At 39.5% G+C, this 243793-nt stretch overlaps 15 protein-coding genes and 1 long non-coding RNA gene across 31 annotated transcripts in view; 6 read left to right on the top strand and 10 right to left on the bottom strand.

Annotated features, from left to right (window-relative positions):
• Positions 1–671: 671 nt before the first annotated feature.
• pkdccb (protein kinase domain containing, cytoplasmic b) lies at positions 672–17718 on the bottom strand. 2 transcript variants are annotated; one of them, XM_077539720.1, is made up of 7 exons: positions 16596–17322; positions 14602–14715; positions 11482–11753; positions 9523–9602; positions 7631–7738; positions 4043–4219; positions 672–2909 (listed from the first exon to the last, which is right to left on the bottom strand). In XM_077539720.1, exons 1-7 carry the CDS (start codon positions 17319–17321, stop codon positions 2818–2820), a joined length of 1569 nt encoding a protein of 522 aa, XP_077395846.1. In that variant the 5' UTR covers position 17322; the 3' UTR covers positions 672–2817. The 2 variants fall into 2 exon arrangements, with proteins under 2 accessions (XP_077395846.1, XP_077395847.1); XM_077539721.1 differs by lacking the exon at positions 672–2909 and adding an exon at positions 6828–6874 and having other exon boundaries at positions 4119–4219; positions 16596–17718.
• LOC144032062 (uncharacterized) lies at positions 9541–11902 on the top strand. Its single transcript, XR_013287676.1, has 2 exons — positions 9541–9831; positions 11545–11902. It is a non-coding gene; the product is annotated as an uncharacterized LOC144032062 (long non-coding RNA).
• Positions 17719–20634: 2916 nt separating the features above from the next.
• disp2 (dispatched RND transporter family member 2) lies at positions 20635–32285 on the top strand. Of its 2 annotated transcripts, none has more exons than XM_077539106.1 (10): positions 20635–20951; positions 23763–23907; positions 24070–24317; positions 24394–24423; positions 24546–24669; positions 25878–25993; positions 26204–26292; positions 26749–26846; positions 27039–27197; positions 27291–32285. In XM_077539106.1, exons 1-10 carry the CDS (start codon positions 20857–20859, stop codon positions 30558–30560), a joined length of 4374 nt encoding a protein of 1457 aa, XP_077395232.1. In that variant the 5' UTR covers positions 20635–20856; the 3' UTR covers positions 30561–32285. The 2 variants fall into 2 exon arrangements, with proteins under 2 accessions (XP_077395232.1, XP_077395231.1); XM_077539105.1 differs by having other exon boundaries at positions 26201–26292.
• On the bottom strand, positions 32206–36119 carry rpusd2 (RNA pseudouridine synthase domain containing 2). The gene is made up of 3 exons (XM_077539107.1): positions 35438–36119; positions 34900–35196; positions 32206–33910 (listed from the first exon to the last, which is right to left on the bottom strand). The coding sequence occupies exons 1-3, from the start codon at positions 36098–36100 to the stop codon at positions 33143–33145; spliced, it is 1728 nt and encodes a 575-aa protein (XP_077395233.1). The 5' UTR covers positions 36101–36119; the 3' UTR covers positions 32206–33142.
• A 671-nt stretch (positions 36120–36790) lies between these two features.
• On the bottom strand, positions 36791–40649 carry pcmtl (l-isoaspartyl protein carboxyl methyltransferase, like). 4 transcript variants are annotated; one of them, XM_077539433.1, is made up of 9 exons: positions 39995–40649; positions 39647–39767; positions 39311–39415; positions 39182–39213; positions 38894–38998; positions 38676–38814; positions 38443–38528; positions 38014–38183; positions 36791–37518 (listed from the first exon to the last, which is right to left on the bottom strand). In XM_077539433.1, the coding sequence occupies exons 2-9, from the start codon at positions 39762–39764 to the stop codon at positions 37506–37508; spliced, it is 768 nt and encodes a 255-aa protein (XP_077395559.1). In that variant the 5' UTR covers positions 39765–39767; positions 39995–40649; the 3' UTR covers positions 36791–37505. The 4 variants fall into 4 exon arrangements, with proteins under 4 accessions (XP_077395559.1, XP_077395558.1, XP_077395557.1 ...); XM_077539432.1 differs by having other exon boundaries at positions 39647–39801; positions 39995–40584; XM_077539431.1 differs by having other exon boundaries at positions 39647–40584.
• ccdc32 (coiled-coil domain containing 32) lies at positions 40127–41701 on the top strand. Its single transcript, XM_077539435.1, has 4 exons — positions 40127–40292; positions 40416–40670; positions 40934–41087; positions 41204–41701. The coding sequence occupies exons 2-4, from the start codon at positions 40427–40429 to the stop codon at positions 41367–41369; spliced, it is 564 nt and encodes a 187-aa protein (XP_077395561.1). The 5' UTR covers positions 40127–40292; positions 40416–40426; the 3' UTR covers positions 41370–41701.
• Positions 41702–43030: 1329 nt separating this feature from the next.
• On the bottom strand, positions 43031–83412 carry bahd1 (bromo adjacent homology domain containing 1). Of its 3 annotated transcripts, XR_013287553.1 has the most exons (8): positions 83045–83412; positions 57176–58836; positions 51100–51509; positions 49729–49888; positions 48093–48172; positions 47902–47993; positions 45017–47788; positions 43031–44668 (listed from the first exon to the last, which is right to left on the bottom strand). XR_013287553.1 is itself a non-coding variant. In XM_077538824.1 (7 exons), the coding sequence occupies exons 2-7, from the start codon at positions 58716–58718 to the stop codon at positions 47596–47598; spliced, it is 2478 nt and encodes an 825-aa protein (XP_077394950.1). In that variant the 5' UTR covers positions 58719–58836; positions 83045–83412; the 3' UTR covers positions 43031–47595. The 3 variants fall into 3 exon arrangements, 2 of the variants coding, with proteins under 2 accessions (XP_077394950.1, XP_077394951.1); XM_077538824.1 differs by having other exon boundaries at positions 43031–47788; XM_077538825.1 differs by lacking the exon at positions 83045–83412 and adding an exon at positions 64731–65311 and having other exon boundaries at positions 43031–47788.
• Positions 83413–86066: 2654 nt separating this feature from the next.
• On the bottom strand, positions 86067–94262 carry ivd (isovaleryl-CoA dehydrogenase). The gene is made up of 13 exons (XM_077539722.1): positions 94183–94262; positions 93939–94079; positions 92623–92712; positions 92476–92527; positions 92170–92339; positions 91992–92085; positions 90567–90697; positions 90402–90498; positions 90200–90293; positions 90022–90103; positions 89838–89942; positions 88818–88890; positions 86067–87010 (listed from the first exon to the last, which is right to left on the bottom strand). Exons 2-13 carry the CDS (start codon positions 94068–94070, stop codon positions 86877–86879), a joined length of 1254 nt encoding a protein of 417 aa, XP_077395848.1. The 5' UTR covers positions 94071–94079; positions 94183–94262; the 3' UTR covers positions 86067–86876.
• Positions 94263–95151: 889 nt separating this feature from the next.
• itpka (inositol-trisphosphate 3-kinase A) lies at positions 95152–108817 on the top strand. Of its 3 annotated transcripts, none has more exons than XM_077538665.1 (8): positions 95152–95300; positions 95381–95702; positions 102803–102899; positions 102977–103190; positions 104874–105078; positions 106632–106733; positions 107538–107609; positions 107703–108817. In XM_077538665.1, the coding sequence occupies exons 2-8, from the start codon at positions 95457–95459 to the stop codon at positions 107904–107906; spliced, it is 1140 nt and encodes a 379-aa protein (XP_077394791.1). In that variant the 5' UTR covers positions 95152–95300; positions 95381–95456; the 3' UTR covers positions 107907–108817. The 3 variants fall into 3 exon arrangements, with proteins under 3 accessions (XP_077394791.1, XP_077394790.1, XP_077394792.1); XM_077538666.1 differs by having other exon boundaries at positions 95157–95300; positions 95394–95702; XM_077538664.1 differs by having other exon boundaries at positions 95153–95702.
• A 284-nt stretch (positions 108818–109101) lies between these two features.
• ltk (leukocyte receptor tyrosine kinase) lies at positions 109102–162818 on the bottom strand. 2 transcript variants are annotated; one of them, XM_077538662.1, is made up of 29 exons: positions 162560–162818; positions 148666–148764; positions 146978–147112; positions 146563–146791; positions 143488–143624; positions 143067–143216; positions 141130–141279; positions 139911–140011; positions 139680–139840; positions 136112–136206; positions 135545–135616; positions 135146–135320; positions 132923–133073; positions 132688–132810; positions 131270–131426; positions 128250–128435; positions 128078–128176; positions 125908–126069; positions 125706–125816; positions 122300–122486; positions 121678–121768; positions 121421–121485; positions 117540–117669; positions 117370–117467; positions 117015–117107; positions 116232–116333; positions 113890–114024; positions 113696–113786; positions 109102–113479 (listed from the first exon to the last, which is right to left on the bottom strand). In XM_077538662.1, the coding sequence occupies exons 1-29, from the start codon at positions 162612–162614 to the stop codon at positions 112502–112504; spliced, it is 4518 nt and encodes a 1505-aa protein (XP_077394788.1). In that variant the 5' UTR covers positions 162615–162818; the 3' UTR covers positions 109102–112501. The 2 variants fall into 2 exon arrangements, with proteins under 2 accessions (XP_077394788.1, XP_077394789.1); XM_077538663.1 differs by lacking the exon at positions 162560–162818 and adding an exon at positions 160628–160694.
• A 22677-nt stretch (positions 162819–185495) lies between these two features.
• On the bottom strand, positions 185496–202242 carry rpap1 (RNA polymerase II associated protein 1). 2 transcript variants are annotated; one of them, XM_077538919.1, is made up of 27 exons: positions 202176–202242; positions 201033–201235; positions 200574–200722; positions 200260–200352; positions 199798–199987; positions 198343–198510; positions 198003–198215; positions 195446–195555; positions 195267–195365; positions 195054–195155; positions 194815–194982; positions 194564–194740; positions 193871–194005; positions 193624–193794; positions 193399–193556; positions 193110–193280; positions 192064–192259; positions 191820–191929; positions 191543–191738; positions 191131–191277; positions 190886–191028; positions 189605–190037; positions 189414–189532; positions 188028–188259; positions 187767–187943; positions 186208–186264; positions 185496–185830 (listed from the first exon to the last, which is right to left on the bottom strand). In XM_077538919.1, exons 2-27 carry the CDS (start codon positions 201229–201231, stop codon positions 185675–185677), a joined length of 4269 nt encoding a protein of 1422 aa, XP_077395045.1. In that variant the 5' UTR covers positions 201232–201235; positions 202176–202242; the 3' UTR covers positions 185496–185674. The 2 variants fall into 2 exon arrangements, with proteins under 2 accessions (XP_077395045.1, XP_077395046.1); XM_077538920.1 differs by having other exon boundaries at positions 199798–199984.
• Positions 202243–202285: 43 nt separating this feature from the next.
• On the top strand, positions 202286–207529 carry LOC144031609 (transmembrane protein 151B). 2 transcript variants are annotated; one of them, XM_077538922.1, is made up of 2 exons: positions 202286–203025; positions 205817–207529. In XM_077538922.1, the coding sequence occupies exons 1-2, from the start codon at positions 202915–202917 to the stop codon at positions 207389–207391; spliced, it is 1686 nt and encodes a 561-aa protein (XP_077395048.1). In that variant the 5' UTR covers positions 202286–202914; the 3' UTR covers positions 207392–207529. The 2 variants fall into 2 exon arrangements, with proteins under 2 accessions (XP_077395048.1, XP_077395047.1); XM_077538921.1 differs by having other exon boundaries at positions 205814–207529.
• A 1047-nt stretch (positions 207530–208576) lies between these two features.
• Positions 208577–214843, top strand: lrr1 (leucine rich repeat protein 1). The gene is made up of 5 exons (XM_077538272.1): positions 208577–209103; positions 209654–209752; positions 211103–211355; positions 212598–213072; positions 214276–214843. The coding sequence occupies exons 1-5, from the start codon at positions 208921–208923 to the stop codon at positions 214529–214531; spliced, it is 1266 nt and encodes a 421-aa protein (XP_077394398.1). The 5' UTR covers positions 208577–208920; the 3' UTR covers positions 214532–214843.
• A 931-nt stretch (positions 214844–215774) lies between these two features.
• On the bottom strand, positions 215775–220371 carry dnaaf2 (dynein axonemal assembly factor 2). The gene is made up of 3 exons (XM_077538268.1): positions 220257–220371; positions 217915–219987; positions 215775–216720 (listed from the first exon to the last, which is right to left on the bottom strand). The coding sequence occupies exons 2-3, from the start codon at positions 219901–219903 to the stop codon at positions 216433–216435; spliced, it is 2277 nt and encodes a 758-aa protein (XP_077394394.1). The 5' UTR covers positions 219904–219987; positions 220257–220371; the 3' UTR covers positions 215775–216432.
• A 1772-nt stretch (positions 220372–222143) lies between these two features.
• klf11b (Kruppel like factor 11b) lies at positions 222144–228892 on the bottom strand. 2 transcript variants are annotated; one of them, XM_077539462.1, is made up of 5 exons: positions 228756–228879; positions 227039–227251; positions 225913–226200; positions 224134–224977; positions 222144–222870 (listed from the first exon to the last, which is right to left on the bottom strand). In XM_077539462.1, exons 2-5 carry the CDS (start codon positions 227075–227077, stop codon positions 222569–222571), a joined length of 1473 nt encoding a protein of 490 aa, XP_077395588.1. In that variant the 5' UTR covers positions 227078–227251; positions 228756–228879; the 3' UTR covers positions 222144–222568. The 2 variants fall into 2 exon arrangements, with proteins under 2 accessions (XP_077395588.1, XP_077395589.1); XM_077539463.1 differs by lacking the exon at positions 227039–227251 and having other exon boundaries at positions 228756–228892.
• A 7388-nt stretch (positions 228893–236280) lies between these two features.
• grhl1 (grainyhead-like transcription factor 1) overlaps positions 236281–243793 on the bottom strand; it is a 20575-nt gene continuing 13062 nt past the window's right edge. For all 3 annotated transcript variants that reach the window (XM_077538269.1, XM_077538270.1, XM_077538271.1), the window contains exons 12-16: positions 242173–242201; positions 241892–241977; positions 237972–238057; positions 237702–237766; positions 236281–237407 (exon numbers count right to left, since the gene is read on the bottom strand). In XM_077538269.1, the coding sequence (XP_077394395.1) occupies positions 237293–237407; positions 237702–237766; positions 237972–238057; positions 241892–241977; positions 242173–242201 (381 nt within the window). In that variant the 3' untranslated portion in view covers positions 236281–237292. The remainder of the gene's footprint in view (positions 237408–237701; positions 237767–237971; positions 238058–241891; positions 241978–242172; positions 242202–243793) is intronic.

Genomic DNA, 243793 nt, shown 5'->3' with positions numbered 1-243793 from the left:
AGATAAAGACAAATATGGTCAGCTAGCTTCCCTCGCATCTCATCTTATTTGTTGCAGAAATGAGTCTAGTTCATCTTATTTCCACTCTACTAGTTCTAGTTAGTCAAACAGTGTTGGTCCAGTTTTCTTTTCTTTTTTTTAAATCGAATCACAGCACTGCTTATCTTAATGTTAATCTGACTAATCTGCTGGCTTTGTCCAGACAACAAGGGGCCAACGTGAGGCTAACAGAACCCTCGGGTCTTCCCACTGACCCCACCATAAAAGTGTAATTTGTGGACTGGAGTGGCCTTTTTCACCTCAGTGACCATTTTTTTTTTTTTTTTTTTTTTTTTTTTTTTTTTTTAAATACGGTATATGCAACTATTGATCCAGAAAGCCATGCCCTTATCTCCCCAGGCCCATTCTTGTGCAAAGACTGTACCTTTGCTTGACAGTAACCCCCTTTCACCATGAGAAAGAGCCAGTAGGTGTGCTCATTTACATTAGTATTAATTAAGGCCCATAATGAGCTCAGCATGACGGTAGCATTTCAATGCATTCCCGAAGCATTGTGCAAACTCTGCGGAGCTCCGGAGCTTTGCGGGCTGAGCATGTTCAGATAGGTGCTAATGGAGAAAAACAGGATGCATTGTTAAACCTTAGAAAGTAAGATGCAAAGGAACACAGAAGCGATTTCAGTACAAATTTATAAAATAAAATTCTGCAGTTACATTTGGTGCAGTATAAAAAAAAAAAGTGACTCATTTTCCATTGAAAATAATGGTATCACCCACAAGGTGCACTTAAAACTCTAAAAGCAAAATCGTGTAAGAACAATTACATTTGATCATGACACCGTTGACAAATTAAATTAACTCGTTTACAAAATTATGTAAACAAAACTGGAATGATTTGTAATTATTTTTGTGTAAAGCGGTGCAGAAAATCGACAGATGGATTTAAACGGCAGCTGACAGCAGCCTGTTTTTGACATGACATAAAACAAAAGATTTCAAAGTGTAACGTTTTGAAAACAGTCTTGTCTAAAAACTGACAAATGTTATAAAAGTGAATTATGATTGTGGATAGTCTGGGCACGGCCGTAATGTTAAAACCGTAATATCGGCACAAAGTGCTATTGTGGTATTTAACGCTTCTGCAACCAACTACAGCCAGCATAGTTGCATTACTTTCATTCAGATATTACACAGGCCATGAAAAGCTGTTTTTGTAAAAGAATAAGAGCAGTTGGTGCACATTTGAGAGGTTTTGCTTAACAAATTTGAATTGACAACTACGGGCCTGGCATGTATATTACTGCATTGATGGACTTTTGAAAAATGCAAATATGAAAAACTGTTTTCACTAGACTTTTGTCATGTAAACACAATGCAATGTACAAAAAAAATAAATAAATAAATTCATTTGGACCTGCAAAAAGGTACAAAAAAATGTTAACATGCATACCAGGCCAGCAGTTTTTAAGAAAACTACACGCACACTTCCCATCTTTACAGACTCCCATATTGAAGATCTGATGGAAAAACCATTTTTAAATATTTATAATTTCAGGCCCCAAAATACCATTACGGCAAATGTCTGTTTGTTTAGATAGTATGACTCTGTGTTTAGTTTAATCATCTAGTAGCTATTATAAGTACTCTAAGCCATGGTGTTATTTTGCCTTTAAGGTATACTGCAGTTATATAATTAAGCTATAAATGTGCTTTGAGTATTATTATTATTATTATTATTATTATTATTTTTTAAGAAAGTCAGGCTATTCTCCGTTTTATTGTAATCAGCTGTTGGCAAGCTAAAAATGCTAGATAGGCTAACTATCACAAATCCTGTCTTTAGCATTAAACTCTACCTTGCACGAACTAGTGGTTGCCCTTAGTTTTATTCATTAGACTGAGCTCTAATAAGCTCCTTGTGTTAGCTTCAAACGCTACCTTGCGCTAACTAGTTGTCGCCCTAGCTAGCATAGTTTAATTTGCTAGACTGAGCTATAATTAGCGCCTGACTTTAGAGTCATATGCTGCTTTACTCAAACTAGCTGTTGGCTGTGACATAATGCTAGGTTATGCTAACTACCTGCTAAATATAGCTTTATTTGCTACAGTATTTCGCACTGTCTGCAGTGTTATAAGCTAACTAGATGTTGCACGTCATTCTATTTGCTACACTGAGCTAAAACAAGCTCCTGGCTGTAGCTTCAAATGCTACATTACGCAAACTAGCTAAACAAACAGACATTTCCCCCACACACAAGTTAAAAGCGGTGTTGTAAATGTCTCGTACAGATCACAGCGCAGCTAAGCCACAGAGCCATGAGAAAACAGTTGGCACCTCAGCGCATCGGCCTGAGTATGTACTTGAATAAGAGCTTGTTTTCTTTCCTCGTCCTCGGGCTTTTTGGGCTGATGCCGCGGCTCGACTTCTTACCTCCAAGCTCACCACGGGGGAGCTGGCTTCACAACAAGCAGAAAATAAAGTCAAGGTAGCAATATAAAAAAAAAAGAAAAAAAAAGGGGGGGGGGGGGTTACAAGGTTCTCTTTCCTTAATGTATCTGAAGGGAAATCCCTTGAAGTAGCAGTTGGAAGAGGCGGTGAGCTGGCAGACGCATGAAATGAGTGTAGTAAATGTAAGTCCTAGAAATACATCACATTTACCCGCGACTTCTCTCCCGCTAAGCTGGGGGCGCCACTGGGCACCGCGGGACTCGTCTAATTTAAGCGCAACATGTTGCTTTTTTGCTTCACATCATCGGGAGTACATGAGCTCCACTACATATTCTCTCTAATATCATAAGTCCCATCCGTGCGTCATATTTACACAGCTGTGCTTTTCTTCACGTACACCTCAGAGGTTTCATCAGGCACCAAAAGACTGAAGCTGCTCCTGAAAGTGGCCAGCGGGCGACCTGCAGTCATGAAATAAAAAAATAAATAAAAAAAGTGCTGTTAAAATGAATGTATTAACCAATGAATTAATCACAAAAAAATTATCGCATTAATCATGTATTAACACGCACACTAATCACATTATTAATTTTGACCACAGATGATCCTTTAGCTGACAGAGGATGGTGACGTAAAAGGTAGCACAGGTTGTTTGAGCAATAAACGTAACTACATGCATTAAAGTAAAGCATTTAATCAATGTTTGCGTATGACATTCAGAATATTTGTTCATGTCAAACTATTGGGGTCATTTTTCTCCCCATTTTAAAATTATGCAAGTAATTAACTGATTAGAAAAAAGCAGGATGAGCGTGTGCAGTGGATCCATTTTTTTTTAAGATATCCTCATAACATTAAATATTGAAAAAAATGAACAACAGGTGCTCTTTAAAAATGTTGATAAAAAGCCTTTTTAATTAAGCGATTAATCGTGATTAATCAAAATTCTAAGATGCGATTGATTAAAAAATGTAATCGTTTAACAGCTCTAAATAAAAAAAATGATAACATGTCAGCTATGTCAGTAGAGTACTAAGCAAAAGTCTGAGTTGTATCGTTTTAGCAATGCTATGCTATGTTTGTAAACAATAGGTGCTAAAGTACTTCCGGGTTGCAGGAAGTGATTGACACCTCTGAAAATGATGAGGAAAACTTTGCGCCGACACATATACCCCCCAAAGGTTTAGCTTTTGTTTCAATTGCTCAAAAAAAATAAATAAGTTGATCCAGCATTTTCATAAATACCGGCATTAATTTAGCAAAACATTATGGCTAGCCTGTTAGCGAACGTCAGCGCTAGTGTGCCAACCATGTTATGTCAAATATGTCCACCACATCTATTTTAGATTTAACTTACTGTTTGCTGAAATGTAAATTACGGCCTGTATTCCGTCACTTTTGGAAACGATTTGCCTCATGTAACATCTTATGACTCCAATTCACACATTGATTGTAGGAGAGAAGATGGATAAAATCATTTAGGCTATTTACTGTTTTCTCAATCAATCTACCTTTTTCAAATGATAAAAAAAGGAGATTTGGCAACTTGAAAACCAATTTCGCTGAAGTCACACTTAATGTAAACTTAACTGACCTGCCCATGTTTTCTGTCCAGTCAGAGTGAAGCTGGTGCACTGTGAGTGCAAGTTGCAGATGTGCGCTGCCTCTCTGGCGCTGTGGACGGACAGCACGCAGCCTAGCTGGCTGTAGGACGGCCAGCAATGGTACTCCGTGTTCCCTGACGTCGTCATACCCCGCGTCACGTTGTAATCTGAGCACAACAACACGACACATTCTCATATACGGAACAAACAAACAGCCCTGTGCAACTGTGATGTCATTTTCAGTTGGCAGCAAGTGGCAAAATGGCCGCCCCCCTGAGATGAATAAGAACGGGTGGATTTTGCTGTTTAATTCATATTCTCCAACTACAGGGAGTCCTCGAGTTAAGGCACTCGACCTAACGGTTACGCCCGGTCTGCCATTTTGGCTCCTCGTCCGCCATTTTGGCTCCTCAGCTAGTGCTTGTGCACTATTTTTGGCTTTTTCACCCTCTTTTTTTTCCACATCATGGCCCCAAAGAAGAAAACTACATCTTCTATCAGTGTTGGCTCATCCAAAAGAAAAGAAATTACCATGGAAACAAAGCTAGACATTTTTTATTCTGATGTAAAGGGAAGTCGGAAGTTGGAAGTCGAAATTCGGGTTACATCGCTAGCATAGGAACGGAAATCCGATGTAACTCGAGGACTCCCTGTATTATTCATCCGAATGCCATGTTTAGACTAGTGGAGCTGCATTAAATATTGTTATAAAGAAAATTTTTGGGCCAACTTCTAAAGCTTTCATGGTGGCAGCAGTTTGACTCTGGTGCAGATGAATTAAAAATACATTCATTTCAAATAGTAGTTACAAATGAGAAACAGATTGTGTTCGACTGTGGTTCAATTTTGCGCCATGCACAAAAGCAAACTACAATCAGAATAAATGCTTTTTTAGTGGCCCTTTTTTTCAATCCCTTTACTCAACATATCGTTAGCCTACCGCAACTTTTTGTAATTGCACCGTGCCGGCCTCTCCACAACATCTTGAGCTCTCCTCTCCCAGCGTGTTGCGCCACATTGAACGCATCACCCCTCTTCGACCCAAACATTTGCCTTACATTAATCATTCTAATTCTTCCAGTCAGGCGGCCTGTCTTAAATCATCTGCTCCACATTAGCCATGAGAAACACACACACACACACAAATACACACGCGCGCACGCACACAGCCACAAGCTGAGTCTGGGAGTTCATAGAGAGGAGACGCACTCTTGCAAACTGTTAACCTTCTGAATGGGGGAGAAAAAAAAAAAAAAAAGATATGAAGATCAGCCTTCTGGGGATGAAGAGAAGAAGAACAAGGAGTGTTCAGAGGATTTTTCTTTGGGCGGGAATAAAAACGAGGCCTGTTGCGGAGGGAAAAGGTGGCCGACCTCAGCTGTTCGGGCACCAGAGACTTATGGATGAAAGCTCCCTTTGTGCTTCGCGCGGAGGGTGGGAAACGGTCGAACGTATAGAGAAGCCGCCTTCCCTTCCAACGCTTCACTTTAAATGTCGCATTGGCCTCAGATGTGGATCTCATCTGTGGAGAATGTTCTTTACATCTGCCAGCTATTTCAAAATATGACTTATTACCTGTTGACACTGTCTTTCTTGCACACATTCGTTATTACATTGACATCATCCAGGCCTCTTCTTTTTTCTTTTTTTTTTTTTGCAGTGCATTACTTGGCTGCAACAAGCAAATGTGCTGTTGATTCCGTTTCATCTCGTTTGCCGTTGAAAACAAGGAGTAACCACATACTGATAACGGGACAAAGTTTGAGCATTTTTACGCAATTCTGATCAAATAATAAGAATTGCTCAGATTTTTACAGCCTCTTTAAGAGAACCAAGGATGCGCTTATATGCACCATCATTTGTGTTTGCCTAAAAATGTCCACAATTCAGCATTTAACAACTCTATGTTAAAGTTGTGCCGTTTCAAGCAATAAAAATTCATTTCAGAGAATTTTTGTGGCTCAATTTGCCTTAATTTGAGCTATCATGTTGTTTATAAAGATTCAAATTAACATTGTTTTAGTTAAAGTTGTATTGCTGGGCAATATCTGAATTTCTACATTCCCTTTTCATATTTGTTGTCCATTTGACATTCATATTTAGAATAAAATATAATATAATATTAAGTTACTTATCAGTTACTCGCCATTTGAAACACTTCACTTATTCTTGCTCAAGTAATTATTTGGAAGACTACTTTTTACCTTAGAGATATGAGTAACTTAAAGTGCTAGTCAACCGTAAACATTTCTTGACAATAATATAAGTGACCTCACTAGCCTAAAAAGACATTCTGCTTAATATTACATTTTTGGAATGAGTTATGAAGCAAAATCCAGCCGTTTTTATCCATTTGAGTTGGCGGCCATTTTGCCACTTGCTGTTGGTTGAAGATGACATCAACGTTGCTCAGGCAACAACCAATCAGAGCGCACCTGTTTTCTGAACCTGCACTGTGATTGGTTGTTACCTGAGACCTGAGCAACATTGATGTCATCTTCATTCGACAGCAAGTGGCAAAATGGCCGCCCCCTGAGATGGATAAAAACGGCTGGATTTTGCGGCTTAACTCATATTCCACAAACGCAATATTAACCAGAATAATATTTAGACTAGCGGGGCTAAAATAGGACCAGATACTTCAGAAACAGATATGACACAAAAATGAAGAAGAAAAGTCTTGGATTATAGGTTTGTGGAATTGACACAAGACAGCATTAGTGTTAAGTGAAAGTGGCCAACTGGATGTCATGTGACTGCTTGTGACCTTCTCACCTTACTCATGGAAACAACCTGCTCACTCCGCTTTCCCACAGCTTACCCTGTTATTTGGAAAAAAAAAACCCAACTGAGCCCGCATATTAAATCTCTCCAAAAAAAAAAACTCCCACACAAAAATGTGAAATAATATACACATTTTTGAGGCTCTCTTATCGCGCTCCCAATCAGCCATGCGGAGGCTTGACTTGTGGCACCTCCCTGCGAAGCTAAAACATTCCCTGCTGGTGTTAGCTTCGGCGCCCGTGGCCTCTTTCCCCTCAATCTGCGATTAAATTCACAAAGAGCTGCTATATAAACAGTCCGGCATCTGGGGGGGATGGAAAAAAAAAATAAAAAAATCTCACCACAGGAACGTAGCCAGTCGTTCTGTTATTAATATTTCATGGACTGCAAGGACTGGCAGTTGAGTTAAGTGTTTACAGTTAGCGGATACAACAAAAGAAATGGCTTTATATGGCGAAATAAGGCAGGACGTAAACTTGAGTGATTCTTATTTATTTAAAAAGTGGCCCAACTTTCCGTGTATCCCAATCCCGACAGACTTTCTGAGCCGGAGACACGCGGGATTAATCTCGCTCTGTTGGTTTTTGTCCTCTCATTCCAGCCGCCTAATAACCTGTCAAAACAACCCAAGCGAGCGAGAGACCACCGGACCCCCCTTCCCCCCTTCCACACACCTCACCCAGCCTCCGAAACAAAATGAAAACAGAGGTGCAGACTGTGCCGCCTTTTCAAATAAGGCCCAGCATTGTGTCCGCCAAAGGCGGGTCAATGTAGCGTGTAAGAAGCGGGCTTACCTCGAAGTACGGATGAAGGCAGCTTGTCCAGGTGCAGGCCAGACTGGTAGAGGTGCAGGATGTGCTCGAAAGCATCCAGCGTCTCGTTGATGCCGGCTTTCAGCTCACCTGCAAAAGGACAATACATTCAGCACATGTGGGTAGAAAGTAATCAGACCATCTATGCATAGTATTTGGACACAGGGAGGAAAAATATGGACTTCCTCTGTGTGATTTGGAGTGTGTCCGAGGGGAATGTTTGTCCATTCATCCAGAAGAACATTTGTGAGGTGAAAGTTCACTGGGCGAGGGGTGGCGGGGCGGTCTGCTAACATTTGGAAGCGGAAAGTGCACGATTGTCAAAAATGTCTTGGCAAGATGAATTAAGTTTCACAGAGGGGGTTGAACTGATTGCCGGTAATCGCTAATCACGTGTTTTTGGCATATTTTGGACTTTTGACTCGCCCGTCGCTAATGTTCTAAAATGGTCTGTGGAGCAACAAAATGTCCGTCTAACAAGGCGATGCAGCCTTCATCCATTTGAACATATTTAAGAGAATAAAGAGAAAATAACCTGGGTGTGGATGAAAATAGCAATTAGCCTTGCTAGCCTTGGCTAGCCCGATTGACACTAGTCTGAAAATGACACGGACTGGCGGCAAACAATGAATCTTAGTTGCCAAAATTATGTTCAATAATGTGCAGGAATAAACTGTATGATAGGGGATGTGGCTGTCACCACTGAATATTTTCAGAATCCTTCAAAAAATCTGATATAATTTAATTTTGCATTAAAAACTCCTGATGATGGCATCAAAAATGAATTCTTGGTCTACAAAACCATCAGCAGGGGAAAAAAAAAAAAAAAAAGTGTAGTGTAAGGTTTTAGACTGGCCAAGTCAATCAATGGACCTGGAACTGGAAGAGGCTGCGGTAAAGGCCCAGAAAAGCATTTAAAATGGAGAATACAAGTCTGGTAAAGTCAATGGTTTTGCCACCAAATATTAAATCTTTTTCCCGGTACTTTTGCTCACTTGAGAAGCTTCAAACTAAAGGTGCTCTGTCCTGCGTTGTTTAACACAACTAGATGTAAATAAAATAAAAGCCATAATTCTGAGCTTTTATCTAATCCATCTGTTGATTTGAATCCCAACTGTCTTCAGTTTAAAACAAAAACAAAGTGAATTGGCCGTTCCAGGACTGTATGTAGCACTTGAAATATACATGGAAATAGACAGACAAAAAAAAAAAAAAAGATATCAGCATACAAGTAGAATCAGAAATTTGGACCTGCATTTAAAATCCAACTTAATCCAAGTTTCCCTCCTTCAATGTCCACAAAGAGTTTGGTGCACTCCCATGCCCTTGCACGCATCCTTCAACAAAAAAAAGTTTGTAGCCAATGAATGCATTGTGTTTAATCATGCGAACATGATCAAAACACATGACAAAACAATCAAAAAATACAACTACGCCAAGTTGTTTTCAGGCCGCTTTGCACGGTTGCCTGAAATTATCTCCCTAAAGATCTGCATGCTTTTGCAAAGTGGAGGCTGACATGCTAACAATTAGTCCACAGTGCTGTTACAATTACAAACACGCAAAAATGGGAACCTGAGCCAAATGAAATTTAGATTTGTGATTTTCTGTACCCAAAAATTATATTTATGAATCCAAAGTATTGCCCAGTGGGATATACAGAATTGAAAGGTGTGTCTTAATATTTTGAATCTATTCCTCAGAACTTGTATTCATTATCTTGTCACCTGTCAACTCACTATGAGGCGTATTAAATAAAAACACTTACAGCAGGGGCCTGTCATGACAAGACCACAATAGCACAATGATTTACTCCCTGTGTGATCTTGTGAAGTTATAGCGACGTCGTGTTAAGGCGGAGCTCTGTTGCTCACCTGTGACGTTCATGATGCGCTCGACCAGGTGCGTGAGGCCGGGCGGGGCCTGGTGAGGCAGCAGGTAAGTGAAAAAGTACCTGGGAGCCATGTGAAGAAAAAAAAAAAGAAGAAAAGAGAACATCCATCATGGAACATGACTTGGAACCATAAAGCTGTCGAGGATCTGAAGGGATGATCAAACGCGACAGGACTCGCTTTTCGCCGCTTTATGAATCACGCCTTTAAGCCGCAAATTTGCAGCTCCTGTACGTCTTGACTGGCAACATTATGTCAACACGGCCTCGATTCGAGCACTCACGCTCAGGGGTGGGTAGAAGTACAAATACTTTGTTACTGCACTTAGAAGATTTTTTTAAGATTGATTGAGCTATTGGGACTTCTACGGTGGATAAAAGGGTCAGCACCTACATGGAATAATGTGAACCTGGGTAAATTAATAACAATCATGCCACAGAATAGACAGAGAAGCAAGACCTGATTAAGAGAATTGTTTGATGCTATTAGCTAGTGGCTCCAAGAATAAATTAGCAGTGGTGAACGCATTCTGGCATTCAATATTTTTCTGTTTAATCAGAAAAAAAAAAAAAACGAATACAAGTTAGCAATTTTTTTTCAGTTGCTAACATTAGCTAATTTACTTTATTTATTTATTTATTTATTTATTTATTGTCAGTTCAAAGATATGAGAATATGTTGTTTTAATGGTGTAAAATCCATACCCAAAGCTAGCAAAGAAAAAAAAAAAAAAAAAAAAAAAAAAGCTTGTGCCAACTTCACGACTTCGTGTCGGGCAACACCAATTATTTTAGTTAACTTAAACTAATGAAAAAACTAAAACTAAAATTCAAAAAAAATTTGTGAACGAAATAAAATAAAAATGAAAATGCTTTGAAATAAAATAAAAATGAAAATGCTTTAAAAAAAAAACAAAAAAAAAAACTGAAACTACATTTTATGAAACTACCTAAAAATACCTAAAACTAACTAATTACAGCAGAAAAGTCCTTTATTTTAGTCTTTGGTAATTAATTTAATGCACGAGCCTTTGGGGATGATTTTAAATGTGATTTTAAGTAGATTTATTTTGATATTAACCAGAATAAGGACGTTTAAAAGTGTGTCACACAGAAGTGACATCATCTAGCAGCAGCCAATAGAAAAGCACCTTCAGATGACGTCGCTCTCGTGGTGTTTTTTTAAATATTGCGCACAAGTAATACACATTTAAAAAAAAAAACTAATACTGAAACTAACTAAAACTGTTTATTAAATAACTAAAACTACTAAAAACTAACAGAAACACCCTGCAAACTAATTAACACTAACTAAATTAAAAAAAAAAAAAACTCAAAATGAAATAAAAACTAACTAAAATGAAAATTCCAAAACTATAATAACCCTGGGCAGCACTGAGGTCGACTGGAAGAGATGAATGTAACTTAAGTAAGAAGAGGCTGAGTAGGTCCTCAAATAAGCTTTAACATCAATGCTAATTTCCATTAGCCAATCTACGGTGTTTCACACACGTTAGCATTAAGCTAACAAACAGTCAGACGAAACTATATGGTTTGGTTAAACATCTTGTGATTAAATAATGTTTTGTTGTCTTGTTTTACAAGTCACTTTTACACTAAACTTTAGCTAGGAGTGACAAGCAGTTTGAAGCAAGCACACTTCACAGCTTATTCAGAGAACAAAGTGAACGTGCGTGAACAGGTGCTCAGAAATGTTTTTAACAATGTTATCATTAGCTTAAGTGTGTTTTAACTTTAAATGTTTTGAAAACATGTGGAAGGGATAACGCTATTTAATAATTGTCGTTTGTAAAGTCTCCGAATCAGACATTTTCACCTAACGTGGGTGAGTCTGGAATATTATCTTCTTACTGTTGAAAATGGCTCATCGAGTCAAATACTGTACCTCCTTTAAGCGCCGAACGTACATACTCCCGCTTACCTATAAGCATTGTAAATGTTCATCTTCTCATTGAGTCCCTCGCACACTCCACTGGCCAAACAGGTCAGGGTGAAATTTCGGTGCGGAAACTGCAGGGAGCAGTCGGCGTCGCGGCTGCAGGGCGTGTCGGCCGCGCTGGCGTCGTCCAGGTCGGTGAGCTTGAGCTCGCCCGACACCATGACAAACTGGCGGGGCTGAAAATCCAGCAGAGCCACCGATCCCAGTGGAGAGCGCGACAGGAAGTGGAGGAGGCGAACCAGGTCCAGACACACCTGGTGGGACGCCAAGACAAAAGCCTTCTCGTTATCTGCTTTGCTGTTTGTTTAGCTGCAGAGAGGTAATCCTGTTAAGATAGTCTAATGGGATAATGACAGGATTCATCAGACAGTTGTTTATTGACATTAAAAGGCAATTTACTTTATCTACTTTCTCCCTCTTTTATAAATCCCACTGTGTCTTTTTTAAAGTTCCATTTTACAGTATTTCATGAGTCACTTTGTCATGAGAACCCTGGGCTAGTATTTACCCTGAGTCCCTGACGTGCATAGCAAAACTCAACAATTGCCTATAGATGCTCGAGAATGACTGCAAAGTTCTATTTGGGTCAAAATGAAACTCCTCAATTTACGTCAATAAACTTTCTTGGACCAAAATGCCACCAAAGCAATACCGTTATTGCATTAGCCCGAGCAAAAAGCAGTGAATAGATGAATTTTTCAGCAATTAACGGAAAATTTCCCCACAAAAATCAAATATTTGATTTATTGGTCAAGTCTATAAAAGCACACAAGGAATTTGTCTTCACAGTCACAACCCATTCGAGAAACAGGAAAAACAAAAAAAAAAAAACAGGGGGAGACAGAATGGGAAGCCTGGTGGTTCACCATTTAGCGCCCCAAGTTTTTTAGATGGAAACAAAGGATACAAATTTTGGGGGTTAATAAAGTTGTTGGGTTGGAAAAAAGAAATAAAAAAAACAACACATTTTTGGTTTTAACTCTCAAATGGGATAAAACAGATATACATTATTTCAAACAATTATTCTGTGAAAAAAAATCTTAAAAAAAAAAAAAAAAATCTAAATTCATCAAAATGAGAATTAGAAATCCCTTTTAGTGTTTTTGCTATTCCTTGAAGATGTATATACTAACTGGATATTAAGGTTAAAAATACCCTTCTGTCTTTCATGTAAATACAACCAACATCTAAAAATTCCGCCTGTAAAACATGATCATTTGCTCCTGTGAGCCAGCCAAGCAAAACTCAAGCTTGTAATAAAGTTTCATTATCTTCAGTTATGTTTCCTCAAGGCTCAAAAACAAAAACAGGAAGGCTGCAAACAGCAAAATGAAGACATCAGATGCACACTGACAAACCATGAAATGACGTGCGTGAGACAGTACAAGTATACTGCAGCTAGTGTTGGATACTGTAAAGCTCCGAGTTGGACGTCACTGGCACAGTAAAAACGGCAGTGGGTGAAACCGGACACCGCTGGATTACTGCAGCCCTCACACATGTAGCTGACACTGAGCAGGCTGCGCAGCACCGGGGAGGCTTTTCGAACGCCTGTTTAGCTGAGGAAACGGACCGTACGTTCACTGACAACAAACTTGGTGGGGAGTCTGAAGAGGCTTGCATAAAACAATCCCATTTGACGCGGATGTGTAAAAATCATTGTAAACATGGGAACGAGCAGGCCAGGACAGTAGTTGTCGCTATGTTTGTACATGTTTTTATCTGGGGAAAAAAAAAACAAATTATTGGGGGAGGCTCAATGTTGAGACTCCATGTTTCTATTTCCAGACTCTTTAAGAGTGTGACTGTGCAAGAAAGACACATTTTAGACTACATTCAAACCACAACAGCCCTGTAAAAATAGATATTTCAGTTCTAGTGACGAGAAAATAATGTAATATTCAAGTTAGCAAGGCTAATACTGCGATTCCTGACATAAAAAATATTCTAATCTGAATAAAAACATATTTATGTATTTAAGTATTGGTGTAGTTAAAGGGATACTAAACTCGTTAAACAATTTTCAGCAGTGAAAAGTGAATATTTTGTCCAGAAGGAATTTGATAACTTCATATTTTTCATGTAAAATTAATACCTTTAAAAAGTCATTTTTCCTACTTGCTGTCGACTAATGATGACATCACCAGTGCTGAGGAAGTAGGTAACGGCCAATCAGGGCTCACCTGTTTTCTGGGTTTGGTCAGTATACTGAGCCATGATTGGTCGTTACCAACTTCCTCAGCACAGGTGATGTCATCGTCACTTGACAGCAAGTAGAAAAATTACTTTTTAAAGGTACTAATTGTACATGAAAAATAATGAAGTTACCACATTAATTATCAACAAAATATTAACTTTTTACTACTGAAAAAGGCTCACTGAGTCAAGTATCCCATTAATAGTGACACAATAAAAAAAATAAAAAAATAAAAGCATAGATTCTGTGACATAGCGCAAGCTAGCTATGCCTACAAAAACGCATCATCCCTTTCGACAGTCCACTGGCATGGCCGCTTTAGAGTGCCTCATTGTCAGCCTTGACTGTGTGCAAAGGCCGAAGAAGAGAAGAGAAAAACAAGTCCAACATAACAGCCAGTGTGTGGACCGGCATGGCCTCTTTAGAGCGCCCCGTTGTTGCCCAGAAGGCTTGTTAATGACACTCTTTTCTATGGTGAGACAAATTTAGAAGACATTTACTTTCACTTTTACAGGAACAAAATCAATACGAGTTCTCTTCCCCCCCGTCAGTCTGTCCTTTTATTTGAAACACAGCAGCAGCACACTCCACAGTTGGATCCCTGCAGTGCCAATTCGGCCCTCTGTCGACTCCCACTGTGAGCATACCTGCAATGGGGGGTTGAGCTAAAGCTATGTGTGCGCGGGTGCGCGTGTGCCGAGATGACATTCCTAGCCTGCAGTGGATTAACTCCCGGTCTCATCTCCATTCCAAGCCCGGCCTGATCAAATACACCGAGGGACAGATGTCAACACTCCTAAAGTTTCATCTGGAGGGCTGCGCATGCGTTCTCGCTAACACTGGCAGGCGAGAAGCGAGAGGCCAACTGGACTGCGGTTAAGCAACAAAGTACGTGAAGAGCTTACCCTGAAGCGGTCCTCCCAGGGGCTCTGGAGCAGCTGGAGCATCTGCAGAGGGTTCCCCTGCTCCAGGATGACGGTCACCGGGCCTCCCGCTTCTCCAGCACAGTGACCGCGCAACTGTTGAAAACGCATTCAAACGTCAGGGGATGATGCAGCAGTTTGTTTGCGGGATAGGGGAAAAGTAATAGCGGGTTCAAGTGTGGCGGGAATGAGTGGATGGCGAGAGAGCACAGAGGCACATTGTTGACTTCACCCTAAAGGCCAGGAGGGGTCAATGGATTTAATTGAATTAGATGGGAAGGCCTTGCACAGCAACTGGGATTGTCAGCTGGCAGACTGAATGGGAGACAAAAGGAAGATGCGGCCGGATAATTTATTTATTTATTTCTGTATTTATTTTCATTTGTTGACAATTTATCAACATGCCAAAGTCACACAAAAGCATGGAGCTTGCTTTGTTGGGCATGCTGGAACTAAAACTTCTCCAAACAGACCCTCAAAATTTGAAATAGTCTCCAATGACTTGAAAAAATGAAAAATTTGCACCAAAAAACAAAACAAAAAAAACCACCCATTCTGTACTTAATTGTGCATTTTACATTCTGTTAGTTGGCTTTACTGGAGTTTTGGCCTGCCTACACTATTTCATACATTTGTTTTGAACTTTTGGGTCATTTAAAAGTTAGCATGTTGCTTTTCATTCATTGAAATTGCAAAATTGTGATAAAATCTGCTCTACTTTACTGTGTTCCATAATTGTGTTTTAAATTAACTTTGAATTTTCAATATTTAAAGCACTTTGTGGCCTATATGAGCAGGACTACAATAATACATTGCACTTGTTTATAGAGTGGCCTATAAACACTTGTGTCTCTATAAAACACATTTATGAATAGCTTTTGAGCCTTTTAAGGGAAAGCTTAAACAAATTAACAACAAAAAATGTTTTACAGGTTTTTCGTTATTCACGTTACTCTCTTTTGCTTTGGCATTCGATATCTTTCTCTTCAAGCAAGCACTTTTAAATAAGCTTAAGGAAAGATCTTTATTCATAATGTATGTTTTTGGATAACTTTGTGTCATGTAGTGGAGGTTTGGATTCAAAGGCCTTATGCATCCATTAAAGTTGGGGGGGAATAAACTTTGCTTTCAAAATATGTTTCATGCATTTCCCCTGTTCAGTGAAGCACTTTGCATTAAGAAAAGTGCACAAAAGTGTTCAAGGCTTTCAGTCATATTCGTTCATTTCATATTTTCATCTGAAGAACTTTGTGGCCTTTGAAAAGTAATGTACACAGTTTTACTTTTGCATTTTGCGTCATAATTGTGTTGATGTTAATGCTGTATTTATTCATTAAAGTTGTGGGGCATTTCTTTTTTTTTTCTCATGTTTGGCCATTTTGCATTAAATGCCTGTCCCGTGGAACACTGTGCAATATAGCGTATGAAAAGTGCAGACTATAGCCTACATTAAGAGCACTTTTAATTTTTTATTTTTTTATCTCATGAATGTTTTTTTTTAATTTATATAATCATAATACCTCGTGTCCATTGTGTGGGATAAGCGGTCGCAAAAATGGATGGATAATCATAATTAAAGTTTTTGTCAAGATTTGTTTTTTGTGTGTACACGTGTGCCAAATTAAAAGTTTGTAAAGGTCAGCTTCAAGTCAGATCTGTTGTGCATTCTGCAACTTTAAGCTCAAGCACATATAGCTGAAAAGTACTGACAAAACACTTGATTGCATAACTTTTGGGACTTCAAAAATAAAGGGCTGTCTTAAAGATGAACTTATTCAATTTGACATTTTTTATTTGTTGAATTTCCGTTTTGTTTTTTTACAGCCCGAGAGGATTTCTTCCGATCAGCCATGCAAATATAAAAACATATGCTCATATAGGCCTAAGCACTTTTTTGCATTGTATGTTTTTACAAATGTATCCAGGGGGGGATTAACAACAATATGTCGATGATGGTAATAATAATGAAGGTGCACCTTAATGATGTTGGGATGCCGCAACCTGTGCAGCAGGACAACTTCCTTGCTGAGCTTGTAGGAGACCAGCTGACGGCATCCGTGGGTGTCCTTGAAGCCCTCCACGCACTTTCCCATGTCGATACCGTTCTCGTTGACCATCTTGAGGGCCACCGGCTCTCCCCCGGCCAGCGTCACCTTCACCACCAGCTTGGTGTACCCGGAGCCGAGCACCTCCAGCGGCTGCATGTCCCGCAGAGCCCCGCAACCCAACGGACTCCCGGCGGCGGTGGAGCCACGCGTGAGCTCGCCCCACAGATTCGAATCCCAAGTGGGGGAAGGCTCCTTGTCGCGTCCCGGGGAAAGCAGGGGCAGGATTTCTTGGCGTCTTTGCGCGAGTTGGTGGCTCAATTCCGTGCGGAGAGAGGCAAGTTCTTCATCCAGATCTTCGCGGTCGCTTCCGAGGTGGCGCACGCTGCCGAGGAGCAAGCACACGAGGAAGGAGAGCACAGCCACCGACAGCACCGCGGCCGCGCGTAACGACTTGCCCACTGCGGCGGGCATGTTGCACGGCCAGTACAAGGAGAAGGATTGGTGGTGACGAGAGGGTGCAAAGGAGAAATAATCAGCTCCTTCCACCTCCTCCTCGTGGAAACTCCCACTTGGAGGTGTGTCCTGTCCGCGCGTAACTTTACACCCGGCCGGCCAAGCCAGCCAGCCAGCGGGAGTTCTCGTCAACGTCAGCATATTTCAATGCAAACACTGTGCAATACATACGAGCAGATTTGATGATGAAACAGATGACCGGTGCAACTAAAACTTCACTCTAAAAAGAGAATTGGTGAATCAATTTAAGATTACAAATTGAATTGTTGACCAATTTAATAAAAATCACTTCAAGTGGTAACATAAGCTTGAATTAAGTTACAGTGTTCCCTCGTTTTCTGCTGGGGTTAGATTAAAAAAATACACTTAGAAATGTTTTAAGGCTCTAAAATCCCCGACCGGACAATTTATACACTTTTCTCATTGAGGCATTTACATGTTCTCACATTTCTCTCTTGTTCAAACTTTGACAATGTTCAAACCTTCATAAATTTTATAAAATATTACTGTAAAAAAAAAAAAAATGCAAAATTGCACTTGCAATTCAGCGAGACCGCGAAAAGTGAACCACGTTATAGCGAGGGAAGACTGTAGTTCTAAGTGAATATAGTTTAAGTAATTATGAGTTCATTATTTTAATTAAGTTAATCCAAAGTGACTCAAATCCAAAGTATTACGTTTAATGAATTCCTAATTACTTAAATTTATAAGGAGCTAACTTAATTCAACCATCTGTTACCAATTGAAGTGATATTTTAAAGTTGGTCAACAATTCAATTTGTAATCTTAAATTGGTTCAACAATTCTCTTTTTAGAGTGTGGTTGTTTTTCGCAGAGGATAAAGAATATAGGCCTGCATACGCTGTCTGGATTTGTTGAAATAATTGGATTAAAAATAAATGTGACTCCTTTTCGCACAAAAAAAAAAAAAGAGGGGACAAAAAAGAAGCTAAATAACCAATAAAAATTTGGTTCAAATTGAGCCAAGTAGCGGTTGGTCCCTTTTTGACCCAATTTTGAAAAAAATAAAATAAAATAAAAATGAAGTGCTGAATGAAGTGTGACTTTCTAGAATGTTGTAGAAGTCATCATTTGAAAATGTAAACACCGGCAGAGATTTTTGGAAGTGTTGCATATTGATATTTATTTATCTGTTTCCTAAAGTGAGAAATCATTAAGATGATGCATGTTCACAAAAATATGCATGATTAATAACAATAATATAAAAGGTAATTTGTGTAATTTAATTCTGTTTTCAAATGTAGGAGGTACAAGTTTAAAAGTCAAGTGCAGATACCAGAAAAATCTAATCAAATGCTGCACCAATAAAAATATTTTATTTATTAAATTTTAGGTACAAAGCATTGAAATGAATGCAAGAAATATTACAGGACTTGAAGGTAAGGTAAACGCTCGACTGGTTTGCCCATCCCTGATTTCAGCTTCCTGGAGTTGAGGATGGACTTTTTTCGTGCTCACTTCCTAATGTGGTCATCAGGAGGAGACAAATCCTCCTAACTCTCACAAAACACTCACTGAACGTATCTTTAGGTTAGACGTTCAGGAGTTGTATCAAAACTAGGTCCAGGTCTTATAACGAAAAGCAAATGGACTACAGTATTTTTTATTTATTTTTAAACAACCCACAAAGTATTTTTTCTGAACATTGCATTTAGTAAGACCATTTTTACTATCTACACGTCTTTGCTGATTGGCTGGGGGATATCGTGGCCCTCGACTGCCTCAGCAGACAAGACAAAATGTCCGCAATGGCGTTCGTTCACAGCCTAATTGCAAATAATATAATTTATTCACGGGTGTTTTTCTTCTTTTTATTCATGTTAGCGTAAGACTTGTCACATGCAAATAGCTGTGCTAAAGATTATAAAGTGATGCATTTACCCAATCAAACTGACTTCCCTTCCTTCAAACAGTCAGTGATGCACTAACAGATAGAATTAGGTCACATTACTGAGATAAAAAAAAAAAAAAAAAGGCCTCCTCCCTTGTTATGTTTCTCATTTGAAACCTCTAAACTGACTTTGATCTCGCCTTTTACTGGTCCATGTCTTTTCAAGTGGCCTCCGCGAGACTGCCAGGATTCGGTGTCATGATTCTTATTAGGCAGCAGAGCCAGACCAGCATCCACCCTGGCAGCCGTCTCATTAGTGGCCACTCGTGCTTCTCTTTTTAAGCCAGCGCAGCTGAAAAACACATTTTATTATCTTGATATCTAAGCACACATAATCCTTTTAACAATTTTATATTTTCTTTGGGAATTCTAGTTGTATATTTTGCTTTGCATGAGACTGTGTATTCAGATTTGTCATCTTCTAACATCAATAGAAATGGGTTACAGGTGAACACAACAATTACTGAGGTAATGATGAATTGTACAAGGGTATGTCGAAAGAATGATTAGATTCATTACAGAGGAAGCCAATTGAACAGAAAAGAATGTCTTGACCAGGGCGCCATTCAAGCTCAGGTCATCACTTTTCATAATCTTCACTAATAAAAGGATAGGAAAGAGGACCGAAAACTGGTGAAAGCCAAACCAGTTCGTCTTCCTCTACTCGGACACGCCAGTTGTGCTGAGGTCAGGGGAGGCTTTAAAAAAATAAATAAATAATAATAATAATAATTCATTCATTCAATTGATTTCTACAATGATTTAGAAGGTTCAATGCACACTGATGTCACATTTCTGAATTATGAAATACGATGAGACCACACATAAGCGGAGCTCAGGATCTGTCTGCCTGCACCTCAGTGAAATCCACCAAAATCATGCTACACCACAACTTAGACCTGGTTTCACCAGGTCTCAAGTCTAGTCTCCTTTGTGTCACCAGATTGTAAGGTATGCCGGGCGCGTGTAATCGAAAATGACCTCAGTTAGCCAGAACGCTCGGCGAGATGCAGAGTGATCTGCCCTATTTCCAATCATGGTAAACAATAAACTTATCCTGGCGCGAAAATGAAGATACGCCAAATTTTAGTCCACCTGTCGATGAAAATCGGGCCCTATAGGTCAAACGCAAAGCCTGGCAAATCTAGCCAGAAATATCAGTTTTCAGACCCACTCAAGCATAGTGTGCCTACTTCCTTTGTTCTTAAAAATAAATTGTTTGCATTTTGGCAGGAAATCATACAACAAAATTGCCATTTTCTTAATTTCTTACAGATTAGAAATCCCCCCCCCCCCCCCCCAAAAAAAAAAACAAAAAACAAAAAAAACGCGCGCAATATCATCAAGTGTTGACGCTTGTGCAGGTGTACCTAATGTGGTGGCCATAGCGAAGCGATAGCTTTACTATAGTGACGTCAACCTAAATTAGCTTAATATAGCATTACTGTTTGTGGTTCCGCTTCAACACGGAAGCAGCGACTTGTTTCTGAACAACAAGGAGCCACTTGTATCCCCGTCGCAGGCGGTCCAGTGCGGGCGGGTTGGACAGAACCAGGCGGCGTCCTCAGCATCACCGCGGATCCGCCAATCGGAGCTCAGCTCGGGGCAGATTAACCCGCACAGCCCCGGTGGTGCTCCGTATAGTAGCCTCAGAAACAAGCTCGCGCGTCCGGAGCGGATGGGGACTGTTTGTTATTTGCTCAAATCTTCATCGCATTAATCCACATATTTTGCTTGTCAACGGCAAATGAAAACGAGCGGGAGATGGATGCTGGCTCGACCCCAGGGGACAGCACGGATGCGATAGTGATGGATGATTCTTCTACAGAAGAAAAGGACACCCAAGAGGCTTATCATAGGTGGGTTTATCTGGAGTAATTGTATTATGGCTCTTTTGAAGACACCACCTTGCTGTGAACAATTAGGCATGGCGAATGTTTCTAACGTGATATGCTGGCCACTTAATTAGGTACCCCTACGTTTTTAAATCAGATTCAATGGTTCATAAATGTTTCTTATAAAACCAATACTAATTGATTGGTGCGTGTCAAAAAGATATTTATTTAACTGTATGTTTATTAATAGTTTTTTTTTTTGTGCACTGGGGTACAACTGCACAATATCCTGCCCGTTTCAACCAAATTATTAGGAACACCTCTTGATACAAATGCAGCCTGCAATCCAACAGGGTTCATCAAGGCCTTGCACCTCAGATTCAGAACCAGAACCTCACAACTGTGAGGCACATGTGCAAGCCACTATAGGGACCATGCTGCCCTCAGTTATGCATAATAATTAAACACTTACTAACTCATACTCACCTGGGTATGATGAAGGTGTAGTTCAACTACCTGTTTAGATTATGGCGCATTACCGTTTTGGGTGCATTCAATCAGTATTTCCCCACCGTTACTGAACCAAAGCAAATATTTTACATTGGGGAAAGTACACAACATCATTTAACAATGTCACATATATTTAATGTCTTATTACGGTTTATAATCACAGCCTTAAAGAATGGAGAATAACTGTGCTCTGTGATTGGCTGGCGATCAGTCTGCTAAAAGACTTTGCAAAACTGCAGGTTAGCAGCAGTAAATAAAACATGTTATTTTCAAATTAAAAACATGCACCAATCTACAACATCCACTTATAAATCACAACTTTTTCTTTGTATATTCTAGTGTACTTTGATGTTGAACCGGTTTTGCCTGGCGTCAGGGTGCAATATGAATTTACATTCATTGCACGACATGAAGCTGGCTGACACCTCCATGGATTATTTTTGTACTCATTGGCTGAAATATTGATGAGTTGCTCAAATTGCTCCCCTCATACGCTTGTGTGCTTATTACTACCAGATCTTGGCAAGACAGCAAAAATAAGATGCCAGTTTAGCATCTAATAATGATTTAGTGATACGGTCAATAGATGGAGACATTCATTCGATTACGCTTCGTATCATGTTACAGGTTAATGTAATACAAACAACTAAGTCCACTGCTACTGCGCTGTCTTCCATCACTGTGCCTTATTAGAGGATCCACATTAAAGAGTAAGGAGCAAGCGGTTCAGAAAATGGATGAATGGTTGGAAGGACACTTGCCTGTGTTGATTTACTGTGTCGCCATAGTGACACGACAGGAAGTGCGGTCGCCTCCAGTCCACTGTGGAAAAACAAGCATAAGCTTTCCTTTATTGACTCACAACTGCAATGTGTCATCATGTTGTGCCTTGAAACACAGCATTCCGATTAATAGTTTGTTTGTGTGGAATATGAATTAAGCACAAACATCTGTTTTTATCCGTCTCAGCGGGCGGCCATTTTGCCACTTTGCTGCTGGCCGAAATTGACATCAGAGTTGCTCAGGGCTCAGATAACGACCAATCACGGCTCAGCTTGTCAACGTCACATGAGCAAACTTTTCTGAGCCCTGAGGAACCATATTGTCAATTCCGTCGACACGGTGGTATAAATTCGAACAGGAGGCCTGTTAAAATCACTAATTTGACATGCTGCTCGACTTAACGCCAACACAATGTGGAAACAACTCTATTTAAAACGTGGCAGACTAGAAAATGATTTCTGCCAGATTGATCTAATGTTCTGTCTCTCAATTAATTTCGCTGCACGTGTCCGCTAGCTAACTTACCGTGCTTAGCCTAGCCTGTCTGTTCCCTCTGTTTCAGGTTATTGACAAAATAAGTGTATTCAAGAAATTTACAATTTTACTCCATCGTCCGTCTGGGTGTGAATAATGAATGGAAGTTTACAAGCATGATCTTTCTGTCTTTAGATGAACTAGTTGGAGATTTGCAATTCTGTTTTTGTTGTTGTTGTTTTTTTTGCCTGTTGACAATTCTGAACATCCGTTCATTTATGATATTTCTGCAATGAAACTCGTCCTTTACACAGTGAAAACAAACGGAGTTATTGTATTGCCTTTGCCTGTGACTAGCATACAAACCAGTCAGATTGTTATAGTAGTCAAACGATATTTCATCACATTTTGAAATCAAAATACTCCTCACAAATCAAATTACAATCTAAAGTCCAATAATGACAATGGACGGAAACGGTCATTTTACAGAGTAAGACCACCATTTTGACTTGTGACATAAGCTCAGAATTGTTAATAAACTCCATTAGAGCAAGATCGCACAATTAAGTGCACCTGTTTTGTCACTTAAGGGTTAAAGACTGCTTGCAAGCTTTAAGGTTTACAGTTAGAAATACACTTTCAGTGCTTTAAAATTACGACGACTCATTTTATTTTTTTTTTAACTTGATTTTCACACAGACACGATGCACACATCGCTTATTGTTTTACATGCATCAGTGGTGGCAAGATTGCCCAAGCAAGTACAGTTGCCAATTGCCATCTATAAAAGCTGGCTACTCCGTGGATACATTAGGATGTGGCACAATATCAGCACGTGACACGGCATCAGTCACATCAGCTCACTCTTACTACCCCATTTTCTATTTCTCTTCTTTAATTACTTGCTTCCAGTTGTCACAATGAAGCACCCAGAGCTCCATTCCATTCTTTGCCTCATTAGTTCCGCTCATAACTAAGCGGGGAATCTAAAGGCGAGGCAGGAATGAAATAGCTACAACTTGGAAAGGTTTCATTTTTGTCATTCCTCCTGTGACTCGACGTCCACAGCGGGATCCCGGTGCTGTCGCTGTGCCCTCCCGACAGCATATATCCGGAACAGACCAATTTGAATGCCAGCCAAGCTGAGCGGGAGCTATGCGACAGCTGTAGCAGCCTTGATGGACCCTCTTCATCCAGCCAGCTTTATCACCAAGTATGTATAAAATATGCTTGCACTGTGTTTTATGATACACTACATGTGTGCCGTCTGGTACCATTCCTTGGTGCAAATGCTTTTTTTTGTCGTGGACAATAAGATGGGAAATTCCAACTTGGCCAGTCCTACTGTATTTTTGTCTTTCTCCCGTGCATTGAGGTTCCTCAGGGTCAGCTCCGTAAATGCCCCCACTGCAGCCCCTACGATGCTCTTAAGGCAAACACATGCGAGCCAAACAGCACCAGCGGCCCTCACGCAGAGGAAGGTGCAATGGTCCGAGTGGGCCACAGCTGTAGCTCAACCCGTCAGACGTCTCGCCAGCACGGTGCAGCGAGACGTCACTGGGTGCATGGATCCGGTGAAGGCGGCACGCAGAGACCGACGGCGCGTCACATGGTGACAGTTGGGTGTGTTTACAGGTTTCGTTTCTATTTGTAGCAATTTTTGAGAGGAGCGTTTAGTTATAATTGCTGTCATTAACAGGGATGGAGGACTCTACTGCTTTGTCAGAAAGTAAGAAAAGACAACTTTTCTATTGTATATGACAGCTAAATAAAAAATAAAAAGAAACACTTACTCTGATATTGACAGCTTTTTTTTTTTTTTACTTCTTCATTTCTACCTCCACTTGACAGTTATTCCCAGATGCTGGTGGACTACCCGTTAGAGGTTCTCGTGGGATGTGCCTTGCTGCTACTCGGATGCTCTCTGGCTGGCCTCTGCATCGGGCCGCTGCCGGATTTCTCTGAGCCTCTGCTGGTGCGTGGTTGAGAATTTGGCCTCACAAGATATTATATGGTGTAAAAAAAAAAAAAAAAAAAAAAAGACGTAGTGTATTAATGATGTTCAAATGAGACGAGTATACCACATGTGGGTTATCACAGTACAAGTTGAAGTATTGGGGAAAAAAGTCACAACCATTATTGAGCTCCGATTTGGTCAATATAGAATCACAATAATTCCACCAAGAATAATTAATCTGTTACAGAATCACCGTTACCGTCATATAACTCTTAGGCAATGTTTTAGTTGAGATTTTAATCATTATTCACTGTTAGAAATATGTAAAAAGAAATGTTCCTAAAAAATAAATAAATTAAACAATAAATTGCTTACTCACCCTTTGACGATGAGAGCTGCCTTTGTAGAGTACATTGTTGACAGCGCTAACCATCCAGGAAAGAGATTTGTACCGCTTTCTATGTAACGTTTATGCTACGTCGTTAAAAAAATAAAATAAAATAAAAATTGCGTTTCTACAGTCATCCCATTTTGCCATCACAGGACCATCTCTGATGGGGAAAAAAATTGCAAACAAGAAAAAAAATCAAATGGCAAAGCAGAGATTTGCTGAAGTCTGCATGTTTGAAAACCACGTCAATTTTTCTTGCAAACTTTCATTGAACTTCAAATTGTGTGACATTAGGTTTGTTCACATTTAGAGGTTCCACTGTAGCCAGAAAGTCTTTTTTCTTTTTTTTAAAAACTAAATTCAGTGCATTCCTTTTCAAACCCGACTCTCATAAGCACAACTTTCTTCGGAAACTCAGGCACATCAAACGAGCAATATGCTGTTTACACCAAAGCATAGTCTGTCAAATTAAATTCACCTTAGGGCTCATCTCTTTGAAATTGAAATACGAGCATTCCTAACCACCTCAGGTTGATTGTTAATTACTGTTTCCATAATGACTTCAGTCTCATCTCCATCATCCTTCACAATGCTAAATTACATCAAATTACACTCTCTGTAATCTCGATGAATTTAATTAAAAAAGGAATGAAAGCATTCCTACAGGAGATGAATTAATTAATGTAGAAAATTAAATGTCCTGCTCTTGGTGTTAGTTAAGGACGATCCATACTTTAAGAAAAAAAAAAACAACAACAACAGCTGCATGACTCCTACACATACGTAGAAACGCTCTTTCTGTTTTGATTTCTGCTTTTGTGTGTTGTTTATTCAGGGCTTCGAGCCACGAGGGACAAACATCGCAGTCCGCCAGTCCAGCTTGTCCAAGCTGCGGGAGAACACTGGCCCGGGGAAACCGTTGTCTCTTTTGCCACAGCAGCTCAGTAAAAGGTCAGCGGAGAGTTTGAGCGGAAGGCACGCACTCAAGACAACAAGCTCGGCTCCACACGTACACACTTTACATGATGGGAACAATCCGTCTCGGTACTGTGAAACGGTCTTAGGCGACTATCTTTGTTATTTTAATGGCGTTCTACATGGAAATCATTTTGAGATGGTACAGTAGGAATCAATAGGACAGTCTTCTGTTACTTTCAGCAGTGATGGCATCCGCAACACCACTGGACTTCGATTCAAGAGGATGCTAGCCAGAGACCCGAGTTCAGAGTCTTTCCTCTGCGACGCACCCGGTGAGTCAGTCTTGACCAGAACTTACAATAGTGCTCATAAGTTTACATACCCTAGGGCAGGTATGTCTGTCAACCAGTGGTGAATTGTGATATATACAACTTGTGCTCATAAGTTTGCATACCCCTTACTGTAAACGTATTAGCAGTTACATGTACTGAGCTCTCTTTTCCAGGGATTAGTTTACATACCCCTAGGTATACTCCTGTAAACTTATGAGCACAGCTGTAACTCAAATAGGACTGACCATTTTACTGCATCTCCTTAAGGGGCGAATAGCAGGTCTGTCATTTCTGGTTTGTGTCTTTTAAGAGTACTGCAATTTTCAGTTTCGATTCGGGCTTAGTGCTAATAGTTTTGTTTTATTGAATTATCCGAAACAGAACTGTTCAAATGCAAGAATAAAATGCTGATTCATAGGTTACTGTATGTTGAGTCCATCTGTCTCCTTCTCACAGGCCAGCATTTGGCGCAGCTAGTGTTCCGCTCAGAAAGCTCAGCCAGTCTCTGGAGCCTGAAAGCCATCCATGCCATGTGCGAGATGGAGCAATCCAGAGTATGATCTGATCTATACTCGTGCCTCCATTTCACCTCTTTGTCTTCAGCCATCTGCTTGCTTACTCAGATCCTTAACCATCATTCTATTTTGACAAGCCATGTTGAAATCCTCGGGAACATTGGCTCCTATGAAGCTTAATTGGTTAATTAGTCCCGGACGTTTTCAAAAAATTTCCCTTGTTTGTCTCAGATACGCTCCCAGGCTCAGTTCCAGGATGTGTGCCAGGAACACGTGAGAGGCGAGGCTGAGGCGGCATCAAGAAGCGGCTGCTGTCCCAGCTGGTCCCTGGGAAATTACTTAGCCGCCCTCACTAATGCCTCCTGCTGCTTAGGCCTAACCTCACAACAGGTAGCAATCACACAGAGGATCTAAGAGCTCCCAGCAATTATTTTTGCCACATTTGAAAGCCATTTCATGTATAATGTATTGTTTTGACCTTAGGTCTCTGTGGCGCTTAACCTTCTCCGGAAGTGTGCACCTTACTACCATGATGGACATCTAGTGGAGGCCTGTTTTGAGAGACCCAAATATGGCAGCTGCACTTCTGTCCCGTCACGCTGCAAACAGACCCGCATAGTGTTCCAAATCCTGCATTTCCTGGTTGATAAAGATTTCCTCAGCCCGCAGACGGCCGCGTATCAGATCCCCACCCTCAAGTACAGTCTTCTGTTTCTACCGGTGGAGAAAGGGGAACGCATGATGGAGATCTACATGAGGAGTCTTAAGGGAAAAGATTTGACTCATAACAATACCACTATCACTGGCATGGACCTCGGACTCAAGCAGACACTGTTCAAGTATTACCTAGCAAGAGACTCGGTGTTCCCCGTTCTTGCTGTCATTTCTCTTCTTATCACAATGGCTGTCTATCTTCACTCTCTCTTCATGGTGGCATTATCTGTGGTAGCAATCAGCGGGTCCCTCCTTACTTCCTATTTCCTTTATAAAGTCGCATTTCGCCTGACTTTCTTCCCACTGGTTAACCTCTCGGCAGCGCTTATTCTCCTGGGAAGTTGCTCCAATCAAGTTTTTATCTTTGCAGACTTCTGGAATATGCAGTTGTCCCAGAAGCCCTCTGCATCCTTGGAAAAGCGAGTTCACAGGGTTGTGCAGGAAATAGGCTATTTGATTTTAGCTTCGGGATTGACTTCCAGCGTGGCGTTTTGCTCTGGTTATCTCAGCAGCATCACGGCTATCAGATGCTTTGCAGTTTATCTCGGAACCGCCTCATTCATCAGTTCCCTCTTGGCACTTGTGTGGCTGCCATGCTCTTTCATCTTGCGTGAACGTTATACGGAAGCATCCTCTGCGTCCGCTTCGCCGCCGGGGTGGAAGCCCTGTTGTGCCAAAAACACAGGCGGCTTCTGGGACGCAAGCTCACGCAAGAGGTTCCTTTTCACATTTGGGCAGAAGCTGAGAGAACTAAAACGAGGTCTCGCCGACACGTCCAATTTAGTGTTCCACAAAATCCTGCCTTGCGGAGTGGTGAAGTTCCGATATATCTGGGTGTGCTGGTTCGCAGTGCTGGCTGCGGGCGGCACGTACATGGCCTGCTTTGTTCCCGGAATGAAGCTGCCTACACTAGACAGTGCCATCACTCAGCTTTTCCGCTCCAGCCACCCATTTGAGCGATATGACGCGGAATATCGCCACATGTTTATGTTTGAGAGACAGACGAATGGAGAAGATAGGCCTGTGACACTGACACTTGTTTGGGGCATCAAAGCGATCGATAACGGTAATCACTTTAACCCAAAAAGTAACGGCTCTTTGGTACTTGATCCTGACTTTGCAATGAGTCAACCTCGCGCTCAGGTTTGGTTGAGGGACCTGTGTGGACATGTGCAAAACCAAAGCTTTTACTCTGCACCTTCCCCCGAGGACAAAGAAGCCATGAGAGATAATATCTGTTTTGTAGAGCAGCTAATACACTGGGTCTCTCTCAGAAGGTGCTCAGAGAGTGATGACACACTCCACATTTGCTGCAACAATGTCACTTTCCCCTTCCCTCCTATAGTTTTTGAGAACTGCCTGAGCATGATGTTGGCAGAGAGGTACGCTGAGGGCCATTTGACACATGGCGGTGGCGCATACTTCCAGCCAGATGGCCGGATTGCCGCTCTGGTGCTGGCATTCAAAACCACATACCGCTATAGCTTCACCTTTAGCCAAACAAATGTTTTCTACAGAGAAACCCTGCAGTGGTTTAACAAAGAAATATCAGGGGCACCGCCAGGTTTGGAAAACGGCTGGTTCATCAGTCAGCTGTCTCTTTTTGACCTACAGCAAGCATTGAGCTCAGAGATGGTGGTGGTTGCTGGCACTTCAGTTGCTCTTACATTTATTTTGCTGCTCCTAGCCACCTGCAATATTCCTTTAAGCATGTATGGAACTGTGGCGGTAGGTGGCAGCGTGTTTGTCACTGTCGGACTCCTGGTTCTCCTGGAGTGGCAGCTGAGTGGAATTGAAGCTCTCTTCATCTCATCTGCAGCTGGGTTATCTGTTGACTTTGTAGCCAACTACTGCATTTCCTACTGTTTTGCACCTCACTCAGACAAAATAGGGAAAGTAGCACATTCGACTAAGAGGATGGGCTGTCCTGTAGCAATAGTTTCCGGTGCGTTTTTCTGCACCGGGATCATCATGCTGCCTTCGACAGTCTTGCTCTTCAGGAAACTGGGAATTTTCTTGTTTTTGGTGAAATGTGTAGCATGTGGATTTGCAACCTTCTTTTTCCAGTCACTGTGCTGCTTTTTCGGTCCTCAGAAAAACTGCGGGAGGATTCCGCTCCTGTGTTTGTCAGACCCGTCTGGTGGGATGCTCTCATACTGCTCAGGAGCAGAACCGGGTCCCTCGTCTACTAACGGGGCCTTAGGAAGAGCTAGAGCGAAGAAGACTTACGACAAAGACACAGGTTGTTACCTTTACCCAAACGAAGAGAGGCTGAAACAGACAGAAACAGGAGGCGGGGTCAGGGGGCCAGAGCAGTACGAGCTGCAGCCTTTGGCCTATCGACTGAGTGACAGCTTTGAGAACAGCACTTGCACCAGTAAGCTGTCTAATAGGCCGTCTGTGCTCTCTGATGAGATTGAGTACTGTGGGAGGGACTCATCCTTGGATGGGGAAAGTGGGGAGATGTGTAGCCGGCAAGCGCCTCCAGCTCTGCAGACTTCATCGCCATACAAAGAGAACCCAACACGATCTGTAGGCCTGGCAAAAGACAACATGACCAATGGCAAGAGGCTGTGTAAAACCTGCCAAGATCGTTCTAATACGTTGCAGCAGTGGACCAATAAAACATTTTCATCCTCCTCTAGCATGGATGAAACTATAATTAGCCACACACTCGAGACCACTGACCAGCCATGTCTGTGCACGGAGGATCAAACCACAGAAGAACGACTCCTTCAGCCCTCCTCGCAGTCTGTGAGCTCGTGCGAGTTTCTGGATGACTCTAACGAAACATGTTTGAGTGACGTTGAACCGGGGTCTTCCAATGCCCAGCAAGGCGATGGAGAAACTCAATTACCACCGGGACACCTGAATGGGAAGAGAGACACTCTGCGTCTTTCACTCAGAGAGACCGTTTATGAGATGTGTGCTAAAGGTCGTAACAGCCAGACTGATGAAATTGTCATTTTACCCAACAGCAAGCCAGACCTACCAGATGTTTGGATAAAGAGAGATGGACAACGAGATGATACACTATAAGCAGAACCCTGCGCATGAATACACTTAATCTGTGTCTTTATGCAAATATTTTAAGCTAACAAAAACATGCCCGTCTGCTGGAAACATTCAATTCAATAGGTCACCTGGTTAACTAATAGGGATGTAACTATAAGCGCAATATCGTGATATTAAAACTGCCACAATATCATCGTCATCATGTTCATGATATTTAAATGCAACACGTGTTAAAAAAAAAAAAAAGTCATGTTGATTTCTATTTGTGCAGTTCTAGCACCCTCTAGTGGCTAGTTTTTTAGTGCAATTTAATATTCATTAGGGATGTTTTGGCCCTTCTATGTTTAAAATCTACACTAATTGTCAGATGACGCGGAACATAATATTCCTGTGAAGCAAGTCAATATGTAGAGGAACTTAATGTGCATGTGCAGTAACAACATAACATAATAATAATAATAATAATAAACATTGACGTTATGTACAAAAAACAATATTGTGCTTTTTTTAGTATGAGCTCATTTTTTTTACAATATTGTGACCTTTTTTTAAATATCGCCAACCTCACCACAATATTGTGATAATTATCATATCGTGAGCTTCATATTGTGATAATATTGTATCGTGAGATTTGGATATCGTTACATCCCTGTTAACTAAAGTATGATCAAGTACAATACTGCAGTCTTGTGTCTGCAGCCATAAAACTGGCCTTTTACATTTATAAACAGTCACAACATGAAGAGATTTGACCTCTAATTACATTCAATTAAAACGATGACTTATTTCCAAAATGAATGTTTGTAAAACTTGCACTAAATTGGGTCAAGTCACTGTCAAAATCTAACTAGACTACCAACAAAACATTATCAGAGGGAACAGTCAAATAAAGCAAACATTCATAGACGCTGTACGCTAAAGATGCTATCAACTGGAAGGAGACTTAAAAAAAAATCCAGGAATAATTTCACACACGTGCTGTTATAACATTGGTCAATAGAGCGTGCTCTGGGCCAGCAATAGCAACACTCATTCACAGCCAGATTTTGTAACACTTCTTATATTCAAGGCTTAAAGAGCTGTCTAGTGTCAAAATTGAGACAAAACAGCCTGAACTACGATTAAGGCTGATTAAAGTTGGCAAGCAACTGTGATGTTACATTCGTTGAAGTTGGTTGGACCACAATGTTTTTCCCTTGCGGTCACTGAGGAAGCCAGTTAAATGTTTGTCGATTGCAGTGTCAAGATTTGTAAGCATTTAGTGTTGTGTAAATGAAAGTTTGTATGTGTGGGTTTCAGTGCAAAATACTCAAGAGTGTATAGTGTGTTTAATTTCTGATCATGAAGAGGAGTAATTGTTAACTTTGTTCCAACATTGCAAAAAACAAAAAAACAAAAACATTTGGAACAGAATTTGTTCAATTCCAAAACAAGTAACAAAATGTGCCAAACATTTTGACTTTTATATGCAAAGTTACCTGTTTTGTGTTTGTGTGCAAAAGGTAAATGAAAATGTTCATAATGTTGTGATGTCATGTTGAGTGTCAAACTGAAAGTGTTCTGCGGTTCAGAAAATTGTTTAAGAAGTAAGACTGCATTGTGACAATTTAACAAGCTTTCACAACAACTTACTCAGATTTGGAGAACAGAATCATTGGAGACTTTTGAAAAGAAGAAAAAGCTCACTTTATTTAGAGGACAGAAAGTGTAACATTTTTCAATTAGTTGAAATTAAACATGTTTCCCACAGAGTGAGTTTTGATGTTATTTTTTCCCCACATCGTTTGCAACTTATTACAATTAAGCTAAAAGCATTAAAAGAAAAAACATCCTTAGTTAAAATACCTCATAAATACACTTTATGATGATTTATTATGAGACTTAGATTCTGATGCTCATACTGTTAAGTGTGTAGCCAAACCAATGATTTTTCCTTATTTTTTCTTAAACATCTCCAAACACATAATGGTACTTCCACTTCAGACCTCACCTTCCCCGTCACTTTGTTTTGACAACTATGAAAATAGGAGCTTTATATGCCAACAACCTCGAATGACTGAAATATTTAAAATAATGCGGCAATATAGGTAGGCTATATTTGAGATACTCAAAATCAGGTGGCTAAATTAGCCATTAAAGAATTACGTTTTGTAAAATGTCATAATCAGACACTCCATACAGGTTGGATGAAACATGTCTGGTGCTAAAACTTGGCCATTATCACAAAAAGTGTCTTTGGTGTCCTCACCAGAAACACACCATCATGAAAGATGTAGCAGAATAATGAATATCTAAAGTCCAATCATAAGTGGCCAAATATTTGCCTACAAACAGGAACAATTAGAATCTTACATTTGTTTCCTTCATTCTTTGCCATTTTTTTTCCATTGGATGCCATGATTTTACCATTTAGCAAATTTGGTTGTTACCGGACAGTATTGCTAAATTAAGGATGCCATCAAAAAAAAAAAAAAAAAAAAAAAAAAAGGTGATTTTCATAAAAAACGAAATGCAACAAAAACTATAATATAATTTTTGTATTTATTTTCCCAGTCATCATTTCATGTGAAAGCAATTTCAAAGACGCCTATAGTGGAGTTCTTGTATCAATCCACGTCCGACCAGTCCTCTTTGGCCCATTCAGGTAACCGTGTCGAATATTCAAAGTCTGGTCCTTTGTAACGTAAAGCGTGCAGGTACATGATGAGTTCTTTTTCAGTGGGGTCAGCTCGCACTAGTTTGCACTCACTGCACAAGGGATCCGTTGTTGCCGGCATGTGGCCTCCATGTGATTTATCCGAACGATGGTCCTGAGATCCTTCCAGTAATGCGTTGTCACAGCTGACGTCTGAAGAACATGTCGCCTGCGGTATGATTTCACCACATTGCAACTGGTGAGTTTCTCCGCTCTTCTCCGCTTCACAAGAACCACTCCCCAGTTTATTATCCTTCCGCCCCTCTTGAGACAACATGCTCCCGTTGTCAGATACATCCAGCAGGTGGAGGCTCTCCTGACGCTGATGTTCCTCTACCAGAGCTTTGAGGATCTCCTCATCACTCTTTCCCACCAAGCCCCCTTTCCCCCTGTGAGGACCCCAGGCGGAGGCGCCGTAGATGGGATCGTTCAGGATGGGGAAGCCCAGGTACTGGAGGTGCACCCTGATCTGATGGGTGCGACCGGTCAGTGGCAAACAGCGCACCACGCTGGTCTTTCCATTAAAGCTAAGTCTTTGGAACACCGTCCGACACTCCTTTCCCTTTGGGTCGACGCGGCACAGCCCGATTTTAAAGGACACAACCAGGATGGGTTCCTCGCAGACCAACTCACCGTCTGGAAACTCACCTTCCACTCGGCACACATACTCCTTTTCAAGCTGTTAGGAAAAATTCAAAGCTCTAAATCATTTTTGTCACGGGCCACATTATAGTTAAGGTTTCCCGCAGAAGGTCATTATGACCATACAAATGTTGAATCTTCACATATTATTACATAAACACAACAGTGAGATGTCAAGGATAATACTTGTAGTTTGTTCAACTGTTCAAATTACTTTAAAAAGGGGCTTTGTAACAAAAATCGTTTTTAACTTCTTCATATGATATTTTGCTCAAAATTTTAGCAAAAATCATGACAGTTGAGGAAAAAGACTTTCTTCTGCGGACCACATAAAATGATGTGGTGGTCCGGATCTGGCCCCCGAGCCATAGTTTGGACACACCAGCTCTGAATGCTTTCTAAATAGGGCTGGGTTTAAAAACCAAAAAACAAAAACAAAAAAATCGATATTGAATTGATTTTCCTTTTCGAGCGCGGTATAAATTCATGAAACCTTGAATTGATTATTTTAATATCTCCTTTTTCCCATAAATTAACAACAAAATAGAATTTTAAAGGCCAAATTTTTTTGTATCTTACCGTTTTCTTGAAATGTACTGTTTACTTGAATTTAAAATTACTTTCTTACATTGCACCTTGACAATTCAGAATATTTTTAATTTACAATTATTCAATTAGAATTATGAAAACATTTTCAATCTCATCAATGCTGATATCAATGTTTGTGCAACACTAAAGTGATTATAACACGTGCTATTTTCATTCAATTAAATAAATCATTTAACCAGTTACTGCCTCGGCAAAATTTAATTTGGAATTTAATGTTTGTGGAGTTTTTTTAATGTTGTTATTTAAGCATTAACGTTCCATAATTAATCAATATCGGATTGAACGAAATTAATCGAAATCAAATTGAACTGAACTTTTGTGAATCGAAATTGAATCGATTGATAAAATTTGAAACGATACCCAGCCCTTTTTCTAACCACAACAGGGAACGAAAAAAGCCTTGAAGAAAGAACCTACCTTCCTGTCTCTCACCAGCTGATCCAATTTCTTGGAGATCTCCAGAGTCCTGGCAAAGAGCAGCACTCCCGAGGTGAGTCGGTCCAATCTGTGGACCGTGTGCAGCTCCGTGATGCCCCGCTCTTTGCCCAGGATGAAAATCACCGTGTTGTGTCGGAAACGGCCGCACGGGTGAACGGGGATGGAGGCGGGCTTGTCAACCACGAGGACTTCACCGTCGTCCACCAGGACCTCCAGAGGTTTGCCAACGACGGGGGGCTCGTGACGATGGACTGTATTCTTCATGTGGTCATTGTTCTGCATCAGGGACAATGTGCTCTTACAGTGGAAGTTTTTTCCCCTATATTTGAGTGCAGTGTAGTCTTAAAATAGCTTATAATATGAAATATAGGTTTTCTTTGTCTTGTTTGTATTACCAATTGTCTTGTACCTTATATTTTGTTTTAAGTAGAAACACATACTGGGAAATATTCATTGTTTTAGGGACAAAATGACATGATATCCAAACAAAGTGTCCAACCGTATTTATGGCACTGACCTTGAGTATCACTGACAGGTCTTCCACGGGGGTCTCATTCAAGCGGATGCGACCCTCTTTGACAGCCTTCTGGTAGTACTCAATGGACTCTGCTCGGAACTCACTCTCGAACACTTCCAAGAGGCTCTTCCCTATCCAGCGACCTTTGCAGTAGGTCTTGAAGTCAAAATAATACGGGTGCACTTTACGCAGGCCGTCCTCGAAGTAATACGAGGTCTCGTCGAAATGTTCCTGCCTGAAACTGACACCCGGGTTACGCTTCTGGGGAGGAGGTACATATCTCTCCCCGGGACGGAGCTTCTTTCCTCGGGCTCCTCTCTTCCTCTTGCCGCAGAGGCCAGCCTCGTCGCTTTTACGTTTGCCGGTTACTTTGGCGCCTTCCAACGCGGTTCCCTGTGTGGACACCGGGCTTTTTTCTTCCACCGGTGTGGCTGCTTCCAGCTCCATGGGAGACACACAACGAACTGTGACGTTTGTAAATATTTGGGAAAGTGTATGTCTATTACGATTAGAAAGATGGCTTTTACGGAAATTACATAATGCAGAACTGTAGTGATAGTATATAATTTGGTTCACTAAATGTCTTGCAGCTTCAACGCGAAGTAAAAATGACAAATGTGGAATGAATTTTTCAAAACCTAGGACCGTCAATCCCGCGTGCATCGCTGAGAGGGGTCCTTCGAAAACAGCAGGCGCACTTATGTGACGTCATTTTGTAGTCCGAACAACCAACCGGTCAAGTTAACGTACAGTTCACTCGATTCCATAATTCTAAAACAAATTTTAGAATCTCTATTCATATATTGCTACCTAAATGATATTCTATACCATATATAACTATAAAATATATATATTTTTTTTTAAAACTTAATGACTTAAAATTACACGTGAAACAAAATATAATTGATGTATTTAAAAACCAAAAAAAAAAATTCTTAAAGATTGAACGCAAACGTACTGTCAAGTACAACACAATGTTAAATAAAAAATCTACTGTACTAAATAAATAACTAAAGTACTGTACTGGGTTAAAAAAAAAAAGAAAAGTATGCACTGCTGCAATCTTCATTTTTGATTGAAATGCATGTTTTAAATTTACATTTTATTTGCATTTTTAATTCAGGAATTCATGTACATTAATAGTGGCACTGGTGTGACGCGGTGCCACATTTTGAGAATCACTGCTGTATGTAATTGAACAAAATATCGATGCATAAATATAACAAATAATGATTGCGCTATTATTAATAGTTTTGCAGCACGTTCAAACCTCGCTTACAAATTTATTAGTACATTTGAAAACAACAGGGAGCTAAAGTTTCACAGTACACAACTGAAACTCTAAGCCACAAATACATTGTGTAGTAATATTTAATGATCAATTATTATTATTTTTTTTTATACTTTAGTCACAGCAAGGGTAACAAAATTATAATAACAAAAAAAAGGGTCAATTTCCCCTTCTCTTCATGAGCAGTATTATATATAATTTATTGTCCCGTCATAGCTTATGTAATCTACTGCAGCACGTTTTATCAATAACAAAATAGCAGCCATACGCTTGTGATAACCTGCATCATGTTTTACAAAGTAACATGATAAAATAGAAATGCCTTTATGTTGCTCTTTTTTTTTTTTTTTTTTACTATGCTTGCATATACGTGTCAGTTTTCCCTTAGTTTTAATTGGATTTAAAATTCCAAAAATCTTACAACTAGATTCAAACCAAAATTTTGACTTTCCCATGTGCATTCATATAAAAATAAAATAAAATAAAAAAAACACTTGAAGTGCAAAGTTGAACATTTTTGCTGGTTAAAATTAATTAATCCCCTCATTAATACTAATTTGTCACCTTTTTTTATGCCAAATGTCCACATGTTCATTTATTATGCTCTGGGAAGACAATGATGTGAGGAAAACTGAGCAAGACGCTCCTTGTGCACGTCGCGTGAGGTGACACTTGAGCAAGAAAAAGTGAACATATGATTCTGGGAAAGCCAGCAAAGAACTGAAGACATGCAGCACCAACTCCACCTCCTGCAGGCGTAGGGCAACCACCAGCCAGTCAGAGCTCACCTCTGAGAAGAAAAAGGAAAGAAACTGTCGTTTCACTCAATCTTGTATACATACAATGGATAATAAAAGTCTACACACCCCTGTTCAAATAGCAGGTTTCTGGGATGTCAAAAAACTGCCACTGATATAAATAGCTGAGCGTCTATGGCGACGCTAAACTAGCATTAGGCTACTCGAACGAACGGCAATAGACCAATCAGAGGCCAGAATTCTTTCTGGAGATTTGGGGAACTTTGGTAAGATGGAAAATCCTGTGGATTCCTGGCCTAATTTCAGCTCTAAATGATGTATTATTATTATTAAATAAATACAAAATAAGGAAAAGGGAATTGTCACTCGTAGATTGGGGAAACTTCTTTTTTTTTAACACGATAGTTTAGTTCATGAAAATGAAACTTACAAGCAATGGATGACAATGTAGACATTTTATGTCCACTAACCCCATTAAGCTTGTGTGTGTGAATGTACAAGTAGTATGTTGTGTTGCAGCAACATACCCTGGCCACTGCCGTCTCTTGTCTGTCAGGGGGACGTAAACCACGCCCATCAAAGCTCTTTTGACGAAGGTGCCGTCACTCTGACGGTCGTACTGCTCCAGCACCTGACTGCCACCGTCGGGGCCGACTGGCAGCACCAAACGTCCGCCGGGCTTCAGCTGTTCCAGGAGCTTTTATAGCAGGAAGGAAGAAATTTTCAAGAAAATCTATTGCATGATGGGCGGGAATTTTTTCTTGTGTAAAGTGTGAGCTTAAATGTTACATATCACTTATTCTGATTGGCGAGTGAGCTGAAGCCTACGCCAGCTGATTTTGGGCGAGAGGCGGTGGGAAACCCTGAACCGGTTCTTAGCCATAGGCTAACTCCAAATTAATTTGACTTGCGAGGTTATAGGGTTACATTGACATGCTTTTAAAATGCATACATACGGCTTTAGGAACAGTCGCCGCAGCTGCACCGACATGAATGGCATCATAAGGGGCTCCGTGGGGGTACCCGAGCCTTCCGTCTCCCACTGTGGACACATGCAGATGTAGATGGCTTGTTTCACACATTTCTTTTAAACTCGTGTCTCTCCCTAGCCCTTTTTGGCGCTTAGGAGGGCACAACATCCCATCATTGTGTACCACGGAATGGAGTGTTGTCATCTGGATTAACTCACCCACGATTCTGATGCGTCCAGAGGCTATAAGTTCCGGGTCATCAGCTTGGACGTTTCTGATTGAACTTTGGACCAGTTCGTCAATGTGGTCAACTCCCACCACTCTCCCGCTGCTTCCTGTCTGCGCACAAGGAGAGAGCTAGGCAGCTGCTGAGGGAAGCAAATGGGAGAAACGTCCACACTACGCAGAAACACTCTGACCTGATGATAACATTTACCATTCTTGCAAAGCAGGCCGTGAGATAGCCACTTCCTGAGCCCACATCCAGGGCCGACGCCCCTTCTGTAAGTTTGTCACTCAATAGCTCCAAAGCGTGGGCGTGCTGTCAGGATCAGAAAACATTTGGGGGATGATTCAATTCCATTTTGAGTCGTTATTTACATCTCAAAAGATCACTGAGGGGCAGCATTATTTAAACATTATTTAGTAGTACAGTATTCAATATCTCATCCAAGTGTATCTGATCATGCAGCAATCAAATGTAGGACTTAATTGAAACACTGACCATGTGTGGTGCACTGATGGTGGCTCTGAACCCTGTGACGGGAAACACACGGTCACGTTCGCCAAACACACATGTACGGAAAACTGATGAATGCTGGTGCGTTTGCAAAGAAAAGCCTGAAATGAAGACCTATGGACTGAGGAGAGTCTGCATACGGATAATCCCTGGAGTAGATCCCTCTGTCTGTGGCTAGCATCGCATTGAACACTCGGTCGCTGTGGATCACGCCATGGTCTGAAAAAAATCAAATAAAATAGTTAGACGACAGAATAAGATTATGGTGATTTGTGATTTATGAGCTGACTAGTAGCCTTCTTTTCAGTTGATGGAAAATGTTACTTTTTGATGTTTTGTATAAAGATTGTTGGCCTGTCCAGTGTCCACCCATCTATTCTTAAATGTATTTATTAAACAAAAAATAAATAAATAAATTCATTTGTAATAATCAGCCATTATAGAATTTACCCCTCAGTCTGGTGACGAGCTCTAGGTGCGTTTTGCCACTGGACATCCACGCCATAGTCCGGGACAGCAGCACTCCCATCGGGACCGCCACTAAAGCCAGATGCAACGCGGCTCGCATCTCCTACAACAGATCTAACTGCACTGACATCATGTACCTGGACAAGGACACGCAAGATACGCGGAGGTACACGAATACTGGCAAACGTCGTTTTCTCAGTCACCCCGGACGTCGATGAATGGTTTGAATTTAATTAAAGCTAAGATGGTTAAATCAAATTTCGAAATGTTTGATTCAGACAGTCAAATGCATGTTCACGACACTGCAAAGTTTTCATTTCGTGTGTTTACCTGAGCGGTCGTGTGGAGGACCACGGACTGACTTCCGTGTTGACCGGTGGCTGGCTAGCCAATCATCTGCCTCGCTTTCAACAGGAAGCCAGATTGACCCAATCGCATCACAATAAATTTGACTGATGGTCACTATGTCCAATCGTACGTCACGAAACACGGAAGTGTGTCGTTGTAGTCGTTTATCGAAGCGAGTGCATCATGGAGACAGTAAGCTCTTAAAGCTAATCTTTTTGTATGTTCACAAAAAGATAACTAAGCAGAGGAACCAGGAAAGCTAGTAAATATTTACAAACAGGTAAGACGCGTGTCACATTGTAGCTTATTTGAATTTGAAATCGTTCTTATTCGCCTATGTATTCCCCCCCTCTTTAATGCTTTAACTCAATCGATCTGATTATGACGTATGTTGACGTGACAGACTGCAACAAAATGATCGACGACTTCGAGAAACAGGAGGTTCGGAGCAGCGGGGAGCTCTGGTCCCAAATTTGTGGTCCCAGCCTACCGGAGATGCAAGTCCAGACCTCGTCGGAAAACAGCAGCGACTTCCACGACTCTTTCCAGCCGGTGGGAGGACAAGGCAATGGCCAATCTAGCGGGGCACACACAGCCGCTTTCTCCAGTGCTCAATGGGAACCCATGGAGGATTCCGAGACCTACATAGCCAGTTTAGGTTCGACTCTTTAATCTTACTCACCCACATCCTGAATCACTAAACTAAAACATTTAATAATGTAAACAGAAATGTGCATTTCGTCAGAGTGGTTCTAGCACCATGTCGTTGTTGAACAGTTTTCAACAAATATAATATACTGGATTAAAGCAAAATTTAATCCACTAACTTGAAAATATAATTAAATGATTCTTTACATAACACAACTTGCTTGTCTTTCTTCTCTTCTTTTTTTTTTTAAACTTTTCTTTTTTTTCCCTCAGAGAATCGCCTGAAGAAGCTCAAAGGTCAGTCCAGCGACGTCACCTCCAGGGACATGCTGCGTTCCTTGTCTCAAGCCAAGAAGGAATGCTGGGATAGATTCCTGCATGACACTCAGGCCTCTGAGCTCTTCCAAAGCAGCAACATGGATGAAAGGTATTTAGATGAACGTCATCAAGTCAAACAGAAATTTTCATTACAATATGTTGTATGTGCCCCATGAACATACTTGCATACATACATCTGGTTGATTTGTGTGCCGCTCTTCCCAGTGCTGTTGAACATTTCAAGAGGTGGCTGGTTCCAGAGAAAGTGGCCATCAGCACGGAGGAACTGGAATATCTGCTCAGGCCGTCTCAGACCAAGGAACCCGCCCAAGTGGAGCAGCAGGCAGGACACGGCGATGCGGAAGAAGAGGCTCACAGTCCTGAGAAATGACACTGAAATAAGTAGAAAAAGTCAAATATGCCAAAAAAATGGCTCTCGCAGGTCATCAGCTGCTCTCTTCCGTTTGTTAGTTATTGTTCTATTTGTATTTTATTTTTTTAACTATAGGAGTTATTCTTCATGCTATATGTGTCTCACTGAATGCTCTACCTTTAGAAATGCTAATCAAGGGCCACTTGCAGTATAAAAATGTAAAATAGAAGCTTACATTTATGTAAAAGTGCATTCATTTGAAGATGAATTCGACACGTGTTCATGTTTACCCCACATCATAATGATGTTTTGACCCATGTTTTCAATAAAAATTGACATCAGTACTCTGATTTGATAAACAAATGGAGACGATTTATGTTACAAACCTTGCAGGGTGGCACGGTGGACTAGTGGTTAGCACGTCCGCCTCCCAGTTATGAGGACTCCAGTTCGAGTCCAGGCTCCGGCCTTCCTGGGTGGAGTTTGCATGTTCTCCCCGTGTCCGCCTACTGCCCAGAGCCAGCTGAGATAGGCGCCAGCACCCCCCGCGACCCTTGTGAGGAATAAGCAGTCAAGAAAATGGATGGATTCAAACCTTGCAAGGGCTCTCATCGTACCTGGTGATTTATGATGAAAGTGAATTGAACACTCAATAGGTGATGATTGACTGACCCAGTTACTGTTATCAAATCAATATAGGTGAAAAACATGCAGCGAAAACAATATTTTATGTAGTTTAACCCCTGCAGCACACTTTAAACAGGTTACTTAATGAAATAGTTTTACGTGCCTTTAATGAAAGCGCGACTGTCCTTGTTCTGTGGGACAGTTGATCAAACTAGCTTTATGGGGCAACACCGCCACCTATTGATTCTGTGGTTCAACTGCAGGTAAACCAATGTGGCAACTCTGTGAAGGTCCCTGCCGCCATCTAGTGGTGGAGGTCGAAAATGAATACAGTACATGTAAATTCATTTCTTGTAACTTGCGCTGTATAAAACAAAAGAACACCAAGCGTGGTTAATGTTCAAACTGTGAAAACATTTACAGCATAACTGTTAAATGTAATTTTTTTTTATGAATGAAAGCTCGTTTTGTTGAACACTTAGATCTTAATTGCAACTCTTTCATTAATATTGGTCAAGATTTGTAGTACTTCATATGACAAATTTGAGAACTACTGAGTGGCACAAATTATGCTTCTACTTTTTTTTTTTTTTTTTTTTTTTTACAGGGACTTGTAAGACAAGAAGTCGTTTGAAAGACCTTAGCGATGTCCTCGGTTGCTATGGTAACCAAAGCTGTACTATTTGCCCCACTGTGGGAGAGGCAGTGTGAGCAGTGGCTCATTTATTTGCATGGGAGAGGACCGTTTCCTCAAAACACGTGTAAATAATTCTCACACAGTCGATCCTTGCATAAAAAAAAGAAAAAAAAAGAAGAAAGAAATAAAATGTTAACATTCCCCTAGTGACGGTGAAGTAGTTCACCTGTGGAGTTGGATGGTCATAGGCGGGAATAAGAGCCCTCTTGTGGACATCATGTATTACTACATTTATATTACTAGTCATCTTGGCTTTAACGGCATATCTAAATAATTTTAATGTCTTTAAATCCACTAGGCTGCCCATACATACAATTTATATTCACCAACATACAAATTAGACACACACAGGCACTTTAAACTCATATATTATTTATTACAATTAAATATTTTTTCTTATATTACAGAGGTCCATTTCAATCAATACAAATAAACTGTGCTGTGATTAATATTTCCAACATACTTCCAAAATGCCATGCAAGAGAATATGAACATAAACAGCTCACACCAGAAAAAAACCCCCAACATGTAGCTATTTGATTTTGAACGTTCTTCTACACTCAGAGGAATGATATTCAGAAATTCATATTTCTATACTTCCCCCTTTGTCTCTCTTCTTTTTATTTTTTGGTGCAATTCAACATGAGACCAGTGTCATCTGACTTTAAATGACAGAAAAGGCATTTGGAAGTTACATCAAAAATAAACAGTAACTGCTCACATTTCTCTTTATGGAAAAACACTCGGAATATATATTTATATATAGAGATTTTTATTAAATATGGGTTTACAGGAACAGGCACAGAGGACCAATTAAGACATCTAGTATCACACGTTGATTCATCAGGAGAGCTGAGCGACTTCTAAGGCCATAACTGCATATATACTGCACTCTACTGTACTGTAAGAACACCCGGTGGGTTTTTCATCAATTGATTGGCGCTTTTAGCAAAGCACTCGTACTTCAGCCATCCAGTTCTTAATACTTATCATTAATATCAAATCACATCAATTGATTGTTCTCACTGCAATTTAGTTGGAAATTACACAAAAAAGTAAGTGCCTCATCATATCCAAAATTTGTGCTTGCTTGGTGCGAGCCGACTGCACAATTAAACTCAAAATAAATGGTAAAATATTGTATTTTTTACCCTAAGGAAAAAAAAAAATCACGAGGGGGTACCTTTGTTTCCAAATTAAATAAAAAAACAAAAAAAAAGAGAAAAAAAAGGGGGGGGAGGGTGTCCCTTTTCAAAGGGGTTTGGGAAAATTATTTTCTGTAATAAAATAATAATAATGATAATAATAATAATAATAATAAAGTTTTTTTTGGCAATTTCCTACTAAACATTTGTGAGAACGAATTTAATAATAATATATCAAAGGCTGCTTCACATCCTTCCAATGAAAAGCATACTTCTCCAAGATCAGTGGTGATTTTTAGTTTTTTTCCTGGGGTAAAATTAAATAAATAAACAAACAAAAAAAGACTCAATATATGCTTGGCAACTATGTTTTAATTTGTGCTCACTGGTATATATCAAAATGAAAAAGCTAAAGAATATTTTTTTTTCCCCTTGTATGTGTGTCCACCACAGTTGTAAAATTCAAACAATTTAAGCCCTCGCGTGAAAGATATCGAATGATCAAACTTTGCAGTCTGTAAATCTACACATTTAGGGCGTCCCTTATCTCAAATGTCAAATTCTTTTCGACAAGATCCCACAGGTGAGCTGCGTCAAGCCATTTGCAAAGAAATGTCTGGGAATGTTCCGTAAGGCAACGGCCTTAAATTCAAATGTGAGAGGAGGCGAAAGTTTTTTTTGTTTGTTTTTTTGTTTTGGTCTGGCAACTATTTCGGAAGGTGTACTTCAGTAATTCACCACGAGAAATTGAAATGGCTCTAATCAGGCAAACAAGCTAAATCAATCAGTCATCACTCTGACTACGCCCACAAAAAGCTTCAACTTTTGGTTGAAATTTCAAGATGAACCTAAAATGTTCTCTAATACGTGTACTTCATACAATTATTTATCCTCTGCAAAGAATAACTATTACTTTGGCTTACTATGGAGTTTTGACCCGCTCCAAGTATTTCTGTATGCGAGTTTGTTTTATTATACTGCCCCCTGGTGGCCAATGTGCAAACACCAAAAGGGACAGCACAATGTCCATTGAATTGAGGCACAAAATATGTTTAATTCATCAACTTCTATTTCACTCTATCATTACTGTAGATTTAAGTACAATATCATAGTGCCATTTTTCTAAAAATATATCTCAATAACAAGTTGCACTGAAACACTGTTGAGTTCACCGACATTTTAGGTTCATGCTGAACTTTCAATTTTCAAACTTTTTATTGACTAGTGTACATATTGCAAAGGTGTGTCGGACAGTGCAGCAAAAAAAAAAAAAAAAAAGAAAAGTTGAGATTTACTCTCGTCTAAAAAGTCTTCTTTTACTTAATTTAAAATGACCTCTATAAAATAAATTACTTTTGTTCTCTCTCTAATAAATAAATAGGTAATCTTCTCTTAAAGGTAGAGGAATAAATCATCGATCACGTCACCTAAACGCTATACTGAGCGTCTACCGGATACATGTTGACTCGGCGTGTGGAGAATACGAATACACTGTCTGTACTAACTAAGTGTCTAACTGACGGCGTTTGTAGTCGGACGTCCACGTAGGTAAGATGCAAATACACCAGCTACAATGTAGGCTGTTTCCATACTGCAACTCACTTGATAGGATTTTTTTATTTTTTATTTTTTTTTGAGTGCACGTGTGCGCCACACAGTGGAAAAAATCTCTTCTGAGGTCACTTAAAAATGTGACATGAAACCCTTTTTTTTTTTTTTTTTCTAAAACATGAACACTTTTTGCAACTACCTGCACATAAAAAAAATATGTGATCAATATATAATTAATCGCTTCTTTAAAAGGACTTTGTTGAGTGGTTGTTGAGCCTGCTTTCAGTTTTTGATGCTAATCCGAGTTAGCCTATTGTTGCTAGGTCTACTTTCTAAAGATTTAGATTTCAACCAATGAAGACATTAATTACTGTAATTTCATTTAATGAAGTATCTCCATTGGTAACCTTGTGTTAAGAAATTCATAAAGAATGTCACAAATGTCGTGTTGCATTTTTAGGATCTACTGTATTTAAAATTTAGTTAGTATACGGTCGCTGTGCGATGATAAGCTAGTTGACGTTAATATTTTTAGGGTTATATTGTAAGGAAATAATTTGCAGATGCTGTTAGATTTGGTTTGAGGTTCTCAGATAAGTTAGTAATAGCATAAAAAAAACAGTGCAAGTCCACTTTCTGACCATTGAGTATTTAAAACAGCTTTTGTCTTGTTTCATTTTTTCCCCAGCGCTACGGTAAGTTAGCATTTGGCTGCTATGCTACGGCAACCCTGTTACTGGGCGAGTTGGAATTTTTAATAAACAGTGATGCTGAATGTGCCACCGACTTACTAATAATGTGAGTAGAACATTAAATAAGAGTTTTCTGTTCAGTTTGGTCACTAATATTTATACTTTTGTTTGGTTTCAGACGCTAAATTAGCATACTTTCTGTGAAAAGCCTGCAAGTTCATTTTTAGACAATTTTGTATGAAGCAGATTTAGTTTGAGATAAGAAAAGTTAGCATTAGCATAAAAACCAATGCAAGTCCACTTTCTGACCATTTAGTATTAAAAACAGCTTTTGTCTTGTTTCATTTTTTCCCCAGCGCTACGTTAAGTTAGCATTTGGCCGCTATGCTACGGCAACCTTTTACTGGGTGAGTTAGAATTTTTAATCAACAGTGATGCTGAATGTGCCACCAACTTATTAATAATGTGAGTAGGACATTGAATAAGAATTTTCTGGTTAGTTTGGTCATTAATATTTATACTTTTCTGAGTATCGGCATTGGTCGCCAGATGTGTCTGTTGTTCTGCGTGCTAAAGAAATATTATTTGGTTTGGTTTCAGATGCTAAGCTAAGTTAGCGTACTGTCTGTAAAAAGCCTGCAAGTCCATTTTTAGACAATTTTGTATGAAACAGATTTTTAAATGCTAAGGTAGTTAGCATTTCGAATCTGCACTACGACAACCCTGAAAGTCCACTTTTGGACAATTTGAATAACCCAGTAACACTGCACAGGTTAACAACATATTAATGGGATTTGTTACGTCCGTTGTTTGAGTTTTACATCTATTCATCTTTTATACCTTTTCCTTGTTTCTTTATTGGCCGCCTTCTCGAAGTAAGAAAACTGTTATGTTGCATTTTAAGGAAATAATTCTACTTTTAAAAATAAATCATATGTGACAGCGCGTAGCTGTGCTAAACATCCAATGAAGATGTCATTAATACATTTTTAACTTCTTATCATATACTATCACAGATAGATATTTGAGTGGCAGCCATCTGCTCTCTCTCTCTCTCCATCTTAAAGTGTGATCTTTGTATGATTGCATGACGGTAAGTCCTACATTCACAGTAAGGAATCTCTTTTAAAGAGCAACGACGGAAGTAAAGGCCTCTTATGTTGCGTCTGTGTGCGACTGATAGGCAGATACTTCCATTAGTCACGTATAAGCTCCTTCAAATCCAGCAAATGGCACATTTCTAAGACCTGCAGGAGAACGTTCCGCACAGAGCGCACTCAAAACAGGAAGTCGCGTGCGATTAAAACCATCCTGACAGCCATTATCGCTTCCATGCGACGTGTCAGACCTTTAACGTTTACTTCACGAGTGCGTGTCGCGCCGGTGTGAAATCTCAAAGAGAAACTAATCTCACGTTCCTTCATCCTCAGGCCCTCCCTTCGGCAGCCAGCGGGGCTCGGAGCTCATTTAAGCAGGGGCGGATGAAACCACCTTATCGCACGTCTCTATGTCGTTCCGTCCTTCGCCGGGCGCTACTGCAGGTTCTTGAGAAGGCGCCCGTAGCGGAAGTCGTAGACGTGGCGACAGAAAAACACCAGCTCGGGGTCCACGTCGTCCGGCGCGCAGCGGTGGCTGGGGGCGGCGTGGCCGACGACGGGGGGGACCAGGAGGGAGGCGGCGCTGTCGGGTACGCCCTCCCCTCGCCGTTTTGCCAAGGCACAAAATCTGGAAATGGGAAACAAATTGTGTGTTGTGCATGGACAGACAAATGTATATAAATATGTATGTGATATGATAAACAAGCAAACAGGAGAAAACAAAATGAATGTGTTGCTCACCGACAATACTGTGCCAGTGTCAGGACATAGCATTTGTCTTCAATACAGGCCACGCTGTTCACATCTTGGTGACGTGACGCAAAAATCTCATTCTGCAGATGAATGAAAATGAAGGCAGCATGTGAGCTGTGATAGACATTCATTTATCAGCCTCGGACTTTATTGGGAAAGCAGCAGGATGCGATCGTCACCTGACAATGCGCATGAAGGTTGCGTCCTCCTTGTGTGTGTTCTGGACGGTAGTACCAAAACAAACTCATCATCAGCTCTCCTGGGAAAAAAAGGTTATTTTAGTCGTGATAGACCAATGTTTTCTTTTCAAGGCTGATACTAATTATTAGCTCTTTTACTGCCACAGGTTATCTAAAAAAAAAAGCAACACTCACAGTGCCAGCAGATTATAAGCATTTTAACTCATCTTTGAAGGCAAACAGAATATTGTGTGCTATTACTACATATACAATGTGGGTACCAAATGAAAGACACTGTATTCCATTCTTTCATTAGAAAGAAAAGTAAGATTTAATGTGATGAAGGTTTTGATCAGTCACGTCATCCTTGGAAATGTTCCATTTCATCAGATTCCGTCATGTTTCATTATAATTCATACATCGGCAGCCCATTGAAAAGAGATGCAATGCTGCCATCTGCTGGCCATAGATAGTGGTTGTTTTTGATTCCACAACTCCATTGATAAGCAGCGCTTCACTTAGAAAAAACAACATAACAACAACATTTAACTTTTATGGCGTCATACATCGTGATTTTACTAATCATTATTAAAAGGTTTTGGCGGTCAAAGAGTTAGTAGTCAAGGAAGTCGATAACCAATATTTCAAGTCGATATTTATTTGCAGTAAAAGAGAAAATATTAAAGTCAAAATTTTAAAAAGTAAATTTTCTTTTAATTTCAAACTGAAAAATAGACAGCTTTGTTTAAAAATTATTACAAAAAATGCAGGGAGCTTCCCGGGTCACCGGTATGTGTTAAGCTAAACTAAAACAAAATAAGCAAGTAAATAGTTCCCTAAAGTTTTCTACTTTAAATAAAGTTTTCCAAAATGTCAACATAATATCTTAAATAAAATAAATAAAATAAATAAAATAAAATAATATAAAAAGTGTAGTGAGTTACCAGTGTCAGCATATATATTTTTTTTAAGTGGGAAATTTAAATAAATCCATAAATGAAAAGTTCCTATGTCTCACTGAGGAACAAATGCATGCGAATGTAGCTAATTTGCGGTTTTCGTCAGGGTTTGTAAAAGGTTTCAAAGATCTTCGCAGACTGTGAGAAATTGTCTGCATATGTTCGAAATGCAGCTCTGTGCGACAAGTAAAAATTGTCTGTGAATTGTCTTACAAATCCTGATCAAAACCCTAAATCCGCTATGTTCGCAAGCATTCACCGCTCAGTGAGATATCAGCTGTATCGACCTTCAGATTCGCAAAAAGGCCGATGCCAATATTTGGCATTTTGACAATAGTATTTTTGATAATCAGCCTATCGCTATATTTTAGTTAACAAATACTAATGAAAAAAAAAAAACTAAAATAATAATTAAAAAAAAAAAAACTATCTGAAACTACTTTTTTAATACAAATGAGTTATTTTTTCATTTTACCAGGGTGCTTATTACATATTGCGCACAAGTGAGAAAAAAAAAAAGAAACCGAATGCTGAAACTAACTAAAACCAGGCTAAAACTAAGCATTTTTTAATTAACTAAAACTAATAAAAACTAACAGAAACACATTGAAAACTAATTGGAAAAAAACCTCAAAACGAAATAAAAACTAACGTTCCCATCAGAGTATGTCTGCTACCTGTCTCAGGCTCCTCCCACAGTGCTGAGATCTTTGCCACATAAGGCAGAGACTTTTTCCTCGGCCCAGACTTCAACAGAACCGTGTCCCTGACCCGGATCAGCTCTCCGTCCCGTTCCACTCCCTGGAAACACTGCCTCGGCACCAGAGCTTCTTCTCCCTGAGAAATTAAAGGTAGCAGATAGCATTGAGTTTAGGCAAGGCTTTGGCGCCATCTTGTGGTATCTTAGGGTGTTTTAGAAAGTGCATAAAAGCAGCAAAAAGGTGAGTTTTTCAGCAAGTAATGGAGGAAAGGTTAAAAAATCTGAGGAAAGATGATTTCACAAGCCACAAATTGGAATAGGAATGTGAGGAAAATGCTACATAACACGATATAACTACAAAATAACAACTCAAATAGGAGTAGGCCAACTGCTTCAATTATCTATACTAAAATTGACACAAAATAATACCCATACAAGATTTACAGTCAATGATAAGGCTGCTCAATTATTGAAAAAAATAATAATCAAGATTATTATTTATTTTTTTTAGTACAAAACAAGAAAATGTTTAAACATTAAAAAATATTAAGACTAATTAAAATAAATAGAAACACATATGTAAGTTCCAATTGGACCAAAAACATCTTTCAATATTATTTATTTATTAATTTATTTATTCATTCATTCATTCATTCATTCATTCTTTCATTTCAAGTTGGAGTGTAGCTTGGAGTGCAGCTTGCACTGTGCAGTAGAATGATAATTTATTCTTTGGTACAAAACAAGAAAATGTTTACACATTTAAAAATATTAAGACCAATTTATTTTTTTATTTTATTTTTTTTTCATAGAAAGACTATAGTTATGTAAGTTCCTTTTGGACCAAATAGAATTTACAATAATATGTATTTATAATAATAGATATTAATTAATTTATTTTTTGGTACAAATATATATATATATATATATATATATATTTATTTATTTTTTTTATTTTTTTTTTTACGTTTAAACAATATAAAGACAAATAAACATTTTTGAAACACTATAATTATCCAAGTTCCTTTTGGATGAGACAAATTTTGTTATGAAATTTAAAAAAGGTGCAAATGTATAAATTTAAACAACTCAAAAATTAGTATTAATATTTTTTTATGATTATGCTGATTTTGTAATTGTGGAGTGTAATAATTAAAATTGTAATGTAATTTCGATTAATTGAACAGCCGTAGTCAATGTTTATAAAGGAGTTGATTAAATATAAAATTTTTAAGGTGAACATAGGCATGAAATCCAAACAGATCAAGGCCGAACATGAAACAAGAAAAAACCATGACGCATGTTGGCAGCATCATAAAGTAGCACAGTGAGACTTCTGCCTACATACCAGAGAGAAAACCTCTTTTTCAAAGGGGAGGCCGACGGGCCGCCATCCGTTGGTGCTTTTTTGGCGTCCGTTCTTGGGCTGCTTGGCAAGCGCTTGCCCTCTGGCGCCGGCAGAGCCCAGCTTCTGCTTCTTCTCCTTTTTGAGTGGGAAGACAAGCGAGCTGACGCTGCCCATGCTGCGGGCGCCAGACCGGGACCCGCTGGGAGGCTTGGCGCTCTGCGGACACTCCTTGGCCACCTGCAGCGGGGGCTGCGGTTGGCTGGGGTCGGACAGAGGCGTCTGAATGGGGGGCATTGATTGGCCGGCTGGAGGCACTGAGGGAATGGGGCAGCCGGTGAGGATTCTAGGGCTGGGACAGATGGGGATGGAGGACGGGCTGTGGTGGTCATTGAGGGTTGATGAGTAGTCGTCTGGGGGAAGAACGGACACTTTATTAGCTCCACCTGCACAGTCCAATGAGATCCGATGCAAAACTCTAAATGAAAAAAAAAATGTACTGAGTGTTATTCATTTTTCCATTTTAATTGCTGAGTTTAGTTGCAATCTGCCAGTGGAATGTTTGCTATTTCGATCATACTGAGAGTAACAAGTGGTTTCCTCCTGTGATTTAGCACTGATAGATTGTAAATAAAGAGCGCCAGTCTCATTCCTCCCAGCGTACTGCTGTAAACCACAGTGTGCATGTGAGCGAGCATTTTCACAAGTAGCTTGTGTTGCGCTGATGCACACAGAAAGCGTACATGTTGTTTGTGTGTGTATTCATGTTCTAGTTCACATCAGAACAGTGACCTGCTTGGGTTGGGTGCTGGGGGTCGGGGTGTGTTCGGGGGTTTGGGGGTCGGGGGTGGTGGGGCCTGGGTCGTGGTGGATGGCGGGTTTGGGTGGGGTGCGGGGGGGTCGTGGGGGGATGGGGGCTGGGGACCGGTGGGGCGCTGTGGGGGCCCGCTGGGCCTCGTTCTGCGGCCTTGGGCTCGGGGGTGTGGGCCGGGGCTGGGGCGGGGGTGTTCCGGGTATCTGGGTCGGCTCGCTGACCGGTGTCCGCTCGGGTGGCTTGGGGGTGGCCTTGGTGCTGCCGCGGCCTGGGGATTCCGGGGGGGGTGGGGGGGGGGGGGGGGTGCTCGCTTTGCTGGACCGCGGTTGACGGCTTCTCTCTTTGGTGGTGGTCCTTATGCATGCCAGATCCGTCGCACCAGCATCTACTGAAACTCAACAGAAGTACCCTCTCCCTCCCACAGCCCCTTGAATCAGTTGGTGCTGGTGTCTGTGGTTCTCACTTTTCTTTATCTATCCTTCCCTCCTTCCTCTCTTTAGTTTTTCCTCTGGTCACTTGAGATCTTAATTTATTAGAAGTATGAGGTTTCTGGGGTTGGCATAAGACTCCGGTTTTGTAACCACGCAGGAGGGGTCTTGTTGGTGCTGGACTTCACTTTGATGGATTGGATGTACTGGCTTCTATTGATCTCACTCTGCCTTATCGATCCTTCCCTCCTTCCTCTCTTTAGTTTTTCCTCTGGGCTCTTGAGATCTCGCTAAATTTGCTGGAATTTAGAGGCTTCCGGGGTTGGCGTAAGACTTTGATTTTGTAATCATGGGGAAGGCAGGAAGTGTTTGGTCGGTGCTGGATGTCACTTTGATTTACCTTTCTTTTCTCTTTATTTCTTTTTTTTCTGACCTTTTCTCTGGTCTCCTGACCATTTAAATCTCACGACTCTGGCAAGATTCTGAAGTACCTGGTTAAGGCGAAGGGTAATGGGATATTTATAAGGTTTTAGGTGAATGAATGAGTATAAATTTATACGTATTTGCACGCACGCACGCAAACGCACGCAAACGCACACACGCAAACGCACGCACGCACGCAAACGCACGCACGCAAACGCACGCACACATACACACACACAAAAAAAAAAAAAAAAAAAAAAAAAAAAAAAAAAAAAAAAAAGGAAAAGAGCAATGATGACAAGACGTTGAATCGGTAAGACTACCGAATGAACAATTCTGAGCTCTTCAAAAAAAGAAAAAAAAAAAAAAAAAAAAAAAAAAAAAAAAAAAAAAAAAAAGAACAGTGACCTGCTGACAACTACCCGTTTAACTCACGACAAACGGGCTTTTTCATTCACTGCCGGGTGGCTTGGACTGAAATGACTTGTTTTTTCTGACCATAAGAGACATTTTGCCGCCTTGGCATTTGGATTAGAGCGAAGCCTCCTAATAACTACACTGCACTTGTGAAAATGTACTAAACAAAACTTTCGGATTATCCTATTGTCTTAATCAATACTAATCTACAACGTGTATAGTTGCTGTGCTCTTATTAAAGGGTTATTTACAGTTTTCATGCAAGGGGGAATGTGAAAATTTGACTTTTTAATTGCCTGTATACAAATAATTGGGATTCTGCAGTGCCTGCCTTTCACGTCAAAGCCAAAACATAAGCAGAGTTGCAATGAGTTTTGTTGGATGTGCATATTAGCATGAGCACAAACAAATGTATTTATTTGCTTGGGGAAGTTGTTGACCTGAGTGGCAGAAACCTAGGGGACGGTTTTAAATTGTGAAAAAATAATGTAAGTTATGTCTCAGACATTAAAGTTGGCTGTTGTTGGTCCGCAGCACGGTGGTAACTGGTTAGCACATCCGCCTCCCAATTCTGAGGACTCGGGTTCGAGTCCAGGCTCCGGCCTTCCTGGGTGGAGTTTGCATGTTCTCCCCGTGCCTGCGTGGGTCTTCTCCGGGTACTCCGTGCTCCTCCCACATTCCAAAGACGTGCATGGCAGGTTATTGGAGCGCTCCGAATTGTCCCTAGGTGTGCTTGTGTGTGTGGAGGGGTGTTCATCTCTGTGTGCCCTGCGACTGGTTGGCAAACAGTCCAGGGTGTACCCCGCCTACTGCCCAAAACCAGCTAAGATAGGCTCCAGCACCCACCGCGACCCTTGTGAGGAGTAAGCGGTTCAGAAAATGGATGGATGGATGTTGTTGGCCCAGGACAGAGCAGACAAATAGATTTCAACAATGCATTCTTCTTCAACAACTCTACCTTCTTCTTCATCTTATCTGTGCACCCACATATTGATAGTTCTGCAACAGATTAATGCCTCAAACATTACAATGGCATATTTATGTGGTGCACATGACTTTCAGAACAACGGCAGCCGAGGATAAGCACTGTCACTTTTCAACTCAATAGCAAGCTTCAGGCTACATGTCAACACAAACTCAAAACCTCTTATTCTTCTCTACTGGTTGGAAAAAGTCGAATCTACCGCTTGCTAAATGATGCATACACAACTTTTCCAGCAAACTGAGTTTTTAGTACTGTAACGTGTTCTTGAATATTTGGCTACAAAGTCAAAGAATCAATACCATGCTAAATCGTGGGTCTAAAACTTACAGCCTAGAGCCCATTTGTGGCTAGCAGGATGTTGTTGTTTTTTTGTGGCCCCCTACTTGTCATCAAAGTTTAATGTTAGTGTTGTTCAGCAAAACAGTAGCACAAAAGCAAATAAAGTGTCTTGCATTCCTGTCGTGCAAATAAAAGATTGTCTCCTAATAGAAATTTGTCCCAATAAAGTATGTAGCTGAATAAACAGCCACCATTTTTGCGGTTTAGTTTTTGTTTTGTCAAGACTGTTCGAGGCAAACTTCCAAACAATGAAAAAGGCACATGCAAACAAAGTCATTAGGATAAGGAAGAACAACAAAGAAGCACATCCAGAGAATAGTTGGAGTGGTTCACAATTTGTAACACTTTTATGCAGTCAGCACTGTAGAGGATTAGCTCAACTAATCAGATTTTTCACACACCCCCCCCTTTTATTTATTTATTTATTTATTTATTGACAGAGCGACCCCCCCCACCCCCCCACCCCCCCCTAAAAGACAACATATTCTTAAAATGACTTCACACTCTGGGACTATCAAATGCAACCTGAGATGATTGGAATCGATTGGACCTAGTGGCCCATTTTTATTTTTATTGGCACAGTCTAAGATTCTTCCAATTCCATATTTAAGGTCATATTACCGTGTCTTAGAAAATAACAAGCATGGCATTTCCTAATAGCCAATATGACTCAGATGATTTGTGTTACAAAGATTATGGAAGTGTTTTCTTTTCTTTTCTACTTTCACCCTTTAGAAAAGTACTGCTATGGAAACTCCAGTAGTTGTCCAATTTGGAGCTTGGCCAAGACTTGAAGGAAAAATTCCTGTCAAGTTCCATGTTAGAATCCCCGTCATATACAAAACAATGCGGGAGCCAGATATATCGCGCAAGACTTCATCACTGTGATGCATCTTTTTCTTTATGTATTTTTGTGTTGGTGAAGAGGACACAAATGATGAGGAAAAGAGTTACGGCACACACGTCACATATTTTTGCCAGCTTCCGACATAGCATCAGAAGGTGTAAGTGGAAATAAGTAACACCAGAGACTCAGTGTCAACACCATGATAGCAATTGTTGCTGTCGCCACGCATCTGATTATCTTAATGGGACAAGCCGCAACTGCTTGGTGAACGCACGCTCAATATATCCATTCTCTGTATCGCGGGTATGTGTGTTTGTGTATAAATCGCAGCTCAACTGTTTTGCCCTTGATGTGCTAATTTACTGGGAATAGTGTTAAAGTAATGTCTTTAATTTCTGAGAATTGTTTCCATGAGGAAAAAGATGGCCTGTAAAGCTGAGTCTATTTTGATAGTTCTGTTTCACAGTATTTTACAGAAGTATTCTATTCAAGGATAAAAGAAAGCTATTAGAACAGTCTTTGATTCTAAATATACGTTCTATTTGATGAGTTACATTAATTCCAAGATTTTACTCAAGTAAACACCTATTACAAGCTTTGAAGAAAAGTCCCCAAAACTCATAAAAATGTATAAATATGCGCCATTTTAAATGTATTGTGTCCCAACGACGTATTTATACGTTTTTGTTTTGTTTTTTTAATGCTAGAGCGTACAGAAGGCTTTGATGCAGCCTCTCAACTGGAGATAATGGGTGAAAAAAAATGTAGTAATTACAAAACCGACCAGCAGGTTAAAGCAAAGTATAATGGATCAACCAGGGCCATGATGAAAACAAGCTGTTTCCCAACAATTCTAAGCAGATTTGTGAATAATGATGAAACTTAGCTATATTCTAAAACTCGCGCTACGTACCTGAGGCAAGCTGGAAGGCTTGCCGAGTGCGACGAGGAAAAATTTGAATGCGGTGTTCCGTCGCAATGGGCCTAATGATAGCCTGAGCGACATGCCTGTTTGGTTCGGCGCCTGGAACAGAGGGTGAACGACCGGGCACCACTGCCTCATAATAATAGCTATATGCTAATGCTAATTGCTGCAAAACTGAAACAGATAGAAATATGCTTTTTTTTCCTGATGAATGAAGAGACTTTAATCTTTCTTCAATGTTTTTAGAGCAATAGAACACTATATTCTGTGGGCCTTGCAAAATCAGTCAAAACCCAGTAAAACAGCCGGGAGAGTAGGGGCTTGCTTCAGTGAAAATGGCTGGGAGTGAATTAGTTAATGACGGAAAATTGTGCGATTAATTCGTTAAAAGATACATAAATACATAATTTGACAGCACTACATTTAATGAAACGTTAAAAGGTTAAGGTAAACTATAAAGTATAACAACACAATTAGGGTTTTACAATGGTCACAGTTTAATTTTATTATTTTCATTTCCTACAGAAAAAAAATGGTTGGGTGTCCTGAAATATTTTGTTTTCCCCCTTAGAGCTGCCAGTGTGTAATCTGCAGAGCAGAACATTTGCTATATACATAAAATTATACTCAATTATACAAAATTGAGTAGAACATTTTAATTTATGCTGAATTAAAAACTGCCAATCTGAGTCTTCACGCCTCTTAAAATGTAATTTTTCACCCCCAGTTGGGACCCTGTGGATGATCGGATTTATGCATTGAAGAGCGGCAAATGCCTCACTTAATCCTAATTCTTCCTTATCTAAAACCCCCCTCAAGCTTGATGTTTATTTTGCCCCAAGACTACAAAACTGTAACATTGCAAATAGCGCCAACAAAAATTTTACTGATGTGCACTTACCTCTATTGATGCCATGAGTGCATTTGGTGCATCCTCCTCTGGCAATGGCCGGAATCACACTGCTGTAGGTGGAATAGCCGTTGATCCTGCAGGGCTCTCCGTAGCACGCTTCCACAGAGGTGCAGCAGTAGACTGGATGGGAAATCCCTGAGGGCTGCGGGCCAGAGCTGGGCAGCAGTTTGGGTCTCTTGCTGCTCTTTGGACACAGCGCGAGGGGCGTCATGGAGGACGGCGAGGCGTCCGGGTGGCTGAAGTGGACGCAGTAGCTGGGGAAGCAGGCGTAGGCGTGCGGCGTGATGGTTATGGCTGCCGGGTGGTGGAGGTGGTGATGGTGGTGGTGGTGGTGATGGTGGTGGAACACCTCGGAGAGAGAGCCTTCGTCGTCGGGCTGCTTGACGGCCTTGTCCTTGAGGAAGAGGGCCAGTCTGTGACAGTACTCCACACATCTCTCCTGGCTACAGCAGTAGCAGGCTGACACATCCGTCTCCTCCTGCTCCTCTTTGATTGTTTTTAAGGAGAATCCAAGTGTGGAGCCACAGTGGAGCGGGGTTTTTAAACAATCCAGTCCACCAGATTTCCACTCGGGATCCAAAACCTCCGTCTTACAAAGACTACAGAATCCCTGGTCCGGAGAACCCGGATCCTCTTTACCCTGTTTAATGTGCTTTAGCTGCTCATTGTGTTTTGGATTTGTTCTTCTTTTGGTCTGCAGTGTTGCTCCACTTAAAGGCTTACCGCTAATCTCAACCTGAGTTAAAGCCTTAGCTTTACTTTCGCTGACGGGCTTGGACTCCTGCTTCTTTTGCCGCTTGCTTCCGTAGAGGGAACCGGTGAGTTTGAGCAACGTAGCGGCAGTGAGGCCGGCCTGACGCCGAGGGGTCGGGGCAAACAGAGTCAACCAGTCGACCGGCGGCGCCTCAGCCGTGGACCGCTTCTGCTTTTTACGACTTTCCTTCAGGTCTGTTTTCCCTCCCCGAAGAACCTTTTTGGCTTTATGAGGTCTGCTTTCACCTTTAGACGGCGCTTCGTTCGAAGACTGCTCTTTCTTAATGAGACTGGACGCCAAGGGATCGGACCTGTAGAGCAGCAGGCTGTTGACAGCCTCTGCGTTGAGAGAAGCCATTCTTCTCCTGCGAGGCTCAGGAACAAGAGGGGGCCACATGAGTAAGGTGTCACATTTGCTACTTTTTGGTTCCAGTGCTTGTTGACAAGCAGATTTCTTTAACTTTTTAAGAGAGTTGTGAGTTTTGGTCCTGTTTTGAGAAGATAGCGGTTTCTTACTGGCCTTAACGCCTGGTTGCTCATTCTTCTGCTTACCCACAACTCCTTTCTCTTCCAAACGGGTGAGCAGGACACAACAATCCAGCGCATCTCGAACATTACCCGCTGATGTCTTCTTCCGAAATGTGTGCGACTCTTTCTTCTTCTGCTTCTTTCTTCTCTTCAGTTCTTTTGTCCCAGCTTTGTCTTTACTCAGCCCGCTTCCCTTTTCTTTGCCTCGCTGCCCATCTTCTGCTGGCTGGTGTCGCTGAGCTTTCACCATGTTCTCGTCCTGGAGCGGAAAGTCCGCCCTTCGTCTTCATCAACGGGATTCTAAGACTCAGAGTGGGCCGTCAGCATGAATCATCATGGATCGTCAACTGGGGCCACACGCACGCTCTCTGGGGAGAGACGGAAGGAGTCGCTTACAGATTATTCTGTGACGTCAACGTATCAGGCATTCATCATTTAGTAACAGATTTTACTTCATTTGCGACCAATTTCAAGACCCCCCCTCCAAGGAGGATAAGCACCTTTGGCTTTAAATATTAATGTAATGTGCACATGCTATCGTTATTCTATTAGGATATAGATTAATGCCTCAGGCCGTATGCGCTCCTCTTATTCACATCCCACTACTGCACTAGTTAATGTGCAAATTTGCCCACATGATATGATGACATTGCTGCCAAAAGCCATTGCCTTTTTATCACCATTTCCTGTTCAGATTGATGACTCAAGTAGCCCGCTAGGAACACAATTCACTCACCCAGTGTAGCACAACAATGCACGTCAATGATGTATTATTATTTGTTCAATCTGACGGATGCTTTTAGAGATGAGCTTGGATCTGTGCTTCAATGCCACGCTGATTTAATTGACGTCACATGTACACAGCCTGCAGCTGAATGACTTTAAGTGGCTTCCCTAAGAGTGGCTCATTGGGTATATCATTAAAAAAAAAAAAAAAAAAAAAAAAAAAAAAAAAACTTCATAGAACTGACAAGGCCGAGGAGTCCATTCTGAACGTCAACATTCTGCATGCTCATCTAGAGTTAGGAGACGTTGTCGAATGAGATGAATGATTTTTCTCCTGTGCAACAGGCAAATGATTTATGGACTAATCCAAAATTCCCTCTTCACATTCACTATAATGTTCCATTATGAAATCATCTCCACAGACCTTGTGGCAGAAAAAATGCATACCTCTCTCAGAATGAAAACAAAATATGTGTAAATTTGAATTAAAGCAATCAGTAAAGACTAACCCAATCACACACTTGCAGACATGAAATAAGAGATGTCGCAGTGAAAGGGGTGCGCAAATAGCTGCACCCTTTGAAATGGGGGCATTGTCCTTGCTCAAGGGCACCTCAACAGTAGTCAGAAAACAGACGAGCATCTCTTCAAAAACAAGTTGTAATTGATTTTTACATTTTGTTCTCAGCAGGGACTCTAACCATCCTTACAGATGAGCTCGAGTCATCATTATTGCGCCCATTAATAGCAAAATTGCTTAGTTTTACTGTAATAATTTGACAAGGCAGTGTCCAATTATGCTCTAATCAACACCAGCTGTTTTTTAAGTCTTTAAAAACGATTGCTGAAATTGTAAAAGTTGATAAAATTATGGAAATAACCGTCAAATCTTGAATGGCCACCAACCGTTCTCAAAGCATGTAATGGCTGAGATTGCCCTTATTGTCGCACGACTCTGTGAAGCGTGAAATGCAATTCATCAGAGAGAAATGTAATTTGAAGATAACAAGAGGACACGGGGAGACGCACGTCAAGCTTCTGCGCGTGGATATCAAATCAAGGCGCTCCATTTGAATAGCACAGACACACACAGTGGAAGGACAGGTGCTCATTGACCAGCAACGTTTGTCAACAAGATGTCATTTACTGTCGTACAAAAACTGGACATAAAATGCGGAATAAAGTAGAAAAACTCCTCACGTCTCTAAATTTTCTATTGCGCATGTCAACAGAGTCTCAAAAACTGAAACTGTTCAAGAGACAATGTACACCATGGACTGGTTGTCCTGAAGAATCATGTTTTGGGTACTTTTGAGAACATGGAGATTTGAACCCAGATCTCCTGAGGCAGACATGTGAAGCACTATTCAATGTGCTGCCAGAAAAACACCTCTACTATTCAATTCAGAAGCCTAAAAAAAGAACCCCGCTTAAATTTATACTTGGCGAAAGCATCTATTGATTTAATTACAGCATTCAGTCTTTTGGGGTAGGAGTCTGTCAGCATTCACCTACTCTTGCATGCAAAAGGATTCTAAATGTGTTACATTGTGAGGGCACTGCACAGCCCCCAATAGATCACCTCACACATTTTCAATTGGATTTAAAGCTTTAACTCTGGAGTTAAAGCTTTAACTTTGACAGCAGTACTTTTAATTACACTGATTATGATACCTCAGTGGGAAATACAATTTACACACTGATGTGGATTTTGTTGCACACCGCATAGACTCACACATGCAGGCATGCAAACAAATGTCAGAATGAGGTGGCACGCAAATGGAGACTGTGGCCCTGTGCCGAAATGTGGAGGATAGGGTGTTTGTTTGGTTGAAATTCCATCACTCCAACAACTAGTTTCAACTTCTTCTGCCTGCAACAGGATTCACATAGTGACCCTCCAGGTCTTGGATTAGCCAAATCAATCACCGGATTAACCCAAGCAAGCCTGCATTTTACCTCCTGAAGAGGAGACTGAAATGTAATTCCGAGTTCTTTAACACATCTAAATGTAAATATCATGAAATAAAAACTGGAATTCTGAACTTTTGGCTCATATTCATCATATTGACCTGAACGTTCCATTACTTTGAGTAGGACTGTATCAGGGCTGTCAAAGTTAAAAAGTTAACTTTGGAGGTAAATTTAAATCATTTAAAGCATTGTGTAGCCAAGCTTAGAGGAGACACTAGTGCAAAGATGCACAAACAGTAGTTTTACTTTCAGTTTCACTTGCTTGGCACACTTTGCAAAGCCAAATTCAAATACTGTATTAGTTGTACATCTTTGGCATAACATCAAAGCAAAAGACCCTGCTCAAGTTACCTCCACGGAGCCTCGCAAATCAAAGCCGCTGGTGCTTGTGGGCAGAACTAAACCTGTAAGTGACAAGTTTTGAGACCTCTTTCTATGAGTGTTTTTGTCTTTTGGCATTTTCGCGGCCGTGTGCAGTTAAAATGCGTTTGCACTGTTGTGGGCGTGATTACAATGACTCTTCTCAGCGTACGAGAGGTTCAAGGAAGCAGAAATGTTTCGTTGGAGTCATGAGAGCAACACGTGCAAAGTGTGTTCATAAGAAACTGCAAGAAGATCTCCACTGTTTTGCGAAAAACAGGAAAAAAATAGTAAAGAATGTTATTGTTTATTTATTCAAATTAACACGTTATGCTTGATTTGTTTTCTTCGTAGAGAAGCCGAGACAGTCGGCTCGGAAATTGGCATGCATAAATTGTGAACGCTGCTTCAAATTCCTCCAGTTCAAAATGATAAATGTCGAGACCTCACTGATAGCAAAAGAGTCCGCATCAAAGCACTCCATAATGCTGGATGGTCTCTTCTCATTCGTAATGACAAGTGGTCTAATAAATTTGTCAAGCGCACTGTTTTATGTTTGAGGAAAATTTAAACAGGCTTCATTGTTATGCCATGATGACCATCCTACCCCAAAGTAAGAAACATGGTGCATACAAGAAATGCCTGCAGTATACAACCAGTACTTGCCAGAAATTCCTACAACTCCTTTAATGTTGTTAGAGGCCTCTTGGCATCCTCTCTGACCCGTTTTTTTTCCTCGACCTATCATAAATTTCGCAGGGATGTTCAATTACTACTGTGACATGTCATCCACTTGTTGACGACATACCTAATTTAAGCTATTAGATCGCTTTCGTGCCATTTGTGTGTATGTTTTTTTTAGCGCCGTGGGCGAGTAAATGTCAGGGGAAATGACAGACTTCCACCTTATTTGAGGTTAATCAGTCACTTGGTCTAAATGCTATTCCTGAAATCTGACAGTCATAGCCCCATTATGCACATGCACTGAGACTCCATGGGCATGCAGGCAAGGGAGACGTCACATTGATTGGGGTGTGCAAACCCGAGAAATTCAGGTTTGATACCTTGCTCAAAGGCACCCTATGTATTGTAAGTATACTGTACATTCTCTACAGCTAAGTCAGAAAATGCACCTGAATGTGAAAGGTTTTGACATGATTTATCCTGTCCTCATCAGACTTCACACATCATTGTCATACATCACAACAACCTGGCATTTTAAAGGAGTCTTTGACTGTTTAGAGCTACTGTAGAATCAACTAAAACCATGTGGGATCCAAAACATTGTGCTTTTCTACTTTTATAACTAAGTAGAGAGGAATGTAGACTGGCCGCTGGGGTTCACAAATCTGAAGTCGAACAAAGCTTCAAAGTGGTCATACTGTACATGGCGTTAAGACTCCGCGAGACGCAAAGCGATCAAATCCGAAAATGACCATAGAACAGGACATGGTATACACACTGCCCTGGCTGCTCGTCATCCATAATAATAAAAGGAACGGAATGTACACCAGAAAATGGAGGAAAAAAAAGCACTTAGCCTTTATGTCACTGTGTCAGCAAAAAGTGAGTACAAGGGGTCCCCGGTTTATAGCAAGCAATGAACAAGTTGAAGCAGCATCGTAATGATAATGTCATCACCCGGCACAAGAAGATACACTCAGTTACGACTGTCCCTACTGTTTTACATTGGATTGTTTTACATTTATGGCCTAGAAGTGTTTTAATTATGATTTTACTACTGTGTTGGTATGTGGTTAGTGACAGATTATGGCACATTCTGACTTAATTAGGAGGATCTCTTGTCTCTTGTCTACAAATTTGAAAAACCTGTATGACCATAAAGACTGTGCCTGAGCCTCATGTTGTCTATTTTAATCAATGATAGTACATTTCTCATTCCCTAATTACAAGGCATTTTATTTACATGTCCACACCTTTTAAAATGTCGATAAGCGAAAGTAACTGTAAGGCAAAGTAGATGTCAGCTATATTTGGGAGGTTTGGGGCCGAGCTCTGGGGGGGAGAAAAATAACATCGACCCTTTAAATCGTAACACCTGTCAGAAGAATCCCTGCGGGGGCTCTGGGATTATTTGAAAGTGCTGAGAATAAAAATCCACGTCTGAGGGAGGAACAGGAATGACACGGACCCCTTATGAGAAGTCAACCTGCCATGCACGTGTCTATTTACTAGTGAAGTGGGAGCACACCACGCGGGTGACTGTCGCAAAGGGGAGGAGGCAGGCAGGCTGTGTGTGTGTGTTTGTGGGGGGGTGCAAACCCCTACAGAGCTATGGAGCATCACAGCTGGTGTGCAGCTTAGGTCCACTTTTCAAGATTCAAGATTCAAAGTGTTTATTGTCATAGCACAGTTGGGAAACATGTTCCCCTGCGCAATAAATTCTTACTTTGCCGTCAACATGGATGCCAAAATATCCAATTTCACCAAAATTGTCTGACGATTATGAAGCTCTGTGTTGGTGTCTTTCTTCAATTCCTGCAAGTATATCAGCTTTGTGGGCAATTTAAAAGCCGCAGATGTCCAACTGTGAGTAAAAAAAAAAAAAAAAAGACGAGAACATCTTTATTGCAGTTTATAGTTTTTTTGTTTGGTGGTGTGCCTTGACATTTTTTACAAATGTAAAATACCTGCTTAGCTCAATAAAAGATAGGAAAGACTATTTTCCACCAACCACTGTACTCATCAGGTGTGTCATGGTAAATAGTATACTTTCAATTAATCATTCATTTACATCAATTGTTTTTTTTTTATCTATCTACACCAGCTACTTATAGTGACAGGCATAATAGTTGAATGCTCTCACACTAGATGACAAAATGTACATAACTAACCTTTGTATCCACTTTTTACGACATATTTGTTTAGTGACGTGCCATAAGATTGTTTTTCACATGTCAAATATGCGCCTTGGCTCAATAAAGGCTGGGAAACAGTCTACACAAGCGCCACCACCACCATCATCATCATCATCATCACCGCCACAACCCCCATCATCATCATCATCATCATCATCATCATCATCATCATCATCACATCGCACACCCTCACCACCTTGTAGGTCGATGCAAAAAGCGAACAACACACATCATCTCTTCTAAATTTACGTTATATTATTCCAAGAAAGGTGGGGAATAACATGTATTGTCATGGGTGCGTGAAAAGAGACTCGCCTACTTACTTGGCCGCGGTCAGTGTGACAGCATGCCGGGGCAGGAGTGCTGAGATGTGGAAAAAAATAAATAAAAAAATAGAGAGAGCGAAAAAGACGAGCGCAAAAGAGGCCGATCGTCGATCAATCCATCGCGGAGGCTCGGAGGAGTCCGCGCACGGGGCTTAAAGAATCACAAGCGAGTGTTTTCAGAGAAGCTCCGAAGCGATCATCTCCGCCTGGAATCACCGCCGCGGTTCATCGTCTAGCTTCCGTGTCCCGTCGCGATTTCCAACTAGACCCTGCGCGCACACGCACGCGCGCGCGCGCACGCCTAATAATAATCCCCTTTTTCGTCGCTGCTGGTTTAGTTTCGCTTCGCTCGGGCTTCTCGTGTCGATCGGCGGAGCGAGAAGCAGGAGACGCGGCGAACAAATCGGCGTTGCGGTGGGTGACCTACTTCCGAAGTGGCACAGTGGAGATGATATTCATGCGCTGGCGGCTGCGTGCATGCGCCGGGACATCTCTCCACCGTCTTTCCAACGCCTAATCACTCCCACTACGCACTCACCAGCCACACTTTCATGCCCAGAGAACACCCGTGTGGTTGTGTGCCGTGGCATGCAAACCATGACTCGTGGGAATCGAACATGTGAAGGCTCGGAGTCAGTGTTTGCATGCTGAAAGTCGTGCATGCTGACGATGACCTCTGGCATGAAAAATATTTGTTTTATTTATTTAACATTTACTTAACCAATAAGGTCCCACTGAGATTTAAAAACATAATTTTTCAAGGAGTACTGGCAACAAAGTTACTTTCAACTTAACACAAATTAAAATGAAAAAGTCATTCAATTAGATAAGTTCCATTAGTTAAGTCCCTTTGTAACAAGTTGTATGTAGAAGGTCAAGATAAGAAAAAGTGTGAATTATCTATCAAGCATGAGTTTTTCACACTCATATATTATCTGTAGATGGTTAGGTTCTGTAATGTATAGAGTCCAACATTCCAAATACTGTTTTTGTGCATCAAAGAATACGACAAAGTCAAGCATTCAAATAAAAAAAAAAAGTATTTGTGAGTGACTCAAGTAATGGGTATCAAAAATATGATCTGAATGCCGAAGTCAAGTATTCGCACCGCTGATACTGTGATGAATGCTGAGAGACTCACTCTCCAAACCGCTAATCCTCACTACAGTTCCAGGCATGCTGGAGAAGTGCTGCAAAATATGTCAATGCGGAGAGTCTATAATTTACAATGCTAAAACAATATAACACAAATGTGAAGAGTAAAGCAAGCCCAAGCCAAGTTTTTAAAGTAATGATGGGCATCAGATACATGTGGATGTTTCTGTGCATCAACGATGTTTGAACGCTAACTCAAACATTCAAAGTTATGATAAACGGCATCAAAGATATGTAATTCTTGAGTCAAGCATTCAAAGTACAGATACTGTGCTGCTAACATGTGAATGCTAAGTGTCGGATTCTTGTTCATGCCACACGTTTAATTTTCTTCATATATTACTACTTCACTCATGATCTGCAGCAGTGTAAACAGATTGAAAGTGAAGAGTAAAATATACAGCTGGGAGAAATCATAAGTTTTCCACGATCACGTCACCACAAACAGAAAGGAGCATTAAAACATGTCACCTAATCAATAATGAATCCATCGGGAGTTTTACTCTATCCCTTTGTTTGAATGATATCAAATATACACACTTGCCCATTCTCTGTCAGTATTGTTGCTGATGCATCATAGTACATTCCGTTTTTGAACCATTGTTAATGCAAAAAACAAAAAAAAACAAAAAAAAAACACCCAAGAATTGCTGCCTGATTTTGTTAAATTCCAAATGTATTTATATTTTTTAATATAAATAAATAGCTTGTATCAAATTGTACCTTTTAGCGAGTTGAAACTCAGTGATTTATTTATTTTTTTGAATTCCTTCTTGTTTCCTGGAATTATTCATACAACTTAGGGAAAATGGGTTTCATTCTAGACTCTAAACATTATTTTTCTGTTTTGTATCAGATGACATTTTATCAATTTTTGGACAGATGATTTTCAGAACTTCTGAAAGAGGCTTTTTTATGGCTTAGTCCACAGCAGTGGCCACAATGACACAATTATGATTTTAAGAGGGAAAAATGGGCACAAATATGCCGAGCAGGTGAAGGAGAGGGCCAGAGAGCAACATGGTAAATCAGCATTGATCTGTAATGCTGCACACAAATGGAATAAGCTGCAACTAGAAATTAAGTCAGCCCAAAGTGTAAATGCTTTTAAATCAATTTTTTAAAAACTATGCTTATTTTTACCATATTTATGATTAACACAATTAACAAAAATGATCCAAAGTCTTGTTGTTGCGCTTAAATGTAGTCCACTTATTCAACTTTTTATTTCTTTACTTTTGTTTGTAAATGCATATTGCATTATTAACTATGTTAAGGACAGTCAAACAGCAACAACAGTGTGTATAAAATGCACTATAATAAATAAAGCTAGCTTGCCTTGCCCTTTCCTTGGTTAAAATCAGTTTCACCTCCACTAAGCGCATGATGGAAGAGATGATGCAAACATGGCAATGTCACATGCAAACCAAGCTTCATCATTCATGGAAACGATGGGTTTTCCCCTTAACAGATGCTCATTTTAAAGTGTAACTCATGTTTAACAAGCCCATACAGTAGTGAAATGATGGAACGTAAGATGAGGTCAAATCCGTGTCAGGATTGCACATATTCTTTCTTTCACACACCAAGAATGATTGTTACATTCTACTGTGCTTGGAAATATAAGACATTAAGTACACAAGAGTGGTGTCTTTTCCTACATACAGTATATGCAGTTACGGATCAGCTGAATACTAGAAGTATAATCAATAATATCAATAATTACCTCCTGGCCGTGAGTAAACACCGTAAATTATGATTACGTAACACAGCACCATAAACCGAGTCCCACTGATAATATCAGAAAATATGAGCGCTGCCAGCTCTCTAATTAACAACCATACAGCAATTGTCGGATTGATGACAGCCCATAATAAACACACTCAGCCCTCTTTATTGGGCTCATTGACTTTATATCCTCTTAATGACACACGCTATCTAATAATAAGTCACGTATTTTCATGATTGCTTGTTCAAAATTTAAAAAAAGCCACAATGTGATCAGTCCAGCATGTCATGACAAATCAACGTTAATTGCGATAAAAGCTGGCCGCCCTCATCAATACGAGCTTTACAGTGCACAGTTGGCCGCGGTAAACCAGCTGAGTGTGTGGAGGGTTAATGAGGCGTGGGCGGCTGACTGCTGAGTGCTGACCTGCACTGTAATAACACGTCGACCAGGACAATTACGGAGGGCGCAACTAGGTCTTACCTAAATTGTTAACAATACAGCGCAAGCTCAGGTGTTAAACTCAAGGCCCATGGGCCAGAGAGGGCCATCTACCTCATTTTAAGTGAGCATAGGGAAAACCTGTCAATTTTTTTTTACTTGACCTGACCATTTAAGACTAGTCATCCATCCTTAAAATAAATTATATTAAAATGCAGGGGTGAATATTTGTAATGATGGGAAAATTAGTATAGAGTTCACAGTACACTTTTGGCTAGCAGATGCCTTGTGGTAGAATGTCAAACTTGTTGACTTTTAAAATGGCAATACGTCAATGCAAATGCAAAAGCGCGGCGGGATAAAAGTTAACACATCTGTTTTTTTGTTGTTTTTTTACCAAAACCATGATTTTGGTGTACATATACCCCTCAGGGCAATTTACTGTCATAATATCTTTTATGTCCTATAACTTTTATGGAGAGCAGATTCAATTTAAACAGAGTTCACATTTAATTGTACATCCCATTCTTCTTCTTTTTAAAAAAAAATATATTAACTTATGATTGCATTAACCAAATTTTACTGAACTGCGTGGGCAGAGATGCATCAACAGGCATGAGCATGTATCAGCATATTAGAATGGCCTAAGAAACAAAACACACCTACATTGGAATTGAGGTTCCAATGTGGAAACAAACATTTGTTTTTTTGTATTTTTTATTTTTTTTTTGTATTTAGATCAAATAATATTGCGTAGTACATTCCCTTTCCCTTTTATTCAAAAGCTTGCATCATGCACAGAAGAGCTGTTGACATTATTTTTTAATGTGACTCATGTTTGAATCTCCTTGTTCCTCTGAGCTGTTTTCTCATGCGTTCACCAGCTAACTTCTGCCCTTGGGAATTTATTCGGCAATGAGGGAGTTTAGCTTCTTTCTTTTCTCTCCAAATAGTGGTAAACTGTGATTGAATGAAAATATTCAGCAACAATCATGTTGCAGTCTGATTCTACTCCACGGATGCTGAAACAATTTTTTAAAATTTAAATAAATTCCCTGCTGCAATTGGCAGGTAACCAGTCCAGAAAGTACCCCAGATGGATGGATGGATGAACTCCCTGAACCAAAACCTCATTCAAACTACCCTGGTCTAAACATTACTTTTAAATTTGTATTTTTCTGTGTACTCCTGCTAAACAAAATAAATATTATTTTCCTGCCTTGTGCATTATGAAGTGTGATGGTGTAAATAAAAAGGTACATTTACATGAGCATGACTGCATGTTGGATTGTTGAAAAGCTTGATAGGTATGGAGCAACCTTTGTCTGAAGTCACACCAATTGCAATTCAGGGAAAAATTTCGAGGAATAATATGGTTGTAAGGTCGTATTAGAAAGATCAACGTCTTTTGGGATCCTGCAATGGATTAATGGCATTCCCATAGATTTCTATGGTTAAAGATGATTTGAGATGATACAAGTGTTTTGTGTTATAAGCGTTGGCACAGAACTAAACTAAGTGAAGGCACCACTATATTTACATTTTCAAATGTTTTTGGGTATCAGGAGAAGTAAAACAAATCTAGGGCTGCGGCTAAGGATTAATTTAATAATAATTTGTGAATTATTTTCCAATTAATTAATGAATCAGATAAAAACAAATAATTCCCATTCCTTTATTTAAAATCAGGATGTTATTTCAAATTGACACTAGTGCAGAAAATGTAAAAGCAACTGATAATGATTCAGTTACTAGTTTGGCCAGTAACATGTTAGAAAATAGGCACACATATTAAGCATTCTTTTACAAAGGAATGTTTACGAATGCTTTCATGGACGACTTGTGAAGTGTGAGAAAAATTATTAATGAGAGGCAGAAATTACAAGGATTTGAATAATTTTAAACTAAACAATGTCTAAACATTTGACAACATAGGTGTCGATTCATTAGATAATCAATTAGCTGTTAATTAATCGATAGCACCAAAAACAAACAAACAAATTTGCTTTGAATAACATTTGCTTTTTCCATAATTTACTTTTTCTGTCAACAGGTGAAAATAGATTAAAATCATAAATCATATTTTTGTGAGAATAATCTGAGATTTTACTTCAAACCCTCATCCTGAGTACACTAGTTATTTATTTATTTAGGTTTTGCTTCTCTTTGAGAGTTAAAATGCTTACAAATACTTCCTGTATGATTATTAAAAGTTATTACGTTGGAGGCATCATAGAAGTGCTTGTGTTCAACTTCCACTGCATTTTTTTCCCCCACCTCCTTACTCTCAATTGTAGTCTGACAGCTTTTAACCAGGAGTGGAGCTCCACCCACCTGTCAGTGAGATATACTGGAGCACAGAGAGCGCTAAGCACAGAACAGCTGGGCATCATCATCATTGACATCTTCACTGCTGAAAATGGACTGGCAGCACTAATGAAGGCGAGCATGGCTGTTTAATGTCAATACCAGCAAAGAGTGGGAGCGGAAGCGATGTATGCAGCATGACATTAAACACAAGCGGGATGATTCAGTCATAATCCAGCCAGTTGAGTCATTCAGTGCCGTTCATCTCTTTTTAACATTTGAGCGACCTGCCTAATTGCCACTTGTACAACTGTAAGTGCTTCTCGCTATGCGATCTGGCGTGTTTGTGCAACATCAGCGTGCGCCAGAGAGTTGAATGGAATCAATCGGGACGAATTGCGCTGGAGTCAGCGCTTCTCATTACAAAACACTTTTAGAAAAATCAAGCAAATATCTCCTGACTTTTCAACCTGGAGGAGCAAACACCTGGGGTTGTAATACGATATAAATAATATAAGAGATATTACCGAGCCGGCTCGCTATGGCGGACGTCTCCCTCGTCGCCTTGGAATTACACATCTTTGCTTGCAGAACGCTTCTCTCAACATGGTGAAAAGTTGACTTTACTAAGGGTTAACTGAGTTGACCTGAGGACGATGGAAGGTAAACTTGGCCTGTTATGTGAATGATCATTTCCTTTGGGAAGGAAGGGCTAAACCAACAAGCTTTAGCAGCATTCGCCTACATCTTTAAGGTTAAAAAAGATATAACTACATGGACAAGCATGAAGCCATGAAATAAATGTCATTTAAAATAAAGTATTTTTTGAATTTGACTGCTTGTACATAAGTGCTAATATCGGAGATTTCGGATGTAGACCAATATAATACGATACTGTTTTGTTTGTTTGTTTGTTTGTTTTTTTAATTTGACTGATATTGGACCGATATCTGAGGATCGGGACACCCCTAATGATATCTCCACCAATAATTGTGACCTGTCCTCTGTCTGTTGCAGTATCAAGCTTGACCTATGAGAGGCAGTATGGTACATCAGGGCATTAAGATGGCCAAAACGTACAAAGAAAAAGAAAGTGTAATAGTAAAAGAAGGAATAAAAGCTAGTCTAACTGTTAGCTTATCTTGTGACTTAACTGCGGTTGCAAACTCTTTTCCTTGTCAGAGAATGAGTTTGGTTGACACAGTTGACAACAGTTTGTCTTTGAAGAATTATATTAAAAATATTTCATCAATTTATTACTATCATTATCATATTATTATTTATTGTGTTTTAACTACGTTCAATCATTATTAAGTACAACACTTCATTAAATCTGCAAAGGAATTTGCGATCTAAAATAATGAACAGATTTACCATTTACCACTGACGAACGTGCTCATTTTACAAACAGATTGGGGATGGAAAATCCCTCTTAACACACGATAGGATAATCGCTGCTTCCTAACTGGCTATTGTTCCATTTCACATCACAGCCAAGGAGTCCGTGGCTTGGACCGACTCAGTGTTAGCAAATTCCCGAGTGGGGTCGTCAATCACCATTTTCAGAACTAACTGTTTCAGTCTTAATATACCTCACACCATAAAAAAATCAGTTAAGATCATCTTTGAGAGATATGGATAATCGAGCCTTTGCTGCCCTTGATCGGAAGAGTTGTGGGGAGGTGCTCAAATTTGACCAATTATCATTATATTAGTAAAGCCGCGTAAAGATGCTTTCACAAGTAGCTACTTTGCTTCCCCTGTTCGGAATCAATTTGTTTGTGAACAATGTCGTGTCCCCAATGATTTGGTTTGTTTTTTCACATAGTAAAAATTCCTCATGTTAGATTCAGAATGCGTCACAACGAACAATGTGACATCACTCTCTACTCTTTAATGGTCACAAGAATGTAAACAAGATAATGGTTGGCTGCAGGGACTAGCAAGTTATAAGTGAACAAAGCAGAACAAAAACATGAAATTGAGGAAACCCAGTGTTGAAAACTTGGATGATTATCTGTACAAGCTAGCCGACTAGCAAATAGCCAAATGCACTTCAAAAGCACAGCTAGCATATTATCTTCATTTGTGCATTGAAAAAAATGTGCTGCTACCAAATGCCTGAACAAAATATAGACTACCTCTCTGAGGAGGTCTTGATTTGGTCCGGACTGGATTTTGTATGCTATGTTCACACTTGTCCAACTGGACAACACCAAGCAGGGATATGAACTAGTCAGATTATACCAAACTGAATGTTTCTAATGACAAAACACCCAAAGAGACAAACAGAGGAATGAAACAAGTGCAGTGAGACAAGCTCACTATCTGCAACAAGCACTGAGAGTGAGGCAGAGAAAAACAGGAGGCCTTCTGTCCCACTTTGACATCCAGGGAGAGGAAATGAAGGGGTGGAGTTGTACAAGAAGAACCTTGCGCTCCAAATCAATAAATGCTAAACTTGACTCCCCAACACTGAGGCTCTTTTTAGGAAGGGACAGAGCGGACTGTTCTTCCTATGAAGACTTCGATTCAGACAATGTACAAAGTTGCAGCTTTTACAAAGAACCTCAAGCTACGAATGATGTAAATAAAGCTGTACATGACTCAAAAGTGATTTTTATTCCGTATTAGTTAGAAATGAAATGAAGAAATTCTGGCCGAAAAATAATGCCAGATTCAGTCAGTTTTTATAATCAAACAGGTGTTTGCATTTAGTAGTGTTCCACTTCAGTAGAAGTGCAGTTGTCACTTGCCAAATAACTTAGAGTGAAGAAGATTTTCCTGTAGAATCTGAGCTTTCGCAATGATTTAAAAAAAGCAGACCCAAATCAAACTTAAATGTGTTTTTGTTTCCTCCATACACCCCTGCTTCACGTTTTGTAGCAATTGATTTAGTGCTTCTCCAGCAATCCTGCCAAATAAATGACCCTGAGTAGAGCACAGACCACCACCAAGTATAAACAAAAGGGTCAGAGATTGGTTATAAAAATTGTGAATTGCTTTGGAGACACATTGTAACTTGTCAAACACTGACTCAACATCACCAGTTACACTTCTATTTATGTCTGGCAACAGCATGAGATTTTTGCCGCTTCCTAATTGATTATGTCCCATTTCCTGTCACAATCAGAGTCTGCAACTCTGACAACCTCGGTGTTGACCACACACATAAGAATTTGCAATCATAAATTTTCAATACTTACGACTGTAATTATTGCCTATTTATATGCTTGTGTTTGTCAGGCCGAGCGTCTGCAGCCTGAGGAGGAAAAATGACTCAACACAACCCACACCACAGGATAATTAGTCAGGATAATCTTTAAGCGACATCCGTTAATTGGGCCTTTCCTGGCTTTGACTTGATGGGGCGGAATTGGGCTGAAAATTGGCCCAATTTTTTGTGTATCAGACTTCAGCAAACTGTAAATAGCACTCAGTAGAGTGCACATTTACCCATGGTTTCTTTCTTTGCATGTACTGATAACATTTTACAACGTTTTGTGGAAATAGTGGTAGAAGTAGTTTGTATGTGTAGTAGCGCAAATAAACAATTGCTGATAAAAACACAACATCCTTGACTCAAGGAATAAAATTAAAGGTAATGTAGCACTCAACTGACTACAATGGAAAAGTTGTGAATGAAGTGCCAAGTGATGCTCAAAGATTGGAAACGCTTAAGCGGAGTACACAAATGCTGATAATCAGGTCTAATTTGAACACTTTCCTATGTGCGGAGTGTTAATAGTGATTGTCTCTCCTTGATCTTCTCTTCTGACAATTGAAAATGAATATGTAAATAAACCTGTTCAACATGTCCGATCCTGTGTGGTCAACAAGTTCAGCAATGATTGTGACGTTAAATGGAATGTTAGCAATTTAGGAAACGACCTGAAGCCCGTAATTTTCCCCGAGGTTACCGGTTGTGTTGAATGTCTGTATAACATGTCTGGCAAGTCAATCACCACAATAAAAACAACAGAATGAAGAATTTGCAACCAAAATTACCAGATAAGATAATGGTTAGTCTAGCTCCTTATATCTCTTCTACTATTTCAACTACTACTACTACTACTACGACTTCTACTAACACTAAATAAAACTATCACTACCACCAAAGTTGGGCAATTTTCCAAATTTTGCTGGTCCGTCATTCATTAGCGCCCTGGGGACCTATCCGTCATCATCAGTCTTTCATTTTTCAAGCCGAACCAAACTGTAATCATCAGTCCGTCATTTTATTTTAACCATGACGATTCCGTCATCACTTTGACACAAGGCAGACAGAGGTGGGCACAACGTCAATGCTGTCTGACTGTTCGTCAATCATCAACAAAATAGGCGTCCATCATTGATGGACTGTGAGGTCTACTGGTACTTAACCTAGTACTTAACTGAGTGAAGATTCCACTGACCGACGGAGAAAAAAAACAAAAAAAAGAAAAGTGATGGACAGTCTGTCAATACTGACAATCACTATCATTACAACTACTGCGACTATTTTTTTTCCATATTTGTATTTCCTTACAGTCTGTCAGTCTGAATACATTGTGGCAACATGCTGCACAGGTCAATCTTGGTACCAGAGCCGGCCCGAGGCATGATTGAACTAAGCAGATGCTTGGGGGCCCTGGCCACTAGGGGCTCGTCAAAGATCATGAGACTTATTTTTTTAACACATTAAACGTAAGCATGATGGAAGGGTGTCCTCAAATCGAATTAAAAAATAATAATAAAAAATAGGGCCCCACAAAGGCTTGGGCTGTCGCTGCTTGGTACTGGAGCAGATCTGTGATTGTTATTGGAGAAATCATTACATGTTTTGTTTAACGTGTTGGGCGTCTTGAGTACACCACTATATGCACACACTAACCAATTTTTGTCCTTGTCGTTCACGAGGTCTCTCAAATTTTAAAAATCTATTATGCTGTTAGAAATTGGTATATGCACCCCACTATAGTGAGCTTCAAGATGTGACACATTGCTAAGTTTCATCACAAATGATGATTTCTAGTGCTCAGCTTCAGAGAGGCCTCTCACGACATGCCAGACAGCCCGACTGAAGGAAGGAGGAGAGACCCCGCGCGAGTCGGAAATAGATGAAGACTGCATTCAGACAGCAGAGCGCCAGGGAGGAGCAGAGAGGGAATCTCACGTCTCATTCTGGAGGAGAAAAAAAGCAACGGAAGGCTCATTGTGAATCACAGGGGCCATTTTTCACGTTCAGCCTGCCGCTTTTCTGTGCTTGACAGGCCCTCGGAGATACACAGAGACACAGGGAGCGCGGCAGGCGAGAACAAGCCTCCGAGAAAAATAACGGGGGTGCGGGAGCTGCTGGAGGAATGTACAAGGTAGTGATGGATTGAGATAGCGCTATGGGTGGAGACAGCAAAGAGATTGTCATCATCATCATGGTGAACAGTAAGTCCCTGATAGAAGAGGCCCGTCGCTGTGTTTCCAATCCAGCTGAGTGAGGGGCAAATCGGGGGCTGCCGCCTGCCCGTCCGCCCACCTGCCAGGGCCTCAGTCATGGTCTTAGCGTCTGCCAAACTGAAGGACACTTTGGTGCCGCGTGGTTTTCACTGTGACAAGTCACAGTGAGGGCTTCTGTTCTACTCCCCCAGCCAAACAGGGTTTAACGCCCGCGCTCTTTGAGACACACACACTCACACACGCACACGCACACAAACAATCCCAGTTGTGTGCGATAAGTGAGAGACACCCCGGCTCCGTAAGGCTCCCTCTCTCCACTGCAGCTGTGGGGCGGCCAACAGCTGAGGCCAAGGCAACCGTGGTTCTCGTTTCCTTCCCCGCCGGGCTTGCCTTCTCTTCTTCTGGCTTTCCACAAAGCAGACCTGTAATTTTCACAGCTGTGTCTTAGGCGCCGCGCCAGGCCAAGTCAGGCAAAGAAAGGATGAGGAGAGCGGGAGGGCTAATGGCTAATGGCTTTGAGAGGCTTGAGAACAGCTTTCCACATCCTGAACCACTGAAGGTTCACGACTCGTTCAAATCCAGAACCTGAGCAGTAGTAAAATGCAGTGGTAAAGCCACCTTTTAGTCAACCAAACTAAATCAGTTTCAGTTTCAGTAAACTCTAATCTTACTTGTGTTTCTACAAGGGATTGATATTGTGTTATCTCCCACAGCAGGCACAATATACCAACATCACATATCAAAAGTGTTACTATCCAACAGTAGTACCTTGACTTGGCCGGTTACACACATAAAGACAATTAGGCTGTTTTTGTCCGGACTTTGCCCCTCAACAATCAACGGCATCAAACGGCCGACCATCTTATGCCTTATAATACTACGTAACTTAAAAGCATAGATGGGCTTTCCGTCAATATTGATGGAAAGTCCATCTATCCGTCCATGACGGACGCCCATTTTGTTGACGATTGACGATGGACGGGAAACTTCAAAAATTGACGAACTAAGCATTGACGGAAAGAGGTTTTCATCCATCAATGTAATTCGGTAAATTCGGCAATCCGTCAATGCGGACGTCCCATTTTGAATGACGATTGACGGATGTCCACTTAAAATGGCGGAAACATTTACGGATGCTCATTTTGCTGAGCAATCGATGAAGGACGGATTGACGGTTTGTCTTGATATATTTACAGATTGACGATGACGGAAGGGTGTCCCGACTGTTGGCGGTTGCCTGAATGATGGACACTCAAAATTCATTGACACACCCACCTCTGCTTATAAGAAGATCCTCATGTCAGAGATATGTTAATAGTGATTTGGCTGTTCTTGTTGCCAACTTGCTCTTTATGGCAACAAACACAACTTAGACAGTGTAGACACATATTATTTGCTTAAGAAGACCCTATAAAATGATGTGGTGGACTGGATCTAGCCCCTGGGCCTTGAGTTAGAGACCTGTTTACTATAAGCACTGTAAACCAACAAAGCTACTAAAATGAATGCTACCGAATGTTGGAAACAGGGCTAAAACTCGCTGGCATTAAAACAAGAACAAGGTCTTGGCATTTGTACAGCCACAGAGGATAATCCCGCTTTATTACAAAACTAGCTCATACTATATCTGTATGCTTGTTGGAACTTTTAAGGCTTAAGATTATTGTGTCAGCTCACATTATGAAGAGTATTGTATTCATTCAAGTAGGCCTACATGTTCAGATTGGGGGATGTGTTGACCTCTCAGCAACAGGCATAACTTTTTGTAATTTTTTTTCATTATATTACTTGATACATTATAGTTTTTTTGTCCATTCCAAGTTTTTTTGCGGAGTTATAGAACACAAGTCACAGTTTTCATTCACATAGTAACGGTGTACACGATCTTAACCTGGGCGAAACCTGGCATCTCTTTCTCCAACTTTATTTGAGGTTATGGTATTTAGTTTCATAGCTGCAACATAACTCAAGAGATAATTAACAGTATCATATGAGCCGGCCACATTATTGGAGACTGACTTTTATGGTACATCATAAACAAATGGAGGAAGCGGTGGGATACATTGTGGTCGTCTAAGATCATGTATTGCGTTTCCTTAGTCTGACTTCCTGTTTCTCTCCATCTCATTCAAACAGTCTAGAGGGTGTGGCTTGCATCTACACATTTTTCCCTATAGGTCTACAGAGCACAAATGGCACAAATGATGGCGCAACAATAACTCTGCCTAGCAAGTAATGGCTATGCAAACTACAAAAAGACTACTACTCTAAACAGGTAAGCAAGCAAGCAGCTTCTTGGTTCAGGACCAAACCAACAAGATTAATGGAATCAAGTCGCCTGCTCAATCTCCAGAATTTAATCCAATATAGAGAACTTGTCATGTGACAAAAATGCTGTTGAGGCAAAACCTAAAAAATGCAAAAGGTGTAGAATATAGTCCAAATTATTCTGGCCTGGACTCAGTTAAAAGGGGCCAAAAGCCACCCAATTGCAGGGCGCATTTAGACAAAAAAAAAACCCACAGTCTCTTTTAACAAGACTTGTCCTCATTGATCACAATATCATGGTTTAAAAAGTTAGTAAAGGATATCGTACATGAATTTACATACATGAACTTGTTTTTAGCCTTATTTACAACCTTTTAATCACCAAATACTTTGCAATGTAATGTCAAACGTAATGTCTACAAAACTTCTTGGGATGTGGTTTTCATCAATGTAATGACTTATATGTAAGATTTAGATGGAATTCATAGTTTTAATCCAGCGTGTCATGAAAGAAATACCCTTCCATACTAATTCAACTATTCAAAGCATTGCCATTATTTTGCCAGCTGCTGATTGGCGGTTGTGTTCTGACAGCAGACACCCAGCACGCTGGTCGCTTGTTAGTATTTCTGCATTTCCCATGCTGTAATGTAATGATAGCGGAATGGCATCCTGAAAAATATGGAAAACTTTCAACGGTCAATTTCAACACATGACAATTTGTCAAATTATTACAAATAAGACACCTTTATTTCGGCATTGAAACTTGAATGTACTCGATTACAGCAGCTTCATCATCATGTAGTACACATTGTTACATTGTTTGCACAATAGTTCTGTGCAAACATGCTAACATGACTACGGTGTATTTCCATAGCGAATTTCACTTATTACGGGGGCGTTCTGGAAAACAAAATTAATTCACACCTGACAATTTGGAGTCTTTGAATAACCTTCGAAGCATGTTTTTTTTTAGTGTGGACGAGAGCTGGAGTGCTTTATAAAGTTTTCAGACACACTGTCTGCTATTATTGTGAACTTTACTACAAAATGGTTACTGATGTAAACCATCATCAAATGTTCACTTTATTTTAACATGGAGTGCACCAGTTGTGACCCTGAGGAGATTTAAAGACAAAAAAGGGGGTGTGCCACTGTACTTTTTATACAACTTGATGAACAATAGGTCATTCATGCAGGGTGGCATGTTGTTTTCACTTTCTGAACGCCAACTGTTTGTTTGCCATTCAGGCGGGACAACAATGGCCCACTGATGTTTAAACTCCTCTCTTGTGTGCATGCATCATCTGGGTTACATTCTCTATTATTCCACTGTCTTCCATCACATGTGGCCTGTGCGCGAGCAGGAAGTGTGTGCGTGTGCGCCTCCGCCGGGACAGCGGGTTGGGGTGACAGGAGGCACGTAAAGCAGCAGCCCGCCCGCCCGTCTCTCCCCCGCCTAATGACCACAACAGGACGCTTCTTGGGAAATAATGGGATTACGAGCAGGATTGATCTTCAGCTTTATAGCTCACATGTGGCCGCTGCAAATCGGCCCAACACGCCATGACAGGCCTGTCAAGGACGGACCACAAAGCTGAGGTGCCATTGTCGGGATTTTCTGAGGACAACAGGCTTTACACACAGCATTCATACACCAGAATGGCCCGACAGCTTGAAAAAGTACATCATGTATGAAACCAAACTTGTGTACAGCTGATCATTTCTCACAGACAAATGCAAGCCTTTTATATTTCTCTACCGCTATTTACTTTTTTTCCCCCCCATGGAAGCACAACCTGCAAAATGTTGCCCAGCATAGCAAAATACATCTGAAACAGCCATTAAAATTTAACAGCAACAAGCTCTCATTGCAGCCTCCAACGTGACCAACAAATAAAGCAACAAACGTGTTGTAAACTTTAAATCCAGTAGCACATTTGATATTTTGATGCATCTTCATGTTTTGAGTGACAAAGCCAGAGAGGTATATGTTTATTTTATTTATTTATTTATTTGTCAACACTAAAGAGCATTCACTGCGATTGGCTGGAAACCAGTTCAGGATGTACCCCACATACTGCCCGAAGCCAGCTGGGATAGGCTCCAGCACCCCTGCGACCCTTGTGAGGAACAAGCGTTTAAGAAAATGGATGGATGGATAAAGAGCATTCATACGTTCATTGAGACCAAAATTCTCTGTCAGGCTTCCTGCTTGTTCTTTTTACATTTAATAGCAAAATGCTTTTCAACCGATAAAAACAAACAAACAAACAAACAAAAGGACATGCAGGGTATTAAAAAAAAATCCCCCCTCTTGTCAAATGAGACATTGAGCAAAAAAAAAAGGTCTCCATCATTTCCATTCAAACTTTCCAAGAATTTGCATATTCCCAAAAATGCAACACTTTTCACAGTAAAATCTCAAATTTAAAAAAATTATCTTTTCCAAGTCATTTTGTGATGAACATTACAATTTCTAAATGTTCTAAATTAAAATCTCAAATTACTTCAAGTTCCAGGCTGCATATAAATCACATGAAAACATACAAATCAGGTTTGATCAAAAGCATCTCAGTGAAGCTTTTGTATAAATACAAAAGGGTGAGACTTCATGTTGAAAAATTAGATTAAATTGCAATGTCGGTTACTCATTAAAGTTGAGGAGTGGTCTTCAATATATAGTGCTATGATATGGTTTTGGCAAGCTTACCAAAGAGTCAAAACCAGTCAAATTAGTCACTTCTCAGAAATTCCACCTTCCAAAAAAATTACACGTTGCATAAAATGTTAAAATGGATAACTACAGAATAAGTACAATGTTACTAGTCATATGAATGAATACAATACAAGTAACAACTACTTAGCTACTTTCATTTCATCAAAGTAATTATCAAACTAGCGAGAGCATTTCAACTCACTTTGCAGTTCTACAAATACAACCTTAGAGGAACTGTCATTAAAAGCACCAAAACACTGAACACACAAATTTTCACAATATTTAATAAACAGTTGTTTGATCAATACATTATCCATCTATTTTCTATCGCGCTTGTCCTCCTCGGTGAGCAGAGGACAGTGGACTGTTAACATTTATGTTTTTGAAATGTGGAGAAGTACCTGGAGAGATTCGAGCTGAGATTGCACCACCAGGTTTTGAGGCAGACATGACCACACTGCCTTTGTTGCATCACATTTTTATTAAATGTAGTAAGGACCTTCGAGACTGAGATCTGAACATTTTCAAAGCCCCGGATAGGAAACGGTCCTCACCCTTTGTGTAAAAACTAGTAGACCTTTAAAGAGCATTTTTATTGTTTAGAGATTAATATCACCGCAGTTAACCTATTTTTACGACTGTATGACAGAATGCTACTTAAAACATTGCCTGTACATGTACAGCTATTTAAGGATTTACAATGGTGGCTCTGGACCACCCCATTAAATTTCAATGTACTGGCAAAAAAAATAAAAAATTGGTGTCATCATTATCACCCCAAAAATGACTTTACATGCATTTACCATACAGTAGTGTAGAAAATCTGGCTTACTCCCACACTAAAAAAAACACGCACGTTAGGGTCACTAAAGATTCTAAATTGTCCAAAGGTGTGAAATTGACATGCTTGTTGACTAGATGAGTCCTGCAGCTGACTGGAAACTAGTCCAGGGCATTCCTCGCCTCTCACCCTATAACTCTGCTCACCTGCAACCTCTATGAAGACTTGCCCAATAGAAGTAACACAGTAGACATTCCATATTACTTTTACCACATTTTTGTCTCTAGATAAACCACAAACAATAACAGTGAAACCCAATATTTCACATTTTATGATAAAGTAGTGTAGATTGTGGCAGAAACGGACGCCAACTGTAACTTTGTTTCTGATAAGGACTTAACGGCGTCTAACCAAAACATTGAAGACATTGAAGACAACCACAATAATGAACCTCTTGTTAAATTAATAACCAATAACTTGTCAATTAAAACATGAATGTCATACTGGGCACCATTAGATGTGCATGAGAAAATGAAATTTCTATTAACACTTATCATTTTGCATGCTGAAATAACATTTTCGGTTCAATTTTAACTCTGGCCATTGGCCAAGAATATCCACATAATTGTCTATATCAAATGATGAAGTATAGATCATTTAAACATGTATTAATAGTCTCTCAGACAATGACAAATAAATGATTAAACCTTAATCAAGGTTTTGGCTTTTTTGGAGGTTTTTGTTTCATACATGTTGCTTTTGGATAAAATTTAAGAGCATACCATAACCCTTTAAAGACCAACTGGTGCATGTTGTGGTGGGAATGAGTGCGAAATGTGGTGAATACACAAACAGTTCTCTGGACTGTTTCAAACTCTCTCTCCATTACTGTTAACACAATATGTGTAGCATATAGAATGTAAATATTATTTTTTTTATGTGTGTTTTGGGTCACTAATGTTAAAGTCATCAAATTTCAGGGTAAAATAATTAAATTTAGAATTTGTACGGTAAACGGGAATTTGGTCCAAACGTGATTAAATGGGATTAAATGTACCTTATAACACGGAGGATATGTTCGTTAACTAATGGGATAGTCGTGTATTCTTTCATGTAAAAAGAAAGTACAACGGCAGAGAGGCTCTATCGATAAACATTCTTACCAGCAAAATGTATCAACTCTCGTCATGAGTTCGAGGCTCAATCGAGCAAAGCTGTCAAACGTACACTACTAGAGTGACATTTTCACCCCCCGTGGACATTCAGCCGCAGCACTTTCATGAAATTAACACACGAGAACGCACAAGAGATGCAAGTACACGTACAAGCAACAAAAGCTGTTAAAAAAAAAAAAAAACAAGAAAGAAAGAAAAGTTGCTAGCTTCGCTGGTCGCTACATCGGCGTGTAGCTTGGCGCACTACCCCGGGCTGCTCGCATCGTTCTCGGGCACTTTGACGTTGACGGCTCGGTGTCTTACCTCTGAAGTATAAGCTCTTCTTTGGTGGAAAGAAAAGTCACTTCCAGCGGGGCAAGGAGAGAGACGTGTCAGGTGTATTCTTCCCTTGCACGGCCGCTCATGTTCACTTGAAGCTCCTTTCAAAAAAAGACACTCCAAACTGCCAAAGCTCCGGTCGTTACACTTCCGACTGTTAATCCGAGTGGATGGCGCATACACACGCACGGCGGCAGCGTGGGGCTTGGAGTCGAGAAGTCGCTGTGTGTCGTCTCCAGCGTGGAGAGGGGAAAAAAAAGAGAGAGAGGAAAAAAGTAAGGCTCACTTGTGCGTGTTTTTACATAACAGCATCATCCGCTTTTTATGTTGACGCATCACGAAGAGAAAACATGGAGAGTTTCTTAAAGGGCCACACGGACGCACCGCACGAACCTTGACACCTTGCCTGGGCCAACAAACATTCACATGTACAGTACAGTACTTACATGTGAATAGCAAAAGTGTACACTGTTACTATACGGGTCATTCCACAACTGGGGGACAATTTAGGCACCAACATTTTGCTAGCCTAATAGCCTGATTTCGAGCAATGATAATATCTATTAAAAAAAAAATAACAACAGTGTGCTTGCTAAAAAAAATATGTTTGTTTTTCTTTGTGTCGGTAGATTAAAAAAAAATAAAAAATCAGCAACATCAAACCGATTTATACCTGGTGTGTAACTAGTGCTGGACTGGCCATCTGGCATACAGGGCAGGTACCAGGTGGGCAAGCGTTTTTTCCTCCATTTTACCACCGAAAGACCAGCCTGTAATTTAGAAGGAGCAGCCCATTAATCAATTTAAAATATAGACAGCAAAGTGAACCAATCAACATCAGTAGCAAAGCTATGTCGCAGCAAGGAGTCATGTCTGAATATATAATTTGATTAGAATGGGATAGAATGCTTGATCCTTGCAGTCAGTGTCAAATCTATCCAATATTTTCATTCCATTGCAAGCAAATAATCTGGCTGAGAAGTCTAATCATAACATCTGCAGTCATGTTTCATGAAATTTAAAAAAAAAAAAAAAAAACATAGCCAGAAGCTTGCTCAACACATTCCTAATGCAGTCAAGAGCAAATCTATAGGCTAAAGACACAAACAAAGAGCAATAATTACAACCATGCCACCCTCAACACTTTATATTAGTCAATAAATTGTGGAAAAATATGCAATTTCACCAAATTTGGTCATTGGATGTTCTGGCCCAACTCAAATGGTACGTTTCTTATTTCATGCATGGGTGATTTGAAATTTCATTGAGGTGTACATGATGGCTTTGCATTTACATCTGGTTCGGCATCTGTTCTGTTCTGCTGCAATGTCAGGAAGTGTCCTCGAAGTTTCCATGTGTCATGTGAACAAAAGTATCAAGACACTGTACATGTAGTCAATGTTCATTGTGGCTTACTAGGTATTATACAAAGTGGGATTTATTTGTTTTCTGCATGGACAGCATGAATAACAACAACAACAACTTATTGACAAAAACAGACGTGACAATAGGGAACCACATCAACCCAATTATTATTTAAAAGCACTTCAATCCACTGTTGTCAAGATGCAATCGCGTAATGAATGGTTGGAGTGGTTGAAATGACAGCCTCTGCTATTATCCTGTTGTTGTGCATGCTTCATTTGGAGAGGTATTTATAATTATTTCCTTGTATATCCTCTTCTGAAACATGCAAGGAGAACATTCCATTCCAGATTATTTAGTCTATGACCGTCAAAATGTTTATCAGTGAGTCACCCATTGAGGATTGATTAGAATTAGCATTTTCATTGCTTGTCGAGAAACAGAAGCTCCTGCCCAGTCATTTTGTGAAATTAAAACATCTTTTAAGGGACACTTATAATTGAATTTAATATGATGTATAAACTAACATAACAGTGCAATTGCAAATGGTTGTTTAAAATGTCACATTAGGTCAAGCTATTGGTATGTTGCACTTCTTGTTCATATCTGATTTTAGCTGCAGCTAAATTTAAATCATTTGATGTTTATCTGTCGAAGTGCCTCATCACACAACAATAGTAAACTCACGTTAACTTTCGAACAAATGCATGACTAATAATATTCTCATGCTCAAGCTCCTTTAAAGAGACAAAACAAATTTGATTACTGGCTGCACTGGATTCATTCATCTGGAAAAGCTTCGAAATCCTTTAATGGAGGAAAAGCTAAACAACTTTTTCTCTTGGTGTGTTGATCCATGAATTCTCATCATTGTCATTTTAGTAATGGCTTCAGCAGAAAAACCTGCTCTTTAGTTTAGCTCAGTCCAAAAGAGAGCAGGGAAAACAGATTGAATATAACAGTAAATATCACTTTACATGGGCATTAATTTCATTGGTCAAAACGAAAGTTCTTACTTCTATTCATCAAACATGTACTGATTAGTAAAATAAAGATTGGCCTATACCTGCATGAGTTGGATTTCTCAGAGGACCATAACGCTTTCCACTAAAATCCCATTTCACTGAGGAAGGAAAACTTTTTCATTCAAGAGCCTTTAAACAGAGCCTAAGAGATATTTAATATTGTGGTAATTGGAGAAAGCTCCCTCAACTTAACAGGTGATGGTCATGTGACATGTCAGTTCTCCTTCCTTTCTTATATGCAACCTGTCAGTCAAAGCGGGGAAAAAGCACAAGTGTAGTTACATTATTCATGGCCGCATTCCATTTGGGGTGCAAGCTAGCTTAGCTTATTGGCTTTCAGCAGCACTTAATGGAATGGAGCCCTTGTTAATATGACTAGCCAAAAAAAAAAAAAAAAAAAAAAAAATCTAATGGGAAAATGTAGTGGAAAAAAAAATTGGGACAATATATAGTGGCTATAATGTGTGCACAAAATGCAAATTACTATTAAAATCATCCTTGGATAGTTAAATATTGTTTGCGCAACATGCTTCGTGGCCACAAATGAGCATATTGTCTACTTTAATTACACCATACAACTGCCATGTTTTAACAGTACGTAATAACTAAGACACATGTTCAAAATGTTTCTCTTTACTGCACACAAACATTGTTTATACATAATATATACACATCTACATATTTTCTAATCCAAAAGCACCGGAGAATAGACAAAACTTTTGACAGAGTTGGATGAGACTACACAAGATTAGAATAATTCTATGCCTTGAGTCCTTACTAAAACATTATTTCAACATTGTTTACAAGCAAAAGAAGTTCAACAAGTGTAGAGTTTCAGTGTGCACGGAATTGTTTCATCCACAACGTACAATCATGAGTGGTTATGACAGCAATGGACACCTGGAAGACTGGAGAAAAGTCAATATTGATCGTTCTGCTTTGATTCCAGCAGCAGGACTTGGCACCAAATGTCCTGGCGCGACACCAAAGCTCATTCTCACGGTTACTGAGACAGAAAGAATTTTATCTTATAAAATGGTAGAAGGTCGACTTGATTAATTTGACAAAATATTGCCATTAAACTATGAGAAATAGTGAACAGACTAGAAATTGGAGTGTTTACAAAAATCACTTTCATTTAACTCAAAGGTTGTGGAATTGAAATGCAGCCAAACATTAACATTGAAGAAAAGATATTTTCAAATGCTAATAGAATTTAATTGCACAAATGGCTTGGTGTAACAGAAACAGAGTAATTAAAATAGTTGATATAATAAAAAGAACATGAACAGAAATTCTCAAACATGATGTAGGTCAGCGACACTGACGAGTCAAACAAGTTAAGGCCTTGGGGGTGTGAAGAAGACGTATTTCTTGGGGACAAAATTGCACTTTCGCTCACTGAGACGAGCGTTTCTCTCCCTCTCTCACTTGAACATGGCGTTGAAGGATCGTCCGATAATAAGGCGGCGGATTTCACTCGTGCCCGCGCCGATTTCATACAGCTTTGCGTCCCGCAGGTAGCGTCCCATGGGGTAGTCGTTGATGTAGCCGTTACCGCCTGGCGGCAGAACAGTGAGGCAGTTGAAAAAATATGGCAGGGAAACAAGGGGAAGTCAACCTTAAACATTTCTTGACAATAATATGTTATATGTAACCTTGGTATTCTCAACATAACATTCCGATCAATATGACATTTGTGGAATATACGCTATGCAGCAAATCTAGCCGTTTCTATCCAGCTCAGGGGCGGCCATTTTGCCACTTGCTGCCGACTGAAGATGACATCACAGTTGCTCAGGTAACAACCAATCACAGCTCAGCTTCAGAAAACAAGCGAGCTGTGATTGGTCGTTGCCTGAGCCCTGATTAACTGTGATGTCTTCTTCAGTCGACAGCAAGTGGCAAAATGGCCGCCTTCTCACTTGTTTTCTGAAGCTGAGCTGTGATTGGTTGTTAACTGAGACCTGAGCAACTGTGATGTCATTTTCACTCGACACCAAGTGGCAAAATGGTCGCATCCTGATATGGAAGGGAAAAAAAAAAAACTGCTGAATTTTGCTGCTTAACTTATATTCCACCAATGCATTATTAATCAAAATATTATATTTAGACCAGTGGGGCTTCATAGAACATATTATTGTCAAGAATCTTTTGGGGGTGGTTGACTTTCCCTTGTGTGTAATAATAGACCTTGATGTAATATTTCTCATGCTTAACATTGGAAACAAAGCTGATTTAATCGTTGCATTTTCTGCATTGGCTTTTGTCGGTTAGTGAGCAAGTTACCTATGTAAGCAGACAAGTGGTCTTCCAATCCACACCATAAAGTAATCAACTCTTATATGGACAAAGTTTTATGAAAAACAGATGTTTACTTGTGCCTACAAACTAATTAATAACCAACCTACAACAGCCATGAAAACAATCTTTCCCTTTGCACTTTTGCACCTGACAGGGGATGTACTAATTAACTACAGTAATATAAATAAGTATTTACATGCTGCCATTTGGCAAATAATTATGCTTCATGGTTTTGATAGTGAACCAGATTTATTAATCTGTGACAAATGAGTGTGCAACATTTGAATCCATTCATTTTCTACAGCACTTATCCTTGCTAGAGCCGCGGGTGAGCTCAATAATTGAAAAACCCTACCATATTTACAACTATTTGTGTATATAATGTATACAGTATATTGCATTTCAATATCTTAGTTCAAAACTGTCCCACAGCAACTTTTGCTTTCTCTTCAGTTAGGCAACAAAGCAGTTAGGACAGAATTTATTGCACCCTCTGCTGGCTGTGCCACCCATAAACTCTTATTATGCCTCTTTTGCGTCACGACAAAAACAACAACTTTACTTTGTTGATATGAAGGTTAAATCATTTAAATTCACCATGAATTGATTAAACGATCATGTCCACCTTTGCATACACACGGTTGAAGTTGTGAACGTACATGACATGGCGTGTATGGTCGCCAGCGCTGCGCATGCTAGCTAAAAGGTCAAATGTAATCACGCACATATATATTAAAGTGAGGCGGCGGTTGTGAAGCCTTGGTATCGTCTTTTTTTTTTTTTCTTCTTAATGGCGACCTAAAATGTCAGCTGTAAAATGTCATGTTCATTCTTCTCCCAGCTCTCATTTTGTGTGAAGAAACACACCTTGCTGCCTTCTTGTTCAAGTTGCTCCGCAATCGTTGACGTTTGTGCCGCATTCATATGCACAATATGTTTAACCATAAGAACTGAGACAATTTTCTCTCTCTCTCTCTCTCTCTTTTTTTTTTTTTTTTTGTTGCTGTATTGTTTGATACTTGATTCCTTTCTTGTGAAAAAACAGAGGTCTTATGATGACTCACCCAAACATTGAATGCCGTCCAGCGCAACCTGGGTGGCATTCTCAGCACAGTACAGAATGACTCCGGCACAGTCCTGCAGTGGCAACATAAAGCAACAATTACTTTCAATTGTTAACAACTCCCAGATGGGCAGACCATGGACAAAATGAATGGAAATATTTCAACAAGAACAGAATTTCAATTTGAAATAAATTATGAACAATAAAAAAAAAAAAAAAAACCCATTACATTATTGTATTATATTATACATAACAGTATAGGGACAGAAAAAAACAAGTCAGTTTTGTTTTTGTTATTTTTACTGCAATTCGGTACAGTATGGGACTCAAATGTTTGTTGATGGCACCATAAAGGGAGACTTGATTCATTCAGCCATTTTCAGCAGTAAAAAGTTAATATTAACGTGGTAGCTTAATTATTTTTCATGTACAATTAATACCTGAAAAAAAGTATTTTTTCTATTTGTTGCCGACTGATGATGGCAACGACCAATCACAGCTCAATTTGCTGGCCAACTCCAGAAAACAGGTGAACCATGATTGGCCGTTACCGACTTCCTCAGCACAGATGATGTCATCATCAGTCGACAGCAAGAGGAAAAAGTCGTTTTTAAAGGTAATAATTGTACCTGAAAAAGTTGTCAAATTAATTCTGGACAAAATATGAACTTTTCACTGCTGAAAATTGTTCAATGGTTTCAAGTATCCCTTTAAAGGCTGGAAGAGACATACAGTTAGGATTTAAAAAAATGTCTTAAAAACCAAACAAAACATCATCATCAAATATGGCAATTTTGCTTCCGCTAACCACATAAAATGATGTGGCAGGCCGGGTCTGGCCCTCGAGCCTTGAGTTTGACACCTGTGCTGTAGACAGTAATTCAATTTGTGTGATTGGAGTTTACAGTGGTGTGCAACTCGGAATTTCATGACTTTGTGCAGCAGGGGTGCTGAATAATGTAGATGAGGAGTGTAGAAACGAAAAAAAAAAAGAAAAGAAAAAAGGAGACGAGAGGCTGACCATGGCGCTGTAGTGTCCTTTGTCACAGGCCCGGGCCACGTTGTACAAATATTGCCGAGAGGAGCTCAACCTGGTGTACATGTCAGCCATCTTGCCTTGCATCAGCTGGTTGAAAGACAATAATGAGGTTCGTTTCACCGATTCAAACAAAGCAGGTGATTTAAAAAGACACAAAAGTATAAACCTGGAAGTGTCCAATCTTCTCTCCAAAAGCTTCTCTGACATGCAAGTAGGGAACGGCAGAGTCCAAAACGGCCTGCATGATGCTAAAAAGAAGCAATCCCATTACAGGCATCCACATGTCATCTATATTTCAACACACAATGTCAAATCCATTCAGCATGAACCAATCAAGAACTGACCCGACAGGTCCAGCTGCGAGGACCAGCCTCTCCAGATCCAGACCGCTCATCATCACGTAGACTCCTTTGTTTAATGAACCCAAGACGTTTTCCTCTAAAAAAATAAAATAAAATAAATAAATAAATAAATAAAATACATGCATGATGAAGAACCAGAACTTGCTCTTTTTTTCTCCACCGTATGTGCATCTTGAAAACACACCTGGAACTTTGCAATCCTCAAAGATCAGCTCACAAGTGTTGGACCCCCTCATGCCCAATTTGTCCAGCTTTTGTGCTGTGGAGAAACCTGGCATCCCCTACAGGAAAGGGACCCGTGGACGTGTGAGGACCACCACAATGTCAGCGATCGTGTCGTCTGACCCACCTTCTCAACAATGAATGTGGTGATGCCTCTCTGATAAGCTTCCGGGTCTGTCTTGGCGTACACAATGACGACGTCGGCGTCCGGTCCGTTTGTGATCCAGAACTTGTTACCGTTCAGAACAAAGTAGTCACCTGGCGAACAATATGTTTAGAAGCCAGTCAATGAAGGGCTGAAAATTGCAAGCCCAATGTAGCTGTCAGTAACTGAGAATTTGATAAAAACAATAGTTATAAATAAACTAGATTTCAATGATAGAGGGGGAATTTCTGTGACAGACGAATTGACCTTACCATAAACCACACCCACATGACCTAGTAAACCAATCAAGACGCAAGATATCATGTCTGCGACGGCATGTGCATTTTTGCTGCGGACAAACAAAAGCAATCCAGCTCCCGGTGTTGCATTGAGTGGTTAGCCAAAGGCAAGGAAAAAAAATAAATCAATAAAAATGGTTTAACTCTGTAATCACGCCTTGTGCAAGAGTGATAACCGTTATCCTGATCGACTAACTGGCGTCCCGCTGTAGTCTTGGCTTGTGTAAGAGAGAGAGAGCAGTTATCCCAACCAACTGGAAGGAGGTTTATTCCATTCCCTAAACCCTCAAACAACTATGAAAAATGTCTGCGCTTGACCAAACTTTGTGGAAGACCACACACACGACCAGGCGAATCCCTCCAAAATGACCAGAAACTACTAGGTCTGCACTAAGGTAATGTTCTCCATTGTTGTTTTTAGCCAAAGCTAACGATAGCTCCGGGTAGCTCACCGTCCACACATTTGTTGACTTTCTATTTACTATAAATGCCAACAAAACATTGAAACTAGGTAATAAAAATTCATTCTTACCCTGCTTGACAGGAACAATGTTTAAAAACTTTGGTTTTGCTGACAATCGGTCGAAGTGAGTTAGGCGACTGTGGCAGCAGACGATGTGTATTTCCTTTCATTTTTGGGCAAAATTGCTTGATTGAAGAGAAATATCCTGAAAATACCTGACTGAGAAATCACAAGGAAGATTTGACAACTTTGCCATTTACTGTGAATGCACTGGAGGGCGCTGCTTGTCGCATTTTGTGGGCGGGGAGGGGCGTGCCACGGTAAGGTCAATTTATCTAAAAAAGCCACACCAAAAAAAAAAAAAAAAACCCCCAAAAATAAAGCCTATATGACAGCCGCCAGGCTTATATATAGCATTGGTGGAAACCCTGATTATCGGGATCTAAAAATCACCTTTAACGGGATAGCAACTTTCGTCCAGTGTAGACCTCTATTTGAGACTATTGTTATGTTATTGTGTTCATCATACTGCAAGACTGGTTACAGTTTTTACACTTACTGACAATCCTGAATGTTAAAAATTCATGCTTCCTGGATATATAATAAAGGTATTATGATGAAAACAACTTTTGTTATAGAGCTTACCTTGCTTCTTCGCCTTGAGTTTCATGGACACGACATCAGAGCCAGCGTTAGGCTCGCTCATGGCCAAGGCGCCCACATGCTCTCCTGTCAGTAACTGCGAATAAACCGCAAATCTCAGATGAACTTTAACTTTCTTTTCTTAGGCCATTCTTTAACCAGTATGAGCCTGTGTACGAACCTTTGGCATGTACTTCTCTTTCTGCTTGTCGGTGGCGTGGCGCACCATTTGATTGACGCACAGGTTGGAGTGAGCTCCGTAGCTGAGAGCGACGGCCGCCGACACGCGAGAGATTTCCTCCATAACGATAACGTGATCGAGGTAGCCCAATCCAGTGCCTCCGTATTCCACTGGAAGACACACACAGTGAAATCATTCAATAATTAAGAACACAAAAGAGTTGCCAATGAAGTTATTTTCATGGTCAGGTTTGTCTGGAAAAAAATAATAAAATATTAAAAACGAGCTGAATAAGAATGTAAGTACCTGGTGCAGTTATGCCTAGCAGACCCATGTCTCCCATGTCTTTCCAGAATTCCTGGCAACACAGCACAATTAGCTCATCGCAGTGTAAGAAGTTACGTTGTGGTCACCATGCCAGTATTAATATATTATAAAAACACTGCAACTCACCCGCATCCCTGCGAACTCATTCTTCTTGTCAATGTCATCGGCATGGGGCGCAAGTTTTTCTGCACAGAATTTACGAACACTTTGCCTGAGCTGTACCAGAAAAAGAACAAAAAAAATGACAATTTAGAATAAGTTATACATATTCACACATATTTTCTCATTTCGTGCCTTTATTTACTGAACTTGAGTATTTTATTTTTTCCAAAACTCAAAAGAAAAGTAGTTGCTTGGATCAGAATTTAAATAAAAAAATAATAATAATCTGAATTTTGACCACGCTACAAAAGAACGGATGTCTGTTTAAGATACCATACAGTATTTTCTGTTTTTAGTTACTTTATTTACTCAAAAACAGAAGACCAAGTAAGGCACTTATTTGGGGGGGAGTGTTTTGTTTGTATGATGTGAAATTAAAATCATGTGTTTTCATTTTTATCCAGAACTTAATGAAAAATGGTTGCCTGGATCAAAATAAAGCAAGACTACTGAGCAGATCCAATCTGTGCAGGTGTTAGTTTTGGAAATGGAAATTTACCGTGTGATTCCATAATTTTGTCCCTCAAAAGTGAGAGATTCCCTTATTTTTCCCTCTAAGCTTGGTCTAAAAATATACCTTACTGACATACTTTATGTTCTTTTTTTTCTTTTCTTTTTTTTAAGTTTTTCCTAAAGCCAAAAAGTTGACATTTAAAATGACTTTAGTTCTGAGTCATGTCTGTGATCTGACGGGTTTTTTTTTTCTACAAATTTAAAACAACTGAATGGAGACTGAATGAAGAACGAGACTGGTGATTCCATAGTTAACAATGTTTTGGATTATTATGCAACATTAACAGAACCACAACTCAATACAACTACAACTGATGCGTTTGACTCTCATTGCAGACTAAAAGTGCATTCTATCACAGTGAAATATTTTTAATCAGATGTTCTTGGATATTGCACACCAAGTAACTATAGTATTGTATTCTAATTTTAAATGCCTTTTTCAGAGCAGACAAGCTGTCACCCAATCAAATGCTAGTTATGAAGCCCACCCACTTCGGCGCTCACAACAAATCCATTGACACGGTGTCACCTTGCTATAAATAATATGCATGAAGATAAGCGATGAGACTGTAATTAATTAATTGTGCTAGGGTCGGCCATTCCCAAGGTCTGGAATGTTATTGTAGCTAGCTGTTACGTCATCTTGTCACGCGGGATGTCTCCAATTGCCAATAAAACTCAAAACAAGACGCGAGAAGTTACAAGTGGCTCATACCCTGCAGCAAAACTGCGGAATTTGTCATGTTAGCTTGCCCCGTGTGGCTCACCTGGATCTGCTCGTCTGTCAGTCCGTTCACCACATCGTCCACCGGGATAGCAGCCCCAGCGCATCCTCGCCTGGCCAAGGCGGGCACGAACAACTTCGAACCGAGGCGGAGGGAGCGTCTGACGACAAACATGGCGTTCCTCTAAAAAGTGCGAAAAGATCAAGAGAATTAAACGCGAGCGTCCCGGGAGAGAACTCGAGAAAAGCGTTCTAGTATGGGAACGGTTGAACACTGGAGGTCTCACTTTTTCTACAGTGTACGGCAGTACGCGGCTTCTTCTTCTACGGTGTAAAAAAAACACGTGGCTAACACTGGGCAAGTGAATTATTGCCATCTATAGGATGGCGTTGGTAAAGGTTGAAAATTGTGTTTTGTTTTTTTATCCATTCTTTCTACTGTGCTTTTTTAGAAGTAGTAGTCTTTCGTTTTTGTTTTTTTTTGTTTTTTATATTTTATAATAAAGTTTAAGATTATGAATATAATCGGGGCCTGCAGCAACATGTGGCCCAAGTCATTTTCATGAAAAATAGTCTTGTGATTTCTTGCAGAATTTTTTTTGCCCACCCCCCCAAAAAAATGGTTAATTAACATTTATTAATTTATTTGTTAGTTTATTGAACATATAAACACATAAACATAGACAAGTAGCAGAACAGAAAATTTAAAATGAAAAAGAAACATACAATCAATTAATGACAATTTACATGTATGCATGTACATATTTCTCTCATTTAAAAAAAGAATCATATTAATATAAATGTTTTTATTTTTGAAAATTAGGAATTATATATGTATTTTTATTAAAGAATGGTAATAATAATAATAATAATAATAAGAAGAAGAAGAAGAACATAAAACTTAGAATAAATCAATTTATTATGAAAATAAACTTTCTCTTAATGTATCATGTATTTTATTGTATATAATAAAATTAAAAAAAATAGTGAACTAAAACAAAATGCTGAATTATTATTTAACTGTATTATTATTATTATTGTTGTTATTATTATTATTATTTGTAGTCGTAGTAGTAAGTAGTAGTTATTGTTTTATATATAAACTTTATTATTGCATCTTCTATGTATGACCTGGGCCTGGACGATCAACCCGTTTTAAACATCAAATGGATACAAAAGTTTGCTCACTCGTACTGTAAACCGTTTTGGACTGAATGCGCAGGCGTGAACCACATGAACGCGCGTCTTGCACCAGCGCGCACCACACAACTCACAAGCGACGATGCGTGCACAGAGGCAACGAGGAAGTCGTGTGGACTGTTTGAATATTGAAAAATCTTCCACACAGGCTGGAAACTCTTGAAGGCAACACAAGCCTCGGAGGTCTTTGTCGCGCTCCGCCACGGTGCGTTCAATGTCACACAAAAGAGCGTAGGAACTCCCACGACTTCGGGCTGACTTTTTTTCTTCTTTTTTTTTGACAAGTGATTCCCCACAGAGTTGCGATGAACTCTCACAGTGGGTCGAGCGAATCGAACCGGCGACAGCATTCGGAAGTGTGATGGAGGCACCTCGAGTACCGCAGGTGACCATCACCCCGGATGGGGGCGGCTTCTCACGGGAGATGAAGCAGGAGGACTGGGGAGAAGGCGAAGCGGTGGACGGCAGCATGCGTAGAAAGCTGTCCACCTCCTCCGTCTCCTCCACCGGCTCCTCTGCGGTGGAATCAGAGGACGACCTTCTTAGCGATAGCGAGAGCAAAAGTAAAGGCATCATCACTCTCGAGCCCCTGGTGGACCCTGTAGAGGTGAGTCCATTTTTCAAAGAAGTTTATCAGGATGAAACATAACGAACAACCGACTGGTTTCTTCAATCAACACTTTTGATTTCTTAATGTGCATAGCAGCAAACATATTTAGTGTCTAGAAAAAAATTCACTTCCTTCCAAACTTAACATTTGAATTATTATTATTAGTATTTTTTTAATTTTATGTTTTCTGCCAGACTAGGTGCACATTAAATTGTTGTTAAATTTGCTCTCCATGATCGGGTTTGTTCCTAACTCCTTTGTCCCTATAAATAACACTGATTTAACCGAACTGTAACATTATCATTATAGGGTGAAAATATATACTGTACTGAAAACTAAGAAAAAAAAAAAAAAAAAAAAAAAAATATATATATATATATATATATATATATATATATATATATATATATTAAAAATGTCATTTTTTTGGTTCATTTTACAACCTGTGCATTGTACAAACAAAGTTTGATTTTAAAAGGTAATTTATACTATTGAAAAAAAAAACTGATGTTAAACTTCATACGAAAAAAGAAGACGAACAGACTATGCCCCAAAAATGTCCACAAACAAGTTTGAATGAGTCGTAAAAATGCATACATTTAGGATTTAAACTAATTAGGCAATTAAAAATCTTTGTCTGTTATATAGCAATTTTTTTTCTGTGTAGGTTTTGTCTCTAATCCCTACGAGAATCGAGGATTCCCCATCGTATCATTTTTACGGCTAGTTTTGAACTGAAATCAACGGGGGGAAAAAACCCAACATTTTTTTTAATTAAGTCCAAGGATGGAGCATTGCAAATTTAGTAGGGAGAGCGTTCCAAAGATGCTCCCACCTTTGATATGTCCAACTCTCTCATTGGGATTTTCTTGTTAGAGAATCATTCTTCACCTTTAGATTGATGTGTCTTAAATTAATTTCATTTCACGCATCAATCAACTGAAAGCAACAGTGCAAAAGAATCGAATGAGATCCTTGACCTGCTATGCTGTCATTGCCAGGATTACCCACACTACAGCGGGCTTAATTGGTGAGGCTAAAGCCAGAATAATTGTAGCACATAAACAGCAGTAAGCAAACAACATCCTCCCGAAGGATCTCTTTCAGACAATAAACAAGGGGCCAATTACACAGTGCTAAAAGTCCGCTTGCGTGCTTGATTTTCAAGTGCCATAAAATGTCAATGCGGGTACTTCAGCAGAGGCACCACGCGGGAAATAAGCCACTTCTACATTTTTGAGGTTTTAGACCTTTGTCGGTTCGGTGTTTGTGCACATTTTGTCTCGTTTGAAGTCATAATAAAGACATATTGGGCAAAGCTGGCGATACTGTTTCCCATTATAACAGATAATCGTTTGGCAATGTCATTAAGCCCAATGAAATTAACTTCTTTCTTCTTATCTCTAGTGACTTTATCAAATGTCTTTATCACCTTAATGAGCCTTGCAGTGCGCATGAACTAAAACAAGTTATGTTGACCTCGGGGCACTTTAGAATAAGACCCGATTTCTTGCAGAATTTTTTTGCCCACCCCACCCAAAAAATGGTTAATTAAAATGTATTCATTTATTTGTTCATTTATTGAAGATATAAACATAAACATAGACAAGTAGCAGAATAGAAAATTTAAAATTAAAAAGAAACATACAATCAATTAATGACAATTTACATGTATGCATCTACATATTTCTCTCATTTAAAAAAAGAATCATATTAATATAAATATTTTTATTTTTGAAAATTATGAACTATATATGTATTTTTTATTAAAGAATGGTAATAATAATAATAATAATAATAATAATAATAATAACATAAAAATTATAATAAATCATTTTATTATGAAAATAAACTGTATTAATTTATCATGTATTTTATTGTATATAATAAAATACAAAAAATAGTGAACTAAAATAAAATGCTGAATTATTTAATTGTATTATTATTATTATTATTATCAATAGTAGTAAGTAGTAGTAGTTATTGTTTTATATATAAACTTTATACCACTAGTATACATAAGATTTTCTCTAAAAAGCAGTGACAGATATTTCATTTTCTGCCCTTAAAATGGTCGCAAGTACAATACTTTGAAATAAGGCAGAGTATTGGCCCGACACCACTTACCCATCCCTCTTCTTCAGTTGCGCCCCTCCTTAGGCACACATACTGCAGGTGTCAAGGGAGTGGCCTCAAATTAAAGAGGGTGGAAGTGTGTGCATATGTTAATATTTTGTTTGTAGACGCATCTTAGTCAGACTTAATGTGCTGTCACTGAGCACAGTTTATATGAGACGTAATAGCATATTTGCCATGAAGTGTTACAGTTTGTTCCCGACTCAGAGAATTGCAAGGCAGAGTGCGTTCACAGACTCTGTAATGTTTCGTCTTCTTTATGTCAACACTGTCACCGCTAGACTTGACTTTCCCACCTATTCTCCTCGCTTCTCCATAAAAGGTCTGCACTTGTCATTTTCTCAAAACGAATGACCCGTTAAGAGTGCACATTCACACAGTACCATCATCCACCATTTCCAAAGATGATAGAAATCTCCCAACATAGGCATTTGTGTTGATCACCAGTTCCAATTCAGCGGCCTTCTCCGCCCACGCAAACTCACATTTGCGAAGGCTAGCATAGCATTGTGCAATAATGCTCTTTTCATTTTTTCCTTTTCGCAAATACAGCTTTGACATTTAACAAGGCACCCCTACAGGAAGTCAATATCACTTACACATCACTATTAAGCTGCAGTATTTCACAAGTGAAACGCTCAGAAGAGACTCATCATTTCTACTGCTTACATGCTAATGAGTTTGTATCACCCCCTCAAAAGGTGTCAGCACACTTGGATGTGGCAGGTATTAGCCATGTCTGTCTGTCTAGCGCCTGCCTGTTCACTTTTCTCCTTGAAAGTGAGTGCCTCTGCAGCCTGTGCTCGCAGCATTGCCATGGGCAACCGCTTGGATCAGCTTTGCTTTGTCAGCCTTGGTGTCCCACACGCCAGGAATCTCTGGCCAAACACAAAGAGGGCTGCAGTGCTGACGGGGGTAAAAACATACCAAACACACCTTATATAACAACAAATCAGAGAAATGCACGGCTTTAAAGGAATTCAAGTTATCGCATGGAGGATATCTTTTGGCCTTTGTCATCAAATTCATTCGTGTAAGTTGGTGAAAGCAAACCAACATGTTGAATTACAATTAAATGAATAAATAGAAATGAGTTTTGAGGGCTCTACTTAGTGGAGATGCAGTTACACAGAAATCCATGCTTATAAATGACCACATCTTTTGACTTTTCTCATTAAATTCACTGCGCAAAAATGGCAAAATAGCACAAAACTGCGAAACAGCAAACCAACATTAAGTGCAATAAGTCATTTTGTGCCTTTTCCCCCCCACAAAAATTAACTTACAAAATTTTTTAGCATTATTGAAATACTATGTTTGAACTGCATGTCATTCCTAAGACACATTTTTTTTTAAGGCAGGGTGAAGTGATATTGAATGGTGATATTACAACTCAAAACTACAGCCAACCCCTGCAAACAGTGACTAGCCCACTTAAAAAAAAAAAAAAAAAAAAAAAATCTCTTTTAAAATGTATTATATGTGATTTAAAATTCTTACTAAAAAGATAATAACGAAAAGACAAGCTTTCTAAGTAAAACATTTTTTTTAAAGTATGTATTTATTTATTTTACAAAAAATCAAGGAACCACTATTAATCAAAAGTACGCTTGCCCTGTAATTGGCCGGCAACCATTAGTGTTATGTTCTGAGGTTGGATCCCAAAAGTGCAGACACAAATAAGATTTTAACTCTTTATTCGCATAACATCGAGAGGCGTAGAACAAACTTGACTAGACGACAAACAATGAGAATGCATCAGGAATCACGAGACGCCAAGTCTCCTTGGGCTGCGAAGATGCACGGAGAAACCGTGGTAATAATCCGACAAACACACACTTCTCGGTTTGGCTTAAATAGACAGTCAATTGATCGGATTGGCTGTGCCTAGACATGTGGGTAACAGGACTGACATGGAATTATCTGATTGGCTGTTGACCGAGTAAAGGGATTAAAGATTCTTGACCACACATAGCTCCTGACATCACATAGCGGTTTTCCAGTTGAAACCAGATGATGGTTACATCAGTTCAAAACCGACACTTGACCTCACAGTTATGACCCAAACATAACCCTTGCATGACCCAGTCATGACAAGTAGAGGGTGTACCCCTCTTTCCCAAATTTTTCTGGGAAAGACACTAAAGAGGACAAACACGATAGAAAATGAATGGATGAAAGTACTGGATTTTCTCTACCCAACCTTTGAACTCCTTTACATCAACTCAACAATACCGACCGAAGCGTCACCATTTTTGACCAATATTATTTATGCAATGTACATGTAATATAATCATGTAATCCATACCCTCCATCCATTATCTGAATCGCTTATCCGTGCACAAGAAAAAAAAAAAATCTGTCACTGACAGACCAATAATTATAAAGCCATTATGTTGGTGTAGTAAAATATTGCAATCATATAAATAAAATAATATTAATGAAGAAATACACTAATATTCAGGAAGTACATTCGGCTACAGGAACGGAATAATTATTTGAGAAGTAATTAGTGAAACGCGAAAGTCTATGTTTCATTTCCTGTTTACATCACTTCATAATGAAGAACATGACATCCCCAGCGCGTCAGTGGAAGAGGACAACATGTCAAAGTTGCACACCGACGCATGGGAATAACCTTATCTACTACCGCCGTGTGTTTGTCATCTTTTCAAGAAGTAAGATAACGTCACTTTAAATGTCTAAATCATTTCAACTCGAAGCGCTTTTATGGCAGGGAAATAAAACAGGCAGTTCCCTGAAAGTGTGAAAGCACAGTTGAATGTCTGTGAAATATGCAAGCTGTCACTTTGTTTTCTTTGTGCGTGTGTCTTGTTTGCATATTCACACGTGTTACAAGAAAGACACGGAAGAGAAAGCGGCGGTGAAGGAGGGAGTCCCCCAAACAAGCATGTAAAATAAACATTTCTGACAAGAAAAGCAGTAACTCAGCGCTGTCGTGTTCTTTTGGTTTTTTTAACTTCACTACAACAAAATATGCCCTCCAAATCTTCAACAATCTACAATTCTGTCTTTAGAAAGAAAATAATGCTTACGTTTTGTTGCAGTTACAGTAGTCTTCTGTGAACTACGACCACAATAATACACATGTTGCTCATTCAGTAACTCTTTGACAGTCAAAACAGCAATTGAGCATTTTTATACATCTCCTACAGTAGTCATAACATAATAGTTTGCAGACAAGGAGGAAACCCACATTACATCTCTGGGTTCATGTGCTGTAATAGTTTGATTTAGTACTGACACTGAGTAATGTGCTTATGAAATTGTTTAAAAAATAATAATAAAATAAAATAACTTACTGTGCTGTTTTTGGGTGTGTTCATACTTGATGGTTTGATTAAGGAAATTATGTGATAACTTTGTGTACTGGAAGTAAACACTTTGTGGACCAAGGTGATCAAATAAAAGTAAAAATTGTTGGTAAAAGGTAGAAAAGCTGGTTAAAAATAAACACTATCTTCCAAAATTATTGCAATTTAGAACTATTCATCCATTCATTTTCTGCTCCTGATACAATACATGTGAAATGTTTTCTTCTTCTTCTTCAGTACACATTTAATGGTTGTTTTGTCTATGGACAATTCTTAATGTAAATCTGATTGATTTTTGTTTGACTTCTGTGCTTTGAATAATCAATATAACTTCTAACCAAACACAGCTGTGAATGAACAACAAGTGGAGTTGAAGCCATTACATACACTACTGAGACAAAGTACTTCACCACAACAACACTCAGCATCCTGTGAATAATTCATATGTTACTTTTTCTGGGTTCACATCACCATACATCCTTCTTGTTTTGCCTTTGCGGCCAATTTATATGACGCTACTGTGTCCTGTTTTTCTGTAAAGCGCTTTGTGGCAGCTAAGGCTGTTTCAAAGTGCTATATAAATAAAGATGACTTGACTTGAAGTTCATATTAAATGTCTTTGTATGGAACTGATTACTTACTATAAAGTGTAAAGAGGTCTTTGTGCACAAATGTGAGAAATGTCTTTATCTGGAAATTATCAAAAGGTCAAAGGTCAGAGGTCAAAGGAATATAGATAATCATGGAGGAATACTTGTATGACCCTTTATTTAAGCCTTCACGCTTTTTCAGTTTGTCCATCTTTTTTTCTTTTTTTTTTCTAAGAGCTCAGAATTGTTCATTCGGTAGTCTTACCGATTCAACGTCTTATCATCATTGTTTTTTTGTTTTTGTGTATGTGTGCGTGCGTTTGCGTGAGTTTGCGTGCGTGCGTAAATATGTATAAATTTATACTCATTAATTCACCTAAAACCTTAAAAATCCCATTACCCTTCACCTTAACCACGTACTTCAGAGTCTCGCCAGAGTCGTGAGATTCAAATGGTCAGGAGACCAGAGAAAAGGTCAGAAGAAATAAAGAGAAAAGAAAGATAAATCAAAGTGAAATCCAGCACCGACCAAACACTTCCTGCCTTCCCCATGGTTACAAAATCTAAGTCTTACGCCAACCCCGGAAGCCTCTAAATTCCAACAAATTAACGAGATCTCAAGAGACCAGAGGAAAAACTAAAGAGAGGAAGGAGGGAAGGATCGATGAGGCAGAGTGAGATCCATAGAAGCCAGCACATTCAATCCATCAAAGTGAAATCCAGCACCAACCAAACTCCTCCTGCGTGGTTACAAAACCAGAGTTTTATGCCAACCCCAGAAACCTCAAACTTCCAATAAATTGAGATCTCAAGTGACCAGAGGAAAAACTAAAGAGAGGAAGGAGGGAAGGATAGATAAAGCAAAGTGAGATCCACAGACAGACAGTTTGTCCATCTTATAGATGGAGAAAATAACAAAAATCATAAAACATTGCTCTTCAGTTTCTTCTCCAATGTTCTTTTCTGCCCCCCCCCCAAAAAAAATAATCAACCTATCTTCTTTTAAGTCTAACCTGATTATGCATGTGTTCATCAGAACAAGCCATGGTGGAAGTTGAAGACCATCGTCCAATGGCCCTTCAGCGCTGCCCACAAAAGAAAGCTAAACTGGGTGCAGCTCTCCGGTCATAAAGGTAACGTCGGCCCACCCGATTCTCTCCATTAATTCGTAATCATAAAACTAGGCTAAAGGCTGAACATGTTATCTCAGGCAACTTCAAAGCAGCGGACGAGGGCAGCATTCTGAAGAAATTTTCTGACAATGAGGTGCAGTGCTTTGAGAGGCTGAGAGGTGACTCGCTGCTGCCGTTCGTGCCCGTTTACCACGGCGTGGTGGAGAAAGACGGAGAGTCTTTCATACACATGGCTGACCTGCTGGCAGATTTTGACCTTCCAAATGTCATGGACTGCAAGATGGGAGTGAGGTAGGCCTAAGCAGGCTTAGCTTCGAATTGTGTTGGGAATTAATTATATCTATAGGGACACCTCTTTCACTTATTTTCTCATTTAACCTAAAAAAATTATTTTCAATAATTGTTGTATGTGCCTAATGTAGTCTAAACACTGCATTCTGATTAATATCTCGTTTGTGGAATAAGAGTAAAGCAGCAAAATCCACCCATTTGTATCCATCTCAGGAGGCGGCCATTTTGTCACTTGCTGTCGATTGAGAATGACATCACAGTTGCTCACTGCTCAGGCAATGACCAATCAAGGCTCACCCGTTATTTTGAAGCTGAGCCGTGATTGGTCGTTACTTGAGTAAAATGGCCGCACCCTGAGATGGGGGGGAAAAAAAAAAAGTATGGATTTTACTGCTTAAATTCATGTTCCACAAAAGCAATATTAATCAGAATTCTGTGTTTAGACAAGTGAGGGCTATATAGGAAACACTAAACAAACAACTGTTGACATTTTCCGTAACATGCATGTTTTTGAAACGTGTACGGAGTACCTGGAGAAAACACGAAAACTGTGAAGCAGGCGTGTTCACTATACCTTGAAAATTATTAAAATGGAAGTCATCCTTAAATATTTCTTGACAATAACGTTATATGTGACCTCACTAGTCTAAACATGACATCCTGATTAATATTACATTTTTAGAATATGAGTTATCAAGCAAAATCCAGCCGTTTCTTAGAGGGCGGCCATTTTGCCACTTGCTGTCGACTCAAGATGACATTATTGCTCAGGGCTCAGACAACAACCAATCAGAGCTCACCTGTTTTCTGAAGCTGCGGTGTGATTGGCTGTTACCTGAGACCTGAACAACAATGATGTCATCTTCAGTTGACAGCAAGTGGCAAAATGGCCGTCGCCGGAGATGGATTAAAAACGGCTGGATTTTGCTGCTTAATTTATATTCCACTAATGCAATATTAACCAGAATATCGTATTTAAACTAGTGGGGCTGCATAGAACATATTATTTTTTTAATAAAGTTTTTTGGGGTTGACTTCGCTTTAAGTTGTCTACTTAAGCTTAGATTGCTGCTTTAAATGAGATGTGGAGATTGGAAATAGTATTTACTGCTTCAAATCGAGTGCTCTAAAAGGCAACACCTGCTCTTAGTGCACACTTTATGCTTGGCTTCCTGCCACAGCGCCCTGTGCATATACTCACTCACATATGCACAAACAAGTTGGTTACTTCCCTTTTGCTACGGAAAATGCTTCATAAACTAAACTTCCCGTCCACGACACTCGCTGCATGATGGCACGTTTGCATCACATTCACACACTCGGGGTGTCCCTGGAGACTCCCCTTTGTTTGTTAACCGCACACTTTCAAAACCGCTTACTTGCACGAACTCTCTGTTGAGCAGTGCACGCTAGAGTTTCCTCTAAGCTTCCCTCTGCAGAAGAGAGGAAGTGCGGCTCAAAAACTGAAACTGAAAAGTCACATGTGCTTGTTTACAGCGACAGTATCTGGTGTGAAAACTGTCAAACTGCTCGTGTAACAAAGCATTACTAATTTTGCAAATAACGCAGGGAGTGAAAATAATTCACACCCTGAATGTAAATAGCCTCTGCCATTTTGGGCGGTTGCCTTTTTTTTTTTTTGCAAATGCCGAAGGTGTGTAAACATACTCCTCCTGCTTGTAGAACCTACTTGGAGGAAGAACTGGTTCGAGCGCGGGTGCGGCCCAAGCCGAGGGAGGACTTGTATAAGAAGATGGTGGAGGTGGACAGCGAAGGCCCGACAGCCCAGGAACACTCCCAATGTGGCGTCACCAAACCTCGCTACATGCAGTGGAGGGAAAGCCTGAGCTCCAGCAGCACCATGGGCTTCAGGATAGACGGCATCAAGGTACACATGGAGGAGAAAGAGAAAAAATAAAAATAAAAAAAATACACATGGAGGGAGGGCCACGATATACAAACTCGGACGTGATAGATAACGTTGACTTTAGCACTAGGAATACTCACACTATATTTAAGTAGAGGTATGGATACTTGTTTAAAAAAAAAAAAAAACACTCCAGGAAGTAATTGGAGTACTGATTTAACTTCTGTGCTGAATTAAAAGTAACAAAGCAAAGGCTGAAATATATTTAAGTACATTATAAAAGAAAAATGAATACAGTGTTTCTTTGCTGTCCTGCTGTATGTACCCCCCTTTTTTTTAAACACAAAATTGTTTTCATCATTTATAAATTTAAATAGTGCTTATCTGAGAAGAAGAAGAAAAAAAAATTACACTTACGTGTCACAATTTGTTGTCCTACCTCGCTAGCATTAGCTCAATGTGCTCTTTGCACAAATCCACTACTTCCTGAACTCAACACCAGTCCTTCATTTCCTGTCTTTCAGGAGTGGACAAGCTGATTAATCCAGGTGTGCCTGATCTCAGTAACTACAACAACATTGGCCAGACACACCTGGATTAATCAGTTTGTCCACTCATGAAAGACAGGAAACAAAAATGTGGTATTCAGTTCAGGAAGTAGTCGAGCTGTGCATCAAAAATGTTTCCTTATCTTAGCCTGTTTCCTCATGTCTCCCAATTCCAACACAGGTGAGGATCGTTATCAGGCTTCTCTAGAGCTTGTTGATGAGCTGTCATTGGAATCACCTGCGTTGGGAATAGGGAGACACAAACAGGGTGCAAATCTTGCCCCGAGGGCCAGGGTTGACAAACACTGGCTTAGCTAATGTTGTCAACTGAGTACAGTAGAACCTCGATTAACAAAACAATATTCGGTTTACAAACAAAAATACCGGTGGAAAAATGACTTCAGTTCTAATATTATTTTCAGCTTACTAACAATCTTAATGGCTGCGGAAGACTCTGTTTTTGTGTACATATTATTGGCTCCGTGCACGAGAAATTGCAGGTAACTTGGTTTATTTGCTCCAAATTAATCCTCAGTATGGCTCCAAATAAAGTGAAAACTGCCAGCTGTAGCGCTATTATAAGACGTAGTCACCTTGAACACAACAGACACAAAGAAGAAAAGATGAGGATGGGAAGAAAAAAAGCACAGCTTTGCGGTCCAATTATACCATGCTTGCATTTCAACATGCCAACTTTCACTGCTCAAACTCTTTTTGCTTTACATTCATCATGGATACCACTAGTCCAAAATGGCTGCCTCATCCCACAATGCAATGCGTTCCCCTAAGCATATTGTGATGAATGCGAAAAATACAGTACACCATGTCATGTCCTTATAACAAAATGTGTTTTTACTTTTCAACAGAGGTGCCTTAAGTGTACTTGTCCAGGTCAAGAATCTATTTGCAAGCTCATTGTGTCATACCTCATAATAAACATAACATCAAAATAAACAAATGTTTGTCTGCCACGCACAACATTATTCTCTTCACCCTCGTCTTATTGTGTATTTTGCTCACGTTCAGAAATGTGACGGCACCTGTCGGACCGACTTCAAGAAAACCAGGTCGGAGCAGGATGTCATCGAGACGTTCAAGGACTTTGTCAGCGGCAACGTCAACATCATAGTATGTGAAAGCCGCACAAGCGCAAATGATAACATCGGAATGTTGCGTGCAAGGAAAACATGCAAGGCAAACCGGGAAGGTTTTATGCTTGCTGGATAGTGGACACTTGAAAAATAACAGAATAGACTTGAGGAATTTTATCGACATTGCTGTGTCAATAGCATTTGCTTGCTAGTAGGGGTGTGAATTGCTTAGTACCTGACGATTCGATTCGTATCACGATTCACAGGTCACGATTCGATTCGATACCGATTAATCCCAATACGAATGGTCACGATTCGATACCGATTAATCCCGATACGAATTTATAAGTCGATTGTTGCGATTTTTTTTCATTCATATTTAGAAAATACAAATCAGTAAGCTTGTAGAGTGTAAGATTTATATGAAAATGTATTATTTATTTATCTGAAATTTCAGTCTTATAGAGGTTGTAATCTGTTTCATGTTTGAACAGCATTAAAATAAAAATATTAAGGCTTAATGTGCCGTTCATATAACATTCTTCCATGCTCAAGGTGTGAATCCTAAAAAAAAAAAAAAAAAAAAAAAAAAAAAAAAAAAAAATTCTGCCGATTATTGAATCGATTCGAGAATCGCGCGATGTAGTATCGCGATATATCGCCGAATCGATTTTTTTTTTTAACACCCCTACTTGCTAGTATTAATTCGTTTGTGCAGGGCAGTTTCCTGCATGTTTCCTTGTTTGACGGTTCTCTGATACCCTCTGTGGTACTATAACAAACCACAGTTTTGCTCACGCTAAGTTAAATGAATGAAATGTATTATTTCTTATCAACACAGAAGTCCTACTTAAGGAGACTGATGGAGATCCAACAGGCGCTGAAAACATCGGAGTTCTTCAACCAGCATGAGGTGATGATTCATTTCGATGTATTCATTTTTGTTCAATCTGTTTATTATTGCGCTGTGGAGCTGCACTGAGAAGGTGTCGTTGCCCTGCTTCAGGTCATCGGCAGTTCTCTGCTTTTCATCCACGACCACACGGGCAACGCTCAGGTGTGGATTATTGACTTTGGCAAGACCACCCCGTTGCCGGAGGGCCACGTGCTGAAGCACGACGTTCCCTGGCGAGAAGGCAACCGAGAGGACGGGTACCTTTTGGGCCTGCAAAACCTCATCCGCACCCTGGAGGCCGTGAGCGGCGAATGAGCCCGGCTTGGATTGTGGACATGCAAGTGGGGGAAAGGTCAACAGACTTTGAATGAGCAATGAAAATGGAATAAGAGGTTTCTATGTGGAGGGAAGCTAGCGTGCGTACTGTGTGGACAAAAATAACATCTAGTGACAAAATACGGTGTTGGGAATAGATAAATATTCAAAAGGGCTTGGTAAGAAGAAAAAATGAAAATTTACTTTAGGTGAGAACTAGTCACTGAGCAAACAAACTGACAGTTTCAGTTAAGCCTTCATAACATGAAAAATGACATTTGCTATACGTTTGAAAATGGAACGGAATCATCTATTAATATGTCTGATGTAATATTAACTTTACATTACATCACCTCAACACTTTGTTTTTGCATAGCAGTAAAGTCTTGGCTAAAAGTGAACTCATCTTTTGCAGCCTTAGCATTTTTAGTGAATATTTTTACACAGTTTTATTATCTACTTAAACTTTTATTGGAAAGCACAGTAAGTTCAACATCTTTTTGAGGACTCTAGAAACAGAATTCTAATTCATTAAAAAAAAATGTATAAGCAACCTGAATCACACATGCAAATTGAAGCCTTGCTTATATTATCAGATGATGTTACTTTTTAATTGGAGTAGTTTTAGTCCCATGTGAAACACTTGCTCATCTGCAGCAGACTTTTATTATTATTATTATTATTATTACTGAGTATTATTTTGGCACATGTTTAAATGGGATGTTTAGAGGTTACTCGAGGTTTACCACCTTTGCCACTAGTTAGCGCAACATCACTGTAAATGTGCTTTCAGCTGGGTTTTTGTGTGTGTGTGTGTGTGTGTGTGTTATGGGTTTTTGAATCGGTATCAAATGTTTTGAGATTTAAGAATTCTAACTGTCAAAACAATTAATATAGATTTCCCAAAAGTTCTCCGATAGGGTGAATGTTTTATTTTTCATATCATCTTCAACACTGTCATAATTCAACAAATAGAGATACTATTAATGAACACATTGATTTATGCATATTACGTAAAATAGCTCAGACAAATGTATGTGGAACTACAGTCGCTACAGAGTAAAATGCTGTTGATTTGTACCTTTTAACAGTATTGTGGCATCCTGATAGGTTCCTTCCATTTATTTTCTGCTCCTGGGGGAGAAAAACAAATGCGTACACACTGAGTAACGAACTACACACAATTATACACTAATAATCTCGGTATATGTTTATTGAGTTTGGGCACATTTTGGTTAGATGCATGTGTGAAAGACAAGTATGTTGCATAGCGTTCACACTCTGCAAATATTACAACTCAATAGAAAATAAAATGTACAGTGTTAGACAATGTGCCTTGGGGGTACATTTCGCGGTACATGTATATGGACAATCAATACTTAGCATTTCCTTCTCTTCCAAACTAAGTCAATAAAGGCCAGATTGTTTCATACTTTCGTTTACCGTTGTAAGATTATCCGCAATATACTTAGGCCTACCAGGTACGGTAACAGTCAAGCTTCTTCCTTTTCTTTTACAGTTGAATCTCTGAACTAGATTTAGCCCGATGTAGTTCATAGGTCTAAATCAAGGCTTAGTTCTAATTTGGTTCAGTGTTTTATTTGAATTGAGCACTTTCTGTGAGCGCAACAGGTGGCCAACTTCCATTTCCAAGATGGCCGCGGTCGTGAAACCAAGCTTCACGTCTGACGAAAAACGTCCAACTCCTTTACTAGGGTAGAAGTGAGCTTCAGAGATTGACAGAAGACTCCGAAAGGAGTAAACCCACTGAAAATGTCAGTTATCCCCGCCACACAATATAAGAGTAATAACGTCGATGCCTGTTTATTTATAAGGTTGAGCAACTAAACAGCAGGTTCAAAACATACAAAAATTACAACCCTTATGTAACCCATAATGTAAAAATACAAACATTTATTGGTGCAGATTGATTACTGAGGAACAATCCACAACAATGATCATAAATACTCAACAGTTTTTTGTGTGACAAAGCACACGCGAATGGAGCAGCTCGTTGTGTATATGACAGCTGAATACCTCCCCCTGCTGAGTAAACGTGGCTACTACAACAACTCTTGTGTTGTAATATCCAATGGCAGTGATTGACTACAAATAAGACGATACACAGTATACATTTATAACTACTAAAAATAAAATCAAAATACAAATGTTAGTCCAGTGTATAGATGTGAGTATAAAAATAGCGAATATTTCACAGCTGTCATCATTCATACTGTTTTAAGTCAATATGCTAAAGCTAAAACAACTTTATAACTACATGCTAGACTGGGTGAACATAAACGAGCACAAAAAAAAATGTTTCCTTCAAATGGAATGTCAGTATTTTGTCAAATATTCATAATATCTTGCAAGAGAAGCATATTTAAAAAAGATTGGCTTGAGTTCTGCGTAGTCATTAGCTCAGCTTAGCTTAGCTAACTCATTTGGCTTAGCTCAAGGACTCAAAATGGAGCTCATTTGGCTTTGTCCAGCAAGCTGGGCAGACTTGCACACATCCCTTCTAAAGTTAAATGTTTATTGGCGACATTTTTTTTTTTTTTTTACGGTTTTAGACAATAATTGGAAACAAAAAAAAAAAAGTGAGTGAGAAAGACTTTGAAGTCAAAATGTGTATGTGAATTAATTTTCATTTGAAGATTTCATAGCGAATTTAATTATACTTAACTAATTATTGAATAAAAATATTATTTACAACTGATTATTTAATTAGATAAATCAATACAAAATAAAGAAATACATTTTTACAGCAAATTTTAGGCAAAAACTGCAATTACTGCAACAAATACAGTGGTGGTACCCTGACTCACTAGTAGAGATGCAATCAATCAATCAATCAATCTGTCAATTATGTTTTCTATTAATTGCTGATGTAATAATAAATCTAAATTGGACAAAAACAACAACATTTTTTTGATTCCCATCCCTGTATTACATTTACATTCATTTCAAACTGACTTTAAGATAAACAATGTTCCATTTTTTTTTTCAAAACAGTTGATTAATTTGCTAATCGATAAGTTATGATTAATTGATGCGCCTCTACACTTGCCCTACAAGCTGTTGCTTGGTCATGTTTTTAAAAAATTGTGTTAAGCTGAAATTTGAGGTACGAGCAAACGTCTACAGAATTTAACTCATAAGTCAAGGTACAACTGTATTTCAGCATGTGGCCCACGGGCCATACTTTTCCCCACCTGATTTAACCTCTAAAAGCCAGCAAGAAAAGGGCTACATGGTATCCAAACTACTATGTCATCATAGCCACACTGCCAAGATTTGTGGCTAAATGTTCATGCTCTCTTTTCATGCTTCAAAACCATCTCTGTATAGAAAAGTACACATTATTGCAGACGTTATAAGCAGTAGGGTGTTTTTCACATTATTCCTTCAGAACGAGTCCCCAAAAAATCTTCAGCGCAATCTGAATGTCATTTTGTGAATAAAAAAAAAAATTGAAAATATTTCAGCATTCTGGGGACAATGTGATTGGAATAAGAAGCACATGATGAGGTCACCTCGAATGTAACACTACGCCATCTTCTCTGTCCCCTCTCAAATGTCCTGTTCAAATGCATGTCCAATAAACTGCCATCTTAAAACCAACAACAGTGAGAGTATATCAGTCCCCTGTATCCACCATACTGCATAACCATGCGACCTAACAGCACAGGTTTAAAAAAAAAAAAAAAAAAAAAAAAAAGGAACAAATGAAAGAGTCCAGCTCTCTAAATCACAGTGCAGAGGATTGTATAAAGGTCTCCTTCCAGCATTGTAATCATCAGACCCATTACATGAGGTCAAATCATTCACCTGGCTGGCACAGTCGATAAAGAAAGTCAGCATCTCCTCTCTGTTAAGATAGCAGGTTCCTTTGACGTTGTTAAAAAAAAAAAATAGATCACAATAAAGGATTTCTACACTTTCAAAAAATGTTTTAATTATATTATTAACTCATTTACTCCCAGCAATTTTCACTGAAGTTTTCCTGGATTTTGACCAATTTTGCAAGGCCCACAGAATATTGTGTTCTATTGCTATAAAAAAAAACATAGAACCTATTAGAAGAAAGCTTAGTCTCTTCTTTCATCAGGAAAAAGAAAGATATTTCTATCTGTTCTCGTTTTGCAGCAATTGGCATTAAAATATAGCTACATTTCATCATTATTCACAAATCTGTTTAGAACTGTGGGGAAATCAGCTTGTTTGCAACATGGCCCTGGTTGATCTCTTGTACTCTGCTGCCACCTGCTGGCTATTTTTGTATTAGCTACAATTACGTCAACCATTCTCTGCAGTTCAGAGGCTGCATCAAAGCCTTCTGTATGCTCTAGCATAAAAAACAAAAACAAAAAAAAACATATAAATACGTCTTTGGGACACTTAAAACATTTAAAATAGAACGTATTTATACGTTTTGGGGAGTAAATGAGTTAACTGCACAATGCATCTATCTTAAAATGTTTGTTATTACTTATGAGTGACTTTTTCAGAAAATAGTGGAGGATAGGTTCCAAATGTAATGATTTACCATGGTCTTTTTTCTTTCTTTTCTTTTTTTTTTGCTATGCTGACGCTCAGATTGGCATGACGCTCAGGTCCTCGGACAGGGAGAAGCCCGAGTCTCGGTCTCGTGACGGCTTCTCGGCTTTGGTGTGCCTCCTCACGTCCTCGTGCCCGTAGCTGGCGTGACGCTTGAGCAGCAGCTTGGGCATGCAGGAAGAGGAAGAGGAGGACGAAGATGAGGAGGAAGAGGAGGATGTGTAGAAGCCCAGCGCCAACCCCAGGCCCGTCCCCGAGGACATGCTGGGGGCGGAGTTGGTGTTTTTGATGGCTTCCGGGGTTTTGGTCTGGCCCATCAATGGTAAGCTTTCTGCCTCATAGCTTTGCTCGTCGTAGGCGTAGTTGACGTTTCCGCAGGGGAAGCTCTGCAGCTTGGCCAGGTCGACGCCCACCTTTGAGGGGGCGGCGCTGCTTTGGCCCTTACTCTGGGGCATGCTCAGTGAAGCTGGAAGCTGGCAGGAAGGCGACGCAGATGTGCAGGCGGCGGGAGCTTTGAGGTGGGAGCTCTCACAAGCCGCCCGGTTGCACTCCGACGAGGATTGAGGCGAACTTGAGAGGGGCACGGACTGAGTGTGAGCCAGGGCCTTCTTGCCCTTGAAGCCTTCCAAGACCCACGAGCCGTACGTCGGGTTCCACAAATTCTTGGTTTTGTTCTTCAGCCGCTGGCTCCCCGAACAGGAGCCGTTCGTGGCGCTCGGTTGGCGCAAGGGAGGCTCGGGGAAGGCCGCCGGGGCCGCCTCGGCCCAGGATGGATCCGGGAGCGCCTCGCGGCATGGCGGCGCCTTGTGCTGGACGGGCGGGACTCTCTGAAGGAGAAGATGAGGTTTGGCGGGCTGCGGGAGGAGGGCCGAGTGGGAGGAGGCGGCCAAGGAGACGGGAAGAGGAGCGAAACTGGTGGCCGTGCAGTCGGACGGGCGGATGACGGCGGCGCTATCGTCGTCCGCGGTGGGCCGATATTCCACTGGGAGAGGTGTATTGATCACATCTGGATCCTGATGTGACAAGTGAGATGGGAAGATACACACAACAGACTTTTCATTAGGAACACCTCATAATTTGTAGCGTACAATACAACTGTGCTAAATCATACAGAGCGTTGCCTAATATTTTGACTCACATGTAACCTAATCCCTAATTAATAACCACAGCCCTCGGAATTATGTAATCAGCATGGGCAGGTGTACCTCATGAGGTGCCATAAAGTGTACCTGAGTGCAGTAGTTGATCCTCTCGAGTATAGTGGAGAAGTTAGGCCGATGTTCAGGGCAATGCTGCCAGCACTGAGTCATGATCCGATAACTAAACACAAACAAAACTATCAGTTGTTTAGCTTGAATGGGATTTGAAAGTCTCATGCTTATTATTTATTTATTTTTTGGGCTGTGTTGTTGTGAGCACTCACACTGGGCCCGGGCAGCCCTCTGGGGGGTCCATCCGACCTCCACTGGTCACAAACTCCAGCACCTCCTGGTTGGTCTTACAAGGGTAAGGCATGTAGCCCAAAGAGAGGATCTCCCATAGCAGTACTCCAAACGACCTGTAGGGGGAGACACACATTTATTACTGCGATCACTTCCTACAATGCTTCTATTGATGTCTCTTTAATTAATGGGGACTGTTTTGGAAAATCGACTTTGAAATTGCTTGTTTCCATACAGCTGGGTTTCTGGAGTGCCTGCTCACCCGTCAAGTGTGAAATTAAACAATCAAGTACATATTCTGTTAATTGCCTATTTGTGTGTCTGTGAGTAAACCATTAGCACTCTACCTGACTTAAAAGTAACCACAAGAAGTCAACTCCAAAATTTAAGAAGTTCTATGCACCCCCACGAGTCTAAACACATTTGCATTAATATTTTGTTTGTGGAATATGACTTAAGCAGCAAAATGCACCTGGAGGCGGCCATTTTGCCACTTGCTGTGGACTCAAAAATGACATCACAGTGCTTAAGTGCTCAGATAACGACATTGCTCACCTGTTTGGGTTTGGTCATGTGACGTTCGCAAGCTAAGCCCTTAGACACTGTGATGCCATCTTTTCATTTTTTTTTTCCATTTCATTTATTCATTTATTTATATATAAGACAACCAAAACATAATTTTCCAATCAGTACTTAAACCTGGCTTTTCTCATTAGAAAAACAAAACTTAACCCATAATATGTCTCCATTAAGAATGTTTCCCTGCTATAAAATGAATTGCTTAATAAAGTCTATGTAACTGTTGCTTACTCAAACTCAACATGGACTGAATGTTAATATACAAATAATATTGTTGTGGCAATCATCTAAAGGCTGAGTCACACATTGTCAAAATATCCCCCATGCAGTTCTGCGTTTCCTCCTTTGTTCATTTAAGCATGAAATGTGCACTAATACCACACACCAACCACAACATCTAAAAGCAGTCTAATGCAATCCAATACAGGAGCAGAGCTGCTGAAATGCCAATTGCCACAATAACAATAACACTCAGATGGAGTTATTAATGTAACAATAAGTTATTATTTTTTTTAAGAGCATTCGGCTGTTCTTTGCCACTGGATGCTACAAGCACAGAAATAAACCTATTGTTGAATTAATACACTTTTGTGTCCATCACAAGTGAGCATTATTAGATTTGTAAAGGCAGAATGTGTAATTTAGCTCTTGTATTGGACTTATGAGTGGAAATAATGTGAGAAAAGTGAGTTTTTTGTTCCAGTGAAGAATGACGGTCATGTGTTGCTTTTTCTTTTGTTCTGGGTCACCAAAGTATTATCACCACAAAGTTTTTCGACTCAAGGGGACGAAGCATATTAAGTACATAGTCCAAAGGTTATTTTCCCTTCCCAATTCTTTTGAGTATTTATGTAGCCCCTGTTTTATGTCTGGCTCGTATTTTGCATTCACACCCTGACGGTCGTGTCCATATGGTTGTTGTTTTTGACCGAGATACTAGTTTCCCCTCAAGCAACATTTGCCCCCTTCCAAAAGTGTCTCTTGTAATTATGATGTAATTTACTGGAAGATAACAGACATTTGCTTTCATGACGATGAGGATTTTTCTTTATGAAAGCAACATCTGCTTTAGATTCATTAGTGCGTTTCCTCATAGGATTGCACCCCGGTTTCTTTTTCGTTGGCATGATAAATGAGTTTATTGTATGTTCTTAATTAAAAGGAAAACCTTCTTAAGCAGACGTTAATGTCAACGTACTGCATCCAAGAACATGACACCTGCCTCAGTGGGATGCATTTATAAATGGTGATGGCTTAACATTAATGAGTTCAAATGCAAGGGAGTTGTAAAAAATGACATGGGATTTTCCAACGTACCATAAAAAAATTAGTGAATAACACGCACCCATGTTAATACAATCTAATTTAAAAAGCTTTTTTTTTTCCCTCTGTAACATGAAAGAATAAAAAATTACCTGTGACAAAGGCCTTTCAAAGTATTTTATTATTATTTTTTAATCTTTCTAATAGCCTCTCCCCATTTTTGGGTTATTTTTTTCCTGAGAAAAAAAAAAGAAAAAGTATGTTGTGATATTACAGTAGTTGAGTTATAGAGAAATGCTAAGTACGATATTAAAAACACATCTCATTATGATAGGGTGGATTTCTATACCAATGCAAACCGCTCAACAGTAAAAATATTGTTGAGAAGTTCAACCACAACATATTCCACAATTTTTCTCATTTGTTGTGCAGGTGTACGGTGAATGTATAGTACAATATTTTATGGTGTGTGTGTGTTCACCATGTATCAGTCTTGCAGGTGAAGATTCCCTCCATGAAAGCCTCTGGCGGCATCCACTTGACTGGCAGCATTGCACGGCCACCTTTCCTGTAGTAGCTGGCTCTGGACACCAAAATAAGAAGTAATAAATAGCCACAAAAAAAGAAAGAAAACAATTCTAATTCAACTAGCTTCGCTGTAAAAAAAATTAATAAAAATAAATAAATATTCTAATAATTCTAATCCTTCTAATCCTTGACAATAGAAGTCAGTCGATACACTTTATGCCAAAGTGACTATGGACTTTTGCTAAGTACTCATCTACAGTAATAGCTCAATGTGTTTACTATGTGATATATTCATTTTCCTTATTTTGTGACTTATAGGCCGCTATATTTACAAGACTTGTAAATTTAATACCGGAAATTTTCCACAATATATGGAAGCTATTGTACCATGTTGTTCAACATAAAATAAAAATACTTGGGTGGCACATTGCAGATGTCAAATAAAAGCGTATTTGCTCTCATGTATTTTCAATTTACTAAAAATGAGGAGGAAAATGCAAAAAAAGAAGTCCATAACCACATGCGGATTGTTGTTTTTTCTTTCCCTTCTCTCGTGACGTTTACACTTAATACTTCACAATTCATGTCTCATGACCTTTTCTGGTGGAACTTTTACTTGCACTTAAACATGTATTAAATTATCTTTAATAGACTTCTGTTGAAATGACCAAATTTTAAGATTACAACTTAATTGATAGTGAGATGCGGTACAGCATTAGCACATTAGCATCCAAACCTGTAAATGTCTCGAGCCATCCCAAAGTCTCCGATCTTGGCTACCCTTTCCGGTCCAGGGCACGTGAGAAGGCAATTTCGAGCAGCAATGTCTCTATATGAACATATTAAGGAAAACACATACTGTAAGGTGTTATAGAAAATTGCAAACAAACAGCAATGGGTCTATTTTTGTGCCCAGTGCAAATCTGGCTTGACGCTTAGAGTAAATCTGCGCAGGGGCAGGCTAGACTTAATTTTGGTATTTTTGCAGGTCTGCGTGTGTTACTCAAGTTTCCCAACAGGTCAAATATGACAATATGTAAGGCTTAATAATTGTTGCATGGTTTCAAAGTGGTTGTACACTTTATCAGTACCTGTGTATGAAGTGATTCTCCTCCAAGTAGCAGCAACCATGTGCAATGTCCCTGGCCATCTGCAACAGCTCATGCATGCTGAGAGAAGGAGGTTGTCCCTGAAAGCAGCACAGTTCACATTAAAAAATGGTGCAACACGCATAAAGTGAGGTGCGGGTGAGATGACGTACGCGTTGAGGCCTGTTCTGCCTCAGGAAGCTCTTCATGTCTCCTCCGGTCATCAATTCCAGCAGGATGAAACGTGGCAGGATGTTGAGACTGACCCCGATGCAGCGTACTATGTTCTCGTGGTTGAACTTGCTGCAGGCACACAGTCATAAAAAACGTTACACAAAAAAAAAGTAAAAGAAAACTCAATTTCATCTTGGTGGAAGCAGTGATAAAGCAAAATGTATCAGTCAATCCATCAATTTTTTTTTTACTTATCCTCATTAGGGTCACAGGTGAGCTACACCCTGAGCGCTAGCCAATCGCAGTATTAACTCATTAGCTCTCAAAAACGTATAAATACGTTCTATTTTAAATGTTTTAAGTGTCCCAAAGACGTGCTTATACGTTTTTTGTTGTTTTTTTTATGCCAGAGCATAGAGAAGGCTTTGATGCAGTCTCTCTACTGCAGAAAATGGTTGAGTAGCAGCAGAGTATAAGAGATCAACCAGGCCATGTTAAAACAAGCTGATTTCCCCACAGTTCTAAGCAGAATTGTGAAAAACGATGAAACTTGTTCTATTGCTAATTGCTGCACAGCGGAAACAGATAGGAACATACTTTTTTTTTCCCTGACAAAAGAAGAGACTCTAATCTCTCTTTTGGTATGTTTCATATTGTTATAGCAATAGAACATAATATTTCGCCGGCCTTGAAAAATCAGTCAAAATCCAGGAAAACACTGAAGTGAAAATGGTTGGGAGTGAATGAGTTAATAATAATGTGGTAAAAAAATAAATAAATAAATAGAAAATTGTTGTGATATCTTATAACATTCACATTTATTTACAATTTTAAATAAAAACAATAAATTTTATTTTTACCAAAACAAAAAAAAAATTTAAAATAAAAAGTGTGATGTTTACCATTTAGCTTTTGCTCCATTGTTAGACTTATTGACTTTATTGATCATTTTTAATTTCGAATAGTGTGCTATCTTTCAACATTTTATGGCCTATTTTCATGCCCAGTGCAAGTCTAGCACGGTTTATCTGTGTGCATGGGTGGAGTTTTCTTTCGTTTGAGGTTTTTGTAGACGCAAGCAGGTAGAAATGGGCGTTTGCGCCATTATGGGAGTGGACACAGCCAGCTTGTTTCCCTAACAATAATAAACATGCAGAAATAGCCTCTTGGACACCCCTTTGACTTTGGACACCCCTGGTCAAAACAATATATGCCCTGTGATTGACTGGCCACCAGTCTAGAGTGTTACCAAGGCTCCACCTCCAGTTACGGCAATACAAATTTGGACAAATTTAGCTTCCTGTACGGTGGTAAGCTCATGCGCATGTGCATTTCATTTGTTGTAACCCAAGGGGAACGACAAAGATAGAAACGACATACAAGATAGCATCCTTATGCCAAGACTGTGTTTCACCCCAAAACAATTTTGAAGCTGTCATTTTAAGAACCAATTTTTGTTGCTTTAAAACCACATTGAGAAAAGCAGCTTTATTCAGAATCGGAACACACTGCAGAGAGTCTTTCCTCTGCGTCGCGCCTTTCAAGAAAAACAAGAAAGTAATGAATAAAACATAAAAAAACAAAAGTTCATCCTCAGTTTGAAAATAACCACAAAAGCAGCTACTAGATGAAAAAAAAAGAACAAGAAACAAAACAGAACCAACTTGAATTTCTGACCTGGTACGGAATCATTAATAAGCTAGTCGGGTTTTCTTTTAGATGGCTTTTATCTACAGAGCTGATAATTGCAGTGTTCTGAGACAAGAAGGAACACTTTTGGACTGGTTGAGAGGTGAGAGGAAGGTTTCTTTCACAGGCGGTCATTTGGACTCTGATGTCATGATTCGGCCAATGAGCCGTGTGCTAAAAGGTTATTCATACAAAGACATATTATTTTGAGAATGTTATATTTATTCTCAGTGTACATCTGATTTAGGTTTAGATTTCATATTTCTGTCAAAAGAATAATCAAAAACTTAATTCATTCACTCCCAGCCATTTTCACAGAAGCAATCCCATTCGCTCCCGGCTGTTTTACTGGATTTTGACTGATTTTGCAAGGCCCACAGAATATAGTGTTCTATTGCTATAAAAGCATGGAACCTATCAAAAGAAAGATTAAAGTCTCTTCTTTCATCAGAAAAAAGTATGTTTCTATCTGTTTCTGTTTTGCAGCAATTAGCATTAGAAGAGAGCTAAGTTTCATCAGTTTTCACAAATCTATTTAAAATTCTAAGTAATTGAGCTTTTTTTCTAGATGGCCCTGGTTGATCTCCTTTGCTCTGCTGCCACCTGCTGGCCGTTTGTGCAACCGTTCTTTGCAGTTGAGAGGCTGCATCAAAGCCTTCTGTATGCTCTAGCATTAAAAAAAAACAAAAAACACGTATAAATACGTCTTTGGGACACTTAGAACATTAAAAAACGTATTTACACGTTATTGGGAGCAAATGAGTTATGGTGCCACTGCTGCTGTAGAATTGTGCTTCAGTGTGGGAACAAAAGTTCAGTTACCTTTTCAACCGTCACAGATGACGATGTGACAGAAAAAAAAAAGATAGAGCTAGATATGTATAGACAGGTAAAGTCAACTGCGGTTGAGATCGTTTTATAAGCAGTAAAAAATGGGAAAGAGCGGCATCATGGAGGAACGTGAAGATGGGCGCATTAATAGCGACAGCGGCAACAGGCTCAGAGAATCAAGATAATCAACATGCACAACATAGTATTACTTGCTTTTATACTTCTACGTACATAAAGAAGTGAAATCACTGCTTCTATTTTAACTAGTGTGCTTTTACACCAGTGTCCGTACTTCTTCAGTAACAGCGAGTGAGCACTTTTGCCACCTCTGCCCGCAGCAAATATGTCCTGACTGTTAAATATTTAATGTTCAACATGGCAGCCTTTCTGTGTGGCCTTGTGTATTTTCCCCACATACCTAAATGCATGCACTTTTATTTAAACAGCATTCACGTGCACTCCCCTCCTCCCTTTAAGAAAAATACTGCCAATAAACAATTATATCACAAACTTTACATCACAGAGTGATCTAAAAAAAAAAACACACCATTGGCTGATTATTGAAAATGAGCTCTTTCTGCCAAAAAGTCTTCTGCGTATTTACCTGGAGTGAATGTACAATACGTGCATGCATTTCATCAAAGCTGCCATGAGGCAGCTCGAGCACTGACAGGAGCAGTATTAAGACCCAATCTTTATGTCGTTTGGTGGATGGGAGCAAAGCACAGAGCAGTGGCGGACGTAGAAATCATCAAGAAGATATAGCGCAGAAGATAATCAGTCAAGCTCACATTAGCAAAGCTCCCACTATGCAAAGAAAGGCTATTAGGAGGAGTGCCTGTGAACATGAAACAGCCCTCAAGGGTTCATAGCTGATGATGTTGGACTATAGCTGGAAGGTGATGGACGCGTATGGAGAATAAAAACCTGACATGTAGCAGTGCAATAATTGATGAGGCCAAGTAAGGACAGATGCTGTGATGTAAAGCAGAAGCATGTGATTAGAAATGTGTGACAGAAGCTTGGAGAGGAGATGAATTGCCGAGGCGATCACGATCTTAGCGGAGAAAAATAGCTGGAACAGCCTTTGTTTGTTCTTCATACAGTGAACAGCCACACATTTGCAAATTCACCTTTAACTGATTTTTTTTTTGTGTTTTTTTTTGAGAACCTATCCATTGTCCTCATTGTATTTTGGAGTGCTGTTCCTATCATAGGGGTATAACTTGTACAGCAGTAACGTTTTAATACTGTAAATATCTGTAAGGAAAAAAAGTAGGGCAAAAGCTGAGCTTGCCGTATTCTGTCTATCTATAAACAAAATGCACTTTGTGTGATTATGCTGATGCGGGATGTGTACCTCATAATCAGCGCCTCCATAAGGAAATCCATTTCATCTTGTTCCGAGCAGATTTCCGGAAGAGTCTGCGGAAGAGAAAGAAGCATCTTCAGGTGGGCGTCATGAAATGAAATGCATGGCTTCAATGTGTCTCCTCTGCACGTGTGACCTTTGCATGAGCGGGAACACCCCGCTGAGTGGATTATGTGTAATGAACATCACTCCCTCTGATGAGCTGTCATCTAGCATTTAGGTGCACATTGTGAATGGTAGCTGACCTTTATGGCCACCTGCATGGGGCCATTATTGACGTTCATCCCGAGGACCTGACCCTCATACACCTCACCGAAGGCACCGTGGCCAAGAGCTCTGCAAGTACAAAGCGCAAAAAAATAAGCACAAACCAGATGTTTATAGGTTGTAGAAGTGATTCTAAGGTGTGTTTTTTTAAAACAGAACCCATTGCATTTCAGTGAAAAAAGGGATTTCCCCCCAGAGTTTTATAAGGCTGGGGTCCCCCGTCAGGAATTTTCTTGTTACATATGTAAACTATATATGTATGGATAGATCTGATGCCACTGAACATTTTGAGTGGTCGAAAGTAAAAAAAAAAAAAAAAAATCAGAAATGACTTAGCTACCGCACTTACAAAGTGTGTCCAAATTTTGGACAGAATACCCCATATGGAGTAAAAGTCTTTTCTCACCCCAAACTATGTCAGAATCATTACAGAAATAAATTCATCCATCCATCCATCCATTTTCTTGCCCGCTTACTCCTCACAAGGGTCGTGGGGGGTGCTGGCGCCTATCTCAGCTGGCTCTGGGCAGTAGGCGGGGGACACCCTGGACTGGTTGCCAGCCAATCGCAGAGAAATAAATTCATTGAAGGAATTATTACCTGAGCAGTGTGATGTGTTTGCGCGGCACTTCCTTCAGCTCACTCAGCGCCGAGGCCTTCCCAGTGAAGCAGTAGTTGGGGTTGTAGTCGGTCATGATGGTGGACGTGCGGATCTTACTCAGCTTATACTCAGGGCTCTGCAGGCGACTCCTCACTGCTTGCAAATCATTTTTCCAACGATGCCACACTGGGGACAATAGCAGAGCAGACGAACAATATTTCAAATGTATTTACAGCCAAGAAAAGCGTCAGTTCCCTTGTATGGAATTTGAATAAGGAAGCGGTAACACAAGCAACCCTTAAAAACATTCCAATGCAAATACAGTGAACCCCCATTTATTGTGGGCATTACGTTCCAGAACCACCACTATAGATGAAAATCCACAATACACAGAGACCTCTTTTTTCAATGACTTTTTTACAACATGCTTTGAAATAAAAAAAAACATACTAAATAGCGATATAGCTGGGGGAACACTGTATTGCCAGTTTCCACATTATATGTAAGGGATGCATATGCGGGCGCTCCTCCATTGCTACAAATCCTCGACTACACCAGTGAGCTGGGACTCACCCGCCGCGGCCCCGATGCAGGTTGGTAGTCTGCCAGGGAGGGGGACGTTGCGTGCAGGTAAGAGGTGCCGTCGAGCCAGCGCCCGGTGCAGATGCGAGGGTCTCGAGGGAGGGGGGATGAGGATGAGGAGGGGAGAGATGGAGGGAAAAGGAGGTCAAAGGAGGAGGTTGGGTGGTGAGGAGGAGGTTGGGGATGGAGTGGAGGACATTGGGAGGTGGGGGGAATAGGAGGGGTCAGGGAACAGACTACCTCCCTGCATGGGGGAGAGCTCAGGTGAAGAGAAACCATTAACCTGTTGAGCTTTGCTTTCCTTTCATTTCCTCATTTAAAAACAAAATTCAATTACACAAGCAGACAATAAATATCGTCTTTGTGTATTTTTATTCAATGTCACACAATTACACAATGTGAAGTTAGTTACACATAAAACTGTGTCTAGATCACTTGAGGAATATGACACAGACCTTTGACCTTTGACTCCTTGTGAATATGTACAGTCGCCCTCTCCTATTTTAGTTCAATTTTTCACATTATGTGACCCTTTCATCCAGTATTACCAGCAAACGCCAACATACAGTATATTCACTGGCCACAACATTGGAAAAACCTGATCCCATACAAAAGCTGTATCAAAAATAAAGCATTTCAAAAGATATACATTAATAATAATTCTCAATTTTGGGGGGGCGGTTGCCGTTTGTAGCGTAAAACTCTGCACTACATCATACTAAAAAGTGGTTCTAATTATTTGGTTTCCTCATTTAGTCACATACTCAAAAAAGTGTAAAGAAACTTTGCATAGTCTATTGAAAACATGAAAACAAAAAAAAAAAGATTTGTATTGAATCTGTCATTGCATTTTTTGGGAAATCAAAATCACTAATGGTATCAGTCTTGGTATCGATTTCAGTGACAACTCAAGACTTAAGTACTCGTACTGTATCGGTCTGAAAAAACAAAAAAAAAAAAAACAGTATCAAACATCCCTAATAGCGAATAGAATAAAATAGCCGATGAGTGTACAGTGAAACCTCCAGATTTGAATACCCCAAAAGTGGTACAATTTGGAACGCAATTTTCAACCAAATTCTTTTGGGAAATTATGCTTATAAGTCAATCAAGCTTGGAGTGCAATCCATCATCGTGTGTGCAATTTTGAAAATCTCCAGTGAGCTGCATTAATTAACTCCACATTTGCGTTTTTTTTGTTTTTTTTTTGGTCACCACACAAGAATGAGTAGACTTGAAAAATGTGATGACTATAGACCAGGAAATGGCTAATTTATCTATTCAGGAAAGCTCATTTCAACATAAAAATAATTTGGCAAGCAGATGCTAACATACACTTTCAAATATTTTGAAAAGTCATTCCTTCCCTTGACATTATTTTTGTGTCAGGTGTCTTCAAAGGTTGTGTAGACTTACCTTAGACTAAATTATTTAAATTTTATTATACAACAATGGTTAACCTTTTTTAAAACTTATATTACACTTACTAATGCCAAAAATGCTATTTAAAACAGTGATGGTAGCGTTAACAAAGGCTGTATGCTCCTGACAGGCTTATTTAGATTCATGTGGTATTTTTATATATATATATTTTTTAATTTTGATTGCAGAGCATATTGTATTCAACTCCAGAGGTTCCACTGTGTTAAAAATCAAATGATGGTTGCAGTTTTCATCCAATCAAGTGTGCACATTAGATTACAGAATCTTTCTTTTCTTTTTTTTTTAAGAAAAAAAAAAAAAAAAAGCAAACAGATGGAATGTGCCGATGTGTATATTTTCTCCTTTGGGATCAGCCAAAGTCTCTTTGGTTGACTATTTAATAGCAGGTTCACCTGCTTTGTCAGCGTACAACTTTTCCATACATCCATCAAACCACGAAAACCGAATTTATTACTCCCAGCTGTACCTCAAACAAAGCCAAGTCAAATGGATCCATAGAGATTGACTATAAACATGATTTTATGCCAGTTTCTTTGCAGGACGTTTGAAAGGTGCATAAAATGCTAATAGTGGAATCCCTCACTCTCTTACGCAGCGGCATAAACTGTACATCGAGGTTGGTGATGGATATATGCTACAAAAGTGGGAAAAATAATATAAATTAATACACTGGTAGCGTAGTACAATAATAATCACAATAATAATGCCTCAAACATATTAGCTGTGTTATCCGATCTATTGATTCTAAACTCTCGTTATATACAGTAATTAAAAGGACATATATAATGTTAATTTCCTATGCATAATTAATTTAGCAATTTTATAGCATAATCAGTAAAGCATTTTGGAGCATGTGGCTTTTTGAAAACGGTTTTGATCTACACTTGCGCATCATCAATGCCCATGTTTGCATGTGATCCAGAAACTTTGTCACTTTGTGCAATGTAAACAAGACAAAACTAAAAGATTTTCCCTCCTCTTTTGTGAATCATGATGAGCACCAAATCCCAGACTTAGAAATCCTCAATACAAAAGCCAAACTTTTGTTGCTGTTCATAAAACATTTGTGGCATTTACTGCTGCTCTGTGTGTGCTGCTTTCAGAACGGAATGAAAAAGTGGTCGCTACCGAAATGGACTCAGTCCTCACCACGGTTCTAACGTACTGTATCAGTCCGTGAATGAAGACTAAAGAGCATTAATATTTCCACATGGTAACGCAATGCCCTCGTTCTAATGCCACCTTTTCCTGGCATGACTTGTGGCGCAGATCCTCTTGAACAACAATTAGCTCAAGACCGCGTTTGCTCCCACCAATGCGCTCACAGCCGATGAAAGGTGGCGGGCACCGCGTCGGCGCAAAACTGCACGAGTCTCTTACTGAGGATGACGCCGGCGCAGATCAACGCCACGCCGCTGACGACGGTGCAGGTGACCACGGCCAGGATCAGCGTGGGCGGGGTTTGGCCCGGGGGTGGCGCCACTGGAGGAACTGCAAGATGAAGAAGAAGGCAGGGGTCAACTCATGGGTTTATTGGATGGAACGACTGTACACGGTCACCAATATTTGAATATTTCCTCACCGACTGCATCAACGCAGGTGACGTTGTCGCCGGCCAAGACCTCGTCGTCGTGGCACCGGCAGAGGATGAGGTGCGTGTCTTCGTCCCGCTTGCAGCTCTGAGACTGACAGTGGCTGCAGTTCAGCTGCACTTTGATTTCACACTCGCCGTGACTCTCCATGGCTTGAAGGAAAGCACAAAACAAAAAAGTCTGTTCAGTTAGCTGACACAAACAATATTGACCCTTTTCATTTGCATGTGCTGCAATTATCATTACAAAACGTATTTTTAACTCAGGGGGCAGATTGGTCAGGTCATCTGTAGATTAGGTTTAAAAAAAAAAAAAAAAAAAAAAAAAAGTAAAAAAAAAAAGTTTTAAGAAGTTCTTGCTAAAGGGAAACTTGACTCATTGAACAATTTTCAGCAGTGAAAAGTTATTTTGTCCAGATAACTTCATTATTTTTCATCTACAATTAATACCTTTAAAAAGTAATTTTTCTACTTGCTGTCGATTGATGATGACATCACCTGTGCTGAGGAAGTAGCTAATGGCCAATCATGGCTCACCTGTTTTCTGGGTTTGGTCAGTAAACTGAGTCATGGTTGGTCGTTACCTACTTCCTCAGCATAGGTGATGTCATCATCAGTCGACAGCAAGTAGAAAGAAATATTTTTAAAAGTTATTAAGTGTACATAAAAAATAATGAAGTTACCACCTTAATTATAGACAAAATATTAACTTACTGCTGAAAATGGCTCAATAAGTCAAGTGTCCCTTTAAATATGAAAAAAAAGATTATTTTAATAAGGAAATAAAATCATTCTCATGTTTTAATTTTTTAATGTTACAATTAATTAAAAAACATCAATTCAATTCAATATATTTCATTCCATTCCATTAAAAATCAGAAATGAAAAGGGACAGAAAGAAGTAAAAAACTTATGTCCCAGTTAAAATGTTAAATGTTTCATGTAATTTTGCTCATTTCACTATTTTTATTTATTTACAATAACTATATTAAATTATTTAATAAAAATAAGTGATGTTCAATACCACTTTTTTTCAGACCGATACTTGTTTGAGTATTCGCTCTTTGAGTACTCACCAAAACCGAATATCGATACCTGTAGCACTTTTGAAAATTTGATTCAACACAATGCCAAAAAATTGTGAACGGATGTGCCGATGTGTCAAAATGCTGAGGATGTCATTTTTTATTTATTTTTTCCTTTAGTATCGTTCGCTGTCCCGTGACCCTTGTGAGGAATAAGCGGTCAAGACAATGGATGGATGGATGGATCGTTCGCTGTTATCGGGAGCTTTCACAAGTAGCCGGTATGGTAGTTACCTATCCCTAATAATAATTAAATAAAATGTTAAAAATGCGTATGTAAAATTATTTATTACATTAATAAGTATTCCAATTTAATATATTAAATAAATGTAATTATTATATAATAAATTAAATGATTTAGTATGACATGTGGTTCCCTGCGATTGGCTTGCAACCAATCCAGGGCGTAGTAGGTGTACCCAGCCTACTTCCCAAAGCCAGCTGAGATAGGCTCCAGCACCCCCCGCGACCCTTGTGTGGAATAAGCGGTCAGGAAAATGGATGGATGGATGGATCACTTATGTGCTTGCGTGCCTTTGACTTTGTGTCTGCCTAGAAAATTGATAGATGGATCATTACTAGATGACATAGTACAAATAAATTTAACGATTGATACGGTATGTTTTATTGAAGATTTAAGAACGCGTTAAACTAATAAATATGTTTGATGCAGATGACATCATTGAGGGGTTGTTTAATGGTTTTGTTTTTCCTTGCATCGTGCTCCTAATGCCTTTCATGTGCTGTGGACTCTTTAACTTGAAGATGAAGCATTGGAGCGAAGGCAAGTAGCTGCATGAGGTTGTGAATTAGTCGTGTGCCACCCACTACATAATCAGAGTCAGATGGCAAGTTCTCTCAAGGAGACAAAAACAAAAGTTTGAGCCCACAAAAAAACAAAATGAGCAAACATGAGGGTGTCAGACACAATGGATCGATTATGTGGAATGCTCAAATGGAGTTCAGGATTTAATAGTTTTGCATTTTGAGCCCGTGTCTGTGTAGATTTGCAGCCATCCAGGTCATCTTCAAGCTTATCCAGGGGTATCGGGCACACTAGAACAGATAAAACTCACCTGCTAGTGGCTGCAGGTAAATCTCCCCATTTGGATTAATGAAGGAGATCCCATCACGACCATCTGCTTTGATGTCATCCGTCAGTGCAGCGTCACCTCCTGTCACACAATTGATTCACACATTACATATGAAATATAAACCGAAACTTTATCAGGAAGTCAATATGATCACCTCTGTAGCCGCCTCCCCCTCCTCCAGCCGTGCAGGCGCCACCTCCCCCTCCGAATCCCCCGTAGGTGGACCAACCCAGTTTGGACTGGGACAAAAGACAGGCTGCACCCCCACCAGCGCCCTCTGACAGGGACTTGCCGGCCACCAGGTGAGAGGTAGGAGAGTCTTTCCAGCCTCCGCCTCCACCTGGGAGGACACCAACATCACACATACTTAACATTCATTATTGGTTATGTTAGTTGCAAGCTTTTTTTTTGCAGAATATTTTTGGCACTAGCACTGCTGGTCATCTCTACTGGTCTTCCATTTAGAGCAGGGATGTCCAAACTTTTTCATTTGAGGGCAACATAGAGAAAATCAGAAGGACGCAAGGGCCACATAATGTCATGAAGACAAATTGTGTTTAGTCCTAAAAATTGTACAAATAATATATTTGTGCTTTTGCATATTTAGGAAAATGCTACAGTATATAAACCAATTTATTTGTAAAATGGCAGTAGGATTATTATAGTTTTGGAATTTTTCATTTTAGTTTTTATTTTGAGTTTTTTTTTAAATTTATTTAGTTTTAATTAGATTTCAGGGTGGTTCTGTTAATTTATTTTTTATTAGTTTTAGTTCTTTAATAAAAGCTTAGTTTTAGTTTAGTTAGTTTCAGTATTAGTTTTAGTTTTTTTTTAATGTGTATTACTTGTGTGCAATATTTAAAACACACCATGGGCATTACGTCGTTATTCTGGTTTATATAAAAATAAATCTACCCCAAATCATCCCCAAAGGCTCATGCATTAAATTAAGTACCAAAGACTAAAACGAAGGACAGTTTTGGTATAATTATAGTTTGTTTTATTTTAGTTAGTTGTGTAAACATAAAATGTAGTTTCAGTTAGTTTTCTTTTTTGAAAAGCGTCTTTGATTTTATTTCATTTCGTTCACAAATTTTTTTTTATTTTAGTTTTTTCGTTAGTTTTAGTTCACTAAAATAACCTTTAATAGCACCTGCGTTTTTCGACACCTTCCCTTCTTACTTTGACCATCTCCAAACATTTTTGTTTTTATTTTATTTGAACTGAGTCAAATGCCATTTTTAGCATATGTTGCGGGCGACTAAAAAATGGACGGCGGGCCGCAAATGGCCCCCGGGCCGGAGTTTGGACACCCCTGATTTAGAGGATTTAGGAAGTTCAACTGGCGCCAGAGGCATTCTATTGAGACAGAATATTCAGCCAGCGAACTGATTCTGTTTCCTGCTACTCCATTCGATTACATTCGCAGAAAAGACCTAGTTTCATTCTTGTGCAATTAAGAGAATCACGTGGTGTCAGTGGATAATTGGATGTTCCATATAGAGGTCATCGGGTAAAATGTAACTAATGAAGGAATGTGTGCACTATATGAACCGCAACAGTATGCAAGCCAGGCGTACAAATGAAGACTTTCTTTTTGCCAGAACTTCCATACTGTGAGAAAACAGGGCTGAGCAATGCACTAACAGGTCATTTGGGACAAGAAATCATTTATAAAAAGAAAAAAAAAGGGGGCATGTCTGTATTGCCACTACACTCCATTTAAATACAGTTTATACTGCCCCCACATGGCCAAGGGGAGCACAGCAAAAGGAGCAACACAATGTACAGTAAATTGAAACAAAAAAATATGGCAAAAATTGTTTATTTGGTTTACATTTCCTTAAATGATGCCGCTACTGTAAGTACAATATTATAGAGTGTTATTTTTCTTATTATAAATAAATAAATAAATAAATAAATAAATAAATAAATAAATAACATGATGAACTTTTTCATTGTTATTTTGTGGGTGAATAGCATTTCCAGAAGTGTGAATGTAGCATGAAACTCAAAACTAGGGTCTTATTTCGAAGCACTTTGTGAAACCCATTTTCTACTTCGATTAGCAACTGATCCAACAGTAAAAGCCACAGTTAACAGAGAGTGAATGAATTTGTGGTGACTTGTCAAAATATTGAGACTGCGAATTGTTATGAATCTTTTAATTAAGGTATGTGCTGTGAGAAATCATTGTTTCTGGTTATTACTGGGAACAGTTGAGATTTTTTTTTTTTAACAGTGATCTAAATTTATTGAGAAGTAGGTATTATCTCAAAATACCTACTTTCCATGCATGATCCCTGAGGTTTACGCATGGCATTCAAAGACCTAGAAACGATAATAACTCTCAGATTCGGTGACACTCAGCCAACTTTGTTCTTGTATCCAGTTTTGCTGCATTTGGCCTGGACACTATGTCCCTCTCTCTCCTTTGACAGACATTATACAAATTGTTGGCGAACGTCTGTGCTGCTGAGTGCCATTCTTTTTGTATTTTGTCACCCATTATGTGTCGGAATGCATGAGAAAATCGAGAATTGCGGTGGAATACATTGCGGTTGTCTGAATGTGGCTTTGACGTGTGTTGACATTTGACAACAATAAAAATACCATAAAAAAAAACATTTTCAACCCTGAAATATTTATTTATTTATTTATTTATTTATTTAGCCATTCTAGAATAAAGTGTAATTGCACATCCACTACAGTAGGTGGCAGTGGTGCACACATTTTTAGAGAGTGCACAAAGAGTATTAGATCCTCTGCAGAGGTGTACTTACTACAATTTCATAAACTTACATCAATTTTATAGACAAATGATACTATTTATACTCATGTGCTCTAGAGAGTTAGCTATAAACATCAATTGGCACCAATCCACAGCATCCTAGGTTATTCTACATATTAGGTAGAATAGCTAATTTACAGCGTATAAATGTTTGCGGTTCTTATTATGTGAAATGTCAATTTATAAAAAAGAAAACACACTCTTGGAGCCAGCTGTGCATAAATAGCGCCTGAGTGAAAAACTGATTTGATTTCCATTGATTGTACGGCTAAGGAGGAAGTAATACATGATGGGTGAAGTAATTCAAGCTGACACTTCAGAACCTGATCAGAATGAATACAGCTAAATGAGAAGATATATTTTTGGTATCACATCCGTCATACCTGCAGCGCCAGTTTGGCCATTGGTGCTGGCTGCTGTGGTGCTGTTCTCAAACTGCTCCAGTGGTATCTGATCCAGACTGGACTCTGGGTCTTCCATGTAGGCATTTCCTCCTCCGCCGGCCGCAATCAGCAGAGGAACCAGCTCATCGCCTTCCATCTGATAAGACAGCATCACCCAAATCATTTGGCATTTTTGGCTATTTACATGTGATGTGTTGCTGCAACCACAATTTTAGATGACCTGAAACTCAGGTTTGATTAACACTGCTGAAAAGGTATTTAACAACATGAGGATCGATATCATATTGACATGTGGTTCTAAAAATTCCCCCATCCTGTGATTATGTACTATAAGTTAACCAACATTTTGGACACCTCTTCCTGGATGTTGCAGTGTATTTCAAACTATTGAACTTCAACCTACAACATAAAAATATTTGGGGCGCCACCTGGTGACCCAACAGTCCTCACACTCCCCATTCGACAGGTTGAAACTGTAAAATGAATTTTGTCACGTGCAGTGGAAATAAAATTCCATTTCCATTGGAGGCCATTTTACCTAATGTGCCTTTTGTATCTATTTGGTGGTGTCACTTTCCAGGGGATGCTCCTGATTGTGTTTAAGGGGTTCCAATTTCCACCACTAAAATATATAATCTTTCATCGCAATGAATGCACTTTCAAAATTGGCTGCGTTTTCGAGCATATTAGCGCCCTTAAAGAGGCTATTAATTTGTTAGAATAATAACAATAAAAATAGCGATTCCAAAAGGAATAATAATAACAAGAGAATGCAATTTCGTGCAAATTGCTTGTGAATGCTGAAGAGATGCTGGCAAACTGAAACGCTTTGAAATTAATAGAATTGCTGACCTCCAGATTGTGAAATTTGAAGTTGGAAAGGTTTGAAACAGTCAGGAAATGTGGAAGATGAAACCAACGATGAAAAATATTTAATTATTTGGGAATGTTGGGAACCCGATTAATGGTTTAATTTGTGCTTTGAAAGAGCTGAAGACTTTGAAGTTGAAATTGTTTGATTCGGTGGATAAACGTGGACGAGGGAGGTAAAGATTTTTTTTAGGTGAAAATAATTTTAATTGCTGTCTAAATGTTCTCAATGACAAAAAAATAATAGTTGGAATGGTTTGATTAGGTCACGAAATGTTGATGGAAGAGGTAAAAGTAAATAATAATATCTGTATTAATTTGTGGAATGTTGTGGAAGATGAATGCGATTGGCTGGCGACCAGTTCAGGGTGTTGCCGCGTACTGCTTGAAGCCAGCTGGGATAGGCTCCAGCACCACCGCGACCCTTGTGAGAAGCAAGCGGTTCAGAAAATGGATGGCTGGCTGGCTGGATGGATAGAAGATGATTTTTTTTTCTTGAATGTTTCTTGAATGACACTTTATGTCACCTTAAAGATAAAGGTAGCTCCTCCTCCTCCGCCTCCCCCTCCAGACCACTCTGTGCCAGCCTCCCCCCTGGTGTCGATCACAGATGACTCCCCAAGGCAGATCTTCTGCGTTTGGGAATTTCTCTGCATCAAAAGAAGACGATTCGCGTCAGTCATTCGAATCAATTTCGTCATCTTGTTTTTGTTTGGGGTTTTTTCCATTCAAACATGTCATTCAGCAGTTCATCACACTCACCCCCGGGCACGCGTCCTCTCCCTGATGGCCCACTAAGATGTAAAGTAATTCCCCTTTCTCCAGAGGGAACACAGCCGATATGAAGATGCCGTGGTTGCGCTTGTTGTGGTTTTTGGCTCCTTTCCCTCCTGCGGCGCCGTAAGCCGAGATCCTGAATGAGGCAATGATGCGAACGCTTAATGCCTCTTGAAGTGGCGGAAAGTAACAAAGAACAGTGATGCTCTCAGATACGAGTTGAATTTGTTCTGTGACCACACTAATGTTAAAAAAAACAAAAAAAAACAAAAAAAAAACACTTGTATCTGAAATCCTCCTTTGCCTTTGAAAAGAATGAAAATACCATTAACCCATTCCAGCCTCCAAAAAAAAAACAAAAATGTTTGTATTGTATTTTTAATGAGAAATATAGCACTCTAGTCAGTAATGTTGCACTTTATGAAAACATACAGTAATTATATAATTAAATAAAATGTAAATAAATTAAACATTTTTTATTTTTTTATTTTTTGCTTCAATTCAATGGACATTTTGTACCTAATGTGATGGATGGTGTACGGTATTGGTCATAAAAATAAAAATAAAAAAATAAATATATATATATATATATATATATATATATATATATATATATATATGAGCTGTCAAACACACTTCCAGTCACTTCCCAATAAAAACTAATAAACATAACTCATTTGCTCTCCATTTTTTTCTCCTCACGTCTTTCTTGTGTGTGTGGTGTTGTGAATGTGTAAACAACACAATCCAGTCTGCCCAATCAGAGGTTTATGTTAATACAGCACAGGATGTACTCTGCCACTTCTATTAGCATGGTGAGCTAACATCTGAGATGTGCATAAAGCGACATGATAATCTCATCAGAGTTCTCAGAATTGTACGTTCAAAGCAGGGTCTTATATTCCCGCACATGCACGTCCGTGTTGCGAGACAAAGCCTGTTATTAGAGCTCAACCTCTATTGAGCCAAGGCACCCATTTTACATTTGTAATCTCATGGCACACTACCAAACAAAAATATCACAAAAAGGATAAATGCTGATAATGATGATCTCATCTAATTTTTCTGACAAACTGACTCTGTAAAATGTGGAACAGCTTAATTGAACACAAAGCTGATATCCTCGCACAAGACCAGGACTTATTCTTTTGTATGTATGGCAACAGGTGGATACAAAACGTTTTTTGTACCTTCTGCAAGTTAATGGAAAAACATTTACCGTCTTTTTCGGACCACAAGTAAAAATTCTTGAATTTTATCAACAACAACAACAACAAAACTGACAGTGCGCCTTGTCATTAGAAATGGATAGATGTCAGCTTTTCAGCTCATTGTCTTTAATTGTAATTCCTTTCTATTATGGTCACGTTCTCATTCTCATCCACATCATAATGGCTAGCAGGTGTCTGTTTTCGTCACACTGGATCTAGAACTACTTCCCGTTTGCGTGTCCAAGAATCTTTAGAAATGCAGCCCTACTAGCTTAATGCTACAGTAAGACCCGGGGTAAGACCCAACGCAAGCTTATCTTTTCTGGCGGGATATTTCCAATGTTACAATTTGGGACCAGATCAACACGAGGTAAACGACACAGCTAGCCAAAACATTGGATAATGGTGAGTCCATCAACTTGTTACGGTTGTTGAACTGTCGTCAACCAACTTAGCATTTAGCTTTAGCCAAAGTAATGCTAAATGCTAGGTTCCTCTCCTGCGCTCGAAGAAACTCCCGTGCACTTGCACAGCAAACTAAAGTAAGCAAGACATGTAGCGCTACACGTGTCCTAGCATAATAGCGCTCACGCTGTCAAATAAACATAGGGTACAATTAAAATAAACTATAACATACAATGCTTCACAAAAGTAATAAGCCAAATCGCTTTATGTATCAAAATATTTAATAATAGACCCATTCATTAATATTGTGTCTAATAATTTCAATAGAATGTAAATAAATTAACAATTTTTGACACAGTTTTATTCTCCAATTCAATGACCACATTCAACAATGAAGAATATTGTTTTATATTGTCTTTTTCTTTTACAAAGGAATGAAACAAATGATTGATAATACGGTGCACCCAATGGTCCAAAAAATATGGTTAATGTTCTGCTTGTCACTGTATGTTGCTGGCATGCGAAAAATAAACAAAGACATACTGTATTTGCACACTTTTGAACAAATTAAGTGAAGTGCCAGGTGACTTACAGGTATCTGTTGGTGGCAGGGACCCTCCACATTTGCACCCCCTTCAAAGGTCCTTCCTTCTCGACAGTCACGCTGACATTTTTGTTCCTGTAGGTGCTGTCACATTGGGCCTGGGTTGGCCCGTAGGGACCGCTGGCACCGCACGAGTTGAAAAACCACGTCATCAGAGACACATCTAGATGACAATGGGGAGGCACAGACAAGAAAGTTCTGCTCTGGGGTGTTTAAATATTGCAGGAGGCACCTGAAATATGAATGCTAATGCAGAATGGATTAAGAGATCCTTCGGAGGCTTCATGCATCAACAGACACGGCAGCTAAACAATCCAATACATGTTAATAAGATTTGTCATTCATAATGGATTAGAAATGACGCGGCATGACGTTTCAGAAAATCACCTGAAAATGAAGGTTCTGCGAGGGGACTAAAGAAATCCCTCAGGTCGGCCATCGGCAGGATAGAGTTGAGATCTGAGATGAGAAAAGAAGGAAAGGTGTCGTTAAATGTGAAGAATGACAGTTTCGATCTTTTTTTTCCTTGAAAGAAAATAGGAACATTAAATTGAATGACTGCCCTTGCAGCCACAGAAAAATATTAGAAACTGCTCTGTGTGATACAGTGTAGTTCCACACCACTGACTGAGGAGCTGGTGGTTAACACATGTTCACCATCAAAATTACAATCCGATGAGACAGTGGTTATCAAACTGAGCCAAAACTTACAGAATTATATATATATATATATATATATATATATATATATATATATATATATATATATATATATATATATATATATATATATATATATATATTTATTTTATTTTATTTTTTTAATTATATCATAACACTTAAAAATACTGCATACTCTTAGCATACTCTTGAGAGCCTCAATGTATTTTGGTCAAATATTTAAAAGGATTCATGATAAAAATGTGAGGTTTTGAATGAGTTGAGTTTTTCCACCTGTGTCGAAGCAGGTTGCACCGAGAGCGATGTCATCCAGGGCGACATCAGCATGGGAGCCTTGGAGCCAAGCAGCTGTCACCTTAACACGGAACCTGCGCAAAAACACATTCAATATGTGCTGGACTTAACTTAGCTGAAGTTAACTGTATAGAGAACTTTAAAAAAACAACCACATCTGAAACTGAATAAATAAAAGTAAAACAAGAAACATGAAACAATTGTGAAAAATACAATAAACTGTAACAAAGCAAATATGTGAAAAAAAGCATAAATAATAATAATAATAATAATAATAATAATAATAATAATAATAAATGTATTTTATTTTATTTTTTTCCTGTTTTTTATTTTTATTTTTATTTTTTATTTCCTATTTTTCACATTTTTACAAATAAGAGAATCTTAAAACGAACTCTAAAGTTTATAGGCAGCCAGTGGAGGGAGGCCAGAATAGGACATATGTGCTCTACGTGTTCTTTTAAAGTAGCAAATAGCAACAATTTGAACCAACTGGAGACGTATGAGGGAGGACAAAGCAAAGTGCACGACAGTAAATTAGCTGAGATGTGATGGAGGCAACAATTACTGTTTAAACGTGCTGTTGGTAATGTGATAAAAAGTCAGACTTAACTACTGTAGCAAATTTTCAACCAAAAATATTGGCTTCACTGAGTCATAGTGCATACTAGCCAAGTCTGAAGGATGTCGGTGATTTACGGGCCCCTTTGAACTAAACAGTCATTTCTGTTTTCATATTAAAATTTAAAAGGTTCAAGGCGATCCGGGCTTTACACCTTCGAGGGACAATAAAATGGCTTTAAGGAGAAAGCATCTTTATTCATTAGTGGCATATAAATCTGACTGTCACACTTTTGTAAGACAGAAAGCAGAGGCAACAAATACAAAAAGAAAAACAGGGGCCCTCAAATTGACCCCTGCGGAACTCCATAAAGCACCAGTGCATCGTGGGACTCAGAACTACCTCTGTCTTTCCTGTCAGATAGAAAAAAAACATTCTAAAATGTTATCACTAAATCCCACATTGGTAACCAAGACAGTGAGATATATGACCCCCAGCATCAAATTGTGCAATCAAGGCACAAACAGACGTCCTCATTCATTTTTTACCATAAACATTTCATTTAGAAACTCTTAATAAAGCTGACTCTGTGTTGTGCAGTGCTTCAAAACCAGCTTGGAAGGCTTCCAGGACATCATGTGCATCCAGAAATTACTTTAACTTGGATACACAACTTTTTGCAAAATATTTTGAATAAAAGCTGGATACATCTAACGTTGGCTAGCACAATTTGATTGAGGCCATCCACATGTTTAAAACTTTGGGGGTCAAGACCAGAAGATGTTCATGATTGTGAAGACTTCTTTATAAAAGTGAGGAAGGACAGAGTCACAAGGATAACCTGATGACTTAATTTGAACATCCAAAACTTCTAAAAATATTAAAGACACGAACGAATCAGCCAAACAAGAAACGGGGTTAGAAGGGTTCAACTCTTGGGTTTGAAACGAGATCCCGAACTTTTAGCATTCTTACGAACCAGCACTAAAAAGGATAAAAAGCCAATTTAATTAAATACTACTACTACATAACCACATGGAAAAAACAAGTATAGGCATATGATCAGAAATCATATTATCAAAGATTTGTAGATCAAACACGGGCAGGCCATGAGACAGTAAAATGTTTGTGTGTAGGATCAAACACACAATGCATCAAATTAAGAGTCAATAAGGCTTCAAAAGTCTTATCAGGACGTGATCTGAATAATTAAATCTCCAACAAAAAGAACACAATCATACACAGAAAATCATAAAAATCATTTATATCAAAGTCCTGATCTTATTTGGGAGATTGGAGATGGCAGAAGCGAGTCAGCCGGCGTTTCATCTTCACAAGCCGACTGTTGCATTTGCTGCAACGACGCGTAAGAAACAGGCATCAAGAAAAATCTGAAATCCAGTAAAGGTGAGTAGCAGGGAATATATTTCCATACCATGCTTAAATGCGCCTCTCTGACATGAGTTCAAAGATCCAATATACTGCACGTTGGCAATTATACATGAGCAGAGTATCAATGCCAAGGGTTAAACGATCACAAACACCGACCAAAGTAGAAGCAGTAGGCAGTTGACTCATGTGCAAAGTAATGCTGAATCCTTTAAACTTGAAAAGTACAGTAGACCCCTTCAGAAATTCACCGAATTGGAAATGGAAAGCCCCATTTTATTCACGGAAATACCCACTTATTACAAGGTTCAGACATTTTATTTTTAAAAATATTAACCTAGTATTGTATTAATAATGAAATAAGTTTAAATATATAATGTATAAGGGGTAGCACTAGATAAGTTTTTAACTTCTTCCTACTCCCTTTTGAACATGTAAACTGTGATGATTTTATGGTGTGTTTTTTTTTTTTTCTTTTCTTCTTTTTTAATTTTTGTTTCTCTACTGTTTGTTTGTATGTTTATATGTTCAATAAATCAAATCAAAATTAGTGTTTTTAGAATCAGACATTTACTGTACTTGTAATTTTTTAAATCTTGGCAATATAAGGAGTGTCAATTAATGGTGGTTTTGTTTCGTATCATCTGTGAATTGCGGTTGTCCATTGTGAATAATTTTTGGCCAAAAGAGAATATACATGTATGAAAAAACGTGAATGGATATTTTTGGCCAACTTTATAATGTATTCTGAAATTTTTAATGGCGGAAGTTTAACAGCGGGAATAGTTTAAGTACGTGTTCATGAGTTCCTTCAGATATATATTTTTTCAATCTGGAAAAATTAGAAGGTAAGGGATTATATTGGAATCCTCCTCCATGCAGAAGCGGATCTATGAATGTTAATTAATGTTGTTCCGATACCGAAACTGGTATCGGCAGAGGCCCCGATACTGCATTAAAACAGTGGTATCAGTATCGGCGAGTACTCACAAGTAACATGCCGATACCATTAATTCCAACGCTAATATAGGATTTTGGATGCAGCTTCTTGTGTCTTGCTCGTCCACGACATTCACTGATATGTGACATGTTCACTGCATGCCGATCTAACATATCCTATTGGCCCTTGAATGCTCTCAACCAATGGCAGGACAGCTTTTCAGGTTGAGGGAAAAAAAAAACCTTAGGTATCCGTATGGTATCGGTATTGGCCGATACTGCAAAGCTGGGTATCGGAATCGGTATCGGGGGCCAAAAAAAACGGAACAACACTAATGTGAATGGTGTCACTAAAATCTTTGAAGACGGTTAAAGCAGCACAAGACAGCAACAGGTGTCATCCTGTCTGCTGTAATAAGATGGAATTGAGGTTACATTTTTGCTCAACAAAAGTGGAGACTGAAAAGAAATTGCCTGGTCTACTCTGATGAGACTCGAGTTCTGCTGCAGATTTAAATTAGAACTTGATGGAAAAAGAGAAGAGGGAATCTGCAATTTGTATCAGTTCCACTTAATGAGGTCTGACCTTAAAACGTACCCTTGTGAAACTCAAACAAACATGGCAGATGACCACTACTATACTGCACTATTAAGTACCCATGATGAAGGTCTGGCAGCTGCAGCACAACATCCTCCCAGTCGTCCTTCCACTGACCATGTCCCTCCCAGATGAGTGGTGCTTTGGAGGTTCCATTCTCCTCTATAGCCACCGACAAGGAGCCATTGAAGGAGCCAAACAGGTAAAAAGAAAAATGCATCTGCACAAAGAAATGTCATTTCAAACACGGAGTTGGCATTTCCAAGGCAATAAAAATCTGAATGGCAAACCTGGCAAGTTCTATTGGCGACAGGAGGAGGGAAAAATTGGCTCCGAACGGATGCCTCTTCCAGCGTATGTGTCTCCCTGATCTCCAGAAATAAGAAGTGCCCTGGTAAATGTGTATTATACTGTTAGAGGTTCAATTCCTTTACTAATTCATCTCCACAACTTTTTCAACTCATTGCTAAAGGAGAAGGAAACCCATTTTTTTTTTTTTTTTATTAATTTTTTAGCATAAATACGGTATTTTGGTTAATATTGCGTTAGTGGAATATGAGTTAGCAGCAAAATCATGCAGTTTTTATCAATATCAGGCGGCGGCCATTTGCCGCTTGCTGTCGAGTGAAAATGACATTACAGTTGCTCAGGTCTCACAGCTCAGCTTCAGAAAACAGATGAGCTGTGATTGGCCTGAGCCCTGAGCAACTGTGATGTCATCTTAAGTCGACGGCAAGTGGCAAAATGGCCGCCCCCTGAGACGGATAAAAGGTGTTTGAATGTTTAGAGTAGTGAGGTCACACATAACACATTATTGTCAATAAATGTTTACATTTTACTTCCCCTTTATATCTAAGCCTGTTTAGAAAAACACAACACCATCATTCAGTTATATGGACGATAACAGGTGGATACAAGTTAATTGCACCTTCGGCCATCTAGTTGAAGAGCTTTTAATTGCTCTATCTAGTCGCTGGTGTAGATAGATTAACAAATATATTGATATTTGTAGGGAGTAAATAATAAACTTTGGATCAATGAAATGAAATTCCCACACAGTGATTTGGAATCACTGATTGAAGATACGATCCACATTAATGTATCCATCCTTCCATTTTCTATACCAGTTCTTTTATTGAGGCTGTCAGGATGATTGCACCCAGAACCAGATGACTTCTGCTGAATGACAGAAAAACAGCCTGGACTGACTGCCAATCAATCACAGGGTGATTGTGAATGGGGCATATAGTCAGTAATGGATGCATTTGTATGATACTGCATTTTGTCACTGAATTCATGCTTCTATGCTATATTATGACACTGCTTGGCTTCTTTTATACCATTTTACATTAATAAATCTATCCACAATCCAGTGAGGCATGAATTCTGCCCCACCGAGTGCCCAAACAAGTTCACTGTGTGACATGTGGAACATTGAAAAATCGCATGTCTGGAACCTTGTAACCCGAGGACTTGATGTCAACGTGCCCCTTACACAATATTGCTTACCAGGCGTACTGCTCAGGGTGATGCCTTGCGTGTCTTCTCTCCGCAGCAGCTCGTCACCGGCCACCCTCCTCCAAGCCGCATGTTGCTTAGACACGGACCAACCGCAAGCGTTCTGCTCAAATGAGCAGTGCGAGCCAAAGGGCATCGAACCTGTGCAAGGCGGCGGATTGGCGTCAGAGCTCATTGAAACAAGAGACCGCAGCTGCTCCCAAGACCCTCTCTCCTACCCTCGGAATTCTAATTTCCCAGTGGAAGGCGATGAGTGTTTTTGCAAATTTAAAATCAGGATAATGCAATGCTCCGGGGATGTTGTTATTGATATGTCTATTGCTTCTGTCGTCATCGGTTTTATGATTGTGTTTACACATCACCACGATGGAATTAAAGCAATCAAGATGTGACTGGATGTGATGACTTTCAGTTTCAACTGACGAGGTCTCTCTGGGGTTCGAGACTTCAGGCGCTCATTGACTACTTCCAAGGATTACAAATTGTGGTTATATTTAATCCAACTGCTCTGTATGAAATTGCGGTAATTCCTACATGTGCTATTTCTGTGAAACCTCTTAAGCTAGCCGTGAAAGTTTTACCACATCTTAAAGGAATACTTGAGTCATTTAGCCATTTTCATAAAAAGTTCATGATTTATCAAGAATTAATTGGAAAACTTTTACACAACTTTTAAACAATTAATAGCTTTAAAAACACATTTTGCCACATCAACTTCATTAAATTCACTCCCAACCATTTTCCCTGAAGCAATCCCGTTCACTCCCGGCTGTTTTACTGGATTTTGACTGATTTTGGTAAAGCCCACAGAATATTGCGTTCTATTGCTATAAAAACATGGAACCTACCAAAAGAAAGGTTTAAAGTCTCTTCTTTCATCAGGTACAAGTACATTTGTAACTGTTTCCGTTTTGCAGCAATTAGCATTAGAATATAGCAAAGTTTCATCATTATTCGCAAATCTGTTTAGCATTGTGGGGAAATTGGCTTGTTTTCAACATGGTTGATCTCTTATACTGTGCTGCCACCTGCTGGCCGTTTTTGTAATTACTACCATTGCTTTATGTGTTTCCTGCAGTTGAGAGGCTACATCAAAGCCATCTGTATAGTCTAGCATTAAAAAATAAAAATTAAAAAATTAAAAAATAGAACATATTTTTAAGTTTTTGGGAGCACACGTGATGTCATTTTCAGTCGACAGCAAGTGGCAAAATGTGTTTTTAAAGGCATTAATTGTACATGAAAAATAATGAAGTTATCAAATTTATAGACAAAATATTAACTTCTTACTGCTGAAAATTAGTCAACTATCCCTTTAAATATGTTTGTTTAATCTTCACTGTGGTTATGTACAGTATAAGAGCAAAGTTATTAACATGAAATTGTCCAATTATTAACTGGAAGTTTAAATCACAAACACGCGAGTCTAATCTACTCTAATCCTCATATTGTTATCCTGGAGGGTAAACTGTAAAATTCAGTTGATTCCAAATATTTTTCCATTTAGTGAATGTTTGTTTGTTTGTTACTCAAGCCCTTCCAAATAAACGGCACCCACAGCCAACATTATTCACACAATAAGAAAAACAAACAAACAAACAAACAAACAAAAACAGTAGTAGATATATTCAACTTGTGCATTCATTCCTGTTATCAAACTTGTTTAAAAAGGAGGTGAACGGAAGCTACAGTGGATACTAAAAGTTGAGGGTAAAAATTCTTACAAGATTCCAAATTAATGTCTGCGTGATTTCAAATCACTTTTGGGAGAAATTGATGACGCATTGACACAGTCATACAAAATATATTGTGGGACTTGGAGTCCCTTGTGCGCCTGAATGATCTGCTGGTTCTTACCAAAGGCCCGACAATTTAACACGGCTCATGAACAGGTAATGAAAATGCTTTACAGCCAAATAAATCCTTACCACAAATGAAGCCCTCATCCTCTCCTAAAGGGCAGTCCGTGTGGAAATCGCACACAAGATTTTGGTCGATGCAGTATTGAGAGTGTTCGCAGTGGAAATTATCGCCACAGTCCACGTCTGGTGGGACGATGTCATCCTCGTCATCTTCATCTAAGCCACAAAAAAAAGTTGAAGTGAGTGAAAGAAATTCTCATTTATTTGCCTTTCTGCTCTATATGGTCTGTATATAACTAAATTGTAAATTGTAAAAGTCCGATGAACTTGACCAACACAGTGAATTGTGGTTAGCATGTTTGCCTCAAAGTTATGTGGTTTGGTCTCAAGTGCGGAGTGTGCATATTCTCTACATGGGTATTCTGTCCCGCTATACCGTGACCTTCATGAGGATGTGCGTTATTGAAAACGGAGCCCATGAACGCACCTGATCGACAGTCAGTGAAGCGCAGTGAGTCGAGCGCCACAATGGATCCCTCCTGCACGCATCCAGTGTAGCTCAGAGTCACCTGAAAGGGCTCGTCCACCGGGCCTATTGCAGTCTCCAATGCTTCCCACTCTGTCCTGCAAAATGAATTCAGTTTTTAATGGCAGCGGACAACATCACAACAAAAACCAATCCGATAAGGAAGTAGTAAACAAAAAGCAAGTATAAGAAACAGAAGTGAAAGAAAGAAAATAATGTTGAAAAGAACCATCATTCAGTGTGTGGATTTTTTTTTTTTTTTTTTGCAGCTCACAATATGACCAGCTGCTTGAGAGTTAAAAAAGTAGCCTCTTTGAAGTTAATTGTGTTCAATTAACTTTTTTTTTTCTTCTCAAGGGAGCTCATTGTTGCTATACACATATTCCACAAATGCAATATTATTCAGAATTTAGGCTAATGGTGGCACATAGAATATATTATTATAAAGAAAATTAAAAAAAAATACATTAAAAAAAGAAAACGTAATTAAATTTAAAACATATTATTATAATTATTATTATTATTATTATTATTTATTTATTTTTTTTTAAGAAAAAGTAGGTTCGCTTTTTCCAGACCTCACTTCGTGAGCGTTCAAATAAGGCCCTTAGCTTTGTCGGCTCCCCAGATTTGTAGCTCACTGGTAGTGCTCAGCGCTCGCAAACGGGCGATGCGGTCATGGTGTGGGTTTGACACCCCCCCACCCCCTTCAAGGCCAAGTGTCCTCTTTTTGCGAAAACAAAGTATAGTCACCGTTGAGATAAACCTACCAAGAAATGGGCTACAAGGTTATCAGTCACTCTGTGGTTAAGACTAATTTTACCTTCAACATTTACTAAGACTGTTACATTAGATTTACTTCAACTTCAGTACACAAATGACCCTACTAACCATTATGAATGTAGTAATGTTTTTGCACCTTTGTAGACAGGAGCACTAAGACTGGGTACACAATCACAATTAATTGCATACTTTTCATGCTATACCTGTACTAACCATAGCATGCAGTTTATACATATGCAACAGTGAAATGCAAAACAGAGAGCGTTTGACATGGGGTGTGTCTGGGTGTAGAAAGGGATCGTTGAGTCCATGAGCGCAGACGTTGACCCCACCGTCATACAAACTTATTGCATATGCCCATCCATCCTTCCTCTGTCCAGAGAGATTATATAAATTCATTTCCAGAGTCTACATTTGGGAGAAAGGAATGCTTTTATCTGCACCAGAGATGGCTGCTCCATGACATTAAATCAATAGAAAATACCTGTTCTTATTTTCCAAACAATGCTCCTGACTTTTCCCCACATGGCATTCTGTTCCACATAGCCGCTAGGAACGTTGCTCTTCATAAATTTGAGAGCCACAAAAGGGAAAGTCATTTACTCTCTGTGGTCTTGTTTGGTCTGAAAGGCTGCATGGCCTCGTGCTGCATTAAATCCAAACTTGTATTTTCTTTACAGGCACCCAAGCTCATCTGAGATGGACTCACAAAGTGAGTGGGGAAAAGTGTGCTGTGGTCTGACGAGTCCACACTTCAAATTATTTTGGAATATTATGGATGTTGTCTCTTCCAGGCGAAAGAGGAAAAGGACCATCCAGAGAAGCAATTTCACTTGAGAATATTTTTTTTGTACGTAAACAGCTCTTAAGATTTTCATCTGCAATCAAAATGTATAGTGTGCATAAAAATCTTGGGACATTTTTTTTCCTTGGCCAATAGAGCCCCACAAATTCTTCAGCTTTTTGTTTGCACATCGCTAACTTGAGTCTTCTGAATTTGCCGACTTCTGAAGCATAGCAGAGCAGGGATGCCACCTGTGCTGATGTTACCATACATCTAATTATATGAACATGAGGCAACAGCAGCTGTTTTAACATGCACTTCAGACATCAAATATTGGCAAGTTCCATCTCAAAGAGACAGGTGGATGAATCTTGGCTCTACTGTTAGATTTCTGAGGCGCCAAGTTGGCCTGTGCAAAGACGGAGTGGATAAATTCTACCCGGCAACAGTGTGAAACGAACAGGAGAAAGAAACCAAATTTTGTGATTCATCTGTTCATGATAAATTAATTACATAGTTAAAATGTCGCATCGGGGTTGGAATTGGAACTATAAAATGGCGTCAAACTTAAAGCACAGTTGTCAAACTCATGGTGGAACCAGATTTGCATGGCCTGCCACAACATCTGAATTCAGAACTACGCGGTAAATTTTCTAGAGTATATTTTTGCCTATCCCATGAAAAACCTAGTAAAGATTTTTCATTCAGAAATTCTGTCTTGATTATGATTTTGGTCTCCTTTTGGATATTAGCAAACAGTAGGAGTGGCATAGCTCATGTGGTAGAGTGGCCAAACTGAAGGTTTTGAGTTTGTTCCTCAACCCTTGTTTTTTTTAAATAAATGTTTTTTTTTAACAACTAATAAACTTTTAAGAAATTATTAATAAACTTATTGAATACCCCCCCCCCCTTTTTTTTTTTTTTAATGAACTAGTATGACTGGTAACAAAAATACTTTTTAATTTAATTAGAATTTCGTAGTGAAAAACTTTACTAGGTTTTTGTCATGGGATAGGCCAATTCTCTCGTACACACTAAAAATACTTTGAGTAAAATCTACTCTCTTCCAAGTTTACATTTGAGTCTGTTTAAAGTGGGACTCTTTTTTTACGAGTATAATGTACTCTACTAAATTTACTGTGATATGTGAACATCAAATTTCAAACTAGCTATCCAGATGTAAGAATAGGACAAGCCAATTATTCATTTATATAATGTCACAGTCCTAACGGCCCTGTGAAGAAAACTACCACAATGTGACCAGTGCCAAAATGAGTTTGAATGAGTAAGAGAGTTTTGCATGCATTGTACAGGTATGTAGTCTATTACAACCCACATTCCCACAGTTGAACAACTGATTCGTTAATAAACCTTTTGACACAACCTTTTGGTGTGGTGAAGATGGAAACGCTATTGGTGCGTTATCCAGTGCCATTGATATCAAAACATTGTATTGTGTGCTTGCTGACCTGGTGTCATCCCTCCTCTCAGGCTTGAACACGACGATGTCACCGAATGAACTCGAGTCAAGCGGCTTGATGATGACCGTGAGGTTCCCCGCCGATGGCGACGTCTCATACAAGGCAAGGTGCAAACTACATCGTCGCTCACTTCTAGGCATGATCGGGCTGGTTAAATGGTACTGGCATCTTCTCGAAGCTTCAGCACCAGGGGAGGGGCTTAAGAGGAGAAAGTGACCTTAAAGAACAAACAAAGTTTGACGTTAAACGGTCGGTATCGAGCTGTTTCATAACCATGTCACTGAAAACACTTGAGAAAAACAACCGACTTGGATATCAAAGACAAAAGGCCCTGATTAAAAACTGCAAGAGCTTCCCTATGAATATTTGATATGGTGAAGCATAAAAAGCGCGAGACTCTCACCATCAGAGCTCCCCTCCGAGTGGTCCGCCTCAGGCAGCCAACCTGCTCGCTCGCTTTGCCGTGCAGACCAGTCACTTTGCTGGCTGTGATTTGATAAAGTCCAGAGACAAGGCGACTCGAAATCGCAAGAGAAAACTGCAAGATAAGAAGCACGTATAATTCAAATATGTGGGAGCGTAATTCAAAACCAGAATGAAACTCATAAGGAAATTATAGTCATTAGTGGAAATTTTCCCCTTCAAGCCAAAACCCACAGAATGTCTTTAGTCTTTCATTAAGCGCATTACCGAATCCTGCATCAACTTAACAAGCTCGTACAGCTTCACTGGATGCATGCACAAATACTCTAAAACAGTGATTGTCAGAAAATAGGAGAAAAGTTGATTTTAAAATAATCATTTCAATGCTGAAAACCAAGGTACTAGATACATTTTATTTGTAGGAAATGTAGGAAACGTTAAATAATGAATCAAGGGCTAAACAATTAGCACTTCCCTTGGGTCATGCTCTTAATTAAATTCCTTTGGATAAAATCAGAAAATGCAACAGACAGACGGACACTCTGTTCATGTTGAATGATTGTGTGTGTCAGAGGCATACACGACATTGAAAAACAAGCCGGTCATGTGACGGCTGGAGAGGAAACTGGCACTTCAGCTAATTTGGCAAACGGATTCCCTGCGGGGATCATCCCAGTGTAAGGTCCTTTATTAGTGTTATCTTTCTTTTAAAAAATGAACTTCATTTCCTCCCGTCATGATTTAATTACAGCCAATGCTTTGCTCACAAAGGACCGAAAAAGAATTAGGTTTCTTCTTCGGTGTCAAACTGTTTCATTATTGCCTTTTGAAGCAAAAGGCTTATGTGTATGGAGGAGCAAAACTGCCAAAATTAAAAAAAAAAAAATGACAAAATAAATAAATAAATAAATGACTAAAAGTGAAAACAAAAATGGATAAAAAAAAAAATATGATTCGAAAATTGTGTTAAAAAAATAAATAAAAATGGAAATAAAAAAGAGCAAAAAACATATAAAAATAAATACATTTGTATTTAATTTTTGAATTATGTTTTTTTATATTCATTTTTATTTTCACTTTTAGTCATTTATTTATTTATTTTGTCATTTATTTATTAATTTATTTATTTAGTAATTTATTTAGTCATTTATTTATTTTGAATTTTGGCAGTTTTGGTCCGCCATATATGGACCATAAAAACAACAACAAAAACAAACAAAACTAGTAGTTTTCAACCATCCATCCATTTTCTTAACCGCTTACTCCTCACAAGGGTCGCGGGGGGTGCTAGAGCCTATCCCAGCCAGTTTCGGGCAGTAGGCAGGGTACACCCTGAACTGGTTGCCAGCAAATCGCAGAGCACTAAGTAGTTTCCAATAAGGACTCATAAAAAAACAAATGTAAAAAGTAACTAAATAAAATCAAGTAAATAAAAATAAGTGACATAAATAAAAAAATAAAATATAACAATAAATAAATACAATAAAATAAATGAATAATAAAAATAAAATAAAAAATAAGATACATGAATAAAACAAAAAACAAAAAAACAAACTACAAAAAAAAAAAAAAAACATGCAAACCCTAACTCCAAAGTGCATTTATTTTCACAGAGCCCGACATCCGTGACTAGTGGCGTAATGTCTGCACATTATATACAACCCTTACATTGACTGTCTTCTTGCGAGTCCGAGTGACGAGGAAACAGATGATCTGACGTGTTGTCCTCCAGAAAACGGTCCAGAAGAGCGTGGCAGTGACTGCAGACTGAGAAGAGAGAAGGAGGAAACAAGGAAGACAGTGCTCTTTTTAAGTCATGATTGATTTCGCTTTGCAAGCTCAACAAAAACACATTTGGTAATATAAGTTAACTGCTCAAATTATACCAATTCCATGATGCGTGCTGAAACTTGAACAGAAACTTAACAGTCCGCTGGCCTACTGTCAGATGTGATAACGAATGAGTGATCATTTTAGACAAGTCAGGACTGCGGCTCACTAGGAAGAAAACTATCACCATGAGGCTAAATGCATGATTTCACATAATCAGCTTCAAGTTGCCAGTAAGTTGACTGTTTATTTCAATTGAAGTGGATAAAAGTTGACGTCAAAAGTTTCAAAATAATGGAAATGGTTTTTTTTCTTTTAAAAAACAACTGTCAAATCTTATTTTAGTGAAGAAATATCTGGTTGCACTGGGACGCTTTAGTTGTGACATAACTTGGAGTCATTGAGATCTTCAGTTCTCTACAGGGGCCTATGCCCCTGTAACAAGGAGTCTGGACCCCCTAACCCTTCCTTATGAACCAAAATTGTAATAAATTGGGTATTCATGGGAAATGCACTATAACACACCAGGTGTACAGTGCATCAAAAATGACAAATTATAATGGGTGTCTATGTGTCCAAAAATGGCACTATCACAAGAGTTTAGTGTGAATCTCTATTTCCCATTTGCACTAACTTAGAAACTTCAAGATGGTGCCATTTTGAACTTTTGATATGTTTTAGCAATCACAGTGCAATCCAGTGCTTTTACTTTGATGAAAAACATAAAAACATAAAAAAATAAAATAAAATAAAAAAGCCAGAAAATGTTCACATAACGCTGAGGGGTTAAGTAAGCCCACTACTGTATATAGACCATCAAGTTTGTAATGTTGGGGGGGGGTGTAATGTGTAAAAAGGGACTATACATACATATTTGCCTTGAAAAAAATGTAGATGTCTAACTGGACTTAAATTCTTTCCCAAGGGCCTTGATTGGAGACTGTTAGAAAAGCTCCAAGGCAGCCTGGTACCAATTCAAACTCCTGACTTGAATATTCCAAACAGTTGGACTGAATTGTAAAATTTCGATTCTTTGTCTTTTTTTCTCCTGATTAATTATACCCCCACTGACAAAACCCCTGGCTCAAACTGCTGTAGGACTACCATTGTCTTCAACCCAGCCAGGATTGATCAGTCCCAGCAGCAACGGATCAACTTTCTTTCTTTGCGGCCTCGCTGACTGAATAACCATCTTCCTGAAGTGAAGAGTTTGCAGACAGACCACTAATCTCTCAGCAACTGAACAAAGCACATGGCCATGGTGGCAGCGATAGCGCCCTTCTGAAACCGCCTTTAGTCAGCTGCTAAGGAAATATTCTAATGAGTCTCCTCCAGGGCAAACCCCTCACACAAGGTGACACGGTCTGATTTTTTTCAATTAAACAAGTTACAATCACATGTGTGGGGTTCTACTGCTTCTTTGTGAAATCCTACTTCAATTATATACTAAATGCATCATGACATTTTAAACTCATCAAACATCTTTCAAACAATTCCTTGTGGGTATGCAGGATTCTCAAGACTATTAAAATTCCCTTCAACATGCTGATGACACTTTTTGGACACTGGAATGAGTTGATCAGAAGCATGAGGCAACATGGTGGCAATCTTCAATTCAGACACATGAAACATAAGGACAGATTTTACTTTGTGGCTCTTACTGTATGCATTTTATATTCATCTTATAGAGTCACGGTTGTTTTTATTTGACTTTTAATTATAAAAATAAAAGAAATTTTGTTCTTGAACGTCACTGTTTAAAAAAAAAAAAACATCTCCAAGTCAGTAAAGTACTACCAATAGTGGTTGCCAATTTTATGTTAAGCAGGGTTTTGGGCATCTGTTGAATGTAACTAAAGCAATAACTTGTAATCTAGTTACTTTTAAAATTAAGTCATCAGTAAAGGAAAATGTTACTTTTAAAGTCAAGTATTGTGTAAAGTAACTATTTTTCAGGTTAATTCAAATCCAATCAAACTCACCGCAGAATAAAATTATTATTATTATTATTATTATTATTATTATGTTGGTTCAAGCTATTAAAACTGTTTAAAACGAATTTTTTATGCACAAATGTGTAGGTTTTTTTTTTTTTCGTGCCATTTATTGGACTAATAAAATCCCCATTATAAAAGTCAGAGTTGCACAACAGCTTACCTAAGCATATAAACTTTATAGCGCACGCCTGAGTGAGGCTCTGTTCCAAACATGTTGTTGCTTGGGGGGGGGTCGGCGATGATGACGGGTTGACGAGGGACTTGACGTCGCACGTGGTATGGTGGACATTTGAGGAGCGTGACCGGCAATAATGAAGACGACGATGGTATCGCTGTAGTTCACTGCAACTTTAGCCCTCGCTCGTGCATCTAAACAGCCGTGTTACTGTGCAAAAGACGCCCCTGGGGCAAGGGCAAAAAGGGCAAGCGTAACTAATGAAATTATTTAATAATAGCAGCCAGAGAGTTAACAAGGAGGTTAAGCTATTAAATGGTATTTATGCTTGTAGAGACTCCTGAATGCAGAAAGCACTATGTCATTGTTTAAAAAAAAGAGGGGCATTCATTAATTATAAATACTACATATACAACATAAAACGCTATTATTAACATTGAATGGCATTTGGAATCCCCCTAAAATCTCAACTTTCACCACTATCCACTCATCTCCTTGTCCCGTTCAGAGAAATGGACCAAGTGAAGGAAATCATCAGATTGGTTTGAGCCAAAACACCAACGGAAGCACATTTTAGCCCTTCTGTCTGTCATTCAACATAGAATAATATGTTGCTTTAGAATGACGGCTGTGGAAAGGTGGTTAGCCCCAAACTGCCCGACGGGGTTGAACGTGGTTGCATGGCTCTCATTTCGATTTCAGTCAAGGGTTTGGCTCCGAGGTAAACCATACTGCTGGTCTTGACCACCAGTAAACTGCTCATCATTATTCTACACCACAGCGGATCATTTTCAGAGGATTGTGTTTTATCAATGAGACATCTGAGATTCATTTTACAAAAAAATGTCATGTGGTTAATTGCCAGCCAAGAGTCATGCTGGGTTATATCACTCTATAAAGATGCTGAACTTGCCGTACTTGATTGTTTCCATGTCATTATTATGGCTTACACCTTTTTCACATTTACGGTTATTATGACTTTCCTACTGTAACTTCCGTCTGCATTTGACTTGGCCTACGACCAGAGAATGGGCCACCACAGTCTTAAAATGTTTGGAACAAAAAAAAACAAAAAAACACGTGAGATAGCAGTAACAGCGGCAACATAAATCAACAATTCCAAACAATCATCGCAAAAACAGGTGAATAAAAATACAAAGCAGCACATGTTCCACTAACTGACATTTGTTTACTCTTACATTTTGTTTACGACCGGAAGAAATGTTAAATTGTGAGTTAGCGTCTTTCATTTTCGTAGTGGCTGTGATGACTCAAATGTCAGGGGATTAACTCATCATTATGATGTCATCACTTTGAGGATCTATTCTTCAATTCACTTCTCACCAGTCTGTCACAGTATGACAGTTGCAGCCAATTACAAGTCGAGTCCTTAACATAATACCCTCAATATAGCAGAACTAAAAGGCACAGCAACATCAATCTTATTACACAGACTGTAACCGTGCTTTGCTGTCTCTTTCTCTCCACCTGCTTAACATAACCCTGATCCATAAAATATCCTGACAGGTCAAATCCCTTATTCCCGCTGCTGTTTAACTGAGCCCTGGTAAAATAAGACTTCATCTGACAACTTTGCTGCATACTGCAAGTAGGCTGCCAACAGAAATGGGACGCTTATGTGTGAAATGAGCAAGTAAGGGGTATAAAGAAACATCATTGGTGGGCTATGTCATCCAGTTTTTAGACAGTAAAGCCTGTAATTTATTGTTCAGAAGTTCACATGCTTCCTTTTAAAAAACAAAACAAAAAACAAATTGTGACACTAAAAATTTCAGCACACTCCATTTGTTTACAAACAAGACTGTAATTTCTATTATTTAAAATTGCAGATTTTCAAAGCTGGTCAATTCTGTTTTCTTTGAGTCAGGGCTGCAGTTTCCTCGTCGTGTCTCCATGCTAAACTAATTCCGGCTCAGACTATGTGCATTTCCTGCAGCTATAGAGAGACACCAAAGCCAAGCAAGAGTAATAACTAATATGAAATCTTATTACTGTGGCAGAGGGAACAAATATAATGCAAGATCATTACTCTTAATTTTCTATTACAGCGCTTTCTCACTGATGGAGCTTAGCTAACTACATGATACTGCTAAATGACATCGTCTGACTTCATCATTCACACACAGTAGAATGTAGCTGGAATACTGCATGACATGCTTGGTTTTGTACTGTAAATACAAGTCAGTGATGTAGCAAAGACTAATGGGAACACTCCAGAGGACAGAATAGCTTGGGGCCGCTTACAGAACAAGTTTACATTTGAGGGGATTTGTGTGTGTATCTTTAGGGCCTTGTCTGCCACAAAACAGCAGCTGATAACATCACTTTGCAAAAAAAAAGTTGTCACTTCAGCTGCCAAAATGTCCGCTTGCGAATCTATTTTGGTCGAGCTGAGAGAGAAATCAGAAGATCAGTCACTCCAAATTTGGCTGGCCCTTTAAAAGAGTAAACGTGCCAATGTTATTTATATTTATGAACATCTTGTGGCTTTATTCCAATGGAAAGTTCCATCAAAGCAACAAGAGCCAAGGCCCAGTGAGCCGTCAATTTGCACGCTTTTCCATTCAAAGCCCACAAATGGCCGTCGTCCGGCATATCTTCTGAAGATAAACACAGGGAAGACAAATGTGAGAGTATGACTGTCAGCCCTAATTCGTACGATGAAAAAAAAAGTATATACAACAAGACTTCAAAAATCATTTGTCAAATGTGAGCGTGTCCGCCGAATGCACTGAAACCAAGCCCTGCTCAATTGTCAATTGTTTAAATCCCACACGTCTTTCTTTTGCCTAAGCATTCCCATATGTTAAAGCTGTGAAAATATCCCCAATTATAGCGTCCGGTGGCTGGAATAAATCCCACCACACCATAGCAGGGCTTTCAACAGTCAATCAGAAATGCACATGAGCTGTTACATTTAAAAAAAATAAAATAAAATTCTGTGTGATCCAGATCCAGACCGCTGTTCTAATACAGTCTATACTGTACATTGTGTTTTACATTTGTAGCTGTGGCTAGAAAGTATGTCGTAGTTTGTGTCAGTGAAACACATGACTGTGGTCAGTAAATTAGGCGCTAATCATTGCCACATTCTCTTGTTGCCGCCTCTTTGTGTCCATCTGCTTTTTCCTTGACAACTGGACCATCCAGAATATACTTAGTATCATCATGTTTTTCTGATAAACGTTTCGGAATCCTACAAGAATAAAGTTCTAAACAAAAAAAAGAAGTGGTGTCAAAAGTGTGCGTTAATTTTGAGTTAAAGTTCCTGTAACGCCATTATTTATTTTTAAAAAAGTGCTATTAATGACCGCCCCTTGCTTGGAAAGCCTGTACTGGAGGAATTCCAGTCGCAACGCAGCAGACACGTCCACGTCAAAATTCAGCAGTAATCAATTTAATAATAATGCATATAATTGTGGACACTCGAGTCAAGTTGTATTTTCAATTTTAAAAATGTGCGGAATTTCACAAGTTAATTCATGTTAAATATTAGATAGATCTTAAAGCCCCAGTTTTTTTTTCACGTACTCATTCACACATGTAAGCTTCTGTGAGTGAGTGAGTGAGTGAGTGAGTGAGTGAGTGAGTGAGTGAAAAAAAAAATCTGTGCGGATTAAAGATTGACATCGCATAGGTCCTGACATCACATAACATCACATAGCGTCTTTCCAGTTGAAACCAGATAATGGTTACATCAGTAAAAAACAGACACTTGACCTCACTGTCATGAACCCAAACTTAACAGGTCATGAACTCAAACTTAACCCTGGCGTGACCCCAGACATGACAATTCATGGTGAAGATTGCACGGTAACTCAGTTTTATCATATATCAAATCAATATTCCACATTGAAATGAAATAAATAAAAACAACAAAAACCACCACCACTGTTTTGTGTTGGTAAAATTCATCTCTGCGTGTACGAATGGATGTGAGTTGTGGCCAAATAGCTGCTGGCTCTTTTGCATTTGTGTTTGACTGTTTAATAAACAGCTTGAAAGGTTGTTTGTTTTTCTTAACTTCACTGAAACACTGGCCCATCATAATTGTGCTTGTAATCTAAATATTGGAAAGCAAAGCTTTAAAAAAAAAAAAAAAAAAAAAAAAAAAACTCATAACTTGAAAACTTATAAGTTTGGGCACTCATAAGTCAAGGTAAGACTGTGTTATATACTTTTTGTTTTCTTTCCAGTGAGGCTCAAATACTCCCTCGTACAAGTACATCCCAAGATTTTAATTATGAGTTTTTGGAACAGAAAATATGAGCTGTAACTACAGAAGCTATTTCACAAGTCTTTGTGTTTATTTTGTTTTCTCTTGTTCGGTTTCTGCAGGGGATTCCTGCGCTTCCAAGCGAAACGCGATATATGAAACACTAAGCATGTGTCGATTGTGTGAGCCTTATGAGACTTGAGTGCAAAAGGGAAGCAAGGGAGTTCACATCCATTCAAACTTAAATTGGTTGAGCTGAAGTTAGGTGGCTTTTGATGCGAGTAAGTGCATCCTGGTCAAAACAATACATAGTTTTTTTATGCAGTGACCTCTCTACATCTCCCACAAACATCCATGTGCAGTCAATCAGGCCTCCCCAAACTAATTAAGTCCCATGACTCCATTTATGACCCAACTGGATGTAGCTTGACTTTAGTTAACGGTTAAAATGTGCCGCCATGCAATTATTTGAGCCAATCCTTGCTTCTCGCCATGCCTTACATTACAGTATGTTGTTTGTGTGTCTCATATATTTGTTGTATCATGTCTTTTATTGGGATTTTCTTCTCTTTTGATTTTTGTTGGGGGGTTTTTCCCTTATCTCTGCTGTTCATCTGTTTATATGTTCAATCAGCTGTGATAAGAAATGGCAGCACAAGATCAAGTAATACAGCAAACATTTCATTCAAGCGGACTCAAGACAAGTACTGCAAGCTGCCATGTTGATGTTATTATAGAAACTAAAAGCTCCGAGGCAATCATGGTGATATGCTCTCGTTAAATTAATGTGATGGCTTTTTGCATTCTCATCATATAACAGAACTGAATGTCAAGCAACGATGATCAAATATCAAACATCTCAACAAAAGAGCAGAACAGAATAGAATCTAGCCAGATTTTTCATGTCAAACATCCTTCAAAAGTTGCACAATTTGGCAAAACTTTTGGGAGAGGCACAACTTTGAGCATTTGGCCTACCATCAGGCATGATGTCATATATGAAAATATGTTGGACCTAAAAGTCATCCTTGGGGAACACCACAATCCAATCTGTCTGACAAGGAATCCACATCCGTGGTAACGTAAAATTCTCTACTAGTGAGGTATGATTTAATCCAGATAAACATCAGCGCCTAAGAGGCCAGGCCTGTCCTATTTGATGGAAAGACAAGCATTGCAGTGTCCAAGTATGTAAATGTTAATCCGACCGCTAGCTAATGCTGGCTAGCTTACTAGCTCATAGCAAGGAGCCATAATAGCCACTTGATGATATACTGTAATTGTGTGTCAAGTTGTTTCATCAAAAAGATGAGAGAAAATTTTGTGTGAATTGAAATAGTTTTAGATCTGAAATGTTCAACATTACCTGCTGACAAAAATATATATACAGGAGTAAAAATTTGTCCTGACTAAAACCAGACTAAAAAGCTGACTGTTTGGTTGACTAAAACTAGACAAATAAAATTGTTTTCTTGGACGAAAAGAAGGACTAAAATGCTCGATTTATAGTCGACTAAAAGTTGACTAAATAAAAACGGAATGAGGTTGACTAAGATAAAAACTAACAGGCATGATTGAAACTGTACTAAAATTGAGACTAAATTAAAAATGTCTCATAAAATTAACACTAGCAGGTACAAACCTTTTAGGGTTGAAAATTAATTGTGGATTTTGCCTTTTCTGACAGGGCTTGGTCTCTATTCCCTTCAAATAGCATAGATTCATTGTCTACCACTATTGGCTGGTTTGATTATTGTTTTGTTTGTGTGTTTTTTTGCAGTAAAAACATGCAGTAAAAAAGTATTGGTAGTTAGAATAAAACTATTGTAAGATCCTAAACTGGAGACCCACAACAAAGGCTGTTTGTTGAACCACCTAAATTGATTACAAATGTTTTTCAGATGGTATCCTCTTGTGACTCGTAAGGCCAGTGGACTAGCTGAAGAGAAGCAATACGTAATGTCAAAATTAGCATTTTTCTTTGTCGCCAAAAAACAACAACAACATGGAAAAACAAATCCAGCGGCTCTGGGATTGTTTTTTACAGCCCACTAGTGTGGTTCGTGTGCTCGAGCAGTTATGCTGGACAACACAATGCAGTGGTTGATTCGAATGTTACCAATTAGCGCGACGCTTGAGAGAACTGCAGTTGTGCAGGAATTAAATGTGATTGACTGACAGTAAACAGCGGCGTCCTTGCCAATCATTCATACCACAATTAAGTCTCTGAGGCTGGATTTACATTGCATGGTTCACCTAACACAATTTCCTTTTTTTTTTTTCTTCTCTCAAGTGGCCCTGGCAACAGGAAGGGGAAAAAAACACATGGATTCTGATCAGACTTCTACCAATTGCAGCTAAAAATCGAATATATGTCGGATATCTTTCAATTTGTCATGTTTTAGTTTTGTGGGGTCGGGTTTCTCTTTACTTTTGGGTGTTTATGTTGTCTTTTGTCCGGTTTTGTCTCCCTTAAAGTCTCGTCATAGTTAATAGGGATGTAACGATATCCAAACATCACGATACGATATGATCACGATATGAAGGTCACTATACGATAATTATCACGATATTGTGGGGGCGGTGGCGATATTTAAAAAAGATCACAATATTGTAAAAAAAAAAAAAAAAAAAAAGCTCATACTAAAAAAAAAAAGCACAATATTGTGCTTTTGTACATAACAGCAATGCATATAAACCACCCACAATCTCTAATAACAACAGTGAGGCTCTTACTTGCTAATAGAAGCACACATTGATCGCTTCACAAGCAAATTAGGTTCCCCTTTGTTTGACAATTAGCAGATTTTAAACATAGAAGGCCAAAACATTCCTAATGAAAATTAAATTGCACTAATAAAATAGCCACTAGAGGGTGCTAGAACTGCACAAATGGAAATCAACCTGACTTTTTTAACAGATGTGTTGCTTTTAAATATTGTGAACATGACGACGACGATATTGTGGCAGTTTTAATATCACAATACCACGATATTGCCCTTATTGTTACATCCCTAATAGTTAACCTCGTCCACCTGTGTGTGTCTCCCCTCCCCATATGTGTACCTAATTAGTGCCCTCTGCCTGCTGTGTTTCCCAGGTGTGTCTTGTTGGTGTCTTGTTAGTGTTGTATTTAGTGAGTGGTGTTTGTTCACGCGTCGTGGGAGCATTGTCCAGTCCAGTCCAGTCCAGTCCAGTCCAGTCCCCAAGCCAAGTGTTCTCCCAAGTATTCTCTCGTCCACGTCTACTCAAGCCATGTCTCTTCATGTCCTGCCACGTCCTGCCAAGTCAGTCCTGCCAAGTCTGTCCACGTCTTTCCCAGTCTCCACATTCAGTTCAATCATCATGTCAAGTCTTCTCACGTTCCATTCATTCCTTTGTTCAGTCAATAAAGTTACTCTTCTACCTGCCTTTCTCCCTGCCCGGTTTCTCCGCCTTTGGGTCCATCCACCACATCCTCGCTCCACACAACATGATACAATTAGAGAGCAGCATGAATTTGCAGATCAATATCGGCATTAAATGAGAATTGGGCGCTGTTAATCCATCCTAATTCTAGTTCTGAAGTTAGATTAGAATATCATTTTGTGACCAACCAATGTCCACGGCGTGTCCCAAGTGTGAATCACTGCTTGCGCTTCAACATGCTTGAACGAGCGTGTCTATTTCCTATTTAAAAGGAAAAGCTTTTAAATACCTTGGCCACAACGTGATGCGGCGTTGAACTGACGTGCGCTCAAGTCTTGTGACACATCATGCGGCTGTGGAACCCTTGACATTGGCCACTGTGTTAGTGCCTTGTGCATATGTGCTTCCTGATGAAAACAGATTGTTTTCATTGCAAGTTGTTTAGTCACTCCAGAGAGTTGCGCACGTGGAAGTTGCTAAATTAGAAACATTTCATGTTTGTTCCATGCGCCTTGTTCGATCTCATGTTAAGACTGAAATGATGTCAGGACATTTATCAGGCTTCAGAAGTTTCTGTGATGGAATATGAGAATAAATAACATCCCCATGCCAATTGTCAGCAGGCTTCAATGAACACATCAGCCATCAAGACTGGTTCCAACTTTTAAATATTTGCCCAAATTGTGTTATTGTGAACAGAAAATGATCTCATCACATTTACTGGAGACACCAATTAATTGTTAGATTTGCTGCTTGGTGAACTGGAAAAAGATATGTGCATGGTCTTCCCGCTTCTCAAACTCACAAGTCCAAAGTACAACCTGAACAGACTCAGGTTGTGTGATACTTTCAAAATAAAACGTCTACTCATCCCTATAACTTTGCTCCTAACGATCAGAATAACCGAAAGGTCGTTCAAGTGCGTGACTCACGCGGGGAGCGACGCATCTTCCTGCTTGCTCTGGAAGCGCCGCTTTCATCTGCAACATAAAGCTGGCTCCCACCCAGCCACTTTGCTCTCGTGCACTTATGTTACTGCTGCTTTTTTGGAAGCGTGAGAGAGTGAGCGCCGAGAAAGTGAGCGGGCCAGACAAACGCTGACAGGGCGAGGCTCAGGCAGCCACTTTCAGTGATGCATATTGCAGGGAAAGCCTCCAAATCATGCAAAGTAGAGACGTATACTCTTCCTTGGAAATGACCACGCTTGGTATTCATGTTACAAATGAACAACAAATTGGATAATTTGTGTACTTAGACATTTTTGAAAAGTTTTTTTTTCTTTTACAGCTCTATTGAGACAGAAAGTGAAGTAAATGTGTGTAATAACATCTCTGAGTCGGTGTAGATGGTTGTGTAGATGGTTGGGTTGAATGTCAATGGCCATTCAAAACAAGATATCAGCGAAACAGTGTGCTATTGAAAATGTGAACACATTCACTAACTATCACACTACTACAACATTCTATGTCATTGACTGCAAGTCCCAGCTGACTTTTAGTGTCAGATAACATTCATGGGAGGTATTATGGGTACCATTTTCTCACGTATGGCCAAATGAGGTCATGTTCACCCAATAAGGACATCCATCTTCTACACTGTGTATCCTCATTAGGGTCACGGCTGTGCTGGAGCCTCTCAGCATATTTGAGGCAACCTCAACATGGCAAGTTTAATTGAAAGGCAAGTTGTAAAATGTCTGAAGTCCTCTTGTTTATGATTAATAATTTTAAAACATCACGAATCATGCTGTTTCTACTAAGTACTGGCTTAAATGTTCTCCAGTTTCGATACGGTAAAAGTATAGGATCATATTCTGAGAAGTGTTTCTTGGGAGTAGTAATATGGCGGTCTCACGCCTTCAAAAGTCTTGGCTATTATTGGCTATACAGTAATATATACAGGTCAGTGAGTGAGTCTCTTTCAATCCGTTTTTCACAGCATTACATTTAAATGGGTATATAAAAAAAAAAAAGTAAAACTTACCCACACATTTAAGCATGGCAGTTAGTGCTGTAGCTGATTAAATGTTATGGAGAGCTGTAGCATGAATTGAAGGCTAGCTGGTAGCATCCACTGATCTGTATATATTATGTTATATACAGATCAGTGGTAGCATCAACGTGTGGCTAGCTGGTGCCATAAAAACGCAACTTTTTCAGCAGGCAAATATGTTGAGACAAGCTACACTGCCCTCTGCTGGTTACCGTTAAGTATTGCACTCCATTTTGTCGTTATAAGAACTCAATCTTGCCAAAAACGTTCACATTGTTATGCATGTTTGGACATAACTATAGTCTGTGAGTATTACAGTTACGTCAACAAAGCATTTAGTTAGTTAAATGTATGTTGGTTTTGTTTTTAAATTCAATTGGGAACGAATCAGTGATACAGCTGCTGTCAAGCCCGGTGCAAAAGGAGCAGAAGAATGACATCCAAGAGGAGCAAAACAGACATCCATCATGTGGTTTTATTGTTCATTGAGGCCAGACACAGCGGAGTACTGACACAAAATAGCAGGGAGTTGCACTTGGACTTCTTGTAGCTTGTTAAAATATTAGTATCATGTTTTACTCAAGAGATTTAAAAAAGAAAAAAAATGATTTGTGACAGTTTTGTTTGTCTGATGCCGGCGTGTCGAAATTTAAACTTCAAATACTATACTGTATATGAACATACAGCAATACATGGTAATATTTGATATATTTTTCATAGTTTGCAGCCGAGGGAGGAATTCCAATGAAAATTCCACTGTAAAGGTGCAGCAAAGCCTGCTGCATTAATGGAGCTAATGCATTTTTGACCACGCTCTCCTGTTCTGTCATGTTGAATGATGCAATTTGTCTCAGGTCCAACAAAGGCTGCTACGTACTCCAAATTGTGCTGATCAGAAAAGCAAACAGAAAGCCAGTAGCAGCGATGATTCACAACCACTTCAAAACAAACAGCCAACTTGTAACGGTGAAATTAATACATTAAGTTTTCTTACATGTGGCCGTTTACTTATTCACTATACTGATATAATATATGTAAAGCTAAACTATAAGTTTCCTCTCTATATAGAAGGGAAGGATAATTGTTAAGAGAGATGTTTTCCATCCTTTGACGACGATTAGGGCTTCTGCATGCATTGGGGGGGTGTCGTGGGGGTGTTCAGTACCACTAGAGGATGAATCCTGCACAACGGAGCACTGGAGAGCTGCTCAGAAACAAGTGGCCTGCATAAAGAACTGGAAATGTGAAATTGAGCTCCAGCCGTTCAAGATCGAGCGACCTTTGTGCAAAACACTTCAAAAAACACTTTAAAACAACAATGCTAATAAGCAAGCATGCATGAAACAACACCCCGATCATATGACTTGAGCCGGTGTGGATAGCAGCTGGCATAAAAAAACAAAAACAAAACATAACTATAAGGATTTTGTGGATTGAATGCAGGGCAAAGAGATTATTTGTTCATCCACTATATTGATTTTTAGATCAATGGTTCAGATTAAAATGTACTGATTACTTAGTTGAAAAAAAAAAAACAAAAAAAGCCAATGCAAAAAAGGTCTAAAAAAAATCTAATCAAATCCTTAAATAAACATGCATACATGCACACAGTATGTCAGTAGTACATATAAACTATACACAATATTTGTACATATATACTAGTCTTAATTTATGTCAGACTAAAAAAAGTTTGGAAGTTTAAAAACACGTTTTTTTCGTGTTAATCAGCTTCCCTCCAATTTTGAACTTTCTGTTAAGTCTTGCCACTTCAGATTTTTTTTTTTTAAATAAATGCAAATATGTTTAAAGGTGCACATGAAAAATGAATTTTCATATTTAAAATGCAAAATAAGATGAATTAAAAGCAACTCTTGAACAGAGAAAAGTTTCCGATTTAGGAGATTGATTCAACTTGTCACTTACTTAATAGAATGCAGGCGACGTGAAGAAGAGCACTTTGCTTTTTAACAACATCCATGGATGCGTTGTTTGGTGGACAAATCGATCCTCTGCCCAAAAAAAAAAACAAGAGTCCGCGTTTGTTCGGGCGCCTTTAGCTCCTCATGTAGCCGCTGAGGAGACGCACGCAAGCGGCCCCAAGAGACGCGGCGGGCTGGCAGCGGCTGCTGGTTGGTTGCTCGCTTGTCGGGCCGAGTTGCGCACTGGTTCGATGTGAGGTGACTTTTCTGTGAGGTTTTGAGTGATGCTGATGCTGCTGCACTGACGTCACTACCACACTCTTCTCCGCCCTCCCAGAGGAGAGACGCGCTCGCTACCTTCTGACGTCACCCGCGGCTTGCCGACACATATAGTCTCGATTCATTGCCTACGTGTGATATTCGACCCAACACATTGACGCGACGTCATGTGCAGTGAGATTTAAAAAAACAAAAAAACAGGAAAGTTCATTCATATAATTTAGTCAATTTCTTTCCTTCATAATATCTTTAAAAAAAAAAAATACTCAAATTTGTTTTTTTAAATTTATTTTCATTTGATGAAAGCGCTAATCATTACAATGATTAAAATAAATTGCTCCACTTAAAAAAAATAAACAGGGAAAGGATGACTGTGAAATTTTTAGTTTAGTTGATTTTGCTATTCACTGGTAAATTACCTTTTTGTTTTATTCTCTAACACAACCAGCTGTCAAGGTGTTGGTGTTGGTTGTGGACCCAAATGCAGAAAGACGTCCAGGAAGACAGGTTTGCTCACACAATATTTAATAGACTCGACAAAACAGACAGGATTACCAGTATAAGTGGTGACAGCAAACGAAATGGTCCAACAAGTGAACACAAACCAGGAACTAAATACAAGCAAAGTAACGAGACAATTAGCAACACCTGGACACAACACAAGTGGCTGAGGGAGCTGATTGGTCGACACAGGGGCTGACAAACAGGTGGACACAAAACCATAACGAGAAAGACATGAACCACAAGAAACCAAGACATAAAATGAAGCAAAACTAAATCCGACACTAAACAAATAAGGATCATGACACCAACATGAGTGCTACATGGGCAGCCTACGGATTAAATGACATATTTTGCCATTATGGACACTTTTCCCCCCTCAAAAACTCCTTGATAATGAACGATATCATAATGTTTGATGCTGACGTCTATACCATTTCCAGCTACAGCATCAGTCAGAACAAAAAACAAAATCTTTGATTTGATTGATGGTGTTTTGTCCCACATGTCACCCTGGAATATATGTAACTTTGCTAAATGTCTGAAAACTCTGACCAACCATGATCACAAAAAATCCTATGCACATCCATTCTCATGTCCACTTCAACCTGTAAAAATATAAAAATGACCTGTAAAATATTTTCAATTTTAAATCAAAACTGTTGTGCAGAATTTTCACAGGTTGAAGTGCACATAAAAAAAATGGAATGAATAAAACATAAAACGTACAAATGAAAAAGGAAAATTTGTTTAAAAAAATCCTTATAAATGAAAAGTGAAATATCAATCAAATCTAGCCCTATCTTATATTATAAATGCAGCAACTTCGATGGAATTATTTTTCCTGTCGCTAGGCAGAGTTAACAAGGTTCAGTCACATAACGCAGCAGGAAGAGGAAGTCAGACAGACGCACAAAGGAATTTAGTCCAATAATGCATTTATGATTGTCAATTCTTTCTCATTTCGCCACTGAATCATTTCTTTGTATTAAAAGGAACAGAAAATTATACATTAACTTTTAAATTAATTGTTTACAAAAAGTCGGCTGACAAAAGTAGGTATTTTGTTATCCCCGCCAGTGGTTACACAACAACATTTTTACATAACTGCCCCCACTCTGAGATTCTCTACCAATACAATAGTCAGTAAGGTTGGGTGAAGATCCATAGCCACTTTCAAGCAATGGCTGGACTACACTTTTTAGTCATGCAGAGACAATCATGCAGAAATAACCAAATTCCTCACATATATCCCACCCCTGCTATTATCTCAACGCTAAAAGGTAAGCAGAGCTGCAATGAGCTTTGTTGAATGGGCAGATCCGATTAAATTAGCGGCACAGGAACCATAGCATGTAAATTATCATTCTTGAGCAGTCACATAACATTCAAATAGAATCAGTGGTCTGTATTAAACATAAGAAATATTTCACAACAAGACAATCACTGCCATCTAGCAGGAAAGTGCAAGAGCACACATAGTAAATGAAGTGATAATTGCTACACCGCTCTGAGGTATTTGGTTTGAATAAACAATTTGTTCATCCACTCGTGTCATCGTAATTGTCTCATTCACACTTTTCAAGACTAGCTTGTCCTCGTGGGATAGCCTTTGTTCGTAAATGCCCTCCATCCTCGCGGTTTTCACTTCAGCAGCCCTCTGCGGAGCGTTCAAATACCGTCACCAATACGGTTGCTTAGTAATTCAAGGGAACGTGTCGCATACACAATGTGAAGATGAAGGATAATTAAGGAAGAGGAAAGGAAGCACATAATGAAGTAAATGATGGAGGGAGGTATAAACATCTCATTGAGGGTAGCAATCAAGTCGACAAACACATGAGTCAATGATTACACTCACGTCACAACCGGGGTTGTAATAGGTTTGGAATTTGCATTATAGTTAGATTTTATTTTGTTTTGTGTTTTTTTTTTTTTTTTTAAATTAGTTTCCAGAGCAGGTTTGTTAGTCTATTAGTTTTAGATTATTATTTTAATGCTCCGTTTTAGTTCAGTTTTTATTAGTTTTTGATATTCGTTTTAAATTTTGTGTACTTATTGTGCACAAGATAAAAAAACAAAACAAAACATCATGGCAAGCATTTAATAAAAAATCTATATACCGTATTTTCCGCATTATAAGGCGCACCTTCAATGAATGACATACTTTACAACTTTTTCCATACATAAGGCGCTACAGTAGAGGCTGGGGTTACGTTATGCACCCATTAGATGGTGCTGCGCTAAAGGGAATGTCAACAAAACAGTCAGATAGGTCAGTCAAACTTTATTCATAGATTACAAACCACATTTCTGACAACTCCATTCACTCCAAAATGAATAAACAGCTGTTTATTATTTTCTCTGAGGTAAAGTATTAGTATTAGCTAGCGATCCAAGATGGCGGGATCTTCTGCGCAGGGTCACCGATAGCGTATTGACAGCGAGACCTGTTGCAGCTCAATATTGATCCATATATAAGGCGCACTGGATTATAAGGCGCATGGTCAGCTTTTGCAAAAAATTGAAGGCTTTTAGGTGCGCCTTATAGTGCGGAAAATACAGTAATTAAAATCATCCACAAATCAAATAGAGTACTAAAGAACAGTCCACAGACTTTGAATGAAAAAAATAAAGCGAGGATAGTCTCACTTTCCATCTCTTGTTTGCCAAGTTGTGAACCTCTGAGGTGGATTTGTGTTGTCAATTTCTGTTGAGAAGTATATGACTCTGATATTAGTCAAAACAAAAGGAGCAGAGCAGTGGATAGCAGAGCAGCCAAACAAATAAAAGAAACATAATGCTGTCATAAAATGTTTTCAGTATTTGTTTTGGTGCGCCGCGTTGACGGTTCATGGATTAGATAATGGGCATATAAGGTAAAAGAACGTGACAAAGTGCATATACAGACAGCAAAAGTTCTGCTATCTAATGCTTGGTGTACTGATGCTGTGCTGTGAAGAGATAAAGCCTGACTTATCTCCATTTTGTGAGCAAATGGTGGAAGCATAAGCGATGTGGCTGATACTTAAGAGGACCTGAGCTCACAAAAGGATGTTTGCAGATCAATATCTGGCTCATTTAAGTCCGTTTTAGACACTTTGATTTTCTGAAGCTTTACTCCAAAGATACTCCAATTTATCTGCACAGCATTTAGGCTAAATATAGACAGTACTTAAAAATATTCAGACTATTTCCTTTTTAATAAGGCACAAACACACATTAGACTGAAATGAGTATGTGGCAATTGTGATTTTGACATTGCTCCCAAGATAAAACCATCTAATTTTCATAAAACATGTTTGTTCTTTGTATCTTCTAAGCAGGTCACTCGTTTTATTGACTCCCTTTTAATGGTGGCCATTATAAAGCAGCTTCGATAACCGCATCCAAGTAACCTTTAAAGTGGAAGTCAACCTTAAACATTTCTTGACAATATGTTATATATGAGTCTAAACATAACATTCTGATTAATACGACATTTGCAAAATCCAGCCGTTTTTATCCATCTCCAGGGTCGGCCATTTTGCCACTTGCTGTCGACTGAAGATGACATCACAGTTGCTCAGGGCGCAGGAAACGACCAATCACAGCTCAGCTGTTTTCTGAAGCTGCACTGTGATTGGTGTTACATGAGACCTGAACACTGATGTCATCTTCAGTCGACAGCAAGTGGCAAAATGGCCGCCTTCCGATATTGATAAAAACTGCTGGATTTGCTGCGTAACTCACATTCCACTAACGCAATATGAACCAAAATACTGTATTTAGACTAGTGGGGCTGCATAGAACATATTAAACGAGGAACTAAATGAAGTCAAAGGTGTTCTGCGCAACCATACTATATAAATGGAAATTTCTAAGATGACGGACGTTGGCATTACCTTAATTAACCACTGATGCGATCGACCTAATTAACTAGCGAGAACACAGATAAAGCATTCAACAATTGGCTTGAAAAGGAGAGCGTGAGGATAATGTTGGAATAAAACAGACTGATTCCACTACGAGGTATTCAAAACACGTGGATTCAGAAGCAGACCTCGCTGCCAAGCTTAACTCACAGATGAAAGACTTTTTCGGAGACAAGAAAGTCCCATATCTCACAAATATTGTTTGCAAATCAATCTATTGTTCACACTGCAGGGCATAATTCCCATTTTGGATTTTTTTCTTAAATCCAACCTTTTGTGCATGTTAAAATAAGTGTTAACCAGAATAATCTAACAATAAGCCTGTGTCCATAGAGAAAGGAATCTCAGTTAGGTTTTCTGTATCCGAGTGAAAATTTACAGTCAGATAATGACCACACACTACGATCAGACAATAGATGAATGAATAGCATTTACAATCAGATAATTGATCATGGAGCGTGACTTCAGAACTCTGCCTTAATGCTGCGGTCCATGTAAAAGGCTAAATTATTTCGTCCTGCCAAACCACACGTCTAATTCAATATTAGTTGTTGTTGTTTAAAACAAACAAGCCCAACTTCAAGCTGCTATGACTTAAAATGCTTGCAGAATTTCCCATTGTCATGTATCTCAAACCCTTTCATGTGGCATTTACTTGTCCAAGATAAAACATTTCACTCAGACAAACTGAGCTATAAGCGGAGATTTGTTATATCCTTACTGTTTACAAGTCAATATGTGTCTTTTGGCTGTTTTTGTTTTGAAGCATTCATTACAAAAGAAGGAGCAACAATGGGAACGTAAAAACAGAATGAGAAGAATGTGAGTGTACACAAGGAAGTAGATTCCTGTATCACCACACTACACTCACAAAAAGTGAGGGATACTGAGCTTTCAGGTGGAATTGCAAGATGAACCTAAAAACTTTACAGATGAAGCTATTTTATGGAAGCGTAGAGCTGCCAATGTGGAGTAAACATTTTTGGCTGGCGAGTATTTTCGAACATATTCGCAGATATGTTCGAACATACTCGCAAATCCGTTCGAACATACATGTAGGCTACATGCTACAAAGTTAGCATACCTTCCCATAATGCCACGGCAGTACACAGCAGACATAATAAATCATAAAAGTTACGAATGAACACTTTTTTTTGTCTACTTAATTTTCTAATGAATTGGTAATGTGGCCCAAATGCCCAAAAAAAATGGGGGTTTTGTTTTCACTCGCGCATGCGCAAATAATACCCCGTGGCATTATGGGAAGGTATGCTAACTTTGTAGCACGTAGCCTACAAGTACGTTCGAACATGTTTGCGACTATGTTCGAACGTATTTGCGAGTATGTTCCAACGTATTTGCGACTATGTTCGAGCATATTCGCGAGTATGTTCGAACATATTTGCAAGTATGTTCGAACATACTCGCCAGCCAAAAATGTTTACTTCACATTGGCAGCTCTACGCTTCCGTACTATTTTGCCATTTCTGTGGACCGCTGAATGCACACGTCCAACTGAAAAATCCAACGCCCCAGTGTGTCACCGGGCAATCGGGCATCCTTTTAACCACACCAAAAAAAAAAAAAAAAGTGAAAAACTGTGCAACGCTAAATCTCCATGATTCAGTCCTACAGAGTTCTTAGTCTTTGGTCGTTTTCATTCACAACCTTCAAACATGTCTAATATATTTAGAGGGGAAAAAATATATATCTGAATTATTATTATAATTTTTTTTTTGCTGACCCTCATGATCATTTCTATTTCCTATTGGACAAACTGGAAAACCACATCGGAGCTCAATTAGCAGAGCAGATTGTCTTGGTTCCCATTCAGTCCCAGTCGCGCTGTCCAAAACATCTGATTCTCATCAGAAAGGCGGCTTTCAATAAACTTAAATCCTCATTGCCACAGGCAGATTACCAAACATGAGGATATAACTCGAGGCCATGTTGTTCACACATGCCCCAATCAACTCCAGCTCTGTTTTGTGCACTGAGGCGCAAGTTCGCCAGCCTAATTTAAGCACCTAAACTGCATCCGCCTTTATCGTGTTACCACCTGAAACTTTTCTAAAAGGGATCCCAGCAATAGTGGCTGGGCTTGCATCGAAAGTGTTTAGTTCATGTGCTGTCAAAAAGAACCCGATTGACGCAGAAGGGTCAGGAAGTGTATAAAAGACACTGGCAATGATCCAGATTGTCCAGTTGATTGTCAGGTTTTACATTTGTGTTTGTACCTCAGGCAAAGAGAAAAGCACCTCACATTTCTGTTGATCTACTCTCAGAAAAGGGCGCATTCCTCACATTCACATGGATGTTATCATTTCACATTCAGTGTTTCCATGTGAGAGCAAGCTTTAGAGCTCTGTCCAGAACAAATACAAGTGGACACGCTCTCTTTAACAGGAGCAGATACTAATAGGACTGCATCGGGTCAACGCTAATAATTCCATTCTCTGCTTGTCGGCAGGGTGTTATCAATCTCATTGTCAATACAGACAATGAGACATTGTTATAATATATGTCTATATAATGTTTTTGTTGTTTTTGGGGGGCACAGACGAACAAATTTCCTATTCAGTTTGTATGAGGAAAATATTTAGATGACCGGTATGTATTGTAATGTGTTACATTTATACAGCGACCAAGATTTGATAGTTTCAAGTTGTAATGTCAAAAACATCTTGTCTCGTTTCTTAGGCCTAGATTTGCGCATTAACAAGAATCAACAAGTGTCCCAATTCTCCATAAACTTTAGGGGTAGGGCCACAAACAATGGCCTCACTCACTCTGATAGACCTGCGACCTCCCTACACAACACGAGTTCTACATGCTCCGCCCCCTCAGCAATAATGGTTGCAGCAATAGCAACCTCGGCAAAGAAAAGAGAAATACATAAATGTTTTGGTGAGATGTTTTATACTGTAATTTGATGCAATTTCATGTTTGGAGTTGTTTGTAAATAACTTGGCTAGCTGTTACAGAGCAAAAATAACACAGATGCTAGAAGCTAATATTGTTGCTTCTGTATACCATAACAAATACACTAAATCACACAACTGACACTGAAGATTTTATTAGATATTCTATACTTTGATACAATCAACCATGTTGTTGGTAAAAGCTTGCTGTAGAGCTAGCCATGCCATTGGCGCATAATAGCAACACTGATGCTAGCTGCTAGGTAGCAATTTTGCTTCCGACTACAACAAATACATTTTCATACTGATGGCATTGAATATTTGAATAGATATTCTATACTTTGGTACAATCAACCATGTTGGTATACTTCTGACTTTGAGCTAGCCATGCCGTTGGCGCAAAATAGCAACACTGCGATAGCTGCTAGGTAGCAATGTTGCTATCTACTGCAACAAATTCATTTTCACACTAAGATTTTCTTAGATTTTATTACTCGAGATTTTATTAGATATTCTATACTAGAGGCTAGGTTGCTTCTGAATTCTGTTGTGTCTGTTTTTCATTCTTTAGTTGACTAATCAATCATGTAATGTACTGTAAATTCCGGATTATAAAGCGCACCTGATTATAAGCCGCACCCAGTACATTTCTAAAGGAAAAGGCATTTTGTACATACATAAGCCGCACCTGACTATAAGCCGCATGTGCCCACATTGAAACATGAGATATTTACAAAGAAAGACGGTACACAGAAAGAGTTTTCAAAGGTTTAATAATATACCTTAGCATTTCTTTCCAAACAGCGCCTCTGACGCGGCAGTACAGCCACAGCAGCAATACGGTAGTAACTAACAGAGCTGGTTAAAAATAACATACCGGTAAAAGTCACTGATACTGAGACTTCTTGTATTTTCCATGATGAGGGTCTGTTCATGCTCATTTTAGGCATGCACAACGCACAAAGTTACATTAAACTTGTGTCTTCCTCAACACATATATTCCACTGTTTCACTCTTACTTTTTCTGCTCGAGCACCCCTGGCAGCAGTTAGAAAAAATGCATAAATTAGCCGCATCATTGTATAAGCCACAGGGTTGAAAGCGTGTGACAAAAGTTGTGGCTTATAGTCCAAAAACTACGGTAGTAATTAGACTAATCTTGATGTGACGCGGTGAGCAACTGAGTATGCAGTACACATTATTCCTATTCATGAAAAGATGTACGAAACAAACAAAAAACACATATAGAAGATGAAGAAATGCCTGATGACTTAAGCTTTTGTATTTGGGGGGACATTATGAGTAAAAAATTGGAAAATGTGGCAAAAAATTAAAAATGAACCAACAAACCTGGCTTTCCCTTTTCTGAACATATGAGGAAAAAAACACTTATGGTAGTTCATTTGGGTCGAATGCTGACATCAGTTACGCTTGAACTCACCTGAATAATTGAACATGTTATAATGATTAAAGAAGGATGTAAAAATGAGTGCCAAATCAAGTTAATAATCACTTTCATGACACTTAATGGCTAACCAATGTTTTTAACAAGCAAAAGAGGCAATGAATTAAGTTTTAAATATCTCACGCAAATATTTCCTTCAGTTTGATGTAATTCCAGCTGTACTGGCAGCAGAGGTGCACATGGAGTTCATGATAGATTTTTTTATTTTTTTTGCTTTGTTTGTTTGTTTATTTGTTTGTTTTGGTTCTCATTTTGAGCTGATGTTATTCAAGAAGAAGAATACTGGTTTTGTTGTTTGTTAAAGCCATATTAAATGGGAGTCAGCACACGCCTGCTAGCATTTAAAGTGCTTCTGATTAACTTCAAATAAAGTGACAGGCTAGCATTTGGTACTGTTCATAAGTCCATCCATTTTTTTTCTACCCCCCCAGGTCTATGGGCCTTAGACAAGTTGGAATGAATTATGAAAAGTTCCAAATAACAGTTAAAAAACAAACAAACAAAACTTATTTTTGTCCGGAATTCCAAAGCCCAGTTTGTTGTTGATGAGCTACTGCAGCCCATGTACTTATTGGTAGTTAAAAAAATATATTACACTGAGGTGTTTCTTTGAACCTCCCCATAAAACTTTAATTCATTGCTTCATAACTCTTCACAAAGTCCCTTGGTGACTTCTATCGTCCACTCGTAATTCATTTGTAGTAAGTAAACTGTGTTCTCAGGTCCTTTCCAGTGGACACATTAAGACAGTTTAACTCGGGTCAGCTGCATGTTTTCAGCGGCACTTCTCGACTGGAGCAGAGCTTGGATCACCTAAAATTTGTCTCGCTCCGTGTTCCCCTGACCCTTGTTTGACGAAGTCCACATCTCACAGGACCATCTCAAATCGAATCATCCAATTCGATTAGGAGAACCCAGAATTAAGGCTTTGTCTCAACGTTTCATTTGGTGAATTCTGTCCAATCATGAAAGGCTTGCTTGTTGACAGCAGAACAGATTTTCAAGGAGTAATTAAAAACATGTGACACATCTTTATTATGTTTAGTATTGTCTGGACAAATAGTCTAGAGATGCAACTTTCGACTGACCAGTCTTTGCAACACAAAGACATCTTTGTATGCATATGTTCAATTATGAATTTAAAGTTGCCTATTATAATATAAAATATTTATTCCTTGCATTAAGAACAAATTGTTCCGGATGTGTGCTTTCAGTGTTGGTTGCATATTTTTCCAATACTCTCTTGCATGAACCTCATCTCAGAAAATCTATCTCAAGATTTTATGTTTTGTAAACAGGAAATCAAATAAAGTCAGAAATTGGCCTTGCATCGCAAGCTCCTTTGCACTGGCAGAGATTTAAGCAGTGAAAGAATCCATTGGTGCTCGGGTCAAAATTACAACACAAATATTTATTTTGCATTAAAAAAGAAGGGGGCGGGGGGCAGTATCTGAGTTTGATAATGTCCTTTTGTGTTACTGTAGTCCATATGAGCTGAAATTTTTTATTTATTTTTTTGGCTTGAAATGGACTCCTCGCCAATCCGACACAGATAATCAGATTTATGTGCTCTTATAGGGACCCTTTAATTGGCTGAAAAATTGCCACTTTTGTAATAGTACTTAATTTTTCTTGATTTAAAAAAAAAAAAAAAAAAAAATACATCGAGATTTTGAGTGGAACTGGTCATCCGGCCCCATGATCCCTTTAACTGTTTGTCCGGAGGAGATGAATGTTAAATCTACTTTTTTTTAGGGGAAGAAGTATGAACAGCATGTGTTTTCCATAAATCATCATAATAAATGTCCATCCTTATGGGGGTGATGGGTCATAATACTAAACACGCGATAGCTCCATCTTTCACATTTATTAGCTCAGACTTAGAGTAAGTCATTCTGTGCTTTCACTGGAGGTAAACAACAGCTGCCTGACAACATCTGACACTACTCTCTGCTTTAGGCCTTTACAAAAGGCAACCGTGACCACTAAAATTGATAATGCATTGACAACAGATTTTGAACGCTCATCACTTTGAGCATACGGATATTATCGAATTGTGTTCAATACAAAAAGACATTGAATTATTTCCATACTGTTTATGACAACAAATACAACCCACAATGAGATTTTAAGAAGAGGAGTTTTGTTTTTTTCTTCCTAAAAAAAACACCGTGCTGGAGGCAGAACTGCAAGACCGAAGGAGTGACCAATGAGGTGTCAGTCATTTGCGGTGCATTTTCGGGCAGATTAATCACTGGCACAAGCCCACAGGCTCGCAAATAGCTGTTAGCTGGTTTTCAGGAGTTTGCCGACTATTTTTGCAATTTCCACATCTGGAAAATAAATTAGAATACCCATTGCTAAATTGCTGGCAACTAGGCATAAGGCTAGAAAACAGAAGCCGAAATGTTGCAAACACTCTCTGTTATGTTCTGGGGTTGAATCCCAAAAATGCAGACACAAATACGATTTTAACTCTTTATTTGCATAACATCGAGAGGCATGGAACAAACTTGACTAGACGAGAAACAACGAGAATGTATCAAGAATCGCGAGACGCTAAGCTAACTTGGGCGGTGGAGTTGCACAGAAGAACAGGGGTAATAATCCGACAAAAAACACACACTTCTCAGACAGGCTTATATAGACAGCGAATCGATCTGATTGGTTGTGGCTAGACATGTGGGTAACAGGACTGACATGGAATTATCTGATTGGCTGTTGACCAGGTAAAGAGATTAAAGATTCTTGACATCACATTGCGTCTTACCAGTTGAAACTAGATGCTGATTACATCAGTTCAAAACAGACACTTGGCCTCAGTTCAAAACAGATACTTGACCACACGGTCATGACCCAAACATAACCCTGGCATGACCCAAACATAATCCTAGCATGACCCAGTCATGATACTCTCATACCATTTTTCCTGTCGCCATCATATTTTGAACATGTTCAAAATTTCCTTGCGACAAGAAAAGCATTTGGAGTGACAAGTTTTAACAGTTATTAAATTAACAATTATAAGTTCTGTTGAAATTTTCAGCTGTCAGAATGTGTGAGCTCAGGTTTTAAAGCAGTCAAAGTTTCACAGTAGGTTTGAAAAGGGGAGTTTGCCTTCCAAGAAGGGTCACTGTTATGCCCCAACAATGGCTTAAAGCCATACACCACAGTCACGATTTTTAACAGTTGTTACAAAATTCTGTTGAATTTTTCAGCTGTCAGAATGTGTGACTTCAGGTTTTAAAACAGTCAAGGTTTCAACGGAGAATTTGGCTTCCAAGAGGGGTCATGATTTTAACAGTTGCTCCAAAATTCAGTTGAGAATTTCAGCTGTCAGAATGTGTGACTTCAGGTTTTAAAACAGTCAAGAGTTCAAAGGAGAATTTGGCTCCCTAGAGGGGTCATGATTTGTAATTCTGTTGAAATTTTCAGCTGTCAGAATGTGTGACTTCAGTCAAGGTTTCAAAGGAGAGTTTGGATTCCAAAAGGGGTCATGATTTTTAACAGTTGCTCCAAAATTCAGTTGAGAATTTCAGCTGTCATAATGTGTGACTTCAGGTTTTAAAACAGTCAAGAGTTCAAAGGAGAATTTGGCTCCGTAGAGGGGTCATGATTTTTAACAGTTACAAAATTCAGTTGAAAATTTCAGCTGTCAGAATGTGTGACCTAAGGCTTTAAAAGAATCAAAGTTTCAAAGCAGAGGTTGGCTTCCAAGCAGTGTACTTCAAAACAATGTCTCTATCCTTCACACGCCCATGCTTGGTGGATACAATGATAGCTAAGCATTAAGCAACATGGTGGTTTGACCAGAAAACTAAACATGAACATGATTTCCTCGAAATAAAAACATCCCTCTCCAATGTTGTTTTTCTTCCGAGCTCCACTTGTCCAAAATGTTCATAGCTCAACACAAGACTGGAAATGATTCCAGGACGAGGAAAACGGATAACAGAAGGGTGGAAACAGAAACGGATGACTGACTGTTTGTGTTCTTTAAGTACATCGGTCTGATGTTACGTGGAAGGATTGAGTACATTTTCATATCTCAATTACATGCTTTCATTTTTCAGGAGAATGAATGATAAACGTAGCCACCAAGCACTTCATTCTGGACAGTCTTAATGATTGCATATTTTGAGGTACTATAATCCAAAATTCAGTACTATAACTGTATTGTTAAAATAAATAATCATAAACATCTTATTTTCGTTTGCTTCAAGCAAGGTTAGTGACTGACTGATTATTTTAATTTCCCGTCTACGGATGTCTCTCACCAGATGTTGGACTTAAAAATATTTGTGATATCTCACAAAATCAATTTTTTTTTATTAGAAGGAGAATAAGGGCATGCTTATGAATATGGAAGATGTATTTTTGCAAGATTAAATGCAAAGCAAAATGATTTAAGTGGATAAATCATATGAAAAATGGACAGTTTGCTAATGAAATTAAATAAGTTTTGCTTTCATTCAGACATGTTAAGAAAGACGGTGCATATTTTATTCATTTAAGCTTTGAACTGGCAATTAGAATGCATTTAAAATGGATCATGTTCAAATATTCGGTGCACATGTTTTGGCACAAAAAGAGATGACAGCCAGACTGCACAAATGACCGGCGGCCACTCATCTGCTAAAACGAAAACAGTGTGGACAGATGAAGAGGAACGGGGGGGGGGGATGACTGTTCAACGCTGCCGTTGATACAAGAACAATGCCGTGTTTGGTCGATTATTTCCACATGGGTGAACATGCCACAGCTTCGACTTGTCCAAAGTCTTCATTTTTTTCTGCTGAGCGAATTCTGTTAGGTAGTCCTTTTTTATTGCTAATTTGCCTCATTTCTTGGAGGTTTACTTACGTAAAGACTTTTTTTTATTTTTATTTTTTTATTTTGACACCCTCTGAGAAGTGTTACATACTAATGGCATCATGTTGCTAATAGTTCATGGTTGAATGCTAAACAAAAGACAAGCTAATTGCTTCCATGTGTCCAGTAAGCCAAATTGTGACTTTTTGATGAGTGCATCAGTATTCTCACCTCACAACCGTGTTAAAAGCACATCTATGTTCACGCCAATAAAAACGCAACACAAATGGCAATTAAGTTAAGTGTTAAATGAACCATGACAGCCATTAACCAACGATGTGTGCAGCATTACATGGAGCCGTAAGCGTGGCTGAACCCGTTGACTCCAATTAATTAGAGCGCATGTGAATTTGTACCCATTAAAAGGGTCAATACTGAAGTCATGTGACCTTAATTGCGATGTTTACATAATTTCAAGGGCAACACGATTCGTGTTTTATTGTCATTTTGTCTAGGGCACATTCTGAAAAAATTTATGTAGAAAAGTCTGCGCTTGGGTAGATTCCAAGGCTTTGTTGCCTTATAAATGAAAATTTCATGTACAATTAGTACCTTTAAAAACATTTTGCAACTTGCTGTCGACTAAAAATGACATCACGAGGGCTCAGGTAACCAATCACAGCTCAGCTTGTGAATGTCACATGACCAAACCTAGAAAACAGGAGAGCTGTGATTGGTTAACTGAGCCCTTGTGATGTCATTTTCAGTCGACATCAAGTTGCAGAATGTGTTTTAAAAGGTACTAATTGTAAGTGAAAAATAATGAAAGTATCACATTAATTATAGACAAAATATTAACTTTTTATTGCTATAATGGGCTAAATAAGTGAAGTATCCCTTTAAGACGGCATATTATTCTCAGTTCAACATGTTTAATTGAAACAGAGTTAAATAAAAGACGCCGTTGTGTTAAATGTGTCTTGCGTGTACAGTTACAAATAGGTGTTAAAATTTTCTGTATAAAAGTTGAAATGTATGCCGAAGGAAAACTGACTAAATTGTCAATTTATTCGACCATAATTGGCCTTTATTTCATCAACTAAAATTGGATTAAAACTAAAACACCATCAGATGACTACATTGTGACTACAACTTTAATTAATTTTCATCAAAAGACTAACTAAATTATAATTTATTGTCAAAATTAACTGTTGTTTCATCCCAGAACAAAAAAAAAAAAAAAAAAATGTCGAAATGCATTCTTAATTTTTTGTTTGTTTTTACCACCTGAAATCAATATTAAACATACGCAACAAAGTGAAAAACATTGATAACCATTATTTTACATTGGGCCTGTATCTAGTTATTATGCAAAAATAAAAATAAAACCAAGAAAGACATTATTTTGGGTTGGGTCACGTAGTGATTGTGTTGTTATGGCTCTGTAGCCTATATGTCCCTTGATGATGATGTCATCTTGCTATCCATGCTAGCTGTTCTTCCCTGTATTGCTTCCATGCGTCCTCTCACAATTGAGGTTTCCCAGTCAAGGTTTCTTCTATTATGACAATTTTAACAAAACACATTCTGCTCATAGTCAGCAAGCATATAAATCTTTGAAATCTGAACTGAAGCTAAGAGTAGTGTGGAATTCACCGTATCATTAGTGAAGCCAAAAGTTACCCAACACCTGACTTTTTAACAGCAGCTATTCTGTCTTTTCTCAGCCATTACATCTGTTAACATTTTTACTATCTTTGCATCCAACTAACACACACTAAAAACCACGCATACGCGTTCCTGACGACTCCGGAAGTGTAGGAATTCCCACGTGGGTTTTGTGCTACAAAAATAACTCTTAAAATGAGCTTCTCATCGCTCACCAGAGCCTTTGAAAAAGTGATGTGGCGAATCCCGCTCTCGCTTCCTTTCATGCCGAGACACATGTCATTATACGCATCTCGGGCTGGCTCAAGAGGCAAGGCCATCATTAGCTAGGCGTTAAATATTTAATTCTGCCCCGACTACAAAGCAAGAGCAAGGCAGCGGACAAGAAAGAGCAAAAAAGCAACACAAAAACAAAACAATCAGGCTGTTTTTCTAGGGATTTTTCCGCAACGAAAGCTTTCGGCAACGATGTTTATTTTTTTGTGAACATTTTGCGTTCATCTTCTGTCTGGTTTGTTTTGTAGACTATATCTTTGAACCTCCAGGGTAAAACATGCAGGAAAGAAGAGTTTCTTGAATGAAAATGGTGATTTATTTTTTTTATGAATGTAAAGTTGATATAGAAGAAACATCAACAAGACTTCGTAACGACCTATTTTGTAGCCTCTGGTGTTTTTCAGTCTGCTCTGAAGCAAAAGTCTCAAGGCGCTCTTTGTTAGCGGGACATCGTGACACATCATGTCCTCCCTGTAATGAAATCAGTTTCACAAAATCATTCTAGTGCCTTATGGCATTAGGAACTGGTGACACTCGTTTAGTTCATTTAGTCTGTATCTCTCTCTTTGGATGGTTGAAAGCGAGCAAAAAAAAAAAAAAAAAAAAAGACTGACAGCTGTCCAAAGAGGTTCCTGACGATGGCGAGTTTTAACCTTTGGGGGCTCAAAGTGCGCTTCATGGGAATTATGCTTCCATTGGCTGGGTAACAAACGGGGAAGGTTACATGGGGGTAGACTGGTTGGACCTCATCTAAAGGCTCAAGACAAGTTCAATCCTAAACCAGGGGTGTCCAAACTTTTTTATTTGAGGGCCACATACAGAAAATCGGAAGGACGCATGGGCCACATAATGTTATGAAGAGAAATTGTGTTTGGTCCTAAAAGTTGTACAAATAATTTATTTGTGCTTTTGCATATTTAGTTATATATATTTTAGTTATATACTTAGTTTAGTTTAAGTTTTGTTTTTTTAAATGTAGTTATTTTTAATTATTTTTCAGGGTGGTTCTGTTAGTTTTTTTTTTTTATTAGTTTTACTTATTTAATAAATGCTTAGCTTTAGTTTAGTTAGTTTCAGTATTAGTTTTAGTTTTGTTTTTTTAATGTGTATTACTCGTGCGCGACATTTAAAAAACACAATGGGCGCGACGTCATTATTCCAGTTTATATCAAAATAAATATACTAAAAGTCACATTTAAAATCATCCCCAAGGGCTCATGCATTAAATTAATTACCAAAGACTAAAACGAAGGACTTTTTTGCTATAATTATAGTTTTATTTTAGCTAGTTTTGTAAACATAAAATGTAGTTTCAGTTAGTTTTCGTTTTTAAAAAAGCATCTTCGTTTTTGTTTTGTAACGAAATTGTTTTTCAATTTTAGTTTTTTCGTTAGTTTTAGTCAACTAAAATAACCTTTAATAGCACCTGTGTTTTTCGACATCCTCCCTTCTTACTTTGACCATCTCCAAACATTTTTGTTTTTATTTTATTTGAACTGAGTCAAATGCCATTTTTAGCATATGTCGCGGGCCACTAAAAAAATGGACGGCGGGCCGCAAATGGCCCCCGGGCCGTAGTTTGGACACCACTGTCCTAAACCAAAGTTTACAATGAAGCAGACTTATCGGATCAATATTTGATTTTCTGTCTCAGTAGTATACAATCCAATGTTTGTCTTCCACTACTAATTCCACTAACCTTAACAGTGTTCTCCCAATAATGAAACTATAAGATCTTTATAAAAGATTGCAATTTTACTAAACCATCCGCGACACAGATCCTGTTTCGAACAATCTAATTGACTTTGCGTGCATTTCCACTACATTGACCGCATCAATAATCATCAATCTACTAATCTAATGCTGGACTTCCTAACCACATTTGGAAGTTGATTGACCCCTAAAGATGACACTGTGAGGGAAATCATGTAAAGATTCTTAACTCCTAACCACAAATGGGAACCACATTGGCACAAGAGCAAAAGGTCAAGCTGGGTCGAGTCATGGAGAGGCATGACCCTCCATCATCGCGCTTGCTTTGATGATAATGCACTGATGTTGCACAGTGTGCTTTAAATCTTGGACTAAATGGCAGCTCGTCACAGGAATCCCTTCCGAAAGTAATGGAACCAATTTTGACGACAGCCCATACAACCATTTGGAATTCATACAGCTTTATTTTTTTTCTAAATTGTTTTTAAAAGTGGAAGTCAACCTTAAACGTTTCTTGACAATAATATCTTATATATGACTTCACTAACCTAATCATGACATTCTGATTAATAGCATATTTGCGGAATATGAGTTATGCAGCAAAATCCAGCTGTTTTGATCCATTTTAGGAGGCGGCCATTTTGCCACTTGCCGTCGACTGAAGATGACATCACAGTTGCTCAGGGCTCAGGCAACCACCAAACACAGCTCACCTGTTTTCCGAAGCTGACCTGTGATTGGTCGTTACTAGGGATGTAACGATAAGGCAATATCGTGATATTGTGATATTAAAACTGCCACAATATCGTCGTCGTCGTCATGTTCATGATATTTAAAAGCAAGACATCTATTAAAAAAAAAAAGTCAGGTTGATTTCCATTTGTGCAGTTCTAGCACCCTCTGGTGGCTAGTTTTTTTTTTTTAGTGCAATTTAATTTTCATTTGGGTTGTTTTGGACTTCTATGTTTAAAATCTACACTAATTGTCAAATGAAGGGGAACCTAATATGCCTGTGAACCGACAACCGAGTCAATATGTGGAGGAACTCAATGTGTGCGTGCATTAACAAGTAAGCGCCTCAATATTAAATGTTATTAGAGATTGTAGATGGTTTATATGCATTGCTGTTATGTACAAAAGCACAAAATTGTGTTTTTTTTTGTTTGTTTTTTAGTATGAGCTCTCTTTTTTTTTTTCTTTTTTTTTTTTTACAATATTGTGACTTTTTTTTTTAAATATCGCCAACGTCCCCACAATATCGTGAGAATTATCGTATCGTGAAATTCATATTGTATCGTGATGTTTGGATACCGTTACCTCCCGAGTTGTTACCTGAGACCTGAGCAACTGTGATGTCATTTTCATGCGACAGAAAGTGGCAAAATGGCCGCCTTCTGATATTGATCAAAACTGATGGATTTTGATGCTTTATTCCACAAATGCAATAGTAAACAAAATACTGTATTTAGACCAGTGGGGCTCTATAAAACTTGTTATTGTCGGAATTTTTTGGGGGGCGGGGTTGACTTCCTACATACCAAACTAGCCTCCCTGAAGTCAACTGGGATTGGCTCCAGCTCACCCGTGAGCCTAATGAGGACAAAATGGATGGAAAACATCATTTACAGCTTGTAACTATAAAAGGTAAAACAGCATTTCTAAAACCCAACATTAAAGCGTTGCCTTTACATTTACCAGCAAAATCCTAAACAAAGTCACGCCTTTGATGATCAAACATCTGGTCTTAGACGCCTGCCTGTGGTGAATTTATTGAGCATGTCAACATTGTTTGCTGTAGACATATGCGTTTTAGTGACAAATTTAAAATGGAGGCCATAAGTCTTAATCCGTCCATGCTGGTATGCTTTTTATCAAAATACAGGATCAAGAATTATAGGCACGTTTATACAGCATATTTGTCTTTAAATGAGCTGAGGTGGACCTATCGCATGCAGTGAGTCAGTCCTAATGTGAAGATTCTTTCACTTTAGCCAACCTCACTGCCAAGTCACTGGCTGAAAAACTTATGTGGGTGGCTATTATCTTCATTGTTATGTATCACTGCGGTCCCAGTGCAGAATAGCTCTCATACATTCACATTTCCGGAAATTAAAAGGTTTACTGTGCTGTTTAATTTCATACTTTACGGGTGGGCGGGCACACAAGAGCCATTTTATTGAAAATAAATAAAATGTCTCACAATACTCACAACTGAAATCGATGCCCCTTTGCTGGCCATTTCATTTCAGCTACAATATTTGCAATGGGATTTTTGCTGATGTGAATGATAAAAAAAATAAAAACATCATGATCTTGTCATTTTTTTGAACTGTTAATGTCACTTGTGGCATACGTTCGACGGCTAAAGAGAAGGATTCTGTTAATACTTGCACTAAAAAACGTTCACATTAAAAGCGTAAACTTGAGTTCAGTAGAATTTGCGGCCATAATTGTGACCTGAGGGGGCAATATTTTATCAGCTGCAATTAAGCCTGCGTGTGTGCATGGCCATATACAAGATGGAAAGTTTAAAGATTGATTGATGGACTGATACGGAGAGCGAGAAATCGATTTCTACATGCAATTTACTGCAAACACAATGTTTTAGTAACAGCTGCTGCAGTTTTGCCTCTGGGATCACAAATTGTCATGTAACCCAGTTTATGCTTTTGCTAAAAGTAGGATTCCTGTTGATGTCAACTCTCAAACGCACACTACCACGTTCTATTTCAGTCAGCACAGGTGAAAGCGCAACACTGAGCTGAGTGAGCTCCTTTTCCGAAGTTACTTAACTTGTTTTGGTCAGAGTTATATCACAGTTACCCCAGTGGGCATTTTTGCACCTAATTAACATCTGTGCACATTTTCCATGAATGAGCGCAGTGAACAACCAGATGCGGACTCAGACGTTTGAATGCCATTACAATGTTACAAGGCTGCCATTGTCTGTCACTTGTGGTTGACTTCCTGAATAAATAAATTAATATGTTGAACAAACCTGAGTCTTTTTTTTTTTGCAAAACTTTTTGTTGTTGTTGCCAAAATCATCTCCTTGTGATGCAAATGGTTAATTCTTTCTTGAAAAATCTGAAAAAACAAAAACAAAAAACAAAAAACAACCACTTATGCAATTATTTTATGAAGGCGTCAATATGTGACCTCGCTAGTCTAAACATGATATATGTGGCAAAATCCAGACATTTTTTTTTTTATCCAGCTCAGGGGGGTGGCCATTTTGCCACTTTCTGTCGACTGAAGATGACATCACAGTTGCTCATCGCTCAGGTAACGACCAATCACAGCTCACTGTGATTGGTTGTTACCTGAAACCTGAATAACTGATGTTATTTTCACTCAATAGCAAGTGACAAAATGGCCGCAATGGATTGGCTGCATTGTCATTCAGATAAAAACTGCTGGATTTTGTTGCTTAACTTATATTCCACTAATGCAATATTAACCAAAATACTGCATTTAGATTAGTGGAGTAGCATAGGACATTAATGTCAAGAAAAAACATTTTGGTTGACTTCTCCTTTAAGCATATGATTCCCTAACTACAGCATATTATTAACCAAAAAATAATGAATTCAACCTTTATAAATTAACAAATTTTAGCCACAATAAATGGTAGTTTGTTTGTTTTTTTTGTTTGTTTTTTAACAATAGAGATAGGGTTATTGCTCAAAATACTTTAAATAAATTTAATTTAGCTCCAATATTTTTGCATACTTGAAAAGTGCGGCATCAAAATGTACTTTGCCAGTTATTACATCTACAAATATGTAAAAAAAAAAAAAAAAAAAGAAATATGAAATAGTTGGAATTCTGAACTTTTGTCTCATATTCATCTTTGGATCTGAAACCCGAATGCTTTCAGTACACACACAAAAAAACAACAACACGATTATACTATTGCATTCAAAGGTGTGACTGTCAGTACAGAACTTAGACCACCATATTTCTGTACAGTATAACAAAATTTACAGATTTGAAATGTGGCACGTGTTTTTTTTTGTTTTTTTTTACACAAAGCTGCAAAATCAAACAAAAGAGCAATCACATAACGGTGATTCATGAGTTCACTTGGGTTCTGGCGCTGAGAGCTGCTCTGTCACTTGGTCTCACTGGCAAGTGCCACTGAATTCCCCCCTCACAGGACTGGGAGGAGGCACATCCATTCAAACCATACGCATCTGTGGTTTCTATAACATCTGCTGATGATCTCCTGCAGCTCAGGCCCACAAGTTACTTGAAGGCCAGTCATTTTTGCCACTCATTTTGGAGAAAAAAAATTTAAAAAAATTATGTGGTCTACCAGTACACACGCAATCCTCATGACTGTTTTGGTAGACACCTGCAAAGTTTTCAGCTAAAGCTTCACACTGTTCTGGTATTTAAAACCCAAACCTCAAATTGGATCTTGTTGAGAGGATGAACATAACAGCCTTATTAACCGTTGTGTTATTGAGGATATACTTTACAATGTAAGCTTAGACTAAATAACAACATTGTGGGATGTTTTACGGGTTCCAGAAGTGTGGACTGCATGTAGCTGGACTTCTACCAGGACGGACGTGCGAGTACGTGGAAAATAAAAACGCAGCGCTCATGAGTATATTCCAAATCTGATAACTTGACCGTCTGCCGTCTGGTCCGCATGCTTGGCTTGAATCTTTGTTCGTCAAGGACATCAGTCTGAGTGGTATTAGTCCACAAAAACGTAAAGGCACAGTGGATTCTTGCAATCTCATAAACCTTATGACATACAGTCTGGCGGTTTGTTAGCTGCAGGTTTTAAAGTCAAAAGAAGTGACACCAAAGTTCTTGTTAAAGATTTCATGAGTTTAGTTGCATGGCTGTCACTGGTGCAACGTCTTGATTTAGGGTACAAAACCACAATGTTGTACACATTTCGGATGCAGACCAAAAAATGACGGCTGAGTCCAACCGTTTAACTCATTCGCCCCCAGCCATTTTCACATTTCGCAATCCCGTTCGCTCCCGGCTGTTTTACTGGATTTTGACTGATTTTGCAAGGCCCACAGAATATTGAGTTCTATTGCTATAAAAGCATGGAACCTATCAAAAGAAAGATTAAAGTCTCTTCTTTCATCAGGAAAAAATGGTATGTTTCTACCTGCTTCCGTTTTGCAGCAATTAGCATTAGAAGAGAGCTAATTTTCATCAGTTTTCACAAATCTATTCAAATGCAAAAAATCTATTCTGCAACAAAGCCTTCTGTATGCTCTAGCATAAAAAAACAAAACGTATAAATACGTCTTTGGGACACTTAGAACATTAAAAAAAATAAAATAAAAAATGTATTTACACGTTATTGGGAGCAAATGAGTTAACCAGCTCCTGAATTTCACTCCCAAGAGCCATCCATTATTGTCAAACCAACAGTTTAATAGAATGCACAAACCTGCAGACACTGAAAAATGGAACCATTCATGTCATTTCCAACGCACAACAAGCAGCTTTGCGCCCTTAACGTCCATCCTTGATTTTAGATACTCCTCTTTTTTTTCTGAGGACAACTTTCACCGCTGCTCTCAATCTCGTCTTCACCTCTCCTCCGCTTGACAGCCACCGCCATTCTGCAGGCCCACGACGCTCTCCAAATGTTTGGCTCTTACAGGAGGCAACTGATCATACATGTCAAAGCCCAACTGGGAGCCCCGTTTGGGCAGGCGGAACAGCAACAAGTGCTTCTTTAACTCCTGCGTTTTGAGACAAAGACGATACAACTGAAGCACAAAGCAATCATTTTAATTCGAACTGTAAAAAAAAATTAAAATAATTTGGTAAATTGTGAAATAAAAAGACAGAAAGTGAACCAATTATTTAATGGAATTAAATGAAAAAAATAATTATAAATGAAGAATTATTTTCATGTTATATTAGTTTTATTACTTCTAATAAAAATCGTTTACTAAAATACATAAATATATGATAAATTTATAATAAATTTTTCTGTAAAATAGCAAAATAAGAAAAAGAAAAATGAAAATATTCTTAGGACTATATATGATTAAGAGGATAGTGGAAAAATGTGAGAGCCAATGAGAGAGATGCAAAAAAAAAAAAAAAAAAGTACCTCCTCCGTCATGTAGTAGATTTTCCTCAACATGCTGTGTCGTGCCGCCTCAAGTTCCTGGAAAGGATGAAGTGAAATCAGATCAAAAGGCTCCAGTCCAACTCAGATCAAAAGGCTCCAGTCCTGATGCACTGCATGCCAAAAGTGTTTTAACAAACTCATCTGCACGCATGACTGATGGCAGCCTAACAACAATAAAATGCAATCTAGAAGCAAAAGTACAATCTGTGTCACCCTTGGAACCTCATCTTCATAATTACAACCAGAACCCATAACTGACAGTTAACAGTCATATACCGTATTCTTCGGACTATAAGTCGCTTCGGAGTAGTAGTCACAGCAGTCAAAAAAAAAAAAAAAAGAATCATGAAGAAGAAAAATATACACATTTTGGGAGGAAATTCGCAAACTCAAATGAGCATTGCTCAAATGTTCTGCACTACGAGCTGCTGATTGCTTTTTCGGTTGCATTCAGAAACATATGGAAGGGGGGGAACATTCTCTGTCTTACCTTAACTAGAATCCCGTGTCACATTGTGGCCAAAAGTAGAATCCTGGTTGGTTATTGCACCTTTTTTTTTTTTTTGCTGTAAATCCATCTTGTGGTGTAAGGAAGGCGCATGCTAAACTAGCTATCATCACACATTTGTTGCCATGACGACTCATGTTCTTCTTCTTCTGTCTTCTTTCCTTTCTTTTGGCGGTTTGCCAATACTGATGGTGCATTACCGCCACCTTCAGGTAACAGTAACGCACTTAAAGTATTTGCCAAGTCACAGGACTGGCCACATTATGAAAACCTATAGTCCGAAAAATACAGTAATAATAAATTATTGATGAAGATCATGAAATGTCCTTATATGAATGTTTGTGTGAATGGTTGTTTGTCAAAATGTGCCCAGCAATCGGCTGGCAACAAGTCCAGGATCACAGATAAGTCATCTGGGACGTGGTCCAGGACAACCGTGACCCTTGTGAGAATAAACAGGATGGATATTGAGGGATTTTGTCCAAATAAGATAAGAAAAATACAATTTAAGTACACAGTGGAATCTTAAAGCACAAAATAGGTCACATTAGGACAGTTCAAGCGTAACAGAGAAGGATTGGGTTCTGCAAGGAATTGGTTGTGCAAAATAGATCAAGCTATCCTGCCGCAATCTTCACAGAATATGTCCATAATTCACCCGAAAACACGTGACACATGCACGGCCACCAATTTAGTAAGCCTGTAGCCCGAGCCATCTGCCTGCTAAATACTTGCACATGTGGCACTGACAGGGCTTGCATACATTAAGTGAAGGGCCGAAATTGAGCATTTACAAAAAGGCCCAATTTTCAGATGCTTCTGCAAGACTGTCCTAAAGCATTTATCACGTGTGTGACCAGAAAATGTGAACAAAATAAATAAATCTGAAGCGGAGATCTTGGCACCATTGAAACGGAATAAATCCAATTAATGTGTTCCAGCCCCTCTGACCCAAAAAAAATAATTTATTGGTTTATAGTTACATCTTCCGACAGTCGAGGCAATTTCTTTCACATAGGAATAAACCTACCTGCGCCGCAGCATCCTGAGAGAAGACAAAAGCGTTGATATGAGCCAGAGCCACCACATACAGGAAGGGACACCAGGAAGGCTTCAAGGCCCCGGTGACAAGAGAGCGGAAGTAGAGGCGAACCAGAGGGAGGGAGTCTTCAGGGGGAGAGGTGAATCGCTCCATGGGGATGTCAAGCTTCCATTTAAAAGGTACGGAAAAGTTATTAAAGAGGCACTCAATAATCACAGACTCAAAAAACAAAACAAAAAGACTGGTCACCTGTTCCTGGGTGACACCCAATGACCTCAGAATGCCCACATGTTCCCCAAACAAGGCCAACCTCATGGTTGCGCTGTACTTCCTCTGCAGGGGCAACAGAATCCAGCAACCGAAGAGGCGGTCTCCATACGACACGGCCTCATACTGAGCCAAGAGGGCACAGTACAAATCTTGGAAGGAGGCCAGACCTGGAGGGGGGATGCTGAGGTCTAAACATTCCAGTCTTGATGGCCTGCATGCGGGAAAAGTGGGAGTGAACGAGGTCATTGTCACTCAACTATAAAAAGTGCTTACACATGCATAAAAAAAAATATACTAAATAATAATGATGTATAACTTTTTCACCAACAATTAATGATATATCAATCGCATATATATATGTGCAGTTATTATAACGATTGCATATAATAACGCCAAGAAATATGCATCAAGTATTCAAACATAACAATGCTCAGTTTTATTACTCATGTAAGTTTACAGTTACTGTTGTACTGGGCATAAATGGACTGCATCATACATAAAATACAGTACAATATTTGGACTCTCATATAATACATGAAGCAAGCAATATATAAGACGGTTTACGTTATTGTACTTGCATATTATGCTAATTTACCAGTACAGGGGGTCCTCGCTTTAAAATGGAGTTCCGTTCATTCAGTGTAGTCCCAATTTCAACGCAGGTCGGAACATGTCATAGTCACTTACTTATTACTGTATGCAGTAGTCAAGAAAAAACTGCTAAGCCATAAATGTACAACAGTAGGCACAGTAGTAAAAATGTAGAGGATATGTTTTTTAAGGGCTGATACTGAAAAAATTCCAACTCATAACAAACTCCAACTCTTCATACGTTTAACAACTTTTCAGATTTATAAAATGTTGACTTTTTTTTAACATTGTAATTTATAACAAAAAAAGTTTAGTGAGCCTGTCTTAAAAAAGTTAAATTAAAATTTAAACCTAGTAAATATCTCCTTGTAATTTTCTACAGAAAATAAAGTTTTCCAATATTTCAAAACAATTAAAATATTAAACTTGCCCTTAACTTTGTTTTAATTTCAAACAAAACAAAAGGTGCAGAAGGTTACTGGGGTCAAAAGCATCTCTAAAAAAAAGTTCATTGAAAATTGAAACTATTGCTCCCTTAATTTAATACACTTTTAAATTGACGTCTTATCAGCAGTCAGATTTTTAAAAAAGGCCAACTCTGATAGTCAAAATGCCAATTATCGTCTGCTCCAATCAGTCTATCCATATAACAGAGAACCTTCTTTTGCTGCGGGATGATTCTTGCGGAGCGGCACAAACTTTTTCATTACACGCTGTTCATAACAGGGTGACCTCTATCGTTATCATCAAGTTGCACAGCTGTTTTACTCAAACCTGGATAGTAGCCGGAACAGACCCCAGGTCAGTTTCTGAACCGGTTTCTCCAGGAACAAATCACTGGAACACAGGAACACACAGGACAGCCGGGCCAGCTTTGACACTGGAAGGATTACCTAAGAATATCAAATTCAACTTTTTCGGAATATGTTCTCCTTAAATAGACCTTTACATTCCCTTTACTGTACCTTAAGAGCTTCCTCCCGCCAGACCTCCAGCACCAGCAACCACTGCAGACATTGGATGACTGCCTGCAGAGCCCCCTGGGGGAGCTCCTCCACAGAGAGCCCTCCACCTGCAGACACTCCAGTTTTCTCATACAGGCTAACGAGCGGAAGGAAAGGCCAGTCTGACGGCAGCGTCGGTCCGGACAGTTCTGGGAGGAGGTGGGATTTGATCCAGGGGTTGCGGCCGAACAGAGAGTCCTGGGAGACCAGCACAGCCGGTTCCAGGTGGGCCAGGTGGGTGAGGAAGCAGCCCCGAATGGAGGGCAGGTTGGCGCAGGCTTCCCTCAGGAGAGTTCCCACGATTTGGAGCGAAGGAGAGCTGTGACGGCTCGTTTCCTCGTGGAGCTGCATTTCCCGGAGCTCGATGGCCTCTGGACCGCCACTGTGGCTCTCCCTAAAACAAACAAATATTCAAATTTAGAAAGGATGGAGTTGAGGTGATATTAGAGCATATCAATTTATGTACATCCTTTTTTGAGAGCAATTAACTCACAGAAATATTTCAAGCCGAGCTTGAGATTTATGTAATTTTTTTACATAACAAATTCCCATTTACATACTTTTTTTTCTTTTTTTTTTTAAGATAATTTTAAGACAAACCGACCAAATTATATGATATATATTCATTTGTCCAATAAAGCCTATTTGTTGGTAAAGCTCTACTCCTTTAGATAAAATTCACAATCACGTCCATCTGCGTGGTCATAAGATGAGTCATGGGAGAGGAATTACAAAAACAATCTGATTCGCTAATTTGGTTTTGTTTTGGACCCTTGCCGTTATTTTTGCATTAAAAGTTGGATCATTATAATGTTTTGATCATAAAATCATGTGAGAGGTTTAATAGTATTTGCTTGCGCTGTGAACAAGTGAAAGCTGTGATAAGAAACTTGTTTAAAGGCAGGCAAAAAAAGGTTAAGGACAGCTAGTTTAAAGTTTATCAATTTTTATATCACATTGCGTCAAAAAAATAATAATTTGTGTCGAGTAGCGCTCAAACAAAGAGCATGGTTCATCTTGCTTGTTCGTTTTTAAATGGATCATCTGCTGCTTTAATGTAATTTTGAATACATGTGGCATAATCTAATTTGTAAAATGATATTATATTAATGCACTCCATTTTGCATGTAATACCTAAAGGAAGTATTCACAAAGTATGTCTTGTGTATGAATAAATAGTAAGATTTTGAGCTCTTTTGGCTCCTTGTGCACCAACTTGACAGTAAAGTTCATGAAACTCACCATATGAAGTCCTTGCTGAAGACGATGGTGGAGAGCAGGCCATGAGCAAGGTGCTCGCTGCCAGGCAACAACCATGAGAGAAGAACCAGCGCCACCTGGTGGTACAGCGGTGAATGCTTTTCCACTTGTGGCTCAATGGAAACCTGAGACAAGAAAACAGCTTGATGACTTAAGAGATATTAATATCATAGCCGGTGAATTAGAGATTTTTTTTTAATTATTATCACAATTAAAAGAAAACCTACTGATCTATACGCCAAGCGCAGCAACAGGTAGATGAGGTGATGCTCGTGACGGAGGAGCCACGACCGGGTATGAGTCAGGGTGGGTGTTGCCTGACTGACAATTTGCAGGTAACCAATCACAGGCTCTGACACAAGGAGGCTAGTGAACTAGAAGAGATGTTGCAAACGTGTAAGTACAACAAAAAAGCACACACAAAAAATTGCTCAATAATGAGTTTGTGCTTGACTTTTCAAACGCATATTATTTTGCAGTTTGAGACGAATGAACAGAAGTCTGTCCTAAACCGAGGACCCAAGTATTGAGAAAGAAGAAGGTTGCAAGATAAAAAAAATAGTCTCATCTAGCAAAATCGTGCCCACAAAGAATTGTTAAATTACTGTCAACCCCCACTAAAACTTCAACATGACTAACCTTGCAGGTGAGACCTTTGTGGATGCCTGTGATCGTTTTCAAGAGGAGCGTCAGGCTTGTGAGGAGAGGGAAGGGAGACGAGTGAGACATCAAGCCTGAACGGTCCCTCCAACCTTGGCAGGCCAAACCAGGCAGGCTGGGACAGGTGTCCACATCCACATGACCAGACAGGACATTGCATACTACCGAGGAGGACCTGGTAGCAGAAATAGTGAGGATTTGATAATTTAATAGTAATTATAAGGACATTAGCGGCTTCACAACAAATCAAACATACTTCAGGTTCTTCATCAGGTCTTGCACAACATTGTGGGACATCAGAGGAAGAAGAACCTCGGAAGTCAGATGCTCCAGTTCGTGAAGAGTTTCCACTGGATTGAAACAGCTCTGAAGAAAAAAACACAACTGTAGTCATAATATTTAGGTATTTATCCAAACAGGAACAGAAGTGATCACATGAATTTTAACGTATGTCTGGGACTGTTAGCAGCAAGAGACAATGGATAGAAGATGGGAAGAACCTGTTTGAAAAGCTGATGGTAGAAGGCCTCAAAGTAGATCAGGTAAGCTGGCATCAGTGCCAGACAGCTCTCTCTTTGTTGTGGATCATCAAGGCCCTGTACAAAACTCTTCAAATGGCCCATAAGTGGCGCCGGCAACCCAGTGACATGAACCCATGACACCGGAGGAGGAGGAGGACATTCAACTCCTGAAGAACTAAAAGAAGAACAGGTGAAGAAAATAATTTAAATAGATGCAGCACTAAATGAATAGATGCGGCGTCGATTCTAATTTCCTCAATCGATTTGATTTTGATTCACAACAGTTCAGTTCGATTAAATTTTTCCCGAATCGATTCAATTCACTTCAATTCAATCCAATATTAATTATGGAACATCAATTCCTCTTAAATGTCAAGGACATGATAAAAACTCCGCAAATGTTTGTTTTAATTAATTGTTACAGAAACACTGACATGAGCAAGAATGAGATGAAAATATTTTCACAATTCTAATAACTTACAATACTCTGAATTGTCTTAAAGTGCAATAAGTCAGGTCTTTCATAAATTTAAGAAACTACTTTTGAATTCATGTGAACAGTAAATTTCAAGAAAACAAGAATACAAAAAAATGTGTCCATTAAAATTCTATTTTCTTAAGAATTTATGGGGGAAAATGTGATAATTAAATAATCGATTCAAGGTTTTATGAATCAATATTGGGTTAAAAAAGCAAAATTGATTCAATATCAATTATTAATTTTTTTTTTTAAAACCCAGCCCCACTATATTTGATGAGGCCTGTGAAGTGAGCAACTTGGAGACTAGATAAGATATTTATGAATGCTTAACGAGTCAACATTTACAGCTGGCACTTTATGACCCCCCCACTCTTTTTATTTTTTTTTCAGGAATGTTATGATATTCTGTGCTGTACCAACATGCAATTTAGCCCTCATACAACTTTTTATTATTGTTATTTTGGCTCTGTCACTTTCAACAATCACATGCACCTTCTGAAGAATATGCTGGTGATGACGTGCAATCGCTTTTTTTTTTTTTTACCTGACCATGCCAGCGTGCAGTTCCTGGTGGCAACCGGCAGTGTGTGTAACCTGAGTAAGCAACACGAGCAGAGCCAAAACCTTCTCGAGATGCAGATGCAACAGAGGGTCGGAGAGAGCCAGCGTTACGCGAACGGACTGCAACGCCATCACTAAGGCTGGATACAAGTCTCTGTGGAACGTCACCAATCGCAGCATTAGCACAGTTAGTCATCACAGTCTGATGAGATGAGGACGAATGCTAACAAACACGCTAACTTCGGCAGTGAATCTTCAAAAATGTTACATACATGTACAAGTCGCATGCTTGACCGTAGCCCGCTGCCACAGCCCACATCCTGTAAGCTTCCGTGGTGATCCTGAGGGCCTTGCGGGGCTCCAACGGGAGCTCACTGGACTCGGCGCTGAGCAGACGAGACAGACGCTCCCTAACTCCCGCAGAGTTCAACTGCGGAGAGCAACAATTACTGAAACACACTAAACATAAACAATGTGAGCGTGCAAACAACACGTACCAATCTGGCGCATGCATGTCTGCCAGAAGTAGCCAAAACTCTTAAGAGTTTCATGGCGGAAGCGAGGGGGAGTCCATAAACAGACTGAGGGAAGGAAAAAGACGACATTGTCCAGGAAGTGGGAAGGAACTCCGACATCACTGTCTCCATCAAGCGAGGACAGTCCAACACCTAAAGAGAGCATGTCCAAAATAAGATCTGATAAGACGGGAAAACCACTATTAATGATGTGATATATGGTGGCTACCTGAGTTGCAGATGACGAAGAGTGTCTGGCGATACGGGTCAGGATTGCCAGGATATCCTGAACAACCCGTGGAGAGGGTCGGACAACTTCAAGGATGTACCGTAATCTGGGGAGAAGTTTCATTCTCAGGAGACCCTGAAACAAAACACAACACGGAGATCAGAAAGAATTGGATGAATAGGAAGAATAGGATGTTTGGGTTAAGGCAGGGCAAAAAATCAAATTAACTTGATTAATTGCTATTTTGAAAACCGAATCGGCGAAAATTTGCGAAATTGTGTCTTCTGGATTATGAAAACCTGTTGTTTTTATGTTCTGTTACATCCAAATATTTTTGGGAGTTGTAATTTTGTACAAGTGGCAGAATGCTGGATGGTTGGTTTTCAAGACATGTTTACAATAGCTAACAACTACTTAATTGTGGCAATTAAGCTCAAACTATGTATAAGTTTATGTTAAAAGTGATTTAGAATCAGTACACATTACTGTTGTCTGAACATTTTGCACAGGAATTATTTTTTAAACAAATGAAGCTTTTCAATAAATGTTTGTTGGGTTTATTACATTAAAATCAATTAAAATCATAAACGTCCTGAATGACTGGAAAAAATCTAGATTTTATATTATTTCCACCATATCACCCAGCCCTAGTTTGGGTAGTGCCGCTAAATGTAATCTTGAAAATGAAATCACCTTGACAACATCCTGCCTAGCCACGTCATGATCCGTCTTCCTCTCCTCCCTCTCTTTGGCAGTCTCTTTCAAACTCTCATCCAGCCCTTCATCGTCATCCTCTTCTTCCTCCTGAGATGGCAGCAGGGGGAAGGCGGCCAGGCCACGAAACCAGTGGAAGGTGAGGTCCAAACACTCCTTTGAGGCAAAGAAGTCAATCTCGGTGTAAATGTTTATATATCAAAGCAGGTATTTTCCGTTTGCAGTCTTACTTCATCTTCAGTGCACACCAAAAGCGCACGGAGTGCATGCACGGCGGCGCCCATCACTCCCTCCACGCCGTCATCCAGCGCAAAGCGGAGCAGGAAGAGCAGGCCGGCGTCCAGCAGGGTGGCCAACACGCTGCCTTTCAGGGTGGAACGGTAGTCGCCGGCGCGGGCCTGTGTGCCATGTTAACACATGAGGAAGGCGTACCGTTGGCATGCCTGAGATTGTGCGCGTGTCTGGGTACCTTTGAGAGGATGTTGCGGAGGGTGCTGAGGGCCAAACTCCTCTGCTGGATGAGTTGACTGCGAGACAGAAGGAAAAGCTCCTGTAGGGAGTAACCTGCACGCTGGCGGGAAAAAATAATGAACAGGAACAGTGAACAGGAAAAAAAAAAAACACCTGATGGTGATGTGGTTATATAGAGCAATGCTAAATCATAAGAGGATGTATTAGGTACCTCAGGCTCGTCTCCATGGTGGTGCAGGCCCAGGTGGGTGGGCAAATCCTCCGTGGGAGGGATTAGCGTTCCGTTAAAATCAAAACGGGCCTGCATGGCCTAATGAAGATAAAAATGCACAATGTGTTGTTTTATGTTAGGTCAACTTGAGTGCAAATGATTACAGTTGCTCTTCTAACCTGTTTGGTTCGAGATTTTCGGGGTGCAGGAATGTCCCCCATCCACTCCAGCTTCTCGGGCTCCACTTGATCCATGTGCACCCATTCCTTCTGAGGCTTCACGGGCAAATCTAGTCAAGCACAAGAATATCGGAATCTTTATGAATTACAACTGGGGCTGTGCAATGCATTGAAATTCAATTACAATTTCAATTATTACATGCTACGATTACAAAATCAGCAGAATCACAAAAAACAGATTATTAATACTAATTTTTTAGTTGTTTATATTTATACACTTGCACCTTTTTTAAAGGGACACTTCTCATTGAGCCATTTTCAGCAGTAAAACGTTTATATTTTGTCTATAATTAATGAGGTAACTTCATTATTTTTCATGTACAGTTAATACCTTTAAAAAGGATTTTTTTTTCTACTTGCTGTCGACTGATGATGACATCACCTCTGCTAAGGTAACGACCAATCATGGCTCAGTTTGCTGACCAGCCCCAGAAAACAGGTGAGCCGTGATTGGTCGTTACCTACTTCCTCAGCACAGGTGACATCATCTTCAGTCGACAGTAAGTAGAAAAATTACTTTTTAAAGATATTAATTGTACATGAAATATAATGAAGTTATCAAATTTATTCTGGAAAAAAATATGACCTTTTCACTGATGAAAATTGTTCAATGAGTCAAGTGCCCCTTTCATTTTTAAAATAACTAATTTAATAAATTTTGTTTCATCCAAAAGGAACTTGCATAATTAGTGCTTCAAATAATTTTGTCTCATTTTATTTATTTATTTTATTATTATTATTATTTATTTTTATTTTTTTTACATTTAAACATTTTCTTGTTTTGTACCAAAAAATAAATGATTGTCCTACTGCACAGTGCACAAGCCGCACACCAACTTAAAGGTTTTGGAAAAAATAAATAATGAAATACATAAATACATAAATACATAAATACATAAATACATAAATACATAAATACAAACATACATTCATACATACATACATTCTGTTTGGTCCAAAAGAAACTTGCATAATTATAGTGTTTGTATTTTTATGTATTGGTCTTAATATTTTTAAATGATTAAACATTTTCTTGTTTTGTACCAAAAAATAAATAATTGTTTGAATAATCGTAATTTCAATTATTGCCAAAATAATACTGATTAATTATTTTTTCCATAATCGAGCAGCCCTAATTACAACTGATTTGCCATTCTTCTTCTCAAATAAAAGACAGGCGGCGACTGCTCATTATCTTAAGCCTAATTGACTCTAATTGACTGTGTAAATTGTTGTGGGGAAACGGAATTGTTCAATTGAAATCCAGAGCAGGAACCTCTTCATTTGATCCACGAGCAACACTTTCCATTAAGGCTAAGTGTAACCACAAAGCAGTCAGCAGAGTGACTTCCCAGCTAATCAAACAAAGTAAAGCCAGTGTTTAGCTTGATGCATGGAATTCGGCCATGCAACAAAATCAGCCCATTTAAGTTATAGCATTATAGCACGGATGCTTGGTGAGAGAAGGAGCAGGGAAGTAAAAATGACAGCGATATATGAGGAAAAACAAACAATATTTTCAAAAGTTACGACAAAAGTAAGAACAGGGCTTAAGTGTAATTGCTCTTGTGGCCAGCAGAGGACGCCTGTACCAAAAACAAGAATTATTGAATCGCATTCCATCTTGAGAAACACGTTTAAGATGAATGCTTAATTATTAGATTGGCCAGGTCACTTTTGCAAAAGAGTGTAAATCTTAATGAATTTTTATTTTTATTTTTATTTTTTTACTTGGTTAAGTAAAGGTCATATCGACAAACTATATTTATGGTACATTAAGTCATATACAAACTAATAACTGCCCCAAAATCACAGTACATTCATTTTCTATAGTGCCTGTCCTTATAGTGAGTGAGCCAATCACTGCTGACTTTGAGCGGGAGGCGGGGTCAACCTGGGACTTGTCGTCAGCCAATCACAGTGCACATACATACAACCACTCACATGTAATATTTGCACCTATGGACAGTTTTTGCCCTCAATGAACCTGAACATGCATGTTTTTGAAATGAGGCAAGTCAGAGTACTGGAAAAAGCCCACACAAGTGTGGGGAGAACAGATTATAATATCAAGACATACATTTTGTATTTATTACAGCATTGCTAACAAAGTTAACTATATACCGTACTTTGCTGAGTCTCGTCTTGGGCGGAAGTTTTCTTTCATTTTTGAGTCACAACATAATCAATTAGTGCTTGACATGTCCACATCTTACAGACAATTTATGGCGCGGACAATGTCAGGGATGAAGATGGAGAAAGTTGGCAGGCATCTAATTGAATGTATCTTCTTGACAGAGTGGGACCGAGTCCAGTGTCTCATCTGGTGCTCAAAGAATTCAGACTAATTAAAGGATTTCTCGAGCTCAGCAATGTTTACAAAGTGAAGTGCAACATTAATATATCTTGAGTGCAGTGAGTTCATTTGGATCGCCCGAAGCCAAAAACGACAGAGAAGGTGAAAGGAAAGAAGGTTTGTTTTGAAAAATCATCATACCAATCACGGCAGATTGGGGCGACAGTTCCTCTTCGTCCTCCTCTTCCATCTTCACTTCGTTGGGTTCCGGAGAGGTCGCAGCAGCACTTGTGGAGTCGGAACCGAGATGAACACTTTGCTGGCTGCTTTTGCCCCGTGGGCGTTCGCGTGAGGAGGAAGAAGCCGGGGCGCTCGCAGCTCGGCGGGATCGAACAAACTCCACCAGCCTTGGATCTGGCATGCAGAAATAATTGTTTTGAACAAGTTGGACTAACATCATGGAAAAACAAAAGCCTTTGTGCGCAGGCTTCGTTAAAGATCATGTCAAATTACAACACCAGTGACTGATGCAAAAGCCTACCAAGCTGCGATAAGAGCCTTTCCTGTTCCTCTAGTATCTCAGACTGGGACATTGCCAGGATCTTCTCCTGGTTCTCCCTGTGGATCCTCATGGTCTCCTCTGAATTATTGGCACACCCGAGTCCTTCGCCAGACACCAGTCTTGAACTTGACACTGGAGTTGGCACAGCTGAGGAAGAATACCTTCAATCACTCAACTGCAACAAGTACCTGGCATCTACAGGAGTTCGTCAAAAAAAATTGAATACCCTCAAAAAGTTTGTGATTTCATTTCTGTGATTGTGGCAAAGGGAATCCAACTAACTATTGAAGATTGACATATCGTTTTGAAGATAGCATCAATCTATCTTTATTTTTTTCAATCATAAGACTAGCAAAGTATGCATGGTGATTTCTTCACATTATTTTATTTATTTATTTTTATTTTTTTGACATACTGTTTTCATGGGTTTTATGACCTGCAAGCCCAAATAATGTAAAAATAAACAAAGAAATATTTGAAATCACTTAAGCTGTGGACCCTGAATCTATAATCTATGAAAGTTTGACTTTTTGGATGGAATTACAGAAATTATTAAACTTTTTGAGGATATTCTAATTTTTTGACGAGCACCTGTATTAGCCAGAGGTAGCGGGGAGGCCCATTTTTATAACATTCAATATCATTATGAATAAATAAGATCACTTTACAAAAACTATTACATTTTTTAATCGAAATAAATCACATGACTTTGCTAACTCACGTTTAATTGCAAATTTTATATCTGTTTAAAATGTACAATATTTTTTTCCCTGAGTCTTCAGTGGAAAAAATGTTAAACTAATAGAAATATGGCTGCATCTCTTAGTTATTGATACAGTAATTTCACAATAATTCAGAAAATTTAGTTAAAAATTAAAAAGATGTAGTGCACTGTAAAAAAGCGAGTGTGATATTGATTTGTGTTGGTCATTTTTCTGCCACTAGATGGCATAATTGCTTTTGTAAGACGGTGACAGCTCAGTGCATTTTTCTTTTCATATTAACAGCTATCTAATCTTTAACATGAATGTGAAATTCTGCAGATTTTTAAAATTGTAAAATACAACTTAAACCCAGTCGCCACAAATATATGCATTATTATTAAATTTATGACTACTAAATTTTGACAGACTTCCCCCAGTACATGCTTTCCAAGTAAGGGGGCAGTCAAAAATTAATCGTGTGTTAAAAAAATTAATGGTGTTAAAGGAACTTTAAATTAACTCAAAATGAACACACTAATTTTGACACCCCTAATTAAAATGTTATGTATTATTATTTAAAAAATAATAATTAATATATATAGATAATTACATTACTGTCACATGTGAGCTGCAGCCCCAGCTAATGGCGGTATCAGTTTTAGTAAACTCAATTCCAGATCCAATACAGTATTTTAAAACATGATATTTTCAAGTAGGAAAGACTACTTACGGTCTCCAGTGTGATAAGACATATCAATTTCCATAGGCCTCTGAAGAGGACGCTTCTGCTGCGCAGGTCTGTGTTTCGGTGTAGGTCGAGATGTAAAGTTTAATGGAGGCTTTCCCTCTTTTAGCCTCTGAGCCGCAATCTGTTGCGCAAAGATGCTCTTTTTGCCACCCGCGGCCGGCAGAGGCACCTGCTTGACAAGGTGAGAGATGTGCACCATTTAGGGATCATCCATCTTTTTACTGACTTTTTGAAGTACATGTCTATGTGGACACATTGGGAAGACATAACTACAATGAATCCAAATCATTCCATAGAAAGTTAGTATAAAATTCAAAATTCAGTTTTGTTGTAGCAGTAGGACAAGACAAAGTAAAGGATACACTGCGTACAGGCACAACTCATTCTCTCGCTCGCCATTTAGGTGGCTTCCAATTTTAGTAAATTATTTTTGAGTATTTTTACCTGAGAGCCACTTGCTGAGCGATGCAATGCTTTGGGGAACGCCATACCAGTTATTTCCGGTAGTGATATCGGAATGGAGCTGGTATCTCGCTCCTTCAAAGAAAGAAAAAGGTAGATAATAAATAATTCATGAAACCACAGAGTGGGGAAAAAAACTCTAATTATTAGTTTTAGGAAATACAACTACATTGGACAATTACCTTACAACAATGTTTTGCTGACTTTGTGTTTAGTGACTCTTGCTAGAAACAATCATTTATAATTCTCATCACAAAGACAGACTTTAGAGGAAATTATGCTTTAAGGGCACTTACAACAATCTTGGACAAAACCGCACTGATGTGGGTGTCATGTCTGTCTAGGATTTCCCCCGCGTCCTCGTCCTCGAAGGTGACGTGGCTGTTTTTGACGCGGGATTTCTTAGGAGGCGCTGGTGTCAGGGATGGAAGCTGATCTGGAAGATCTGGAAATAAGGGGTTTTTCTTGTTTGTTTTAAACAAAGATAAATATTTTTGCAATATTTACACACCAAACCAGAAACTGAATCCTATTTAGTTTGTACATTTTCTGCACAATTTGAAATAATGTGATATTGTGAAATGTGAATAATTGAATAGAAATTAAAACTTGGTTTTATTTAACCTGATTAAGCAACAAAATAATCAACAGATTAATCGATTATCAAATAAAAAACATCAGTTGAACCCCCAATTTAGAAAAAAATATATAACTGGTTTTGTTGACTGTGCGGTTTACAGTTTTAACCATCTAACCTTCGATGGCGACCACATCCCTCTGACTTTCTGCATCGTGACCATTATGCTCCTCCTCAGGGTCCACTCCCATCTCGCCCCGCCTCTTGTCGGGGCGGCGGACCACACTGGCAGCAGACTGAGCTCCAGATTTGATGAACTCCTCCTGATCCCTCAGGAGGTCCGCCTCCGAGCCGCCCGGCTTGGGACGTCGCAGCATCCCTCTGGAGAAGGAGGACAGAATCAATCAATCAATTCTTGAAAAGGATATGCAGTATGTGCATGAGCACTAAAACATATTTTGACTGTAATAATAGTGTAGTTTACTTAAAAAAAAGATAATTATTTGAATAAGATAAATATGACAATTGATAACAAAATAAATATGTAAAATAAGCAGAAGCTACCAAGTACACCTGGACTGGTTGACAGTCAATCGCAGGGCACATATAAGACAAACAAGTCGTTATCGCGTCTGATTCACAGTTGTTAAGTTCGGGTATTTGTTTCTCGAGTACCATGTTTTCTCCTTGCATGCTGGCTTCCTCCCATGTTCAAGATGAATGATTGTCTTGTTCGACTAGTTAGCCACCCCAATGGCAGAAATTAGAACCATGCACCCATTTTATGTAGCACGTGTCCTCTTGGTAAACTGGAGCTTATTTTGCAAACTGTGGGTACACCCTGGACTGGATGGAATCCAACTCCAGGGCACATGGAGACAAACAACCGTTTACATCACACTCACAGTCAGATCTATGAACAATTTGGATTTTGATATTTTCAATTCAAGTTGATTTCTCCAATGAGACATTCTTAGTTCATCAATCTGACAATTTGGTTCAACTGAGCAGACACAAAGTCACGTGTGTAGGGGACAGTTAGAACCAATGTTACTCCTGCTTGCATGCTATTATTCTGTGCGAGTTGTATCATGGCATGGACAAGCTCCAAACGTAGAGCAAAGTCGCTTGATAGAGTAGTTTTGTTATCACGTGTGACGAGGTTCAAATCAGAATCCTACAAAGGGAACAGAACAGTTCATTTACTTCTTCAATCACAACCGTTTCGTTCTATTTATCAAAACTAACTCATAACATTATAAACACAACAATGACACTGCGATACAGAGGTTTTAAATGTGATGTATAGATGGGAGCTAACCTTTAGCTGAGCGACGACAGACTAGCGAAAACACGGATGCTCAGGGAAGTGACGCACTGAAGTGTACTTTCAAAATAAAAGCGTTCCAGAAACCGGAAGTGCGTTTTATGACTGATTTTACATTGTCTGCCTCATCGTTTAGCCAAATTATCACACTACGGCGAGGACGGTCCCTGTTTTATAATTTTGGGGGGAAAAATTAACCATTTTTGTATTTTTCAATGCGTTTGAACTAGGAGCTACCTCAAAGCGTTTTGAGACCCAATTCGCTAATAAAATACTACAAAAAAAAAATGAATGCGTGGCCATATGGGACGACGTTTTCTTGAGGGACCAAAAGATTTGCAGCTTCGTCTCGCTGACATCACACATCCCGAAGAGTCGACACATTTATTTTGTCATGACCTCCTCCTCCCTCTGCGCAGCAGTGCAATCGGTGCGATTGAGGATGTCAGGTTAGATCGGGGGGCATCCAAAGCCCACGACCAACGTTGACTTTTTCGCTGACTGCATGATGGTCAACCTTTGCTGTCTCTGCTGCGGTGAAATCCCTCAACCCCGCCCCCCTCGGTCGGGACAACCGCGGGATCCCCGCCTCACAGTGCAGCTGCAGCCCACCGGCACCACCACCAGCAGTAGAGTGGGTCCGAAGGGCAAGCGAGCGGAGGGGGATACGACTGCACGCGCCGACAAAACGGACTGAACGTGCACTTGCCGACTGACATGCAAGAAGTGCAGGATGCTCTCCTCCGACCTGGACTCAACGGAAGACACCGAGGCCAGCGCTCTCAATGATGCTGAGGAAGAGGAGCGGGAGGCGGGCTCTCCAGCTGAGAGTGAAGTGGATGAGGTAAGTGCATGCACTCACAGGTTCACCTGCATCATATCATGAGATCCTGCATGACAAATACGTTTGTATTGATAGTAGACTAATGTTCATTCAGTGTACTTATTGTAGTAGTAGTGGCGTGCACCTGTGTCCCACTCCCACTAAGAGCTGTTTCCAATATTTCATTTAACCAAAATATGAAGGAAATGCAGCCTAACTATTTCACTATATCAAAACAGAGCATACACGTGCAAAGGTCGAATGTCTGCAATTACGTGTGTATTGTTTTCTAAAAGATAAATATGACCATAAACAATCCTCAAATGACGGCATCTGAACTCTGAAGTGGGAGTCACTGCAAAAATAAATCTTCCTTTCAAAACCCTCGCCATCGTCAGTCATGAATCATTTAAGACAATAAATAATAATAAATTCAGTTTTCAGTACAATTCATGTGTCCTGAAAAAAATTGAAGGCATGTATGGTGAAATTCTGCATTGTTAAAATGATTTTTGCACGATACTGTATTCAACATCATGTAATCTGTACACATTATATGCATGCCAAGTTATGGTTTGCTTGCAATTAGATTTAATTATTGCCTCAAAGTGTGTAAGCATTGCATCTTTTATTTATTAATTCTTGTACCGCTCCCAAGGCAAATTCCCGAATGAATGCAGACAGCAAATCACATTCAGATTCTAATTATTGAAAGCAGTCAGCCATGGCAACAAAATAAAGTAGTTAACATTCATTGTTAAATATCTGCAAGGACTGTATTCTGATAAAGGAACAAGTATTTCATGAGAGAAGATTCACAATCAATCTCTGAGTGTATACAAGTCATAAACTTAGTTTGATAGAGCAAAAACAACAAAAACAATGTTGATGTTTTGATTGAGTAGTTCAATTCCCACTCAATGGTGACGTGAGCGTGAGTATGAATGGCTGTCTTTCTCTGTGCGTACCCTGTGATCAAGTATAAAGGACCTGAAAGCAACTTAACAACTTAGTAGAACAGTAAAGTTCAACCTTGTTGAATATTACTTGAGTCAAGTTGAATATCATTTGAGTAAAAGTACTAAAGTACCTTACATTTGCTTTTCTTTCCCTCAAAAGTAATTTGTAGATATTAAATGTACTGGCGAGCACATCCACCTTATATTTCAGACGTCGTGGTGGGTTGCGTGTTCGCTAATGAGCAAAGTTAGCTAGCACATATTAGCTTGGCAAGTCGGGTGTTTTTGAATGACAATATTTCTGTCACTGAAACGACTTCCTGTGATTTTATTTGACAGTAAAAAGTAACAAAAAAGGTTAGGAGAAATGTATAAATGTAAGTATAGCTACTGTGAAAATTTTAATTAAGTACAAAAACAAGTATGGATGCATTCAGATTCTGACCTTTTTCTGACACACGGTGAAACAGGCCTTGGAAAAGGATTTGAATTTCTCCTGGCGTGGAGCCGTGAATGCAGAAGCAATCATCCTATCCATCCCCTGAGACCAAAAATCTGCCCAAAAAAAGCTGTGTCAATCCATAGAGGAGATGTCAGTAAGTCGATTGGCAGTCTTACAGGATCAGTCGAGGATCCGCTGAAGTTATATGTGGGACTGCATATGAATCCCTTTTAAACTTCAAATCATTGAGTGTGTAGATAAAGATGATGAAGACAGTTCGTCGGCATTGAGGATGTCACTGCTGCCAGTGGGTCTGTCCTCTGTGTGGTTCATCATGACAATTGAATCCCTGTCTTTTCCCCCCCCATAAATCAAGTGCGGTTGAAGTAGTACAATGACATCTCTCCGCCTGAGCCTGTGCAGTAATGGATGGCTTGTTGTCAGCAAAGAATCCTTTCACTCCATTAAACACAAAATGACAAAACAGGATCTCCTGAAGAAGAGTAACAAGATTGGAACATTGTCCAAAAGATTCTGCTTGTACACAACTAATTTCATTGATTGAAATACATTAGGGGGTGCATGTATTAAAGTTTTTGCTTTAGGCAATTGTACTTGCTGATTGCTGCAATTTGACTTCTGGTTAGTATTGCAAATGTGAGCAGTTTTTCTGCTCATCTGCCCTGAGGTAAATAAATACTTCAGATGACACAGTGGACACAGTACTGTGCAAAAGAGCAGTCATTTTGACAGTAAAATAGTCAATACTGAAATAGGACAGCTAGAGATATGCACAAATACAATGGTGAACTGGTTTGCACGTCTGCCACAGTCATCATCAGCATATATGAGAGGGCTTTGATGCAGCCTCGCTCCTGCAGAGCACGGTTGAAGCATTTGTAGTTATTACAAAAACGACCAGCAGGTGACAGCAGAGTATAAGAGATCAACCAGGACAATGTTAAAACAAGCTGATTTCCCCACAGTTCTAAGTAGATGTGTTAATAATGAGGAAACTTAGCTATATTCTAATGCTAATTGCTGCACAACGGAAACAGATAGAAATGGGGGGTTTTTCCTGATGAAAGAAGAGACTCTAATCTTTATTTTGGTAGCTTCCTTGTATTTATAGCAATAGAACACAATATTCTGTGGGCCTTGCGAAATCAGTCAAAATCCTCAGCTACGTTGAAGGCCTTACAGGGACACTATGCTTGAATTAAATTCCCTTGAGCTTTCTTCCCTTTGATTTACTTTGTGCTTAGCTGTGGGAAAGCTTCACAATTTACAGTGCGTGCTCATTCATTAGCATTTGGGCTCCAAGTGGTGAAATCACCGCCATGTTTTTAGGAGGCTCATTGCTCTAAATGGCCCATTCCTCACCAAGCTTCTGAACTTCTCTCCACAGCAGCGTCCAGCCAAGCAGTCTTTGGGTGCCTGCATGTGCCGCGAGTCTCACTGGCGCTGCCTGCTGCTCTCCCTGCTCATGTACAGCTGCTTGGGCGCAGTCAGCTGGTGCCACCTGAGCCGCGTCACCAAGATCAGCTTCAACTCGGCCCTCACCTCCACCTTCACCGCCTCCTTTGCCTCGGCCGCACAGAGGGGACCCCACCCCGGCAGCCACTCCATGATCTACCACGACAGCCCTTGCTCGGACGGCTACATCTACATCCCCTTAGCCTTCCTCTTCATGCTCTACTTGCTGTACATGGCGGAGTGTTGGCACTGCCGGGCCCGCAGCGAACTCCAGTGCAAAGCCGACGTGGACAGCGTGTACGAACGCGTGGCGCGCATGCGGCAGGCTCAGCCGTGCATATGGTGGAAAGCCGTCAGCTACCACTTTGTGCGCCGGACGCGGCAAGTCACCCGCTACCGCAACGGCGACTCCTACACCACCACGCAGGTGTACAACGAAAGGGTCAACACGCACGTGGCCGAGGGCGAGTTCGACTACGGCCGCTGCGGGATGAAGGACGTGTCGCGTGACCTCACGGGCTTGGACGAACATCCGGCGACTCGCCTGCAGTTCACCAAATGTTTCAGCTTCACCGAGGCCGGCCCGGAGAACGATTACCTTAACCAGCGGGCCAGGTTCTTCTCGGAAGTGGAAGGTTTGGATGATTACATGGAGGCCAGGGAGGGGATGCAGCTGAAGAATGTGGACTTCAGGGATAATCTGATCGCGTACGTGCACCCGGATAAAATGCCCTGGTACACCTCCCAGTTGGCGTTCTGGCTGGCTGCTCTCTTCATGCTCTCCTGGCCCCTGAGGGTGCTCATAGAGTACCGCACTGCATACGTGCACTACCGCATTGAAAAACTGTTCGGGATCGACTACACTCGCGGCAGCGACTCCCTTCTGGATGAGGATCGGAACGTTACTTGCGTTATTCCCAGAGTCGACACGCTGGACAGCACGGAGTTGGAGTGGCACATCCGCTGTAACCGCCAGCTGATTCCCAGCTACTCGGAGGCCATGTTGATCAACATGAGCACGGGCGACTCCAATTCCCTGCACGACACCGAACGCACCACGTCATCCAACTGCTACCTCCTGGACATCAGCCCAACCACTCAGAGCTACGGTGCGCTTCAGAGTCAGTCGGGCCGCGGGAGGACGAGGAGGAGGACCGTCAACAGCTCCAGCTGCTCTTCCCTGTTCTCCTGCCAGGGGGCGCGCTTCCGATCACGCCTGTCCTCGGCAACGTCCCGCTTCTCCCTGTGTCGCATGTACGGGTCACGTCGCACGGTGGCTCTGTGGAGGAGCCGCAGCAGCGACATGACGGACACCTGCTGCGTGGACGAGCAGGGGGGGTGCTCGGACTCCAGTCAGCTGGCCCTCAGCGACAGTCCGCCCAATTACAGCGATGCCAGGTTCTTTCCTGTGCTGATAGTGCACGGATCTGACGGATGCGGGGGCGAGGACGGCAGAGGGGGGCAGCAGCATATACGAAGGGACTCATCATGTGTGGAGACATCCCTGTGAAGAAGACACTTGATTTATGTAAATACAGAACTAGAGAAAAATGTATTTCAATAAATGGATCATTCCAAAATTGGAGTTCAATTCAGGTCAAATAAATTTTTAAACATGGACCATTTATTTATTTATTTATTTATTTATTTATTTATGTTTTCAAGAAAGACAGGTGAAACCATCATATAATTTGATTCATCAACCATCAAAATTATTTCAAAATTATTTCTGAATAAATCCTTTACTTTTAAATAGTACGACCCGTGACTGACCGGCACTACACCAAAAGTCAAGCAACACTCGAATTAAAGTAAACAGTGTTTCAAGTAAAAAGTTTGAACAAAAATAAAATAAAAATCCTGAGAGCTGTAGAGGCAGTTGCGCTAACCACTCCAAGTAAAACAGTATTCACTGAAAATAATATAAAAATAACAATAATACTTGAGGTTATGATAAAGTTAATTCTCAGAAGATGCAATCAGAGTGCAGTGGACCCCACGATTTGCAGGCGATATCACGAAAAGTGAAAATACTTAATCATTTAAACCCATTCATTGCATGGAAAAAAGATACAGGCCTATGTTCACATTTTTGTCCACCCCACAAAAATCTCACCACCAATGAGAATAAGTGATTAATAATAATAATAATAATAATAATAATTATTATTATTATTATTATTATTATTACTATTATTATTATGCGGCTTTTTTCTTTCTTTTTTTTATATTGGGGGAAAAATCCACGAAAAGTTGAAGCCGCGGGCGCCGAACCACGAGTATGCAGGGGTCCAGTGTACTGTCCTGCATTGCATACATTTGGCCACAAGAGGCCACCATTTTTTAACCATTTATTAATCCAAAGGGATTCACAGGAGAAAAATACAATTTACCTGAATGTTTTTTTTTCTTGTTTCTTTCTTTTTTTTTCATTCGACAGAAAATGTCGTCACAAGACGCATTTGCCACGACTAATGTTTGTAGTCAACATTAAAAAAAATAATTAAAAAAAATAATATTTTGAATAAAACTATGGATGGGGAGTATCTTGCATTGTCTTTATGCACCCTGGTTGACGTTCCTCTATGTCAATGCTATTTTTTATGTGTACTTTCTGTGTGTCTGCTTATGTTTAAATTGATTTTTGAAAGCGCTTGTATCATTGTAAACAACATTTTGTTTTTTATTATGAAAGTGCACTGACGTCATTTCCGACGCGCGGGTTTGCGCTAACAGTGAGGGGGCTAATCATCCACATTAAACTAGTCTGGGCCGATAATTTGTAGTAATCACACAAAGGATAGTATCGCCAGTTTTCTACACTACCACGAGTACATCCGTGGACTTGCCGTATGCTGGACCGTCGTGGAAATGCGACTTTCTGTCCCGTTTTCTCTGAAGCCAGACACCCAGGACGTGAATTGCTTCAGCGGGTTGTTTTCACCGAAGTTTGCGCCTGGTGGTATGCATCGTCCCGGCCTTTGTTAACTCGGAGCTGGTTGTGAAATTTATAACACCGACGATAAACGGACGATCAGGATGAAGTTGCAGTGCGATGTGGAGGTGGTAAACCGTATGCTACCCACCTTCGGCATGAAAAGTCGCGGCAAGGGGACGAGGGCGGTGCTGTCCATCGGGAAGCATTTGGACAAGACCAGTCAACGCTGTAACGTCTACATGATGATCTGCACGGCCAAGGACAGAACAGGCTCAAAGTATAAGGTATGATAATGCTCTCTTGTTCCTGGCATACATCACTTGGTGTTTTATGGCTAATTGACTACAATAATTGAGTGAAATTGGATCATGTGTCATGACACTTTTGATGATGTTCCCTGGCACACGGTTTTGATCTAGCCAGGTTGTTTTTTTTTATCGTTAATCAGTTATTTTCCATTTACTTTAGCTGTGGTAAGATAATGGCTAAATAGTTGAGTGTAGAGAAACTTTGAATGTGGTGGCAAAAACTTGACAAGTCATCTTTTTTTATATAGCACTTTCCAGAAACACAACAAAACAACATAAACAAGATGACATAATGGCTGCCATAAAGAGTCCTACACAATTCGAACATCGCTCATTGTCTCTGTGCGAAAACAAGCATGAATAAAACCAAGAAAGATTTATTTATTTTTTTTAAATATTGTGACACTGCAAAAGTGATGCACGCGAACGTTCCTGTCTGAACTCGTAGAGAGTGTGACGTCCGACCCTGTCATGTTGTGAAATGGATTTTTCCACCTGCTCAACATGAGCCAATTTTGTCTTGCAGCTCAAAGACAACATCGAGAAGTTCTTCACGTGGTTTGTGGAGGAAGGCAAAGCCACGGTTAGATTAAAAGAACCTGCTGTCGACATCTGTCTGAGCAAGGTAGGTTGTCGTTGATTTGTCAAAAAGCATTTAACTGCTACTTCATTTGCTGCTGCAAGCGTCCGCTTGCCCGATTGTTGAAAATACAAAACGTGTTTGTTTTGACGGTCATGAACAGACACCATGGCGGCCTTTATTGTTTCCAGTGGCTGCTGAGCCTGAATATTGTCAGAAAGCAGTGACCGTTCACCTACATTTTGAACACTACTGACTACACTCAATACACTCAATTTACAAATGTCTGATGGTGAATTTAGAGCTTGCAACGAAAGCAACGTTACTTAACATGTTAGCTCACATCTTCAAAGATAACACAGGCTATTTAACGTGCAGATCCAAGTACTGTATAATCTAACCTAAATGTGCTGTCTATAATCAAAGCATCTGGATCGTAGGAACACTTATACGTGTCATTTTGCATCCTGAGTCTCTGTCCCTCATTTTGTTTCCTCAAAGGAAGTAGGTCACCAAACGAGGTTACGTTACATTCATTAAATTCAACCTTAAATATTTATTGACAATAATGTTATATGTGACCTCACTATAGTCTTAACATTTTTATTAATATTACATTTGTGGAATATGAGTTATGCAGCAAAATCCAGCTGTTTTTATCCATCTCAGGGAGCGTCCATTTTGCCACTTGCTGTAGACTGAAGATGACATCACAGTTGGGATCAGGCAACGACCAATCACAGCTCACCTGTTTTCTGAAGCTGTGTTGTGATTGGTTGTTGCCTGAGACTTGAGCAACATTGATGTCAATTTCACTCGACAGTAAGTGGCAAAATGGCCTCCTTCTGATATTGATATTTAATTTCTGTCTTCTATTGCTATAAAAGCATGGAACCTATCAAAAGAAAGATTAAAGTCTCTTCTTTCATCAGGGAAAAAAAGTATGTCTCTATCTGTTTCTGTTTTGCAGCAATTAGCGTGAGAAGAGAACTATGTTTCATCAGTTTTCACAAATCTTTTTAAAATTGTTAGTAATTTAGCTTTTTTTCTAGATGGCCGTGGTTGATCTCCTTTGTTCTGCTGCCACCTGCTGGCCATTTGTGTAATAACTACCATTCCTGCAACCGTTCTTTGCAGTTGAGAGGCTGCATTTTATGCTCTAGCATAAAAAAAATAATTTAAAAAAAAGGAAAAATACGTCTTTGGGACTCTTAAAACATAAAAAAACGTATTTACACGTTATTGGGAGCAGATGAGTTAATAACAACAAAATGAAATAGGAAAAAAAAAAAGCATTCTTTGAAGTGTAGAATTGAAGTGTAGAATTTTGAATAAAATAAGCGCACGTCTACGGTCCTCCATATCAACAAACGGATGATGTCGCTTGATGCTCAGGCCGACGCAAACAGCTTGAAGCACTTCCTCTCGGCGGCTCGCTTGGCGGACAAGGGCAGCGACGCCAGCAGCCTGCCGCTCTCCACCCTCACGCCCGTCCGCGCCAGGGACGTGGAGCAGCCCAAGAAGAAGCTGACCATCGTCTCCAAGAAGGACTACCCGCTCACCTCCAGCTTCCCGTACTCCCTGGAACAGCTGCAGGTCTCCTACTGCAAGCTGTCGCGCGTCGACATGCGCATGCTGTCGCTGAAAGGTGCGTGACGTTCAAAGACGACGACTTCATATTGACAGTATTAGGGGTGGGGGACATCTGGGTACCTCACGATACGATACCATATGCGATACAAGGCTCACGATAACGATTATCGATATATTGGTCGGGTAATAAATCCACGATAATCTACGATAAAACTACTCAAGACATAAACTGATGTTTTTCCATGAGAAAATAGTTTCTTTTTGTACCATCACTGAAACGCAATATTAAAACGGGTGTCTTCTTCACAGTGAGTACTTTAGTGCATTTTTTTTTTAAACAAATATCTTGTTAACAGAGACCACTTTCTGTGAGCAAATTTGTGTCTTTCTTAAACATTATTGTCATGCAACATGTCAGTCAGTTACAGAGTCAATTGTTTCATTTTATAAATTAAACTGGCATTTTTTTGTGTAACATTGAAAAAGTAAATAAATAAATAAATAAACAAAATTACTTAAAACATTAAATCCAATTAAATCAATATTAAAAGGATACTTGACTCCGAGCCATTTTCAGCAGTTAATATTTTGTCTATAATTAATGTGGTAACTTCATTATGTTTTATGTACGATGAGTACCTTTTAAAAGGTAATCACCTGTGCAGAGGAAGTAGGTAATTATATATAGGAAGTAGGTAACGACCAATCATGGCTCAGTTTACTAACCAAACCCAGAAAACAGGTGAGCCACGACTGGCCATTACCTACTTCATCAGCACAGGTGATGTCATCATCAGTCGACAGCAAGTAGGTAAAATTACGTTTTAACGGTATTAATTGTGCATGAAAAATAATCATGTTATCAAATTCATTTTGAACAAAATATTAACTTTTCATTGCTGAAAATTGTTCACTGAGTCAAGTAACCCTTTAATCATCAGAAATTGTGTGCTTCAAACAGTCAAAACAAAATATGTTTTAAAATGTTAAAATCGAAGATATAATACACATTTTTCATAGAAACGTATGCAAACTGAGTCAGTTGCTGGACAGAGAAATGTCTTGCGCAAGTAAAAGTAAGGCTCATGAGTCTTCTTTGCTTGAAGACTTCCGTACATTTCCCTGCCACTCTTATGAGGTGCTCCCCCTAGTGGCCTGCCAAGTAATTGCTCAATAAGTAATGAACAATGGAGCCGTTATAGTGGCTGTACATTAACTACAAATATCGTGATACTTGCATAGGCGTATCGATAATCTATCAGGAGACAAAGTATTTGTCTTTTTTTGGGTTGTGCAGCTCTTCGCAAACTAGACCTCAGCAACAACCACATCAAGAAGCTCCCCGCCACCATCGGCGATCTGGCCTGCCTGTCCGAGCTGGTCCTCCACAGCAACCACCTGGAAGCCTTTAGCGAGGCCCTCTGTCTGTCCACGCTGCAGCGGACCCTCCAGATCCTCGACCTCAGCCAGAACCGACTGCAGGCGCTTCCCGCTCAGTTCTGCCAGCTCCGGGAGCTGGTGAACCTCAAGCTGGACGACAACAAGCTGGCCTTCCTGCCCTTCCACTTGGGACGCCTCAGCAAATTGAGGTTCCTGTCCGCGGCGCACAACCAGCTAGCTGTGCTGCCCGGCGACTTCCGCAAGCTGAGACTGGAGAATCTGGACTTGTTCGGTAACCCGTTCGTCCAGCCCAACCCTCTGGACCACACCATGCGGCTCTCGTTCCCGGTTTCTCTTCAGGAGCTGGCTTCCCGGACGATAGCGAATCTCAGGTTTGAATGATTTTGCCACATCGATTCCTACATTGTGTCCACAACAGAGTAGAAACAAGATGCAATAAAAGAGAAAGTGGATATTTTGAGAGGCAGTTTGTTGTTGGCAATTGCCGTTCAGTGCTTTAATTTCTAACCACAAGAATATTTGGCAGATAAATTAGTGAGCAATTCTTAAAAATAAGAGTCTCAAAGGTTTTGTTGCCATTCCCACTTGAAACGAAGAAAATTACACACGTATTTAAAACAACCACATCCTGTAGCTTAGCCTTTAAATTCGTTAGCTTAATGCTAATCCTCACAAATAATGCAAAACACCACAGTAGCTTCAGTGTTACTATTGTAACGACAGCCCGGCTCATAAGGATTTTTTTTTTTTAGGTCTGCTATTTTGCAGAAAAAAATTCCGATAACCAATTCATTGGATGTTTAATCTAAAAATAATATATAAACTTTATAAAATTACTTTTTTTTTCTTTTTCTTTTTTTTGAAGTTGTTTAACTTAACATGGAGAAAATGGTTTGTTTTTTCATCAGTGGTAATGTTTGAATGTCATGTCTCGTGTTATAATGTGTAAGAAAAAATAAAATAAAAGAATTTTTTTTTACCAATTTTAAAAGTGGTAATATTGACCAATTAGGACCCACCCATGTACACAGATAATACAACAATAATACATAAATAATAATATAACAATACTCACAGACATATTCTTTATCCCCTGCAAAGAACGACTAATATTAATGCTGAGGAGTTGTGATGTCTTCTAGTTCCTTGTGTATCTGTGTCTCTGTATTATACGACCGTTTAATTGCAGCAAAACGTTACTGTAGGTTTTTTTCAAAGTACTAATATTTATTTTAAAAATACACATTAGTGCATTCCACATTTTTGGGTGTTTTGGGGAAGGCTAGAGCAGATTAATGCCATTTCCGGTCATTTTAATGTGAAAACTTTTTGTTGAAAACTGTTTTAAGTGGCTTTTATAGCTGCTGTGTCGTCGTGACATATTTTAAATCTCAGCAAAACTTTGTGGCCAACAGGTAGCCAACTCCCAAAAACTACTGCACAGTGTACAACAGTTCAGTCATTTCTGGCCTAATAAGTTCAAGAGATCAACAATTTATCCTCATAAAAAGGAGTTCTCAAATTGCATATTTCATACCTCATCTCCTAATGAACTTTGATTTCCTTTCTTCCAGAATCCCATACGGACCTCACCTCATCCCCGCGCGCTTGTGTCGAGACTTGGAATTGGCCAAGAAATGCGACTGCGGGCGCTTCTGCGTCAGCTTTTACATCAAGACGTGCGTGAGCATGAACCTGCACCAAGTTTCTCACACGGTGGTTCTGGTGGACGACATGGGAGGGACTGACGCTCCGGTGCAGCAGTACTTTTGTTCCCTTTCGTGCTATTCCGAGTTTTTGGACAATTCCCTCCAGAGGGGAATCCGATGAGGACGATGCGGACGTGACGCTAAAAAGTAGTTTGCGAAGTGTCGTTGGGTCAATGTTGAACATTTTATTTCTAGAAATACGCATCCAACATTTAATAAAGAACAAAAAGGCGAGCGACCACTCCAGCTGAACTGAAAATGTTCCTCATGCATCCACCTACTGACTGTGCAGGATGAGGGAATAACACAATTAAAATGTGACATGACCTCATTGCCTCTACACTAGGAGCAGGCTAAAAGCAGTTTTTCTTGTACTCGTGACCCGATATTTTTTTTGTGTGTGTGTTTAAATAAAAGTATACATTTGTTTAAAGCTGCTATGTGGGACTTTTTCCCCATAAATATCTTTACAATAGCCTTTTTTATTTGACCATTTATGACGGAAACATCTTCTAATTAGTAGATTAACACCTGTTGTTCATAATGGGTACTCCTGCAAGCCTCTGGCCAATAGTCTTCAGACTGGATTCGGATTCAAATTTCCCACCCTCTTGTTTGCGGATGTGACGGCATGTCCACGTTACGTGCAGTTTCATTTATCATCAACAGGTGGCAGTAATGATTCAGAATTGGGAGTATTCTACGTTCAGTAGCTATAGATTAAGCTACTAGCTTAGGAAAATATTTAAAAAAATATATTTATTAAGGTTGTTCGATACCACTTTTTTTTAGGACCGATACTGATATTCAGACCCTCAGTACTCACCGATACCAACTGCCGATACCAGTAGTACATTTTGACAAATAAAAAAAAAAACACTAAAAGATATTTTTAAATAAATATATTTCCTTTCATTCTTTCATTCACTCTTCAATACTTAATGCTCAAAATAAAACACAAAAATGCTCTTTTAGTTTAAGATTCACAATTTTGAAGTATTTCCAAACCGGTGAAGTTTTGGTGAAAAACTGCTGCAAGCTAGCGCCAGTTACAGGCAAGGAGGACTCACTTAACGTCTTCCCCCATCTGCAATCGGTCGCTTGTACTCGTCTGCGTCACGAGTACTCGAGTACTTGAAAAAAGGCTGGTATCGGCCCGATACCAGGACTCGCCCATCCCTAATATTTATGGTAGTTTTATGGCTGAATGATTTTGAAAATAATTGCAACTTTTCCTTAATATTGCTATTTAATGTGTCATTATTAAGACAAGGTCCTCTTATGTTTTTATTTTTATTTTTTAAACACAATCAATAAATTAATCGGTATTAATAGTACAATTAACGTATCAAGATTTATTCTACATAAATATTTTGGGTTTTACGGTTAGGCTTCTGCTAAAATAAAGACAAATGAAACATGAATTTATTATGAAAGGCACTTTATCTCAGTTTTTGCTTTAAGCCGTTTATATGTTGAAGATTATAATACTGTCACAGTTGATTGGGGGAGGGGGGCGAGGAGTGGGGGTTCTACAAGCTCCTTGTTCAAAAGTCAAGTTTTGTAATTAAAAAAAATAAAATAAAAATCCACCATTTACTACATGTGACATGCTACACAACTTTTTTTGGGGGGGAAAATGTAATGTTGTGAGGGAAGGTAAAAATAATGTGGTTATACAAATGTACCCACACTGATAACTGGGTATGTGGCTGTGCAAAGAAATAACCAATTACGTTAAATGGAAGTCGGCACACACGTGCCACTATTTCACATGCCCTTTCATTAAAGTTGAAATGACATTCAGATGTTCCGGTAGGCTTTTCATGACACAGCACAAACCATTGACTGGATGGTTCCATTCTGAACTCAGCCAACCTGCCCAATTTTCATTACTTGAATGTTCAGAAGTAGAATTCAAAATCTGATGTAGCCGGGATGCCCATGCTGACGCTGTACTATACAACACAATGACTGACACCCGGTCAGGTATTCATGAAACAATTTAGCCATTCTTCCCTCTCAGTCAAGCTCATACATGAGTGAGTTCTGGAAGAGGAATCCCGCTGATGTGGCGTGATCGCTGAACACGGTCTCGTTTCCATCTTGGTCAATTTCCCTCAGTGAGGCGGGCGGCGGCTTGTTGTCTGTTTCTGGTTTTTGGATGATCTCCTTTTCCGGCAGGTCATCCTCCTCTTCCACCACCCTCGCCTCATCGCTCATTGAGATCGGGGTGCTTTCCTCAGGTATGTAAATGGATTCCTCTGGTGTCTCATTTGTTTCTTTGATGGTTTTCAAGCTTATTTCCATCTAGTAGAAACATAAACGTTAATGTATTTTCTCTGTGAATATTTTACATTTAAATTTGTGTTTCTAATTGAAATACGTGTCTAAAAACAAACACAACTGGAACTGTCTTGTGAGATGTCAGCAATTCTTTATTTACTTTATTTTTTCCCCCCAATTAAAACAATTTAAAAGTTCACCAGGTTTGCGTAATGGATTGTGTTCCACCTGACGTGGCGTCAACAGATCTCATAGCAAAGGTAATAATTACAGCTACTTAGTGGCACCACCTGCTATTGTTAGGAGTCTTATTGTTTGTTTTTTAATTGACGGTACACCCAGTGATTAATCGGGCCACTACGTCAATAAAAGCAACTGGTGGTGGTGGTGGAAATGCTGGAGCACAATGTTCTTTTTAAGATGTCGGTAATTTGTGTAACATTTGTTTGTTCCATTTTCAATTGAAAACAAAAGATGACTGAATATTTTGCTATTTGTTTTTAATCAAACACAAGGAATGAAAAAATAATAGATTTCCCGGATTTCAGGCTCAATAAAACAACAAAAACAAAAACAAAAAAACAAGCAAGTCAACCCAAAAATGTTCTTTACAATATGTTCTAAACATGGGATTCTGATTAATGTGTTGTGAAATATGAATTAAGTAGCAAAATACACTTTTTGTTATCCATCTCAAGGGCCAAAGGGCGGCCATTTTGCCACTTGCTAGCCACTGATGATGACAGTAGATCAGCTGAACATATGTGATGTCATCTTCGGTCGACAGCAAGTAGCAAAATGGCCGCCCCCTGAGATGGCTTTAAAAAAAAATAAAATAAAAAAAAATAAAAAAAAAGGGGGATTTTGCTCCCTAAGGGCACATACCAGATATTGTAAAAAGAAAAATTGGGTTTACCCTTCTGCCTATATATTTAAAGTGGACCCTTATTTAAGCATTGTTAATCCAAGTGTTAATTGTCTAACATTAAAAAAAATGGCTTGGAATAGTGGCTTACAATATTCATTCATAAATGTATTTTTTAATGCTAATGCTTGGAAAAATGTATACATTCTGCTTTTCACAACTTTATGTGATATAATATGCCTAATGTATCATTTGATGGCTTGTTCTCATGGTTGGACTGATTGTGGTGACAAATCTTTACTAATCGGAACCAGTTATATATTAAAATTGTATTCCATATTGTCAGGACTCACCTTAACATCCATGTCTTTGGTTTCTGCAATTTCTTGTATATAATCGTTCTTCACTTGTGTGCTTGAGTGTAAATATTCATCTTGTGGCGCAGGAGGAATCTGCAGTGGATTAACACTTGCTGGGTTTTTTGGAGAAAAAATTCTCTGCGGTGTATCTTCCTTCATTTGAGCCTTATTTTTACTTTCACTGAGGTTGGTCTGACTTTCTTGAGTGCGCAGTGCATCCTGTTCCCCACTTTCTTGTGCGTCCTCTCTTCTTTTCCCTGTCAACTGCTCCTCGTCCCTCACAGGATCCCGACTTTCATTTCCGTCGAGGTTGACCTGACTTTGTTTATTGCGAAGGACATCGTGTTCTCCAGTTTCTTGTGTGTCCTCCTCCACTTCCTCTCTTCTATTTTCTTCTTGTTCGCATGTTCTTTTCACTGTCAAGTGCTCCTCCTCACTAATATCGCCTTCTTCCTGTTCGCCCATCTCAGGTTCGTCACCCTCAACGCTGTCCTCATCTTTCATCACTTCCTCTTCTGTATCTGTGGTTTTTAGTGTATCGGCGTCCTTGCTTATTTGAGCGCTTGAGTCTGAACACGAGTCCACGTGTGAATTTTTGACACCACTAGACGGTTCAGTGGGGACCAGTGGTGAGTTTTCTCGATTGGAATCAATTTTCTGCAGCACATCTCCTTCCTTCACTGGATCCGTATTTGTATTTCCATCGAGGTTGACCAAACTCTCTTTAATATAAATTACATTTTCTTCTCCATTTTCCTGTACATACTCTTTTCTCTTTTCTTCAAATCTGTTTTCCTCCTCCTCTTTCCCGTTCAACTGCTCCTCCTCACCAATATCTTCAGTTCCCTCACCGTCAACAGTCTCCTGTCTTGTGGTCACCTCCTTTTCAATTCCTCGACTTTCTTCAGCTTCCTCGATGCCACCTTCCGTCTCCTTGTTACCCCAGCAGAACTCCATCGCCTCATTGGAGGGAAGAACAGGCAGCGTGATCGTCAGTTGTCCTCTCTGCTTGATGAACTTCGCCTCTCCTCCTTCCTCGTCCACTGGGTAGGATAGCGGAAGCTCCAGTTTGTAAGCGGGGTTCTCGGACTCCAACAGCAGACTTTTCTCCTTCACTTCCAGGTTGGCGTTCGCGACTGACTTCAGCAGGGGTACGTCAATGGTGACGACGATCTCTTTGGGCCTGGGGCTCTTTCCGGAGTCCCTGGAACATCTGAAGTCCTGCAGGTCGATGAAGGATCGGTATTTCACGGTATAACTTGGCTCAGTGGGCACTTTGCTTTTTTCATAATTAATTTTGGAGCTCATAGGTTTTGTTTTGTTTTCATCCGGATATGGGAAGGCAAGTGGGTCATCTTCAGGAGGCTTGGCTGTGTATCCAGGGATGGGTTTGCGGATGACGCAAGGCTGAGGCGTGCCCTTGTACGTTGTGTTCATCTCCCTGAGCTTGTTTTTGTCTAGTGTCACCTTAAAGGCATCCTGGATTCCCTGAACAGCCGTGCTGATCACCATTTGCATAAATTCGGCCTTTTTGTTTGCTATGTGGAGGGTGTCAGGGTGGAAAATGACATCATAGATCATGATTTTGTTCCCTTTTGGATCTATGTCTTGCCTTCCTGGGAGCAGATTGTGAGGCAGTGACCAGCATTGCCCGCTGCGACCATCCTCAGACACCCCGCGCTTACATTCTGGCTTCCCAACTTTATCATTGGCACAGATGTTGATGTAGCACTTCTGCTTGCGGTTTACATTGGTCCTCAGGGACCGGAATGGTTTCGGGTGGATGAACTCAATGTTGTTTCCCCTCTCCTTCTCCAGGATAGCAATTTCCTCCTCATAGATCCTCCTATTCTCCGGATCTGATATCTCCTGGACGTAATCATTCAGCATGTCCCGGAATTTCTCATCTTTAAACGCCTTTGTCAAGCTCTTCATTTCATCTGCTGTCATGTTGAGATCTTTTAGTGTTTGTCCAATATCCATAATGATGTAGAGAAATCAAGGAGAACCCAGGGAATAAATTTCAAGAGGATGTTTACAGCAGGAGAAGTTTCTCCCTCAGATCACCTGCAACGAGAAACCCCCAAAATGAACATATTTGACATTACTGTAGTTGACTCGCATTATAGCCACTCGCCGGAATAACAATTATAGAATTAATTCTCTATTTTTTTTTCTTTTTTCTTTATTGTTCAAAAATTATTTCCTCCATTTTGACAGCGTTCATAGCACCTGTAAACATCAACAAATATAGTTGATGTTTGAGGTTTTGCGTAAATATTAATAGATCTAAAGGGAGTTACGCTCGTGACGAACAATTCTATAAGTTAGCTTACCGTACATGCTCCCCATGTGTCGTTACATACTGTGGAGTAACTAACATAATTGAGGTCGAGTTTCTTGAAAACGCCATTCTTTTCTCGGTCTTCATGCGTGTACTGTAACCATAGCAACCAATACAGCGTTGAGACGAGGAAGAAACAAATCTAGAAAGAGCCATTCATTTTTTGTTTTAAAATATATATACACAATCCATATGTGTTCTCATATGTTGCTACCTATATAGTGTTTTAAAAATGCACACAAAAAAGTACAAAAAGTGCTTTGCGTTTTTTTGTTTTTGTTTTTGTTTTTCTCTTAAAAAATTGTGGATCACTTGACTTATCATTTATACATAAAACTATTTGACGTAATATATATTTATGGGACGTTTTAAGTCATAATCTACAATGTTTCATTTAAAGTGGGTTTTTTTTCGGGGTTCTTTTTGCATTCAACAAGTTATGGTAATGTTTCGATTTAGCCACCAGGTGTCGCTATTGACCGCGTTCCTGGAGACTAATCAAACCGGGAGTAAGTCGGTCAGTAAGGCAAAGGGGCGGGTGTGTAGGCAAGGCATGTGATTGGTCGCGCCCCCAACTGTTCATTTTTCTCTCTCTCTGATTGGAAGGAGGGCGCTGTTGCTAGGTGAGACCACTACTAGGATTAAGAAACATTGGAGGCGTCAATGGTAAACCAATACTGGTACAGTACATTGAAGTGGCCTTATATAAGTTATTTTTTTTCAATTATAAAATTCTAATGACGGTACTAAACTATGGCGCAATTAGTATTTAATCTTAGCAGGGATAAGCAGTATTGAAAATAAATGGATGGGTTCATAAATCATGATACGTTACAAGTTACATATAACAGTGATCACCAACGTGGTGCTTGTGGGCACCAGGTAGCCCCCAAGTAGCTCTCGAGTAGCCAAATATAAAAATAAATAACTCACATTGGGGCATTGTGATTTTCTAGGATTCTTGTAGAAGTTTGATAATGATAATGTAAACACTAGCAGAAGTTTCTAGAGAGAAAATGTTATATTTGTGTTAATGTTGTGTTGATGTTATATTTACCTGTTTCCCAATTATTGTTCGTAGTCATTAACATGATCATTGTGCTTACGCTTTACATAAATGCTTAGTAAGTCTGAAACGGGTATAGCCCCCAGGAATGGCTACCCAAGAAGCAGGTCAGTTTCAAAAAGGCTGGTGACCCCTGGGTTGGAATTTCCCTTTTGTATCCATATACTGCTTGTCCTTATTAGGGTAATGGGAAAGTTGGAGCCTATCCCAGCTGACTTTGGGTTAGAGGCGGGTACAAATGGAATGTGGGAGTCAGAGTGGAACCCCCACAAAGTTGAAGAGAATGCTTGAGATTTGAACTCACAACTTCAGAACTGTGTGGCAGATGTGCTGACTACCATCCTTTTATGTATCACGCTTAAATCAATTGAAACAAAGTGTTCATAATGCATTGTAATCCATTTTTAATCATATGTCAATGTGAACTTTATCAAGAAATATCCTCCCCTTTGAGCTCTAATGGTGTGCAATAAATGAGAGCGCACAGTCAACATTTTTGGTCCGCCCTGACTCATTGAGCAGTCTGCCAGCCTGGTGAATAAACAAGACGTGACGGATAAACCAATCACTGAGCCAGAAGGGAAGCTGTCCCACATGCTCGTCAGCACATTCGGGAGGATGCGCGTGCGAGCTTCAGACCAAAAAAGGGCGTCGAGGGCGAACAGTGTGACACGCAGGATGTGGGAAGGCACCACTCGCTGTCTTTTATGGACGATCGCTGACTCAACTGAGAGCCCGCACCTTATTTTTCCTGGATTAGATCCTGGGAAAAGTCGTGACTAAAAGTCGAAAACAAGCAACAAAGACAGCGTGAACAGTAAATGAGTCATCTTTTTAATTACAAATATGTATTAAATAATATGAAAGTTACACATAGAGGTATGCAGTAATCGTAAAGGTATTATCATCGTAATGGTGATTACATATTCATATTTACATTGTTTGTGTATATGTATATCAACACGTTCCTCAAATAGGCAACAAAACATTCACATAATGTGTCACAACAAATAAAAAAATGTCGCAGAAGGGTGGAAAATATGAAATTCAAAGTCGTACAAAGGCTTTGGCAAAGAGTGCATCCATTCAACAAAAAGAATCCTTTTGTGTAAATGTACAAATGAGCAGTAGAGATGTAAAGGTCCAGTGCATGTTTTTTTTTTATCTTTCTTTTTCTGAGTGAGTCAAGACGGCCGTTTGTGCCGGGCCGCTCCCTGCATTAGTTAAGTTTTCCTTGCCTACTGAGAACCGGCAGGTACCAGCATGCTTATTGTGGCCAGGTTGGCTTTGGCGGGAGGGTTCTTGCCGGCGGCCATCTTGTTGAGGTTCCGAACGTCGGCCTGCCAGGTGGGAATCTTCTTGGTGGTCATGTGGCGCCGGGCGTGTTTGGTGAGGTGATCGCTGCGCATGAACCGCCGGTCGCACACGGGGCACACGAACTTCTTTTCGCCCGTGTGCGTCCGCCGGTGGCGGGAGAGCTCGTCGGAGCGGGCGAACCGTTTGTCGCAGCCGTCCCAGCTGCAGCTGAACGGCTTTTCGCCTAAAAAAAAAAAAGAAAAAAAAAAAAAAAGGAGGTGGTCAGCGAGTCACTTAGCATTCGTAACTAATCATTGAACCTAAGTACAGTTCAATTGTATTTAACTTTTTGTAGTGATGGCCAAATGAAGCTTCATGAAGCACTTGTAATATTTTTGACTCCTCTAGATGGCACTCTTGGTTTAAAAATGCAGTGGAAATGTAATCAATTTCAATTGTGCTAGCCTTTCTATTTAAACCAAGAGTGCCATCTAGAGGAGTTAAAAAAAGAATTTTTTTTTACAAGTGCTTCATGAAGCTTCGTGAAGCTTCATTTTCCCATTAGTAATTTTTAGCTCAATTCATTTACATTTAATTTTGAATAACTTTTTGTTTTTGTAATTTATACTACAAAAAATTGTTGATCTGTATGTTAGCAATGGAGTGGCAGGCAGGCAGAACAATTCAATTCTCTTCCACTAGATGGCAGCAGGTTTGTGGCTGAATTGAAACAGATCTTATTTTTTCAGAATACGGTAAACCCCCGCTTATTTGTGGTTCACTATTCACATATTTGTGCTTTTTGTCCTTGGAGATTATTATGCTATTTCATGGATTCTTTCTGTATCGTTAATAACCATTTTGCTGTCATTTAATAAGTGTGTAATTCCACTCTTGACCACTAGATGGCAGCACAAATTACTTTAGTTGGTGTAAATTTGAAAGAAGAAGAGGAAGTTAACGTAAAGCCTAGTTTTTGGTGTAAATTCTGATTTAAACATCTAAAGAAATTGACGGCTTAAGGTTCATTTTGTAATGTACATCTTTGGGCATGATTATTGATGTATATCGTGAGATGTTTTGTTAGTTTGGGAAAATTGTTTTTGTTTACTGAAAACAGAGGGATTGGTACACTGTCTCTGATAGTTTCATCCATTACTCTTGCTCTCTCAAAATATATTAAAACTGGTTGTATTATTTTTAAGTGCTTCACGATTAATATACTATTTTTTAATTTTTTTTATATTCGTTGTCATGTTTTGATCTCTATCATCCACAAGTTTTTAGAGTTTGCTGTTTAAACTTATTGTGACATTTTTGTTTGGGTTTTTTTTTTGTATAAAACATGTGCCTTGGCTCAATCAAGGTTGGGAAACATTGTTGTGGAACAATGAGCTCACTCTCCTCCGCTGTGGAATTCTTACAAACAGGACGTTGCGGTAGCCGCACTGAATTCCGCATCCTTGTGAGTTATTAAACGGCGGAGCCAAAAAAAAAAACTACTCACCCGTGTGCGTACGAAGATGAGCCTTGAGGTGCGAGCTCTTGAAGTACGTCTTCCTGCAGCCGGGAAAGTTGCACACGTAGTTTCTCCGGCGGGAAAAGTCCATCTTTGTGGCCGCCGCGCCGCCGCCGGGCCCCGTCGGCACGTAGACCGGTGCCGGGGCCAGCGGCAGCAGTTTGGTGTTGCCCAGCGTCATGACAGTCTGAGGGCCGTGGGGGGCCTGGGGGACCGAGGACTGGGGGAGGACCAGCATCACCGTGCCCTGAGGGACGGCCGAGCCCACGATGAGGGACTGCTGCACTGCGGCGGGGTTGGCGGCGGTGGCGACGGGTTGGGGGAGAATTGGCGTGGAGGCAGTCCGGGCCCCGGCGGACACCGCGCTGGGGATTAAGGCTGATATGATACCTGATTGGCTGCTAAAGGGGAACATCTGGCAGATGATTTGAGGGCTGGTGACCGGAGGCGGGGGCGGGGTCAGGGTCACCTGAGCAGGGGGGCTGCTCTGCGCTTGGCTGTTCACAAGAACGGGTGCGGGGACATTGTCCAAAGTGGGCTTGGGAGGACCGGCCTCGGTTGTTGGGGGTGTGTCGAGAAGAGGTGATGCAGGTGTGATGCTCTGTTGTTGCTGGCAGGAGGTCACCTTCTCTAAATTGGGGGCCACCGGAATGTGGTATTGGCAGGGGGAGCTGTCGGCTGTGTGGCGGATTACGCTCGTGGCCATGGACCTGCAGGGAGGGGCGAGCGAGGGCGGGGTCTTGGCCACGGAGGAGGCGGCGCATTGCGAGGACGCGCCGCCGCTGGAGGACGAGCTCTCGGCAAAACTGGGGCTGTGAGGCGGAGTCATGCACTGTGACGAGACCAAAGACAACAATCAGGAGGAAGGTCCAGACAAGCACGAGGTAATTGTTATTGTTGTTAATTACCCTTGTTCATCTATCTATGCCAGTGACATATAGTGACAGGCAAAACAATTAAAACCTCTTCCATTGAATGGGTAATTTACATGTGTATCCAATTTTTGTTTACTAAGCAGTGGAGGAGGAACTGCTTTTGACTCAAGTGCTCCCCAACCTTAATTGAAACCAATTTGGAGAAATCCCCCACACACCACAAAAATCCTGTTGCATACACATTCAAAGTGGCTTTGGGTTAATTATGTGCCTCCTCCCAGCTTGTCACTGGCATAGAAAAATGACCAAATATATCAGGGGTGTTCCGATCACAATTTTATGCTGCCGATTCCGATACTGATCATCCATAATTGAGATGGGCAGATACCGATTCCAATACACATTTTGTTGATTATAGAGCTGCTCACTTTTTCACTTTTTCAATTAATTGAGAAATCTGATTTTTTAAAAGTATATCAAAAGTGATTGACGTATACCAATCACGCACTTGTCCATGGAAATCGACCAATCACAAACAGTGGCCAATAAATTGAGTATTGATGTATTACATATGCTGTTGTTAAAAACTTCGAACGACTATGGGCAACTGCAACCTATGCCAGCTAACTTTAGTTTACACTGGAGTGGCTGCCAGCCAGTTTCAAACATACCAAAACATATCATATACTGCTATAATGTTAACCCACACAGTGATATTTATGAAAAGTGAAAACCAGCTGAGTAATTGACTCCACTTACGAGGCCACAAGGTGGCAGCAAATCACTACTTTTCTAAATAAAGCTCCTCAAATCACTTCAAATTGTTTCCTGAGCACCAACATGTCACCAGATTGCATATGCAGGGGTTAGAGGTCAGTGAGGGGAATCTTACCAGAGAAGACAGGGACACAAAGTCTTTCGAGGGCTCCGGGAGCTCGGGCGGCAGGATGGAGTCGCAGGAGTCCGAGGCCGGGGTCAGGGGTCGCGGCTTGCAGGGGCTGGGCCTGTTGCCGCCGACGAAGTGCCCCCAGGAGCTCATGCACACCAGCGCCTCGGCGGCCTCCAGGTCCGTGTACTCCAGACCGGGTGAGCATCCGCTGTTGCCAGCGGGGACGGGCTGCTCGACGGCGTCGTGCCTCCTCCGCTTTGCGTAGGACCCGCACTGATCCGCCGTCTTGTTCTGAAGGGAAGAGCGGCGTAAACGATCAAGTTCTGACTCAGTTGGCATCACAGCGAGGAAATAAGCACGATGACGATAGGTGGGCCAGCTCAGTTCAATTTCCTGCATCTCAACTTGCAAATGGAGTGAGAGGGCGGAGGGCTGCCGAGTGACTGACTACACCCTGGCCCAGCATGCACTGCCCCACATTTGGAGCCAGGACACCTCCCATGGCCAAATATAGACCAAAGAGTGACGTGCTGCCCAGATGAGCCATGTGAAATCCCCATAAAGCAGGTTTGCCTCTGGAAGCTTGATCATGCCTATTATGCCTCCTTCCAATAAACAAATCCTCTACCTAAGGTTTACATGCACACACACGTTAATGGAAAACTAAAAGTTCTATGTTTAATTAAAATCGCCATAATGTAGCGAGTAGTGACGGGAGTCGGAGGCGGAGTGTTGAAGTCCAGAGCCAAAGACTGGCGTTTTATTGACATCATCAACAACTCTGCGCGAGGCTCACAGACCTACCAACATTTTGTTCTTTTATCCTTTCATCCCATCCAACTCCTCCTTCGTCCCAAGGTTCCGTGGGTGAATTATGTTCTAATCACTACAATACATTAATTAAAAGGTTACATTTATTTATTTTTAAAAGAGCGAAAATATACAAAAAAAATGTGACGGAAGGTGCGATTTTGCGCTAAAGGGATGCTGTCATTCCTCAAAATTGACCACAGGTTGCGTAACGATAACCGTAAAGCAAGTCTTGACCATCAAACGATCATTAACAAGTTACAGTATAAAAATGAAGACGTCACAACGGTTAAAACAACTATATAGAAAAATGTCTTACCCCGAGAGGGTCCATTTCGATATACTTCCGGGCTGGCATGAGTGATGAACACGTTCAAATGTTACTTTTTTGTGCTGGTCAAAGCCCAGTGAAGTGAACAAAGAGACGGCGCTTCCCGGTGCCGCTGCTTGTTCTGAGGCAGGGCTGAGGTCGCTTCTTTTTTCTTTTCTTTTTTTCCAACCACTCTCCGACTGGCTCCCTCTTTTCTCTCAGCTGTGTGAGTAAAATAGGGGGCGGGAGGGAAAAAAAGAAAAACAAAACTCACAACGCGCACCGGGCGGGTGGCAACACTCGGCCAATCGCAATCGCGTGTGTGCGGCGTCTCGGCCAATCGGCGGGCGGCGTGCGCGTGGACAGTGCATGCTCAGCGGGCGGTTGGAGGAAACGGGGTGCGTGGCCGTTGGTGGGCGTGGCCTCGCGAGTCAGCAGTGTCAGAGTAAACCCGGTGAACTGCTATCCGTTAAACTAGGCGAAAGGTCGATCGAGTGTATGCTGCATTCGCATGCTGTGGGAAATCCAAGATGGTTAACGTTTTCCACAGCGTCGTGCATTAGAAATGATGATGCCAAATTGTAAACGCGAGTACATCGACATAATGTGTCGTCGGGTGAATTTTGAGCAAGTGGCAAAATAACTGCCACGCTATACTTAAACAGAAGTACTGTTCCTTGTGAAAAAACAGACTGTTAACAGTATTTATTTGAGGAGAATTATAATTTTTCAGAACTGATGTATTTTTTTTGCAAGTAAAAGTAAATTACTAAAAATAAATATTTTTTCGTCCACATAACCTCAACAAAATGACATCTTTGCAGAATGCAAAGCTGGTTGATATGAGTACAGTACATTAATGTGCATCACGTGACCTCACACGCAAAATGTGTATTCAGGTCAGTTACTTAACCACGCGGCTTGGGAAAACACCGTGGCTTTCAAATATTTAGCGCAAAATCGATTATACGGGGGTGATTTGGAAAGGCGACTATTTTAGGCAAAGCGGCGTTTTTCACAACATAGTTGTTGCCTCAAACGCAGCGCGCATGCAGGAGGAGAGAGCATTTTCTGATAGTCTTTGAATGCAACATTGGCGTCAAATGTAGCGCGCGCCTGTTATTTTTTTGTTTTGTTTTTAAGGTGTTTGTGCATCTGTTGATGAAAAAAAAAACAGATTGTAAAAAGAAAATGATTTACCTTTTATTTAAAAAAAAATGTCTTTTGTGTTTTAAAATATAAGTAAAATACTTATTATTCCTCCACGGTTATATAGTTCTTAAAATCGCCCAGGATAGAATTATACTCGAGAATTTGTAATTGGCCTACAAACTGTAAGTTTCCCACCCTTACATTAAAGTGACGTGTCAGTGATGTGCTGTTGCTATACAGTGTGAAGGCTCGATCTTGATGTTCAAGGACCACCAAACCTCATGCCGACCTGCAAAACAACTGATAACCAAAAGCAACACCCTTTCTTGTGCATATGATGAAAACATTCTTAGAACTTAACCTCAATAGTATAATTGAAACTTTATTTTCCCCAAAATACATACGCAAGGCAAGAGCAAAGTTAGTCCTGACCTACATATGACGTTATATCACTGACACTGTGCAAATGAAAGGAGCATGTGTCACAAGGCCCACTCTGGAAAAAAATAAAAAAAACTCAGCCAAGAATATCAAGCGTCAAAGTTGATCTAATTAAGAAGAAATAGGAGCACACCGATTTGGGGCTTGAATTTCAGCTCAGGCCTTTCTTTGTAGATGTTTTTCCTGGGCTTGCGTGGGTTTTCTTTGTCTTCCTCCCACATTCCAAAAACAGACATGTTAGGTTCATTGAAGACTGAAAATTGTCCACAGGTGTGTTATACCCTGTGATTGGATAGCGAGTCGTGCCTCGCCTCTCGCCCAAAGTCAGCTCGGATTGGCTCCAGCTCACCCGTGACCCTAATGAGGACAAGTACGATGGAAAATGGATGGATGGATACAATTTCATTTCCCCCTTTGAGTTACCCATTCTTGAGTAAGAAAAACTAATTTTTAGTATGACGCACTGCAATCTACACTAGAACCATTTGATAGCTTAAATGAATGATGAACAATATAGAAAATGGACGGCGGAATGGCTAGTCTGGGGGAAAAAAAAGTGTTATCAAACATCCCTGGTCTTATTTTGATTCCAAACAATTATAATTGATAAATGATTATCATTAGAGGTTAAATCTGAAAATAAAAGGGGAAAAATCCATTTCTGACCACACTATACCCATAACGTCACTGTTGACGTTTGCATGCAGCAGAAGTAGGCGTGTGCAGCCTGCCGCCACTGCAGACCATGTGTGTGTGTGGGACCCATACAGTCTAAGCATGACTGTAGGGTGCAATGAGGGCAGTGTGTGGCATTGCAGAGAAACGGGAGGAGTGAGTGAGTGCACGCAGTGCAGGGGTGGGGGGGGCTGGGTAAAGTAAACGTGCGACAGGCTCCCGACTGCTGTTTGCGCTCCAAAGTGGGGAAGTCCGCTTCAACTTAGTTAGGGAATCTGGAGGAAAGGTTATGCGGGCCCCAGCCGGGCCTCCGCATGCACACCTCCTCCAGTGTGCCGCCCCCCCTGTCCAGGAAGTTCAGGAGTCATCGAGGATATGGAGGGAGGGGAAGGGGGAGTTGCCCGAGCAGGGTTAAATATACCACCCCGGGGCCACATTTCACAAACAGCTCCTTCACAGTTCGCTGACAGGCTACGGTTTCACTTCAAGTTTTATGTAAGCCATCCTCACTTTACAATCACTCAGACATACGTGGTTTCGAGGTGATAAACAGTGCGCAATGAAGTAAAAATCAGAATTGTCTTTATTGTAAAAAAAAATGATAGTCAGAGCTACAGCAAACAAGTCACTATAATAAGTAGGGGTGTGAATTGCCTAGTACCTGACGATTCGATTCGTATCACGATTCACAGGTCACGATTCGATTCGATACCGATTAATCCCGATACGAATTTATAAGTCGATTGTTGCGATTTTTTTTCATTCAAATTTAGAAAATACTAATCAGTAAGCTTGTAGAGTGTAATATTTATATGAAAATGTATTATTTATTTATCTGAAATTTCAGTCTTATAGAGGTTGTAATCTGTTTCATGTTTGAACAGCATTAAAATAAAATATTAAGGCTTAATGTTCCGTTCATATAACATTCTTCCATGCTCAAGGTGTGAATCCTAACCCGAAGTCAGACGTTTTGTTGAATATTTTTCCATTAAAAATGGAAGTTTAAAAATCAATTCACACCTAAAAAAAAAAAAAAAAAAAAAAAAAAAAAAAAAAAAAAGGCAATGATGATAAGACGTTGAATCGGTAAGACTACCGAATGAACAATTCTGAGCTCTTTAAAAAAAAAGAAAAGAAAAAAAAATCGATTCAGCCGCCTATTGAATCGATTCGAGAATCGCGCGATGTAGTATCGCGATATATCGCCGAATCGATTTTTTTAACACCCCTAATAATAAGATACAGCAATAGTTCCCAGACCACCACACTTTTAAAATAATACAAACACATTTAAACGCATATGAGAGAACAAGAGAAATGGATAACACAAATATTTGTACAAACAGGTTAACAGTATAGCAATCCCTCTGTGTTTAAAGTAAACAAACCACCCATTTTCCAAACCAACATTAACATATCTTCTCTCAATTTATATCAATAATTATGGTCAAGACGTACTTTCTAAAATAAATCAAAAGCCCTCACTTTCTGTAAAAAGCAGGATTAGAGCAGATGACCTTCATCAGTTTTCACCAAAAACTAAGCTATCTTGAAATACTTCCTGTTTTGTTCTTCTTCGTTCACATTTACAACCTCTCAAACTAAAAAAGCGTGCTGCCGTGTGTGGTCAAGAATGGAATTACACTCAATATACATGTAAATGAGAATGAGACCAAAAAAAAAAAGTTATTAAAGGGATACTTTAATGAGGCATTTTCAGCAGTAAAAAGTTAATATTTTGTCCAGAATGAATTTCATTACCTTCATTATTTTTCATGTAGTATTAATACTTTTAAAAACTTTTGTCATTTTTGAAGATGACATCACCTGTGCTGAGGAAGTAGGTAACGATCAATCATGGCTCAGTTTGCTGGCCAAACTCAGAACGTAGGTGAGCTGTGATTGGTGTGATTGGTGTCCCTTTAACTGTACAAAAAAAAAAAAAAAAAACTGTGATGGGGTTTACTGTATACATTTAGGATGTAGTAAATGCATAAATACAGAGAGTCATTCAAGCCCATCTCCCATTGAGCGGCAATCGTTGCAAACATTTGCCAGATGTTCACCAACACTTTTAATGGTCGCTGACAGTTTTTTTTTTTTATCCACGAGAAAAAAACTTAAAACTATTGGCCAACATTTGCGACCTTGAACGAACCATGCAGAGAACTCAATATTCACGACCTTCGCAAACATTCATTTACTGCTGTACTTCCTGTTTCTCATTTGTTTTGTACAGTCTACAGAAACATGAATTTTTATGTAACAGTGATTTAAATTTAAATGTAATGCAGATAACAATGATCACAGTACACTAAAAAAAATGGACTTCCACATTTTGAGCTTTCATAGCTCATATTAGGTGAGAGCCAAGAATGTGTTTACTGAAGTGCAGCAGTGGTGATGATGTCATTGCCGTAAACATGGCTGCCGCTTTGTGTAGCTCAGCAGACGTGGCCCAGCCCCCTTTTTCTCTCCCACACATGAGCAACAACAACATTCCAGCACAAGCCGCCGCTTCCTGATTGGCCAGCGGGAGACACTGAGGCCAATCTGCTGCTAGGAGACACTGATTGCCAGTTCGCTTGCTGGCTGTCTGTTGTTATGGCAACTTGAGGAGACGGAGGCAGGGTTGCCGGGTTCCCTACGGTGGAGCCTTCCCCCCCTGGAGACGCACTGAGCATGTGCGCCGCCTGATGCTGCTGCTGCTGCTGCTGTTGTGGGCTGCAAAATGTTGTGGAATTGTCATCATATAATTCACTTTGTGTTAAATCCTAATGCTGGTGGGTGGTACTGAGTCCATTTCCTGTGTGCTTCACCTCGTCGCAGACGATCGCTGCTATTTTCAGTGCACACAAGAAACAAAGGAGAGCTTGTGTTATGTCATAGCAAGCGTGTACGCGGCGAGTTCATCGGCTCCCAGCAGGACTTTTCCAGTTCTCTACCTCTGAGAGCGTTTCTGTGAAAGTGACTCACCCATCCACAACGTGTGCTGTCAAAAAAAAAAAAAAAAAAAAACAAAAAAAAAAAAAAAAAAGGGAAGTGGCAGGACATAGTCAGTCTGACGCTTATGCGGTGTATATATATATTTTGGAATTAATCTACTCTTATTTAGCAAAAACTCTAACAAATTCATAATTACTATTAACTCATTAGCTCCCAAAAACATATAAATACGTCATATTTTAAATGTTTTAAGTGTCCCAAAGACGTACTTATACGTTTTTATGCCAGAGCATAGAGAAGGCTTTGATGCAGTCTCTCTACTGCAGAAAATGGTTGAGTGGCAGCAGAGTATAAGAGATCAACCACGCCATGTTAAAACAAGCTGATTTCCCCACAGCTCCAAGCAGAATTGTGAAAAACGATGAAACTTAGCTATGTTCTATTGCTAATTGCTGCACAGCGGAAACAGAAAGGAACCTACTTTTTTTTTCCCTGATAAAAGAAGAGACTCTAATCTCTCTTTTGGTATGTTACATATTTTTATAGCAATAGAACATAACATTTCGCGGGCCTTGAAAAATCAGTCAAAATGCAGGAAAACACTTAAGTGAAAATGGTTGGGAGTGAATGAGTTAATAATAATTTGAACTATATTTGCACTTATCAACATAATTGTATTACTTTGAGGTAAAAAAAAAAAAAAATTGACAGTATGTGTTGCATTAAATTGCTGAAATGGAAAATATAAACAGTAAAAAAGTGATAATATGTTAGAAAGTGGTTAATAATGTACATGTAAACAAATATAATGTTTGAAAAATAATTAAATGGAAAATACATTAAAACACTGAGTGAGATTAATCAAAGCACGGCAAGTGTGTACATTGTATTTTATCTCGACAAGATCAATAAAAAAAAAGAGTAAATAAATGCACAATGTAAATAAATACAAAAGAATAATGGTGTCAACAAATGAAATAAAATCTGCAATGAAAAAACAAAATGGTACGAAAAAATCTAGCAAATCTAAAAATCAAAAGTAAATTAAGTGAACGAAAAACATTCTTGTGCCATTTAACAATCAGGAACTTCAAAGAAGAAGAATACAAAATTGGCATTAATTTAATGTCATTTTAAAGAAAATGTTTTTATTTTTATTTTTTATGTTTTACATTTATTTTTATTTTTATTTTATTTATTTATTTATTTATTTATTTTCATTTTGTTTTTTATTTTTATTTATTTATTTATTTTTTCATTTTAAAATTTGTCATAGTTTTTTTGGGGCAATTTGATGTATCGGTGACTGCTCAAGAGTAACATTGAACAAAAAAACAAAAAAAATTGTCTAATTAAAAAAAGTGTTTTATAAATGTTGGTACTTTTTCCTTTTTTTCTCACAAAAAAAATACACAAAATATTGATTTGTTTATTACATAACATCGTCGCTGTTAAATGAAAACCAAAGATCTCCAAATCCTGATAGAAGCACAACATGTTTTGAATATAATGGACCACAATGATACTTTATTTAAGCAGTTGTATAAAATAAACTTGAGCTATCAAAAAAAGTAATCCACTGATAATGTGACCCTGATTGCAAGTAGGTGATGACATCAGAGCAATTGAGGACAATACATATTGAAGCCTCCACAGACACAAAGCAAATAGAAAAGCAGCCATCCATTTTCTATAGCACTTGTCCTCATTAGGGTCACGGTCACGGGTAATGAGAAAGCCCACGCAAGCACGAGGACAACACGCAAACTCCACGCAGCAAGACCTGAACTGACATTTCAACTCAGAATCTCTTGACTGCGAGGCATATATGCTCACCGCTGTTCCAATGAGCAGCCATTTATGGAGATATGGAGATGAAGATGAATTTAAGAGACAAAAATGTCCTCAGCTGCGCCCTGGATTTTCCCTCTTTTTTTTTTTCCTGGGAATATATTAAAAGCAAAGAATTGGCTGGGTTTTGAGCACAGAAACAGCAAGTGTGAGGTGAAACGAGGACAAGTGAGGAAAGTTGGCATGGTGGCTGAAGAGAGAGAGAGAGAGAGAGAGAGAGAGAGAGAGAGAGAGAGAGAGAGAGAGAGAGAGAGAGAGAGAGAGAGAGAGAGAGAGAGAGAGAGAGAGAGAGAGAGAGAGAGAGAGAGAGAGAGAGAGAGAGAGAGAGAGAGAGTCAAAAGCTGAGACCAGATGGCTTCATCCTAAAGGGATGGAAAATCATGTGGGGGGGGGGAGTATGGTAATGTTTGTCACGTGTGCATGGTTAATTGATATCGACGTGATTAGACATCCTCCATACTTGACTGTCACCACCATCATCTTGTCTGTCTACATGTACTCACACAAACACATACGGAGGCACACCCATGACAATTATGATCAACACTGGCATGCACGTCACACCAGCAGCACACAACTTGTTACGTGACCCAATTCAAACAAGAACATTTATGGAAATATTTCATCAACAAAATGATCCCTGTTCACGTGGACCCACAAAAAATGATGGAGAAAATGTCGTAATGTGCATGCCAGGCCAGTAGTTGGCGATGTCACAAAATCTGCTTGGATTCAAATTTTGCAACATAGAAGTAATGGGGTATATGCCACGGAAGAGGCGGGACTGTTTTTTGTACATCAATTTGTTTCCGGTCTGGGTTGTGAACGCGCAACGCAGGAGCACAAAGTCGGAAGCACAAGTATTGTGACGCAACCCACATGTCACAAACCGAACTGGAAACAAATTGATGTGCAAAAACTTCCGTGGCATATAGCCCATAGTGACGTGAATGGGGTAGATGCCGGAAGTCGGAAAGAGAAAAATCAAAAATCAATAATACCAATGTTACTATCAACTCTAAATAAATAGTTTTTTGTCGTTATGTTGCCAAGGTAGCACCGTCAACTCGTGGTCTGCCATAAACAATAACAATAAAAAAATAAAAAAAATTGTCTAAAAGGAAAAACAAACAAAAAAGAAAGGTAACATGTCCGAAAGGGAAAACAAACAAACAAACAAACAAACAAACAAACAAAAATAGTCACAAAACCATAACCACATCTCCACTGAGTCTCCTCCCATAAACAAACTGTTTGTTCCACTTATGGTTATAACACTTTGTGATTTTTCATTTACTTTTATTTCATTTTAAATTTTTGTTTCTACAGCGCCTTAGACAGACCACACTTTGCAAGTCTACCACCAATTACTACCAATTTTTATATGGAAGTAACACTCCGAGCACGAGCTAGCGTGAGCCGGAGTGGCTACCAACAACTAGCTTGAGCGGCTAACAAGAGATGCTAGCAAGAACTAGTATTTTCCATTTTATTTCAGTTCATTAATGAAAACGTTTTGTCAATTTTAGTTTAGGTTATTTTGTTAGTTTTGGTTGACTATAATAACCTTGATACTGACATATGTGTGGTACCATATGGTAAAAAAAAACAAAAAAACAGTAAAGTATGAACAAGAAAGAAAGAAGAGTAGAAAGAGTAGTAGTAGTAGTAGAATATGAAAAGCAAGTGAAGTGAATTTTGAAGTGAATCATTTTAGTATTATAAATACCTGCATTTGAACATGAGTGTGTAGACTTTTTTTTTTTTTTTTTTTAAATCCACTGGTTCTAAATACAAATGCATGAAATGGGCTGACAAAATAACAGTAGTATGTGATTTAAGTGTAATGTAAGTCTCACAGCCTCTTTGGGGCAAATTTGCATTGCTATATGTATTTTAGCATTAAAGTCCTTACTTGAGTTCTTTCATTGGCATTTCAGAGGGAATTCTCATTTTTAGTTCCATCAATGTACTGCACAGCTTGAACGAGCTTTTACAAAGAATATTATTAAAAGGGCCAGCACAGGAAACGGCGTCCAGGTGGTGTCAGCACCCGTGCATGCTTCCTGAGACCCCACAGTGTTGAGCCTATGCCCATGCAGACATCTGCTCTTGCACATTTGAAAGCATACACACAGACTGCAATACATACGCATCCATCATATGACTTGAAGAGACGACGATGGCAGCACAAGCGAGCTTTTATTGAGCGCTTTGTGCATTCAAATCTTTACAAAAAAACAAACCAAAAAAAAGCATTGCCTCCATTAAAATGAAAAACTTCTTGTCCCTTGACACATAACGTAATAATAAATTCATATAAAAAAAACATATTAGGCGTGATAGACATCTTATTATATATATAAAGCAAAACCCCCACAACCATTCTCTTAATAAAAATATATACACAAGTACTGTGATACAAAGAGGATCAGAAGATGGAAGGATATGTACAATATTTTCACGCAGTTATACCTTCTTTTTTTTTTTTTTTTTCTGAATCCAAATATCATATTGCACTTCCAGAACAGCATGGAGACTTTACTAGACCAAATAATTAATTATTGTAGTTTTTTCTAAAATCATCCTTAAGGGAAGATGCATTTTAGCCTTCAATTCAAAAATACTAAAGAGGCTATTATTTCAATTGGTCAGAAATTGAAGCCATTTCACTCTCAAACAACAAGTATCTCTTAAAAACATGCACGTATACCCTAATCGTACAAAGGTGATTTTTTTACATGCTAAATACTGCCACGTTTTTATTTATTTACTTTAATAATACGTTGAAGAGTCAGGGCTTTTCTTTCACCTTCTCCAACGTTGTGCTCATTTCACGAGTTATACAGTAACTATTCATCACAACCGGTTGTAATCATCAGTGCTATGGCTTGATTAAGATGAGCTGTTTCCCCTCACAATATGCCAGGATAATGAGGAACACTGCTGCTTTTTGCAATAGGAGAATGAGGTATAGCAGCATCACGGAAGCTTTGTACAAAACACACAGGAGATGAGGACAAAAAAAACAAAAAACTTCTGACATTCCTTGGAATCGATCAACAATGAGGCACATTAAGAGCTATATGGCTTGTTAAATGCCACTTCTTTTTTTTTTTTGCCTTGTAACATGATACAAGTCCATTATCAATACACAGTGTAAACCCTTCATCCTCCGCTTCCTGCGGCGTCCAATCAGATTTCAGTGAGGGTGAGCTTGTATATCCCGCCCAGCTCCTCCATGGAGATCTGGAAGGTGTCTTCATTGGAGTAGTGCTTGATGATGTTGTCATCCATGTGCACCAAAATCCTGAAAGATAGGGTCAGGGGTTTTGGTACTCGTCAGACCGCACATGTACAAAATATGGATGTATGCTGTCCTCCAAATGTTTCGTTTGCTGTCTAATGCTACATCCTGCACCCTTCATTGTCCCAGATCTGCCATTGGATGAATGACAGCTAAACAAGCACCCTGCTCCAGCTGCAGTCAGAAAGCGAAAGCTCCCAAAAGAGGAAGACATGCCCCATATGTGACGTGAGCGACAAGACATGACAAACAAAAAGTACCGGCAAATCAGGTTTGTTCTTTGTGACGCATACGTACCCTTTCTTGCACTTCTTATAGACTTTTCCGACCTTGTCCAACGGCAAGTCGTACTTCTCTGAAATCTGAAAACACAAAATAGTGTCATATTTCCGCAAACTCGTCCCACCCTGGACCTTAGTGGACCAGGTGGGCCGTCCCGTCGCAGCTCATTTCGCTGCTATGTGGTCCCACAGCTGCAGACAGAGACGTCTCCATCTGCCACTGATTACATGGAAAGGTCTCTGAGTTCATGTGTGAGTTTTTTTTTTTTTCAATATATATACTTACAGCGTCCACCAGGCCTTTCAGTGTGGGGTTCTTCAACATGACCGCGTCGAATACTTCCTCCGTCTCTTTACGTATGTACAACAGAACTGTGGTGGGCACACGCAAAGAGGTCTATTAGTTATGAGCTTTGATTGATAATAACTCACTTGTAAAGTCCAAATGTAATTGCAACAAACCCTGTCAAGTAATACCTCATAGTAAAGTGCATAAAGAGAGCTTTCAATATGTGATTATTTGTCATGTTTTGGTTCCGTGTGTTGAGGTTTTGTTTGGTTTTAGGTGTTTGTAGTGTTTTGTCCAGAGTTCTCCCCTTGTCTCATGATGGTTAACCTCGTCCACCTGCGTGTCTCTTCCCTTCCCAGTATGTGTGACCAATCAGTGCCCTAAGCTTGTGTTTCCCAGGTGTGTCTTGTTAGTGTCTCGTTAGTGTTGGTGTATTTAGTTAGTGGTGTTTGTTCACCCGGCGGTGGTGGGAGCATTGTCTTGTCTTGGTGTGCTGTGTTGGTGTTGTTTGCAGTCAAGTCAAGTCAAGTCAAGTCAAGTCAAGTCTCTCAAGGCCAGTTTAGTTTCTCAAGTCGTTTCCCCACGTCAAGTCGTTTCCTCCTGTCAAGTTTCTCCACATCAAGTCAAGTTTCCCCACATCAAGTCAAGTTTCCTCCTGTCAAGTCAAGTTTCTCCACATCAAGTCAAGTTTCCTCCTGTCAAGTCAAGTTTCTCCACATCAAGTCAAGTTTCCTCCTGTCAAGTCAAGTTTACCCCACGTCAAGTCAAGTTTCCTCCTGTCAAGTCAAGTTTTCCCCACATCAAGTCAAGTTTCCTCCTGTCAAGTCAAGTTTCTCCACATCAAGTCAAGTTTCCTCCTGTCAAGTCAAGTTTACGTCAAGTCAAGTTTCCTCCTGTCAAGTCAAGTTTCCCCACATCAAGTCAAGTTTCCTCCTGTCAAGTTTCACCACATCAAGTCAAGTTTCCCCACATCAAGTCAAGTTTCCTCCTGTCAAGTCAAGTTTCTCCACATCAAGTCAAGTTTCCTCCTGTCAAGTCAAGTTTCTCCACATCAAGTCAAGTTTCCTCCTGTCAAGTCAAGTTTACCCCACATCAAGTCAAGTTTCCTCCTGTCAAGTCAAGTTTTCCCCACATCAAGTCAAGTTTCCTCCTGTCAAGTCAAGTTTCTCCACATCAAGTCAAGTTTCCTCCTGTCAAGTCAAGTTTACGTCAAGTCAAGTTTCCTCCTGTCAAGTCAAGTTTCCCCACATCAAGTCAAGTTTCCTCCTGTCAAGTCAAATTTCCCCACATCAAGTCAAGTTTCCTCCTGTCAAGTCAAGTTTTCCCCACATCAAGTCAAGTTTCCTCCTGTCAAGTCAAGTTTCTCCACATCAAGTCAAGTTTCCTCCTGTCAAGTCAAGTTTACCCCACGTCAAGTCAAGTTTCCTCCTGTCAAGTCAAGTTTACCCCACGTCAAGTCAAGTTTCCTCCTGTCAAGTCAAATTTCCCCACATCAAGTCAAGTTTCCTCCTGTCAAGTCAAGTTTCTCCACATCAAGTCAAGTTTCCTCCTGTCAAGTCAAGTTTCCCCATATCAAGTCAAGTTTCCTCCTGTCAAGTCAAGTTTCCTCCTGTCAAGTCAAGTTTCCCCACATCAAGTCAAGTTTCCTCCTGTCAAGTCAAGTTTCTCCACATCAAGTCAAGTTTCCTCCTGTCAAGTCAAGTTTTCCCCAAGTCAAGTTTTCCCTACGTCAAGTCGTTTTTTATTTTTGTTATTTATTATTATTATTATTATTATTATTATTTTAATTTTTATTATTATTATTTTTTTAGGGTGACCCCAGACTGCAGGGGCATTATTTCAACTTAAAAAAAAAAGTGGTTCAGGGCCCAGACAGCACACACTGTAATCATCATACATGACTGCAAACACACAAAGATGGCATACAGTAGACTCTCATTTTTCCTTAAATCCAGTTTCTTGCATTTCTGTGATCCAAATTTTTTTTATTTTTGGATGTAAATACTGCACGTTATCCATAAGCAGCTTCTATTTAAAAGCACATTTCGACTGTGCTTGTATGACTCATTTTTGTGTATATATTGGTGGAAGCGTTTTGAGCATTTGTTTGTTTTCACGCTTGACTGGTGTTGAGTCGCCATGTAAAAATGTGTTTGCCGTCACTTTAAGAGGCAGCGCTGCAAATGATTGACAGCTCTGTTCGACAACAACATCATTGCCTGTAGCTGGCGGACCGGTTGAACTTCTGCAAGACTTGTCAAACACAAAAAAAAACTTCACGTGGGAGGTTGTTGTTGTTGTTTTTTCTTTAAATAACCCTCAATTAATTTTAATCATCAACAATTAAAATACATTTGAGGTCATGTTCCTCCAAAAGGAGCTTTGTTGTAAATCTTGAACTAGTTTTTAGTTGCTTCTATTGGATTTTGTGTGGAAATGTTTAGTGACCTGATAAGCTGTGGAAAAAGTTAAAAACAAATTATGCGGGGTGAACAAAAGTATCTTGTGACACTTTCATATTTTTCTCAGAACCTCATGATGGGGAATCAAGGATGTAAACACTCTTGTTTTTACTGAAGTGTTCTAATTTGAATTCTTATTAAATTCACCCCTAGAAAAATGTTAAACTATGTTTTCGCACTTTTTTTTTTTTTACACCAAATACTGCTTCATTTAAAAACAACAACAACAAAAAACAACAAAAGTAGCTCCCAAAAGTACTAGCATAGAGACCTAACATTGGAATACAGTAACGTAGTCTAAGAGTTAATCAAAACCCAAATAAACACAACCTAAATAAATGTTTAAAATCAAATAGGTCTTAAAGATGTAATACATTGTGTACAAAATAGGAGCTAAAAAATAAATAAAACGAAACATACCACTAGAGGGGACCTGAGAATTTTTGTTGCAACTTTCGTAGACTGAAAAGTTGTGAAAACAATACTTTGACATAAACAGCAATTATCACAGCAAATATTTTACGCCAGCTACTTTCGCATAACTTCCTGAATCCTGTCAATATTTTTTTCCTAACAGAGGTTGCGCCTTCCTGAATAAGTGGTGCAAAAAAGAACAAAAACAAAAAAAGCAAAACAAACACTGAGTTAGTTCTATGATGATGTCTCATTTCTGCCGTGACTACACTCTTATGGGTAAAAAAAACAAAAAAAAAACTACTTACATTCTAAATAAATAAAAATGAATAAATGACAAGTTCTAGCACAGACGAAAATAGAGCCACTCCTACCAAGCATTAACCAAGCAAAACCAAATTACATCAGACACAATGAAAATGAAGTTGTTTTTTTTATTATTTAAAAGGGAAAGTCGAAATTTTTCTCTATAATAATAATAATAATAATAATAATATAATTCTAGATTAATATTGTGAAATACAATTTAAGGAGCAAAATCCAGCCGTTTTTACCTATCTTAGATGGCATCCATTTTGTCACTTGCTGTCGACTGAAGATGACATCACAGTTGCTCAGGGCTGGCAATGACCAATCACAGCTTGCCTGTTTTCTGGGTTGAATCATGCGACATTCGCAATGACTGGTCCGTGATTGGTCGTTACCTGAGTCCTTACCAACTGTGATGCCATTTTCAGGTGATAAAATGGCCGCCCCTGAGATGAGCTTCATATTCTACATGTAGCCCAGCCGTCAGTTGCCATGTGCTGTAGTCAGATTTATGTGCGGAGTCCACCCGCATGTGGCCGCGAGCCACACTTCAATCTAGGGTAAAGGGCACAGGTTTGTTTGCGAGCGTCTGTGACTGCGCGGTGGCATTTTGTTGGAAGCCAAAGAGTGAAGGCCTCAGCGTGTGTGTGTGCGTGCGGTTGAAACTGAGAGCAGCAAGCCGACATGCACGTGTAGTCGCGTTCACACGTTACACAACAAACACATGCGTACCTTTCTTGGGTTCCTCTGGCCTGGCCATCTTATTGGGCGGCGACCCGAACTCATCTTCGCTGAAGGGCAACCTCTTCATGCCGGAGCTGCGCGGGACAAACGGGCACATAAATCAGCGCTTACGAGGTCTTAACAGCCAGTTAACAGGCGGTAAAAGACACTGGAGAACAAACATGCAACGCTTCCCTTAGTGCTTTTTTACTGAGAAGGTGGCAAAAGGTCTACACGGTCGCAGTAGTGAAACCAAATGTGAACCGAGCGGGTGTGAAATCGGAGCTCACCTGTCTTCTCCATCTTCCGCTGCGAAAGGCTGTAAGGCAAACAGACAGACGGACGGACGTTAGCACCAGGCGGCTGAACAGGAGGAATCTGAGCGCCTTTAGTTGTTGCTAACTTTGAGGTTTCGAACCGACCGGTGTATGCTAGGAAAGCGCTACGTGTTCAGTTCACAGGGTTGACCCAGTTAAAGAGGTGATACAAGTCCAAATGTTGACTGAGCTCCTAGAACTGGAGTTAAGCAACAACCGGGACTGAGAGGGCCAACAAATGTTTCAATTAAAAAAAAAAAAAATGCTTGTAAAAACGTTCACTCCCGCCACTGTATTGATTGCAGGTGCTGCTGTTATTAGAATGCTATTCTGGGAACGATGAACCCAGTAAGCGCGAGAGTTTATCAGAAAGTGATAGCCAGGTTCAAAGTCAACAACGGCGGCAAAAATAACTAAAGTAAATGTTAGCAGTTGGGGGGGGAATGGACTGTTTTTGGCAGAAGCATGTTGATTATTGCGTAACCAGCAGGAAGTGCCCTCTTACCTATTGGATACATATGACACATTCCTGCAAAGAAGAATGATACCATACTATACAGGAGGGGTGTGCCAAAAAAATCGATTCATAAAAGAATCGAGATTCTCATTTATTAATCGAATCGAATCGATATTTAATATCCAAAAATCGATTTTATTGAAATTAGAAATGAAGAAGAAGGGGAAAAGGCAGTTGTAGCCCACATGCTGTTTTTGTGGAAAAAGGCACTTACAATACAAAATTAATAAATGTTAAAAATTTTTTTTTTTTTTAAATAAATAAATAAAAAAGACACTTTAACGTCTCTATTTGTCATTTTGTCTTGCAAAGCATACTGGATTAGATCATGACAATGTTGTGCATATCTGTAAATTGAAGCACAAATCATTTGTCAATCAAATAATTTTGAATCGAGAATCGTTAAATCGATTCTGAATCGAATCGTAGACCCAAAAAGCGTAATCGAATCGAATCGTGAGACAGCCAAAGATTCCCAGCCCTACTATACAGTGATGCTCCCTTGCTATGAATTAGCCTGTCACTATAAAATGTTGCATTGGAACAGATTAATTGCATTTCCATTCATTTCAATGGTGAAAGATGATTTGAGCTATGAGTGAATTGAGATAGTTGGAGCGGATTCACAGAACTCTTATCTCAAGGTACCACTGTACTTTTTTTATGGCCCTTGGAGGATTTAGAAAAACCTGGCCTCACCGCACACATTATTATTACATTATTTGTTTCTTTTTAATGTAATTAGGCACATTTCATATTTTTTACTAACAAGGTTTTGTTCATCATCATGTGTTTGAAATATGAATGCACATACACTTGCATGTGGTGACGTGGTCAACCTGGTCATAGTCCACAGTGAACACGTCTCCTCTGACGGCTGCTGTATGCCAGCATTCATAAAAATCGGAAATTAAGTGCGCGTGATACAGTAGATGTCCTTATAATGTGTTTAAGTTGCAATACCATCATAACTTTGCATAGAAAACATGCCTGGAGCGTATCTGGGGTGGCACAAGACACAATTTGCCACAAATCATTCCTCATGTTGACAACAAGCAAGTCTGTAAAGGCGGGAAA

This window comes from Festucalex cinctus, chromosome 12, assembly GCF_051991245.1.
Source record: "Festucalex cinctus isolate MCC-2025b chromosome 12, RoL_Fcin_1.0, whole genome shotgun sequence".
Classification (NCBI taxonomy): domain Eukaryota; kingdom Metazoa; phylum Chordata; class Actinopteri; order Syngnathiformes; family Syngnathidae; genus Festucalex; species Festucalex cinctus.
This window is presented reverse-complemented; position numbering and strand designations above follow the sequence as displayed.

Coding starts and splice junctions, on each gene's coding strand:
- itpka (XM_077538665.1), top strand. CDS start 95,457: ATGGAGGCACCTCGAGTACCGCAGGTGACCATCACCCCGGATGGGGGC. Junction 102,900..102,976: donor GCAGCTCTCCGGTCATAAAG/GTAACGTCGGCC, acceptor ATGTTATCTCAG/GCAACTTCAAAGCAGCGGAC. Junction 106,734..107,537: donor GCGGCAACGTCAACATCATA/GTATGTGAAAGC, acceptor TTATCAACACAG/AAGTCCTACTTAAGGAGACT.
- dnaaf2 (XM_077538268.1), bottom strand. CDS start 219,903: ATGGATATTGGACAAACACTAAAAGATCTCAACATGACAGCAGATGAA. Junction 216,721..217,914: donor CCAAAGACATGGATGTTAAG/GTGAGTCCTGAC, acceptor TGTTTCTACTAG/ATGGAAATAAGCTTGAAAAC.
- LOC144031609 (XM_077538921.1), top strand. CDS start 202,915: ATGCTCTCCTCCGACCTGGACTCAACGGAAGACACCGAGGCCAGCGCT. Junction 203,026..205,813: donor CTGAGAGTGAAGTGGATGAG/GTAAGTGCATGC, acceptor TTCTCTCCACAG/CAGCGTCCAGCCAAGCAGTC.
- lrr1 (XM_077538272.1), top strand. CDS start 208,921: ATGAAGTTGCAGTGCGATGTGGAGGTGGTAAACCGTATGCTACCCACC. Junction 209,753..211,102: donor TCGACATCTGTCTGAGCAAG/GTAGGTTGTCGT, acceptor CTTGATGCTCAG/GCCGACGCAAACAGCTTGAA. Junction 211,356..212,597: donor GCGCATGCTGTCGCTGAAAG/GTGCGTGACGTT, acceptor TGGGTTGTGCAG/CTCTTCGCAAACTAGACCTC.
- ivd (XM_077539722.1), bottom strand. CDS start 94,070: ATGTTTGTCGTCAGACGCTCCCTCCGCCTCGGTTCGAAGTTGTTCGTG. Junction 89,943..90,021: donor AGAAGATTGGACACTTCCAG/GTTTATACTTTT, acceptor TCTTTCAACCAG/CTGATGCAAGGCAAGATGGC. Junction 87,011..88,817: donor GGACGGCATTCAATGTTTGG/GTGAGTCATCAT, acceptor TTCTGCCGCCAG/GCGGTAACGGCTACATCAAC.
- rpusd2 (XM_077539107.1), bottom strand. CDS start 36,100: ATGCACGCGGGATTGACGGTCCTAGGTTTTGAAAAATTCATTCCACAT. Junction 35,197..35,437: donor ACCTGTCAGTGATACTCAAG/GTCAGTGCCATA, acceptor TCCCTGATGCAG/AACAATGACCACATGAAGAA. Junction 33,911..34,899: donor AGCTGGTGAGAGACAGGAAG/GTAGGTTCTTTC, acceptor TTTTCCTAACAG/CTTGAAAAGGAGTATGTGTG.
- disp2 (XM_077539105.1), top strand. CDS start 20,857: ATGGATGCTGGCTCGACCCCAGGGGACAGCACGGATGCGATAGTGATG. Junction 24,424..24,545: donor CTCTACTGCTTTGTCAGAAA/GTAAGAAAAGAC, acceptor TCCACTTGACAG/TTATTCCCAGATGCTGGTGG. Junction 26,847..27,038: donor GCGAGATGGAGCAATCCAGA/GTATGATCTGAT, acceptor TGTTTGTCTCAG/ATACGCTCCCAGGCTCAGTT.
- pcmtl (XM_077539433.1), bottom strand. CDS start 39,764: ATGCGAGCCGCGTTGCATCTGGCTTTAGTGGCGGTCCCGATGGGAGTG. Junction 38,529..38,675: donor TGGACGCATCAGAATCGTGG/GTGAGTTAATCC, acceptor ATGTGTCCACAG/TGGGAGACGGAAGGCTCGGG. Junction 38,184..38,442: donor CGGCGACTGTTCCTAAAGCC/GTATGTATGCAT, acceptor CTGCTATAAAAG/CTCCTGGAACAGCTGAAGCC.
- pkdccb (XM_077539720.1), bottom strand. CDS start 17,321: ATGCTGACGTTGACGAGAACTCCCGCTGGCTGGCTGGCTTGGCCGGCC. Junction 7,739..9,522: donor GCGCATCATGAACGTCACAG/GTGAGCAACAGA, acceptor GTCCTTTTGCAG/GTGAGCTGAAAGCCGGCATC. Junction 4,220..7,630: donor GCCTTCATCCGTACTTCGAG/GTAAGCCCGCTT, acceptor TGTTGTGCTCAG/ATTACAACGTGACGCGGGGT.
- rpap1 (XM_077538919.1), bottom strand. CDS start 201,231: ATGCTGCGACGTCCCAAGCCGGGCGGCTCGGAGGCGGACCTCCTGAGG. Junction 198,216..198,342: donor AAGGCTCTTATCGCAGCTTG/GTAGGCTTTTGC, acceptor TCTGCATGCCAG/ATCCAAGGCTGGTGGAGTTT. Junction 193,795..193,870: donor CTTCGTCATCTGCAACTCAG/GTAGCCACCATA, acceptor TGCTCTCTTTAG/GTGTTGGACTGTCCTCGCTT.
- klf11b (XM_077539462.1), bottom strand. CDS start 227,077: ATGCCAGCCCGGAAGTATATCGAAATGGACCCTCTCGGG. Junction 226,201..227,038: donor TCGAAATGGACCCTCTCGGG/GTAAGACATTTT, acceptor TCTTCCCTTCAG/AACAAGACGGCGGATCAGTG. Junction 222,871..224,133: donor TCATCTTCGTACGCACACGG/GTGAGTAGTTTT, acceptor TTTTTTTTTTAG/GCGAAAAGCCGTTCAGCTGC.
- ccdc32 (XM_077539435.1), top strand. CDS start 40,427: ATGATCGACGACTTCGAGAAACAGGAGGTTCGGAGCAGCGGGGAGCTC. Junction 40,671..40,933: donor GACCTACATAGCCAGTTTAG/GTTCGACTCTTT, acceptor TTTTTCCCTCAG/AGAATCGCCTGAAGAAGCTC. Junction 41,088..41,203: donor AGCAGCAACATGGATGAAAG/GTATTTAGATGA, acceptor CGCTCTTCCCAG/TGCTGTTGAACATTTCAAGA.
- ltk (XM_077538662.1), bottom strand. CDS start 162,614: ATGGATGTTGTTAAAAAGCAAAGTGCTCTTCTTCACGTCGCCTGCATT. Junction 148,765..162,559: donor CGTCGCCTGCATTCTATTAA/GTAAGTGACAAG, acceptor CTCTCTTCTCAG/TCTGCAGTCACTGCCACGCT. Junction 125,817..125,907: donor CACCTGCGTTGATGCAGTCG/GTGAGGAAATAT, acceptor TTCATCTTGCAG/TTCCTCCAGTGGCGCCACCC.
- bahd1 (XM_077538824.1), bottom strand. CDS start 58,718: ATGGTGAAAGCTCAGCGACACCAGCCAGCAGAAGATGGGCAGCGAGGC. Junction 48,173..49,728: donor GTGGGAGGAGCCTGAGACAG/GTAGCAGACATA, acceptor TTTTTTTCCCAG/GAGAGCTGATGATGAGTTTG. Junction 47,789..47,901: donor ACACTGGCACAGTATTGTCG/GTGAGCAACACA, acceptor TCCCATTTCCAG/ATTTTGTGCCTTGGCAAAAC.